The sequence below is a fragment of the Nerophis ophidion genome, linkage group LG10 (assembly GCF_033978795.1).
Source record: "Nerophis ophidion isolate RoL-2023_Sa linkage group LG10, RoL_Noph_v1.0, whole genome shotgun sequence".
Classification (NCBI taxonomy): domain Eukaryota; kingdom Metazoa; phylum Chordata; class Actinopteri; order Syngnathiformes; family Syngnathidae; genus Nerophis; species Nerophis ophidion.
This window is the reverse complement of record NC_084620.1, coordinates 23,440,880-23,665,879: the sequence shown is the minus strand read 5'-3', so window position 1 is coordinate 23,665,879 and position 225,000 is coordinate 23,440,880. Positions and strand designations below refer to the sequence as shown.

General features: G+C 41.5%; 15 protein-coding genes and 3 long non-coding RNA genes across 35 annotated transcripts; 10 read left to right on the top strand and 8 right to left on the bottom strand.

Annotated features, from left to right (window-relative positions):
- Nucleotides 1-7,005: 7,005 nt before the first annotated feature.
- On the bottom strand, nucleotides 7,006-9,161 carry slc25a11 (solute carrier family 25 member 11). The gene is made up of 9 exons (XM_061912913.1): nucleotides 8,966-9,161; nucleotides 8,333-8,485; nucleotides 8,141-8,258; nucleotides 7,991-8,079; nucleotides 7,839-7,929; nucleotides 7,683-7,773; nucleotides 7,509-7,608; nucleotides 7,384-7,435; nucleotides 7,006-7,308 (listed from the first exon to the last, which is right to left on the bottom strand). The coding sequence occupies exons 1-9, from the start codon at nucleotides 9,028-9,030 to the stop codon at nucleotides 7,153-7,155; spliced, it is 915 nt and encodes a 304-aa protein (XP_061768897.1). The 5' UTR covers nucleotides 9,031-9,161; the 3' UTR covers nucleotides 7,006-7,152.
- Nucleotides 9,162-10,355: 1,194 nt separating this feature from the next.
- LOC133560422 (voltage-gated potassium channel subunit beta-2-like) lies at nucleotides 10,356-20,893 on the bottom strand. Of its 4 annotated transcripts, none has more exons than XM_061912910.1 (15): nucleotides 20,538-20,893; nucleotides 17,202-17,496; nucleotides 12,818-12,861; nucleotides 12,688-12,725; nucleotides 12,529-12,608; nucleotides 12,425-12,469; nucleotides 12,321-12,362; nucleotides 12,202-12,245; nucleotides 11,852-11,938; nucleotides 11,683-11,768; nucleotides 11,490-11,610; nucleotides 11,330-11,424; nucleotides 11,090-11,210; nucleotides 10,919-11,007; nucleotides 10,356-10,850 (listed from the first exon to the last, which is right to left on the bottom strand). In XM_061912910.1, exons 2-15 carry the CDS (start codon nucleotides 17,489-17,491, stop codon nucleotides 10,758-10,760), a joined length of 1,275 nt encoding a protein of 424 aa, XP_061768894.1. In that variant the 5' UTR covers nucleotides 17,492-17,496; nucleotides 20,538-20,893; the 3' UTR covers nucleotides 10,356-10,757. The 4 variants fall into 4 exon arrangements, with proteins under 4 accessions (XP_061768894.1, XP_061768893.1, XP_061768896.1 ...); XM_061912909.1 differs by having other exon boundaries at nucleotides 12,321-12,365; nucleotides 20,538-20,890; XM_061912912.1 differs by lacking the exon at nucleotides 11,852-11,938.
- Nucleotides 20,894-22,468: 1,575 nt separating this feature from the next.
- On the top strand, nucleotides 22,469-25,960 carry trappc1 (trafficking protein particle complex subunit 1). Of its 2 annotated transcripts, none has more exons than XM_061912914.1 (5): nucleotides 22,469-22,606; nucleotides 22,872-22,970; nucleotides 23,058-23,128; nucleotides 23,201-23,339; nucleotides 25,743-25,960. In XM_061912914.1, the coding sequence occupies exons 1-5, from the start codon at nucleotides 22,559-22,561 to the stop codon at nucleotides 25,869-25,871; spliced, it is 486 nt and encodes a 161-aa protein (XP_061768898.1). In that variant the 5' UTR covers nucleotides 22,469-22,558; the 3' UTR covers nucleotides 25,872-25,960. The 2 variants fall into 2 exon arrangements, with proteins under 2 accessions (XP_061768898.1, XP_061768899.1); XM_061912915.1 differs by having other exon boundaries at nucleotides 22,578-22,682.
- Nucleotides 25,961-26,450: 490 nt separating this feature from the next.
- On the top strand, nucleotides 26,451-35,377 carry LOC133560420 (7SK snRNA methylphosphate capping enzyme-like). Of its 3 annotated transcripts, none has more exons than XM_061912905.1 (8): nucleotides 26,451-26,839; nucleotides 29,528-29,807; nucleotides 29,884-30,110; nucleotides 30,869-31,142; nucleotides 31,209-31,779; nucleotides 34,598-34,810; nucleotides 34,909-35,017; nucleotides 35,084-35,377. In XM_061912905.1, exons 2-8 carry the CDS (start codon nucleotides 29,533-29,535, stop codon nucleotides 35,140-35,142), a joined length of 1,728 nt encoding a protein of 575 aa, XP_061768889.1. In that variant the 5' UTR covers nucleotides 26,451-26,839; nucleotides 29,528-29,532; the 3' UTR covers nucleotides 35,143-35,377. The 3 variants fall into 3 exon arrangements, with proteins under 3 accessions (XP_061768889.1, XP_061768888.1, XP_061768890.1); XM_061912904.1 differs by having other exon boundaries at nucleotides 26,451-26,843; XM_061912906.1 differs by having other exon boundaries at nucleotides 26,456-26,604.
- A 124-nt stretch (nucleotides 35,378-35,501) lies between these two features.
- Nucleotides 35,502-66,142, top strand: LOC133560419 (disks large homolog 4-like). 2 transcript variants are annotated; one of them, XM_061912903.1, is made up of 20 exons: nucleotides 35,502-35,660; nucleotides 35,907-36,014; nucleotides 36,083-36,153; nucleotides 36,832-36,945; nucleotides 43,344-43,394; nucleotides 43,798-43,922; nucleotides 53,651-53,820; nucleotides 53,883-54,019; nucleotides 54,104-54,254; nucleotides 54,337-54,605; nucleotides 54,676-54,778; nucleotides 54,866-54,962; nucleotides 55,036-55,212; nucleotides 55,274-55,311; nucleotides 55,385-55,423; nucleotides 55,498-55,599; nucleotides 64,512-64,684; nucleotides 64,811-64,920; nucleotides 64,992-65,083; nucleotides 65,181-66,142. In XM_061912903.1, the coding sequence occupies exons 1-20, from the start codon at nucleotides 35,642-35,644 to the stop codon at nucleotides 65,285-65,287; spliced, it is 2,253 nt and encodes a 750-aa protein (XP_061768887.1). In that variant the 5' UTR covers nucleotides 35,502-35,641; the 3' UTR covers nucleotides 65,288-66,142. The 2 variants fall into 2 exon arrangements, with proteins under 2 accessions (XP_061768887.1, XP_061768886.1); XM_061912902.1 differs by lacking the exon at nucleotides 35,502-35,660 and having other exon boundaries at nucleotides 35,745-36,014.
- A 6,355-nt stretch (nucleotides 66,143-72,497) lies between these two features.
- On the bottom strand, nucleotides 72,498-75,556 carry LOC133560418 (HLA class II histocompatibility antigen, DP beta 1 chain-like). Its single transcript, XM_061912901.1, has 4 exons — nucleotides 75,491-75,556; nucleotides 73,162-73,322; nucleotides 72,856-73,069; nucleotides 72,498-72,782 (listed from the first exon to the last, which is right to left on the bottom strand). Exons 1-4 carry the CDS (start codon nucleotides 75,520-75,522, stop codon nucleotides 72,650-72,652), a joined length of 540 nt encoding a protein of 179 aa, XP_061768885.1. The 5' UTR covers nucleotides 75,523-75,556; the 3' UTR covers nucleotides 72,498-72,649.
- Nucleotides 75,557-78,757: 3,201 nt separating this feature from the next.
- Nucleotides 78,758-88,397, bottom strand: LOC133560417 (H-2 class II histocompatibility antigen, A-U alpha chain-like). The gene is given in 5 exon segments (XM_061912900.1): nucleotides 78,758-78,961; nucleotides 87,656-87,940; nucleotides 88,017-88,128; nucleotides 88,130-88,263; nucleotides 88,321-88,397. Coding segments are annotated over 5 exon segments (702 nt in total). The 5' UTR covers nucleotides 88,370-88,397; the 3' UTR covers nucleotides 78,758-78,839.
- A 1,669-nt stretch (nucleotides 88,398-90,066) lies between these two features.
- ctc1 (CTS telomere maintenance complex component 1) lies at nucleotides 90,067-102,938 on the bottom strand. 2 transcript variants are annotated; one of them, XM_061912897.1, is made up of 25 exons: nucleotides 102,781-102,938; nucleotides 102,534-102,621; nucleotides 102,369-102,459; nucleotides 102,079-102,301; nucleotides 101,277-101,515; nucleotides 101,074-101,203; nucleotides 100,724-100,999; nucleotides 100,525-100,647; nucleotides 100,140-100,369; nucleotides 99,934-100,075; nucleotides 99,607-99,815; nucleotides 99,380-99,546; nucleotides 99,182-99,296; nucleotides 98,710-99,112; nucleotides 98,521-98,610; nucleotides 98,322-98,444; nucleotides 98,208-98,254; nucleotides 98,024-98,112; nucleotides 97,790-97,925; nucleotides 97,638-97,706; nucleotides 97,420-97,570; nucleotides 90,777-90,832; nucleotides 90,551-90,707; nucleotides 90,367-90,472; nucleotides 90,067-90,299 (listed from the first exon to the last, which is right to left on the bottom strand). In XM_061912897.1, the coding sequence occupies exons 1-25, from the start codon at nucleotides 102,829-102,831 to the stop codon at nucleotides 90,196-90,198; spliced, it is 3,615 nt and encodes a 1,204-aa protein (XP_061768881.1). In that variant the 5' UTR covers nucleotides 102,832-102,938; the 3' UTR covers nucleotides 90,067-90,195. The 2 variants fall into 2 exon arrangements, with proteins under 2 accessions (XP_061768881.1, XP_061768882.1); XM_061912898.1 differs by lacking the exons at nucleotides 90,067-90,299; nucleotides 90,367-90,472 and having other exon boundaries at nucleotides 90,564-90,707; nucleotides 90,777-90,801.
- On the top strand, nucleotides 90,421-101,677 carry LOC133560416 (uncharacterized). The gene is made up of 5 exons (XR_009808444.1): nucleotides 90,421-90,864; nucleotides 97,462-97,591; nucleotides 98,771-98,910; nucleotides 99,046-101,229; nucleotides 101,326-101,677. It is a non-coding gene; the product is annotated as an uncharacterized LOC133560416 (long non-coding RNA).
- Nucleotides 102,939-105,721: 2,783 nt separating the features above from the next.
- On the top strand, nucleotides 105,722-109,388 carry LOC133560414 (uncharacterized). Its single transcript, XR_009808443.1, has 3 exons — nucleotides 105,722-105,828; nucleotides 105,955-106,280; nucleotides 109,043-109,388. It is a non-coding gene; the product is annotated as an uncharacterized LOC133560414 (long non-coding RNA).
- Nucleotides 109,389-110,697: 1,309 nt separating this feature from the next.
- Nucleotides 110,698-114,171, top strand: LOC133560412 (high mobility group protein B2-like). 5 transcript variants are annotated; one of them, XM_061912896.1, is made up of 6 exons: nucleotides 110,704-110,859; nucleotides 112,444-112,521; nucleotides 112,778-112,936; nucleotides 113,023-113,174; nucleotides 113,257-113,431; nucleotides 113,496-114,171. In XM_061912896.1, the coding sequence occupies exons 3-6, from the start codon at nucleotides 112,787-112,789 to the stop codon at nucleotides 113,619-113,621; spliced, it is 603 nt and encodes a 200-aa protein (XP_061768880.1). In that variant the 5' UTR covers nucleotides 110,704-110,859; nucleotides 112,444-112,521; nucleotides 112,778-112,786; the 3' UTR covers nucleotides 113,622-114,171. The 5 variants fall into 5 exon arrangements, with proteins under 5 accessions (XP_061768878.1, XP_061768879.1, XP_061768880.1 ...); XM_061912892.1 differs by lacking the exon at nucleotides 110,704-110,859 and adding an exon at nucleotides 112,161-112,208; XM_061912894.1 differs by lacking the exon at nucleotides 112,444-112,521 and having other exon boundaries at nucleotides 110,698-110,859.
- Nucleotides 114,172-118,363: 4,192 nt separating this feature from the next.
- zgc:158659 (uncharacterized protein LOC791141 homolog) lies at nucleotides 118,364-132,100 on the bottom strand. Of its 2 annotated transcripts, XM_061912888.1 has the most exons (29): nucleotides 131,964-132,100; nucleotides 131,684-131,759; nucleotides 131,148-131,254; nucleotides 130,968-131,071; nucleotides 130,738-130,900; nucleotides 130,468-130,677; nucleotides 130,303-130,370; nucleotides 129,172-129,300; nucleotides 124,579-124,632; nucleotides 124,402-124,511; nucleotides 124,180-124,321; nucleotides 124,028-124,113; nucleotides 123,849-123,954; nucleotides 123,617-123,769; nucleotides 123,415-123,546; nucleotides 123,216-123,340; nucleotides 122,354-122,435; nucleotides 122,095-122,259; nucleotides 121,913-122,016; nucleotides 121,750-121,849; nucleotides 121,602-121,673; nucleotides 121,426-121,532; nucleotides 121,211-121,332; nucleotides 121,058-121,136; nucleotides 120,822-120,992; nucleotides 120,634-120,751; nucleotides 120,412-120,563; nucleotides 120,148-120,296; nucleotides 118,364-120,045 (listed from the first exon to the last, which is right to left on the bottom strand). In XM_061912888.1, exons 3-29 carry the CDS (start codon nucleotides 131,230-131,232, stop codon nucleotides 119,921-119,923), a joined length of 3,213 nt encoding a protein of 1,070 aa, XP_061768872.1. In that variant the 5' UTR covers nucleotides 131,233-131,254; nucleotides 131,684-131,759; nucleotides 131,964-132,100; the 3' UTR covers nucleotides 118,364-119,920. The 2 variants fall into 2 exon arrangements, with proteins under 2 accessions (XP_061768872.1, XP_061768871.1); XM_061912887.1 differs by lacking the exon at nucleotides 131,964-132,100 and having other exon boundaries at nucleotides 131,684-131,860.
- A 2,438-nt stretch (nucleotides 132,101-134,538) lies between these two features.
- On the bottom strand, nucleotides 134,539-140,478 carry LOC133560410 (TSC22 domain family protein 2-like). 2 transcript variants are annotated; one of them, XM_061912891.1, is made up of 6 exons: nucleotides 140,175-140,478; nucleotides 139,041-139,115; nucleotides 138,502-138,977; nucleotides 138,310-138,437; nucleotides 134,914-134,965; nucleotides 134,539-134,815 (listed from the first exon to the last, which is right to left on the bottom strand). In XM_061912891.1, the coding sequence occupies exons 2-6, from the start codon at nucleotides 139,096-139,098 to the stop codon at nucleotides 134,600-134,602; spliced, it is 930 nt and encodes a 309-aa protein (XP_061768875.1). In that variant the 5' UTR covers nucleotides 139,099-139,115; nucleotides 140,175-140,478; the 3' UTR covers nucleotides 134,539-134,599. The 2 variants fall into 2 exon arrangements, with proteins under 2 accessions (XP_061768875.1, XP_061768874.1); XM_061912890.1 differs by having other exon boundaries at nucleotides 138,502-139,115; nucleotides 140,175-140,477.
- An 806-nt stretch (nucleotides 140,479-141,284) lies between these two features.
- On the bottom strand, nucleotides 141,285-147,497 carry mogat3a (monoacylglycerol O-acyltransferase 3a). Its single transcript, XM_061912889.1, has 11 exons — nucleotides 147,013-147,497; nucleotides 146,810-146,851; nucleotides 144,317-144,492; nucleotides 144,073-144,251; nucleotides 143,947-144,007; nucleotides 143,732-143,875; nucleotides 143,445-143,575; nucleotides 143,337-143,380; nucleotides 143,174-143,264; nucleotides 141,633-141,741; nucleotides 141,285-141,534 (listed from the first exon to the last, which is right to left on the bottom strand). Exons 1-11 carry the CDS (start codon nucleotides 147,480-147,482, stop codon nucleotides 141,380-141,382), a joined length of 1,602 nt encoding a protein of 533 aa, XP_061768873.1. The 5' UTR covers nucleotides 147,483-147,497; the 3' UTR covers nucleotides 141,285-141,379.
- Nucleotides 146,247-148,805, top strand: LOC133560411 (uncharacterized). Its single transcript, XR_009808442.1, has 3 exons — nucleotides 146,247-147,567; nucleotides 147,653-147,757; nucleotides 148,056-148,805. It is a non-coding gene; the product is annotated as an uncharacterized LOC133560411 (long non-coding RNA).
- Nucleotides 148,806-152,688: 3,883 nt separating this feature from the next.
- Nucleotides 152,689-162,414, top strand: atp1b2a (ATPase Na+/K+ transporting subunit beta 2a). Of its 4 annotated transcripts, XM_061912881.1 has the most exons (10): nucleotides 152,689-152,977; nucleotides 154,415-154,543; nucleotides 154,618-154,722; nucleotides 154,816-154,895; nucleotides 154,965-155,090; nucleotides 155,183-155,242; nucleotides 155,316-155,342; nucleotides 156,532-156,636; nucleotides 161,353-161,448; nucleotides 161,520-162,414. In XM_061912881.1, the coding sequence occupies exons 1-10, from the start codon at nucleotides 152,872-152,874 to the stop codon at nucleotides 161,679-161,681; spliced, it is 996 nt and encodes a 331-aa protein (XP_061768865.1). In that variant the 5' UTR covers nucleotides 152,689-152,871; the 3' UTR covers nucleotides 161,682-162,414. The 4 variants fall into 4 exon arrangements, with proteins under 4 accessions (XP_061768865.1, XP_061768866.1, XP_061768867.1 ...); XM_061912882.1 differs by lacking the exon at nucleotides 155,316-155,342; XM_061912883.1 differs by lacking the exon at nucleotides 156,532-156,636 and having other exon boundaries at nucleotides 152,692-152,977.
- A 1,220-nt stretch (nucleotides 162,415-163,634) lies between these two features.
- On the top strand, nucleotides 163,635-173,039 carry eif4e2rs1 (eukaryotic translation initiation factor 4E family member 2 related sequence 1). Its single transcript, XM_061912886.1, has 7 exons — nucleotides 163,635-163,801; nucleotides 166,279-166,360; nucleotides 166,432-166,566; nucleotides 166,692-166,796; nucleotides 166,861-167,013; nucleotides 168,561-168,697; nucleotides 171,951-173,039. The coding sequence occupies exons 1-7, from the start codon at nucleotides 163,785-163,787 to the stop codon at nucleotides 171,988-171,990; spliced, it is 669 nt and encodes a 222-aa protein (XP_061768870.1). The 5' UTR covers nucleotides 163,635-163,784; the 3' UTR covers nucleotides 171,991-173,039.
- Nucleotides 173,040-173,195: 156 nt separating this feature from the next.
- Nucleotides 173,196-214,093, top strand: LOC133560404 (retinal guanylyl cyclase 2-like). Its single transcript, XM_061912880.1, has 24 exons — nucleotides 173,196-176,289; nucleotides 176,992-177,239; nucleotides 177,312-177,542; nucleotides 181,865-182,020; nucleotides 183,010-183,152; nucleotides 184,590-184,745; nucleotides 188,315-188,464; nucleotides 188,717-188,936; nucleotides 192,826-192,901; nucleotides 201,789-201,873; nucleotides 202,137-202,253; nucleotides 202,339-202,416; nucleotides 206,216-206,392; nucleotides 206,469-206,622; nucleotides 206,699-206,842; nucleotides 206,922-207,070; nucleotides 208,652-208,815; nucleotides 211,150-211,273; nucleotides 211,348-211,416; nucleotides 211,522-211,696; nucleotides 212,447-212,545; nucleotides 212,656-212,741; nucleotides 213,726-213,811; nucleotides 213,925-214,093. Exons 2-24 carry the CDS (start codon nucleotides 176,999-177,001, stop codon nucleotides 214,010-214,012), a joined length of 3,168 nt encoding a protein of 1,055 aa, XP_061768864.1. The 5' UTR covers nucleotides 173,196-176,289; nucleotides 176,992-176,998; the 3' UTR covers nucleotides 214,013-214,093.
- Nucleotides 214,094-225,000: the final 10,907 nt, after the last annotated feature.

Sequence of the window (225,000 nt, the reverse complement as noted above, 5' to 3'; positions counted from 1 at the left end):
GTATCAGTAATGTAGTGGTGATGACGATGCAATAATAGTGATGATGCAAATATGTATTAATGATGGTATTAATGACATAATGACGCATCATTGATGTAATAGCGACGTTAATGTATGTGAATGATGTAGAAGTGATTTAATGATTGGTGTCGTAACGTGAAGCTGTGTTAATGACATAATGGGGATGTAAAGATGTATCATGACACACCCATTTTGGATTTAAGAGGTGGTGATTTAGCGTACCCAACCTTAACGATCTGCAAATTTTTGCTGACATAGGATGAGAGTATAGTTGATTTACAGATGAAGACTTATATTTTGTTGTTCTTAATGTGCAATTACATTAAAATCCTATTCTATTCTATTCTAATGACGCCGTAGTAATGTAATGTTGTGGTGACATGAAGATGTATTAATGATGTAATCGAGACATAATGATATGTCAATGACATACAGTAGTGGTGCAATGATGATGTGCAATGTAGCGGTGATGTAATGTGTGGTGAAGTGAAGCAATATAGACATAATGATGTGGGTAAAAATGTATCAATGATTTATCAATGATATAGTGGCGATAATGATGCAGTCAATTTAGTGGTAGTGTGAAGATGTGTGGTTTTTGATAAGACGTATAAGTGATGTAGTGGGGTTGTAAACATGTACCAGTTGAATTATCAATAATGTAGTAGTCCATCCATCCATTTTCTACCGCTTATTCCCTTTTTTTGGGGGGGTCGCGGGGGGCACTGGCGCCTATCTCAGCTACAATCGGGCGGAAGGCGGGGTACACCCTGGACAAGTCGCCACCTCATCGCAGGGCCAACACAGATAGACAGACAACATTCACACTCACATTCACACACTAGGGCCAATTTAGTGTTGCCAATCAACCTATCCCCAGGTGCATGTCTTTGGAAGTGGGAGGAAGCCGGAGTACCCGGAGGGAACCCACGCATTCACGGGGAGGACATGCAAACTCCACACAGAAAGATCCCGAGCCTGGATTTGAACCCAGGACTGCAGGACCTTTGTATTGTGAGGCAGACGCACTAACCCCTCTGCCACCGTGAAGCTGATGTAGTAGTGATTAAATATATTAATGTTGTACTGTTGATATACTGATGCATTTATTTAGTGGTAATGGTGATGTAGTGGTGACATAAATATGTATTAATGATGTAGCAGTGATGTAAAAATGTATCAGGGGTCTATCAATAATGTTTAGTGCATCTGGAAAGTATTCATAGCGCTTCACGTTTACCCCTGTTTTGTTATATTCCAGCCTTATTCCAAAATGGAATAAATCAATTTTTGTCCTCCGACTTCTGCACATAGTACCCCATAATGACAAAGTGAAAACATTTTTCAAAACCACATTTACATAAGTATTTACAGCCTTAGCTCAATACTTTGTTGATGGACATTTGACAGCACTTACAGCCTCAGGTCTTTTTGAATACTTTGCCACAAACTTGGCACACCTGTCTTTGGGCAGTTTTCCCCATTCCTCTTAGCAGCACATCTCAAGCTCCATCAGGTTGGATGGGAAGCGTTGGTTTTCATCCAGGATGTCTCTGTACATTGCTGCATTCATCTTTCCTTCTCACGGAGGTTACCAAGAACCAGGTGGTCACTCTGTCAGAGCTACAACATTCCTCTGTGGAGAGAGGAGAACCTTACAGAAGGACAACCATCTCCGCAGCAATCTACCATTCAGACATATATGGTGCAGTGGTCAGATAGATGCCATTTCTTAGTAAAAAGTTTGCCAAAATGCACCTGAAAGAATCTCAGACTTTGAGAAACAAAATTATCTGGTCTGATCAGACAAAGATTGAACTATTTGGCATAAATGCCAGGCAACCTGTTTGGAAGAAACCAGGCACCGTTTATCACCAGGCTAATGTAATACCATCCCTACAATGAAGCATGGTGGTAGCAGCATCATTCTGTGGGGAGGGTTTTCAGCGGCAGGAGCTGTGAAACCATCAGAATAGAGGGAAAGATGAATGCAGCAATGGACAGCAATATCCTACATTAAAAAAACAGTGCTTATTATCCAACCTAATGGAGATTAAGAGGTGCCGCAAAGAGTCATCAGCGTAACTGCCCAAAGATAGGTGTGCAAAGCTTCTGGCATTGTATTCAAAAATAATTATTAAATTATTAAGCAAATGCTGTGAAATCTTATGTACATGTGATTTTTTAAAAAAATGTAATATATTTTCAAAAAACGTGTCATATGGTCATTGTGGGGTATAGTCTGTACGATTTTGAGGAGTAAAAATTAATTCAATTTTGGAAAAAGGTGATAACATAATGTGGAAAAAGTGAAGCGCTCTGAATACTTTCCTGATGCATTGCAGTGGTGACAAAAAATACCAATGACGTAATGGTGCTGTAACAATGTGTCAATGTAGTGAGGCCATAAAGATGGATGGATGATGAAGTAGTTATGTAAACATATGTTTGATCCAAACATATTGTTTTATTGGGCATATAAAGATACATATTTGATGCAGAGTTTACATAATATGTTGACACAGTGGTGATGTGAAGGTGCATCAGTGATCAGTAGTATTATTGTAGCATGTAATAGGTTTCAGATACTGAAAGTGACTGTCAGGTATCGTTGGAATTTGATCAATCATCAATCAATCAATGTTTATTTATATAGCCCTAAATCACAAGTGTCCCAAAGGGCTGAACAAGCCACAACGACATCCTTGGTTCAGAACCCACATAAGGGCAAGGAAAAACTCACAACCCAGTGGTATGTCAATATGAATTACTATGAGAAACCTTAGAGAGGACCGCAGATGTGGGTACCCCACCCACCCCCCTCTAGGGGAGACCGGATGCAATGGACGTCTAGTAATATTGTGCAAGTCCAGTCCATAGTGGATCTAACATAATAATGAGAGTCCAGTCCATAGTGGGGCCAGAGACAGGTCAGCAGCGCAGAAATGTCCCCAACCGATGCACAGGCAAGCGGTCCACCCCGGGTCCTGACTCTGGACAGCCAGCACTTCATCCATGGCCACCAAACCTGTGCACCCCCCCACGCCCCCCACAAGGGAGAGGGGGGCAGAGGAGAAAAGATAAGATGGGACCGTGACAAGTCTCCAGCCATCATCTTGTGGGTTGCAAGGACCATCTATACAGGACGCACTGTAGCAGGTTTGACACTCGTTTATTCTTTCAACAAACAGTGTTGACTCCCAGTCGGTCGCGCCACTTTCTAGCACGACCTCTTTTCCTGCTCGTCTCGGCGCGCCTTTCGGTGGCCGGTGGCTGCGTCTTTTGCGGGGGCTCATCTCTCCTCTGGTCGCTCTCGTCGTCTTTGTCGTCGTCGTCTTTTGCAGTTTCTCCTCAGTCTTCTGCCCCAATTGCACCTCCCTCTCCCTTTTTATGCTGCAGGAGGAGATGCAGTGATTGAGAGCAGGTGTGTGAACTACACACCTGACTCAGATTGCCGCAGCGTCGCTCCAAGCGTGTTCCGCCTCTCCGCTCCGCCGCACACTCCACTCTTGGGTAGGACCGCCGTTTGTCTTACCCTGCTGTCGGCTCGTTGGCTCCGTCTCTCCACAGGGACTTAAATGCTTCTATGATGTAAACATATAGACACGAATCCAAAAGCACACCAAGATATGTATAGGCTGTTGTTGTTGAGCAGGGGTGTCAAACTCAAATACAGAGTGGGCCAAAATCTAAAACCGAACAAAGCCGCGGGCCGAGGTTGAACAAATTAACCTTTTAATAGGGACCCAAACAAGTTTTGCATTGAATATTGAACAAGCAAGGCTTATATAACTGTATAGTGACATGCAAAATCGAGTTTCAAATAAAAATAATAATTAAAAAATATCAATGGCATATCAAATAACATTTAAATAAAAATTGAATGTCTCTTTTCGGCGGTGGGGTTGAGATGGACGGGGTTTGGTGATAGCGGGGGGTGTATATTGTAGCGTCCCGGAAGAGTTAGTGCTGCAAGGCGTTCTGGGTATTTGTTCTGTTGTGTTTATGTTGTGTTACAGTGCGGGTGTTCTCCCGAAATGTGTCATTCCTGTTTGGTGTTGGTTCACAGTGTGGTGCATATTTGTAATAGTGTTAAAGTTGTTTATACGGCCACCCTCAGTGTGACCTGTATGGTTGTTGGCCAAGTATGCATTGCATTCACTTGTGTGTGTATGTATAAGCCGCATGTATTATGTGACTGGGCCAGCACGTTGTTTGTATGGAGATAAAGCGGACGTGGAGACAGGCTGTAGAGAACGCCAAAGGCAGTGCCTTTAAAGCCCACTCCAAATATTGTTATTCGGGAGGGGCACTGAACTTCCGGAGTCTCCCGGGAAAATCGAGAGGATTGGCAAGTAAGAGTGTTAGCGGTGAATGCGGTGTTACAGCGGCGGGCCAGCTCTAATGTTAATTTGATATTGCCTCAAGGGCCAAGTGAAATTACATGGCAGGCCAAATTTGGCCCGCGGGTCAGAGTTTGAAACGCATGTTGTTGAGCGTGTTTGAATTGCCAGAACTATTCAATTACATATAGATAAAAGCTTGTGGGTGAGTGAAAGTACATGCATTCAGTCTTCCTAATAATGATTGTAAGGTGATTACCCCATAACCGGATCTCCAGGTTTTGAAGTGAAAGTTTAGTGTTAATTATGTTTGGATTTAGATCAAAGTAAAAGATGACTGTCATAATCATAAAAAAAGGAATAATTACAGACCAGAGGAAGATCATCGAAAAATAACAACTGCCTTGTGACACACCCGTATTGTATTCAATAGGGGGTTATTTAGCGAGCCCAACCTGAACAATCTGCAATCTTTTGCTGAGATAGGATCACAGTAGTTGAATTGCAGATGAAGTAAAATGAAATGAGCTGAGCTTTTTTAGCATTACATGTTGGTTTACTGTGTCAAAGCTTACCCGAAGCCTATGAACAGAGCTGCTGATGTTTTTCCATAGCATTTTAGGCTTTGAGACAACGTTAGTTGATTTTGAAATGAATCCATTCTACCTCTATGCATTACAAGTACATTACAGTCATACCTCGCCACACTGCACTTCAATTTTTTCGGCTTCAGCACGTCACAAAAAAACCCACACTTCTTTTGCATGAATTCATCATTTTCCAGAACAAACAATGCGAAACAAACTAAATGTATAAAAAGTAGTATTGACCAAAGCAATCAGACCAAAGCATTCAGTAATGGAACCACTGATTGGCTCAGCCTCAGGCAGCATTACTGTATTGGATCAAAAGAGGATTTGAGGTGTTATTTCACGTTTAAAGGGCCCTCATGATGTTAAAACATGTGTTTAGAAGGCCGTAAACACATTTTATGCTTTACCTTGAAAATATTCAATTTATAAATAATGATTCCTACTTTGCAGAAATCTGTTTAATGCGGTCAGGTCTGGAATCAATTAACAGCAATAAACGAGGCCTGTCTGTACATTTATTTCTTATTTGCACAAAAAGTAATTTTGTCTCCTGGGTCTTTGATGTTTTGTATAATTTAAGGGCAAATCAGAATTTCCATATTTGTTAGGGTAATTTGCAAAAATGAAGTCAATGATTGAACTGCATGTTTTTCCAATTCTTCTTCTTTTAGGATCCTTTATTAGTTGACTAAGACCAAGCCTAGTGTCAAAAGCCTTGAGAGATTTGGATGTACAGTTGTGCCAGTCCAGATTCAAGTCCTTAAGGACAACTACCGATTTTGTCCTTACTGCTTTTAGTAGGTGAAAGTTTTGACAGCTAGGTATTTATTTTCAATGTAGTGGTGGTGTAAAAAAAATCAGTAATCTATCTATGATGCAGTGGTGATGATGATATATTAATGATGTAAATGTGTATTAATGATTTGTCAGTGACATAATGGTGTGTCATTAGTGTAAAAGTGACGTGAAGATGTATCAATATTTGTAGTGGTTACATGAAGATGTATTAATCATATATAGGCAGTGTAAAGATGTGTTAATGATTACGTGTAGCAGTGACGTTAACATGCATGCAGGGACGTGGAGTTGTATTATTCATTAGGAGGTGTCAAAAAATTAGATTTTCGAATGAATCCCGATTATGAATCAGACAAAAAAAGCAAAAATCGATTTAAAAAAATTATACATATGTATATTTTTTTATCTGTCCTCTCTAGCCACTCAGGCAAATCATATTGACGTAGATGCCCATATTTGTTGAACAGATTTATTTTAGAAAAGAGAAGTGTGAATAACTTCTCTTGTTGCCTTATTTGTTTTTGTAAAACAATTAGAAATTTATTAAACAAAACGTTTTCTTTTAGGTAATGTATAACAAATTTTAGAGCTGTTATTTAATGGAGGAATGTAGTTAATCATAGAACTGGCACCCAATGATATTAAAAATATAAATCTTAAAACAAAAATCATTTTGAATTGAGAATTTAATTATTAATCCCAAGAATCAAATTAAATCAAATCATTTGGTGCCCAGATTTACTGCCCTATTAATATAATGGTAGTGTAAAGATGTATTAAAGATGTTGTGATTTAATTATGTATTGTGACCTGCGGTTGTATTACCGATGTACTCGTGACATAGCGATGTCTCAATGATGTACTGGTGATTATTAATGTATCCATGATAATGGATACATTATTAATATAGCTCAGTTGGGAGAGTGGCTGTGCCAGTAACTTGAGGGTTCCAGGTTCGATCCACGCTTCCGCCATCCTAGTCACTGCCGTTGTGTCCTTGGGGAAGACACTTTGCCTACCAGCTCCCAGTGCCACCCACACTGGTTTAAATGTAACTTAGATATTGGGTTACACTATGTAAAGCGTTTTGAGTCACTAGAGAAAAAGCGTTATATAAATATTAGTCACAATTCACATAATGTATTAATAATGTAGTCCATTATTCAGCATGGTAAAGTTGATCATCTTGGCTCATTCATGCGGTCCTTCGTGAATTTGTGTTTTTGTAAGTATCACTTGGCTCACATGACTCCAATCCCAGTCTCCAACTTTATTCACCATCGTCATCATGAAGCATAACCATGGTTACAGCTGTTGGGTGTGTCTTGTGCAGCTCTTAACGGACTAAATGCGTTACTCTGTTGTTTTTTTACAAAAGGACAGGAAGCGGTAAGACATTAGCGCTCCAGTACATAGGTCTTGTAAAGGCGGTTCATCTGCTCCAGAAAGATGAAGGTGAGGACGGTGTGCGGTCCGAGGCGAGCATAGTACGGTGTGAAACCTTTCCAGAGAGAGAAGAAGCCCTCCTTGCCGACCACGCGCATCAACACTTCCTGCGGTTCCAAACACAAAACACAAGTGACCATACGTCCTCACTTGCGGTTTCTGCTTTCCGTCATGTGACTCACCAGCCCGTTCTTGTACTCTGGCTTGCCGTCAATCATCCTCATGTTCTGAATTCTGCAGGGCACAGAACAGGAAGCGTTGAAAAGAACAAGCAAAATTCGGACGAGTGCGGCTAATCATGTTTCACCTGGTCTTGACAATGTCAACGGGCATAGAGGCCGCTGTGGTTACCAGACCACTAATCATACTGGCACAGAAATGACACAAGATGTCGTCCCCGAAGTAACCTGCCGGTCAAATAAGTATGTGAGGAGGCGCTTGCACGACTTTGAGGAATGCGTGTGCACATGCCAATAAATACCGGAGTCCAGCAGCGCCTGTTTGGACTGTGAGTAAGACGCCAACTGGGCGGCGTTTACCACTACCGCTCGCGCCATGGTTGGAATACACCCCTAACACACACAAAGAACATGGTGAGCCATAGCAGGTAGACATGGTGTGCAAAAGGCGATCTCACCCTCCACATCGTTGTGACGCCCTCCTCACGCGTGATTCGAGCCAGGGCATTAAAGACATTGGTGTAGCCACGACGCTGGTCTGCAGGAAGTCTACACAGTCACGTCGGATTAGCATGTGTGGCTGACATATTGTTCATTAGGAGGCACTCACCGCCCGTCCGCTGTCATCCTGATGAGCGCCACTTCGGCCGGCGTGCCGACAAAGGCTCCCGTGGCTCCGGCTGTCATGCCGATCAGAGCCTGCACATGGAGCATCACAATCAGAGCAGCCATTCCCGCCACACCTAGCTGCCCTGCATACCTTAAGGAAGAAGTTGGGCGGGCGTCCATCTGCCGATGTCATCTTCTCAAACAAAATAGTGTAGATGCCGAGACGGGTGGTTGTGTAGGTAGCCTGACGCAGCAGACCTGCAGACAAACTACACACAGACACAAACAATGGTTGTCAACAGACCTAAGAGGTGAAAAGTTTAGTGGGTAAAAGATGCTGTACCCCGTGTAAATGCCGCTGACGCCCTCATTCTTCAAAATGGAGCCCAACGCGTGGAAGCTGGTCTTATACTCTTTGGCCTTTGTACCCTGACCGCTGAGCTGCATGCGGTTTTTGACTAGGTCCAGTGGCTGTACAAACACGGTGGCACCCATCCTGCAAACACACACACAAGCAACGCACACACACGCGCAGTTAGTCGGGAAACCGCTGCATTTATTGAATTTCATGTAATTCATTATCATCCCTGGTTCAAAGTTTCAGTCATAAAATTGGAATTTGTTCCAGCAGCCCATGTCCAAAAACAACTAGTGTATATAAAAAGTGTTGTCATCATCTGTTTTACACCAGAACGTTTTCATGAACTTAGTTGGGCATCCACCATTGTCCTCATATTGCACTAAATTCAAAAGAATAATATACACATTAGATTATTTCATTAAAATTTTATTTATATTCATAGACGAAAAAACGACAAAAATAAGCGTTAAAACAGCATGGCAGTCAATATGAAATTGAGTAGGAGGAGCTCCATGAATAAAAAAAAGAAAAAGAAAACAAAAAACACAAACAGAAATCGTTTTCTCATCTGCTAACTAATAGCATGTTAGCTTGGCAGCTAGAGGCGTCGCTTACCCGGCCAAGCCTCCGAAGAGGAATTTGATGGCCTTCGGGGATGTCTTGGCCCTTCCTTCCGTCATGTTTGAGCCGGTTTATTGCCGGTCCGATTTCTGTTACCTGCCTGCCTGTGTCAGTGGGCCGGACTGTCCACCTGCAGCAGCCGGGACAAGGTGACACTGGAGCGACACGTCCGGGTCATGTGCGCATTCGGACCAATCGGAAGCCGAGGCTAAAGCGGTGGGATTTGCTGCGTTCAGGGACCATGAAGAGCTCGAAAAAGTCATTTTTAATAAAAAAAAAAGTCTAAAGTTTGTATTTATTCCCTCTTCCTCTTGGAGAAAAATAAACAGAAACATATCATTAATTAAATTTTTTTTTCGGAAGCAATGTTGGGCAACGATGTCAGCAAAATAATATTGTTATGATAAAAGTAAGGGAGGCCATATCGATCCGTTCCACATTTCGATTTAATCAACGCTAGGGTACCTTCAGTAAAGTATTAGTGTAACGAGATTATTTCCACAAATATCTGTATTTTTGTTGCGTTCACATGTATATATTTCTAAGATTTAGTTTGTAAAGAGTATAGTTTTTCCTTTTGTGTAGTTATCACTGTTTATTTTCATTTGCTTGAGCAGATATAACAGTCAATAATTATACTATTTTACTGATACTGTCACGTTAGTTTTATACATTGCTAAATTGTTCACCAGTAAAGTTGTTTGTATGTGTGTATGGTATGTTTGCTAACATTTTGGTTCTGTATTTTATTCTGATTATAATCATGATAAAAAAATCAAGGCAAAAACAACTGATCAGTTGCTATCTTTATCAGCAATAATGACCCTGTATTTACTCTGTATCGTATTGAAACCCTAAATTTGTAATACCTCTCGTGGTAATATTTATGGAGTATTGCAGAAAGCAGGATTAGTTGATACTCTTAAATGTGAATAATCCCTGAAATTAAGGAAATTCAGTGTTTTCTCTTCCAAAAAAAGAGATAAGTGAAACTCAGAGCAGTTATCATAATTTCTGTAAACCTAATCTGCTCGCTGGCAGGTTTTCTTGAACAAACCCTGTTTTTTTCCAAGTCTCCTGATAATGATGATTTTGATTTTTATATGGCTATTAACTATAAAATGGGATAGGCTGACCTTAATAATTTGGCATTTCATCATTGTAAATATATTCAACTAACATGTCAGCTTTATTAATGACTATAACCAAAACAACTTGCCAACCAAAGCTGAAATGTTAGATGATTCTTATTTTAAGAAGTACATTTCAGATTTGTGTACATGATATCTATGATAAGCAAAATGTGCCTGGTCATTTCAGAATTCAAGTTTAAAAAAGTTTATTGAAGCTCCTACTTACCACAATAGCTCAAAAATAATGCCAGTTTATTCGCATTGGTTTAATGACAAAAAGTAGGCAGGGCAAAAAAACATTTGAAGGCATGCCATCCCCAGGTAAGGTCGGGGAAAATGTTGCAGTAGTGGCACATTTTTTGTTGGTCTTTAAATGTGTGTATTTCTTTGTGCAGGTGTGGGCTAGTTGTAACACACACACATACACACAAGGTAAGGTGAGCAACATGGAAACATGGGATCAGGAAGGTCGCTAATAAACTTGACATTTTGATAATACAAAAACATTACGTTATTTTGAAAAGTTGATGAAAAAAGTCAAATGTTGTCATGGAGATGAGGATGAACAACCTGACAGGAAGTGGCATGTTCATGATCAACTTGGGGTTCGCCACTTTTGTCTTCACACTCTCGGACCCATCGTTAAATCCTGCTCAGCATCTCGCCTCCTTCTTGGTTTTTTTTGGCTTGTTGCCAAGCAACAAATCTATCTCTGCGATGAAGGCTGGAGTCAGCTGTGATAGAACCTACAATAGAATAGCAAGTGTCAGACGGCTGGTCTGTGTGAATGGTCGCCTTTGGTGCAGATTATTACCCTGATGGAGTTGAGGTTCTCCAGCAGTTGATCCGTGTTGGAAGCACCAAGCAGAACCGAACTGACGCCTTGGCTGCGCAAACACCAAGCTGATAGGCAGGAAGTGATGTGTTACAACTTTCTGAGTGTGTGTGTGTGTGTGTGTGTGCGCACGTGCGTAGGCTGCAGTACCGATGGCCAGCTGAGCGGAGGTGCAGTTGAGTCGGTCAGCCAGCAGGTGAAGCTCTTTGACTTTACTAAGTTGGTGTTTGCCTTCATCACTGCAAATACGCTCCTTCAGCCATGCATACCCCTACACACACACACACACACACACACATACACACACGTATGTACGTCGTAATGATGAGAAATCTGAGGTCAAGAATCACGGTTATTGGTGTCACAGTATGTATGCGTGCGCAAGTGCACCTTCATGGCAGCTCTGGAGCCTTGGGGGACACCATTGTTGTATTTTCCTGTTAGCATTCCGCATGCTAGTGGCGACCATGTCATTGCTCCAACACCTGAGAAACAGTACTCTTAAATGTGTGCATACGAACGTATGTTTGTTTGTGTGTGCGCACCATACCGATCTTGTGATAGAGTTCAGGCAGGTGTAATTCTACTTTTTCTCGTTGGAAGTAGTGATACTCGGCCTGCTCACACACCGGAGGAACCAGATTAAACTGGCGAGCAATGGAATATGCTTCCTGACACACACACACACGGTTGTCATGATGCTCCACAGAGGTTAAGTGTATTGATGTCTTCATGGAGTTTACCATGATTTCCACGGCATTCCAGCGTGAGGTCCCCCAGTACATCGCCATGCCCTGACCGATCACGAAGGTCATGGCTCGCACCACCTCTGTACACACACACACACACACACACGTATGTTCACAATGCTAATGTCGGCACGGTATCTTTTGACGCTGCTGGTGCTCTAACCCTCCATGGGTGTGCTGAAATCACTTCTGTTGGCGAAGACTATATCAACGTATTCCAGCTGGAGCCTGGCGAGAGAACCACGCAACCCTTTTACACACACACCACACACACAAACACACACAGTCTGCTAGTGTTACTAAAAACAGAAGTTGGAAAAAAGTTGGTATTGATCACAATTAGAAGTTGTCATGATGTCTTGTCAAAATCAAACAAAGGACAGGAAGTGACAGGAAGTTCAGCTGCTTTGTGAAGTCTGTGTCTGTGACTTCACACTTTGGTGACGGTTGTGATGTTTAGTTGGAGCATCTCTCAAAATGAGGTCAGTATCACTTTGTATACGTGTTGCTCACCTTCAATAATGTGTTTCCGTGACAACCCTCGCTCGGTCTCGGCGCTGCAAATGCACAAAGTGACGTAGAATGTTAACAAGCATGACAGGTCAGGTGACTTGATGTTCTCGGCGACTCACTGTCCTCCCCAGTAGATCTTTGTGGTCACCACGTAGCTGGATCTCCTTACGACAACACGCATGGTTACACGTTGCTGCTATGAAACCTTCATCTTAAACCATACCTCCATTCTTTTTTCTTGAGGATGTTTCCCAAAGTTGTTTCAGCCCTGAAAGACATTAACACGTGACTACGTTGCGTCACAACGTCACGTGGTTTCTGGAGTACCTGCCAGAGGCGTAGACTTCAGCCGTGTCAAACAAGTTGACGCCGTTGTCGTACGCCAACGTCATCACACTCTCCGCCATCTGCACACACACAGAGTCAAGGCCTGTTGTTGCAGTCCCTCACACATCCACACACGACCACACACAGTCACACACACACCTCGTCTGAGATCTGAGTACCGAACGTCACCCACGTTCCTGTGGAGAAAAAAACAACACATCACATTTCTCTGTGTGTGTGTGTGTGTGTGTGTGTGTGTGTGTGTTAGTGTGTAATATTCAGTGATCACCTAGTCCTAAGCAGGACACTCGGAGTCCAGATTTTCCAAGATTCCTGAAAGAAATAAAATGAAATGATGGCCTCTTACCCTGTTGGACACACCCACCTGTTATGTCCCTGTCAGCAAATCAGTCTCACATGTACTTCATTTGTGTGTGGCATACCAGGTAGTGACTAACTCCAGAGGAGGATCTTAATGCGCTACATATATTCCATTACTTTTTGAATAATTTGTCCATATCAGAGTGGTTATAATGCAATATACTTTTTACTTCTTCTTGAGTATTTTTGTGACACATAAAGGTACTTTTACGCCGTTACATTGACTTTTGATTCCTACACATTTATTTATATAATCGGACTATAAATATGGGACACATAACATCCCTGCTTGGCACTCAGCATCAAAGGTTGGAATTGGGGGTTAAATCACCAAAATGATTCCCGAGCGCGGCCACCACTGCTGCTCACTGCTCCCCTCACCTCCCAGGGGGTGAGCATTGGGATGGGTCAAATGAAAAGGGTAATTTCACATCACCTTGTGTGTGTGTGTGTGTGACTATCGTTGGGACTTAAACTTTAACTTAATTATATTCACTTTTAATCTACTGATTCCTGCTTGCAAAAGCGCATTTGTTTGACTTGTTCGAGAGGCTTCGTCCAGCGTGCACGGTCACATGACACCAATACACCAATCCAATGTAAGCACGAGTGACGTTTAACTCCTTTTCACCAAACAGACCCTGGCAGTCACATGACCACACTCAAACTACAGACTGTAATAAGGGACGTAATGTCAACACTTCCTTGTTTACTTACAGAAAACAGAACATTAATAATATCTGTGTCAAAATGTTCACATTACAGCCTACAAGAATTTCACATCCAACTAGAGAACACATGTTGCAGTAAGTTGTAGATTGTTTTGTTTTAGCTGCACATAGGCTAACACTAGCACTGTTATAATGGTGTAAGTGACTGTAAATTGTGCATCATATCTAGTACATAGGGTCTCTGACACACACACGCGCACAAGCATATACTCACACACCTATGACGATTGTAATGCAAGAATCATTGAAAATTAGCCCCTAAATAAATCATAAGATTCGGGCCTGTTTTTGCTATGGGTAATGTGGGTGCAAATGTGAGGGCGCACGCACAAAAAAAAAATCAAAACAAAACTTTCCAGTTTTATCGACTAACACCACTCATTTCAGTTAGTTGCACATTTTGTGTCGAGAAGGCGGCACATTGGCTCCAAGATAAAGGCGGCAATTTCCAGGCCTGTTTTTCTAAAACACACAGGGTAATGTCCTCATTTCCAAAAACTGCCTCTGCAAGGGGATGGAGGGGGGGGATCAACTTGCGACTGCAGGAGTTGGCAAGGGTTAGGGTGCCAAGGATAGACTGATCTCAGACAAATGAGGCAACAACACAAACTGCTTCCAAGTAAATTGTATTTAATTCCTAAAACTAAAATTGACCCATATTTACCTACATGTAATTAATTGGGTTATGTGAAAAATGGGAGGGGGAAAGTCTGCGGTTTCCGGTTGATTGATGGGTGAATGGGAATGTTACCATGTTGGCAAAAAGTAATGAAAAAGTTAAATGATGCTGAGTCTTCAACTCGACATCATTTATTTTGGATTAAAATAAAATACTAAATAAGCCATCAGGTGCCACCAGTTTAGAAAAAGAAAAACACTATACGACAAACTTGATAAAAGGTATTCAGATTTCTATGAGTGACTTGAGTGACAGTAGGCTATAGGCTATTAATTAGCCACAGAAGACTGTATTTGGTTTTTAGTTTTGCTGAACTAGCAACTGTAGTAATTGAGGCATCATGTCACGCAACTACTGTAATTTCACCCATCGGCAACTTAGTCTAGTTTGTGTTTGCAACACAAGTGTCACGGCGCGGGCACAAACCCGCTTTTCTCCAGCAGCTGGGTCTGCCAGCACCTCCGTTGGCAGTGCGCCAAAACACGCCCCTGTTCGCGCTGGAAGCATCACGCCCGCATGCCGGCAAGGCTGTGGGTGATCAGCAATCAACGCACCTGAGATTGATGAGGGCGAGCTGTATATAGACCATAGACCCGTGGACCAAAGGATCCTCTCCGGAACTTAATCTTCTGTTACCTTTGTAAGCACCCTGTATCTGGCTTCCATCCCGCGAACTCGCTCTCCCCTTGAAACTTCCTTGTTTTCGTCGTGTCTGATGTTCTTGTTGTCTTCCCGCAGCACTTCCCGTGTTCTTCTGTGATCCCCTGTTGTTCCCCTCTGGTTTTTTGGCTGCCCCTTTTGGAATCTCAACCTACTGCTTGAACACGGACCTCTGACGCCTCGCCATTTGCCCTGTCCATCTTCCTGCCCCACGGACTGCCTTCTTGCCTTTTCCCTCCTCTCGATTCAACACTATGGTAAAACGCTCATGTAATTCCCACACATAGTCTAACACCACACACCCCTGAATTTTGGTCACACTCCATTCTCTAGTTTATTTATAGTATTATTGTTACTGTATATATTGTAATTTATATATAATAAAATATATAGAGCTATACAGTCCTTGTGTGTGCCGTCTCAACTCCTCCTGAAACGTAACAAGTGCAAATTCCCACAGACATTCTGACTGTGGAATTGTTTATTACCATACGCTGCATGCAAATTTAAATAACCAAAGGATGGTTTGCCCAGGGCGTAAATGTAGCCAGGACCGCCTCTGAACTCACTAGTTACTCATTACAGTACTTGAGTACTTTTTTCACTGAATAATTACTCTTATTGAAGTAATTATTTGGATGACTTTTTTTTTTACTTTTACTTAAGTCATAATACTCTAAAGCACAGCTGTCAACCTCAAGGCCTGGGGCTGGGGGCCAGATCTAGCCCGCCACGTCATCTAAAATGGCCCACCACCTCATTTAATGTGGTCTGTCACTTCATCAATGTGGTCCCTAGTGTCATCTGTGTGGCCAGCTATGTAATTTAATGTAGTCTGTCACATCATTTGTGTGGCCTGCTATATCAATCAATGTGATCTGCGACATCAAATAATGCAGCCCTCTGTGGCAGCCTTAATTTCCATGCGGTCCTCAATAAAACACGTTTGACACCCCTGCTCTAAAGCAACAGTACTCTTACTTAAGTACAATTTTCTAGCACTCTACCCACATACCTGTCATCTCTGTCCTGAGCTTTGTATATGAGGTGCAGTGCAGCACCTAGCTAATTTGGGGACCTTAATAGAACTTTATTTTGAGGCGCCCTTTACATATAATGTATTTTTAATTTATGTGGAACACTTTTTATTTCAAATTTTTATTGAATTTAATGCTTTCTTTTGTACTAAAATTAATTAATGTAAAATTAACTGTTCAATAATTGTTTAGATTGGTGCAAAATGAAACTGGGATAAGCCCCAGTCCCCACGACACCTAGAAGACAAGACATAAATGTAAACATTAAAACGTAAGATTGCAAATGTTCCTGACACATCTGTCAGTGGATTCAATCAAAGTACGATTTTTTTTGTGACTGGAGCATTAATGCTGCTCGCCACAAAGACCAGCGAGGGTGTTGAGAAAAATTTGCCATCATATAGCATCCATCCATCCATCCATCTTCCCCGCTTATTCCCTTTGGATCGTGGGGGGTACTGGTGCCTATCTCAGCTAAAATCTGACGGAAGGCGGGGTACACCCTGGACAAGTCGCCACCTCATCGCAAGGCCAACACAGATAGACAGACAACATTCACACTCACATTCACACACTAGGGCCAATTTTAATGTTGCCAATCAACCTATCCCCTGGTGCATGTCTTTGGAAATGGGAGGAAGCCGGAGTACCCGTAGGGAACCCACTCAGTCACAGGGAGGACATGCAAACTCCACACAGAAAGATCCAGAGCCCGGGATTGAAACCAGGACTACTCAGGACCTTCGTATTGTGAGGCAGACGCACTAACCCCTCCTTCACCATGCTGCCCACCATCATATTATTTGCGGTAAAATTTCATTAATTTACATTTTAAATTCTCTTTTTTATGCAAAACTGGCACCCCCGCGAATTTCTGGGCCCTATGCACAGTGTGTGGTCTAAGCGAAGGGCAGCCCTGACGTAGTGAAGCAGGCAGCCTTCTTGCTGCTCATGTTACAGCACCTGCATTGCCACGGTAATTAGGTGTTAGCCTTTATGAACGCCAATGAGTTGATGGTTAAATTAATAAGGGATTGGCCTTAAAGCTAAGCTCCGCCTCTAACTTCCAAATGAAAGTGGCGTGACTAATGTGCACTGACGACCATTTTCTGTCATTACAGCAAACACATGCCGGCGGCGTAAAAGTCAATGACAGCGTTCCTTGTTTGCCAGCGATCATCTCACCTGTACGCCATGCCACTTTCCTCTATGGTGACATCACACTCCTTCAGGTAGACTTCCAGCCTCCGTCGCTCCATCACCCTTTTGGCTGCCTCCAGGATGTGAGACGCCAGTACGGATTCTTCCTTCTCTTTGCTCTCCTTCTTGCTGTCGGCCCTTTCCGCTTTCCCACAATGCACTCTGTTCGCCTTGGGTTTCTTGTTGAAGCCATACAGCTCTTCCACAGAGAACTTGCCGCCCTTGCCGCCCGAGCCCGCTGCAACTCCTACCACCGACGCCCGGCCCGCAAACATGGCTGCTGGAGATTACACAAGGAGTGCTAACATTAGCAGCCATAACCATAGACTTACAGTATATACAGTTCTGATACGTCATTAAAAGCGTTGGGCCATAGTTGCAATACGCCAGTGTGTTCACCACATTAGATGTGGCAGATCTGCCCCATAAACCAATCCAAGGAAACCAACCAAACTTTTTTTCCGTTCACTTTTACCACATCCAATATGGTGTTGACATATTAGTCAGCGCTCAATGCAGCATCGGTGTGAAGTGCATCCAGAAAGTATTCTCAGCGCTTAACTTTTTTCACATTTTCTCTTGTTACACCCTTATTTCAAAATTGAATAAATTAATTTGTGTCTTAGAAAGTCTACACACAGTACCCCATAATGACAATAGGAGGTTTTATTTTAGAGATTGTTGCAAATGTGTCAAAAATACCAAACTAAGATATCACATAAGTATTCACAACCTTTGCCATTAGGCTCAAAAGTGAGTTGAGGTGCATCTGTTTTACCTAATTATCCCTTAGATGTTCGTACAGCTTAGAGTCCACCCGTGGTAAATTCAGTTGGTTGGACATGTTTCACAAAGCCACACGTGTTGGAAATGTCCCACAATTGACAGTGCATGGCAGAACACAAACCAAGCATGAAGTTGAAGGATCTCTGTTGATCTCTGTGACCAGATCTTCTCGAGGGACAAATGTGGGGAAGGGTACAGAAAAATATCTGCTGCCTTGAAGGTTCCAGTGAGCACAGTGGCCTCCATCATGCGTGAATGAAAGAAGTTTGGAACAGCAAGGATTCTTCCAAATGCTAACCAGCCGTCTAAACTGAGTGATCAGGGGAGAAAGTCAGGGAAGTGATCAAGAAACCGATCTATCAGCGCTAAAGCCAAGAGGAGAACCTTCCAGAAGGACAACCATCTCTGCAGCGATCCACCAATCAGACCTGTGTGGTAGAGACGGAAGTACTTTCTTTGTAAAGAGCACATGGCGCCCCGCCTGGAGGTTGCCAAAATGCACCTGAAAGTCTCTCATACCATGAGAAACAAAATTCTAAGGTCTGAAGAGACAAAGATTGAACTCTTACGTGTGAATGCCAGACATTATGTTTGACTGAAACTCTGCACCGCTCATCACCAGGTCCATACCATTCCTACACTAAGGTTTGGTTGTGCAGCATCATGCCATGGGGATGTTTTTCAGCGGCAGGACCAAGAAGACTATTCAGGATAGAGGGGAAGAGGAATGCAGCAATGTACAGAGACATCCAGGAAGAAAAGTGCTCCATGAGCACTCTTGAACTCAGACTGGGGCAACAGTTCATCTTTCAGCAGGACAACGACCCTGAGTACACAGCCAAAATGTCAAAAGAATGGCTTCAGGACAACTCTGTAAATTTCCTTGAGTGGCCCAGTCAGAGACCATACTTGAATCCGATGGAACATCCCTGGAGAGATCTGAAAATGGCCGTGCACCAATGCTTCCCATCCAACCCGATGGCAATTGAGTGGTACTGCAAAGAGGAATGAGCAAAACCGCCTAGAGACAAAACTGCCAAGCTTGTGGCATCATATTAAAAAAACTAGTAATTGCTGCCAAAGGTGCATCAACAATTTATTGAGCAAAGGGTGTGCTTATGTACATGTTATTTCTTATTTATTTATTCTTAACACATTTCAAAAAAGCTCTTAATTTGTTTTTCACACTGTCATTACGGGGTATTTTGTGTAGAATTTTAAGGACGAAATTAATTTTTCTTCCATTTTGGAATAAAGCTCTAACACAGGGGTAGGGAACCTATGGCTCTAGAGCCAGATGTGGCTCTTTTGATGACTGCATCTGGCTCTCGGATAAATCTGAGCTAACACTGCTTAACACAATAAATAATGACTAATTCCACTTGTAATCAAAGTGTTAAAAATAACGTTCAAAATTTTAAACATGCTCATGCATTTGAATCCATCCACCCTTTTTTCTACCGCAGTTTATTTATTATTATTTTTTTTAGGGCTTGCCCTCCTGGGGGTTCTTCAGACCACCAAGCACCGACATGAAAGCCTGTTTCAGGGTTACGATATTTTTTTATTTTTCAATAAGTCTCTCAGTTGCTTTCCAGCAATTGTCTTTTTCTCTTTCGTTCTCGCTTGCACTCTGTCTCCAGCTCCAACCCTGTCTCTCCTCCTGGCTGCTGCTTATAACAGAGCGACAGGTGATTAGATAACAAGGGCCAGGTGGGTTGTCTACGCACCTGTCGCTGATTTCGTGGCCGGGCCTGGCACACCCCGCTTCGCTGCAGGCCCGCAGGCCATGCCCCCTCTACAGTTAGCTTCAGAATATCAATGTTATTACAAAGAATAAGAGACCTATTATACTCTAGTAATGTTGGTCTTACTTAAAAATGCACGCGTTTAGGTGTGTTCAGTGTTGAAAAAAAAATTATATGGCTCTTATGGCGCAGTGGAAGAGTGGCCGTGCGCAACCCGAGGGTTCCTGGTTCAAATCCGACCTAGTACCAACCTCGTCACGTCCGTTGTGTCCTGAGCAAGACACTTCACCTTTGCTCCTGATGGGTGCTGGTTGGCGCCTTGCATGGCAGCTCCCTCCATCAGTGTGTGAATGTGTGTGTGAATGGGTAAATGTGGAAGTAATGTCAAAGCGCTTTGAGTACCTTGAAGGTAGAAAAGCGCTATACAAGTACAACCCATTTATTTATTTATCTCTTACAGAAATACATTTTAAAATATTCGGATTCTTGGCTCTCTCCGCCAAAAAGGTTCCCGACCCCTGCTCTAACATAACAAAATGTAGGAAAAGTGAATCGTTGTGAATAATTTCCAGATGCACTGTATCTATGTCCTAAAGTGACATAAAGCTCATTTAAAGATGATTACAATCTCCCAGCGCATAAACTAAGTATATTAATGCTAATAAAGCCACCGTAGACAACAAAACCTTCTTTGTTTTTGACGTGTGTGACTTGGCTTTATCATCTTCCTCTCCTGACATTACCTTTCTCATCAGGCCCCTGCAGGAAACAAAGCAAACTGTCCTACCTGGTTGTTGGTGTGTCCAGTTGTCTTCACCTGTCTGCTGATGTGCCCTCGGTTCATACTCCCCTCCTTTAAAATCAACCCCTCGTCCTAATCCGACCAATCAGAGCTCCCGTTTCATGATTAAAAGTAAAAACACCAAAATACTCCAGCCTGTGTGCAGATGTCACAAATGGCCGTTTGCCCACTTCCTTATTTGATCAAACACTAATCCCACTCCACTACGGATCATATTGGTTACACTGAATTTAGGCCAGCTGTAACCTCTGACCCCTGTGCAGTTAATCCCCACTGACAACTATTGATGACCTTGACGGGCCATGTGACCACATCCTGGTGGTCATATGTGTCCATTACGGGTAATCCCTTTCTTGACATGACCGTGATACAGACACTAATACTTTTTTACGTGGGTATAATCAGAAAAGAGGGGTTAGTGCGTCTGCCTCACAATACGAAGGTCCTGCAGTCCTGCGTTCAATCCCAGACTCGGGATCTTTCTGTGTGGAGTTTGCATGTTCTCTCCATGAATGCGTGGGTTCCCTCCGGGTATTCCAGCTTCCTCCCACCTCCAAAGACATGCACCTGGGGATAGGTTGATTGGCAACACTAAATTGGCCCTAGTGTGTGAATATGAGTGTGAATGTTGTCTGTCTATCTGTGTTGGCCCTGCGATGAGGTGGCAACTTGTCCAGGGTGTACGCCGCCTTCCGCCCGACTGTAGCTGAGATAGGCGCCGGCGCCCCCCGCGATCCCAAAAGGGAATAAGCCGTAGAAAATGGATGGATGGATAATCAGAATAAAACAAAGTTCAAGCAAAACACACACACACACACACACACACACACACACACACACACACATACAGTATATATAATCTCAGCAATTGCATTTGTGAATAATTTAACAATAAATCAATGTAACAATGTTAAGACAATGTATCTATATCAATAAAATATACAATTAATCTCTTGTTTTACATAATTATTTGAGCAAGGTAAATCATCCATCCATCCATCCATTTTCTACTGCTTGTCCCCTTACGGGGTGTTGCTGGAGCCTATCTCAGCTGCATTCGGGCGGAAGGCGGCATACACCCCGGACAAGGCGCCATCTCATCGCAGCAAGGTAAATCATCCATCCATCCATTTCCTACCGCTTGTCCCTTTTGGGGTCGCGGGGTGTTACTGGAGCCTATCCCAGCTGCATTTGGGCGGAAGGCGGGGTACACCCTGGACAAGTCGCCAACTCATCGCAGCAAGGTAAATCATCCATCCATCCATTTACTACCGCTTGTCCCTTCTGGGGTCGCTGGAGCCTATCTCAGCTGCATTCGGGCAGAAGTCGCCACCTCATCGCAGGGCCAAAATCAAAGAGTACAAAATATAAATAATATAAAAATATACAACACCACCAACAATGTAACAAAATAAATAACATTCCGATCCATAGATACGACCTTAGGTATGGATGCTATCGCTGTTTGGATTGATCGGCCCACCCCAACAGGCAGAACTTTTAGGCTCTCAGTCCTCTGATTGGAGACTCTATCTTCAAGGAGGGAAAATATGCTAGATCAAGAGCTTCCAAACTTTCCATCCAGGACCGCATACAGATAAACTGAATGATTCTCGGTGGTGAAACTAATACAGTTTGTACATTAATTTTGAAACCAATCAAATATAGATCAATATATATGCTAAGATAAGTGAACAAAATAGCATACCCTTTTTTGTGTTATAGGTGTCAAAGAAAAATCTGTATAATTTACGTGACTTTTGAACGATAAGGGCCAGTAAAGCCAAGCTACTGGCCGAAAATACCCCCAAGGCCGCACGTTCGACACACCAATGCTCGACCAATGATCGGCAAGGGGGAGATTTTTTAAAACTAATTTATTTATCAAGAAATGTAAATATGGTTATCTGCCCTTAGGAGACTTGTAAAACTGTCCATTGGTGCCGTTTTGGTAATTTACTTCGCGACATGTCGAATCTGCGTCTTTCTGAATTGTGACCAGGCATATGATTGGACGCCCCTGCAGTGGGGTCCTAAAGAATAAGGAACTAAGGGTAAATACGGACTCCTATTCATAATATTTGGCACTATTTTCAAATTCAAATACTACTTTCTCTCTTCCATGGCATTGTAAGGAGGTTTTTAAGATAATTTGAAGCAACTGCTATTTCAAAGATTGTCCTTTCGAATACATGGCGTTTGAAGATTCACAGCTCAGTTGTACTTCCCAGATTAATAATCGTTGTCTTCAACAATTCATCCTGAACGCACACAATATCACTTTTTAAATGTTTAATTAGTTGTATTTTTTTGTTTCAGATGACAGTCCATAACTTGTACATATTTGACCGAAACGGAAAGTGTTTATATTACAACGAATGGAACCGTAAGAAGCAAGCTGGCATCTCAAAGGATGAGGTTCAACTTTTGTCTTTCTTTTTTCTTATAATCTAAAACATCTACATTGTTTGCTTTCTGTCCTCCTCAACAAATGTCTGTCTGTAGGAGTTTAAGCTGATGTATGGGATGCTGTTTTCCATCCGCTCCTTTGTCTCTAAGATGTCTCCACTGGACTTGTATCCTTTGGGCATTACCTGTCCTGGCATGTCTGCTTGTCCAGGACGTGGTCCTTAGCGTCCTGTCTTCAGGAAGGACGGATTTTTGTCCTTCCAGACAAGCCGGTATCGTCTTCACTACTTTGAGACTCCCAGTGGACTCATGTTTGTCATGAACACCGACCTGTCAGTTAACAACGCCAGAGACACACTGCAACACATCTACAGCAATGTAAGTGCTGCTTAATTTAAAATAACAGATCTACTTTAACATAAATGATCTACAATGTTAAACGGACACCATTTAAAACCACAAATCCACATTAACCTAAGTGACCCACAATGTAAAACATATAATCTACAGCGACGTAGATGACGCAATTTAAAACGTCACGTTTATGCCGACCTATGTGAGACACTATAAAAACAAGTACTCTAGATGTAAACAATACATCTAGAGCGATGTGACACAATACATTAACATTAGTGACATTAACATAAGAGACACACAAAGTAAAACAAAATATCTACATTGATGTAACACACAATGTAAAACAACTACATTAACATGAGTGATACAAAATGTATAACAACACATCTACAGCGACATAAATGACACAATTTAAAACACATCCACAGCGTCGTGACACATAGTATTAAAAACATGTCCACTAATGTAAGTGACACACAATGTAAAATAACACATCTACATTAACGCACGTGACACACACTGTGAAACAACAAATCTTTGAAGTTACATAAAATACATCTACAGTGATACAATGCAATGTAAAACAACTACATTAATGTATGTGATACACAATGTAAAATAACACACATCAATGCAAGTGACAGTGTAGATTGACAACGTATCAACAGTGATGTAACACAATTTAAAAGAACTACATTAAAGTAAGCGATACACAATGTAAACTAACACATCAACATTAACCTAAGGGACACATGATGTAAAACAACTTGTCCACAAAAAAACCCAAAACCAGTGAAGTTGGCACGTTGTGTAAATTCTATGTTAAAACATAATACAATGATTTGCAAATCCTTTTCAACCTATATTCAATTGAATACATTGCAAAGACAAGATACTTAATGTTCAAACTGCTCAACTTTCTTGATTTTGCAAATATTAGCTAATTTGGAATTTGATGCCTGCATCATGTTTTAAAAAAGCTGGCCCAAGTGGGAAAAAAAAGACTGAGAAAGTTACAGAAATGCTCATCAAACACCTACTTGAAACATCCCACAGGTGAACAGGCTAATTGGGAACAGGTGGGTGCCACGATTGGGTATTAAAGCAGCTTCCATGAAATGCTCAGTCATTCACAAATAAGGAAGGAGCGAGGGTCACCACTTTGTAAACAAATGCGTGCGCAAATTTTCGAACAGTTAAAGATAAAAATTTCTCAACAAGCTATTGCAAGGAATAAAGGGATTTCACCCTCTACAGTACGTAATATCATCAAAAGGTTCAGAGAATCTGGATAAATCACTGCACATAAGTGTCAAGGCCGTGGTCTTTGATCCCTCAGGCGGTACTGCATCAAAAACCAACATAAGTGTGTAAAGGATTTTACCACATGGGCTCAGGAACACTTCAGAAAACCACTGTCAGCAACTACAGTTTGTTGTCACATCTCTAAGTGCAAGTTAAAACTTTAATATGCAAAGCGAAAGCCATTTATCGACAACACCCAGAAATGCCGCCAACTTCGCTGGGCCCGAGCTCATATAAGATGGACTGATGCAAAGTGGAAAAGTGTTCTCTGATCTGATGAGTCCACATTTCAAATTGTTTTTTGAAACTGTGGACGTTGTGTCCCCCAGACCAAAGAGGAAAAGAACTATACCCACTGTTATAGGCGCAAAGTTCAAAAGCCAGCATATGTGAATGTATGGGGGTGTATTAGTGCCCGAAACATGGGTAACTTACACATCTGTGAAGGCACCATTATTGCTGAAATGTACATACAGGTTTTGGAGCAACATTTGTTGCCATCCAAGCAACATCTTTTTCATGGACGCCTGTACTTATTTCAGCAAGACAATGCCAAGCCACATGTTACAACAGTGTGGCTTCGTAGTAAAAGAGTGCTGGTACTAAACTGGCCTGCCTATAGTCCAGACTTGTCTCCCATTGAAAATGTGTGGCGCATTATGAAGCGTAAAATACGACAAAGGAGACCCTGGACTGTTGAACAACTTAAGCTGTACATCAAGCAAGAATGGGAAATAATTCCACCTGAAAAGCTTCAAAGAGTGTTCTCCTCAGTTCCCAAATGTTTACAGAGTGTTGTTAAAAAGAAAGGCCATGTAACACAGTGGTAAAAATGCCCCTTTGCCAACTTTTTTGCAATGTGTTGCTGCCATTAATTTAAGTTGATGATTATTTAAAAAAAAAAAAGTTTCTCAGAACATTAAATATCTTGTATTTGCAGTTGAATACAAGTTGAAAATGATTTGCAAATTATTTTATTATGTATTCATTTACGATTTACACAACGTGCCGACTTCACAGGTTTTGGGTTTTGTACAATAATGTAAACGACACACAATGTAAAACAGATAATTCATTTCCTCAAAAAAATATGACATGTGTATGCCTTTTGCGTTTCAGTTGTACGTGGAGAATATTGTCAAGAACCCAACATGCATACTGGGTGACGCTTTGGACAGTGAGCTCTTCAGCACACGACTGGATGCTTTTATCAAAGCCCTACCATATTACAGCCCCCGCCCCATTTAAAGCTTTTCTTATATACATGAAAGAACATGGTTGACAAAAAGTGGAAGTGGAGATTTTTTGACTCAATACATTAAACTGGTGCAGCAGTTGTTTGATGTCTGGGTCTTTCATTGAAGGCTATTTTTACACAGGGCTTGATTGCCATAGACAGCTTATAAGATGTCTGTTTATTACTGCCACAGTACAGTACTCAATAGCTTAGGCCTTTTTCATATATAATAGAAAAATACCATTGTATAAACTTAGAAATCAATTAATTATAGTTTTTTTTTTACTGTTTTCCAGGGTTATTGTCATAGACAGCTTATAAAATGTCTATGTTTATTACTGCCACAGTACAGTACTCAATAGCTTAGGCCTTTTTCATATATAATAGTAAAATACCATTGTATAAACTTAGAAATCACTTAATTATAATTTTTTTTCACTGTTTTCCTGGATTAGGATTACACTTTCAATTAAGTTATTTTTAAAAGAATAAAATTACACTTGCGCTTTAGCCTGTTTCTTGTCAGGCGCAGCCCGGGCCATCTCTTGTGCCTGGTTGGTTGCAGTTGGAGAAGGCGGAGCCGTAGTCTGTGTTGTCATTTGTCACTTGACGTCAATGCCAGTACCAGACTGTGGAGGAGAAGAAACTAACAGCTAGCATGGCTGACTGTATATTTGCGTTGTCGTCTGTCAGAGATATATCTGCGGCGTGCATACATTGACACACGCGTACATCTTGACAGCTGTAAGCTCGAATTTTTCACGTTTTTTGGGGCTTCATAGACGAGTTGGAAATGCGTTGGTAACTTCGAACGGGTGGCTAATGACAAGCTAATGTTAGCAGGATTTATCCCGCCATTGGTAGAGACAGCGGCGGGGGCGTGGTTAGAGGTCGGCCGAGAAAGGTACTCGCTCCAACATTTCTATTCAAGCTCAAGCTTTCTTCAAATTCGTGCTTGTGGATCGTTTGGCAACAACAAGTAGGTATGTTTAAAAAATGGATGTGAGTACATTTAGGTAAAAGTCAAGACAATGATAACACTATGAATTGATTAACGTTGACCCCGACTTAAACAAGTTGAAAAACTTATTCGGGTGTTACCATGTAGTGGTCATTTGTACGGAATATAGGCGCCAGCGCCCCCCGCGACCCCGAAAGGGAATAAGCGGTAGAAAATGGATGGATGGATGTACTGAAGTGTGCTATCTATGCTGTAAGCACAATACCAATAGCGCGTAAATTGCAAAATGTGCAACTGCATTTTGCAAATTTAATGTCAAATCAAATGTTTATTGGATTCATCACTATACAGTGTACATCCACGACAGAACTACTGACTAAACTACTACCTCAACTTGGTTTACTATTTATAAAATATAATAATGTAGGGTTACCTGGAACTTGAAATAGGCCACCCGGCCTGAATCCACACTTGGTAATAGTTAGTCAGTAGTTTAGTCGTGGATGTACACTGTATAGTGATGAATCCAATAAACATTTGATTTGATTTGATTTGATTTGACATAAATTTGCAAAATGCGATTGCGCATTTTGCAAATTGCGCGCCATTGGCATTGTGCTTACAACACATACTAATAAAAGTTTCAATCAATCAAAAAAAAAAATTGGCCAACAACTTGGTAATAGTTAGTCAGTAGTTTAGTCGTGGATGTACACTGTATAGTGATGAATCCAATAAACATTTGATTTGATTTGATTTGATTTGACATAAATTTGCAAAATGCGATTGCGCATTTTGCAAATTGCGCGCCATTGGCATTGTGCTTACAACACATACTAATAAAAGTTTCAATCAATCAAAAAAAAAAAATGGCCAACAGTAAAACCAGCTATGGTGATGATATTTACGCAGCATGTTACCTTTGAAAACATGTCTGCATGAATTCCTAAGTCAATCTCTGCTGTATTATTTTTGTACAAACCCTGTTTCCATACGAGTTGGGAAATTGTGTTAGATGTAAATATAAACGGAATACAATGATTTGCAAATCCTTTTCAACCCATATTCAGTTGAATGCACTATAAAAACAAGATACAGTATTTGATGTTCAAACTCATAAACTTTATTTTTTTTTGCAAATAATAATTAACTTAGAATTTCATGGCTGCAACATTTGCCAAAGTAGTTGGGAAAGGGCCTGTTCACTACTGTGTTACATCACATTTTTTTTTAACAACCCCCAATAAACGTTTGGGAACTGAGGAAACTATTTGTTGAAGCTTTGAAAGTGGAATTATTTACCATTCTTGCTTGATGTACAGCTTAAGTTGTTCAACAGTCCGGGGGTCTTGTTGTCGTATTTTACGCTTCATAATGCGCCACACATTTTCCATGGGAGACAGGTCTGGACTGCAGAAGGGCCAGGAAAGTACCCGCACTCTTTTAATACGAAGCCATGCTGTTGTAACACATGGCTTGGCATTGTTTTGCTGAAATAAGCAGGGGGGTCCAAGATAACGTTGCTTGGATGACAACATATTTTGCTCCAAAACCTGTATGGACCATTCAGCAGTAATGGTGCCTTCACAGATGTGTAAGTTACCCATGCTTTGGGCACTATTGCACCCCCATACCATCACAGATGCTGGCTTTTGAACTTTGCGCCTGTAACAATCCGGATGGTTATTTTCCTCTTTGTTACGGAGGACACCACGTTCACAGTTTCCAAATATAATTTGAAATGTGGACTCGTCAGACCATATAACACTTTTCCACTTTGCATCAGTCCATCTTAGATGAGCTCGGGCCCAGCGAAGCCGGCGGCGTTTCTTTGTGTTGTTGATAAATGGCTTTCACTTTGCATAGTAGAGTTTTAACTTGCACTTACAGATGTAGCAACCAACTGTAGTTACTGACAGTGGTTTTATGAAATGTTCCTGAGCCCATGTGGTGATATCCCTTACACACTGATGTCGGTTTTTGATGCAGTACCGCCTGAGGGATCAAAGGTCCGTAATATCATCGCTTACGTGCAGTGATTTCTCCAGATTGTCTGAACCTTTTGTTGATTTGACGGACCGTAGATCATAAAATCCCTAAATTCTTTGCAATAGCTCGTTGAGAAATGTTCTAAAACTGTTCGACAATTTGCTTACAAATTGGTGACCCTCGCCCCATTCTTGTTTGTGAATGACTTAGCATTTCATGGAAGCTGTTTTTATGCCCATCATGGCACCCATCTGTTCCCAATTAGCCTGCACACCTGTGGGATGTTCCAAATAAGTGTTTGATGAGCATTCCTCAACTTTATCAGTATTTATTGCCATCTTTCCCAACTTCTTTGGCAGGTGTTGCTGGCATCAAATTCTAAAGTTAATGATTATTTGCAAAAAAAAAACAATTCTGTCAGTTTTAACATCAAATATGTCGTCTTTGTAGCATATTCAACTGAATATGGGTTGAAAATGATTGGCAATCATTGTATTCCGTTTATATTTACATCTAACACAATTTTCCAACTCATATGGAAACGGGGTTTGTATCTCTCCCCAAATGTTCGACATCAGATTGAATAATACTCCTCAAGTTTAATGTATTGATTGTGCCATTGCCAGAGTTTGAATCTGTAGTTGTGTTAAGTTACATTAACCAGACAAAATAAGATGTCCAGCAGTTAAACTATCTTTCACTTCTGTGTCTAAACAGGTAAAATGATGTCACTGGAGAAGTCTGAAAAAGTTTCCATCAGCCACTGTCCCTTTCCCCCTAAAACCGGCAATAGTCAGAGCTCCATGACGGCACCTGCTCAGCGTATCTCCAGGAAGCGTTATTCTGTGGGTGTTCCTTTTAAAAGACCGGCCAAACGTCGTCACCGCGACAGCAGTGATGGTCAAATGGAGTCAGTACTACCCACGCACTTTTTGATGGGCGGAAACATCTTTGACCCACTAAATCTGAACTCTTTGTTGGATGATGATATCAACAGGTGAGGAGATTCTGGCATTGTCCAAGTCCATTTTTAAAATCAAAACTCAAACTTATGACTTTGCGATGTTGTCCAGGTCAACCAATCAGGAGACTCAGAAGTGTTCGCCCCTACCACCCAGGAACAAAGGCCCTGTAGAGATTTTGGTTCCTCGAGACATTACTGACCCTTTAAACCTGAAGGGGGATGAAAAGGGTGTCCTACTGTCTCCATTAAAGTCCAGGAGGAGACACAGAAACCGACACGGAGGAGAAAAAGTAGCGATGCCCGCACAACCATTTCCCTTCACTGATCGACTAACCGGTGAGACATGCGCTGGACCTTAAGTACATGTATACATTACATCACGCCTCCATTCACACAGCCAAAGACAGTGGAGGACTGTAAAGGCTTCAATCAGTTCCGACATGATAGCTCAAAAAGTTATGGGAACATTTTGACTAGAATTACAAGAAATGGGACAAGGTACACGTGAATACATTTTTGGGGCGATCTGGATCACCGTCTGGATTCAGGATTTTTTTTACTTTAGGAGTTGGGGCCTGGCGGAGTTCCGTTTTCTTCAAGTGCTTTTCTAGTCACTATTTTGGGAGTTAGATTACAGTAACATATATGTAATCATAATTGTAATGTATTTCATTACTCCTGTGTTACTTCTTCTGAGTTAATTTCAAACGTACAGCAGCAACATATTAAAGTGTTAACATTTATCTTGAAGGTAAACAACGTCAAAGGGACAGATTACTAACCAGAGGCATCGTCTCCACTAACATTCTACACATGCGGTACTTCCAGAAGAATATAATTCTGTGTATATAACTTACGGTACAGATAAGAAATATTTGGATTATGCTTAACACATTGATATCACAATCAATCTGTGTTGCTGCTGAAATTATGAAATGTAGAGTACACAGGAAGCTACGTCACAACGGAAGAGCAACATTTTATTAGCAGCGTCATTTTAACACTTTGTCTGTGTGTGCGTGGGCGGGTGCCTAAGCATATATTTATACAGTATTTTTGTATATGATTGATAACGTTAGTTTTTTTTCTGACAGTTGCATTGTTGGCAGGAGAGGGCAGTGCTCTTATTTCTCCACTTCCTTGTGAACTTAACACTGCTATCACCTGTCGAGAGGACATTGCTCCATCCCCTGTCCTTTCCAGAAGACACACACACCCTCCTCCAGGGGCCGCCCACAATTCAGGTGACCACCGTCGCAAGAGTCGACGACGCACCACCTCGACAAAGTCGTCCCATCTCATCTCTGACTTGGTCACTAAGACAACCTGGTTCCAGACACCGTTAGTGGGAGGGGAGGGAACTGTCCGGTGGGTGTTACAATGTAAGCGCTGTAATTTGATTGGTTGTCAGGTAACCAGATTTTTGCACTGCAGGTGTACAAGTAAAGCAGTTGCTGTTCAGCCACCGAAGAAGGACAAACACCGCTACCAGTATGGCAACCACTGCCACTACTATGGTTACCATGGTTTCTATGGCGTCGGATGGGAGGGTCGTGTCGGGCCCCAGGAGGACTTACGGCTCCGCTTGCTGGAAGCTGACTGGTTCAGAGACAAAAAAGTGCTGGATGTAGGCTGCGGTGCTGGTCACTTGACATTAAGTGTTGCCCGTGAGTTTAACCCTGCACATATCCTGGGGGTGGAGCTCGATGGGAGATTGGTTCATGCTGCAAAGCAGAACATCAGGCATTTCCTGTCACATGATCTGGTGGAGGAGGAAGCAAAGAGGGGAGGCTCCACTATGTCTTTGTTTTCTCCAAGGATGGAAGGAGTCAAAACAAAGGGGAAGAAAGACTTAATGCAGCAGGGAGAGGAAGATGAATCTTTGCGTCTCTTCTCCTTTCCCTTGTCTTTGAGGGTGAGTCGTGGTCCTCTGGCAGCTCCTCCTCTGTTCCTTGCTGCTCCTCGACCTCCCTGCAGATTTCCTAACAACATCTCATTTATCCAGGTAAGTGTTGTGTTCTACTTTGAGCAACTTTGTGGTAGTTTAGGTCCAAAATGTAATGTAATGTAAAGGTTGCTAAAAGTGAACATTTTTTTACTAAAAAAAAAATCTGAAAAGAACACCGTAAACATAGTAGCTTATGTTTAACAGAATATATTACGATAGGCTGTACGTTTATAGTCAATGTTAGTGTGTTACATAGCACTTACTAAGCGCTATTTAACAGGCGCTTAGTAAGCGCTTGTTAGTAAAACCAAGCGCCGCTTAGTTTTACATGCTTAAAATCTGAAGACGGTATAATGCTTGCAACACTTTAGAAATTTAGGCAGCCACTTGAAGGGGCTGTTTTTTGTAGGTTATCATGGTTTAATTATTGTGTTCCTGGGTTAATGACGCCGGTCGATTACAATTTATCATTATATAGTGAGTTTATTTGATTTGATTTTTCAATATCAAATGTTTTAAGTCAGTCAAAAATGTTTATGGTTTAATTAAGGAGATATTTTTTTATCCCCAAAAATGTATGTACTTTAAACGGAACTACACTTTTTTTTTTTTTGTTCTCAATCATTATGAAAGACATGGCGATGGATGTATTTTTTTTAATGCATTCTAAAGAATCGATCAATGTGATCAAACGTCAGTTTACAATGGAGCCTTCGGGCACCGCTCTATTCTGCACACCTCCATTAAGGTTTTATATACAATACATGAGTACATAAGTATAAATGTAATTTAATAACAGGCACATTTTTAATAACATTTAATATTTACATATTTTGATAATTTTAAACATTCGTGGTGCATTAATAAAAAAGAAACCCATCACAACATTTGCTTTTTTTTATCACTGATTACTGCTCACAAAGCAGACTTTGAGAGCCAACAAACTGTCTGCTGTCATTAGCATGCCGACTTCTAGGATGTTCATATATTCCCATTTAGATGAAGAATGAGTCGTAATCACCGCAAAGAAAAGGAGGAGTGGAACCAAGCGTCTTTTTGTGTCGTTCTCTGTATTTTTGGGTCTAAATTTGCTGTCAAAGTGTCCCAACTTGTCGGAATATGTCCTTGTCCTTCTACTATCCAAGTGAGAGCCATGATTTATGAATTAAGTTTGAAGAGCAAAAAAACGAGGAAGCAGCTATTCATGTCAACATTGGAAAAGAAGGTCGTGATCAATGTGCTGCTATAAATAGTTTGTCTGCGTTAGCGCTTATAATAACAATATCACTAATATTAAAGTCACGAAATGTAAATGCAGTGTTGTTGGCGCTTTTTGAATGCTTTTTTATTGGGTTTTATTAGCAGAAAATAAAACCTCCCATTGACTGCGCTGTAAACAGACTTTTATTCACGTTTATTTACGAGTTAGAATGCATAAAAAAACGCCATCAGTTGTCACGTTTTTAATGATTGTGAACAATACGCAAAATTTCAAAAAAAGTGATGTTTCCCTTAATATCTTTTCTGTTACAGATTAAAAACAATGTTAATAAAGTTATTCTTGGTGGTTAGTTGATCTGTAGTTGTTAGGGTTTTTTAAAGAATGTTTAAAGGGATACAAGGTTTTGCAGAAGTGTACTTAAAACATTTTTTTAGACAAATTATACTATTTATAATTGCGGCGCAGCGTGTGGGTGGGGAAATGTTTTCATCTTCCTAGGGCGGGCCTAACAAAAAAAATTAGAATCAATGTGCTAACCCAGTCCTTCTCAAATATTTTCTGTTACGCCCCCCGGCCCCCACCCCTCGATAAATGGCAATGACAATAGATGATGGCAAGTGTAAGCTTATCAAAAATAAACGAAACAGCACACCAGTCTTTCCTCATCACCCACCTTGGTTACAGTGAAGCAAAGTGTGACATACGCTCTGGTACCGCAAAAAAAGCATGTTACCAGAGGTTACGCGACCCCCCTGACATTGCACAGTGCCCCCCCAGGGGGGCCCGCCCCGCTGTTTGAGAAACACTGTGACCATAATGTTACCATTGTTGCTCAGCTATTTTCAGCTATGCTAATGTCGTGTCTCACTCCTTAATATTTTGTACTTGTATGTGATATATAGAATCTTTTTTTTTTTGGACAAGTGCGGAATTAGTGGGTATATGTAAATAGGGGATAAGGGGCTCAATAGAGCTTCGTGGAGACATATGCTCACTAGAAGTGGGAATCTTTGGGCACCTCACGATTCAATTACGATTACAATTCAGGAGCTACGATTCATTTAAAAAATCTTGATGTGTACTGATTTAGTTTTACATTACTTTTAATTTCGCTAAATATGTGTTTATCACTTGCAACTTTTAATAATAGTGCATTTGTAAACAATTAAATTTATTCCCCTTACATTTGTTAAATTGATAGAAATATGTGGAAAACTGGAACATAAGTGCCATACAATAGAGGAGCTGGTCGATCTCTCGGTAAGGTGGCTCGCTGCAGTCAGCCACATTTCTTATTTGTCTGCATTACTTTATTTACAATAAATAAATCAATGATCAATTATTGATGTTTACTAATCGATTTTATAATCGTCCATTTCCATATTGCGATGCATCTAAAAATCTATTATTTCTCCCACCTCTGATGCTCACAAACACAGCTCATTAGCATCAAAGCTTCAGACAACCAAAACTCCATGTTTCTAGTTGTGCTTACTTAAAACACTTTTAAACTGTTTGAATTTCATCATGACTGGATCATTCCCAACTTACTTCCAGTACACTATTGTGGCACCTCTGTCACTAAAATTGTTGAAATATAATATAAAGGGGTACCCTTTTAAAGATGTTAATAAGCTGTGACTCTTCCCACAGGGTGACTATGTGTCAGAGCAGGAGTTCTGGCCTGGGCGAGGTCAGTACGATGTCATCATCTGTCTGGGTGTGACCATGTGGGTGCAGCTGCAGGCAGGTGATGGAGGTCTTGTCCGACTGTTTAGACGAGTCTATCAGAGCCTGTCGCCAGGCGGGTTGTTCGTTCTCGAGCCACAACCGTGGCAACGTTATGGTCGGCGCAAGAAAGCCTCGGTAGTGCACTTATGCCCACTCAAACACATTTCCATCACCATGGTAACATATTTAGTTGTGTCTAAGGTGATATATTGCAATGGTGTTTGGTCTCCTAGGCAACAACGGTCCATCACTACAGGGGTTTGCAGCTGAGACCTGAACAGTTCACCTTTTACTTGATGAACAATGTCGGCTTCAGCTCTTACAGACTCCTCACACACACTGGTACACACACTCACACACGTGCGCACACACAACACACTCGCTTAAACAAAGTTTGTTTGTTTCCAGGTAAGCAACAGCCTATCTACCTGTTCCACAAAAGTTCCGGCCACACGGACAGGAAGTGACATCCTAATGTTGCTCCTTGGCGGGCGGCTGTTACAAACAGAATGACGCTGCTTTTTGATGATAATATGCTGAGCAGTGCTCCTGTCATATGGTTGGATGGTTAGTCTTTTACTCGATTATGGACTCAGGATCCTGACAGGACTCTGATTGGTGACTTCAGACTGGAACTGACCTACTTTGCATAAGGAAAGGTTTTCTCATGGTGTTTGATTAAACTGTTTTCTTGCAGAACCAGCACGAATACTCTCGTCATTATGTCATGTGACTTGTTGTCAGCTGTTGGATTTGCGTGTTTTTGGGGCTTGTCGTGGTGTTTTATTCTCCACATGGGGCACTCCTGACCAAAGAAGCTGATTATGCAAATAAATCATTACATCTGGCTTACAGGGCATGAATGCATTTGTGACAGTTATTTAGGCTGCTGACTTCACTACCCAGCATGCAATGCACGCCTGACAAAATCCCTAAAGAGGATTTACGTTGGATCAGAGGGAAGAGATGCCGCTGAAGAGAGACGGTGAGAGTTTCTGTTTTTTTTTCACAAAATAATTGCTTGTGTAGTGTATGAACACTGAGGAGGGCAACGTGTCACATATATATATATATATATATATATATATATATATATATAAATTTATACGTGGTATGTATACTTTGTGTTTATGTGCACAGCTGTGTATTTACAGAATGTAAAATTTTGTGGGGTCTGTTGGCGTGCGTTATGTCATGTGACCTGTCCACATGTTATTGGATGAAATGTCAGATACTCAGCGAGCGTTGCAGGTGATGGAGGCCTGTTCTGAAGGGGTCAAGGGTGACGCAGAGAAGCTACTTAACATCTTCCAGAGTGACCTCTTTCAGGCGTTGCTCGGTATGCACACATACACATCATAGATGACCTAAAACAGCTTGATAGTATGTGTTTGTGTGTCTGTGCAGACATTCAGGAATTCTACGAGTTGACAGTTTGTGAAAGCCACACCACGAGCCCCCTGCATACACCTGTTCAGGTACACAAGCATTGCTGCCATTGCACAGCTGTATCGCTATGGCAACAAGAATCCACTCCTCCCCTTCTCTCTCTCTGTCGTCAACGAGGTGCCCTCCCCCGAATAGAACATAACACTCGTTGCGTTTCCGTCTGCCATACCCCCCGTTCCCCCACGCAGACCCCCCACCCCCCTTCGCTCATTGTCGTCAGACGGTGGGAGACGGAGGAGGTGAACGGGGGAAGACAGACAGACAGCAAAGCGAGAGAGAGGAGGGAGGGCGGCAGACAGATCAAAGCGTGAGTGCGTGTGTGTGTGTGTGTGTGTGCGTGTGTGTGTGCGCGCGCGCGTGTGTGTGTGTGTGTGTGTATGCGTGCGTGCATGTGTGTGTGTGCGGCTGCGTGCGTGCGTGCGTGCATGCATGTGTTGTGTATGTGTGTGGGGATATGGACTGCCTCTGCATTGTCACCACCAAGGTAAGAGCAGACCGCCCCACACACACACACACACACACACGGTGTTAGTGTGTACATGTTTTTTTTTTCTGTGCGTGTGTGTTACCCCATTTCTGTCTGACACCTCCTGGTTTATTTGAACATTGCTTCTGCCAGGGATGTATCTCTAAGATCAATGAAGTGAGTCTTGATGAAAACTGTGTCAGCTTCAGTGCTAATGCTAGATTTCTTCCTGTATCTGCAGAAGTATCGTTACCATGACGATGACCAACCAAGCCCTGGGAACGTGACTGACGGACACGCCCCCGAGTTGACGCGCACACACCTGGATACACACATCCAGCCGGCTGCGCTAACTGTACGTACACACACACACACACACACACACACACACACACACACACACCACCACCACCATAGCAGCGGCAAAGAAAAGAGGGATGGGGTCTCCATGGCAGCAGTATTCTTCTTGTGTGTGACATCACGGAGGGGAGGTGATTCCTGGCATGGAGGAGGGAGGGAGAGAGGAGATGCAGCGAGCATCAGTTGGGTTGAGCAGAGCGAGCGGGGGAGGATGAGGATGACGAACGCTGAAGAAGAGTGTCTTCTTCTTGGCGGATTTGATCGTTAGTGCGCTCCATCCGTCAGCGTTTGGCGTCTCTTTTTTCCCCCAGGGATGAGCTGAGATGTCAGTCATGTTAAACACAGATTGACCAATTTCCTCCTTGGGGAGGGGGGTTAATTATTCATCCGTCACTCCTCCATCTTTATGTAACCTCCTGAAGGGGGCGAGACGCAGAGGAGACAGGAAGTGATGTTTGTATCCGTGTGGTACGCCAAGAAGATGGGAAGACGCTTCATCAACAACGTACGCAAAGCCAAGAGACACAGACAGAGGATGATGGTATGCCAACTCTTTAAGTTAACCTTTCACCCTTTCGTGCAAGACTTTGCTGAGTTCAACCAATCAGAAAGCTGCTAGGAAGCAGAGCCAACTGCTGCCTTCTGTTTTTTGTTTTTTTTAGCATTATGTAGCATCACTTAGCATCATGTGTACTTCCGATCATGTTTTGTCATTTAGCATCGCCTAACATCTTATAGCACCGCTTAGCATCATGTCTTGCCCTGGCCTGTCATCTAACATTGCTTATCATGTAGCATTCTTTAGTATCATGTTCTGTTATGTAGTATCGCTTAATATCTTGTAGAATTGCTGAACATCATATAGCATTGCTTAACATGTAACGTTCCTTAACATCTATGACCTGTAATGTGGTATCGCTTATCATTTAGCCATCTTTGCAGCCACATGTCGCATCCTTGACCTGTCATGTAGTGTTCTTTAGCATCATGTTCTGTCATGGAGCATCTCATATGCATCATGTAGCATTACTTATCATGTAGCGTTCTTTAGCATCATGTTCTGTCATGGAGCATCTCATATGCATTATGTAGCATCTTTGACCTGTCATGTAGCTTTACTTATAATGTAGCGTTCTTTAGCATCATGTTCTGTCATGTATCATAGCTTAGCATCATATAGCATACTTTAGCATCTTGTTTTGAGATGTATCATCGCTTAGCATCATGTAGCGTTCATTAGCATCATGTTATGTCATGTCGCATAGCTTAACATCAAGGAGCCTTAAGCATCGTGTTCTGTCATGTAGCATTGCTTAGCGCCATTGTAGCATTCTTTAGTATTATGTACAGTTTTTTAAAAGCATTTATGTATTTGTGGCCGGCCCGCCATAAATAAAGGTGGATTGACATATTCGTTAAGAAAAAATGGTCGTGGATTTTAAAATGCCGGTCAACTCCCCGTTTTCCCTGGCAAACTTGTGTGATTTGCTTTGCTTTTGTGACGTCCTCTCATTCGAATAGTTAACCATATTGTACAAACCCCGTTTCCATATGAGTTGGGAAATTGTGTTAGATGTAAATATAAACGGAATACAATGATTTGAAAATAATTTTCAACCCATATTTAGTTGAATATGCAACAAAGACAACATATTTGATGTTCAAATTGATAAACATTTTTTTTTTTGCAAACAATCAATAACTTTAGAATTTTATGCCAGCAACACGTAACAAAGAAGTTGGGAAAGGTGGCAATAAATACTGATGAAGTTGAGGAATGCTTATCAAACACTTATTTGAAATATCCCACAAGTGTGCAGGCTATTTGGGAACAGGTGGGTGCCATGATTGGGTATAAAAACAGCTTCCTAAAAAATGCTCGGTATTTCACAAGAAAGGATGGGGCGAGGTACACTTCTTTGTCCACAACTGCGTGAGCAAATAGTCAAACAGTTTAAGCACAACGTTTCTCAAAGTGCAATTGCAAGAAATTTAGGGATTTCAACATCTACGGTCGATAATATAATCAAAAGGTTCAGAGAATCTGTAGAAATCACTCCACGCAAGCGGCATGGCCGGAAACCAACATTGAATGACCGTGACCTTCGATCCCTCAGACGGCACTGTATCAAAAACCGACATCAATCCCTAAAGGATATCACCACATGGGCTCAGAAGACTTCAGGAAACCACTGTCACTAAATACAGTTTGTCGCAAGTTAAAGCGCTGCTATGGAAAGCGAAAGCCATTTATCAACAACATCTAGAAACGCCGCCGGCTTCTCTGGGCTCAAGATCATCTAAGATGGACTGATGCAAAGTGGAAAAGTGTTCTGTGGTCTGACGAGTCCACATTTCAAATTGTTTTTGGAAATATTCGTCATCGTGTCATCCGGACCATAGGGGAAGCGAACCATCCAGACTGTTATCGACGCAAAGTTGAAAAGCCAGCATCTGTGATGGTATGGGAGTGCATTAGTGCCCAAGGCATGGGTAACTTACACATCTGTGTAGGCACCATTAATGCTGAAAGGTACATACAGGTTTTGGAACAACATATGCTGCCATCTAAGCGCCGTCTTTTTCATGGACGCCCCTGCTTATTTCAGCAAGACAATGCCAAGCCACATTCAGCATGTGTAACAACAGCGCAGCTTCGTAAGAAAAGAGTGCGGGTACTTTCCCGGTACGCCTGCAGTCCAGACCTGTCTCCCATCGAAAATGTGTGGCGCATTATGAAGCGTAAAATACGACAGCATAGATGTTGAACGACTGAAGCTCTACATAAAACAAGAAACGGAAAGAATTCCATTTTCAAAGCTTCAACAATCAGTTTCCTCAGTTCCCAAATGTTTATTGAGTGTTGTTAAAAGAAAAGGTGATGTAAAACAGTGGTGAACATGCCCTTTCCCAACTACTTTGGCATGTGTTGCAGCCATGAAATTCTAAGTTAATTATTATTTGCAAAAAAATTAAAGTTTATGTGTTTGAACATCAAATATTTTATCTTCGTAGTGCATTCAATTGAATATGGGTTGAAAAGGATTTGCAAATCATTGTATTCCGTTTATATTTAAATTTACCACAATTTCCCAACTAATATGGAAAAGGGGTTTGTAACTTTCATGACAAAAGTTTTTTTCCCCTAGCACTGCCATAGCAGCACAACTTCTTGTCTACTCAGCAACACTTGGGAAACATCAGCATAACAGATCCTGTAGACCAGTGGTTCTCAAATGGGGGTACGCGTACCCTAGGGGGTACTTGAAGGTATGCCAAGGGGTACGTGAGATTTAAAAAAAAAAATTCTAAAAATAGCAACAATTCAAAAATCCTTTATAAATATATTTATTGAATAATACTTCTACAAAATATTAATGTAAGTTAATAAACTGAAAAGAAATACAACAATGCAATAATTCAGTGTTGACAGCTAGATTTTTTGTGGACATGTTCCATAAATATTGATGTTAAAGATTTTTTGTGGGCAGCACGGTGGGGGAGGGCTTTGTGCATCTGCCTCACAATACTAAGGTCCTGAGTAGTCCTGGGTTCAATCCCTGGCTCGGGATCTTTCTGTGTGGAGTTTGCATGTTCTCCCCGTGACTGCGTGGGTTCCCTCCGGGCACTCCGGCTTCCTCCCACCTCTAAAGACATGCACCTGGGGATAGGTTGATTGGCAACATTAAATTGGCTCTTGTTTATTTTTCAACAAGTTTTTTGTTATTTTTATATCTTTTTTTCCAGATAGTTCAAGAAAGACCACTACAATTGAGCAATATTTTGCACAGTTATACAATTTGATAAATCAGTAACTGATGACATAGTGCTATGTTTTACTTCATTATCTTTTTTTTTTCAACCAAAAATGCTTTGCTCTGATTAGGGGGTATTTGAATTAAAAAAATGTTCATAGGGAGTACATCACTGAAAAAAGGTTGAGAACCACTGCTGTAGATGGTGAATTCAGACCTTCAAAATAAAATCCAGTAAAATTATATGGTTCTACTGCAGGTGCTAGTGGAAATGATGCCAGAAAGACCAGCATTTCCCTTATGTCTCTTCATTGTCCCTTATTTATTTTCCCCACAGCATCTATAAAATATGTGTTCTGGCCAGTTGTGCAAATTACACAATGACCTTATATGCCCTTACTGCCACAAATACATTGCAGTCCCGTGCAAAACGCTGAGGGAGCATTTCCTAGCATCATGTAGCGTTTGTTAGCATCATGTTTCTTCATTTAGCATCGCTTAGCACAGTGTTTCTGAAACAGTGAGGCACGACCCCTCTCGCGGCACGAATTAGGTGTTCATGGGGGCTATGAGAGCCAGGAGGACTTCCTGTATTAGCATCTCTATAAATTTTCAAAATTATCCCAAGCTTCCAGTTCAGCATCAGCAGTGCTCAAATGAATTAACCTGTATGACAATGTAACAGGGACATATAATTTAGCATCGTGCCAAGTTTCATTATATACAGCGCCTTGCAAAAGCATTTACCCCCTTGGATTTTTACCCATTTGGTTACATTACAACCTGTAATTCAAATGTTTTTTTATTCCAAATGTTATGTGATGGATCTGCACAAAATAACCCAAAATTAGGTAAAATTAAAAATATATGTCATGTATTCACCAAACATATTCACACCCTTTGCTATTAAGCCCCTTAAAATTATCTGGTACAATCTATTACCTCCAGAAGTCGCATAATTAGTGAAATGAAGTCCACTTTTGTGCACAGGCTAAGTGTCACATGATCTGTCAATATAAACACAGTTTTTCTGAAAGGCCCTGTAGTTTGCAACACAACTAAGTAAGAGGGACCACACCATGCAAGCCAAGAAGCTCTCCAAACAAGTCCGGGACAAAGTTATTGAAAAATACAAGTCAGCTGGGCTTTATGGAAGAGTGGCCAGAAAAAAGCCATTACTTGGTGTTGAAAATAGGAAGGCATGTCTTGAGTTTGCCGAAAGGTATGTGTAAAACTCACAATATGTGGCAAACTAAGCAATAGTTTTTTTTCTGGCCACCCTTCCATAAAGCTCAGCTCTACAGAGTGCACAGCTTATTGTGGTCCTATGCATAGGCAGTCCAGGCCTTTGGAACTTAATGCCCTCTTTACCTGGTCTGAGTTTTGGTGGGTGGTCCTGTCTTGGCAGGTTTGTTGTGTTCCCATGTTCTTTCCATTAGAAGATTATGGTTTGATAGTTCAAGGGATCATCAAAGATGTGGATATTTCTTTAAAACCCAACCCTAACTAATGATGTGATTTTCGGAGGTAATAAATTAAACCACACCATTTTAAGGGGCTGCATAGCAAAGGGTTAAATACATATGCCAATTTTCCTTTTTTATTTAAAAAAAAATATTGTTCTCATTTCACTTTACCAACTTTGGTTATTTTGTGCAGATCCATCACATACAAATTAGATTTAAAAACATTTAAATTACAGGTTGTAATATAATAGAATAGGTAAAAAGCCAAGAAGGTGAATACTTAAGCAAGGTGCTGTAGTTTTGTGTGGTGAGGTCATGTAGTGTAGTCAAGTTGCAGCTGGTTGGGCTAGGTTTTAATGCCCCTGGGAACTTAAGCAAACCGAAGGCTGCTATAAGCAAAGATTGTTGGAAAAGGTATTAGCTTTGCAAATCCACCTGTGTACAGTCTGTAATTTTTTTCATAGCAACATTTTGATGGCAGTAGCGTGTGAGGTCTTTCTTTGTGTGGCCAACATGCCAGAGGTGGCCCTGTTACCATCATCCTCATCACCTAGTGTTGCTTACTCAAGCCAAGTTTATTTATTTTTGACCTTCAGGTATACATACATGCACACACAGAGGTGTCATTGGAAATGAACACAGTGTGAAGTGTAACCAGCAAAATTGTTACATAATTGTTGAGTGCAAATGCTCCTCCTGCTGGACATAAAACATGTTATCTTCTCATCATCCCTCCATGCCAAGATGCTCCCCTCAGTCAGAATGATGAATGTTACCTCCGCCAAACATGGAGGTTATTGCTATCGTTTTTTGTAGGTCTTGTGTCTATGTAGCACATGCTATGATTTGTTTTATGTTGCTCTAACCACTATACTGGCTGTTGTCTTAACAATAAAAGTAATATACTATATATATTTATATATATATATATACATTAATATACATTGAGCGCCTCATTCTAGTCAGAGCGCGCTCTGCTGAGTGCACAAACGACACATGTATGAGCAGACCTTATGGCTGTTGTAAGTGATGTCACAGCTAGTGCTTGAGAAAGGCAGTTGCTATAGCAACAGTTCCATTTGCTGCGGTGAACAGAGCCCCAAAGGCTACTGTTGCCATGGCAACAGCAGAGAGATGCTCAATGTGATTTAACTCTTCATGGGTTTGCACAGATGAACGGATCTGAAGGCGAGCTGGAGTATGAAGAGATCACGCTAGAGAGGGTGAGCTTGCCCGCACCCACACACACACACACACACACACACACACACACGGGAAAGTGGACGGTGCTGACAACACAATTGGAATTACCTAAACCAAGGAATTTTAAAGTCTGTTCAAATAAGACTTCCTTAAGATAAGAAGAACATGATGATGATGATACGATTGAGGCGTCCCCTGTTTCTGAAAACATTTTTTTTTTCTGGAGCATATTTCTTAATGTGAGAACAAAAACGTCTATTAATGAACTTAGCTTAGCAGTTTTTCTAGTATTTTTTTCTCAAGCTGCTGTGCCGCCCCTTGAGTACTCTGACTCACACATTGAAAACATTTCACGTTACATGTAACATTTAATGTTACATGGACTACCATTGACACTGTTCGTGTTTATGTATTCGTGCACAGGGAAACTCGGGGCTTGGCTTCAGTATTGCTGGAGGAACTGACAATCCTCACATTGGAGATGATCCATCAATTTTTATTACTAAAATAATTCCTGGTGGAGCTGCTTCTCAGGACGGACGTCTCAGGTACACACACACACACACACACACACACACACACACACACACACATTCATACATACAGTACTTGCAACTTCAAACACATACAGTACATGCATACGCATGCGCATACTCAAACACATAAACAGACTCATATACTAATGCGCGCATATGAACGTTCATAGTGTGCGCAAACACTCACATACAGTGCGGCACAGATGTGCGTAGGGGGTGTAAGTGAGGCAGAGTCCCATATGTCAATATGAAAAATTGTGAAACAAATAACATGAAATTCATAATTGACCACTTAAAGGGGCTTTTACGTGGATTCCTGAAGGACAATTTCGCCTATTTTTTAGATAAGCTGTTTTGAATTTGATTTGATTGTGGAGTAGTTTGCCATTGTGACATCAGCAAATATCTCCACACTTGGGAGAGGTTTACTGCAAGATGTTTGCACAAGTCCGTCATTTTAATTTTACGTTGCATGTTTGTAGCCTTAACAAATAATGTCCGCAGTGAGACCCGTAAGTTAGAATACACTGTTCTAGTTTTTTATTAATCAGCATAGGTCACTACAAAAACTTACAGCCTCATCAAAAGAAGAAGGGCCTGCTTAACATTTGTGTTTCACGACAGTGTACCTACCCGCAGTCTTAGACGTGGGGCTCAGCAAAAAATTGCAGCCAGACATGAAAATTCAGAGCCTGGCGAAGAAATTTGTCCCAGACCAAGGGAAATATACAGAAAGATTTACACAAAACTATATTTAGTCACGGAGACAGTTCCTACTATTTATGACAGTAGTGGATACAATGAAAGCCCAGTAACAGCAGATTGACAAATGTAATGATACGTTAGCTATGTACTTTAGCATGATTATAATTTAACCGGATTACAAGCACTGTAATTGAGTTACAGTTTACATATAATACAATATTCTTGCCTGGATGTACATTATTTCAAATAAGGAGGCAGACTTAACACATAGCTGGTTTGCCTATAGCATTATGGACTAAAAAGAAAACCCGTAAACTGACCTAAACTAAGGGAAAGCGGCTTGAAGATGTCTGTAAAGCAAAATGTATGCAAGATTTTGCACAAGTCAAGTCAAATTTTATTTGTATAGCACATTTCATACACTGAGGCAATTCAAGGTGATTTACAAAACAAAATTATTAAAAACAAGCAGGCAGGCAATGCATGGCATTGATTGATTGAAACTTTTATTACTAAATTGCACAGCACAGTACATATTCCGTGCAATTGACCACTAAATGGGAACACCCGAATAAGATTTTCAACTTCTATGTGTTAAGTTTACGTATATTACAATATTCTTGCCTGGATGTACATTATTTCAAATAAGGAGGCAGACTTAACACATAGCTGGTTTGCCTATAGCGTTATGGACTAAAAAGAAAACTCATAAACTGACCTAAACTAAGGGAAAGCGGCTTGAAGATGGTCTGTAAAGCAAAATGTATGCAAGATTTTGCACAAGTCAAGTCAAATTTTATTTGTATAGCACATTTCATACACTGAGGCAATTCAAGGTGATTTACAAAATTAATATGTACAGACCTAACTGCTAGGCATCTCTGCCTGTCGCACCTCCTCCAGTGCACTTCGAGGTCAGCTGCAGGGTCGTCAGCTGGTGCCACCGTTCACTGATGTTTCGCCCCCAAGCCAGGACACCTCGCGGTGGGGGGGCAGTGGCTACGCGGGGACGTCTCCCCGCGTCACTCCCTGCAACTGACCTCACTGGGGTGTTGAGCCCCAAGTGTTGTCCCTCCTTTTTAGCCACATCCAGAAACTTGCCTTCTCTGCCTCCTCTGCCAACTCCTTGATGGCCCTCCTCAGGCTGGAACCGGTAATCCCCGCCGCACGCAGGAGCCGGGTTGCAGCACCTCCTACGAAGCCCCTGCATCCAATCTCCACGGGGTGAATGGACGCAGACCAGCCTCCCCCTTGCAGTCCTCTGCTAGGTCGCTGTACTTTGACCTTTTGAACTCATGTGCTACTGGTATTCCCTCCTCCCATGGCACGGTTAGTTCAATGATCAGGACTTTCTTAGCAGCTGAGGACCACATCACAATGTCTGGTCTTAGCGTTGTCTGTATTACCTCAGTTGGGAAGACTAGCTCCTTGTCCAGGTCTACGCGCATCTCCCAGCCCTTACCAGGGGTAAGCAGAAGTGATGATCTTCCCTTCTCTGTCTTCTGTCCTACCTCACCTGGTTTGATAAAAGTGATGTTTGGCCAATGGGGATCTGTGGCGTTGTTTGCCCCGACTCTGCATCTCTTTAACAGCTCTGCCAACTTCCTCAGCACCTGATTGTGTCGCCACCGGAAGCGCCCCTGCGTCAGCGCGACGTTGCAACCTGAAAGGATGTGCTTGAGTCCTGCATTGTCTTTGCTGCACAGGGAGCACTTGCTATCGCTTCCGAACCACTGGGCGAGGTTTCGAGGGCATGGCAGGGTGTCATACGCTGCCCTCACGAGGAAGCTTAGCCGAGATTGAGGAGTTCGCCAGATGTCGGCCCAGGTTATGACTCTTTGAATGGTATCCTCCCAGCGAGTCCATGCCCCCTGTTTTCCCTGGGATACGGCCTTGACCCGATACTGGTCTTGTGCCACTTGTGTGACCTCTTCCACCACCATGGCCTTCCTCTGCTGTCTCGTGGCTTTGGACCAGAACTGGACTGGTTTCCCCCATCCCAGTCCTTCCTGGCTGTCTTGGACTCTTCCCAGGATCTCCTTATATTTCAGCCTCGAGACAGCTTGGTCCACTTCTACCTGGGCCCTCCACTTTCGTCCAGTGCGGACAGTCACCGCTGCACTCTTCACAGCTTCGTCTCTTGATTCCCTCATCTCCAGTACAAGGCGAGTCTTCTCCTGCCTGTAACCCAGATTGATGGACTTTAGAGGAAGTTGCAGAATGTTCTTGCCAAAAAGACCTGTGTCCGAGAAACAGCGGGGGAGGCCCAGCCACTTCCTGATATAACAAGCAGGGAGGCAGTGCATGGCATTGATTGATTGATTGAAACTTTTATTAGTAAATTGCACAGCACAGTACATATTCCGTACAATTGACCACTAAATGGGAACACCCGAATAAGATTTTCAACTTCTTTAAGTCGGGGTCCACGTAAATCACGTAAAACGTAAGACAGCCAGGTAAATTGCATTTCACATAAAGTCAATATCACAGTGAACACTTGAGAAATCAAAATCAGCAAAGAAAGACCTTCAGATAGAATCATATTATCAATTTAACAATAAAGCATAATAAGACTTGTGATAAAGAATATTAATTAAAATGTATTAAAACATTACAGATTAAAGATTAATTAAACCCATCGACTTCAGAAATTCAGTGGCAGTTGAAAGCAAAAGTAAATAAAAACGTTTTAAGTTTAGATACAAAAATTGGTAGGGCAGGGGCAGATTTAATGTCCTCCGGGAGCTTATTCCAGCTTTTGGAGGCATAGTGGCAGAATGCAGCTTCACCATGTTTTTGTATTGGTCGTAGAAACAATTAGCAGACCAGTCCCTGATGACCTAAGAGATCTAGATGGTTCATAGTGTAGAAGCAATTCAGAGATGTATTTTGGGCCTGGCCTATTGAAAGATTTATAAACTATTAAAATAATCTTAAAGCTTATTCTATGGTAGCCAGTGTAGAGACTTAAGTAAATTAAATGATAAATGGGTTGTACTTGTATAGCGCTTTTCTACCTTCAAGGTACTCAAAGCGCTTTGACACTACTTCCACATTTACCCATTCACACACACATTCACACACTGATGGAGGGAGCTGCCATGCAAGGCGCCAACCAGCACCCATCAGGAGCAAGGGTTAAGTGTCTTGCTCAGGACACAACGGACGTGACGAGGTTGGTACTAGGTGGGAATTGAACCAGGGACGCTCGGGTTGCGCACGGCCACTTTCCCACTGCGCCACGCCGTACTGGTGTAATGTGTTCTGCTTTCTTGGTTCTTGTTAGAACTCAAGCAGCAGCATTTTGAATGGGCTGTAGCTGTTTAATAGCTTTCTTTGGGAGGCCTTCGACAAGACTGTTGCCATAGTCTAACCTGCTGGATGTGAAGGCATGAATTAGCGTTTCTAGATCTTGTCTGGATGTATAGCCTCTATAACTTGCTATTTTTTTAGCTGGAAAAAGGCACATTGTCTTACAAACTTGATGTGGGAGTTAAAGTTTAGATCAGAGTCAGTAATAATGCCAAGAATTTTTAACTGGTCCTTTGGCTTCAGACCTAGGGATTCAAGATGCGCAGTGGCTTTGATTCTATCTGCTTTAGCGCCAAATATTATCTCAGTTTTGTCTTCATTTAGTTGGAGGAAATTCTGGCACATCTTGTCATTTATTTGCTCAATGGACTGGCATAGTGTATTTATTGGAGCATAGTCATCCCAAGAGAGGGCTATGTAAAGTTGGGTGTCATTTGCGTAGCTATGGTAGGCTATGTTGTTTTTTGGGAGAATTGGGCCCAGCGGGAGCATGTAAAGGTTGATTATGTCCGAACCTAGAATTGAGCCTTGGGGTACCCCACATGTCATATCGGTTTGGTCAGATGTGAAGTCGCCAATAGAGATAAAGTAGTTCCTAACTTGCAGAAAAGATCCGACCCACTCTATTACCATACCACAAAGTGCCACCATTACATTTTATGTATTGTATTAAATGTAGATCAGAATCATAATATGACCCCTTTAAACTGGTATAAATGTACTTCCTGTACTGTTGCAATACATTTTTTAATACATTTTCTTAAAGGGTCCTAAAATGCAAAGCCAATGTTTCTTACCTGTTTTTGTGTATTTGGGATCTCCATTAGAGATGTGATTTATGGGTCTTTGAAGGGAGCCAGATCTTAAGGAACTGCTCTGGGCGCGGCACCGCTTTTGCCCACTGCTCCCCTCACCTACCAGGGGGTGATCAAGGGTGATGGGTCAAATGCAGAGAATAATTTCGCCACACCTAGTGTGTGTGTGTGACAATCATTGGTACTTTAACTTTAACTTTTAAATAAGTTATTTAAAAGACCAGCTCGTTCCTATATATATATTTTTTCAAGCAACTTATTTTCGTCAAGGAAACAATCACTCGTGGCAATAATAACAAAATAGTTTGGTCAATAAATCAAAATGTATACATTACTAAAATATAAACACTATGAAACATTAATGTGAGATGCATGTGAGAATTATTTTGAAATATTGATCATAATCTAGTTTGGCTTTTTTCCGTTGTAAGGATTCCACAAGATGTGGCCATTTCCCCATTCTTTGACAATGACGTTGCTATGTCTGCTTTACCTTGCATGTCATTACCCTCCGCTGATTGAACTAAAGTGCATCCTAATGCTACGTTTCCTGGTACTTTTTTTATTTATAATTTTTTTTTTTTCCAATTACTAATATCTCTTTCTAATTCCAAGTACAGCGGATAAAAGGTTGAAGTAGATTGAGGTGCTTATTAAACTCCTCCTCTACGTTAACTGCCTGCATGAGTGTGTGCGCATGATAGCTTTCAAATTAATAGAACCTTCTTGGACAAATCTTAACTCGGTAATGTAATTTAATAGATAAAAATAAATGAATTGATAAATAAACCGATAAAGCTTTTTGATTCTGATTCAGAGACGGTAGCAAGGACAATTAACATAAAGAACAGCTCTCAAAGAAACAAAATACAACTACGAATTGGTTCTCATTGTTGATTTGAAAAGCCGTTCAAAATACTGTACTCATTCGCGAACGTCACATCTCTAATCTCCATGAGTCCCAAAAAGCTGAAATCAAAACAGAGAAGAATGGCGGATATAATTATAAAACAATATTGCCTTCTTCAAAAACTTGCTACAAACAATCCGTTTGGAATTTGAGACTTTTGTGACATTAGTTACATCAACAGATATTTACATATGTGGTTAAGGTTTACCCAAAGAGCTTTGAGCGAGTCTGTCATTTGTATTCATTTTTTTGTCAATAAGTTATTTATTTTTCTGTATCCTCTTGTTGTGAGGCAGACATGCATGCTAAAATTCTCCACTGTCGCCATTTCTACCAAAAAGTAGGGTCGATATGTAAACGCTAAAAACTACGCATTTGAGACGCATTTAAAAGGGGGTTGACCTGGAGGAGGGCCTCGGCACGTAAATAAGACCACCCAAAAAACGACGTATCCTGATGAGACAGTCAGAAAGCGGCTTGAAGACAGTGTGTAAAACAAAACCAATGCACAATTTCGAGCAAGGCACCCCCATTACATGTTATTTAAACCATAAGGAAGTGCTTTAAATGTAGAAAACAATGTGGGAAAAAATCCTAAATGCAGCTGAGATAGGCACCAGCACCCTCGCGACCCCGAAAGGGACAAAGCAGTAGAAAATTAATGGATGGATGGATGACCCCTTTAGGTCGAAATTACAACATTTTTACATTTCTATGCGGGGCAGAAACCTCACATTAAGCGTTCCCAGCTTCTTATTGCTAAAGCTATTTTACCAGTTTATTGCACTTTGCTTGGTCCTGGGTACACTGGAGAAATACAGGGTAGAAAAAAGATGAACCAGTGGTCAATATTTCCTTTACTTTATTATCCCCAAGCAAGCTAGAGAGTATCTCAGTGCCCTTAACACTGACATAACACTATAATCTACAGCATGTGTTGTGTATTTAATGTAAGTGTGACATCATATGATCATATAAATTCAAAGTTTTAAAAAGATCAAAAGGTATCAATGCCGATCTAATTGCCTAACCGCACATACACTGCAGCTGCAGTGAGACTCGAACACATGTATATACACACGCGCACACACTCAAACACGTGCACACACATTAGTACACGTTCAATCACACTCATTCACATTCAATAACATTTTTGGGAATTTATATAGATGACAAATTAAATTGGAAACTGTACAAAAATATACTTAACACAAAGATGGCAAAAATGATTGCTTTGTTACATAAAATTAAAAACTCTGTAAATCAAAAGGCTCTTAACATGTTATATAATTCTTTCATACTCCCATATCTCAATTATTGCGTTGAAATCCGGGGTAACAATTACAAATCAAACATCAACTCTATATTCTTACTTTAAAAGAAAGCGATTAGAATTGTATATTATTCGAATTATCATGACCATACCAATGCTCTGTTCATTAAATTAAAAACATTAAAACTGCACGATCTTGTTGACCTCAATACTACTATTGTGGCTTACAAAGCTCATAACCACATGCTGCCTGGGTGTCTACAAGTGAGATTCAAACCCAGAGAAAACCCCTATGACCTCAGAGGTTCAGCTTTCTTTCAGAAAGCAAAAATAAGAACAAGCTTAAAAAGTAGATGTGTTTCTGTTAGAGGATTTCAACTGCGGAACCGCTTGGATGATTCCTTAAAATGTTCCAGTTCCATTCACACATTTAAAAAACACTTTAAGACCATTGTCTTGAAGAAATATATCACTCTTGAATCAACATTGTGATTAATGTTGATTGAAAACTAAACTTGGGATCTAAATAATCCATCCATCCATCCATTTTCTACCGCTTATTCCCTTTTGGGGTCGCGGGGGGCGCTGGCGCCTATCTCAGCTACAATCGGGCGGAAGGCGGGGTACACCCTGGACAAGTCGCCACCTCATCGCAGGGCCAACACAGATAGACAGACAACATTCACACTCACATTCACACACTAGGGCCAATTTAGTGTTGCCAATCAACCTATCCCCAGGTGCATGTTTTTGGAAGTGGGAGGAAGCCGGAGTACCTAAATAATAATGAAGGTATAATTGTTTGTATATATAGTATATAATTGGTGCAAAGGTTTAATACGTGTGCAAGGATATTTCACATGCCTTTACTGTATATTTAATTGAACTACACTCATGTTGTGTATAATGGGTATTCACAATATGTTGTGCAAAGGACATTTCAAAATTTTTCGGAAGTTTATATTTATTTTGTACTTGACATTGCTTATAGGGTTAGGCGCAATAAGTTTTCAACTTCAGCCTAAACGCTCTCGGTCTGCAACATTTTTTCATTTTTCATTTTATGAATGTATAACTGTTTGTTTGTTGACCGAAGAACAATAAACTTGAAACTTGATACATGCACATGCAATTATACTCAAGCACCCACTCAAACACGTACACACATTGGTGCACACCCATTTGCGAACATTTAATCACACACTCACGCACATGCAATTACACTCACACATACGCACAAACACGTGCAAGCACTCAAAGCAATGCAGATGTACTTGTACACTCACATAGATACACAAACTCTCTTTCACACCCCTGAACTCACAAACATATTTTCACACACTCAAATGCTCAACAGTAAAGCATCATTTATCAAGGTTAATTTGTTCTGGATCTGAGCTCGATAAATACATTTTTGCGAAGTAGCAATTATTAACTATAAATCGGATGTTTTCATTGTTAGAGCATAAAAAAAGGTTTCAAATTTTTTATTAACATTGTGAGAGCCTTATAGACATGAAACAACACCCACATAGTCACCTTTATTTACACTAGTAAAAACAGGACTGGATGCTGTCTTAGGCTAAGCCAATCAGGGGCTATAATACTGAACAGCATGCTCTAATTGGGTTAAGTGGCCAATACCAGTGTCGTTTTAATATTTTTAGTTCATTTGGGAATGTTATTGCTTGGAAGTGCATAATATAGACCAAAAATCATAGAATATGCTTTAAAAAAATCTGCCATAGTAAAGCCACAATTTGAAGCGCAATGTGGCAAGGGACGACTACTGTACATTAGGGCTGCGAATCTTTGGGTGTCCCACGATTCGATTCAATATTGATTCTTGGGATCACGATTCAATTCAAAATCGATTTTTTTCAATTGAACACGATTCTCGATTCAAAAACGATTTTTTCCCGATTTAAAAGGATTCTCTATTCATTCAATAAATAGGATTTCAGCAGGATCTACCCCAGTCTGCTGACACGCGAGCAGAGTAGTAGATTTTTGTAAAAAGCTTTTATAATTTTAAAGGACAATGTTTTATCAACTGATTGCAATAATGTAAATTTGTTTTAACTATTAAATGAACCAAAAATATGACTTATTTTTATCTTTGTGAAAATATTGGAGACAGTGTGTTGTCAAGCTTATGAGATCATGTGCAAGTGTAAGCCACTGTGACACTATTGTTCTTTTTTTATTTTTATAAATGTCTAATGATAATGTCAATGAGGGATTTTTAATCACTGCTATGCTGAAATTATAACTAATATTGATACTATTGTTGATAATATTCATTTTTGTTTCACTACTTTAGGTTTGTTCTGTGTCGTGTTTGTGTCTTCTCTCAATTGCTCTGTTTATTGCAGTTCTGAGTGTTGCTGGGTCAGGTTTGGTTCTGGAATTGGATTGCATTGTTATGGTATTGCTCCATATTGTTTTGTTGGATTGCTAGAAAAAAAAAAAAAGATTTTTTAAAAATGAGAATCGATTCTGATTCGCACATAGTGAGAATCGCGATTCAAATTAGAATCGATTTCTTCCCACACCCCTACTGTACATGCACACGTTCACACAGACGCACATTTAGTATGCACTCACAAACACGTGTACATGGACACTCGAACCCACATTCATGTCCATAAACGCACACATTCAATCATAAGTGTATACCTAAACTCACATTCACACACTCGGAACACACATTAATTCTCAGGGTGAACGACAGTATCGTGTTTGTCAACGACGTGGATGTGCGTGAGGTCACTCACTCCGTGGCGGTAGAGGCCCTAAAAGAGGCGGGGCCTGTTGTCCGGCTGTATGTTCTGCGGCGACGCCCACCGAGCGAACATGTGACGAAGATCAAACTGATGAAAGGACCCAAAGGTAAGGAAGGCTCGAGGAAACTTAACGCGACCAGTTAAGTGATCCATTTCTGTCCTATTCAGGTCTGGGCTTCAGCATCGCTGGTGGGATTGGGAACCAGCACGTCCCGGGCGACAACAGCATCTACGTCACCAAGATCATTGAAGGTGGAGCAGCGCAGCGGGACGGTCGGCTCCAGATAGGCGATAAGATCCTGGCGGTACATCATGTGAAAGTCAAAGCCTCCGCGCCCGCCTAACCTGACTTCTCATACTCTTCCCGTTTGTCTACCACCCCAACCCAGGTCAACCATTTGTCTCTGGAGGACGTTCTGCACGAAGACGCTGTGTCAGCTTTAAAGAACACAGGCGAGGTGGTCTACTTGAAGGTGGCCACGCCCACCTCCCATTACATCCACCCGACAGATCGATTCAGCCCCCCCGACCTCACCAGTTGTACGTCATGTGCAGCTAGCATGCAAATTGTAGCAAAACAGAAAACAGGGGGAAACATCTCAACCTCCTTTTATTTCTGCAGCCTACATGGAGCCAGACTACATGTGTGATTACCCGCAAGCCCTACCGCCGCCGTCACCGCAGCGCTACTCGCCGCTTCACCGCGGCATGATGGGAGAGGATGACTACGGTCGGGAGCCTCGTCGCGTGTGCGTGCAGCGCGGTGCCAGTGGTCTGGGGTTCAACATTGTGGGTGGCGAGGATGGCGAAGGAATCTTTATCTCCTTTATTCTCGCCGGAGGACCGGCGGATCTCAGCGGAGAACTCCAGAAGGGGGATCAGATACTCAGCGTACGTACGATGTTTGACTGTGGCCAAAATGCATGCAGCCACTCACTGCTGCATGTGTGCATGTGTGTAGGTAAATGGTGTGGATCTCAGATTTGCCACACATGAACAAGCTGCAGCCGCTCTTAAAAACGCTGGTCAAACCGTTACTATAGTAACACAATACAGACCAGAGGGTGAGTGCGCGCACACACACAAGCACTTCATCAAATTTCAAATATTTAGCTAAGAGTTTATTTAAAATAAATCGTGGTCTTGTGTAGAATACGGACGCTTCGAAGCCAAGATCCACGACCTACGCGAACAGATGATGATCAGTTCGCCAGGAACTCTGCGCGCTAGCCGCAGCTTTTACGTCAGGTTAGAGGCCTGCCGCCATCGCACAGCAAGGGAGTCAACCGCTAGGCGCTCTGACCACGAATGTGCGTTGCAGGGCCTTGTTTGACTACGACAAGACGTGGGACTGCGGTGTCCTGTCACAAGCGCTGGACTTCAACTTTGGGGAGGTGCTTCACGTGATTGACAGCTCAGATGACGAGTGGTGGCAGGCCAGACGGGTTAACCAGCAGGGGGAGCTTGAGGAGCTGGGATACATCCCCTCCAAACACAGGTGACGCACGCAGTCTTCCCATTTTTATTGCAACCTTCTGACATGTGTGCGGGCGTTTCAGGGTGGAAAGGAAGGAGTGGTCACAAATGAAGAGCAAAGGTGAGTTGCAATGAGGAAGAGGGGGATAAGGAAGAGGCAATAAAGTTTTTTTGTTTTTGATGTCTTTTTGCAGGTTTTGTTCAAAGCTACGAGGCAGTCACACAGACCGAAGGTTAGTTAAGAGGCTCCCTAGCTGCTTAGTTGCATGTTAGAGGTGGAACTGAAACGGGACTCATGTATCCGCAGTGGACTACGCCCGACCCGTCATCATCCTGGGGCCGACCAAAGACCGAGTCAACGACGATCTGCTGACTGACTTCCCAGACAAGTTTGGCTCCTGCGTCCCACGTGAGTACGGGTGACACTCGCCATATTGCGCTTCAAATAATGTGGCTTCACTACAGTGTCGCTTTTTGGGGGATATTTTTTTGTACATACTATTTAAAAGAAATCCTATACTACCGCAATTTTCTGGGATATTGAATGTACCGGTATTTAAGCTGCACCACCAAATTTGAGAAGAAATAACACATACAGTAAGCTGCACTGCACTGTAAGCCGCAAATATATACCGGTATGAAATGTATACATTTTTATCTACCTACTTAGTTTCCAAACTGTGCCAGTAAAACGGCTGATCAAACAAAACAGAAATCATTGTCATGGACCCACTAGCTGCTGTTGCTGGCTCTCCAATCAGCTAAACAGACTCAATAACACCAAAGTGACGTTTTGGTAAATTTACAAGAATTAAACGATACAAAAATAATGCCATTGTGAGTTGATAATACTAATACAGACACTTGTAAACGTTTTAGCATATGCCCTAATGTTGCGACGCTAGCATGAGTACATTACCATAGCAGGTACAGATATGCATGAAAACACTCCTACAGACATCACAAATGGGACGGTTTAGTGAGTATGAATTGTTTTAGATATGTTGTAAAATTGACAAACGTTGCTTGGTGTGATGAATGAAGAATCCATTCAAGGAAAAACGCTATGGACGAATACTTCCAGTTTGAGGTACAAAAAAGAAAGTACACTTTCAACGCTCCCGCACCTGCAGAGAACAAACACGTCCAAAAGATGGCGCCGTAGCACAAACAATAAAAAATATTTTTCAGTGATATTGGGTATTTTATGAAAACAATTGGTTGGTTATTAGTGTGAAAGTTGTCTGTCTATCTTTTTTGGCCACAACGGATCGGTACAACGTCCGCATTATTGAAGACGCCGCACCGATTCGCCTGTCGATCTCACGATCCACTCTTCCCCCACTCGTGAACAAGATTCCTAGATACTTGAACTCCTCCACTTGGGGCAGGGTCTCCTCCCCAACCCGGAGATGGCACTCCACCCTTTTCCGGGCGAGAACCATGGACTCGGACTTGGAGGTGCTGATTCTCATTCTCATTCATGAGTAAATCAATTATCATACAGTAAGTAATAAACAATTTAATAAATACATAAATTACTATAAGACATATAAACAATAATTAAAGTTCTCATGAATAAATAGTTATTCGGCGCACTTCGCTGATAGTCCCCCGAAGTCGCCTCTCTAGAAATGCACGAAATATACTGGGTTAACGCATGCGCGGTGTTTATAGGCGGGATACTGGGGTAACGCACGCGCAGTGTTGATGGGCGGGAAGGAAAAAGTGTTTTTCCGGTTTTTCCTCTGTGCAGCAGTTGATTAAAAGTTGTGAACCGGAATAGACGTCGTGTTTATTCACCTGTATTTAACATTGGTAGCAGAGGATGGTTGAGGATAGCTGCAAACTATAAAATACCGCCGAGGTTTGACGAGTCCATGCCCTACAAGTGCTGGAAAAATGAAGTTAACATTTGGATGTGGGTTACAGAACTCTATAAGAAAAAGCAAGCACTGGCTGTGGCTTTGGGACTTGAAGGGAGAGCCAGAGAAATCGCAATGGAGATATCTGCGGAGGCCTTGGACAATGAGAACGGTATGACGGCATTATTTGCAAAACTGGATGACATTTTCCTGAAAGAGGAAAATGATCGCGCATGCGAAGCGTACACGTACTTCGACCGCATCACCAAAAATAGTTCCGTTTCAATGGTGGACTATATTATTGACTTTGAACAGCGCTACAACCGGATGAAAATGTACAATATGACACTCCCTGATGCGGTGTTAGCCTTCAAACTTGACACAGCCTGCTTCGATGAGAAAGACAGGCAGCTGGCACTAACGGCTAACACGGAGCTAAGATTTTCGTTAATGAAGTTCTCAAACGGATATTCGGAGGTAAAAGAACGGGCACGTCAAGCGAGATACAACTGAACCGGGATGCAGCTTTCCTCACAGAACAGCCACAATTGAGAGGAAGAAGGAACACACCGTTTCAACGTGGACAACAAAGATCAGTGACGCCGTTACCGGGTATAAACCCACTGGATAAGTACGGTAAACGATCACGGTGTGTCAAAGCATATGCCACTGGGCAAAGGACTGCCCGCACAAAAAGCACGAAATGCAATTTGGATGCAGTTAAAGGCCTACTAACCCACCTAACCGACCACGCAGTCTGATAGTTTATATATCAATGATGAAATCTTAACATTGCAACACATGCCAATACGGCCGGTTTAGTTTACTAAATTACACTTTTAAATTTCCCGCGGAGTTTCCAGTTGAAAACGTCGCAGAATGATTACGCGTATGATGACGCGTGTTTTTTGACGTTATTGGTTGGAGGGGACATATTAGCCCAGCACCACTTACGGCTAATAGTCATCTCTTTTCATCGCGCAATTACACAGTATTTTGGACATCTGTGTTGATGCATCTTTTACAATTTGTTCAATTAATAATGGAGAAGTCAAAGTAGAAAGATAGAGGTGGGAAGCTTTTAGCCTTTAACCACACAAACACGCGGTGTTTCCTTGTTTAAAATTCCTGGAGGTGAAGCTTTATCCAATCCAATCCAATCCACTTTATTTATACAGCACATTTAAACAACAATAACGTTTCCAAAGTGCTGCACAGCCATGTTAAAAGCAATTGTAAAAAAATAAATAAATAAAATAAAATTTAAAAAAAAGTATATATATATATATATATATTATGCTCCACCAATGACTGAATAAAAACAAAAAATAAATAAATATAATACCAATAAAAACAATATAAAAACAAATATGATTAAAAACTATTCTAAAGGGTAAAATCAATTAAAACAGTAAAATAGAAATCAAAGTGTATAAAAAACACAGAGGACAACAGAGAACAGAGGACCACACAACTCACGTAGTGTTAAAAGCCAAAGAATAAAAGTGGGTCTTAAGACGAGACTTAAAACACTCCACTGTGGATCGGAGCGGTCAGGTGAACATGGATCCCGACTACATGTCAACCGGCAGTTTTCGGTGAGAAACGTGTGGTAATAAGTCGCTTCTTACCGGAGATCAGCGGAGTTTCTGTCCTGCTGCAGTTTTGTGACTTCCCTCAGAGACTGGCGTAAACATACCCGTGGCCACACCCCTCCGACAATCAGGTACTATTTAACTCACTAAAACACTAGCAGCACAATAGAAAGATAAGGGATTTCCTAGAATTATCCTAGTATATGTGTTTCAAAACATCTGAATCGCTCCCAATGCAATCGCCTATTTTTTATTACTTTTTTTTTTTATATCTCTAGTCCTTCACTCTAAATTTCCTCATCCACGAATCTTTCATCCTCGCTCAAATAATGGGGAAATTTTCGCTTTCTCGGCCCGAATAGCTCTTGCTGCTGGAGGCTCACATTATAAACAATGTGAGGATTTGAGGAGCCCTCACATCGGTGACGTCACGCGCACATCGTCTGCTACTTCTGGTACAGGCAAGGATTTTTTGTTAGCGACCAAAAGTTGCAAACTTAATCGTTGATGTTCTCTACTAAATCCTTTCAGCAAAAATATGGCAATATTGCGAAATGATCAAGTATGACACATAGAATGGACTTGCTATCCCCGTTTGAATAAGAAAATCTAATTTCAGTAGGCCTTTAATATCACGCTGTTAACAAATGATCCCCAGTCTAAAGCTGAGATTTTTATGACTGAAGCAGCAGGCTCAGCAATCATAGACACCGCCTGCACTCGCACAGTGCGTGGAGAAAAGTGGCTTGAAAGTTTTGTAGATAATCTCAATGAAAAGCAGGTAAATAAGCTCAGAAGTTCAGAAAGATCTAGCAACAGACCGTTTCGTTTTGGAGATGGAAATGTGATTTATTCCACCAGAAAAGTGCATCTACCTGCTAAAATAGGATGGACAAAGTGTAACATTAAGACAGATGTTGTCAAAGTCGATATTCCATTCCTGCTGAGTAAAACATCATTAAAAAAGGCAGGAACTACGTTAGACATAGAAAACGACAGGGCAGTGATGTTTAAGCAGCAGATACCCATAGAGCAACGGACTGTTGGAACGTCATAATCAGACACTCTCACAAACATCGTCCAGAAAGTTAAACAGGAAAAAGGGAGCACTGCCTTGGACTGGGCCTTAATGGCTAAGAACTGTATGCACAGTGTACATGGTTATAGTCCACATCGACTGGTATTTGGACAAAATCCTTACCTTCCCAATGTATCGGTAAATGAACTACCTGCACTAGAGGGCACTACAGTGAGCACAAGAGTAGGAGAACACATATCAGCTTTGCATGCCTCAAGGAAGGCTTTCACTGAAGTTGAATGTTCAGCGAGGATAAGAAGGGCATTAAGAAAACAGCTTAGATACACAGATGAAAAATATGAGACAGGAAAAATGGTTTACTATAAACGAGGAGATAGTGGAAGGGACCAGGAGTTGTGATTGGTCAAGATGGAGCTGTTGTGATTGTAAGACATTGAGGTATTCTAGTTAGAGTTCATCACTCACGACTTAATATGCACACAGATTAAAGACAGGGAAATTACACATAGTAATGTTCACACTGAAACAGGTTGTGAAAAACATGAAGAGAACATAACCGTTGATAGTGACACAGATGCTTTACACAGACCATCATGTAGCTCAGATAATGAAAGAAACACAGACGGTTAAAGTAAACATGACAGTGATGGAGAGGGAAACACAAGTGAAGGTGTAATTCAAAGTGATGCACCTCAAATGAATCACAGTGCCTGTGATAATCTTGTCCCAGCTCTTAATGTGAAGTTAAGAGAGATTGTAACTTTCATGAAAAGAGATAGAAGTGTAACATGTAAGGCTAAAGTACTCAGTAGAGCAGGTAAAGCAACGGGAACCTATAAAAACTGCTATAATATGCAGCATATTGAGCCTGATGGCAGTACTGGACTAAAAGAGGCTGTTGACATGTCATGTGTACAGCATCTTAACACTGAGTCAGCTGTCTGGGATGCTGATGTACTCTTAACAAAAGACATATGCAGCCAAACAGGCAGAGATAGAAAGCTGGAAAAGCAATAATGTTTTTGAAGAGACTGAAAATACAGGACAAAAGTGTATCTCCACTAGGTGGGTTGTAGTCTCAAAGAAAGTGACACTGGTATTGTATCCAAAGCCAGACTTGTAGCAAAACGATTTGAAGAACTTAATTTAAAAAATCTACAAAAATATTCACCAACCTGTGCTTCCGAATCTCTAAGGCTATTGCAAAGTGTAATTTGTCAAAATCATTGGAAAGTCCATTCTATGGACATCAAGTCTGCCTTTTTACAGGGTATGTAGTTGTCGAGAGACATTTATGTCAACCCTCCTCCAGAAGCTAACTGTAAGGGGGTTATTTGGAAACTAAAGAAGTGTGTGTATGGGCTTGCTGATGCATCTCTCTATTGGTACAACAAGGTGAAGGAAATCGTGCTGAGCACAGGTGGTAAAGTGTCACAGGTAGACCCAGCAGTATTTTATTGGCCGGATGATAAAAACACAGTGACGGGTGTACTTGCATGTCATGTACAAACCCCGTTTCCATATGAGTTGGGAAATTGTGTTAGATGTAAATATAAACTGAATACAATGATTTGCAAATCATTTTCAACCCATATTCAGTTGAATATGCTACAAAGAACATATTTGATGTTCACACTAAAAAACTTTTTTTTTTTTTTGCAAGTAATCTTAAACTTTTGAATTTGATGCCAGCAACACGTGACAAAGAAGTTGGGAAAGGTGGCAATAAATACTGATAAAGTTGAGGAATGTTCATCAAACACTTATATGGAACATCCCACAGGTGTGCAGGCTAATTGGGAACAGTTGGGTGCCATGATTGGGTATAAAAGCAGCTTCCATGAAATGCTAAGTAATTCACAAACAAGGATGGGGTGAGGGTCACCACTTTGTAAGCAAATTGTCGAACAGTTTTAGAACAACATTTCTCAACAAGCTATTGCAAGTAATTTAGGGATTTTACTATATACGGTCCGTAAAATCATCAAAAAAGTTCAGACAATCTGGAGAAATCACTGCACTTAAGCGATGATATTACGGACTTTTGATCCCTCAGGCGGTACTGCATCGAAAACCGACATCGATGTGTAAAGGATATCACCACATTGCCTCAGGAACACTTCATAAAACCACTGTCAGTAACTACAGTTGGTCGCTACGTCCGTAAGTGCAAGTTAAAACTCTACTATGCAAAGCCAAACCCATTTATCAACAATATCCTGAAACGCCTCCGGCTTGGCTGGGCCCGAGCTCACCTAAGATGGACTGATGCAAAGTGGAAAGGTGTTCTGTGGTCTGACGAGTCCACATTTCAAATTATATTTGGAAACAGAGGATGTGGTGTCCTCCAGAACAAAGAAGAAAATAACCATTCGGATTGTAATAGGCGCAAAGTTTAAAAGCCAGCATCTGTGATGGTATGGGGGTGTACTAGTGCCCAAGGCACCATTAATGCTGAAAGGTCCATACAGGTTATGGAGCAACATATGTTGTCATCCAAGCAACGTTATCATGGACGCCCCTGCTTATTTCAGCAAGACAAGTGTTACAACAGCGTGGCTTTGTAAAAAAAAGACTGCGGGTACTTTCCTAGCCCGCCTGCAATCCAGACCTGTCTCCCATCAAAAATGTGTGGCACATTATGAAGCGTAAAATACGACAGCGGAGACCCCGGACTGTTGAACGACTGAAGCAGTACATAAAACAAGAAGGGGAAAGAATTCCACTTTCCAAGCTTCAACAATTAGTTTCCTCGGTTCCCGAACGTTTATTGAATGTTGTTAAAAGAAAAGGTGGTTTAACACAGCGGTGAACATGTCATTTCCCAACTACTTTGGCACATGTTGCAGCCATGAAATTCTAAGTAATTATTATTTGCAAAAAAAATAAAAAATGTTATGAGTTTGAACATTAAATATCTTGTCTTTTTAGTGCATTCAATTGAATATGGGTTGAAAAGGATTCGCAAATCATTGTATTCCGTTTATATTTACATCTAACACAATTTCCCAACTCATATGGAAACGGGGTTTATAGATGATTTTATGTGGGCAGGCTCATCAAACTTTTCAGAAAATGTGATCCCTAAACTGAAGTCTGGGTTCCAAGTGGGACGCGAGGAACATGACAATTTCTGCTATTTGGAAACAGATATTGAAACTGTTAATGATTCTGTACAGTTGTGTCAGCACAGCTACATTGAAAAATTGCACCCCATTCACTTACAGCCAGTCCGTGCTCTAGAAAGAGATGCTCCTCTTAATGAAACAGAAAAAGAACAACTCATATCAAAAATAGGACAGATACTCTGGGTTGCAAAACAGATAAGACCTGATGTAATGTTTGATTCTTGTGGTCTGGCATCTAGTCTAGAGAATGCGACTGTGCAATCAATTCACCATACTAATAAGTTAGTTTGTAAACTGAAAGTTGAAAAAGTGACTTTAAAATGTCAACATTTGGGAAATGATAATGCTTTAAACCTAACTGTATTCAGCGATGCTTCATTAGGTACAAAAGGGGGCATCACCCTTGATGCTTTTGAAAGGATCGAGTGAAGGAAAATGGGTTCTTACCTAAGTTGATTGTATTGTTTCTGTTGTTTAAAAAGACATGTATTTGTTCTCAAAAAACATGTGTTATTTATTTTTTTTATTTATAAAAGATAGGGAGATTGTTAACATATTTCTCCATATACTGGATTAACGCATGTGCAGTGTTGATGGGCGGGAAGGAAAAGGTGTTTTTCTGTTTTTTCCTCTGTGCAGCAGTTGATTAAAAGTTGTGAACCGGAATAGACGTCGTGTTTATTCACCTGTATTTATCATTAAGCACGAGAGCTGTCCGTGCACACACATAGATTGTTGAGAGTCAGAAGTTGCATCAAATCATCCGCCAGTTTGTATTTTGTTGCAGAAAATAAATGTTATTGCCACAGGTAAATGTTTTTTACACTCAAATTTTGAAAAACTAATTTAGATTGCTACTCTGTATGTAATATCGCCATATATTACACAAAGATTTAGCAAAAATATAAATCCAAAAACTACAAACTATGTCTCTGCTTAGAATACACGGAACAGTAACACACGTCGCCTCGCGAAAGTATACACACAAAAAAAGGAAAATGGACCCTGTTTAGAAGAAAAACAGCCACTTGCGTGTCCAAAGTTAGTCCACAACTGGCCTGCAAAACAGGTCTTGAATACGCTCAACCAATATTTATGAAATTTTTAGCTGCTCTTTGTTTTTTTTTTGACCCTCAGCGTTCTTTTTAAAAAAAAACAAGTTTGCAACATGCACGTGGTTCACTATATAATGCATCAGCCAATAAGTAGGGTCCTTCTCAGGCTCCGCCCAGCTCTCATTTCTCTAAATTCTGTGATTGGATCTTCAGGGGTTGACTGCCAGAAATACAAAATGAGTTTGTCTTCTGGGGTTTTATTTACAAATATGCTTAATTATAAGGCACAGACACCACGCAGATGTACATCTGGGAGCCATAAATTACTTAACTTTTTATTTATGAGAACTTTAATTATTGTGTACATGTTTATATGTATATTACTTATTTATGTATTTAATATTTGCTTAATTACTTATAGTATATTTATTTATTCACTGTTCTGTTACGAACAGAGAACAGAGAAATGGGATGAAACTGCTATGATATGAAAAGGGGTAGGTTTAAATAAGCTCAGCTTCTTCCTACTCCTTTTCGGACGTGCTGTAATGAAACAACTTGAAATATGTGATGCATTACATTGTATTTGTATTGTATGCATGTTCGAAATAAACTGAAATGAACTGTATTTCTCCGCAGATACAACTCGCCCTCGCAGGGACTACGAAATGGACGGGCGGGACTACCACTTTGTGTCATCGCGAGAACAGATGGAGCGCGACATTCAGTCGCATCACTTCATTGAGGCAGGACAGTACAACAACCACCTGTACGGCACGTCGGTGCAGAGCGTCAGACAAGTGGCCCAACAGGTAAGGCGCTCTGGTTGCCATGTCTCCACTTGGCCGAAAGGCCTTTGGTGGGCTATTTCAGATTGTGTGTGTTCGTGTGTGTGTGCATGTACGTGTGTGTGTGCGTGCGCGTATGTGTGCGCGCAGGGCAAGCACTGCATCCTGGATGTGTCGGCCAACGCAGTGAGGAGGCTGCAGGCAGCTCAGCTTCATCCCATCGCCATCTTCATCAGACCACGATCTCTAGAGAATGTGCTGTGAGTCAGGTCACTTGCAAAATGGCGACCCAGTAAATATTGTAATTGTGTCCATGCATGTGTGTGTGCAGTGATCTGAACAAGCGGCTGTCAGAGGATCAAGCCAGGAAAGTTCTCGATCGAGCCATTAAAATGGAACAGGACTTCCTTGAGTGTTTTACTGGTAAATAAGTGTTTAGTTCCTGTGTTTGCGTGTGCGCGAGACAGAGAGACTTTCAAGGCACTAACATGTATTTGTGTACTTGTGTGCGTACATGCAGCCATCGTGCACGGGGACACCTTCGAGGAAGTTTACCACCAGGTCAAAGTGGTCATTGAGGAGCAGAGTGGTCCATACATTTGGGTGTTGACCCGCGACAGGCTCTGATTGGTCACCCCTCCCACCCCCACCTCCTTGCACATATTGTTTTCGTGACGGTGTATCCACGGCGACACAGGGCGGGAGTGGGCTTGTGTGATCAGATCCGTATCATAACACTTATAGAATTTATCTAACATGTTTATATTATCCTATTTATTTATTGTATTTATGGATTGATTTAATCGTGCTGTACATGGGTTGTGTGCGTGTGTGGGTGTGCGTGCGTGTGACTGTAAATACAACTATGGGGCTTAAACAAACGTGCGCACGCACGCACATACATACACAGACACACACACACAGACACACACACACACACACAGTGAATTCAGGGCTTTCACTTCACGCGATGCATTGCTTTGACCACCACAAACATGGTCATGTCCTGATCACATGACCAAAGCATTGGGGGAGGGCTCAAATGGAGCCTTTTTAGCTATGGGATCCTGCCCTCTCCTTGACATGTCTGGATTTCTCCTCCCTCAATTCCTTCTGTGCAGCAACAACACTGTGGTCACGTCACGGCTCCGCCACCTGAACTAATGCTAAATACTAATGACTTCCCATGCTTCCCATCTGCTGAATAAGTGTGAGCGAATGATGACAATGAGTCCGATTAAATGGAATAATGAGTTTCTCTGGTGGTGACTTGTTGAGTGACAATATGATGCTGCAGAATTTCTATTGGCAGCACTTAAAAGTTTGGACATTATTTATTATTAAGTGTGAATGGAGACAAAATGAGAAAAAGGACTTCAGATGTCCTTCAAGCAGCCATTTTTGTCCATTTTTACTCTTTTCCAACATGGATCAACAAAGAGTGGCTTTGACTGACTGTAGTTTAATAAAGTAATTAATTTATCACTTTGTTCTTCTTTCACACAAGCGGTGCACATTTATTCATTACATGGATGTTCTGATCAAGGTGTTATGCATCTTAAATTTGATACCTACTATCAATGAGTGAGATCGGACGATATTACTGATACCGATTACACGTAAACTACATTTTAAAATGTATTTAAGGTGAGTGATATTTACAGTTTGACAATAACAATATTTAAACTAGTTCTCTATTTTCTTGTATTACACACAAATGTTTGAGAAAAACAAATTCAATAGTACCCAACATCTAAACAAAGGCCAACACGACTGTCTATTACTAATACATCCTTTGGTGTTTGCCCTCAAAGTCTTCCTGTTTCCAGGGAATTATTCAGTTTGTAAACCGAAACAAAAACAGCAAAAAAAAGTAGTTTTTTTACTATCATCCCAATCACTTCCGTATACCGATCATATACTGACACTACTGTTGATATTGACCCCGCAAAAGTCTTCCTGTGTCCCGCGAATTATTCAGTTTGTAAACTTAAACAAAAACATTAAAAAAAGTTGTTTTTTTAACATCAACCTAATCACTTCCGTATCGATCATATAATGACACTACCGTTGGTATTGACCCAACCAATTTACGGATTGATCAACCCTGACAGTACTGACCGTGACAATGCTGACACACCAATAGTTATCTATCAATCCATTTCCTACCGCTTGTATCCTCTCCCCTTATCTACTTTTTAATGTTCCTGTTAATATCTGCATATTACCTGCGATAACATGGTTCCATCTACACTTCCTAAAGTTCACTAGTATCCACTAATTCAGTGGTTCTCAAATGGGGGTACGCGTACCCATGGAGGTACTTGAAAGTATTGCCAAGGGGTACGTGAGATTTTTCAAAAATATTCTAAAAATAGCAACAATTAAAACATCCTTTATACATATATTTATTGAATAATACTTCAACAAAATATGAATGTAAGTTCATAAACTGAAAAGAAATGCAACAAAGCAATATTCAGTGTTGACAGCTAGATTTTTTTTTATATATATAGGACATATTCCATAAATATTGATCTTAAACAATTCTCCCTCCAATTTTTCGTATGTGTGAGCAAATGCCAAAACTCCTTGAGCATTCAGTGGCGTACATGTGAGCGACAGCAGACATGCACACTGTTATGCGCTTATCTTTTTATTCGATTTTGTGCGCGGCCTAGATTTGCCGTGCGCAGAGGACGCGTGTGCATTGTGCAATTGCAAAGGCGCGTACCTTAGAGGGAACGTTGATGTTAAAGAGGTTTTTTTTGTGAAGAAATGTTTAGAACTCCTCTCTGAGCTGCCACCTTATCGTGGTAGAGGAGTTTGCGTGTCTCAATGATCCCAGGAGCTATATTGTCCGGAGGCTTTAAGCCACCTGGTAGGGTCTCCCAAGGCAAACAGGTCCTAGGTGAGGGATCAGACAAAGAGCAGCTCGAAGACCTTTTATGAAGAAGACATATCGAGGACCCAGATTTCCCTCGCCCGGACGCGGGTCACCGGGGCCCCCTCTGGAGCCAGGCCCAGAGGTGGGGCACGATGGCGAGCGCCTGGCGGCCGGGCCTGTTCCCATTGGGCCCGGCCGGGCACAGCCCGAAGAGGCAACATGGGTCCCCCCTCCAATGGTCTCACCACCCATAGTAGGGGCCATAGAGGTCGGGTGCATTGTGAGCTGGGCGGAAGCCGAAGGCAGGGCACTTGGTGGTCCGATCATCGGCTACATAAGCTAGCTCTTGGGACGTGGAACGTCACCTCACTGGGGGGGAAGGAGCCTGAGCTAGTGCGCGAAGTAAAGAAATTCCGGCTGGATGTAGTCTGACTCACTTAGATGCATAGCAAGGGCTCTGGAACCAATCCTCTCGAGAGGAGCTGGACTCTTCCACTCTGGCGACGGGCTTGGGTGACAATGCTTACGCACCATACAACAGTTCAGAGTACCCACCGTTTTTGGGTACACTCAAGGGAGTACTGGATAGTGCTCCCTCGGGTGATTCCCTTGTTCTGCTGGGGGACTTCAACGCTCATGTTGGAAACGACAGTGAAACCTGGAGAGGCATGATTGGGAAGATTGGCCGCCCGGATCTGAACCCGAGTGGTGTTTTGTTATTGGACTTTTATGCCCGTTACAGTTTGTCCATAACAAACACCATGTTCAAACATAAGGGTGTCCTTATGTGTACTTGGCACCAGGACACCCTAGGCCGCAGTTCCATGATCGACTTTGTAGTTGTGTCATCGGATTTGCGGCCTCATGTTTTGGACACTCGGGTGAAGAGAGGGGCGGAGCTTTCTACCAATCACCACCTGGTGGTGAGTTGGCTGCGAATGTGGGGGAGGTTGCCGGACAGACCTGGCAGGCCCAAACGCATTGTGAGGGTTTGCTGGGAACCTCTGGCAGAGACTCCTGTCAGAGAAATTTTAAATTCCCACCTCTGGAAGAACTTTGAACATGTCACGAGGGAGGTGCTGGACATTGAGTCCAAGTGGACCATGTTCCACACCTCTATTGTCGAGGCGGCTGATTGGCGCTGTGGCTGCAAGGTAGTTGGTGCCTGTCAGGGCGGTAATCCTAAAACCTGTTGGTGGACACCAGCGGTGAGGGATGCCATCAAGCTGAAGAAGGAGTCCTATCGGGTTCTTTTGGCTCATAGTACTCCGGAGGCAGTGGACAGGTACGGACAGTCCAAGTAGTGTGCAGCTTCAGTGGTGGCGGAGGCAAAGACTCGGACATGGGAGGAGTTCGTGGGAGCCATGGAAAACGACTTCCGGACGGCTTCGAAGCAAATCTGGACCACCATCCGCCGCCTCAGGAAGGGGAAGCAGTACACTATCAACACCGTGTATTATACGGATGGTGTTCTGCTGACTTCAACTGCGGATGTTGTGGATAGGTGGAAGGAATACTCCGAGGACCTCCTCAATCCCACCAACACGTCTTCCTATGAGGAAGCAGTGCCTGGGGAATCTGTGGTGGGCTCTCCTATTTTTGGGGCTGAGGTTGCCGAGGTAGTTAAAAAGCTCCTCGGTGGCAAGGCCCCAGGGGTGGATGAGGTCCACTCGGAGTTCCTTAAGGCTCTGGATGCTGTGGGGTTGCCTTGGTTGACAAGAATCTGCAGCATCGCGTGGACATCGGGGGAGGTACCTCTAAATTGGCAGACCGGGGTGGTGGTCCCTCTCTTTAAGAAGGGGGACCGTAGGGTGTGTTCCAACTATCATGGGATCACACTTCTCAGCCTTCCCGGTAAGGTTTATTAAGGTGTACTGGAGAAAAAGGCTACACCGGATAGTCGAACCTCGGATTCAGGAGGAACAGTGTGGTTTTCGTCCTGGTCGTCTAACTGTGGACCAGCTCTATGCTCTCGGCAGGGTTCTTGAGGGTGCATGGGAGTTTGCCCAACCAGTCTACATGTGCTTTGTGGACTTGAAGAAGGCATTCGATCGTGTCCCTCGGGAAGTCCTGTGGGGAGTCCTCGGAGAGTATGGGGTATCGGACTGTCTTATTGTGGCGGTCCGCTCCCTGTATGATTAGTGTCAGAGCTTGGTCCGCGTTTCCGGCAGTAAGTCGGACACGTTTCCAGTGAGGGTTGGACTCTGCCATGGGTGTCCTTTGTCACCGATTCTGTTCATAACTTTTATGGACAGAATTTCTCGGCGCAGCCAAGGCGTTGAGGTGTTCCGGTTTGGTGGCCGCGGGATTAGGTCTCTGCTTTTTGCAGATGATGTGGTCCTGATGGCTTCATCTGGCCGGGATCTTCAGCTCTCACTGGATCGGTTCGCAGCCGAGTGTGAAGCGACCGGAATGAGAATCAGCACCTCCAAGTCCAAGTCCATGGTTCTCTCCCGGAAAAGGGTGGAGTGCCATCTGCGGGTTGGGGAGGAGACCCTGCCCCAAGTGGAGGAGTTCAAGTACCTAGGAGTCTTGTTCACGAGTGGGGGAAGAGTGGATCGTTAGATCAACAGGCGGATCAGTGCGGCGTCTTCAGTAATGCGGACACTTTGGGTCATGACCGAAAGGATAAGATCACGGGTACAAGCAGCCGAAATGAGTTTCCTTCGCCGTGTGGCGGGGCTCTCCCTTAGAGATAGGGTGAGAAGCTTTGCCATCCGGGAAGAGCTCAAAGTAAAGCCGCTGCTCCTCCACATCGAGAGGAGCCAGATGAGGTGGTTCGGGCATCCGGTCAGGATGCCACCCGACCACATCCCTAGGGAGGTGTTTAGGGCACGTCCAACCGGTAGGAGGCCACGGGGAAGACCCAGGACACGTTGGGAAGACTATGTCTCCCGGCTGGCCTGGGAACGCCTCGGGATCCCCCGGGAAGAGCTAGACGAAGTGGCTGGGGAGAGGGAAGTCTGGTCTTCCATGCTTAGGCTGCTGCCCCCGCGACCCGACCTCGGATAAGCGGAAGAAGATGGATGGATGGATTTTTAGAATTAAGTTCATGAATCCAAATGGATCTCTATTACAATCCCCAAAGAGGGCACTTTAAGTTGATTACTTCTATGTGTAGAAATCTTTATTTATAACTGAATCATTTGTTTATTTTTCAACAAGTTTTTAGTTATTTTTATATCTTTTTTTCCAAATAGTTCAAGAAAAACTACTACAAATGAGCAATATTTTGCACTGTTATACAATTTAATAAATCAGAAACTGATGTCATAGTGCTGTATTTTAAGTCTTTATCTATTTTTTTCAACCAAAAATGCTTTGCTCTGATTAGGGGGAACTTGAATTAAAAAAATGTTCATAGGGGGTACATCACTGAAAAAAGGTTGAAAACCACTGCACTAATTTATTGGAGTTGTTTGACATAGTTGCTGCAAAGTCTCTCGAGTCCGCCACATTTTGTGGCTGAAGAAAACAAAACTCTACTTTTATTAATAGATTACGTGCATATCTTGCAAAATGGCCGAAATCTATAGTTTTTCTCACAGAGGTATATATGATAAGCTCTACATTTTAAACTACAGAATGGCGGCCAAACATAGCTGTGCCCCTAATCTATACATCATAATGCTATGCGGTCTCAGTTGTGACATTAGGAGGAAATGCATGCTGAGGTTATAAGCAACGCTATAATGAACACACACACTAGAATGACTTTTCACTATACAAATTATGTGGTTACTCTGATGGGAACAGGTACAGTGGGCATATAGTTAAGTAATGTATACATCATACAAAACCTGTATATCCAATATTTTGACGTCGAAAGGATTACATTAAATCTGATAATTATGCAGCATGCTAGTTGCCATCAGGTATACGAATGGTTTTCAAATTCATGAAGCTGGCTATGACGCGTTTTTTTCTGACGTCACTTCCTGTTTGGGAGCTGTCTTCCTGGCGTCACTTCCTCTCCGAAATCAGTTTGTAAACGATCGATGAGTCTATACAAAGCTAAGAGCCGCAGATTCAAGAAACACACGGCACACTTAACCGTGTAAAAAAATTATCCAAGGAGGGGAACCTTAAATGGTGGTTTAGTGTGGCTGACACGGCGCTTAGGTTAAATAAATATTAGTTTAAGGAGTTCTCTGGCTTAATGTAGACAGGGCCTAAACTCGCCTCCTGGCTTGCCCTCGGTGTGCAGCATGTTTAGCTTCGCCCTTCAGTGATAATAATTTATGATACCTATGTTCCCAAGGGAAAAGTTAATGGGAGCCACTCCACAATGTATATGGAGACAATTAACTGTTGGCTGCTTGTCAGCCAGAGAGAAACAGGGTTTGTGATCTGCATTAAAAAACATTATGGGCAATGGCGGATCACACACACAGTAGGAAAGGGATTGGTATGGCCCCATTCCTTGGTGTATGTGTGTGTGGACATTTAAGATTAATGAAAAAAAAACACGACACATCCCACACTTCCTGCAAATTTATTAAGAGCAAAGTTCATAAACCGTCAAAAAAAAAAAATCAGGTGTTTTCCAGGTCAAGGACATTCAAAAAGACAAGGACCTACACAACACCTGAGATACATGAATCACTTTACGAAAAAAGGGAGAGAACTTAACGGGTGTCTTGAGGAACGCCTCCGTTATGAAAGCCATAAGTGTGGACCCTAGTGTTGTATGTTAGCAAGGATTAAATGTCAATACAAGAATCTGCCAATGTGTTTACAGTGGTTCAAGTTCCTGTATACAACAGAAGCACTCTTGTGTTTTTAGGAATTTGCTGCAAAAATGTTTGTCTCCCAAGTTTGAACCACAACTTGACCACCATTTAATGTCTCATTATCCAATGAAGCCAATTAACGACGACTGGAGAAGGCGGACAGTTAAGCATCAGGTTTAATTGGTGGGAAGTCCAGAAAAAGCAGAACTTAAAAGTGTTGTGCGGAAAAAGTGCTTCCGCAGCACAAGTCTTACCTGAACTCTTACTTTGGTAATAAAAGAAGCTTCCCAGGAGCCAGACCAGCCCAAGAACCAGTCCTGATGCCCCAATGACCAACTGGTTGGTCTCTGACTTGGAGAGTGACGGATCTTAACAGCGAGAGTCAGACAGGTGAGTGACCGACAGGTATTGATGAGTCAGACTGACAGGTGTGTGAGATGTGTTGCCCCATTTGGTGCATAGAAGTTCCTGTTCCAGCACGCAGGAGATTTTATCGCCAGGCCTTTGGAAACAAATGACTTTACTGAAGAAATTGTGTTGCTGGTATAATCGGTGTGGTTTGGACCAGAACTCACCTTGGTGTGTAGACCAGTTGCGAGTGGATCTGGTAGTACCAATCTCCGTCGGCCAACTCGTCAGTGGAGGTGACGTTTGAAGTGACTTCCTGTCTGTTTCTTTGCCAGGTGACCCGAATGTGCTTTGGGTAGAAGTCGTAGACGCTGCACACTAACATGGCGCTATGCGGGCCACCGGGAGGCGACTGCGAGTGAAGTCTGACGGAAGGCTTGACTGGAACACATAGTTCGTAGACGTTAAGGTATAAACATTTGGGCGTTTTTTTTTTCTTTCCATGGCCACCAGGAGGCTACTGTGGCTCTCACCTGACTTTGTGAGCGCGTTCTGATAGTCGATATCAACGTTGCCTTTACAGTACAACTCCTTGAAACTTCTGAAATGTTCAATCATATCTGGGTTTGCGTTCCAAAAGGCGGCGGTCTTGATACCATACTCGGTGTATCCAACAAACTTCCCAGAAGTGCTGCTGAAAGAGGCCATTTCCAGTTTGTTTATACAGGGAAAATATGTACTCCATGCATGTCTCTCAGTTCGCTTGAGTTGAACACACAGCGAGTTGCCGTATAGAGCAGGAAGCCGTCCAAACACACAAATATTGACATTATAGAATTCACTCACTTTGTGTGTGTGTGTCTAATGCTATATATATACTGTATGAAAAGTACCACTAATAAACCTGGAAACATTCAATCGTTAATAGAATGAGAAAGTTTCCCTGAAGTTTCAGTATAGCCCAAATAAAGTCGTACATACTGGGCCGTCCGTGGCATAAACACTATGTGGTGTTTCAGTGCCACATTCACTGAAACACCACATATTAACAGTTTTATTCTTCCATTTAAATCTGTCAGTTATAAAAGACATCATCATAAAAGTTCATATAAAATCACATTTACCTTATAAGTTCAAGAATTCGTTTTTAAATAGAAAAACGTGTAATAGCCCAGATCACCCTGTAAAAATGCAAAATGGTTCATTTCTCCTGGGAACGGCAAACCCAACATGGAACACTTCACTTTTCACTCGACGCAGACTTCATAAAGTCATCCAAGCTCACCTTCATGTATTCACGCACAGCACCAACATTTGGCTACTTGGATGAGGTTATAAAAGAAAGATTTATCACAGTTGTACCTATTTATGGTAGCATTGGACAAAATGATAGCATCTCGTAGCACATAACCGTGGTGCGCTCTAAGAACCTTGATTGCAATTCAAAATGGTCACTAGTTTTTAAAGAAAGGGGATGCTTAATCAATAATGATAATAATGATTATAATAATGATGTGATATTATGATTATTAGCCACTAATGATGATCCTATACAAATCAGCTAATCTCTCTTTTTACACTATGAAGTAAAGAGAAACTTCTAAATGTACAGTACATGTGTTTTATACAGCTAGTTTCAGCAGCATAACAGTGAAAGCTAACCCCATATTTACGTATGATGCCCCCCTGCGGCAACATATAGGTACTTAAGAGACCCAGCGAAACTTCATGCATCACCTTAACAAACTCCGAGGTCTTGTTGTTATGGGAGACGGACTGCATCATGTCAGTAAGATAGGCGTTAAACCAAAAAAAGGCTAAGTCTGACATACCAATATGTGTTTTGATATGTGCTAATAGAATGTTATGATCGGTGGTATTGAAAGAAGCGCTAAGATCAAGTAGCAGCAACATGGATGACGCATCAGCATCCATGGTTAACTATAGATCATTATTCATTTTTACGAGGACTGTCACCTTAGTGATTGGCCCTGAAAACAGACTGAAAGGGTTCACTGAGATTGTTAAATGCTAAATTTAGCTGCTGTGCAACAGTTTTTTTTGAGGATTTTAAAGATAAAGGGAAGGTGGGACACCAGCCGGTAGTTTAGCATGAGATCCTAATTGAGATTAGGTCATTTGAGGAAAGGATGAATAACCACTGTTTTGAATGCTAGGAGAACAGTATCAGAGGAGAACAGTATCAGAGAAAATGATAAGTTAATAATATTTAGCACTGACGGTCCTAACATTACAAAATTTGCTGATAAAATCTGAATTGGGCTAAGGTGAAGGTTATGATTGAAGGTTAATGTGACCCCTCCACCCCTTTTAAGGGGTCAAACTTTATGTGAACCCGCATGATTCAGAGGAGATGCCTCATGAGCGATTTTTGTTAATGGTATCTGTAGTACTGATATCAATAACATTACGTTTATCTTCTGTATTGCGTCTCAAATATTTTCGATCACATCTATGAATTGATATGGTGGGGATCTTTACCTTATTTGCTTGGTGCTGCTAAAGATTTAACGCTACGTATTTTTTATTTTGCGTGGTTTTTATTTTTCTGAAAAAAGATTTATAACTGTACAAATAATTTGAATCTAAAAAAAGAAAAACCTCAAATATCAAAATAAATGAAATAGATATTTCTTTCAAAAGAACTACCAGAGTGAATCTTACTTGTAATCCAACCTGAAAAAAAAAACCGTGTTCACTTCTTTAAAAAGTTTGAAAATACCTAGAGTATGCATTTCTTTTCTTTTTTAAGTCGACATCAAAACTTTATTTTTTGAGTTTCAAAATATATTTGTCGAAGTACAACATTTTTGGAACTTATGCCGCTTAGGAGTCGCCTACCTGCTGTGTAGAGGGCAAGGAAGAAGAAGCATAAGCTTTGAAGTGACGAATCCATATTGCTGCTCAAGTACCCAAACCACAAATTAACTGGGGAGGAAGTGGGACTCTTAATAAATACACAACCAATCACGTGATCTGAATCACTTGTTGCCAGGCAGACGAGTTTCGTAAGTTGAACAGAAATGAGACACATGCATGTGTGTTTGCATGTGTGTGTATATATATATGTATGTATGTATGTATGTATGTATGTATGTGTATATATACATATGTGTATGTGTATATATATATATATATATATATATATATGTATGTATGTATGTGTGTGTATATATATACAGTATGTATGTAGGTAGGTGTATATACCTACATACATACATAGTTCTCCCACTTAAAATAATGACAGAGGTCTGTAATTTTCATCATAAGTACACTTCAACTGTGAGAGACAGAATGTGAAAAAAAAATCCAGGAATTCACATTGTAGGAATTTTAAAGAATTTATTTGTATATTATGGTGGAAAATAAGTATTTGGTCAACCATTCATAGCTCTCACTGATGGAAGGAGGTTTTGGCTCAAAATCTCACGATACATGGCCCCATTCATTCTTTCTTTAACACGGATCAATCGTCCTGTCCCCTTAGCAGAAAAACAGCTCCAAAGCATGATGTTTCCACCCCCATGCTTCACAGTAGGTAGGGTGTTCTTGGGATGAAACTCAGTATTCTTCTTCCTCCAAACACGACGAGTTGAGTTTATACCAAAAGTTCTATTTTGGTTTCATCTGACCACATGCCATTCTCCCAATCCTCTGCTGTATCATCCATGCATCCATTTTGGTATAAACTCAACAAGTTGGCTTGACCCTCGCCCTACCGGACAAATGGTGTTGCTTGCCAACGGGATGACTGGGGAGGAAGGGCATTGACACTTGTATGTATACATGTATATGTTTATGTATATGTATATATACTGTATATGTATTTATACAGGTACAAACCCCTGTTTCCATATGAGTTGGGAAATTGTTAGATGTAAATATAAATGGAATACAATGATTTGCAAATCATTTTCAACCCATATTCAGTTGAATATGCTACAAAGATGCTATAAAGTACTATCTATCTATCTATATTTGATGTTCAAACTGATAAAAAAATTTTGTGCAAATAATGATGCCAGCAACACATGACAAAGAAGTTGGGAAAGATGGCAATGAATACTGATAAAGTTGAGGAATGTTCATCAAACACTTATTTGGAACATCCCACAGGTGTGCAGACTAATTGGGAACAGGTGGGTGCCATGATTGGGTATAAAAACAGCTTCCCAAAAAATGCTCAGTCTTTCACAAGAAAGGATGGGGCGAGGTACACCCCTTTGTCCACAACTGCGTGAGCAAATAGTCAAACAGTTTAAGAACAACGTTTCTCAAAGTGCAATTGCAAGAAATTTAGGGATTTCCACATCTACGGTCCATAATATCATCAAAAGGTTCACAGAATCTGGAGAAAACACTCCACATAAGCAGCATGGCCAGAAACCAACATTGAATGACCGTGACCTGCGATCCCTCAGACAGCACTGTATCAAAAACCGACATCAATCTCTAAAGGATATCACCACATGGGCTCAGGAACATTTCAGAATACCACTGTCACTAAATACAGTTTGTCGCTACTTCTGTAAGTGCAATTTAAAGTTCTACAATGCAAATCAAAAGCCATTTATCAACAACATCCAGAAACGCCGCCGGCTTCTCTTGGCCCGAGATCATCTAAGAGGGCTTGATGCAAAGTGGAAAAGTGTTCTGTGGTCTGACGAGTCCACATTTCAAATTGTTTTTTGAAAATATTCGACATTGTGTCATTTGGACCAAATGGGAAGTGAACCATCCAGATTGTTATCGAAGCAAAGCTCAAAAGCCAGCATCTGTGATGGTATGGGGGTGCATTAGTGCCCAAGGCATGAGTAACTTACACTCTGTGAAGGCACCATTAATGCTGAATAGTACATACAGGTTTTGGAACAACATATGCTGCCATCTAAGCGCCGTCCTTTTCATGGACGCCCCTGCTTATTTCAGCAAGACAACGCCAAGCCACATTCAGCACGTGTTACAACAGTGTGGCTTCGTAAAAAAAGAGTGTGGGTACTTTCCCGGTACGCCTGCAGTCCAGACCTGTCTCCAATCGAAAATGTGTGGCGCATTATGAAGTGTAAAATACGACAGCGGAGACACTGGACTGTTGAACGACTGAAGCTCTACATAAAACAACAATGGGAAAGAATTCCACTTTCAAAGCTTCAATAATTAGTTTCCTCAGTTCCCAAACGTTTATTGAGTGTTGTTAGAAGTAAAGGTGATGTAAAACAGTAGTGAACATGCCCTTTCCCAACTACTTTAGCACGTGTTGCAGCCATGAAATTCTAAGTTACTTATTATTTGCAAAAAAAACCCAAAGTTTATGAGTTTGAACATCAAATATCTTGTCTTTGTAGTGCATTCAACTGATTATGGGTTGAAAAGGATTTGCAAATCATTGTATTCCGTTTATATTTACATCTAACACAATTTCCCAACTCATATGGAAACGGGGTTTGTGTATATACATGTGTGTGTATATAAACTGTACACACGTGTGTGTGTGTGTGTATATATATATATATGTATATATATATATATATATACAAGCATGTTTGTATGTGTATATATATATATATATATGCACATGTGTGTATGCAGATATGTATGTATAAATTTCCCCCAGGGATCAATAAAGTAGTTTTTATTCTATTCTATTCTATTCTATTCTATATGTACACGTGTGTGTGTATATACGTATACACACACACAATATTGTCACATTTATTTTTTTCCCATGAACTCTTCATTGAAGAACCTGCTTTAAAGTCAGAAGTTAAGGCAACAAGATTTATTCAAGAATTTATTCTTGATAACAAAATATTTGTAATATCTTGTTTCATGATCAGAAACTGTTAAGTATAGAAGAAGGGCACTTGCACAGGGGACAATTTTTCTGTCAAAATGTAAATGTTTTGCACATTCAGGTTTTGACCGCTTTACTTGTCCCAACACTTATGTTGTCCTGCAATTTTCCTAGCTTGGTGGAATTACTTTGTCTTGTGTCAAGTGAAAGGTGGCGGGTGTCATCAGTTTTTGTGAGAGGACTGATTGCAGCAATATAAAGATTGAGTTGGCAATTAACTTCAATTCAGGGTTTAATATTCAAGAAATAAGAACTTTGTCGGTGATATTTTTATTTTGTGTTTTTATGTGAGCGGAAAGGTCAGCAGTGTTTGAGGACATCATTAGCTCCAGCCAATCAGCTGCATTGGTTCCCTTTGACAATGAAGAAGGTTCCGGTGGCCACACAGAGAAGTCCAACAGTCAGTCCAAGTCCACAAAAGACTGCAGGTCCGATGCCGGGCGTCATCACCTTCACTCCTGTAAACAAGAGTAATAGGTAACACCTGGCATAAACACTAGTGTTTTTTAGCACCACAATGACTTGTGGGGCCACATGATTATGGCAATTGGTAACTTTAGTAGCTGATCAAGGTGGTCGTCGTGCTCTGTAGGTATACTTGTTCAACTTTGATGGACTAAATTGCATCATGGTTACATTACATTTTGACTCTGCCAAACTTCTATTCAACAATGAGTCAAAATGTTCTTTATAACAGTTTTAGTTTTACTTGGTAGCAAAGCTGCTGTGCCTATTCAAAATACTATAGAGATAATTGCAATAAAAAAAAATATAATTTAACATGTCAAATGTTGTTTTTCTCCGTCAAAAGTGACAGTTGGGGGGTCAGACTGTCACACTGTATATTAAGTTAGCTGGAGACCGGTAACACCGATCACAAAATATCGATATTCCGTCATAAATCCTAGCCAACCAGACCTTGGTATGATGAGTATGATGTACAAACCCCGTTTCCATATGAGTTGGGAAATTGTGTTAGATGTAAATAAAAACGGAATACAATGATTTTCAAATCTTTTTCAACCCATATTCAATTGAATGCACTACAAAGACAAGATATTTGATGTTCAAACTCATAAACTTTATTTTTTTTTTGCAAATAATAATTTACTTAGAATTTTATGGCTGCAACACGTGCCAAAGTAGTTGGGAAAGGGCATGTTCACCACTGTGTTACATCACCTTTTCTTTTAACAACAATAAATGTTTGAGGACTGAGGAAACTAATTGTTGAAGCTTTGAAAGTGGAATTCTTTCCCATTCTTGTTTTATATAGAGCTTCAGTCGTTCAACAGTCCAGGGTCTCCACCGTCGTATTTTACGCTTCATAATGCACCACACATTTTCAATGGGAGACAGGTCTGGACTGCAGGCGGGCGAGGAAAGTACCCGCACTCTTTTTTTTTTTTTTACGAAGCCACGCTGTTGTAACACGTGCTGGATGTGGCTTGGTATTGTCTTGCTGAAATAGGCAGGGACGTCCATGAAAAAGACGGCGCTTGGATGGCAGCATATGTTGTTTCAAAACCTGTATGTACTTTTCAGCAATAATGCTGCCTTCACAGATGTGTAAGTTACCCATGCCTTTGGCACTAATGCACCCCCATACCATCACAGATGCTGGCTTTTGAACTTTGCGTTGATAACAGTCTGGATGGTTCGCTTCCCCTTTGGTACGGATGACACAATGTCGAATATTTCCAAAAACGATTTGAAAATTGGACTCGTCAGACCACAGAACACTTTTCCACTTTGCATCAGTCCATCTTAGATGATCTCGGGCCCAGAGAAGCCGGCGGCGTTTCTGGATGATGTTGATAAATGGCTTTCGCTTTGCATAGTAGAGCTTTAACTTGCACTTACAGATGTAGTGACAAACTGTATTTAGTGACAGTGGTTTTCTCAAGTGTTCCTGAGCCCATGTGGTGATATCCTTTAGAGATTGATCTCGGTTTTTGATACGGTGTCGTCTGAGGGATCGAAGGTCACGGTCATCCAACGTTGGTTTCTGGCCATGTCGCTTGCTTGGAGTGATTTCTCCAGATTCTCTGAACCTTTTGATGATATTATGAACCGTAGATGTTGAAATCCCTAAATGTCTTGCAATTGCACTTTGAGAAACGTTGTTCTTAAACTGTTTGACTATTTGCTCACGCAGTTGTGGACAAAGGGGTGTACCTCGCCCCATCCTTTCTGGTGAAAGACTGAGCATTTTTTGGGAAGCTGTTTTTATACCCAATCATGGTACCCACCTGTTCCCAATTAGCCTGCACACCTGTGGGATGTTCCAAATAAGTGTTTGATTATCATTCTTCAACTTTATCAATATTCATTGCCACCGTTCCCAACTTCTTTGTCACGTGTTGCTGGCATCAAATTCTAAAGTTAATGATCCATCCATCCATCCATTTTCTACCGCTTATTCCCTTTCGGGGTCACGGGGGGCGCTGGCGCCTATCTCAGCTACAATCGGGCGGAAGGCAGTGTACACCCTGGACAAGTCGCCAGCTCATCGCAGGGCCAACACAGATAGACAGACAACATTCACACTCACATTCACACACTAGGGCCAATTTAGTGTTGCCAATCAACCTATCCCCAGGTGCATGTCTTTGGAAGTGGGAGGAAGCCGGAGTACCCGGAGGGAACCCACGCATTCACGGGGAGAACATGCAAACTCCACACAGAAAGATCCCGAGCCTGGATTTGAACCCAGGACTGCAGGAACTTCGTATTGTGAGGCAGACGCACTAGCTCAGCCATTGCACTCCGGCTGTGCTGACCCTTACGAATTCCCCAAATGTGGGAATCTCGACTGCAAAGTTAATGATTATTTGCAAAAAAGTGAAGTGAAGTGAATTATATTTATATAGCGCTTTTCTCAAGTGACTCAAAGCGCTTTACATAGTGACACACAATATCTAAGTTACATTAAAACCAGTGTGGGTGGCACTGGGAGCAGGTGGGTATAGTCTCTTGCCCAAGGACACAACGGCAGTAACTAGGATGGCACAAGCGGGAATCGAACCTGCAACCCTCAAGTTGCTGGCACGGCCACTCTACCAACCGAGCTAAAAAAAAGTTTATGAATTTGAACATCAAATATGTTGTCTTTGTAGCATATTCGACTGAATATGGGTTGAAAATGGTTTGCAAATCATTGTATTACGTTTATATTTACATCTAATACAATTTCCAAACTCATATGGAAACAGGGTTTGTATTAGCTTGCATTGGCTCTCTCTAGCACAAATAGCAGACCTAGGAACCCTACTCAAAATATCTGTCCAGCTCTCCTCAGATAAGATCACTCCTCAGTCACCCTCCAAAAGTGACTTAATGTAATTCACAGACTCAGGGCGTTAATATAAAATTTGATTTTAAATATGCATAATTGGTCATTTTAATGTGGGAAGTGTTGTCAAAAAAGCATCTAAAACTGTCAGTCGGTAAGTTTGAAAGCCTGGTAAATGTATTAAAAACAAAACTGCGGCTCTGTAGATATTCGGGAGTGAAAATGTTTCAAAACATTGCTGAAAAGAGGCAAAAGTGTTGTCAATTTATAAATCTTTGATATTGTTGATCCCCAGACTTCATCTAAAAAGACAAGACAAAAGAGGGAAAGCAAGCATGATTAGCAGCGATGGGTGCAAGAATAGAAATAGTCTGTAAACCAATACAGCGCTTGAGCCGAACCCAAATTCTGATTTAAGTTTTTATGATAGGATTTTTTGTAGATGCGTAAGTAGAAGAGTGGATGGGAGAGTGAACCAGAGCACTAAGAGATACCGGTTTAGTTGAGTTAGCCTTCATAACCAGCCATGACCAAGGGAGATCAAATGCTTCATATTGGAGCCAATAATTAAGAATTCTAATGTTGGTGGCCCAGTAATATAAAAATAATGTTTGGTAGTGCTAATCCTCCCGACGATTTGGGTGTCTGTAAATATTGTTTACAAAATCTGTATTTTTATCCCAAATGAAGTCTAAAATCTGGCTATCTAATCAACGAAAGGACTGTGGGAGAAAAAGTGGTAATGCTGAAACATTGAATTATGCAGCAGTATATTGGTCTCTCTAACTCTATTGCAGCGGACTGATCAATAATGGGGATGTCCAGATTGGCAAACATTTTTTTAATCAGCGAGCAAGTAGAGCAGGGCTATTCAATTACATCATAATAATTACATCATCATTTTTAATTTTTGGGGGGGAACTCTCCTGAAGGAATCAAGAGCTATCCATCTATCTATCTATCAATCTATCAATCTATCTATCTATCTATCTATCTATCCATCTATCCATCTATCCATCTATCCATCTATCTATCTATCCATCTATCTATCTATCTACAAACCCTGTTTCCATATGAGTTGAGAAATTGTGTTAGATGTAAATATAAACGGAATACCTTGATTTGCAAAAAATTTTCAACCCATATTTAGTTGAATATACGACTAAGACAAGATATTTGATGTTCAAACTGATAAAAAAAATTGTTTTGCGAATAATCATTAACTTTAGAATTTGATGCCAGCAACACGTAACAAAGAAGTTGGGAAAGGTGGCAATAAATACTGATAAAGTTGAGGAATGCTCATCAACATTTATATGGAACATCCCACAGGTGTGCAGGCTAATTGGGAACAGTTGGGTGCCATGATTGGGTTTAAAAGCAGCTTCCATGAAATGCTAAGTAATTCACAAACAAGGATGGGGTGCGGGTCACCACTTTGTAAGCAAATTGTTGAACAGTTTTAGAACAACATTTCACAACGAGCTATTGCAAGGAATTTAGGGATTTTGCCATCTACGGTCCGTAAAATCCTCAAAAACTTCAGAGAATCAGGAGAAATCACTGCACGTAAGCAATGATATTACGGATGTTTGATCCCTTAAGCGGTACTGCATCAAAAACCGACATCAGTGTGTAAAGGATATCACCACATGGGCTCAGAAACACTTCATAAAACCACTGTCAGTAACTACAGTTGGTCGCTACATCTGTAAGTGCAAGTTAAAACTCTACTATGCAAAGCAAAACCCATTTATCAACAATATCCTGAAAGGCCGCTGGCTTGGTTTGGCCCAAGCTCACCTAAGATGGACTGATGCAAAGTGGAAAGGTGTTCTGTGGTCTGACGAGTCCACATTTCAAATTATATTTGGAAACAGAGGACGTGGTGTCCTCCCAAACAAAGAGAAAAATAACCATTCGGATTTTTATAGGCGTAAAGTTCAAAAGCCAGCATCTGTGATGGTATGGGGGTGTATTAGTGACCAAGGAATGGGTAACTTACACATCTGTGAAGGCACAATTAATGCTGAAAGGTCCATACAGGTTTTGGAGCAACATATGTTGTCATCCCAGCATTGTTATCATGGACGCCCCTGCTTATTTCAGGAAGGCAAGTGTTAAAACAGCGTGGCTTCATAAAAATAGAGTGCGGGTACTTTCCTGGCCCGCCTGTAGTCCAGATCTGTCTCCCATCGAAAATGTGTGGCGCATTATGAAGCGTAAAATACGATAGCGGAGACCCTGGACTGTTGAATGACTGAAGCTCTACATAAAACAAGAATGGGAAAGAATTCCACTTTCAAAGCTTCAGCAATTAGTTTCCTCAGTTCCCAAACGTTTGAGTGTTGTTAAAAGAAAAGGTGATGTAACACAGGGGTGAACATGTCCTTTCCCGACTACTTTGGCACGTGTTGCAGCCATGGAATTATAAAGTTAATTATTATTTGCAAAAAATAAATAAAGTTTATGAGTTTGAACATCAAATATCTTGTTTTTGTAGTGCATTCAATTTGAATATGGGTTGAAAAGGATTTGCAAATCATTGTATTCCGTTTATATTTACATCTAACACAATTTCCCAACTCATGGAAATGGAGTTTGTATCTATTAGGGGTATGGGAAAAAAATCTAATCGAATCAAATACGTTGTGCGATTCAGAATCAATTCTCCTTTTTAAAAAAAACAAAACGATTTTTTAAATTTTTATTTTTATTTTTTATCATTTCAACACACCACTACACAGCAATACCATAACAATGCAATCCAATTCCAAAACCAAACCTGACCCAGCAACACTCAGAACTGCAATAAACAGAGCAATTGAGAGAAGACACAAACATGACACAGAACAAACCAAAAGTAGTGAAACAAAAATGAATATTATCAACCACAGTATCAATATTAGTTATCATTTTTTAATCACTGCTATTTCAGCATAGCAATGATTAAAAATCCCTCATTGACATTATTATCATTAGACATTTATAACAATAAAAAAAAAGAACAATAGTGTCACAGTGGCTTACACTTGCATCGCATCTCATAAGCTTGACAACACACTGTGTCCAATATTTTCACAAAGATAAAATAAGTCAGATTTTTGGTTCGTTTAATAGTTAAAACAAATTTACATTATTGCAATCAGGTGATAAAACATTGTCCTTTACAATTATAAAAGCTTTTTTTTTTAAATCCACTACTCTGCTAGCACGTCAGCAGACTGGGGTAGATCCTGCTGAAATCCTATGTATTGAATGAATACAGAATTCTTTTAAATCGGAAAGATATCGTTTTTGAATCCAGAATCGCGTTGAATCGAAAAAAATTGATATATAATCGAATCGCGAACCCAAGAATCGATATTGAATCGAATCGTGGGACACCCTAAGATTCGCAGCCCTAGTATCTCTATCTATCTATCCATCCATCCATCCATCCATCCATCCATCCATCCATCCATCGTCTCCATGGGTTATATTCCTTTGAGACTGCCTTTACTTGATGGCAAAGTTAATGCAGTGTGAAAGTCGATGCATTGTCAATAAATGTATTATTCTGCCCTCGCTACTCGTTTCCAGCATGTGCAAATAGGTACAAGCATGAAGAAAAAGAATCTCCAGATTTTGTTGAAGATTGATGTTTCTTCTTTTGAACTCTTTGCCTCCCTTAGTTGTAATTCTTTACACTTCTTCCTTCAGTTACCTTTGTCCTTCCACCCATCCATCCATCTTCTTCCGCTTATCCGAGGTGGGGTCGCGGGGGCAGCAGCCTAAGCAGGGAAGGCCAGACTTCCCTCTCCCCAGCCACTTCGTCTAGCTCTTCCCGGGGGATCCCGAGGCGTTCCCATGCCAGCCGGGAGACATAGTCTTCCCAAGGTGTCCTGGGTCTTCCCTGTGGCCTCCTACTGGTTGGACATGCCCTAAACACCTCCCTAGGGAGGCGTTCGGGTGGCATACTGACCAGATGCCCGAACCACCTCATCTGGCTCCTCTCCATGTGGAGGAGCAGCGGCTTTACTTTGAGCTCCTCCCGGATGACAGAGCTTCTCACCCTATCTCTAAGGGAGAGCCCCGCCACACGGCGGAGGAAACTCTTTTCGGCCGCTTGTACCCGTGATCTTATCCTTTCGGTTGTGACCCAAAGCTCATGACCATAGGTGAGGATAGGAACGTAGATCGACTGGTAAATTGAGAGATTTGCCTTCCGGCTCAGCTCCTTTTTCACCACAACGGATCGGTACAACCTTCGCATTACTGAAGACCTGTCGATCTCATGATCCACTCTTCCCCCACTCGTGAACAAGACTCCTAGGTACTTGAACTCCTCCACTTGGGGCAGGGTCTCTTCCCTAACCCGGAGATGGCACTCCACCCTTTTCTGGGAGAGAACCATGGACTCGTACTTGGAGGTGCTGATTCTCATTCCGGTCGCTTCACACTCGGCTGCGAACCGATCCAGTGAGAGCTGAAGATCCCGGCCAGATGAAGCCATCAGGACCACATCATCTGCAAAAAGCAGAGACCTAATCCCGCTGCCACCAAACCGGATCCCCTCAACACGTTGGGAAGACTATGTCTCCCGGCTGGCCTGGGAACGCCTCGGGATCCCCCGGGAAGGGCTAGACGAAGTGGCTGGGGAGAGGGAAGCCTGGGCTTCCCTGCTTAGGCTGCTGCCCCCGCGACCCGACCTCGGATAAGCGGAAGACGATGGATGGATGGATGGATGGATGGGTGGGTGTTTTTTTATTTCCAGGTTTGAATGAGTAGTCTTCTCCATCCCTGCTGCTGCTTTATTGTCACACATATGCCTTGCTGTTGCCTCCTGCGGGATGGCGGTAGTATTGCATTCATGATCAACCCTCGTTTTAATGGTTTTAATCCAACCCATCCATTTTGTACCGCTTATTCCCTTCGGGGTTCATCAAGCCTAAATGGGTGATGTTCAGCGGGCCAAATGAATAACTTTGGCGGGCCAGATGTGGCCCGCAGGCCGCCGGTTGAATAGGCCTGGAGTAGAGGCATGCATAACCCTAAACCTTACCCATTATTGATCTTAATATCATCCGTAACTGCATGTACCTGAATTGGATTTAAACTGCAGACTATATCGGGATGCTGATATTCAGCGTAGTTGATGAGCTAAAAGTTTACCAGATTTATTACCATGTCCATAAAACTGAGATCTTTGTTCAGTAGCACGGTCTGTCGCAAGGTAAGGTTAGTAGTAGGTATTGTTGGTAAGGTAAGTAGTAGTAGGTACGTTAGTAGGTATTGTCCATAAAGATATTAAGTTTGTTTTGTATTGAAATTCCTGACCTTGTGATGTCTTTTGTATTTTCCGTTGTGTGGTTTTGTCTGAGAGTAACTCTGGCGATAACAGCTGAATAGTTGAATAGGCCTGCAATATAAAACAGCTCACACTCCCTTCGCAGAATCTGGTTCTGGATTTGAACTAAATTCACTCGTACAACGAGCGGCCGAGGTGGTTTGCCATCTTTAGCCTAACCTAACCCTAAGGTTTATGTGTCAGAGTAAATAAATAATAATATTTGTGATTAACACACAGTTTCATATCATATGACAATTAGGTTGTAAACTGTAAGTAGGTTGGATATAATTATTGAATATGATTAAAATCAAGAGTAAGATTAACACTTCAGTGTTAATATTTTAGTAGGTCCCGGACCCGTCTGCAGTGGAAAAGTTGCGCCCCGAGTTAAAAAATGTTTAGAGCGCCAACCCTATAGCGTGTTGTATGAGAAAAATTAAAGAGCAAAATGGGTCCGCCAACAAAATAGTGTTTTGGGCCATGTAAATCTAGAGTGCTTCTCTACAGTTAGATCATGTGACTCACCCCAGAAGTGAGTATTGGGCTCCTCCAGGGCCTTGTGCTCCACTATGCAGCTATATATATCTCGCTTTTGGGGGGTGAAGTCAAGTCGGGATGTTTGTTGAAAAGAACCGTCTTTGTTGGGGAATGGGGGGCTGGTGTTGCCCTCTTGGCCCGCGTGCTCGCCGTTCTTTGCCCAGCGTACTGTGACGGGCGCCGGATATAAGCCAGTCCCGTGACAGATAAGTGTGTTCTTCTCTCCGAGTAGCACCTCATCTCTTGAGTAGACAATCACATCCGAGGGAGCCTCTGAACACACAAGTGCGCAAAGTTAAAGGTCAAAACCTGGTCTTCAAGTGCGAACTTGCCTGTTTGATCAAAGTACCAGACACTAATGGGTCATCCTTCAGATAGTTGCGGGTTGTGTTCAGGTTCGTTTTGCAGTTGGCCATTAAGAGCAGGGCCCCTTGTAAAACATATTTTGTGTAACACATGTGTAATAAAGTCAGGCTGAGGTTCTACCGCTGCCCGGCGGGCAAAGTCAGCATACCACAGGACCTCGCCGTCCAGAGAATAAACGGCCTCGCCATCCGTGTCGGAACAGCCCACAATGTGCAAGTCTTCATGGACATCTGAGCAGAAACAACCACTGAAAGGTTGTCTTTAAGACTCTCTGTAAGGATACTTACCATCTGCTGAGATGCCAGAGAGCAGGGGCTGCAGCACTGACGCCTTCATTCTTTCCTTGTTTTCAACTTGTGCTCTGATACTTTAGGCGGGCGAAGCCGAACATGCAGCGTCAGCAACTGAGCTCAGCCAATCACAGTGCAGATAAGTAACAATATCACCAGTGACTGGGTAGAACACTTTACAAGTAGATAACATTTGCAAAGCTATTTAAAATGATTATTATGAACCCTTCTGCACCCTTAAGGCTCAAAATAGGGATTCAAAAAAAAAAAAATAACATTGTTTTTTGATTGTAATGTTAGAATAGTAAATAAAAATAATAAATAAATGGGTTGTACTTGTATAGCGCTTTTCTACCTTCAAGGTACTCAAAGCGCTTTGAGACTATTTCCACATTTACCCATTCACACACACATTCACACACTGATGGAGGGAGCTGCCATGCAAGGCGCTAACCAGCACCCATCAGGAGCAAGGGTGAAGTGTCTTGCTCAGGACACAACGGACGTGACGAGGTTGGTACTAAGTGGGATTGAACCGGGGACCCTCAGGTCGCGCACGGCCACTCTACCGCTGCGCCATGCCATCCCCCAAACAAAGTATGCACATTAAGACCTCTTTCGGCCTGATTGACTCCCATTATTGCTGTTATTTTTAACAGACAGTCATCCTGTTATATTACTATGCTTTTTCCATGAAAGCTGAATAAAAAACATTCTTGCCGATTAAAAAACAAACAAATATTGTTTTGGAGTAAATACGCCCCTCAACCACCAGGTAGCGGAAGAAAACCATTAGCATAATTGTCGGAGCTTTGTGGAGCATTAATACATTTAATTGCAGAAATGTAAATAAAATGATCTTGGGCAATCCTCAATGAGGCGCCGACTTGTCCAGGGTCTACTCAGCCTTTGGTCCGAGTGCAGCAGGGATAGGCTCCAGCCCCCCGAAAGAGACAAGCGGTAGAAAATGAATGGATGGTAGTTATAAAACAATTGTGTAAACTCAACCAAGTTCTAGCAGTTTTATCTCTCATTGTAGCTCAGTAGGCATTGTAAACATATGTTTGTCTACTGTATGAAAATCAATGTAATGGATTATTGGCCTATTCAAGGCTCTAATGACCAAACCTCTAATATTCCACTCAGCAAAATATTTTTAGAAATACTGCATCTTTAGCATTTTCCGACTTTACAAAAGTAAAAATGTTTTCAAAAAGGCTAAGAAACATAAAAAAAAACATAAAATTATAAAAACTTTATATCAATAGATAAAGTTGTGAAAAGATTTCAACTGTTGGAATAAAAAGTTTTATTGCTCACTGACACTTAAAAGAAGGTCCTTTTTGGATCGTAAGAGTGTGTGTCGTCAATTTTTAAGGAGGCACAAAGGATATGAAGGTTAATATTGGGATGTTTTCCTGCTGGCTCCGCTGTGAACAGGACTCTTGCTGCTGTGTTGGATCCGCTTTGAACTGGACTCTCGCGACTGTGTTGGATCCATTATGGATTGAACTTTCACAGTATCATGTTAGACCCGCTCGACATCCATTGCTTTCGTCCTCTCCAAGGTTCTCATAGTCATCATTGTCACCGACGTCCCACTGGGTGTGAGTTTTCCTTGCCCTTATGTGGGCCTACCGATGATGTCGTAGTGGTTTGTGCAGCCCTTTGAGACACTAGTGATTTAGGGCTATATAAGTAAACATTGATTGATTGATTGATAATAACAAATACATTAAGCAGTCAGTTGTACTTTTTTATTTCAATCTGAATATATCAATATTTGCTCGTCATCAACTGACAGGCTCCACCCATACAGTAACCCTTCAATCAGACTGTGGTGGAGTGAAAATGGCATCACAACATGAACTTTCAATGTGCAGTTGGCAAGCTGTGCATTTGCAGACAGGTGAGCTTTGGAGGCGGGGCCAACCTGGTCAAGAAGTCTCGCTTTCTACGACTCAATGTTTTGACCACTAAGAAAAAAAATCAAGAAAAGCTTATCATTTCATTTGATCTGCTGTGTTTGTGTATGTGTGTCACCTTCTGTTTTGGCTTCGTGTTGTCTGCTGCAGGTCAAAAACAATGAGTCAACTCTCCGAACGCATAACAACAGGAAGTGAAGCAGCCAGTCGTCTGAGTCGCACGACTGCAAGAAGGAACCAATCACTTATTTATGGAGGTATTGATCATTATGAATGGAATTGTTTTTTAAGACGTCACTGACCGTACTCTGTCCGCGGGGATAGACTGTGATGTCACCTCTGACTTTGAGTGCTCTTTGAAGACCCTCCCATTGAGAATGGGCCAATCCAAGCAGATGACGAACATGCATCCCTGAGAAGCGCACGTGAGCCTCGCCTGTGCCGTCGTCGATTACCAACCTGACCATTATTTATCATCATCATCATCATCGCTTTCAAGCGATTGTTAATCACATGATACAAACTTACTTAGCTGCGCAGTCGAAGACGCAAGCTGAGGAAGACAGACACTGACTGCAAGCTGACTGAAGGAGAGAGATCCCATTTTAAATTGCAGGTGGGCATGCGAACAAACATGTGTACGCATATAAATATATATATATATATATATATATATATCATTTTTTTCATGACTATTTACATTATGAATGAACACGTGGAGTTATGTACTCAACAGAAAAAAGGTGAAATAACAAATCATGTTTTATATTCTATATAAAACAAAAACATAAAACAAATATATATATATATATATGGATGGATGGATATATATAAAGTATATATATATAAGTATATATATATATATATACATATACACATATGTACATATGTGTATAAAGTATATATATATATATATATATATATATATATATATATCCATCCATCCATTTTCTACCGCTTATTCCCTTTCGGGGTCGCGGGGGGCGCTGGCGCCTATCTCAGCTACAATCGGGCGGAAGGCAGGGTACACCCTGGACAAGTCGCCATATATATATATATACATATACACATATGTACATGTGTATATATATATATATATATATATATATATATATATACACACACACATATGTGTGTGTATAAACATATGTACTCAACAAAAAAGGTTAAATAACTGAAATCATGATTTTTTATTACAGTTTCTTCAAATGTGTGTATACATTTATATATAGATGTTTATATAAATATGATTGTTTATATATATATATATATATGTATGTATGTATATATACACATATATATGTATATGTATGTGTGTATATATATACACATATAAATATATGTATATACACACATACATATTTATATATTGTATATATATTTATATGTATATATCTATACTATATAATATATTGAATTTATATGTATATATATAATATGTATGTATTTTATATAAACTATATATATTATACAATATATATTATATATAATATAAATAATATATATATAATATACATATTATAATATATACACATATATTATATATATATTATATATAATATATATAATATACATATAAAATCTATATATATAAAATATATTTTATTACATATATATTATATAAAATTTATATTACATGTATAAATGTATATATTATATATATATAATATATATTATATATATATATATTATACATATATATTATATACATATATCATATATAGTATTTATAATATATATATATATAAATATATAAAAATATAGATTTTATGACATATATATTATATAATATATATATAATACATATATATTATAAAATATATAATATATATTATATACACTATAAAATATATAATGTATATTATATATATTATATAATACCTGGGGATAGGTTGATTGGCAACACTACATTGGCCCTAGTGTGTGAATGTGAGTGTGAATGTTGTCTGTCTATCTGTGTTGGCCCTGCGATGAGGTGGCGACTTGTCCAGGGTGTACCCTGCCTTCCGCCCGATTGTAGCTGAGATAGGCGCCAGAGCCCCCCGCGACCCCGAGAGGGAATAAGCGGTAGAAAATGGATGGATGGATGGATATATATTATCTATAGTATATATTATATATATATATGTAATATATATATATACTATAGATATATATATATATATATATATATATATATATATACAGTATATATTAGGGCTGCGAATCTTTGGGTGTCCCACGATTCCATTCAATATCGATTATTGGGGTCGCGATTCGATTATAAATCTATTTTTTATTCAACGCGATTCTTGATTCAAAAACGATATATTTCCGATACAAAACGATTCCGTATTCAATCAATACATAGGATTTCAGCAGGATCTACCCCAGTCTGCTGACATGCTAGCAGAGTAGTAGATTTAAAAAAAAAAAGCTTTCATATTTTTAAAGGACAACGTTTTATCAACTGATGGCAATAACGTAAATTTGTTTTAACTATTAAACGAACCAAAAATATGACTTATTTTATCTTTGTGAAAACATTGGACACAGTGTGTTGTCAAGCTTATGAGATGCGATGCAAGTGTAAGCCACTGTGACACTATTGTTCTTTTTTTAAATTTTTTTTATAAATGTCTAATGATAATGTCAATGAGGGATTTGTAATCACTGCTATGCTGAAATTATAACTAATTGATACTGTTGTTGATAATATTCATTTTTGTTTCACTACTTTTGGTTTGTTCTGTGTCGTGTTTGTCTCCTCAATTGCTCCGTTTATTGCAGTTCTGAGTGTTGCTGGGTCAGGTTTGGTTTTGGAATTAGATTGCATTGTTATGGTATTGCTGTGTAGTGATTTGTTGGATTGATTAAAAAAAAAAAATTATTTAAAAAAATTACAATCGATTCTGAATCGCACAACGTGAGAATCGCGATTCAAATTCGAATTGATTTTTTTCCCACATTCCTATATATATATATATATATTTATATATATTTTTTTTCCTTCCTTATGGCAGTCCATCGATGTCGATGATGACGTTGCTCCAAACGAAGTATTGGATTGGTTATTGTTGTGCTTTTCGCCTGTGCATAGCCAGGTGGCTGCTCAGGCCTATGCGTGATCCACAGACGTTGTCACAGGAGGGGCAGGGGAAGGCAGCGGTGATGGTCGCTGGTGCTGTGGCACGTTGGTGTCTTTGTGCACGCCGCTGTGCTCTCCGCTCTGTGAACTTCTCCTGAAGATGAGTGATTCCCTGGTGGCAAGTAGAGCTCCAAGTCTGGCGGTCAGCAGCCAGGGACTCCAGTGCTGGTGGTTTGATGTCACACTTTTTCAGGAGAGTTTTAATTTGGTCCTTGTACCGTTTTTTCTGGCCCCCGGCAGACCTTTGACCGACTGAAAGCTGGCCATACAATATTTGACGGGGTAGGCGGTGGGCTGGCATACGAATCACATGTCCGACCCATCTTAGGTGTTTTTGGCCAAGGAGTGCTGTGATGCTGGGTGTGTTGGTCCGGTCATAAATTTCAGTGTAGGGCACCCTGTCTTCCCAGGTCAGACCCAGGATCCTTTGGAGGCAGCGGATGTGGAAGGCCTCGAGACTCTGGATGTGCCTCTGGTAGGGTGTCCAGGTTTCGGAACTATAGAGCAGCGTGGAGAGGCAGACTGCCTTATACACGACTGTCTTGGTGGAGATGGTTAGATTCCTGTTCAGGAAAACCCTGGACCGTAGCCTTCCAAAGGCAGCAGAGGCCAGGCCAATACGGGCCTGGACGTCATCGTCAATGGTGCAGGTTGGCGACAGGGTGCTACCGAGGTAGGTGAAGTGGGGGACGGTGGCTAATGGGTGCCCGTCAAGGGTGAAGATTGGCGTCTTTGGCTGGGGAGTAAACTCCTGCACGAGTATTTGTGTTTTCTTGGTGTTTATCTGAAGACCAATGGCACTGTAGATGGAGGCTACCACATTCAGTGCGCGCTGGAGAGACTCTAGTGAGTGTGCAAGTACAGCGCAGTCATCTGCATACTGTAGTTCCAGAATATGCTGGGAGGTGAGTTTAGTGCTGGCTTGGAGGCGACGGATGTTAAAAAGGTTACCATCCAGCCGGTATTGTATCTGAATCCCGTCTGTGGGGTCCAGGTGTTTATGGGACAGGAGGGTGACAGTGGAAATAAACATGTTGAATATGGTTGGGGCAAGGACACACCCTTGCTTGACCCCCACATCCACACTGAAAAATGGGGATTGTTGGCCGCCGTTGCTCACACAGGCCTGCATGCCATCATGTAGCTGTCGCAGTAGGTTGCAGAACTTTGCTGGTACACCTAGTTTTCCAAGTACTTCCCAAGTACTTACTGTATCGAAGGCCTTGGACAGGTCAATGAATGCCATGTACAAGTCTTTGCGGTGTTCTCTGCATTTTTCCTGTACCTGTCTGGCCACAAAGATCATGTCTGCGGTGCTCCGATCACGTCTAAAGCCGCATTGAGATTCGGGCAGGATGTTTTCGGTTACATGAGTTGCTACTCGATGTAACATGATCCTTGCTAGCACCTTCCTGGCTGCGGATAGTAGGGAGATACCTCTGCTGTTGCCGCAGTCTGCTTTGTCGCCTTTGCGCTTATAGATCGTTATGATGTTAGCATCCTTCCAATCTTGCGGGATGACTTCAGACGACCAGATGGCAGTGATCAGCTGGTGCATTCTGCGGTGCAGGAGATATCCACCATGCTTCAAGATTTCTCCCGGGATCTTGTCAAGGCCTGGGCTCTTGTTGTTTTTAATACCCTTGATGGCCTTGAGTACCTCTGAGAAGCTTGGAGAGGAGTCCAGCGAGTCTACAGGGGGCAGGCATGGGAGGTCAGAGAGTATGTCTGTCTGTACAGGGTTTGTGGTGTTCAGCAGTACCGTGAAGTGCTCAGCCCATCTGTCCAGGATCTGTTGTTTGTCCTTATAGAGAGTGGTTCCGTCAGCTGATCTAACTGGGGTGATGTTCTTCCTCTGTGGGCCATAGATGGACTTGATGGAGTCGTAGAAGGCATGAGAGTTGTTGGTGTCTGCGTGATGTTGTATTTCGCGGGCCTTCTGTGTCCACCAGTCATTCTCCATGGCTCTGAGGGTGCGCTGGGTTTCACTTCTGAGGCGGATGAGCTGAGCCTTCAGGACGGTGGATTGAGGGTTTGATATGTGAACTGCAAGGGCCTTGTGTTTTGCCTGAAGCAGGTCATAGATTCCTGGCGCACTATTGTCAAACCAGTCTTGATGTCGCCTTGTGGTGTACCCTATAGACTCCACGGCCGCCTGATGGAGGGCAGCGCGTAGGGTGCTCCAGGTAGTGCCAGTGTCCAGCTCTGGTGGCACTTCAGGAATCTTGAACAGCTTGTCTGCTACATTTTTCCTGAGCTGGTTGACGCAGTGCGTGGACTTCAGTGCATCGCAGTTGAGCCTCTTGGAAGGTGGTGTTTTTCTCTGTTGAGGACGTATTTCTAAGTCAATCTTTGTTCTGATCAGGCGGTGGTCAGTCCAACAGTCAGCTCCACGCATGGCCCTAGTGATGCGCACCTCTTTCCTGTCCGCGTGGCGGGTGATGATGTAATCTAGGAGATGCCAGTGTTTAGAGCAAGGCTGTTGCCAGGATGTTTTGTACTTGTTTTTCAGTTGGAACAAGGTGTTTGTGATGACCAGTTGATGCTCAGAACATAGAGTGAGAAGACGGAGACCATTGCTGTTGAGCTTGCCAACACCGTGCCGAACCATCACTTCCCTCCACAGTACACTGTCCGAGCCCACTCTTGCGTTAAAATCCCCTAGAAGGATGAGCTTGTCAGTGAGTGGTGTTTTGCTGATGACGGAGTGCAGGGAGGCATAGAACTCTTCCTTACATTGAGGGTCGGCAATCAATGTTGGGGCATAGGCGCTGATGAGGGTGCAGTAACGGTTATTTGTGAGGGGAATTCTCCAGGTCATCAACCTTTCACTAATGCCACCTGGAGATTCGGGAAGCTTCTGAAGTAGGGAGGTCCGCACAGCGAAGCCTACACCATGGAGGCGACGGGAGCCTTCCGGAAGCCCTTTCCAGAAGAAAGTGTATCTTTCTCCCACCTCGGCTATGGAGTCCTCCCCATGGAAGCGGGTCTCGCTGAGGGCCGCAATGTCAATGTTATACCTCTTCAGTTCGTGCGCCACCAACGCTGTTCTTCTGCGGGCACGAGATGAATCATCAAGCACATCCAAAAGCGTACGGACGTTCCAAGTCGCTAGTGTGAGTGTCAGTCGGGTTTTATTCTTGTGTTTTCGACCGCATGGGGGGATGACCCGGCAGCTGCGGTAGGCTGCCCGGGAGTGGAGGAACAGACCATTTTTAGGCCACATTTTCTAGGCCCTTCCCATCTCAGGGTGAGCAGGGTGGGGCTGCTCAGTCACGTGGGGAGCTGCCGAAGAGACACGCTGTTCCATCCCGTACCTCAGCGACCGTCCATCCCACACCGCCTGCGTGCAGAGTTGGGCTAGATACTCCCAGTCACATCCAGACCTGTATCTGCCACCATTCTCCATCGCCGCAGGACTTGGAGGGGTGGGGATGGGGTGGGAAAGGGGGTGAGGGTGTTTGGAGCAGGCCTGCGCAAGGAGTAGATTAGAGTGAAGGAAGTGGTGCGCAGTCACTACCCTCACTACCTTGGCTCCCCCCTACGTCTTCCAGTGGCATGAAAAGCCCATGACGACCTTCTACAAGAAGGAGTTGCAGAAGACTGCCAGCACACCGGTCTGTTGATGGCTGCCTGATGCGGGTCTTCCCAACAGATTTGTCGTTAGGAGTTTACTCCCGTAGCCAAACACACACGGTGCACCCAGTAGGCAGTGAGGCACCCTTAACCTTCATCCGCCTTTACTGCCGGAGGGGACGCGTCATTATCCGCCAGTTCCGCCGTTGAGGTTTTTGGATCGCGCTTCGTCTGGAACCTCCCCCTCGACCTTACCGCCATGGTTGAACCTACCAGGAGCCGAGGCTCCCGACGGCATCGCTGTTAGGTTCATTGGAACACACAAGGCTCTCCACCACGACAAGGTGGCGACCCGTGGAGAACATATATATATATATATATATATATATATATACACACACACACACATGTATGTATGTGTGTGTGTGTACAGTACATGACAGATATATATATGGTATATACATATACCTGTCGGAAAACACTCCCACACTGTGAACACTTCCATTGCAGCTGCAGGAACAGGAAACACACCACGTGACCTTTGATCCTACCCACGGTGCTGCTCTGTCGAGTCCACAGGCCCAGGTGCATGTCGGGAACCGGTGGGCGTCCCTCAGAACTGTTCGACAACAAAATCCAGGTGAATTGTGTAAATCATTTGAATGTTGGCACATGCGTCTCGTTACCTTCTATCTTGCACATGCACGACTGCCACCCAGCTGACTGGTAGATTAGTGCAGTACACACTTCCTGTCCTGGAAAACAGCCACGCACACATACGTTGTAGTAGTACGACTAAATGCATAGGATGGAGTCCAATTGGAGTGGTGTGTATCACCTGGACAGTTTTTTGTGGAAATTTGAGAACATCAGAGTGTTGCCTGGCAACAGACCAGGTGGGTAGTTGATGTTCTTGAACTTCAGGTAGACATTGATGCTCCTCCCACTTTGGTCACACACTGTGAGACGCACACCTGAACACAAACACACACACGTGTACTGCTTTTTTTGTCTTTTGTGTGTGGTTGTGTGTGCGTGCGTGCATGCGTGTGTGTGTGGGAAAGAGATAGACCTATTTGAGCATGTCCAGTGTTCTTTGTCCTGTCATCCAGATTGATTCGTTCGGAAACAAAACCCTGGAAGCACACTACATCTGCACAACTATCCACCCACATATTCCCACACACGCAAACACACAACAGTAGTAACAATCTGTCAGGGATTAAACATCATGGGATTAACAGTGTCAAATCTACCTGTTGTCCAGGACTTCAGACAACAATGACACAGTGGATGAGACATTCTTGAAGACACGAGAGGATACGTCAGCGTCACAAAGTGAAAACATTTTAATATGGGACAATGTGTACCTGTTCATAGGTGTGCAGAAAGAGTGGGCATGTCAGTGTGTGAAACTTCCAATCAGATTGCACCTTTACAGTGAAGTCGCTTCTCGACCCAGAGACAGCACAGTCAATCAACACGCTGCAATCCTGATGGACACAAGACAATTACCGACCAAACATCACAAGATGATGTTTGGACATAATGATTGGTGTCATCACATACCTGTGTGTTGGGTACCACCAGTCTGTAAAAACATCTTGACTGGAGGACAGGAAACCAGCGAGCTGGTGCACCTGAACACACCACAGTCACCTGCATGCAAACACACAAACAGGTGCATTATTGGAGCTCACAGACATTGTTGTTTGTTGTCGACACGGCCACTATGGGGAGAAATGTCCACTCGCTCACCTCTATTTCCTTGTCCACCTCAAACTCCTCCATTGGCCTGTTCTTTGGGTCATGCTCCCAGGCTACCACTGGACCAACCACAGTGGATTTAGCAGAGAAGCAAGCAATCAGCCCAGCCTCTTCTTCCTCTAGCCCTGCCCCCGTGTTCATCCAAGTCACACCAGTCTTCTGCTCCAGCCTGAGGACCACTGAGACGCAGGGGTAAGTGGCTGTCATGGGAATGGAGGAAGAAGACTGGGAGGCCTCTGGCTCCTCTTCCCATCTTCTTCTCTTCTTTGTCGCAGCTATTTGAACCTTTTTCTTCTTATCTACTGACTCCACATCTTTCTGGCACAGGTGAGTTACCATGGCAGCAGATGGACTCAAAATGTGGATGGAATCCTGAGAAAACTGGAGGTAAACCCTATTGCACACGGATACATGCACACACTATCAGGGAATATACAAATCAAGACTGTGTCCGCGCGTGTACCTGCAGTGTTTATGTGTGATGAACTTGTCCTGGTCTAAGTGTTGGTAGGAGGGAAAATCTGATTGGAGGAATCGCTCTGTTACCATTGTGAACTGCTGGACACATACTAGACAACCTGGGCACACACATTTGTAAAGAGTTGTGAATATAAGTTGTCATCAGTGTGTGACCTCTACTACCCTCCACCTGTGTACTGACCAATCCATGCAGTATTCAAAAATGCCCTTTGACCTCCCCCCTCCTCCTCCTGGGTGTTGCCTGTGACGACGCAGGCGATAACCCCCGTAGCGTCTCTCAGCTGAAGCGCGGGTTGTGATGGGTGAGAAGGAAGCTCCAACACGCCGACGAGCAGCAGGGGACGCCGTCTGCGGGACATGCTTCATATTGTCACGCGGCCACATGACAGAGAGAGGTTAAAACTTTACCCAAGCGTCTCTCCGGGCTCGCTCGTTGGGTCAGAAGTCAAAGTCCTGCTGGACCAGGCCAGGGCCGAGTTCATCTCGGTTCGTGTCAGTCCTCCTCCAGCGGGTGGCAGCAGAGAGCTGAGCGATAGTGAAGCCCAAGAGTCCTCTTGGAGGGACTTGCTTAGCTCAGATAGGCTGATGTATTGATGCTGCGCCCAGTCAGCCACATACTGGAGGTACACGCACGCACGGACGTACACGCACGCACGGACGTAAAAAGACACATAAGGACATGAGAAGATGCTTATCACAAGCAGAGACATAAGTAAGATGAAAAATGACATTTACCTGCATTAGCAGGCAAGAGTGAGGCTTGTCCAGCATTTCGGTGTAGATGTCTCGTCTTTTTTGTTGCCCTTCTCCTAACACAATCTCCATCAGTTTCCATGACAGCAAACACACACAGTGGGTTGTGGTGCTGCAAAGCAGACTGACACAAGAACAGAGGAGTTATAGTGAGTGCAGGTAGGTCTGCTCACTTTGGCACACCTTACCTGCATCTCAGCTGGGAGCTGAGGTGGCAGGTCCACAGATACTGGGAGACGGCCGTGCTCTTCTCCACCAGTAACCGTGGCAACACACCATCCCCAGGACAGCTGTGATTGGGGACTGAGCCAATCACCCTGCTGAAGTTTGTCACCGTCAAAGTGGAGCGCAGACAAGTGCAAAGCATGCTGGGAGGAAAATCAGGACAGGGCCGGTAGAGGAAGTGAACGTGATGGAGCTAAATGTGGAAAATGGTTAAGCGATGATTAGCACAATAACTTGTTTCTGCTGTGAGTGCTGATAGCATGTTGAATATTAATGATAATAATAATTATTCACACTAATTTAGCGCTTTTAAAAACAAAGGTGTAAAAAAGTAAAATAAAATTGCACCTGTACTTTGTCTCCCACTCGGAGCCTCCTCCTCAGCGTAGGCTGATAGGCCAGACACAGACCCATCACCTTGTCCATTATGTACAGACCTGCCCCTTCGCTCACCACTTCAGTCACTGTGCCCTATTACGTGAGGCGCAGGGCTTAGGTGAGAAATATTAACATGTGACATTGTCATTAAATCATTTTTTTTTTTTACCTGGTAACTGATAATTCTGGAATGTTTGATCCTGACAGCTGATTGGACAAGGCACATCTCAGGTTGTCCTTCTCCTAGGTGTGATGTCATCAGTGGGGGAGACATGGCCGGTGGCGTGTCCTCTGTTGGAGTGTGTGTCTTGTGTATTTCGGAGTGTTCAGTCACACACAGAATGTTGTTTCCTTTCCAGGCTTTCAGGACACACACACGCAAGGCTGTCACACACACACACATCCCAACGGACAAACATTGTATCCACCACAACTTGCTGCTGTCCTGCACGCACACACAAAATCTCATCAACACGTTTCAAAACACAATGACTTCACTAAGTGTGTGTTTGTGCTTACATTCACCAGGACAGGTATTGTGTGTGTCTTGTCTGTCAGTGTGAAGCAGAAGAAGGAAGTTCCTGCAATGACTAACAAGGGGCAGACTGAAGCTACATGGCCGCTGACGGACAAACGCTGTCCTCGGATCCTTAAGAGACAGAAGGGGGTTAGACGGTGAAAAACAAGAATGGCATTTTTGTCTCATAGATCACATGGCATACCTGTTGTGTACTAAGGCCACAGCCTCTGTGACACTGACTGTGATTCCAGGTCTCGACCCCGCAACAGGGGCGGTCACCGATCCATGCAAAAGGCCAGGACTCAATAGAACCGGAGAGCCAATCATCTCCAAGTAGCCCCGAGCATCTGGCTGCACTTGCTGTGGAGCATTTTGGGGGATGTAGTGCCAGTGGGGCAGGAAGACGAGACGATTCAGCCACAGAGGTGATGGAGACACAACCTAGGGCGGGACTCATTTTCCATGAGTGCATTATGTCCAGTCCTACCAAAATTCACCATTAACTCTCAGAAGTCCACAACCTTGTATTCGCGGTCTATGCAGGTGTTGCACATATTTAGATGATAGATCCCTTTCAAGATTGTGGCGAAAATCGTTCAATTAAACCAGATTTAAAATCAATAATATTCAACATGATGTTACCATTGTGTGATTGTGTTACTTTTGATTTGTAATCCTTTTTTCATCAGTTTTGAAAGTGAGAGCTACGACACCATCTACCGATTAGTGGGAAAAAATGGTCATCAATCAATCAAAGCATGAGCAAAGCATAACTGTCGAGTCACTGTCACACTGTCACACACACACACACACACACACACACACACACACACACACACACACACACACACACACACACACGAAGTTGTACTGAAAATAGGGATCCAACCAAAGCAAGATAAACTCTTTTAGGGTGATTGGTAAAAGGTTAAAAGTCTGCAAAAACTCAACATTACCCTGTACTTCAAAAAGGTTGAACAAGTGTAGTCCATATGCTAACTCACCTCACACCTGACACTGCCGCTGGCGTCCATCAGCCTCCACTCGCCGTCTTGGTTGTACGTCAGACAGCCAATCAGCAGCAGCTTGGCTCGTGGTAAAGCCTGCTGACCCGGCAGAGAAAGCTCAGCCTCCTTGGCCAACGTCCGCTGCTGATTGGTGCTCCACGACAGGTTACTGACACAGGCCAGACGTTGGTGAGTGAGAAGCTCAGAGACGCACACCATCCTGGCAATACAGGTCAAAGGTTAACAAAGTGTCATAACATCAGTACATGGGCGATGATGCAACACACCTGTAGCTGACAGGTAATGTGTGTGTGGCAGACATGTTCTTTTGTATCCTCTTTAGCACACACGCAGTCAGATTGGACATACGCTGGTCGGCTGCAAATCACAAGAAATGACAGTCATGTGACAGAAGGTTTTTTTAAGAGGAGGTAGGGGGGTGTGAGACTCACCTGTCTGACAGGATGTGTCGGGGCCAGACAGCACGGGACAAATCTGGTCTCTGATGAAATTAAATAGTTCTTCCAACCATTTGACTTCCTACAGACAATATTTGACAAAAGAAATAGATTTCTCCGATTCGAAAAAGTGAGTAATTCTTGTGTTAAACAGTGTCAAACAAGATAAACACGATGTTGTAAGTATGTTAGAAAATACACAACATCTGAACTATGAGTTGATCCCATTAGTTCTACTGACCGCATCACTGTGCAGATTAAACTGGTCCCGAAACGGCTGCAGAGGGTCCATATCAACAGGGCATTGGTATTGTTCTTGGTACGAAAACAAGCGCGGCGTAAAGTTGAAACACTTCACTTTTTTTCAGGCTACGGCACGCGCTGAGGCTCAAACCTGTCTTCTTAATCTTCTTCTTTGTGTTTTACGGCGGTAGCATTCCAGTTTAATGGCGCTTTACTGCCACCTTCTGCTCCGGAGTGTGGTTCAGACAGTGATTCACAATCTAGATCCCAATTTCACAAAAAAAGTGAAACAAAAATAAATTAAAAATACCTATGCAGCCCATTACCCACACTCACCTGCTCTATCTTTTAACCTCCCTCTTCCTAAACCTTAGCAACCCCCTTAAATTTTATAGTATAATCCTGTGCTTGTCAAAAACTCTAATAGTGCCATCGCCTGTTTCCTATCCCTCCTTTTTAACACTCCATCCATTTGTATTCATTTATATCTAAATCTGTTCGATTCTTCTTCGACACACCTCTCGGTCACTCATATTTACTACACCTAATTAGCACAAGTTCTACAGACTCCTCCTCCTGACATCCCTCCACAGTCCTGTTTGATGTTTGCCTATCATTCTTTTCATGTTTTATTTAACATACAGTGCCCTATCCTTAATCTTGCCAGTATAATTTATTCTCTCCTTATTGCATTTCCAACCCTTTCAAGTTTTACACTCTGTTGTATTTCCTATGAATGTCTTCCTTTGACTTCTCTATCCCACCTCTCTTCCCATTTTTTTAACACGTTTCCTTCATATTTAACATTTGACCTCTGCCTTGCTCCTCTTTGCATACATTTCTATATATTCTCTTCTTGAGGCTCTCTTGGTCAACTCAGTCGCTTTTGGCTTTCCCCTCACCATAATGGTAGATAGGGCTTCACGGTGGCAGAGGGGTTAGTGCGTCTGCCTCACAATACGAAGGTCCTGCAGTCCTGGGTTCAAATCCGGGCTCGGGATCTTTCTGTGTGGAGTTTGCATGTTCTCCCCGTGAAGGCGTGGGTTCCCTACGGGTACTCCGGCTTCCTCCCACCTCCAAAGACATGCACCTGGGGATAGGTTGATTGGCAACACTAAATTGGCCCTAGTGTGTGAATGTGAGTGTGAATGTTGTCTGTCTATCTGTGTTGGCCCTGCGATGAGGTGGCGACTCGCCCAGGGTGTACCCCGCCTTCCGCCCGATTGTAGCTGAGATAGGCGCCAGCGCCCCCCGCGACCCCGTAAGGGAGAAAGCGGTAGAAAATGGATGGATGGATAATGGTAGATAGATAGTATTTTATTTATTCCTACAATCCCATTCAAGATCAGACAAACATTACAGGGAGACAGAACAGGATCGCTGACGGGTCTGCCGACTTCCAGCGCCCCTTAGAAAAAAAGTGAGATACAGGTAAACAAGGGGGGGAGAAAAAAAAAAAAAAAAAAGATTAAAATAAAATAAAAAAATAGGTCTAAGCCCGGGCCTCTGGAGAGGGGGTCCAGACTGAGCCCAAGGGGAAAAAAACGACTCATAACCATAGTACAGATTCCTCTTACATGTGTGTAAGAGGGAAACATCAAACATCAAAGAAAATAAAGGACATGAAAGACATTAAAGCAGCAGGGCTGATACAACAAACCACTTCTACATACAGCTATGAATAAAAAGTAAAAGAAACATATACACTGTGGTGGCCTCTGCGGTGTTCCACGCCATCGTCTACTGGGGTGGAGAGAGTAAGGCAAGAGACAGGAGCAGACCCAACAAAGCAACCAAGAGAGCCGACTCCACTCTTGGCCGCCAAACAACTCTCGGCCAGTGTCCAGTCCGCATGGATGAGCGAGGATATGTCCAAGAAGACTTAGGTGTCCGATACCTGCTCATTCAGCCAAGACACTGTGAAGCTTGTCTGTCCCGGCGCTCACTGCTAGCTCCGCAGCCCTGTGTCTTTATCCGCATCTCCTCCAGTCTCTCCAAACTGACTCTGGTGTAGCAGAGACCCAGCAGCTGGTCTCCATGGCCAAAAGGCTCCCGGGAGGCAGATACAGAAGTCCACAAAAAGCACCGCAGAGGTCTTGAAAAACTGAACCTTTCTCTTCTGATTTTTTACATTTCTGCAACACTTCCCACAAAATATCTTGATGGCTGTTTGTGTTAAAAGATAATAAACTAGCCAGCACAGAAGCTGAATAAGTGCAAATCAACACTTAATCCTTCTTAGTTAGTGACACCCACTTCGATACCACCTGCGTTGCGACCATTTCCACTGTGTCATTTGTTCTGTTCACTCTGATTCCTTTTCTTGGCACCGCTACCTCAAACACAGTCACACCCATTCTGAGTTGCTTTTCCCCTTCTGTATCCACCAATATGTAATTTTCACACTTTTTTATAATGTTCTCAATGAATTGACTTACGTTATCTACATTCTTCTTCGTCTTTTTAACTATTACCAAGTGTCAATCTAATTCTGGTGTAACCAGCATTCAAAACAAAAAATGAGAACAAGGACAAGCAAAATAATGGAGATGAACCCAACGTGGTTGCCAGCGATTCATATGCACCAAACGCGCCAACACGGCCAGCATCAGGGAGCCGCATTTCCAAGTAACAAATAAATTCCAACAATTATGATACTGTGCTACACTATAACAGGGTTTCAGCGGGGCATTGAAAAGTATTAAAAGTCATTAAATAGATTTTTTCTTTCAAAAAGTAAGGCCTTAAACTGAGGTAGAAAAGTTAAGCGTCATTTGAATGAACTTTCTGAAGACAGTCACCTTTCCTCACGGACCCGTCAGTGATCCTGTTCTCTCTCCCTGTAATTTTTGTCTGCTCTTGAATGGGATTGTTCTGAAAATCTTAATTTCCCCTGGGGGATTATTAATGTATTTCTAATTCTGATTCTGATTCTGATGCAGAGACCAACTTTCGGGTGAACGTTTTCAATGCTTGTCTTGACATTACCATCCAGCAACTGCCCTGAAGATTCACCAGCTTAAATGGAACTGTGCATATGATCAAGGTAATTCACCCCAACACACTGATGCAAGTAGGAAATGAGGAGCTACACCAAGCTTCACGGCGGGCTTAGTGAGCATTAAAGTCGGGACATCGGCCTAAGCTTACCTGGCCAGCTGCTTTGTTTCAGAACCTCTTTCACGGATGAGGATGCCAAAGGAAAAATCTGTTGTGCATTTGGCTAAAATGCTCCTTGTCAACCACCCAGCAGTAACGTCAACATTCAGTGAGGTTTGCACCGCCTTCATTTTATTTTTGACTCAACGCAACCCCTGGGCGCTCATTCTGCATGTTAGAACTAATTGAAAACAACTTGAGGAGCACAATGGGACCGAAGAGACTGAGTGGACTTGCCATGTTGTCTGTAGAGTACGAGAGAGCAAAGAAAACGGACATACAAAGCATCATGGACATGTTCCGGGAGCCCAGGGCTCTTTGTATGCCCTTCAAATAACAGTGAGTAGGCCTGTACTACTTCATCTTGAAATTGTGTTTGTATACTTGACTTTGTGGGCCGCTGTGTCAGTTTTACTAAACTCTAAGCTACTAGCCCATACCGCGCTCTTACTAGTTGAAATACATCACAACAAAACAATGTGGCCACTGTCCGGGGTGCCGAACTGCTTTGAATTAGTGTTGTTTTATTGGTCGGGGCCACATAGCCTTCTTTTTGTCTTCTTGGTTTGTTATAGCTGCTACATCATGTCTGTTTGATGGACGTTAAAATGACATAGTCACTCTCCATGGTGCTGAAACTTGTAAGCCCGGCTGCAGGTATCTGCATGTTATGTTGAAAATATTCTTTGACTTTTTCTGCCACTGTCCATAGTCAAACGTTGACCTAATCAAGGCCACTGCACTCTTACACAGCTCGCCTGCTACCTGACTTTGTGAATGTCCCTTCCTGTTAGTCTTGCATCAAATACAAATTCTAAAATTTTAACTTGTTCTACCTTTTCTATCTCTTTCCCATACATTCTTACCTTGTACGACTCTCTTTCTGGTAAAAAAAACAAAAACCCATGGCCTTTGGTTTCTCCACTGAAATCTGAATCCCCAATCACAGCCCCATTCCACCATCTCATTGATCGCTCTTTGCATTTTCATAACATAACATAATATCGAACAACATTGGACTTGGTTTAACACTACCTTGTGGTGTCCCATTTCTCACCTCATATTGTCTAGACAAAACCGAACTAAATCGTACCTGCATTTTCCTTTTTAATAAAAAATCCTTTATCCAATTAAATACCCCCTCCCCTGCCCTCCCCTCCCCATCTTGTATAATTGTATAATTACCTCTTCCCTCCATAACATATTGTACGCCTTTTCTATGTCCAATAATATTGTTATCATTGACTCTTTATTATTTTTGGGTCTTTTTTTTATTTCAGCCTCTCGTCTGACCACAAAGTCCATTGTGTGTCACCCTTTTCTAAAACCGCTGAGATAATTTGCTAATAATCATTTATCCCTATTACTATAGGGGCGCTAAGTAGATTAGTCATGACAAGTGAAACAGCTGTGGTTTTTTTGATTGATTGAAACTTTTATTAGTAGATTGCACTGCACAGTACATATTCCATACAATTGACCACTAAATGGTAACACCCGAATACGTTTTTCAACTTGTTTAAGTTGGTGTCCACGTTAAGCAATTCATGGTAAGGGTCCCTAATGACTTTGAATGGGCTTAATATTTCCTTTTTTCTGGACATTTTGTTAGCTCTTTTAGCTTGATATATATGAGATCACAGGACAAGCGGTATAAAATGGATGGATGGATGGATCACACCACTTCATAATTATTGTGAATATGGGTTAATATTATTGAACTGCAAGTCGGATCGAGTTGCTGTCATGCAGAGACCAGTGGTCCCTGTGCAGTAGAGTCAAAATAAAATTATCTCTGACATTTAACCAGCTAATAGAGTTGCCAAAACTTTCAGGAAAGAAAGGAATTAGTAAAGCCCAATAAAGTCCATCGGGACCACAGATGTGCCACTTGTTTTGACAGTCTCATTAGCGCCCCTACTGGTAGTGACCATTGGTCCCAGGACAGGCCAGGGAATCATCTACCACCCCTGCTACATTATTACGTGAAAGAAAACGTTGGACTCACTTGTGCTTTGCTAAGTACCGTATTTGATTGACATGATGAGTGCCATGCTGCTGCGATCGTGACGCTATGGAGAAAAATCATGTTTGTTTGCAGTTGATTTCCTTCTAGAAATATTAGTCTAATTTAAAATTAATGTCTGCAGTTGTTTTTGTGGTGTGAAGTTTATAACGTGTCTCATTAATTATTGATTTCCCTCTTTTTTAGCAATGTTTGCAAGCGATATCAAGATTCAGTATGCTGTTAAACCTATGAGAGATTTACACATCTCGTTTATTATTACTACACAGGATATACATTGATGCTAACAAATATCTCCTAAGACACTATAATTTGGTCATCCATGTCAAATAAAGCGCATGGCTTTCCTGCACAATAACAACTAAGCTTTTAGTTTATGTTATAAAAATGGACAACGAAAACACGATGAACTGGACCAAAAATTACAATATCTATAACTTGGACTTAGCGTGACGTTAGTTTATTAGCACAATTGGGTCTTCAAAGTTATATTCAGGCATAGCAACCACAAATGAACACTAACAAATTAATGTGATCTCTTGCCCTTTCTTTACTTTTAGTTCTGCCCTCAAACATTAACTAGATAGTAGAGAATATAATCTGGAGTACATAACATAAAGTTTCTCAAATAAGTGAAATGTTCAAACCAACATTTTACAAAGTGATCGCTGCAGAAACTGCACGGTCTGATTGTATTCCACAGAATGATGAATGTGATATTTTTAAGAGCCATTCTGTCACGGCCGGGGCGCATTTCAATGCACCCTTATCTTTGCGCTCTGCTTGCTGCACCTCGGGACACGCCCACGGCTGTGTCACGCCCACATTCTAGCAAGGCTGTGGGCGATCAGCAATCAGCGCACCTGGTCCTGATGAGAGGGAGCTGAATAAAGGACCAGTGAACCCAAGGATCCTGGCGGGAACTTAGTTTCTGAATGGGGTACCATAAGCTGAAGCCTTACGCTCTCTCTCTCTGTTTCTCTCTGCGGTTTCCCTCCATCTCTGACTTCCTTGTTTGTTCTCCCGCAGTGCAATCCCCGTTCTGATGACTTGTCGTTCCATTTGTGTCCCCTAGACCCCTGCTGGGACACGTACTACGCTGCTTCGCTCCTACCCCTCGACCCCCTACCCTGTTCACAGACTGTCCTACTGTTTTGTCCTTCCTTTCGTTCTCCTCAACATCACGGTAATACACGACAATAAATTATTATTAGATTTAAGAGCAAATAAAAACAATTGTTCAACAAACATATACGTGACAATGCATAAGCACAATAAAAGACAATGAAATAGTATCAACAAAACAATAAATCACATACAATTGTAATTGTTGTGTCTAACAATGTGTTCTCTTTGTTTGTGAACAGCATGTAAATGTAACAATATCAACAATGTAACAATATGAAAAACACAACAAAAACACAGACATTTGTTAAAATAAACATTGGAGAATAGCAATCTCGTCACACTAACCTGGATTTTATACAGATACCACCTCTGGTATCAGATTGATACCAGATATTGATGCTATTAATATCTGAATCGAACCACCTGCCTTTTATGGACTGAGTGACACCTGGAGAATTTCACATTAGGACGGAAGTGTGCAAAGTTTGGCCCAGGGATCATTTACATCCATTTTTTCCATCCATTTCCTACCGCTTATTCCCTTTCGGGGTCGCGGGGGGCGCTGGTGCCTATCTCAGCTACAATCGGGCAGAAGGCGGGGTACACCCTGGACAAGTCGCCACCTGATCGCACTGCGGATCATTTACAGGCCACGGCTAATTTTGTATTGGCCCTCGGCAAATTGTAAAATTATTCTTTTCATATTTTAGTTATTACACTAATTTCTTCTGTCACCTACAGTACAATGGAGAGCAGCTGTGAAAGTTTTGTTCAGATATGGAATTGGTTTAATCGTCTAATAATTTACGAAATGTTTATTTTGATTTCCCTACATTTTCAAATGATACACGACTTGACACACATTACGCCAATATTGTCTGGCATGATATTATTATTATGTAGTTAATATTGTTATTGCAATAGTTATAATCCCACAAGGGGAACATATTTTCACTCTCTGCAGTTCATAATGCCCCCAATAGAAACAGACAAAAAATAAACAATTAGCACATACTCGTATCTCTCCAGTAACTACCCAAGTGAAGATAAATGGCCGAATATTATAATAAATCTTGCCACATCAATTTATAATATAATAGATGTACATGGTAAAGAAAGACACACAAAAAATATTTTGATTCACGAAAATAGGAAAACTGGAGCTAAAACAAGATTGTTTAGAATATACAACTGACACATCTATGAAATATTGAGGTATGTTTTCATCTTTTTTCACATTGAGCATGCATGAAAATGCCCGGTCTGTGTTTCAGAAATTCGGTCACGCTATAAATCTCCATAAACAAATATTTCTGTCGACGCCATTTTAGACATCAATGTAATGTGACTACGACGTTATTAGCCTGATGTGGTTAGCCCCTCCTCTACTCTTCATTGTGTGGTCCAATAAATTGATGGACAGTCAATGTTGCCAATCACACTACGATATCAATTGGACCCGCCTCGTCGATACATTAATTTCCGCCCAGTGTCGACGAGTGGCAATGTTGTCAGCCAATAAAAAAATATTCTTTTGCTTAAGCCCCACCCAGTGAGACTGCCCCGTTTCTGTCTTTTGAGTTGGAATAACAAAGGGGGCGTCGTCTGGGGGCGGTACTGGTCTTCAGCTCGACCCAGTTTGAAAGTGAACCGACGGTCCAGTCTCCGCTACAGCCACCAGACATCAACAATAAACAGCGGGTGTTTAAAAAGCCGAAGCCCGGTCCCGAGTGTTTTTTCCGCCTGTCGCCGGCCCCCTGACGAGTGAGTACAGCCGGCTATATTGTAGGGGACGCGGGTTAGAACGCGGGGCACATCGCTCCTCTCCTGACCCTCCAACTCATGCTTGGAGCGGCCAAAAAGAAGACAAAATACACCGCGTTAGCCTGAATGTCCCTTTGCTGTTGTCATTTCACGCCAGTGTCCGCTGATGACTCTTGAAGTCGTGTTGTGGTGACCAAGAAACGCCCATTTTGAAGACTGACTGCCAGCAAATAGCCTGCGTCGCCCGGAACAACTCTTCAATCTCCGGAGCATAGCCGCATCCCGTCCTTGAAAATGCGCAACTTTTAATACCGCGGATCACCTTTCCGTTGCAAACGCGCTACTTTGCCGCCGGGATATGAAAAGACAAACTGGCGCGGTGGCTAATGTTGTGTTTTCCTGCGCCTTTGTGCTCCAAACGCCTGTTGTGACGTCGCAGAGGGGGATGGGAGGCTCGCGCTGCAGAGGGCGGGAAGCAAATGGTGGCTCATTGTTCTGGCTGCAGCTAGCCACATTCTGCTAACCAATGCTAATAGTCGGCCCCGTCCGAGACGCCGCTTCTTCAGTGTCGGACAGCGGCTGGCCGGCCGCATCACTCCATCCCCCGCGGCAAGGCCTGCGTCGTGCGGGTGCAGGCCGCCCCGTTATGCCTCTTGAGAGAAAATGGAACCTTTCGGTCCTTTGTTAGGTGCCTCAATGCTGGACGGGCCATATTTTGGCCCTCAGCGGAGTGTTAACCTGACCTCCCTATTTTATTATAGATAAGAATGTCACGTACAGGTTCAACTTTGTTCTTTATCATTTATAAGTGAGGTATTACTTTAACATATTTTACACTTTTTACTATTGTACTACACATTACATATTTTAAAATGTTTTATTTTTCACTTTTCAACCTCTTCTTACGAACATTTCTTAAAATTAAAACTGACTTTAGCATGTTTTTAAGAGACTCTAATCTGGTTGTTCTTCTATGTTTGGGTGGTGGAGTGTCAACACCCGCCTGCCATCAACTTGCATCCCAAGTGAGGCAAGTGTAAACGCCGATTGCACCAAAGCATCAAAAGCAGGAGATGAATAGCACCACCACCCGACAGAAACTTAAGTAAAAATCAGCCAAACTAAATACAGCAGTTAAATATACAGTCATCCTTCGCCACACTGCGCTTTAAATATTTAATCTTCGCCACATCTCAGATTTTTGGGGATTACATTTTTTTTTTTTTTTTTTTTTTTTAAATGTTTTGTCCTTAATTACGCAATTTCAAACATAAACATGGTTGGATTAATTTACGGTATCAATAATAGTATTGGCCATGAGAGGAGACCAAGCCAACCACAGCATGCTGGTTAGTATCATGGCCATTGATGGCAGCTTCAGACAGCATTACTGTATTGGATTAAAATAGTTTAAAGGTTGTTATTTCATGTCTAAAGGGCTCTCATAATGTCCAGAAATGAATTTAGAAGGTCATAAGCATTTTGCATTGAGCTAAGAGCACAGCACCAAGTCAAATTCCTTGTGTTAAACATACTCGGTCAATACAACTCATTACGAATCTAATTATGATTTATGTGTCGCAGAAAATAATTTACCACGGCCTGAACCAATTAACAGAGATAAACGAGGGACTACTGTACCTGGTTCTTTTCAACAAAGAGGTGATGTTGCTCATTACAGTTTGCTGGCGTTGTTAGAAATGCTGTATCCTTTGTGACGTCTTTTTTCATATTTATAGCCCCATTGTCGCATTTCCCTGGTAAAAAGTCTGACCAAGAAACTAAAGTTCTGCAAGTGTATTTGAAATGAAAGATTTTGGACTTCTGATTGAGGCGTCACTTTATGCATATTATTAACCGAGACTGACAGTAATACAAGTGTGAATGCAACCCTTAGTGTATGTTGTCGTCCCAGCAGGCCGCCACTATGATGCGAAAAGATGTGAACAAGCCCAAGGGGAAGACGTCTGCATATGCCTTCTTCGTACAGACGTGTCGAGAGGAGCACCGCAAGAAGAACCCAGAGCAGTCGGTCAACTTTGCAGAGTTCTCCAAGAAGTGTTCAGAGCGATGGAAGGTGCGTTGAAGCGGTCAAAGATGTTTGCAGGAGAGGGAAACATGGTTGCAACTTCTTTCCTGTGACCTATGATCCTTTTTTGGCAGGGTCTGTCTCCCAGTGACAAGAAGTGTTTCGAAGACATGGCCAAGGCCGACAAGGTGCGCTACAACCGGGAGATGAGTGACTATGTCCCGCCCAAAGGCTTCGGAAAGAGAGGTCGCAAGAGGAAAGACCCCAACGCACCCAAACGGCCACCGTAAGTCCACTTGTGCACCACAAAACGGAAGTCGGGGCCTCAGCTCTCAGAGTCAGGACCTGTCTGTCTCTGGTTTATGTAGGTCGGCGTTCTTCGTCTTCTGCGGCGAGTACCGTCCCAGCATCAAGCAGCAGTACCCAGGTCTGTCCATAGGAGACTGCGCCAAAAAACTGGGAGAGATGTGGAGTAAGCTAACGCAGTCTGACAAGACACCCTACGAAGAGAAGGCGCAAAAACTCCGTGAGAAATACGACCGGGTAAGAAACACACAACACATTCACTGAACAGACAAGTGTTACCTGTCAACTTTCTGTCTCCCAGGATATGGTGGCGTATCGGGGTGGCGTCTCGTATGCCAGGAATCCTGGGTCATCCGCTCAGGGTGGCGAGGAAGAAGAGGAGGATGAAGGTGAGGACGACGACGAAGAGGATGACGATGACGAGTAGGGACAAAGATGTGTGTGCGTGTGTGTGGGGAGTGAGGTCAAGTTTCAGATCTTTCACACAACTTTTTTTTAAAGAGAAAATACGTCTTCAAGCTGCTGATTGGCTTATAAAGTGGCAGGGGCGGAGCTTCACAGGAGGCGCGGTTACAGATAAACACACACAATCAGAGGCACTTGTGTTGTCCCCCTCAATGGACTGACACTGTCGTCCTAATTGTCCTCGTTTGTGTTTTTAATTTTTTACTTAAGCTTCTTGCTTCCTGTGTCGTGCGTAGAGGTCAAAGGTCACAGATCAGCTTGACCATGTGACGTAAACAAACACACACTGTGGATAAATGACTGATTGTGTGTGTGAGATGAGGTCATTGGATGTTACAAGTGTCGGAGGAGGATGACATCCCCTGTTGCCATGGTTACGCCCACCAGCCCCTCCCCAGCCATGCTTACGTGTGTTACCATGGAGACCGTGGACTCTTCATTGTCATGTTTTTATTTTTTGTTCACAGTCAACGTAGAAACAACTTTTATAATAAAACAAATGAGGAAAATGACACACATCAGTTTTTCTTTGAACCGGCATGAGAATCATTGATGGCATGTCTTCATCTTATGCTAAGCTTGTCAATGACTGGGTGCTGCCATGCGAACTATGGATGACTACATCCAAAATATATTTGAGTTTGTCGCCAACTTCAAATTATTGTCCATTCACAGTTAAGTCCGTTCATTTTATTGGCTTAGTTTGCTACAGCTAGCCTAGCTCTGCTTGCTAGCATGCCACCACTGCGCAAGTCCTTGATTGTACAAAGATGTCAAGTTATCACCGCATCGATGCTGAAAAGTAAACAAACCAGAAATTAAAATTTCTTTAAAATGTTTTTTTGAATTCTCGGTCGAGTGTCAAAATTATAACCAACTTATTTGGTGGCGAACGGAAGGGGCAGTGTGTTTAAAAGACAATGGGTGGGGTTACTTAAGAGCAGCACAACAGACCACCCCCACAGCCATGCATGCTGGGAGAAATTAAGAGAGGTAAGTACACTTGTGCTTTTGAGCTGAGATCCATTAACATCAATTAAAGCTCTAAATGTCCAATTCCACTTTAACCATGTAGTTCATAACAATACAAATGAAACACATTGATTGTGAAAATTGCTTCAATAGGCCTAATTGTAATTCCTGTACACAGTTAATATCTAGACAAAACAATTTGAAACATGCACAAGGATTAAAAAAAAGCATAATCACTTAATGTGAATAAATGTGGATATATCAAATGCAGCTGAGCCTCAGCACCCCCCACGGCCTCCACGGGACAAGCGGTAGAAAATGGATGGATGGATATCTAACACCGATCTGTGGTGTTTTCACCCGGGTACTTGCTGTGGTACTTTTTCAGGTCAGCATGAACACACTCCAGCACTCAAAATGCAAAGCATAAAGAGTTTGAATTGAAACGAGACATTTCTTCCCCTGTAACGCAATATGCACCAGAAGTAGTCATAGGACCCTTTTCAAAAACAAACCGTTGATTTAATCTTTAAGGTTTGTCTCTCTAAAGTCTATTTACTGGTAGTTATGTTGTCATTTTCTTTGTGAGTTATATTTTTTCAAGTCAAAAGTCAAAGTACCAATGACTGTCACACGCACACAAGATGTGGTGAAATTTGTCCTCTGCTTTGGACCCATCCCCTTGTTCACCCCCTGGGAGGTGAGAGGAGCAGTGGGCAACAGCGGTTCCAGGCCCAGGGAATAATTTTTGGTGATTTAAACCCCAATTCCAACCCTTTACACTGAGTGCCAAGCCGGGAGGTAATCTGTCCCATTTTTATAGTCTTTGGTATGATTCGGCTGGGGTGTGAACTCACAACCTACCAATATCAGGGTGGACACTCTAACCACTAAGCCACTGAGTAATAGTACTAAACGAAATAAATCGTTGTCATGCTGAAAAACAGTCTAAAGTACAGGTGTAAGACTCAAGGCCCTTGTGGCCTGCCACACAGTTTTTTATGGCCTGTGCGAGCCTGACAAAAATTGGAGTCAATAAAGCACTTCATCTTTATGGCAAAATATATTTTTTCAATTTTGACAGAAAAAAACTTACTTCTAATCGAACACGTCTGATCATGTGACAAGATATTCCAAAATAAATTACTTAATATATGCTTTTCAAATCGACTTATGATTTCAAAACACGTTATTTAGTATTTTATTTAGTATAACAAATAATAATCACATCTATAGGCAGTTGATAATACCATTAGACAAGTATTTACAATCATATATACATTTTAAAAACATTTGTGAAAGAATGGGCCGCTCTCAGGAACTCAGTGATTTCCAGCGTGGAACTGTCGTAGGATGCCACATGTGCAACAAATCCAATCGAGAAATGTCCTCGCTCCTAAATATTCCAAAGTCTACTGTCGGCTTTATTATAAGAAAATGGAGGAGTTTGGGAACAACAGCAAGTAGGCCATGTAAACTGACAGAGAGGTCTGCGGACGCTGAAGCGAATAGTGCAAAGAGGTCACTTTCTGCACAGTCAGTTGCTACAGAGCTCCAAACTTCATTTGACCTTCCAATTAGCCCACCTACAGTACACAGACAGCTGCATCTAAGCCATTCCTCACCAAGTCCAATACCAAAGCGTCGGATGCAGTGGTGTAAAGCACGTCACCACTGGACTCTAGAGCAGTAGAGATGCGTTCTCTGGAGTGATGAATCACAATTTTCCATCTGGCAATCGGATGGACGAGTCTGGGTATGGAGGTTGCCAGGAGAACGGTGCATTTCGAATTGCGTTGTGTGAAATCTGGTGGAGGAGGAATTATGATGTGGGGTTGTTTTTCAGGAGTTGGGCTTTCCAGTGAAAGGAGCTTTGAATGCTCCAGGATACCAAAACATTTTGGACAATTCCATGTTCCTAACCTTGTGGAACAGTTTGGAGCGGGCCTCTTTCTTTTCCAACATGACTGTGCACCTGTGTACAAAGCAAGGTCCATAAAGACATGGATGACAGAGTGTGGTGTGGATGAACTTGACGAGCATGCACAGAGTCCTGACCTGAACCCAATAAAACACATTTCGGATGAATTAGAACGGAGATTGAGAGCCAGGCCTTCTCGACCAACATCAGTATTTGACCTCACCAATGCGCCTTTGGAAGAATGGTCTAAAGTTCCTAAAACACACTCTGCAACCTTGTTGACAGCCTTCCCAAAAGAGTTGAAGCTGAAATAGCTGCAAAAGGTGGACCGACATCACATTGAACCCTATGGGTTAGGAATAGATAGATAGATAGATAGTACTTTATTGATTCCTTCAGGAAAATTAAAATTCCAGCAGCAGTGTACAGAGTTGAGATCAATTTAAAAAAAGTAAATAATGGGGGTTTAAATGGAAACAAAATAGATAAATATTACAATAACAATAAAAAATAAAAAGCAACAGTGGGAGTGGGGATAAAAATATAACAGTAAAATAAGAATATAACAAGAGAAAGTAGGCAGTAGTGACCATGTTATGAAAACGTATTGCACTGTTATTGTTACCCCCCACCACCCGCCCCAGACAGGAGTTGTACAGTCTAATGGCGTGTGGGACGAAGGAGTTTTTTAGTCTATTAGTCCTGCACTTGGGATGAAGCAGTCTAGCACTGAACATGCTCCTCTGTCTACTGATAGCGCTATGCAGAGGGTGACTGGCATCATCCAGGATGCTCACTAGTTTGTCCACAGTCCTCTTCTCTGCCACCGTCACCAGTGAGTCCAGTTTCATTCCGATTGTAGAACCGGCCCGCCTGATCAGTTTCTCCAGTCTGGAGCTGTCCTTCTTAGATGTACTGCCCCCCCAGCACACTACCATGTAGAACAGAACACTGGCAACCACAGACTGGTAGTGCATCCACAGGATGTTTTCTACAAATATTGAAGGATAGGATGGCACTTCAAGTTCATGTGTGAGTGAAGGCAGGTGACCAAAAACTTTTGGCAATATAGTGTATTTACCATTACATTCGGGCCTCTAAGGACAGCATTACATGTAATGTGGCCATATATCAAAACAAGTTTGTCTTTCCTGGTGTAAAGTACTGCCAACACTAATTTGGAGAATATGCACCGCACTTTACAGTTCAAGTTATTGCAATAACCATCCATTTTCTACCGCTTGTACCTTTCAATGAATGACGCCCACTTTGTACTTTGTCACCCTCTATACAACAAACTGTTTGATAATTAAACATTCATACGTAAGGGAATTATGAAGGAATGTGTAAACTAGGGTATCTCTGAAGTCGTGATTTGGTGCACAGGTTGTCTTTTATTTATTATATTCTAAAACTGAAATGAAAATTGTTTTTGTGATATATTATTAGATATGACACCAGTTTGCATTTTTACCTGTAACGCAAAGCTAGCGTGGATATTTTCTTCAAAAAGGTTTAGAATATTGGAAAAGCTTATAGCAAACTGTGACCTGCGGCCTGTTTGCACCCCGCAGCTCGGGTTTTGTTGGCCTGCAGCATTTTGTCAAAATAAAATCAGACAAAAAAAGGTAAAAGCACAAAGTTGACACGTTAATTTAAAAAAATGTCTGTTTCTTACCATTAAAAAAATAAGGTGTACATACGATGTGCTTTGAATGTTGAATAATTGTGTTAATTTTTTTCTGAAGTTTTTTGGGTGCATACTTGAACATTCTACTGTTATCCTGAAATGCATCCTCAGAATGACACAGTTTTATGAAGATAAGTCACTTTATTAGTGCAAAAATCACGCAGCCATGCGGTCTTATTTGAACGACAATGGCAACATGACAGCGAATAAGTCTTTCCCTATTGAATCCAAGATTGCAGCGTAGATCAAAGTTTTCTTCAGTGATTCACTCATCATCATAGTGTGCGTTTAAATATCAGAAAAAAAAAAGTTTACTTACCACAAATCAATACACAGTGATTACATCGGCGTCAAATATATGAAGCTGCCATTCCTGCTAAAACCTTACAATCACAGCTTTTTATCATCACCATGGCAACGAAGCATCACTGATTAGGTGCACATCCCGACCTGACCTCTGACCTGAGCACAAACGAGCCTTCAACTAACATCAAAGATTTTGTCACATTTAGTTAGCTTGCTAATGGCAGTTAGCAACCATGCTTACGAGCAGCTGATTGGGTGAACTTTTCCTTGAGGAGGAAGTATGAAAAGAAAAGGTCAAAGTTCACAAGTTGAAACCGTTAAGACGAAGTTGTTTGTTGCTTTGTTTGATTCAATTTGTTTTAACATCCATAAATGGAACGTTTGAAGAGAAAACTAATTAACACAAATTTTCTACTTAGGTTTTCCCTGATTGGTTAGCAGAGGGTGGGCAGATCATTCAAAGTAAGGATCAGATCGATACCAAAGGTAGTAACAGTATTGATACTCTCGCGATGAGATTGATATTTTTTTGCTTCACTTCTAAGTTGTTTTTTTTTTTTTACAAATATCTATGTTTTAGTTATGTTGCTGATATTGTTACATTGATGACATTATGTGTACATATTGTTTACTAAGTCAGGGAGTAAGTCCTCGGACACAGGAGTACTTTGAATGAGAGTCAATCATAGTTTTGGCTTTTCTTTCCTCATTTTGAACTATTGACTTTAGTTTGTTGAAAAATATATTCAATACAATGGAATAATTGTATTCCTTTGTTCATATTGTTTAATATATATATAAAGTTGTGTTTATATTATGTAAACAAATAAGTTTATAGATAAAAATATTTAAAATATCAGTCTTTTATTCTGATTAATCATGGTCAATTAAGTAAAGGGGGAAAAAAATAATTTAATGATCTTTAAAATTTTCAAGTAAAAAGTATCAGTATAAAGTTGTGTTTGTATTATGTAAACAAATAAGTTTATGGATAAAAATATTTAAAATATCAGTCTTTTATTCTGATTAATCATGGTCAATTAAGTAAAGGGGGAAAAAAAATAATTTAATGATCTTTAAAATTTTCAAGTAAAAAGTATCAGTATCGCCAATACCAGTCTTGTATTTACTTGGTATGGGATTGATATAAAAATTTGCATTATCACCCATCCCTATTGCTTAGGGCTGATTGTCTCGAGTTTATTGCTCTGCTTTCTTACAGCAGCTTCTTAATAAAGTTTGATTCAAACCTAATGCTACAACAGCTAACTGGCTAACATTAGCACCGGATGGAAGACGCCTTTGGCATTCTCTGACCTGCAACCCTGAGATTCATGTTGCCATGACAACATGTAGTGTGCGTGCGTGTGTGTTAGTGCTCATTGGGCATATGTCGAATAGTGTGGAAGATCCAGTCCATCTTGGTGCTCCAGCCTCCATGGTGAGCATCATTCATCTGTTTTGTAAAATACTCCAGCGCCTCCTGCTGGCTTTTCTCTGACACAAAAAAAATCATGAATTATTTTCTGTGCTTGATTTCAACAGTGTGTGTGTGTTTGTGTGTGTGTGTGTGTGTGTGTGTGTGTGTGTGTGCATTACCCAATGCAAGGGTCTTCCTCAGATAAGCGATGTCGTCAAAGCTTTGCAGTTCAGGCATCCCGCAGCCAAGCAGCAGCGAGAACAAGTTGATGAAGAGGCTGGCGTGCTGTCGGATGGCCAGGTACGCTTTGTAACACATCTCCTGGAACCTGAGAGATGGCGAGACAGGTGGGATAGGTGAGATACATTTCCAACTCCTTTGTTTGGTTTGGACGGAGGAGGACAGAACAGAGGCACAGGTGTGTGCAGGGACAGCAAAGAGACCTGTCAAACTCCTTTGTCTTGGTTGACTCCTGGATTCCTTTACTGATGACAATCAGGAAGTCCTGTGTCAGCACAAAAGGAACTCGCTCCCGCTTGTAGCCAAACTTCTTCTTCTTGTGGTCCAGGAAGTGACCAAAGTCTATGTGGAAGAGCTGCAGGAAGTAGACGAAGACAGACAGATCAGAGTTTAAGAAAGGGAGATGTCAGGAACCGTACACTCACCTGCCCGTTCTCCTTCACCATGATGTTGGAGTTGTGGCGGTCGCCAATTCCCAGAATGAACGTCGCCACGCAATAACCCGCGCAAGACCTGGTGAACAGGTCGATGGCTCGGTCGTAGCTGAGAAAAACAAAGTAAGACAGGTTACTCCTAGCCTGATGGGAAAACAGCAAGACGGGCAGATACTGACGCCTCTCCACGGTTTTTGTCTTTAATCCAGTGGTGCAGTGTGTTTGAGTTAAACTGCAGCGCCCCCTTCAGGCCTCCTTTACACTGAATCTGCATGATGGTGAAACTGTTCTTCACCACCTCGATGAGACCCACACAGTCTCCGATGGACAGACAACCATAGGGGAGCATCCTGAGAGACACAAAAAAACATACAGGGAAGCCGACATGTGATGATGTCATCATTACCTGTCTCACCGCAGGTCTAGTCCTTGGTTCTGCCAGATGTTCTCCATGATCTTGATGATCTGCAGCGTCAGCATGTCCTGCCGCAAGTCTGTCAAAAAACAAGCAACATTGTCAACAGGGGCGCTTTTGACATGTGTCTGTCTCCCGGAGAAAAAATTCTACCGTCTCCATTCTTGAAGATGATCTCATTGTTGGTGAAGAGCAGCTCAGACATGATGTCAGGATTCTCCCAGTTCAACCACAAGGGGCGCTTTGCCGATGACATGATCCTGCACTCCTCCAGCCTGCATGGCAACACATGTCGGTTGGTAGTGTTGAAGCAGGGTTAATACAGTAGACAAAAAGCCTAGCTGCACCACCATTGGGGTGTGTGTCACCTGAGATGTCCCAGCTGGTGCACAGGGTTCAGAGGCGAGACAAATCCCTGCAGAGCCTCCATGTAATCTGGACGAGACATGTGTTCAACCAGGAACTTCATCTGAGTCTGACAACCAATCACAGAGTGGCAGCTAAATCGGACCTGAGCTCAGACATGATGTGATTGTTTTCTTACTTTCTGTGTTTCGTCCTTCTTTTCTTGTTTCAGAGTATCTGTGAGGTTCACCAGTTTATCCATTGCCTCCACCTGCAGGCACACAGGCAGGCACACTTCCTGTGAATATGCTAATTGGGGTTAAAGACCATATCATAAAGAAGCTCACCTGCCGGTTCAGGTGTTTTAGATACATGCCGCAAGCTCTGCAGAAGGCCTCGAGCAGCAGACCGAAGCGTCGCGACACAGTCTTGTTGTGCATCTCAGACCTGTCAACAGCACCCACAGAATGATGAGGAGTCTGATTACACAAGTCATCCTGCCTTGCTCACTTGAGATGCCAGAAGAAGAAGTGTCCTATCCTCTGATTGGTCAGCGCTTTCTTGATCAGGAAACGGGCAAGTGGGTTGTCAAGGTACATCTCATACTTCAGCACCTGGAAATAGCATTCCACAACGACATCCACTTTTGTCCACGGACAGCAACATACTTTTCCTCAGTGTGCGGAGTGAACCTGTACAAGCTGCAGCAGGTACTGGGACAGCTTGTCGTCCGTCAGGCTCTGGACCAGACAGCGCAGTGCAAACTCTCTTACCACGGGATCAGGAAAGTTACAGTCCAACAGTTCGAGAGCCGACTCGGACTCCATTAGAGGCCACTCCTTCAACAAACAGTACATCTAAGGGTGCATGAGGGACATGATGTGAGGGACGATAAGTCTTCAGGTACTTTGTCATGAACGTGCACACATCCTTTTTTTAGGTTTATCCTACCTGAGATACTTCATCTCTGGAATTCCACTTAACCGAAAGAAGTAATTTCGGAAGAGACTCTGGAATATTGACACAGTAATGCCTGCAGGGACAGAACCATTTAGACACACCACAGTGAAAATGACCAATGTCAACTCTTTGGCAACCTTAAGATTGACCATAGACGATTACTCTTAGGATGTAAAAGGGATCCATTCACAAAATGTCATAAGTCAGCTATAAATATTTTTAATTTATTTTTTACTTTTAATGCTTGAAATCTTTTAACAACATCAGGTATATTTATTGATATAAAGTTGTTTTAATTGTTGAATGTTTTGTGGCATTTTTGTAAAAAATAACAGTTTTTATAATGGGAAAATGCAAAATATGCAATATTTCTAAAAATAAGTTGCAGAGTGGAAAATTTGAGGTTGGTTAGTTACAGCCTTGATTACGTCTATAATTCATGTAAACATTAATCACGCACATTAAAGTTCAGAGAATTATGCTCATTGGTTCAGTTTTCTGGCGTCATCTTGTGGTTAAGAGTCGTAATTACACCACAAAAAAATATGTTGAATGAGTATAATTCGATTTTTATAGGAAAAGCACAGTGATAAAACAGGATTACAGTCAGTTAAAATAGCAATTATAATTGGAGTCAATGGGGCCAAAATAGGTCTTAAGAGGAAGTGTGTATTCTTTGTTTATATCCTGTTTTAACAATTAAGTTTGTAGTCTATACTTTGTTTATATCCTATTCCAACAATGTTGCAATAAAAAACAATGTCCTTCAATCTGATCAATCATATCACATACTGAACACATGTAATGCCCGTTATGGGCCCTGAGGGTGCACAAGGGTTAATTGAATGTTTACCTATGTCTCCACAGGAAGTCCTTCTCTTGCTCAGAGAGTTCGTAGAGAGGATCTTTACAGCAGAGACATCGAAGCTGCTCGGCGTCTGTTGCTGAAACACTGCTGTCACATGCCAGACGACTGTTCTGCAATAGGGAGACGGGCTCTGTTTTTCTATGTGTTATGATACTGGGTGTGTGTCTGTCTGTGTGTGTACTACCAGGCCATGTGTGTAGTTGAGGCCCAGTTCTCTGCTGATAGTCCAGTTGGCGTGTTCTTCAATTTGCTGTTCATCAGGAAACACCACCGGCTGGGTGAACCAGGAGAACTCGAGTTCTACGCAAGGAGACTCCTAGAGAGGCATGCGTCACATCCAATCAGTGGACTTTATTTACTAGCCGCCAAAACACCTGGTAGTGTACCTTGTTAGGATTGGAACTGGCCACCCCTATGGGGTTCAGGAGATCCTCGAGTCCGTGAGGGACAGGCCACAAACTCAGCGCCACTTTACCTGACACCAAAATGTCCTTATAGTCAAAGAGGTTGACGTTTCCCCAGGCCAGTGGGCAGTGTTCCTGACATATAAGTGAACAAGGAGACTTTAATTTGGTAGGTTCTTCTCTGACTTCCTGTATCACTGCAGTCTTCCCGTACCTCTTTGGCCCCTTTCCTTCCCTTCACAGAGCAGATAGACAGGCAGACTCTGGCTGAGCGGGGGAGGTCAGACAGGTAGATGTCATAGGTCAGCCACTCGTTCCATCTGGACTCAGGACAAACACGCTTCAGATGCCTGTAGTCAGTGTGTACCAAGTAGTTAGTGTTTGGTGTGTTACCTTGGGTTGGAGCAGGGCACCCTTTGTGTGTTGACATTGTCACAGAGTGGTTCTCCTCCATGATAAATACCTGTTCTTACATAGATCTACACATACACACACCTGTCTTAAGACACAGAGACTAACAGAGACACAAAGACACACAGACAAACCTTGTCGATGTCGCGGATGTTGACGTTAACATAGGTGGCACAGAGCAGTCGAACCCTCAGCCGGGTGTTGAAGGCCCAAAGTGAGCGTGGAGGAGAACCATCTGACCCTCCGAGACAGGGCGATGGCTGCGGAGTTCGACGACTGAAACGCAAACCAAAAGTTTCTACTTGGTGACAGCGCGAGCTGGCTGCTAATTTGTGTCTCCTGATGGGCAGCCATACCTGTATGATGGTGTTACAAATCCAGAGGCGGGAAGCTGTGAGTAGAGACTGTCTTTGGAGACCAGCATGAGGTGAGGAAGACGACCCACGATGATACAGGAGCGAATGTACTACAGGCGTGCAGAAAGGCAGACGGGTGAGACAGTTTCATGTATGGGGTCATTGCTGTGCTTTTACCTTGTACTGACTCAGAGGGTACTTTTCCAACAGGTATTCATCACAGCCACACACCTGAGGAGTAGTAGTAGCTGAATCAGGCAGCCATATGACAGACAAGTAATGCAAATAGGCCTTTAAACTGTTTATCTGATTTTGAGCATATCCAGATTGTATTCAGTTTGATGTGAAGTGCGAACAGCAAAAAAAATTTTTGGTCGTTGGAAGTGTGATTCGATTTAGTTTTCAGTTCGGGCCAGTTCCACCATGGTCTGTCCAATCGGATGTTAGAGCAGATCACACCTGACAACGGTGCTTCGAGGATGGAGACAGGAAGGTAAATTCACTGGTGAAAGGAACGAACACAATTTTGATGCCAATGACATGAAAAACACAAACCAAACCCATCTAGTCGGTGCCTTTCTGATGTCTCACACCTCACTTCATGAAGAACGTCAGAAATACTTTTGGGAATGTCTTCAAAGCTGACCAAAAATATGTATGAGGAGTCTAATAATAATGATAACTACAACATAATTTAGACTGCTAGACATTTTTGCAAGGCCCTAAACAGACAGTGATCCAGATCACACCCAAAATGTAATTACTTGTTCCCTTTATCTAGTTTATGACATTTCCTGGGAGTTTAATCAAAATCCGCTAAAACTTTTTGAGCTTTGTGGCTATCAAACAAACAGTCAGACAAACAAACCCCAGCGGATATGAGAATAAATGAATTTGGCATGTCTACAAGAGGATCCACTTTTGCATCAGTCTCAGTACATTTGTTCTAAAGCAGAATTTATTAAATGGAGTGAACCCTTTTCTCAAGCATCTACACTCTTTATCTCTGTGAGTGGAAGTGGTGCTGCTAGCATATACACACACAGAGAAGTTAAGCCTTGTAAGGTGAACGTAAGGTAACGTGGTCAAAATGATATGGATCTCCCTAACAATCCAATGACTTTTTTCTTATCCTATTTTGAACATTCCCTTAAAGTTTAATCAAAATCAATAAATGTATGCGTTACGTTGCACTTAAATTTAGAATATATTTATACTATTCATATATTTTATATATACTGTATAATATATGTTTTATATAATTTATAATTATTATTGTCTATTGTGGTGCTGAATTTACCCCCCCCAGGGATCAATAAAGTACTTTCTATTCTATTCTATTCTATTCTAACTAAGAGTCCTATTCTCCCATGTGCTTATGAGAAAAAATCTGCACATTTGCACAGATTTTGACTAAGTCGGTCATTGACCACCTTCATCCAATATGCGCACTTTGGTTGGAGCAACGCGGACATCTGGGTGTTCCCAGTCAAATCTGGGTTTGAGCGCATTCTCACATCGATTTATTGGGAATTTTGGATGCTTTGATCCCTGCGGCTTATAAATCGGTGCGGCCAATTTATTGATTTTTCCCGTAGATGTCATTAATGCAAATAGTAACAAAAAAACACAAGCAAAGGCACTGAAAAGGTGTTTTATTGCTTGTGCAATGGTGTCATTTTTTTGGATGCGTTCACTCACTGCAGGTGCTGCAAGGTGAATGTCTAAAATATATCCTTCTGTTTAGTGCTATCAACCAAAAGTACAAGTGCCCTCCAGTTTCTACTCAAATTGATTCTTACAATAATATGCAATATATCAAAAACTATTCATACTTACTAAACCGTCCCATGTGTGATGTCTGTAGGAGTGCTCGCATGTTTGTACGCGCTATCGTTGCTAGCGTTAGCTAATATGCTAACACACTTACAAGTGTCTGAGTGAGAGTCATTAACTTCCAATTGCTTTCTTTTTGTATTGTTCCAGTTTCACAAATTCCTGTCACCGTTGAATTATTGAGTCTGTTTAACTGATTGGAGAGCCAGCTTCTGCAGCTTGTGGGTCCATGAGGATGACTTCTGTTTTGTGTGATCAGCCGTTCTTCTGCCGTGTTACAGACACCGTTTCGAAACAATTAAGGTATGTAGATAAATACTTCCTCATGGTATGTATCTGCGGCTTATAGTCCGGTAAGGCTTATATATGGAAAACATTTTTTTTTCCAGAAATTTAATGGGTGTGGCTTAAATACCGGTACGTTCAATGGTCTGGAAAATATGGGAATTACTATTGCTCCAACGCGCTTATGAGTCTGAAACAAGTCCAGCAACTATGGAATGTGAAAAATTGTATAGCACTTAAAGTTTGGATGCAAGCACTTAAAGTTTGGATGCAGTGTAATAAAAATGATGAAAAATACTTCTAGAACGCTATCAAATATATTCTGATCGCTTCAATTGGAAACACCAGGAAAAAAACCATTAAGATGAATATCATGAGTGTCACTTTGAATCAACAAATAAATGTCCATCGTTTATTTGGCTTTGTGCCTGCGTAAGTTAAAAGGAAAAAACAAGACGTGACCACCGCATAAAGAGCAAGACGACCATGCATGGGCTGCATTGCGACATCCTTGTATGTTAAATATGTACAAGGATTTCGACTGGACCGTTGGTTATCATTGAACTTTGTGATTATTTAATAGAAAATACATATATAAAGTACTGTGTTGTCTATGAGACAATATAAAAAGGACAAGAAAATTGCACAGACTGGGAGAATGTCGCAGGCAGAATAACAAAAACATTTAATCAACTGAAATCAATTGAATTGATTGATTTTTCGACAAATAATGTTATACTGTCAGCTATTAACTCACCGACTTGTATCTATGGATTACTATTCACATCCGGCCAGGAAGAAGTCACTGTTGTGGCGTCCATATAGGCACGCCTTTGCCATGATGACACACATCATGTAGTGCGGCCTAGATGTCTACGGCCTTTTACAATTTAAAGTATTTTCTTTTTTATGTATTTCAATGACAGTCGTTATTGTTAGTAAAACTTAATGCGCCACAATTTTAACACAGTCAAAAATAAAATAAGCATCATGGCAAAGTCCGCCTCATTAGTAACGAGCTCACATTCATTCCCAAATTTCACACTTGAGCCTTACTTACGCGGAGTGGGCATTTCCATGGGCAGGAGGGGAGAATACGAAAAAAGAAAACTATGTAATTTCAAGAGCGTAAAAAACACTTGAGCACAAAGGGGGTAATAGACCCACAATTAAGGTGTTAATCATAAAACTGTAATTCCTTAAATACATACGCACATGGTGTTGAACATGGTGTGTGAGAAAATCGTCCTCTGACATGTTTTGCATTCATATGGATATGAGATAGGCTCCAGCACCCCCCGCGACCCCGAACAAGACAAGCGGTAGGAAATGGATGGATGGATGGATATTCTCATTCAAGGTCAGAAATCTTCAGCAAGGGTTCGGTAACTCCCAGGGGTTCCACATAGGTACTGAGAGGGAGAGTTGTAAAAGTTTTGGTTGCTTTTTGAAATATATTTTTTATATTCCCCCAGCAATTTTTCTCACAGATTTAAATGTCTTTATATTTTGCACCTCAGTTTAGAAATGACAGTAGCATGGCCGCCTAACTCACTGTAAAAGTATGAAAAATTATATTATTGTATTTATGTTAGCATTTACTTCCAGCTAACAATTAGGTTGCTGTCATTTTGCAATTAGTGCAGCAGTTGCCAGCTAGCCATTAGTGTGCTAGTTTCCAGTCATCTATTAGCGATGCTATACTGTATAATTTGAATATTTTATTACAGTATTGCACCATGACAATGTATCTTTAGGACCAGTCAAAACACAATCACAATGTTGGGCAGCACGGTACCACAGGGGTTAGTGCGTGTGCCTCACAATAAGAAGGTCCTGGGCTCGGGGTCTTTCTGTGTGGAGTTTGCATGTTCTCCCCTTAACTGCGTGGGTTCCCTCCGGGTACTCCGGCTTCCTCCCACTTCCAAAGACATGCACCTGGAGATAGGCTACACTAAATTGGCCCTAGTGTGTGAATGTGAGTGTGAATGTTGTCTGTCTATCTGTGTTGGCCCTGCGATTATCTTGCGACCTGTCCGGGATGTACGCCACCTTCCGCCCGAATGGAGCTGGGATAGGCTCCAGCAACCCCCGCGACACCAAAGGGCAAGCAATAGAAAATAGATGGCTGGACAATCACAATTTAAGTATAGTGTCCCGATTTCTTTTTTGGATCAGTTTTGGGGTCCCTGTCCCGGAAAATGTTGGTGAGCCCTGGTCGAAGTCATTGTGTTCTCAGGGCACTGAATCGATTACAATTGGACTGTACCGATTGTCAAAGAAGGCATTACACTTCTGAAAGACTACAGAAGATAGGGCTAGAGCTGTCCTTCCTGGTGTTTGAGCATAATGACCGGATGATTGGCGAAAACGTCTTTTTAAGACAATTTGAACAGACCAATTGCAATTGATTCAATGTCCTTAAAAAAATGTTTTTTTAAGAATTGTGGGGCCAGCAGCCCTGTAAGTCAGATGCAGCATTACATGTTTACCTACATTTCCATTGTTGTTTATAATTTGTGTAACAAAATGATCAGAAACCTGCACTAATAGGTCCTTAGAAAGCATTGATCGCTCGCCATGAAAACCTGAAGATGCGGACAGCAGATGTGATGTACCAGCAGTGCAAGGCCATAGAGACATACGTACCTTCAGGATGTACTGGCCCTGGTACTCCTGGACACACAGGCGGAGCTGCTGAGGTGAAAGGTGCATGGACCTGCTCTTCTTCCTGATGGACTCGGCAATCAGCTGCTCAGGCAGGCTGTCGTGACTCACCTGCGGAGAAAAGAATATTCATTTGTCAGGTGAGTGACTGAGGTGGGTAGTTGTCATTCAGTGGTGGGTTCTGGTGTTTCAAGTAGGGGAGGCTCATCTTCAGCTACTCTCCAAACACAAGTACAGACTCCAATGACGCATAAAAGCTATAAAGATGGTAGATTTGACAAACAATACGTCACTTAGAAAATACGTCACTTAGAGGATTATAGAATTCTCCATATCAACTCATACACAGTATTTTTTTAAATTGTAAATTCACAGTAAAATGGCTAATAATTGCATTACTTTCACACTTTCACGGTAACATTTATAGTAATTTACTGTGAGGTTAAATGCTGTGAAAAATAAAATTACAGGAATTTGTTGTAAGGTCACAGTTAATTTTCATTACAGTATTTTACTGTGAAATAATACTGTTAAATGCTTGTCAAATTTTTACAGTCTACAATTTCAGAGACGCTCGGCGTTCATTGGGTAGGACAAAATGACTGTCTAGTTAATCTGCAATGGAACAACCCACTCTATGCTCCCCCATTAAAGTCAATGGACGCTCAGCTTTAACATAGTGTTTAGTACACTATGACACTACCCCAACAAATGGGTTGTACTTGTATAGCGCTTTTCTACCTTCAAGGTACTCAAAGCGCTTTGACATTACTTCCACATTTACCCATTCACACACACATTCACACACTGATGGAGGGAGCTGCCATGCAAGGCGCCAACCAGCACCCATCAGGAGCAAGGGTGAAGTGTCTTGCTCAGGACACAACGGACGTGACGAGGTTGGTACTAGGTGGGATTTGAACCAGGGACCCTCGGGTTGCACACGGCCACTCTTCCACTGCGCCATGACAAGAATGACGTGAACGTAGCTGATTCCGAACAAAAGTTCTAGTGCGTATGTGGTCAATGACATGTAAACACAAAAGTACTTCCCTTGCAGTCTTAGAGCAATCACCACTGTAATAATTGCAGTAATTTATGATCCATGGATACCTTCAGTGTGTATTTTTGTTTGGAGTTGGACGGACACACGATCACCCAGATGGTTACGATCAATCTCCCTACCGAGAGACACAAGAAAACACTTCTTTGGCATTTTTTTCCAAGGCAAAGTCCGCATGACGATGTAAGTGCTCGCTGATACTAAGTTTATAGAACCTTTGTCCAACTTGCTGTAGATGTGCTGTGGCAGTTGGGGGCTGGACTCCACATTTGGGGGATAAACATAGAGCGCCTGGCTATGGGCGCCGCCCCCCTCCCGCTCCTCCATGGCCTCTCTGCACACGCTCAGTATGGCACGACGGAAATCTTGGACCTCGGGGTCCTTCATCATCTCAAACTCGCAGACCGGCATCCCGATGGCGAAACCTGCTTACAAACACAGAATTGTGCTCGGGCTCTCTCTGGTTTTATCGGACCACCTCTTACCGATCTCCCGGTTCAGGATCTTCTCCTCACGGTTTCCCAGAGGCTCGATAACCTTTAGAATTGGGTGAAACAGTCGAAGGTCACACAACCGCCTGGTCTCGTCGTAAAACTCCTCCCTCTCCGCTTCCTGGGTCACGCCCACAAATATGTAGCTGGACTCCTCCTGTTCGGTCGCAAAGCAGAGGTTAAGCCCTGCAGCGCGGCGCCAAGAGTTCAAGGGTCAGCCGTACCTGCAGAAGGTGGTAGAGTGGATACTTCCTGGCCTCTGCGAAGAGCTGCTGTTTGATGCTGATGAGAGGAGTCTCTCGAAGACACTCCAGGCTCACCATCATCCCTGCACACAAGGTCATCGGAGCATTACGGACACCATGGGACGGCGATGACATCATCGGCTGTCAAAAACCTTGTACCATTGGGAAGGCAGCAGTCCACCAGGATGCGTGGGGGCATCAGATGGAGACCCCATAGTTCCCCTGACGATGGTCTGGGAGCCATGATGACTCCCTCACCCGGGCTCCTGAGGGACGGACAGGTGGGTGTGTTAACGTCATGGCGTGTGGACATAAATGTTCATGTTTTTCTTCTTTCTGCATCCATTTATGTCTTTGTGTGTTTTCTATAAGGCCATCAAACAAAGACCAAAAAGTAGGACACGTGCACGCGCGCGGACACACACACACACACACACACACACACACACACACACACACACACAGACATTTCCTGTTACTGTGTGAGGAAAGGGACTTGTCATCAACATTATTATGAAGGTGGAATATTGTCTACACAACGAAAGAATCCTCTTGTCTCCCTCTCCGCGCCCTCGCCTCTTTCTGCTCAGAACTTCAGACTATAATGGTTTCCATGACAACATAAAAGGTAGCATCAGTCCGGGGCTCTTTGTTCACTGTGCGTGTGTGTGTGTGCGCGCGCGGGCGCACGTCACCTGAGCTCGTTCCCGCTGCGGCGGCGTGTCTTCTCTCACAGCATCGTGGACTGCCCTCTGTGTTGGGTGTCATTAGCTGCAACACGCAAAAACAAGGCGGTCCATTACAAATGGCGTCTTTCCACATCGGCAAGATGTGTGAGGAGGAAGCTGCTGCTCGCCGGCAGGAGCAGAACAATGTGCTGGAGGAAGGGGGGCGGGTAGGGTGGGGGCGCTTATCGTGCAGCTTCCTCTCTTAAAGGGCCACGATCCCCACGTAACAGCAGCTCTCGCTATTCACCTCGCAATGAAGTTTTATATCCACCCAGTCAGCGATTAAGTTTAGGACGAGGGCTTCCGAACGCAGAAAGCTGAGAGTGGACGCTGGAACGGACAATTCGCAACAAAAGAGAACACTGGGGGTCCTCCGCCATGGTGTCGGAGTGATGCCTCTGTCGGGAAGTGACGATCTCCGAGCGAGCAGCGGATCAGTGATGTCACATCAGCTGTTAATGTGGCACACGCGCACACACACAAGTTGTCAACAAAGAGAATGGAACAAAAACAAGATTGAGATGATTTGACATGTTGTGACAAACATCTGTGCCGTGGTAATGAATATTACAATTATGTTACGTTGACAAAAAGATCAGACACTTGTTTGCACATATTTGTAAAAGTCCGTGTTGAAAGGAAGTGTGAAGACTATTGTTTTTTGTCCTAAAACACTGCTATTTTATTTTAATGCAGTATATGTTTCACTTTCTAACCGTTAATTGTTGACAACAGCTGTCAACATAATGGACACCTCCCATGCAGGCAAAATTCGGGGCCGAAGCAGAAATAATTTTGGACCCCCCCCCCAATCACAAAATGTGTCAATATTTTTTAATTTATGCCCAACATTTTATCCCAAAAATAATTTCAATTGATGCACGATTTTTAAACAAACAAATTAATGCGGAAAAAAATGTTTATAATGTAAAATTATGCGAGATCCACTCGATGTGCATTGCACCAGTCGCCCTAGAGCAGGGGTCGGGAACCTTTTTGGCTGAAAGAGCCATGAAAGCCAAATATTTTAAAATGTATTTCCGTGAGAGCCATATCATATTTTTTTTAACACTAAATACAACTAAATGTGTGCATTTTTTAAGTAAGACCAAGAGTATAATAAGTCTCTAATTCTTTTTAATAGCATTATTTCTTGAACAGGTGCGGTAGAAAACGAATGGATGGATTAAAATGCATGAGAAAGTTTTATATTTTGAACGTTATTACCAGAGGAATTATTCATTACTTATCGTGTTAAGCAATGTCAGCTAAGATTTATCTGAGAGCCAGATACAGTCATCAAAAGAGCCACATCTGGCTCTAGAGCCATAGGTTCCCTACCCCTGCCCTAGAGGGACCCACATCTGCAGTCCTTTCCAAGGTTTCTCATTGTCATCCCACTGAGTTGAGTTTTTCCTTGCCTTGATGTGGAATCTGAACAGAGCATGTGGTTGTGGCTTGTGCAGCCCTTTGAGACACTTGTGATGTAGGGCTATATAAATAAACATTGATTGATTGATTGATTGAAATTAACATAATGAAAATATAAACTATGGGCAGCACAATGGAACAGGGGTTAGTGCGTGTGTCTTACAACAAAAATGTCCTGGGTTCTATCCTGGGCTTGGGATCTTCTTGTGTGGAGTTTGCATGTTCTCCCCGTTACTCTGTGGGTTCCCTCCGGGTACTCCGGCTTCCTCTCACCTCCGAAGACATGCACCTGGGGATAGGTTGATTGGCAACACTAAATTGGCCAGAGTGTGTCAATGTTGTCTATCTGTGTTGGCCCTGCGATGAGGTGGTGACTTGTCCAGGGTGTACCCTGCCTACCGCCTGAATGCAGCTGAGATAGGCGCCAGCACAAGGGGACAAGCGGTATGGAAACTCGATGGATGAATAAGATAAACTTACACATGCATGTCCCCAACCAGGAGTCGATTCCTGTATAGAACAATTTACCAACCCAGCACTGCCAATAAGACTGTTTGGGGAAATTAGCCATATTATTTTTATCATTGATGGAGCATGAGGGGCTTGACTACATTTTCGGTAAATTTTTATATGAAGCGCCTGGTCCATCAGTGTTTGGCTTTTTTTTCCACGCAAAATGGGGCCCCTATGGATCTTGGGGATCCACGCATAGCACATGTTTTCCCTGTAGCAGTGATTCTCAAAGTGTTACTGGGCTCCAACGCCAAATCACTTAACTATTTAAACACAGTGTTACTGTTCAAACTATTTGTAATGTTGCAGTGGCCAAAAATATTACATATACATAAATATATCCATCTATTTTCTACCACGTCTCTTTTTAAATAAAACTTTTGCCTTGTTTTTATGCTACTGTATTTTAACATTGATCATACTTGGAGAGCCGAAGTGTTTTCTTAGGTGAAACCACTGCCCTAAGGGGGACAGGACTCCTTTCGTAAATTTTTAGTCCATAGTTAATGGGGTGGAGACCCAAAACTAACACATGGATGAGGCTAACGTGTGTTTTGGGAGATAGGTACTGGTTACCACTGTATACTGTAGTATTTATAATAACCATATATAGGAAAAAGACGTTTCTGTAATCATTGGGTGAATGCTGACTATTTGACACCAAAATCCTTTAGATAATATGCTGCATCGTTTTTTTGTATGCGCTACTCCTTCCAACATGATTTGAACCATTTTAGCATCAAACTACTTTAAGACGAAAACCTTAATTTTCTATTTCTGACATTGCCCAAAAAATTCCTTTTTTCCCTGGAGTTACTTTCTTACTTCAGAGTAAGTAATGTTCAACATTTTCTGGTCCCAAAATTGTCAGAGATCAATTAAATTAATTTCCGTTGTTTATTTGACAGAAACATCGGCGGTCTTGTAGTCGTGAAGTCCCTATAGCGCCCCCTCGTTAGAAGGAAGATTGTCCATCCGTTCATCTTGTTTGCCTGTTAGCATGATGACAGGGTCCAAGTGTGCGTGCGTGTTTGTACGCAGAATGTGGTTCTCCGCCTCCAGGTGCTGGTTCTTGTCTTGCAACTCTTTGATTTGCTCCCTCATAAGTTCCACTTCCTCCCGCACGGCCAGCATCAGGTGACTCTTCACAAGGTCCTGAATGAGAACAAAGGTTACGAGTTTGTTGGGTTTGTGTCTACTCCTCAAAAAAGCTTGTTTTCGTGTAACCTGATAGATAAGACAAGACTACTCACCATTGCCTGTTGAATCTTGTTGTCAATGGCAACCACATTACTGCTGCAACTACTGGAAAACAAATCAGCAGTGATAATGACAGAAAACACTTGGCATAGCAAATGTCACAGTATAATTTGCAAAAAAATGTTTTCCTCACTAGCGTTATCTATCCATCCATCCATTTCTACCGCTTATTCCCTTTTGGGGTCGCGGGGGGCGCTGGCGCCTATCTCAGCTACATAGCGTTACCTAATAGCATGCTTTTCCATTCAATACTTATGTCAAAGTTGTTTTTATTTTTTAAAAGGCGTGTTGATTTGACATACAAGTGTTTTGAGTTAAGAGCTCTGACAGAACCAATTAAGCTCTACCTTCTAGATATAATTGTATTATTTGTACATATAAATGCGCTTTATTACATATACCATTAAATTTACTTTATTATACTGTACTTTGCAAAAGTCAGTACGTCCCTCACATTTCTGCAAATATTTTGATATCTTTTCATGGAGAAACATTGAAGAAATGACACTTTGGTGCAATGAAATTTGTCAGTATAGGGATATGTATAATGGGCTAAAATCAATACCGTGATATGAAATACAGCCTATTGTGATAGCGGTATACATCACAATACATTATTTGGTGTATGAATAAAAATAAAACCTTTCTAAAACAAGTTACAAAGGCTCTTAATTTGGCTGCTGACATACATTGTAACATTTTGAGTCCTTTCTATTTGTATTATTTTCTCTGATCCACCTACAGTTCTGTTATAATATACTGGGCACTTGTTCTTCGGTTGTTTGGATATTTTACATTACTTTTGGGCGATACTACAGATTTAGCTATTGATCTAATTCCAAGTATTTACTGGGGCAGTATTGGTCATATGTATGTTCATTCTTAAAATTTTCAAGGTCATTGCATTTTTCTATCACAATTATAATCAGACAAAAGCGCAGAACGGCAGTGCAACAATATTAAATAAATATTTAAATTATTTGGTTGTACTTAGGGCAGCACGGTGAAAGAGAGGTTAATGCGTCTGCCTCACAATACGAAGGTCCAGAGTAGTCCTGGGTTCAATCCCGGGATCTTTCTCTGTGGAGTTTGAATGTCCTCCCCGTGAATGCGTGGGTTCCCTCCGGGTACTCCGGCTTCCTCCCACTTCCAAAGACATGCACCTGGGGATAGGTTGATTGGCAACACTAAATTGGCCTTAGTGTGTGAATGTGAGTGTGAATGTTGTCTGTCTATTTGTGTTGGCCCTGCGATGAGGTGGCGACTTGTCCAGGGTGTACACTGCCTTCCGCTCGATTGTAGCTGAGATAGGCACCAGCGCCCGCCGCGACCCCATAGGGAATAAGCGGTAGAAAATGGATGGAATGATGGTTGTACTTAGAGCATGGCCGGCTCTACGCAGGGGCAAGAGGGGGCAGAGGCCCCTTAAATAAATGTCTTGCCCCCTCAAATCAAAATTTGAGAAAGCAAATTTTAATAAACTCACAAAATTACTACATTACAAGTTGACAAAATTATCTGCACTAGCGGAAAAATCCGCCGAAAAAGGGACACACACGATATAGTAGTGTCGGCTTCCCTTTCATCCCTCCCTCCGCTGTGCGTGTATTCAACATTCCACAGGCTGCGCAGCAGACACACACCGGCACACACCCCTCAGCCCTCAGTAAACATACAATCACTGTTGCAGTATGAAAGTAAAAGAAAATGAAAAGTTGTCTACATTTATCATACACTTGTTAGGATGTGTGTATTTGTGTAGTCTTATCTGTCATAAACACGTTTATCGTCGCGGACTTTCGGTGCTACGGAGTTTCTTTTTTTTTAAATTTTTTACAACTTGACGAGAGCAGTGACAGCGGAGGCTCTAAGCAGCAGTGGTTTGGAAGGCAGAGAGCCTCCACTGTCCCTGTAACAAGCTACAAGTCATTTATGATGCTGTTAATGACGGTAAAAATGAAACATAAGGTATATATCCTGCTTAGCAGTCCTCCTCTGCTGTCCTCTGTTCAGAGTGGAGTCCCTAGCAACGGACCGTTTTACTTAGCAACGGTCTGGCAATCGACTGCTGGAATTCTTTTTCTGTTGTTTTTCTTGTAATTCTACATAGTCAACCTACATTTCAATCTACATTTTGTAATAAACAAATTATAAGTTTCATTTGATATGACCAAGACACCTAAAAACAAAAACACAGCCGTGTTCATCAATTTACAAGCAAGTGGGCAACACACATATATTGGAGTGAATGAATGTTGTGCCCAGATGAGTGCCCACGTCCACTACATGTGACAAACTGAAGACAAGTGACCTGTGTCTGACAGACCCCTACGTAAAGCCCCGCCCCAGGCTGTAGTCCTGTACTGTTGTTGTTTTTCATCATGTAATCACAGCGGGTTTTTTCTGTTGTTGTTCAAGCTTATTTATTTTCTGCTCCAGCTTCCAGCAGCTCACAAAGAGAAAGTTAATGCTCTGTAATGCATCCATTTTTCAGAGCATTTAAAAAGTCTAGTCCTGCTCCTGCATGTAGTAGTAGCAATGATGCTACTGATAGTACATCAGGGACAGCAGCTAGCAATACTGCACCTTTAGCACCAGCAAGCACTGTTTCTCCGGCACCAGCTCCCTCCGTCCCCCCAACAAGCGCTCCCCCAAAGCAGCCTGCTCAGCTACCCAGTGACTTAAATGGCAACGCACCATCTCAGCCAATACTGGGTGGCTACCCAAAGCGTGCATTTGGTACAACATTAAGATCATTCAATCCTGCCTGGTACCGCACACGACCATGGCTAGAGTATTCTGTGGTGCGAGACGCCTGCTTCTGTTTCCGCTGTCGGAAATATGGCAGCGCTGTTAATGTTTCCCCTCCTGAGGGATTGCCACCTCATTGTGGTCAGGGGGTTTGCGTGCCTCAGTGACCGTAAGAGCTATACCAGCAGGAGGTTAGTCTTCAGGTGGGACACCCAAGTTGGACAGGTCTGAAGGTAGAGGCCTGACAAAGTGCAATCCACTACTCCAGGTTGGGGTTGCACACATAGCTAAAGACCCATTTCAATGAAGAAAGCATCGTTACTATAAGCACAGAAAAAAAGTGCTGGAGCATGATGTGTACACATGATGCCCCCTTCACATTTCTGACTGCCCCCTCATATAAGCATGCCTAGAACCACCCCTGACTTAGAGAGCCAAGTGTTTTCTGGGTTGGTACTTAATGAAAAAAGTTTGAGAACCGCTGATGTAGACCACAATGAGGTGTTTTTAAATGTAGAAATAAATAGGTTCCACTGTAATTGTCTGTGCGCCGCATTAAGTTGATCGACTGAAAACAGGTTAAATGACTGCAAGTGTTTTAAGAGAAGCTGTGGGGTCTCAAAACCAGCTCAAATTACCTGATGTCTGTCGACAGGCTGAAGATGCTCTGGTCGAGACCAAAGGCTGCTGGAGCCTGAGTGGGCGTCAGATGGAAGGTTCCAAGAGGAGGCGAGCTTGGCTGAGAGCGAGACAACCTTAGGACAGACTGAGACAAGAAGACTGAGTGCAAACATCACAATGGCAAGTGTTGGTCATACTTGGCTCCTCACCTGATTAGAGAGTTGTAATGGAGGAAGGAGGTTTCGTACGCGCTGAGGAGGGGAGGGGGTTGACTCTGAAATATTATCTTCCGGAAGTTGGACCTTGACTGGAGCCAGCCCATCGTGCACCAATAGCCCCACACCCTCCCCACCTCTGACTTGCCGGCGTTGTAAATGGACTCCTCCTCTTCCTGATTCACGACTAATAGACTCCAGCGACTCTAGCGAGTGGGCATGCCTAATGCTGTCCATGACTGGCTTCAACCTCGCCCCTGGCAGATGCTCCGTCAAGTCCGTGCACATCCATCGGCCACGCCGATATGTGTCGTCGTGTCCTCGGCTGCTAGGACCGCCTCCTGCCAACCGCACCAGTCTGAACCTGGACGATGAGCTACCCTGCACTAAGCCATCATGGGATATGTATTTCCTCTTCAGGGAGGGTGTGGTGGGCTGGGAGGAGCTCCCCCCTGGACTGCTGGAGGTGACTGTTGATTGGATAACAGTCAGGATCATGCCAGGAGATGGTTGGCCGGACTTCAAGGTATGACCTGAGTCTGAAGTCACACTGGTGATCTGGAAGCCGCTCCTCTTCTTTTCACAGTTCATTGCCTAGCACTCGCTCTCTGAGCGGACAAATATGGAAAAAGAAATACAATTAATTTAAGGCTCAAGGGTCTCATTTTGCCTCCACAAACTAAAAAAGTGGTGTTATTACAAAGTTTGTTCCAACATTAATGACAGCCATTGATACACTTGTCCTCTGTTGTGGATATATGGCAACATACAAGTTTTTTAGGAGGTGGTACTTGGTAAAAAAAAGTTTAAGAAACCACTGGCGTACAGTGTAAATAGAAAATACAGTTTATAATCTAAGTACATAATATATAGTGTACTGGATAATGTAGACCCAGGACACGTTGGGAAGACTATGTCTCCCGGCTGGCCTGGGAACGCCTCGGGATCCCCCGGGAAGAGCTAGACGAAATGGGTGGGGAGAGGGAAGTCTGGGCTTCCCTGCTTAGGCTGCTGCTCCCGCGACCCGACCTCGGATAAGCGGAAGAAGATGGATGGATTATATATTGTGTTGTACTGTGTAGTTTCAGTGCATTATATACATTATAGACCCACGTAGGACATAGTATAAGTACAGTAGATATAGTATTGGTACTGTATACTTAGTAGACGTCCATAGTGTCAGTACAGTACATAATAGGCCAAGCCTAAAGGCTTAACTATAAAATGTTACAAATACGAGAAGTGTGCAAACACAAGATGATTACCATAAATACAATGGATGATATATGAGCTAATCGTATGATAAACTGATGTATGCATATTGCATATACTGAATGCTGACAATAATGGCATAAAATGGATGGATAGATGAATAATATGACAGACATGATGATATACGGTGATATGATATACTGCACTGATGTGATGATACAATATATGTTATAAAGATATGATGGATGGATATACAACACAGCTATTGACATATATGAATGATATAGTAACTAGTCTTTATTAAGCACTGATGAGTGAAGTTTGGAGCTTTGATAGAGTTGTATTCTTGTATCATTGAAGTGGACTAAAAAGGCTTCAAATCGCTTTTTCCCCCAACATGTTTGCAGAGTTATTTTTTTTTAGTTTGAGATGTGTTGGACTAGTTCTTGTCTCACCTGTTCGACGTCTTTAGAATTGTTGCTTAACTTCCTGATTCTGTCCACGTTTCGTCTGAGCACAGCTTGCACAAAAAAACGTCATGTGTCCCGAAAGAACGAGCAGAAAACTGCTCCCAGTAGGTCGGATAGTGATCGAAATAAATCACAATTGTCTTCGCCTCGTTTGTCGACAATGCTGTTAAATGCCATTCTCTGGATCCGTGACGTCATGGGACGCGAGTACACTTTATGTAAACAGCTGCGCGCGCGTCCTCCGCCGTTGTCACAATGGGTCCATTCTTTGCTGTGGGAAGAGCTCACACGGCCACTGCGCACGCGCGCCACAGAGCCTCCCAGGCCTAAAAGTTTAGTGTTTGTTTCATTTCCTACTGCTGATTGATTGAGACTTTTATTAGTAGATTGCACAGTACAGTACATATTCCGTACAATTGACCACCGAATGGTAACACCCGAATAAGTTTTTCAACTTGTTTAAGTCGGGGTCCACGTTAATCAATTCATGCTAAAGTTGACACTTCTGTCTGTTGCTTATGTGAGTCAGTTCAGCAGCCAGAGTTGGCGCATGCGTGGTGCCTACACCACTAAGATGAATCACATTCCTCTGTGAGACTTTATTTGCTGGGTAATTTTAAATATTTACTTTAACTCTTTGCATTTATTCTACTGGACTGAAACCATCCACACAATTCTGCCACCCACCCGTGTCTCTGATTTGGAAAAATCTCTTGTCAATCAGGCAGCACGGTGATACAGGGGAAAGTGCATTTGCCTCACTATACTAAGGTCCTGAGTAGTCCTGGGTTCAATTACGGGCTCGGGATCTTTTTGTTTGGAGTTTGCATGTCCTCCCTGTGACTGCGCGGGTTCCCTCCGGGTAGTCCGGCTTCCTCCCCCCTCCAAAGACATGCACCTGGGGATAGGTTGATTGGCAACAGTAAATTGGCCCTAGTGTGTGAATGTGAGTGTGAATGTTGTCCGTCTATCTGTGTTGGCCATGCGATGAGGTGGTGACTTGTCCAGGGTGTACGCCGCCTTCCGCCCGATTGTAGCTGAGATAGGCTCCAGCGCCCCAGAAGGGAATAAGCGGTAGAAAATGGATAGATGGACTTGTCTATCAAACGTTTGTCATTTTATTGAACATAAAGAATATCACAGTCCGAATACCAAAGCATCTTCTATATATCTGCTTAGCAAGGAGAAAGTCAAATGAACGTCAGGTGTTGGTCTTCCTGCACCCCGTACATGTGTTTGTGTCCCTCGAACAGCTCACTCAGGCGCTCCAGGTAAACTTTATGAAGAGATTCGATGTCTTCGCTGCTTGGATTGGGACTGTGCGCGACACAGATGGGTGTCCCCACTGCAAAGAGACACTTGAGTGGCATGGGGGAACACATGCTACCCGCTTGACCGTTTGTTTCTACAGGCCTTGCTGCAAAAATGAGTGGTAGATCGTACCGACTGTCAGAATGGACTTCCTGTATGGCATCAGTCCAAAGTTGTACTGGAAAACTCCTCTGGCGTGGAAGAGAGGCAACGCGACTCCCAAAATTCTTTGCAGGCGGTCCTGTCACAGAACAACAGACTTACATCACACTTAGGCCACAAGTTTACACGATGCAACAACTATGGTGCTCCTCGTAGGCATAGAAAAAGACAATATACATTTGGCTGACAGAGATCTGAATTGTATTGCCCTATTGCAATAATGCTTGTTAATGCATGTTCTAGTCGTTACGCGCATAATTGAGAATGACAAGCCACAACAAGATGCAACACGTCGTCATTCTGCAGCTCACTGAAGCAGAATGAGTCCAACGTCTGCAAATAATGATCAAATAATATTTAAATGGTGGACATTAATTCATGAAACAATGGAAAAAGCTACTGATGGTGTGTTTGACAGCGAAAGAGATAGCACAGAAGTCAACTCCATATAGTTTGTTGTACACGCAATTGATTTTTTTTTTTAATTGTGCTGTTTTTAGGGGATGGGCAAGCATCAATTAAATGTATTTAAATTAATTTAAATGGGAGATGATTTTAGATCGTGTTTTGAGTTAAGAGCTCTGTCATAGAACCAATTAACCTCTTTTCAGCAATAGGAAGATCACGGCGGATCAGAGATTTATGGTCTACATCATGGATACTAATTTGTTCTAAGGGTCACATTTTTAGAACTCTAAGGACTGAGGATTTACTTCACTACTAATCTTATTAGTATTTTGAGAACCAGCATCCTGTGCAGTGGATATTTGTTTTTGTCCATTTCTTTTATCAATTACACATTTTTGTGCAGAATAAAAGTGTCCACCGTGGTAAACGCTGGTTTTGAGATTAAAATGTCAATGCAGGAATCTGTCGATATGTTCACGCCACGGATTTTCAACTGGCGACCCCTTGTCAGTAAATTCCAAAAAAGTGCTCCTGTTGCACAGAGGAATCTGGACCACTTGGACCAAAACATTGGCAGATCTTTGCATTGACATTTTAACCTTGCTAGTACACATACAACACTGGGATCCAAACTTATGATTTTCATAACTGAGGCGTTCCTCGAGGCACTCCTTTAAGTCTTCTCCTTTTTGGAAGTTACACATTTTTGTGTAATGTGATTCATGTAACCAAGGTGTTGCTGTAGCTTGTTTACTTCAGATGCAGTCAGTAGTCATGTGTTTAACTTGCTTTGTTATATTGGTGGTGTTGCTCAAAGTTTCATTTTAGGGCCTCTCTTTTTTTTATCCTTTGGGCTATTCAATGGGTGGCCCCCCCAGGTCAGTTCAAAAGTCTGACACTAATCATACTTCCTGTATAAAAAAAACTGAGCAATCTAGTGTTTTAGGAAATTTGCTGCAAAAATGTTTAACCCCCAAGTGAATTGAACTCATTCCCGCCTACATTTGGCCCGAGGCCGCCAGTTGAAAAGCCCTGGTCTACATGATGTGTTGTGGATTGTATAAAATCACTTCAACTTGTTGCAATGAAAGGCAGTCAAACACCTGCATTTTCCGTAGACGAGAACCGGATGGGTTTTCAATCTGATCGAAAAGCTCATTCTCTCCAAAGGAGAAGACGGGAACCAGCTGAGCTCTGTGTGGACACAAAAACAAGTGTGTCAGGGAGCTGTTGTGGATTTGCCCCACCCACATTCCGGTCACCAACCCATGTCTCAGCGCCATTTTGATAAAGCCCTTTCTATTTTTCACCTGTAAAAAAAAAAAAAACGTTATTGAAGGAAAGAAACAAACAATAATTTACGTTTTGTCTCACTTGTAGTTTAAAAGCTCCTGGCCGAGCATCCAGGGACTCTGGTGCTCCGCCCACTGCAATGACGGCGACATTTCCTCCTTGAGCGCGACTCAGCAGGTAGGAAAGACTGGCCTTAGAACTTGATACCAAACCTGAGGGACAGACACGTGCCACATTGTTCTTCTTGTCTGCGCTTCAACTGCTGGAAAAAAATGAAGCAACTGCACCACATCAGAGAGCCAATCAAGATGGGTCCCAATGTCCATCAAGAAGCATATGAAGGTAAAAGCAGACAGACAGGTGTGTACCTCCGCTCATGATGTAATCTCTAAAGAAGGGTACCCGGAACCAAAATGGCAGCATCAGCAGGTGAGACTTGAGACCTGGAAAGAGACTGGAGAAGTCCGTGGACTCGGTGCAGAAGTTACAGAATGCGCCGGCGACCAGCACCCCTAGTGTGAACAAGCTATGGAGTTAGACGGGCGAGTCAAAACACAGGTAGACAGACAGGTGCGCGGCTCACCGTGCGGATGAAATCCAAAGATGTAGTTCTTGTTCGGGTCCAGGTCGACCGTTTTCACCAGCTGAAGACACACAAGACTTGTCAAGTCTGCAAATCACCTTGACTGGTTCATGCAAATGAAGCCACCTTTACTGGAAAGTAGTCTCTGAAATAGTCCCACATGCTCCAACTCCTGGCCCACTGGGACCTCCGACCCCCACGACTGGGCGTGTCCCAGTCCAGCCACAGCCAACCGGCGTAGAGCAAAGCCGCCGTCCACCAAGAGGAGACAGCCAGGAGGACAAAACCAGCAAGACAGCACTGGGCTGAAGGACACACAGGTAATGTATCAGGTAGACATGCTCTGACGGAAGACAGACAGGTTGGTTACCTAAACCCAGGAAGGAGAAGATCCACTGCAACACGGCGGCGGTCTGCAGGCGTCTCCTCAGTGGGACATTGAGAGGAGCAAAGCGGATCATAGTGGCCCCAAACTTAGTAGGCTCTTTGTCGTCCTTCAGCCCCGTCACTGTGTACACTGTTCCAAAGTCCAAAATCTCTGGGATTCTGGAGAACAAACTTTTGTAAACAGGCTCGGTTTTTCGCAAGACGCGCGTACGCGACGCTGGTGGGTGGGACTGCGTCGGCCTATCATGGCTTTAAGGGGCGCGCGTTCACGTGGGCCCACCGATGATGAAAAGACGTTAAAGTCACATGTTAGCAACAGGAAGTGACCTCAACGTCAGTAAGACGGAAAAGGGGGAAACAACTCATGTCTGACGTTTAGCAATTATATTCAACTGGTTTGGTAAATGTTTATGTTAGGGTACACTTTCAAAATTGTTCAAACATGTACGCTCGTGTCCAAGTGTTTAACAGATTTACGCGCAGTTTGGTTTGGTACCGCCAGGTGGCGCCCGGGTATAACACTGAGTAAGATTGGGGCGGTATGGCGTAGTGGGTAGAGCGGCCGTGCCATAAAGCTGAGGGTTGCAGGTTCGCTTCCCACCTATGGACATCAAAGTCGCTGCTGTTGTGTCCTTGGGCAGGACACTTCACCCTTTGTCCCCGGTGCCGCTCACACCGGTGAATGAATGATGAATGAATGATTGGTGGTGGTCGGAGGGGCCGTAGGCGCAAACTGGCAGCCACGCTCCCGTCAGTCTACCCCAGGGCAGCTGTGGCTACTGATGTAGCTTACCACCACCAGGTGTGAATGAATGATGGGTTCCCACTTCTCTTTGAGCGCTTTCAGTGTATAACAATAGAAAAGCGCGATATAAATCTAATCCATTATTATTATTATTAAGATAACAGAATGTGGAAACGACTTATAGCTGTATCAGAATACGATGAAGCGTTTGTCTTACTTGGCTTCCCTGTAACCACGCTGGCAGACGAGGAAATACCGGAGTATTGTTTCCTTTAATGATAATAACTTACGATGTTATGCAGAGGTATAGTTATAATAATTTTAGAGACAAATTATACCATTTATTGTCACGGTGGAAAGTGGGTGGAGCGCGAAATATTTTCTTTTTCCAGGGTGACGTAACAGTAAATATTTGAGAAGCACTGGGTAAATTGAAGGCTTATCACTATTGTTGGAATGGTATGTAATTCATTGTATACACTCTGATGATTAACTTGTGTGATGACTGTATTGTGCTGATAGTATATATTTGTACCGTGAATTGATTAACGTGGACCCCAAATTAAAACAAGTTGAAAAGCTCATTAGGGTGTTACTATTTAGTGGTCAATTGTACGGAATATGTACTGAACTGTGCAATCTACTAATAAAAGCATCCATCAATCAATCAATGTCAATATATAACCCGTCGACAAACATGGTGTACAAAGTCAGCTGGGATGGGCTCCAACCCACCTTCTGCAGGATAAGATGTGGAAAATTATTAATTGTCCATTGTTTAAACAGCTCATTAAAGTTGGTAGACTAAAAAAAAGTTTAAAGTACGCACACATAACATTTTAAACGTTCCAAGAAAAAAATTATTAACATTTTAAAGGTAATAATGTCTTTGCTCGTTTGGCTGAGTGAGCATTACGTACATTTGCAAATGTGCAGCAATGGCCAAACCTGAAAGTCACGCAACAAGGAAATGCTGCAAGTTAAACACATTGTAATGACATAAATGCATCAAGATCAAACACAAACCTTAAAAACAACTGCATGAGAGACATGCTGCAAGTTGACAGGAAAAAATGGAAGTGTGCCAGGCTACTAGGGGCACTAGACCAGAGGAATGTCTGTCATTAAAACAGTTTGGTCAATACTTGGCTGCAGTCAATTTTAATAGCTAGTATTAGCCTTAAAATGAAAGTTCTGTTCTGTTTCATAGACAGCATTTATCTCATGCAGTATATGTTTTTGGCATTTGCAGCATTTTCTACTGCATTGGTTTTTGCTCTTGCAGCAGCTGTGTGATGTGTAATATTTTCCTGTTGCAATTGTTTTATTGTGGTTGAGGGTTTCTGTTTTTGTATAACTTTTTGTTATAAGTTTGGAGCAGTTGTACTTTGCGCATTTCCTTTTATCGGCCACTGTAGTACACACATACATTAATTAGAGCACAGGTATGTTTAAACGCAGGGCTGTAGTTTCCATGGCGACCACCAAGAACAACAAAGAGGTCGTTGCAAGGACCAAGATTTCTTTCTAGCAAAGAAAGGACAAAACCTGATGGCCGTCTGACAACCCACTACCACCGAAGGGAGGCGGGGGCACAGAAGTTGTTGTTGTTGCCCAAAGGAGAAGATAAGGCTTCAGAAGGGAAAGAGACATGCCCAAGAGGATAAGGGAGGCGTGAAGGTGAAGAGGACGTGGAGTGGTGGGCAGCAGCGACGGGATAAGAAACTTTACCTTGTGTTCTGTCGCCGACCACAAGTGAAGATTGCTCGCCACCTGTTCAGGTAACATGCAAATAAAAAGCAAGTTCAGGCTTCTAGCTTGCTGCCGACTGGCTCCAAAGAACGCCACCTGCTCTTGAAGCAGCTGCGCAGTAGAGGCAACTACCTCCACAATATATAGGCTTGTTTCCTGTTTGATTTCCTGTTTCAACTTACCAGCTGCCAAAGTGACTTTTATGTCCATCAGCCCTCACAGGATGTGGAGGGCAGGAACTACCTTCTGTGCCCACTCTGCCTTGGTTTCGTCTCGCGTGCTGATATCCGGAAGCACCAGGCCTCTTGTCGCAGAAAACTGGCCTTTGACCCCTCCAAACCTCCAAGTCCCCCAATTGTAGAGATAAACTGTGACCCCGCAAAGGACGCAAACTCTGATCGAACAAGTACTGGGAGCTGTGACTTGCAAGAAGTTGACCATTTTTACTCCATTTATATCGGACAAGTTTGGAGCTTCCAAATATGAGACGGAGCCTCCATGGAGGCAATGCAGGGTCCAGGCTGCGGCATTTCGCCTCTTGCATATTTTCGGGCGAGCCTCTGAGAGCTGCAGCAGCTGTCATCAGAGGAGCTGATGATGATTCCCCCTTAGGAGTGAACACGACACCAAAGCCTGTTTGCGAGATCGCCATTGGAGAGAGCCTTCAAGATGGTGACTGGGAGACTGCTGCCAGTACCACTGGGTTCTATCACCTCCTGAGGAAGGACTGGCACAACGTAGGGCTGAGCATTAAACCAGGTAGCTGTGAATTGTGATGTGCTGCAGGTCTTCCTATTTTAATGTGCTTTTCTCATTTGTCAGCCACAACAACGGAAGAAAAAAACCTTAAGAACAAATTGCTCCAGTCAAGAGGTGAAAAGAAGTATCAAGGGCATGATTTTGAAGACTTTCATCGTCGACCAGAGCGTGAGTTGAGACAATTGTGACGCTGCAACATACGCAAGTTGTTTAAATTTGCAGGGATGCCGAGACACATCACATAATTGTCATGTAATACATTTTATTTGAGTATTTTGTCAAAATCACCAATTATTAGCAGGTTTCATTTGAATGAAATCACGCCTGAGAGTGTAAACAGAAAAATGGACTAAAGCCTAAAACTAAGGCCTCTCTTGAAAGATGTGCTCTTAAATAATTGCTGTCAATGGTATTTGTTTTGGTTCTTGTTTATTCTATTGGGTGTCTCGTCATTGTTTTGTTTTAGTCACTGAAGCACACAAGAAAGTTCAGCATTATCAATGGTTGTCAGCGGAGAAAGAAGCCGTCTGGAGACAAGTAGGAATCCATATACTGGTACGGACTGTACCAGGAAAGGAGGTCTGTCAGTGATGTCTGGACCTAGAGCTTGTCCTCAGGGGACGACACTGGACATACATCAAAAACCATCTTCACAATCAGATCCCTAGCCAAAAGAAACAACAATTCCATGCGCAGAAGGATCTTCAGTAGAGCCACAATCAACAAGATCTACATCGAGACACAAAGAAGCAAAAACAAATACAAATGAAGCCACAGCTCACTGTCCTCAACCAGAACCAGAAAAAACAACCCTGTCATGTCCAAAGCGGAACACATTCTTAATCCTTACATCAAACATCATTGCCAACCTCAAATGGACCAACAAGACCAGAAGAACATTCGGAATAAACAGCAGTGCCAGACCCAAATGGAATACAAAAAACATTTTCAGGTCAACAAAAATCCAGCACTCCCCACGACCCCAAAAGGGACAAGCGGTAGAAAAATGGATGGACGGATGGAAGACATTTTCAATTTAAACTTTCTCGAAATTTTTACCCAAATGGTCCTTATTAAGCATTTTATTTTTTCAGTATTTAACAAATTGTTGCGTTAAAAGGCTGAAATTTTCCCAAAAAAGGTTTTTAACAAGTTCGATTTTTTGAAATACATTACATGCAGGATTATTAGTGAATAAAATACTGACTACATTGGCTCCCATTGTAATGCATATTGTTCTCCGTATAAATACTGAATGAATCTATGCATGTCTCTTTCAAATAAAATTGTACTTATTTTTTTTAAATATATTTACCATAATGACCACGAGGTGAGGCCAGTAGGTGTCAAAACAGATATGTTGCTTTTACTCTGGAAAAAGTCCTGGCAATTGCATGTATTTTGACATGTGACTTCTTCCAGTGGTGGTCAACCAAGCCAAGATGGCTGTTGTACATTAAGCATCACAACTAAATAAATGATAAATGGGTTGTACTTGTATAGCGCTTTTCTACCTTCAAGGTACTCAAAGCGCTTTGACATTACTTCCACATTTACCCATTCACACACACATTCACACACTGATGGAGGGAGCTGCCATGCAAGGCGCCAACCAGCACCCATCAGGAGCAAGGGTGAAGTGTCTTGCTCAGGACACAACAGACGTGACGAGGTTGGTACTAGGTGGGATTTGAACCAGGGACCCCTGGGTTGCGCACGGCCACTCTTCCACTGCGCCACGTAGTCCCATGTGTGTACAAGATAAGCTCAAATCTTCCTGCAGAAATCAGATACGAGCAAAAACTTACACTATGCAATGGAATAGATCCCTATACTTTATCAAAAAAGATTTGTTAAGTAATATCAAGGATTATATATTAGTCGCGTACCCAGACATATTGAACTATTGTGCTCCAGATGTCATTCTACACGACAAAATAGATGGTAACTTGGAAGAGCATGGAGGTCTACAACTTCTTCGTGTGTGGCTGAGTCAACGAAATTGGTATCAGGACTTTCTCTTTAGGAAAAAATGAGGAACCATTAACTTATAGTGTTGGTCCTTAATATAATGAGGATAAGCTACAAGTTTTAGAAGCTCTGCTAAACGGATACAGCTTCAGTGCAACATTAAGCATCATGTAGCAGTATTTATAAGTGCTAAACAAGAAATACAAACTACTAACATAATAAAACGATAGCTTACTGCACAATGTCTGCTCTTACTTTGATGACTGATAGGATGTTCATATCTTCCCGTTTGTATAAAGAATTAATCATGATGGACACAAAGGGTTAATAAGAAAAAGTCTCCCTGCAGACACTGTCTTCCGTTGTGTGTTTGTCTCCATCTCCAGGTATACATTGAATGTCACAGACGAACAACTTCTTGATCTATAGCAAAATCCTACTAATATCCAGATGAGAGGCATGATTTGTAATCTAGAATAACTTTGATGAGCCGAGACCCAATGATGTGGGGGCAGCAGGACACCGCAAACAGCTCACAGTAAAGCAGCAGTGGGCTACTGACCTGTGTGTTGTCTATCTGCCGCCCAAAAATAGTTTGTCTGCATTAGCGCTAATAATAACATTGCTAATATTTGCTTAATATTCAGGTCACGATATGTAAATATGTCAATGTCCAGTGATGTCAATCTACAGAAATTATCGAAGAAATTCGTAGAGGGATATTCAAAACTGAATTTGTGTTAAGACGGTATTTTCAAATACTTTGCGGACTGTAAATACAATTGGATATGGTTTAATGGATACATAAAAAAACAAAACACAATTAAGCATATAAAGTCAACTTGTTCTTCCACTCTTCCGGTACTCTAAGTCGAGATGGTGCTGCGGTCTTGGTTAGGGGATTGTTGTACGGATGTATGCTGTTGAATGCTTCCGAGTAAGTTAGTTCCCGCCTAGTCTTTATAGTTTTTTTTTGTGTGCATTCCCAAATGCTGTGTTTGTTTGTCGTGCACCTCGCTGCACAAGTGCCTTAGTGTTTATGTTTATTAGTGTTTTACCGGCTCTTGCTACCTTCTGCATATGGGATCACAATTGTCGCTATCATTAAGCGTGACAGTCTCTGTGTGACTGAAGGCTTCATTGAGATCCTTACATTTCTTTTATCCCACCGGATACGCATCACTTTGATTCATTTTGTCAGAGAGACAAATATACGTATAATGTCTCGCTGGGCAGCAACTTAAAAATGTTGTTTTGGAAGTGTTATGAACACAGCGCGCTGCTTCAAATGTCTGCGTGTACCCAATAGAAATGAGACAGACAGCCAGGCACGCCAGAAAACTCACCATGGCAATGTCGCTGTAACTTTTACTCATTGAGAAAGCTTCTTGCATCAAGCCCTGATGGATGTCCCGCCCCCGAGAGGCACATTCCCCACTGTGATTGGTGCTTGCAGCTCTGCACACAACTCTGAAAAGTGCCATTCATAAAAACTTGTGACTGCACTAAACTTTCATGTTAAAGGCCTACTGAAATGAGATTTTCTTATTTAAACGGGGATAGCAGGTCCATTCTATGTGTCATACTTGATCATTTCGCGATATTGCCATATTTTTTGCTGAAAGGATTTAGTAAAAAACATTGACGATAAAGTTTGCAACTTTTAGTCGCCAATAGAAAAGCCCTGCCTTTAACAGATGATGATGTCACCCGTTGAGGGCTCCTCACATCCTCACATTGTTTTTAATGGGAGCCTCCAACAAAAAGAGCTATTCGGACCGAGAAAATGACAATTTCCCCATTAATTTGAGCGAGGATGAAAGATTTGTGTTTGAGGATATTGATAGCGACGGACTAGAAAAAAAAAAAACGCGATTACATTGGGACAGATTCAGATGTTTTTACACACATTTACTAGGGTAATTCTGGGAAATCCCTTATCTTTCTATTGTGTTGCTAGTGTTTTAGTGAGTTTAATAGTACCTGATAATCGGAGGGGTTTGTCCACGGGTGTCTTGAGGCCAGTGTCTGATGGAAGTCGACGGCAGCTGTATGGACGGCACAAGCTCAGCTGATCTCCGGTAAGTGGCGAGTTTTTACCACAATTTTCTCACCGAAAACTGCTGGTTGACATTTGGTCGGGATCCATGTTCGCTCGACCGCTCTGATCCATAGGAAAGCTTCACCTCAGGGAATTTTAAACAAGGAATCACCGTATGTTTGTGTGGCTAAAGGCTAAAGCTTCCCAACTCCATCTTTCTACTTTGACTTCTCCATTATTAATTGAACAAAGTGCAAAAGATTCAGCAACACATATGTCCAAAATACTGTGTAATTATGCGGTTAAAGCAGACGACTTTTAGCTGTGTGTGTGCGCAGCGCTAATATTTCCTAACAGTCCGTCACATCATCATTCCGTGACGTTTTCAACAAGAAACTCCTGGGAAATTTAAAATTGCAACTAAAAAGGCCATATTGACATGTGTTGCAATGTTAATATTTCATCATTGATATATAAACTATCAGACTGCGTGGTCGGAAGTAGTGGGTTTCAGTATAGGCCTTTAAGGTTGGGGTCGCAAAATATCGTCTCGCGGGCCGCAATTGGCCTGTGGACTGAGAGTTTGAGAATGTTGATTTAAATGATATGAATATAATCTTGGTAAATTGAGATGGGTATAAAAGAGTAGTGTGAATGGGGTTATAATTGTGTCTCATTGCTCATGCGTGGAAAATAAACATAATTTTCAGCAAATGTTCGTAGGGCTTTAATGGCAAAAACTAATAAAAAAAAAAGAAATTATTACTTTTTATCTATGGTTGTAATGGATGTTGTTGAAAAATATTTAACTGTTAAAATATTTTGACACATATACAACCATTTTGGGCTTTTATGAGGATAAACGTTCATAGCAGGGGATTACTGTCACTCAAACTAATATAATAAAAATAATATAATAAACATTTTATGAAACGTTTAGTTCCTGTGCAACACCTGATAAACTGGTGGTCCAATGGGACGACATTGAAGCACGTGCGTGACGTAGCCGTTATGAGCCAGAGGGTGGAGTCTAATCTGAAGCATTCTTTTGATTGGCAAAGCGAGGAGTGCATGTGTGACGTCACGCACAGACGCGGTGCGGGGAGGGTGTACTGTCGTGACATCATCCTGTCCTCCGTCTTCCTCTCACCGATCATCTTCTTCTTCATCATCATCGTCATCGCCATCGTTAACGCCATCTTCGCGGTCTGCCACGCGCTGCTTTATCCTCCTGCGCGCGTGTCCCGATCATCCTCATATCATCTCCATCATGTCCGCCAACAAGCAGGAGGACCGCAAAGGCGCGAGCAACTGGCGGGAATTCTTCTGGAACCCGCGAACTCACGAGGTGATGGGTCGGACTGCGTCCAGCTGGGGTGAGTCGCTCACGCACGCGCGCACAATCGTGTACAGTGGTGATGCTCGATGGAATTGGACACATACATCTCATGCACGCTCTTCTATTGGTGTGTGTTTGTGAAGCAAAAGAGGTTGCGTGCCATACTTGTGGACATGACAACCGTGCGTGTGTGTCTTGCGGCAGCAACACAACAATGTGCAAGAAGAACACAATGCGAGCTGGATGCTGCCTGTGTCACCTGACCGCAACCTGAAAAAAAGCCATGGTGCTCATTTGCATATTATCGTGGCAGCGTAGAGGTGTGAGAACTTGCGTCCAGCCATGCGTGATTTTGGATTCTGACTTGATTTCTGTGCGGTGTTGTCAATTATCTTCTTCAGACACTTGTCCGCAATCTGCAGCCCCCTGTTGGCTCTCATCTGACCCTTGTTGGCAACCATGTCTGCATCCTCGCTTCACAAAACGGAAATACATCCACTCTTTGCATAATACCCTGTGATGATGTCATACATGTACCAAACCAGTGGCACTCTGGCCTTGATACAAGATGAAGGACACACACACAAACATGCACGCTGGAAAGCATCAACTGAATGAAAACGTGTGTGTGTGTGTGTGTGTGTGTGTGTGTGTGTGTGTGTGTGCACGCGCTTTAATCAGGATTATTTGATGCGATGTGGTTGAGTGGAATGTAATCTGTTCAAACATTTTCCATACTTCTGGGGACCGCTGATGATGTCACCTTAAACAATCCGCCATTGTCGCATATACTTTCCATGTCGCAACATAAGAATGGTCAACGTGAGCCGTTTCCCATATCGGTGACCTACTTAACGCCTGTCTTGTCTAAAGCAGTGTATGAAAGTGTCCTCCAAAGTGAAATTAGCGACGTCTGCTCAGCACTTTCCCCTTTTTTGGGGATTGAGGAGACGCCCCACTTGTGCTGTGTCAGATCAGTGTGAGGATCACAGCTATCCTGTTAGTCCATACACGTTAATCTGCTGCAGACAGCAACACTTTTAATGACTTTAAGTCTGCACGAGACCTGGTGGTGTCTGGGACCATGTGGACTGGAATGCATGGTTTCATCTGATGCTCTCTGAACACCCCTTTGACAGTTCTATTGGTCCTGGATTCTGGAGACTTGTCATAGTCCATTAAGGACAATCCAAAAGCTTGAAAACACACTCCATAAGTGTTCCTTGTCAACAAGGCCCTTCAGTCTTTTGCTGGCTGGGTTAAAAGTGTCAATAGGTAAAAACCAGTAAGAAGATGAGCAGCAGATTAGGCCCTCCCCCTCCATTCATCATGAATTAGGTCATGGGCAGAGGGTGGGGCTAAACTACACAAGAGGATTATACATTGAGAGCCATGATGGGGGAGGGGGTTAATTCACTGTCCTGGACGAAAATAATAAACCAAAATACTGTGAGTGTCAATAAACCCCCCTTAGGTCTGATCCTGCTCTTCTACCTGGTCTTCTACCTGTTTTTGGCTGGGATGTTTGCTCTCACCATGTACACCATGCTGCTGACGCTGGACGACTACAAACCCACCTGGCAGGACCGCCTGACCACCCCAGGTAGGAAAAGCAGTGACTGGCTGAGAAGGTATATCTAGACTGTGATTGGCTGAAACTGTATTGTGGTCTTTCAGGGATGATGATTCGTCCCAAGGGGGATCAACTGGAGATAACTTTCTCCCCGTCAGACGTGCAAAGCTGGAATGGCTTTGTGCAAAATCTGGATGGGTTTTTGTCTCGTAAGCAGAGTCATATATTAATGATCCCTGATCCCTGATAAAAGAAAATATGTTTCTACATGAAATGACTACTTGGTCAATTTCCCGCTTCAGCGTACAATGACAGCCAGCAGGTTCAGATGAACGACAACTGCCTTCCGGATAAATACTTCATCCAAGAGGATAGCGGAGAGGTGCGTCCGTTGTCTCTCATGTGATTGTCCCTCCTGCTTGTCTTGTCTCACGTGTCTTTCCCTCTGCAGGTGAAGAACAATCCAAAGCGTTCCTGTCAGTTTAATAGAACAATGTTGGAGGACTGTTCTGGGAAGACTGATCGTTTGTATGGTTACAGCCAAGGTCAGCCCTGTGTGCTCATTAAGCTTAACCGGGTAGGTTACAGTTTTGTAAGCCTGTATTTTTTGGGGCATGCTTTTATTTGACGATAAAGTCAATAACTGCTTATTTGCTTTCTTTTGTGTAGGTGATCGGAATGTTTCCAGGAAAGGATGGACAATCTCCCTTTGTCACCTGTGGAGCCAAAGTAGGCCTGTCTTGTCTTGTAGTCTTTTTTTACATTATGTTCTATGTTTATTTGTCACTCTTTTGTCCCTCAGTTATACAAAGTGGGGAAAGATGAGTTGGTAAGACCGATAGAACAGAGTAGAACTTCAGTTGACTAGAACCGTAGCATTCTACAAAAGTAGTTGAAGTTGGCTCTATTTGTAAAACGACATTTACAAAATTGACAAACTTTGCACTTACATAAAATTGTGTTTATACGTATTTGCAACAGCTACTTTTCCTGAGGTCCACAACATCAACAATTGGGGGGAAATTAATGGATCCCCTGCTGATGTTGTAAGTTTGCTCCTTTGCGAATATATTTACAGTCCATCATTTTTAAGGTAGGTTTGTTTTATGAAATATTTTAGATTTAGTTTATTCAAACACATGAATATTATTGAACATTTGACATAATTATGTGAGATTATAGCCTATGGCTAATTTCCATTTCCAGTCCTTTTGCAAGTTGATGTGTAAAATTAAAGGGGTCTTATTAGGCAAAAATAACTTTAACCTGTTGGTACCGTTTTTTGTGTATTTGAGATCTGCATAAGTCCCGTAAATGGGAAATAAAACCATATAGGTATGCCAGAGATATTTATAAAACAACCTCGCTGTCTTCCAGACTTGCTCTAAATGAGCCGTTTGGAATTTGACACTTTAATGCCGTACTTTGCCTTAATTAATCAGCGGATATTTCCATATATGGTAGAGGTTTACCCGAAGAGCTTTGCGCAAGTCCACCGTTATGTTAAAGCTGTAGACAATAAAGTCCTTATTTTTCTTTATTTTCTTGTTATGGGGCAGATTGGCTTGCGCATGCACACATGCTAAAATCCTCCGCTGTTTCTATTTCAAATAACATGTAGCGTGTAGTTCTATCTTATATCTGCCAGTAAACTTAATATGGAAGCAAAAAAAAAAACTACAAACCCAGTTTCCATATGAGTTGGGAAATTGTGTTAGATGTAAATATAAACGGAATACAATGATTTGCAAATCCTTTTCAACCCATATTCAATTGAATGCATTACAAAGACAAGATATTTGATGTTCAAACTCATAAACCTAATTTTTTTTTGCAAATAATAATCAACTTAGAATTTCATGGCTGCAAAATGTGACAAAGTAGTTGGGAAAGGGCATGTTCACCACTGTGTTACATCACATTTTCTTTTAACAACACTCAATAAACGTTTGGGAACTGAGGAAATTAATTGTTGAAGCTTTGAAAGTGGAATTCTTTCCCATTTCTGTTTTATGTAGAGCTTCAGTCGTTCAACAGTCCAGGGTCTCCGCTGTCGTATTTTACGCTTCATAATGCGCCACACATTTTCGATGGGAGACAGGTCTGGACTGCAGGCGGGCCAGGAAAGTACCCGCACTCTTTTTTTACTGAGCCACGCTGTTGTAACACTTGCCTTTCTGAAATAAGCAGGGGTGTCCATGATTACGTTGCTTGGATGACAACATATGTTGCTCCAAAACCTGTATGGACCTTTCAGCATTAATGGTGCCATCACAGATGTGTAAGTTACCCATGCCTTGGGCACTATTACACCCCCATACCATCACAGATGCTGGCTTTTGAACTTTGCGCCTATAACAATCTGAATGGTTATTTTCCTCTTTGTTCCATGAGACACCACGTCCTCTGTTTCCAAATGTAATTTGAAATGTTGACTCGTCAGACCACAAAACACCTTTCCACTTTGCATCAGTCCATCTTAGGTGAGCTCGGGCCCAGCCAAGCCGGCGGCGTTTCAGGATATTGTTGATAAATGGGTTTGACACCCCTGTGGTAGACCAAGGAAAAAAATCAACGTGTCAAGACAAAAAACTTAAAGCATTTCTTGGAAACAGAAAATGCACAGCAAAAGAAATGAAGAACAAATGGGCAGAACCTGGACTCCCATTCTGTTACCAATTTGAAAGAAACCACCTAAAGAAAATGGGATTTAAATACAGAAAAGCTAAACAAAAGCCATCATTAACACTTAAACATAAGTCAACAAGGTTTCAATGGGCTAAGAAAATGCATGTTGTCTGTCTATCTGTGTTGGCCCTGCGATGAGGTGGCGACTTGTCCAGGGTGTACCCCGCCTTCCGCCCGATTGTAGCTGAGATAGGCGCCAGCGCCCCCCGCGACCGCGAAAGGGAATAAGCGGTAGAAAATGGATGGATGGATGGACTATAGATGACAGGATAAGAGTCATATTCAGTGATGAATCACTAATCTGCATTAATCAAAGTGGTGATGTTGGAACTTTTGTTTGGTGCCGTTCCGATGAGGTTTATGAAGACTAAAGAAAACATGCACATTTCCACAGTCAGTGGTGATGTGGAGCAGTATGCCCAATAATGGCACTGGAGAGATAGCTGTCATTACATCTTTAATAAAGTTTACATTGACATTTTGGACACTTTTCTTTTTACATCAATCGAAAGGATGTTTTAGGATGATAACATCATTTTTCGAGATGATAATGCGTCTTGCTATAGAGCAAAAACTGTAATAACTTTTCTGGAAAAGAAACACATAAGGTCAATGTCATGACCTGCAAATAATCAGAATCTCAATACATTTAAAAAATTGTTGAGGAAATTGAAGAAAATGGTCCGTGACAAGACTTCAACCTGCAAAGCTGTTCTGACAACAGCAATCAGAGAAAGTTGGAGCAAGATTGATTAAGAGAACTGTTTGTCACTCGTTTAAGTCCACGCCTTAGACACTAGACTGCAAGCTGGTCTGAAAGCCAGATGTGGTCCAGCAAAGTGTTTTTTGTGTTTTTCATGATTCCATATTTTAATCCTAAAAATCGAGTGATAACTTAATATTTTCACTCTGTTTGATCTAAAAAATAAAACTGTAATTGATTTTTTGATTTATTTTAGTCTTTCTTAAAGCCAGATCGTTGCAATTTGAAATGACTATAGTTTTGTGTCATGTCTGTTCGTTGCTTTTTTCAACAGAATTAAATAACCAAATGAGCAGTCAAGTTATTCAATAATTTTTGCCAGGGCATGTATTTCAAAATATACACTTCCATTTTATACTGATAGTCTATAAAGAATGGTTACAATCTTGACTCCAAAGCAGCCATTTTTTAAGGCATTGTGTACAAAATTATTCTTGTGTTGTAGGCCCGTTCCATTTACAGGTATTGGTATGTATTTGACACGCTCAATAGGAAAATTAGAGTTGCCGACATGTTTTCAAAACGGTATTTAAGCTCTGGATCCAAACATAGTTGTCTTGTTGGCATTTGTGTTTACAGATTTTTTGAGAGCATGTGGTGGTAAGTCCTTAAGAATGTTATGAACAAGAACTGAATCAGCATAATTTATCAAGTTTTCTCGATCAAGTAGGTCAGGGGTAGGGAATCTATGGCTCGCGAGCCCGATGTGGCTCTTTTGATGACTGCATCTGGCTCTCGGATAAATCCGAGCTGACATTGCTTAACATGAAACTGTAAGTAATGAATGATTCCACTTGTAATCACGGTGTTAAAAATAACGTTCAAAATATAAAACATTCTCATGCATTTTTAATCCATCCATCCGTTTTCTACCGCACCTGTTCAAGAAGTTGCGTTAATGGTAGGAAGTTATTTATTTATTTATTATTGGTTATTTTGGGGCTTGCCCCCCTTCGGGGTTCTTTAGACCACCAAGCACCGACATGAGAGCCTGTTTCAGGGTTAAAATATCGTTTTATTTTTCAATAAGTCTCTCAGTTGCTTTCCAGCAATTGTATTTTTCTCTTTTGTTCTCGCTCGCACTCTGGCTTCAGCCCCAACCCCGTCTCTCCTCCTGGCTGCTGCTTATAACAGAGCGACAGGTGATTAGATAACAAGGCTCAGGTGGACCATCTACGCACCTGTCGCTGATTTCGAGGCTGGTCCTGGCACACCCCAGATCGCTGCAGGCCCGCAGGCCACGCCCCCTCAACAGTTAGCTTCAGAATAACAATGTTATTACAAAGAATAAGAGACCTATTATACTCTAGAAATGTTGGTCTTGCTTAAAAAATGCACACGTTTAGTTGTGTTCAGTCTTGAGAAAAATATTATATGGCTCTTACGGAAATACATTTTAAAATATTTGGCTTTTTGGCTCTCTCAGCCAAAAAGGTTCCCGACCCCTGAAGTAGGTTGTAGTTCTTGAGTATGCTGCAATGATGATACTGTACATAAGGAACCTTTTACCTAGTACTTTTATTGCTTTTTAAGAATACCAATTTAAGTGTGGATTTATTTGGCAATGCACAGCCTGTGGTACAGTGATTCAAATATGATATAATCCCTGAAATAAAGTAAAATTTTGTGAAGTTTGTTAAATTATTTATTCTGAAATTTGCTACGTTAAAGTTATTTTGTTCAGTTTTTGCTGCTTAAAAGATATATGTGAATCCAGCACAACTCCTAAATACGTAAGATCTTGGACTATACCCTAAGATTTGTTCCAAGGACACATACATCTTGATTAGTATCAATACTTGTTTTTTGCAGTAGAACATGCACACTGACTTGGAAAGTTTAAGGGGTCAACGAGAGCATTGCAGCCAACCTGATATGTTTGACATATCAGTTAATAGATGCAGTGCGGCTTGCTGCTTATTTTTAGCATGAACATACTGACCAGCGTACATTCTGGTTAGGAATCAAACCTTATCTGCTGGAACATAAGACTCATTCTGGGGTTGCGCCTCTCCAGGTCCAATCTGCTTTCTTATTCCCTTAGCGCAAGTTTTATAGTAGTGGTCACTATCATAACTACAGTTGAGTGGAGCATTGATTCCTCTTGGATTTTTTTAATTGTCTTGCTTGTTTGTGATTCATATTGCTGTGTGGAGGACAACTTGCTCTTTTCTCGCATCTGACCATTAACTGGTCAGCTGCTGCGTGCTGTCGATCATTGTTGTTGGCAAGAAGGCAGGGGGAAATAGCCAATGAATGAGCTTGGAGGCGGTCGAAAGGGACAATTTATCCTTAGTGGACGTTTTCCACCTCGCACTAATGTTTGGCTCATCTCCATTCAATGGAGTAACAATTTTTGGGCGTTAAAAACTGCAGAGGACAAAAACTGCCTTTTAAAAATTGCAGGGGACATGTCCCCCTTTCTCCCTCCCATATTACGCCCATGATTATTGCTGAGCGCCGTAAAAAAACAACAAAACTACTATCTACTGTAGTTACACAGAACTCAGACATGCACACAGTAACTTCCTTTTTAGGATCGGGTCAAGTGGGGGTGACCCCGGGATGCAGAGACAGGAGGCCAGGTAGAATCATAAAAGAATAATTTAATAAGTCCAAAAGTTCAACAAAAGGCGATGGAGCAGAAGTGCACACCATGAATAAACAAACTCAAACAAGTCTCTCAGTGGTCAGCAGGGGAATAGGCCTGGGCGCACTGGAACACAAAAGGTCCAACATAAAAATCCTCTGAACCTCAGGGATGCTAGGAAGGAAACACAAAGAGGTGAGGAATTGCAGGAATAAGGGAAAACACATACCAAGGCTGATGAGGTAAAACGGGCGTCTGCACATTGGAGGTACAGGAAACAATAACCAGCAGGACCCAGCTGTCGGTGACGAGCTTAAATACACCTCAGTGGGGATTAGTTGCAGGTGTGCCTCGCTGGGGACTAATTACTGAAGAAAAAACAGACACCATAAACAAGGAAAAGACAGGGAAATGACGAAAAACAACATTCCTGTTTTATTGCAAAATATGCTTCATAATAAAAGCATGACAGTATTATTCTGGATTCTACCACAGCAACAAACACAATGCATGCATTAAAATATGTACATTTTAGCCACTAAAAAGACACAACAAAATAATGCAGCAGCTCTGTTAGAACTTAAATAAAATATGCACAGATGGAAAAAAACAATAACAGCCATCCTTTACTGCACATACTGTGTGCCAAAGTCAAAATTAAATCTGCAAGCAATGGAGGATTTTGGTTTTGTTTATGTTAAGCGCTTGTCTCGCCACAAGTGAGCCAGTCCGAGGGGTGTCGACATAAACGTGTACCACTGCATTTTTCACTAAGTGTGAGCATGTGTGTGTGAGCAGATGGAGGACAGCGATAAGATCGGACCTCTTGCTTATTTTCCTTCAAATGCATCTTTCAACCTCATGTACTACCCTTATTATGGCAAAAAAGCTCAGGTAACACAAATCTACATAATCATCGTAGCTCCTTGTGCAGTTTTGTTGTTGATGCTTTACATGTGTCTCAGGTGAACTACACTCAGCCGCTGGTCGCTGTCAAGTTCTTGAACGCCTCTCTTAACACTGACATCAACGTTGAGTGTAAAGTCAACTCCAACACCCTCGCCGCTGGCAGCGAGAGGGACAAATTTGCTGGCCGCGTGTCCTTCAAGCTACGAATCAACAAGTAGAGAAGCAACGTGACCATGACGTCGATCACAGCAACTCTCTTCGTCTCTGCAACTGATCTTTAATTGTCGCTGTTCTTCATCTTGGATTGTGCTTGTTTGAAAAACAAAACAAAAAAAAAAACCTAACAATTTTTTCTATACAAGCTGACCAATCAAAATCCCTCACAGTTTAATGCCACACACCCAGCAGCCAATGCAATCAAGCACTTAATTTGTTGATTTGTATATTTATTTATTCATGTATTTATTGATTGATTCGATGTATCACACTGAGTCAATCATTGTAGACTGCACAGTCGTTGTTTACATATCCTGGAAGCTCAGCCAAATGTTGCATTATTTAGTACACAAATCTATGGTCTTGTGTTGGATCATTAAAAAAAAAGAAATCTGGATATGTTTCAATACAATGATAGAAGCAGCCACAACCACCCAGGTGTCACAACAGTACTTTTTATTGTGTTTCCTCTTGTTACATGTATTGTGTTGTCGTTGCAGCAGTCTTTTCATAAAATAATTGAGCAGTCTTGTAATTACTTAATTCATGATGAATTGGCTCAGCCTGTGGATTTGAGTGTTCTTGCCCATGTGAGACACGCACACGCACACCCACATGCACACATAACTCACCTTTGTTAATGTACAGCCAATCAGATGTATGATGTCATGTGACTTGATTTCTCCCTGCTATTATTCCCACACGACCACGTGATTAAAAACACAAATGACTTTGTCACCTTTGCTTTAATTGAAGAGTACTTATTTCAGACAGTCACAAATCTGCTGTCTCCAATAATGGATTATATTTGTAACAACAGAAAGTCTACCTGAGAAAACCCCAATCTTTGATGCCGTAGGCCAAGTGTCCAAAGCACAGGGGCGCCGAAATGGGGGGTAAAGGAGACGGATTCTAGGGGCCCATGATGGAGGGGGTTTCTCACAGTCATCATTGTCACTGGCGTCCCACTGGGTGTGAGTTTTCCTTGCCCTTATGTGGGTTCTTCCGAGGAAGTCGTAGTCGTAGTGGTTTGTACAGTCCTTTGAGACATTTGTGATTTAGGGCTATATAAATAAACATTGATTGATTGATTGATTGATTATTTTCATGGGGCCCAAAATCCCTAGCGGCGCCCCTGCCAAAGCATGACCCTGATATCTTGTTATTAATTGCCCCCATGCCGTATACAGTTAAAATTAAACATGACCCACATCAGAACATTACAAAAAAGGCTAAGGGCCACTCTGAAAAGACAAAAACGTTGAGATAAATAAAATTGCATAGCTTGCATTAGTTGACATACAGTGCGTGACAAATGTTCGAGAGCACCACCCAAAGTTTATACTACAACTGCCCTACATTAAAGGTGAACTGCACTTTTTGGAATGCTGTCTATCATTCACAATCCTTATTATGTAAGACAAGAACACATATGATTTTTTTAAAATGTATTCTAAATCTTAAATAAGCATTATAAAATGTCAGCTAACAATGGGGTAAATGGTAGACCTTCAGGGGTTAGTAAACAATAAAGTACTTCTGAATTAGCATAATATTTGTATTAGGCAGTCAACAATATGTATCTATTGCATTGCTGAAGAGAAGATATATCCCCAAAGACACCATTTACAGTTGCATGTTTTTAAAAAGAAAATGACTACAGAATTTAGTTGTTTGTATAACATTGTTTGAAAGATTTATGAACATTTTATTATCACGTTTTTATGACTGCTGGTCTAATAAATGTGTAAATGATTATTTTTATGGTGTTTGATAAACAAACGGTGAATAATCTAAATAATAATATATGTTTATTATTTTATAATCATTTTGTCACCATTTTGAAAACTGTACACTTTAATTATAACGTGTGTTTTGTGTCATATTGGTTTAAAATTAAAGATTGAAGAAAACAACCCAGAGTACACTGTTTGTCGCTTACAGGGTGCCGTAGTCAGTTGAGCTTTTGCGCACGCGTGGTTGCCCGTCAAGCAAAGGAACTCTGGGGTGTGTAGGGCACAGTCGATAGAAATTAAGGTTTTAAAAGAGACAAAGAAGAAAGTTGTAAAAGTCAACTAAGTAGAAGAGAGTGTTACAGGGAAGTAATGGACCAACTGGAGTGGTAAGATTGCAATAAAACTCAGAAATATCCGAAGAATTGCTTCTTAAACAGTCGCGGCTAAATGCTAGCATGCTGATAAAGGGGTCAGGTTACGGTACAATAAGTTGAGTAGTCAACACAGCAAGTCACCGAACGAGACTACAACAATAATTAAAAGGCACTGAGCGAATTATTTTTTAGCACTCATCTTATATACATGTGTAATGACATTGATTTGTGCGCGTGTTGATTTGGGATTTACAAACCCCGTTTCCATATGAGTTGGGAAATTGTGTTAGATGTAAATATAAACGGTATACAATGATTTGCTAATCATTTTCAACCCATATTCAGTTGAATGCACTACAAAGACAAGATATTTGATCTTAAAACTCATAAACATTTATTTGCAAATAATAATTAACTTAGAATTTCATGGCTGCAACGCTTGCCAAAGTAGATGGGAAAGGGCATGTTCACCACTGTGTTACATCACATATTCTTTTAACAACACTCAATAAACGTTTGGGAACTGAGGAAACTAATTGTTTAAGCTTTGAAAGTGGAATTCTTTACCATTCTTGCTTGATGTACAGCTTCAATCAATCAATCAATCAATGTTCATTTATATAGCCCTAAATCACTAGTGTCTCAAAGGGCTGCACAAACCACAACACAAACTATTACTTAAGTTGTTCAACAGTCAGGGGTCTTGTTGTCGTATTTTACGCTCCATAATGCGCCGCACATTTTTGATGGGAGCCATGTCTGGACTGCAGGCGCGCCAGGAACGTACCCGCACTCTTTTACTACGAAGCCAAGATGTTGTAACACGTGGCTTGGCTTTGTTTTGCTGAAATTAGCAGGGGCGTCCATGATAACGTTGCTCTGATGACAACATATGTTGCTCCAAAACCTGTATGGACCATTCAGCATTAATGATGCCTTCACAGATGTGTAAGTTACCCATGCCTTGGGCACTAATACATCCCCATATCATCACAGATGCTGGCTTTTCAACTTTGCGCCTATAACAATCCGCATGGTTATTTTCCTCTTGGTTCCGAAGGATACAACGTCCATGGTTTCCAATTATAATTTGAAATGTGGACTCGTCAGACCACAGAACGCTTTTCCACTTTGCATCAGTCCATCTTAGATGAGCTCGGGCCCAGCAAAGCCGGCGGCATTCCTTGTTGTTGTTGATAAATGGCTTTCGCTTTGCATAGTAGAGTTTTAACTTGCACTTACAGATGTAGCGACCAATTGTAGTTACTGACAGTGGTTTTATGAAGTGTTCCTGAGCCCATGTGGTGACATCCTTTACACACTGATGTCGTTTTTTGATGCAGTACCGCCTGAGGGATCAGAGGTCCATAATATCATCGCTTACGTGCAGTGATTTCTCCAGATTCTCTGAACCTTTTGATGATTTTACGGACTGTAGATGGTAAAATCACTTAATTCCTTGCAATAGCTCGTTGACAAATGTTGTTGTAAAACTGTTTGACAATTTGCTTACAAATTGGTGACTCTCACCCCATCCTTGTTTGTGAATTACTTAGCATTTCATGGAAGCTGTTTTTATACCCAATCATGGCACCCACCTGTTCCCAATTAGCTTGCACACCTGTGGGATTTCCAAAGAAATCTTTGATGAGTATTTCTCAACTTCATCAGTATTTATTGCCACCTTTCCCAACCTCTTTGTCACGTGTTGCTGGCATCAAATTCTAAAGTTAATGATTATTTGCAAAAAAAATGTTTATCAGTTTGAACATTAAATATGTTGTCTTTGTAGCATATTCAACTTAATATGGGTTGAAAATGATTTGCAAATCATTGAATGTGAGTGTGAATGTTGTCTGTCTATCTGTGTTGGCCCTGCGATGAGGTGGCAACTTGTCCAGGGTGTACCCCGCCTTCCGCCCGATTGTAGCTGAGATAGGCCCCAGCGCCCCCTGCGACCCCGAAAGGGAATAAGCGGTAGAAATGGATGGATGGATGGATGTATTCCGTTTATATTTACATCTAACACAATTTCCCAACCCATATGGAAACGGGGTTTGTACATCAGGCTATCTGGGACAAGGTGACAAGCGGTAGAAAATGGATGGATGGATCAGGGATATCCTGAACGCGACCCTGGGACTGGGAATGGTTTTTAAAATGTAAATGCACAAATTGTACAAAAGTGGCCCCAGACTTAATTTTTCATCTACGTGGTCCTTGCTGGAATTTTCTACACAATTGTACTTTGGGATATATATATATATATATATATATATATATATATATATATATATATATATATGATAACATAAGGGACCTTTGTTAATAGACTTGTATACTTAATCATTTTAGTGAAGAAAGGGAATGACGCAAATAATTGCATGACTATTTCCTTCCCGAAGATTACCACCATGTTAGGCATGATTACTTCTCCTTGATAAGTAACTATGTATATAATATAAATAATGGCACTACTTGGATTTCAGGCCTAACGAAGAGGTGGGACTGGAAGAGACGCAGTGTCACCATGACAACAGTGACAGGACCAATAACAATAATCGTGGCAAGGTGATTTTGCTATTGCGCACATGTCATACCGGTTTTGTCTCCCACCTGTTGCTTATCCGTCTTGTGTTCAGACGGTGAGTCCGGCTGCAGGAGAACACCCTCTTCAGTACAATTACACATTCTGGTACAGCAGAAGAACCCCGAGTCGTCCTGCAAGCTCACAAAGTTACGAGCAAAACATTCGACAGATTGGCACTGTGGCATCGGTACAAACATACACACATGCGTGCAAATAATATGCACCCCCGGGTCGTCATTGTTGTCAACTTGAACTTGTTGTGAGTGAAATCTGTTTGAAAGGTGTGACTAAAAGGCTTGTTTGTGGGTTCAGGTTGAACAGTTCTGGATGTTCTATAGTCATCTGGTCCATCCAGGGGACCTGAGTGGACATAGTGACTTCCACCTGTTTAAGGAGGGAATCAAGCCCATGTGGGAGGTAAGGACAGTTGCACGTTGTCTATCAAAACATATACTATATTATCAACATTTTCGTCCTTTAGGATGAGTGTAACCGCAGTGGGGGAAAGTGGATCATTCGACTTCGCAAAGGGTTAGCAAGCCGATTTTGGGAAAACATCATTTTGGCCATGTTGGGGGAGCAGTTCATGGTGGGGGACGAAATTTGTGGCGCTGTCGTGTCAATACGCTTCCAGGTATGGTTAACTATTGTGAAACACTACATTTAAATAGTTCTTGTCTAGGTACTCGCAGATGAATTATTTTGTATATTTTTGCAACTATTATACTCTTTTAGCATGTTTTAGTCTTACTGTTCAGTCTGTTTTACTGAGCTTGTATTGTTTGAATATTGGTTTGTACTGAAGTTCTTTATTATTAGCATACGCCACAAATAAAATACAGCGCTCCTAGAACTCACCATAAAAACCACTCCATCTCATAATCCTCTGAGTATGGAACAATCACTCTGTTTTAAGACAGCACAGCCTGTTGGTTTAATGTGCAAAATTGAATAGGTTTAGTTGCTCAGACAGTTTGTTTATACAAGTTTAGATTATGGTATGTCGTTTTGTAATGAGGAAAGACGTTACTGCTTCTTGTTTTAATGTTAGCATTTAAAATAGCAACCTGGCTCCAGTCCGTGAGTTTATCAAATATGCAGTATTCAGTCACAGTTTATTGATCATTTTAATTTAAGATGGTAATAGTAGCGGTCAGGAGTTTTATCACAATTAAAATTATTACTGTTTATCATTATATATCCCTACTTGTAGTATTGTCAAGTTCATCATTACCGCTAAGCAGCAAGAAACAACGGCAGCATAATTAGTTTACTTATAAAGCATTAAAATGTGCCCACAATGACTTCCTTTTCAGTGCAAAGTAATCTACAGTACATGAAAGCATGGCAGTATTAACCTGGATGTTACCACAGCAACTAACAAAATGCAACTTTTGTTTTACTTCTTACCCAACAGAAGAAAGATTTACACATCTACGAAAGCTCTATTGTCATTGTAGTCAAGACATACGAAAAAATTATCGGCTGCTCTGTTAGATAAAACTATCTTATGAAAACAGAAGAATCTAAATCTAATATGCAACAATTGAGGAAAACCATGTCAACAAACTGCCATGGGTTAAAAAATACTTCATTTTTACCATCCATTTTTCTACATTTATGGCCAAAGTCAGAGTGTAAATGTATTAATTTTGCTTTCATTTATGTCGACAACTGCTTGTATGCGGGCGCCAGTCAGCCGGTTGGTTGTCGACAGGAACTTGTTTTACTGTATCATAAATGCGTTAATCTTCATGAACTCTTAATGCAGATATACCCTAATCTGAGGTGAAAAAACTAAACAGAAATGTGTATCTGATTTCGCATGTGCGTCACCTTAGTCTTTGTCAACGGATAGGACATTTAGCTATTGTCATAAATACTGCATGTTAATATAAAATATCTGATACTTCTATTTATCAATAATAATAACTGTTGTAGTGACTCTTTGTTAGTGCTATTCACACTTCCAGTTAAAGTTCCACATAGTGATTGACTTAGGCTGAATTTAGTTTTTCTTTAATGGTTAAAATCAAAGTGGTCACATCAAATTGTTAAAACTTCACCTGAGCAGGACCTGTTCTTGATCAGTATCTGTTCACTGGTTCAATTGTTGTTGGCACAACATTCCATCAAGCGGACTGGTTGATACAAAATTACCGGTATGTTTCTATGTGTCAGGAGGACATTCTTTCCATCTGGAATCGGACGTCCAACGATCAAACGACAACGGCCAGAATTCGAGATACTTTAAGACGAGTCTTAAACCTTCCTACCAATACAATTATGGAGTACAAGACCCACAACGACAGCCTCAGGTATGAATTCCACAGTTAACCTACAGGCACAGCTTGTAGGTTTGATATGCACAATTGAATAGCTTAGTTGGTCAGACAGTAATGGGTTTATACATGTGTAGTTTATTTGGGAAAGACATTCATGTCTCTTTTTTTCATGTTGGCATTTAAGCTAGCGAGCTGGTGCCAGTCAGTACGTGAGTTTATCAAAGTGCAGTTATCAATTTTAGTTTATTTGAACTTGAAATGGTAAAACTAACCGTCAGGAGTTTTACTGCAATTAACAATATAACCGTTTATCGTTACATCTGTATATTTTTTACTGGTAGTTCACTCCAATTTCTACATTTCTGTTAAGTTACTTCTTTATAGAGCTAGATTAGAACGAACCAATGTATTTTTTTTCAAGCGGTTTAACGTGGTGTTGACATTTTCTAGCTTTTTCCAAATCGTGCATTGTAATTATTCACATGAAATAGCAATTTCTTCCTCATTCCTCTGCTACTAATAAATGCACATCATAATTCACAATAACTATCTATCTCAATTTTTATATCAGTATATAGGGCTGGGCGATATATTGATATAAACGATATATCGCAGGTTTGCGATATAGAAAATGACTATCGTAATATTCGATTATATATTCTCACACAGTTGCTTTTGGCTGCGTGCACTACATTACTGGCGTTTCTCACTCCTTCTAGTCTCCTCGCAGAGACATAAAACAAGCCCGCCTTGTTATATACGTCACATACTGTTGCGCGTCTAGCGTCATACGCTCTCGCCCAGAGCTAACGTTGGCATGGCTAGCATTAGCTGAGGCAGGTGGAGTTGCTTTTAGCTGCGGGCATTACACAACAGGCATTTCTTACTCCTCCTCGTATCTCATTCTCACAGAGACGGAAAACAAGCCCGCCTTCTCACATACGTCACATACTCTCGTGCGTCTAACGTCATACGCTCTCGCCGACCAGAGAGGTAGCAGCATGGCTAACGTTAGCTGAGGCAGGTTGAGCGGAGCGGAGCTTGTGACAATACAAGAGAGAGATGGTGTGAAACTGATCACAAATGGAGGAAGAACAATAAAGGCCCAAAATAAAGAGCAGGGGGTCCATCATCTGGCGGTGGTTGGCTTCAAGTGGGAAGATATTCAGCAGACAACATCAATATGCAAAGTATGCAGCAGAAGTGTTACTAGAAAAAAGTAGCAACACTATTAATTTGTTCTTTCATTTAAAAACTAACCTGTGAGAGAATGAAGAGTATTTAATTAATACAGTTTTGGTCAATTGACTTAGTTGTGATTTCCCTCTCTGCATGAAAGTTTAAAAGTAGCATATATTAATGCAGTATGAAGTAGAATGTTTTAATGTAGACACATATAATCATCATACTGCTGTGATTATATGCATCAAGTGTTCATTCAAGGCCAAGGCAAAATATTGTTATATATATCGTATACCGCAATATGGCATAAAAATATCGCGATGTTAATAAAAGCCAATATCGCCCAGCCCTATCAGTATACCATAATTACAATCGTTAAAAATGATTCGACCTCACACCAGCCTGTTGCATTAAACATAGCCCTTGAAAAAACTCAATTCAAGCCCCTCAAAGTATAACGGATCTCGTTTGATCCGACGCCCCTCGGATTGGTTGTTGACATAACTGAAACTAAAACTGACCATTGCTTTCACATTTAATGAATTAATTTTTCCAGATACATAAAGAGAATGGGAGATAATGAGGACTTTTCAACCAAAATCTGTCCTTCTGATAGGGATGTGTACAGAGTATCTGTATTTTTGGTATTGGTTCTAATGATGTCGGTCTGGCTGAACCTTTAAGATTCCGGACAAATAATAGAGCTATCAGTGTTTTGTTTTTTTAATCCAGCTGTTTTGTTGCAATTATGACACATTGCCACATTTATTTCAGCTGCCCTGCTATGCAAAAGAAAAATACATTTTGGAATAATCACAAATAAGGACCAACACCACAAAAACTTTTGTAACAAAAATATTTCCTCCTCAAAAGTCCCTAAATTTTTTTTGTACTTTTAATGTGAAAGCGCTTCAGGGATCGAGTCATCCACAGGCCAATATTAATCCACTCAAGAAAATTTGGATTATTATATCTTTAAGCGATCGAGCATTACAATTGCTCAGAGTCTTTTTATTTATATAGTACATACAACGCAGACATTGGTAGCTGTCAACACTTAATATGGCCTGCGGTCCATCACTCAAATAAGTCTGGGTGCAACATTAACACAAAAAAAAAATCTATTGTTAGAGAATGCATACTCACCTAACATGTTAATTGATTATATTTGATATATCATGTAAAATATGTGAGCTCTCCACATGAATGCTATACATAATTAATATTTCCAGTACAGTTGAATTGTAATTATGACAAAACACAGTAATGGATTTGTATGCTATTTACAAGATGATGACAGAACTACATTTCACCTTGAACTGCACACATAGTTGACTTGTTTAAGACATAAACAGCAGGGGTTGATAAAAGACTTCCCTGCTATGGGATGTTACATTATGTTGGTGGTGTAAAACCTCGTAGGCTACTACAAACGGTCGTAAAAATTTAATTTTTTCACATTTTTATTAATACCAATTACATATAGTACTAATACGAATACAGATTAATACCGATATCAATAAGGAATACCGATATTGGCATCGTTAGCGAAAAAAATCCAACCGTATTACATATCTACCTCCATATGATATTTTTAAATTCTTGTCCTAGCTGTTGCCCCAATTTCATGTTATGACTTGGCGAAAATCAACAATGTAACTTAACCTTTAACACATGTTCGAATCTGTCTTCTGGTGACTATCATTCTGAAAAAAAAAGTCAAAAAATAGGTGCATTTTGTTTGTTACTGTGGTAGAAATCAGGTTACAACTGTTGTGCTTTCATTTGAAGTTTGCTTTAAACTGTACAGAAAGTCACTGTGCACATTTTCACGCTGAACAATAATCGCTGCTTTGCGATAAAATGTGAACATTAACAGACCTTTTTTAATAAAAAATTAACCCTTTGAGCGCTTCAGTGTTGTAACGGCAAAAGCGGTTGAACTAGTCCGAACACAGTGGACCACAACTTCATAAGTGAATTTACATACGTATATACTGTAAGTTGTCGACATAAACAGGTGCAACTTTTCAAATGTGTTAGTTCATTGGAATACAAGTTGTGCTGCTCTTTTAATGTAACTAATTGTATGTTCTGTTTTTAGGGACAACTCCAGCTTTAGGAATACAAAAATTTCCCTCTGATGGTTGTGTCAGCTGACTTCATTCAGGATGCCATCAAACTGCTCCCTTCAGTTGTTTTTTTTCTGGATTCTGGAGTTACTGCTGTGTGTGTGTGTGTGTGTGTGTGTGTGTGTGTGTGTGTGTGTGTGTGTGTGTGTGTGTGTGTGCGCGCGCGCGTGTGTGCGTTCAATGGACCAATTAAACCCGGTTGACGTCATTAAACAGATTTTGTTAATTTTCCCATTGCTGATCAAAAAGAGGCAGAGACCTGGAGGTGATGTTCCATAGCATTATAAACTACTTTGAGCAACATGTAATGGCACTTTGTTAGCAGAGAAGCATCCAACTGGAACCAAACTTTCTGTCCTGGAGTCCCTCATGATTGGAGTTTTCCTTACGCCACAATAAGATACGGGTGATTGAGGTTCATTTTGGGGAAGACTGACGGTGTTAGAGAAACCTGTATGTGGTTGTTTGAGACTAGGGGTCTGCAAACTTTACTGTCAAAAGAAACATTTTTCCACCTCTTCCATGAATGAAAATAGCAATGAGCTACAAAACCTTAACACAACTTATAAACTTTTAAAAGTTTTCATCGTTTTCATTTTTTATTTTACAGGACAAGAAATTTGTCCAACTCTTGTTGTTTTTGTATTTTCATTTTTGGCAAGTATTCATTGTTGGCAAGCTGTTTTACTTGCCTTCCTTGTGCCTGAGGACTCAGTCGGAAGGGTTGTTATATAAGTAAACTTTGATTGATTGAAATTATAGGACTCTTTTTAAAAATGCAAACTGTTCTCACTCTTGTGTTTAAAAAAATCTGAGGGATCACAACATAGAGGCAGAAGAGCCACATGCGGCTTTAGAGCTGCGGTTTGCAGACCCCTGTTTTAGCGAAATGTCTTGCCAATGACTTTTAGCTGGTTGCTGACTTTTTATGTCCCACGTCTCCTGCTCTTCCCCTGTATCTGTTATCAATCATACATACATGTCTCATTGCTGTCTAGCAATTTGAAGAGGCTTGAGTGCCTGCCTCATGAAATTAACTTAAAAAAATAATGCACAAAGAATCTGAGGTCTGAGTCTTCTGTCAAATTATCCTATTGCCACATATTAGGGAAATACTTTAAATAGAAACATTTTCATAAACTTTTAACTATTCCCAGTTTGACACATTTATTGTCGTGTCTGATGGTTTATAGGGTGGACATACGGAAGGTCGATTTAACTGGTGACCCCGGGGCTAAATCCAGCCCGGAATTGACACCCTAGCGGCTCCTGAGTTCAGTGCAAAACTTTGGAAACAACCATTTTTGATGTAAAAACCCTTTGGTGCTCCTTTTGTAAAGAGAAGTGCAAGCCAGTGTAAACACATTGGCAAATCCCTACCTTGTTATTTTAACCTTGCTAGAAAACAACACTGGGGTCCAAACCTCTGATTTACAACTGAGGCGTTCCTGAAGGCACCCCTTTAAGTCTTCTCATTTTGGCAGATATAATTTTTTTCAGAATATGGTTTTTGTAACTAAGTGTTGCTGTTGCTTGTTTACTGCAGATACAGGCAGTAGTCATTTGTTCAAATTATTTAGTTGTGCATACACCGCTGGCAAAAAAAAAATGAAATCACCAGACTTGGAGTAGGTTTATTCAGTTCTTTAATTTTGTGGGGGAAAAAAGCAGCCAACAGACAGGGCACACACCTATAGTCATTTCAAATGGAAAAAAACACTAAAATAATAAAAAATAAATCCAAATATAAATTGAGGTAGGAACACATCCATTCTTGGATCAAGCAGAGTAACACAAATATGGAATCACTCAAATCTGAGGAAGCAATTATGGAATCACCCTGTAAATGTTCATTTCCAAAGATAATGCATGCGTCAGTTTAAATCTGCAGTTAAAAAATCAGTTCAACCCTTGTAGAGCTATTGCACTAGGTGGATTGACATGAATAATCGCTCCAACACGAAAGACTTCAATTGAGACAAAGGAGACGATAATCAAACTTTTTAAGAAGGTAAAACACGCAATGATGCGTAGGATTTTGATTGTTCACAGTCAGCTGTGTCTGAAGTCTGGACAAAGTGCAAACGACAAAGGAATGTTGTAAAAGATAAGCATACTGGTAGACCAAGGAAAACATCTATGTGTCAAGACAGAAAATTTAGAGCAATATGTCCTAAAAGCAACAAAATGCACAGCTAAACCAATGAAGAACAAATAGGCTGAACTGGAGTTACATTCTGTGACCCAACTGTAAGAAAAGTTCCAATGGGCTAAGAAAAAGTAATCGGGGACTAAAATGATTGGATACAAGTAATTCAGTGAGGAACCCCAAATCTACACTTGACAAGGTGTTGATGCTGGAATTTTTGTTGATGTTCCATTAAATATTATAAAGATGACTGCCTGAAGAAAACAAGCACATTTTCAGTAATTGATGATATGGGGCTGCATATCAGGTAATGGCACTGGGGAGATGGCTATCATAAAATATTTAATAAATGTTTACATTTACTTTTTGGACATTTTTCTTATTCTATCAACCGAAAAGATGATGGGGGATGATGGCATACTTTTTTCCAAGTTGATAATGCGTCTTGCCATAGAGCAAAAACTGTAATAACTTTTTCCTTGAAGAAAGACGCATAAGGTCAATGTCATGGCCTGCAAATAGTCCGGATCTCATTCCAATTGAAAATTTAAGAAAATGGTCCATGACCAGATCCCAACCTGCAAAGCTGATCTGACAACAGCAATCAGATAAAGTTGGAACAATCTTATTAGGAGTACTGTTTATCACTCGTTAATAAGTCCATGCCTCAGGGACTCTTAAGCTGTTATAGAAGCCAGAGTTGGTGCAACAACATACTAGTAGTCTTTTGTAGTGTTTTTTTTTTTTTTTTGCTTGTTTTTCATGTTTCCATAATTGTTTTTTGTCAGATTTGAGTTTATATTCAAGTCACTAAATATAAATGGTGGATTTGCACCTGGGGAAAGGTTGAGTGGCAACACTAAATTGGCCCTAGTGCGTGAATGTGAGTGTGAATGTTATCTGTCTATCTGTGTTGGCCCTGTTATGAAGGGCCGACTTCTCCAGGGTGTACCCCGCCTTCTCCCCGAATGCAGCTGAGATAAGCTCCAGCACCCTCGGGACCCTGAACTTGAAAAGCGGTAGGAAATGTATGGATGGATGGATTTTTGTTGTTGTCTTTTAGCATATTTCTTGAAGCCAGAAAGTTGCCAATTGAAATAACTATAATTTTGTGTCATGTCTGTTGTGTTTTTATACTCTACAAATTTAAACACCTGAATCAACATCCTCCCAGTCTGGTGAATCTGTTATTTTTGGCAGGGGAGGGGTTGTAGTAATCATTTGGTCATCATTCGGGCTGTTCAACCAGTGGTCTAAGTTTAGTTAAAAATTTTTTAGATAAGGACTACACACTTTTCTTTTGTAAAGCAGTTCTGTACAGCAGATATGGGCATCTACATGAACGAAATGATTTTCCTAAGTGGCTACACAGGACAAGAAGAAAACTGAGAAACTCATTTTTGCAGCAGATTCCCTAAAAACACAAGAGTGCTGCCATAATGATGATTTTTGACTATCATTTTGCAGAAGGTCCTTAAAAACTGCAAAGTGCTCATGTAACTGACAAAATAAATATATTACAATCAAATGTCTACTGTAGAGGACACTGGTACTCCAGAATATACAAAAAAATGACTAATAGTGAAGGGAGAAGTACGGCCTCCCGGTCCTTTGCATTTGATGTATCGTGTAATTTTTCCTAGTCATTTTGACTCAGCATCAAGAGAATGGGAACAACTTTGTATCTTCAAGGCCTTGTCTACTTGGGATAATCCACACTCTATTCCTGGCTTCAGACCAGCTGGGAGTGTGGATCTAATCCAGATCTGTTTTATTAGATCAGCTCTAAAAGTGAAACCCTGAAGTAGGATGTGGATCAAAGCTAAACTGGAATGTATGTGAATTGCTCCAGACTACCCTTGTGCTGAAAACATAACACGACAAAAAAATGATGTAATCATCACCAAAGAAACCTCCAAACATATCCAAATTCATCATTCAAAATAGAGACATCTTAATATTTGCATGCATAGACGCTTTGAACAAATGTGATTTTTAATGTCTGCCTGGGCTACCAGCTCACCCTGACTCTTACCACCCATCAACCTCTCATTAGATGTCAACTGACCAAACAGGATTAAAGTCAAAGCCTCTTTCTCTCGTTCCACCTGACTCAGCGTCAGTTTGTTGGTTTTCTGAACAAATGAAGCTCGAAGACCAAGGTAAATAATGCCCAGCTTTTACTGTGTCTTTTTTTGCATATATTGTACAGCTTGAATGTTAATGCACAAAATGTTGTAAACAGTCAGTAAGGATAGAATTATGATAGCTATTAGTGTTGGAAGTTAAAAATGTATTGAAGTGTTTTGTTATCAGTAAAATTATGACTCCTCACTATTCTCAAAGTTGTGTTTTTATTATACCTGTTTAAAAAGTATATCGGTAAGCAATGTAAGCATAGTTGTTTACATTGCTTACAAGTCTAGCAAAAAAAGCGCATTTTACTTGATGTGACTGAATGATTGAATATTATTACTTTGGCAGAATGGTAACATCTAGCTTAAAGAAGTAAGTTTGCTGCATTAATCAAGTTTTGGCTTCATATTTTGTGGCACTTTTGCCTTCTTTTGTTACTTCCATGAAAGCCCACTGCAAGAACCAGAGAAGTGGAGTAGAAGGAAGGTTTTTTTGTCAGTGTTTTTCAGAAAATTCAATGTTTTCATGTTGGAAGGCACAACGTGATCCAGTTGACAATCATTAGTGCTTGTGGTCGTGTGCTGGCAGCCTGAACGCTGAGTCGAGGTGTTTAATCCTGTAAAGCTGCCAAGTAAAAATAACCTTGAAACCTGGATGACACAGACACACAAAGACCCCTCTTATACGTATTATTTGATCTTTTGGACTGTTTCTATTTTGATTTACAGAGTGACAATGATCCTGCCCAGGTGGTTTCTGGGGGTGTGTTTGTGGCTGCTAAGCTTTGCAGGGGTTTGGACTGCTACCTTCAAGTTGGCTGTGATTGGTCCCTGGTCCTGTGATCCGATGTTCTCCATGGCGATGCCAAGTGCAGCAGCCAACTTGGCACTGGCAAGGTTACGGAGTGACAGCAGTCTGAGCAGAGGTTATTGGTATGATGTCAAACTACTGGATGAGGACTGTTCCACTTCCAAAGGTAAAGGGTGTCAATCAACTGAATTTCAAATGCTTGCCAACTGAGGATGTTGCTAGAAAGTTCTCCTTTCAGCTTTAGCAGAACTTGGAGACATGGAAGGTTATGGTCACATCTACATTGGACCCTTTAATCCCTCGCTTTGTCATGCTGCCTCTTTATTGGCTCAACACTGGGAGGTGGGGCTTGCCTCGCCCGGCTGCCTGGATGCCGACTGGCCAAACCTCTCGCCTATCACGCCACCAAGCAGAGTCCTGTTCAGTGTTCTCAGGTTCTTTCACTGGGCACATGTAGGCGTCATCTCAGGTAAGAAATGTCTCAATGGGTGTGGTCAGGTGATATGAATTTAATTAATGAGAGTTAGAGGTAGGTCCCCCGATACAACTTTTTCACTTCCGATAAGATACCAATAATGGCGCCATAAGTATTGGCCAATACGATATCAGCCAGAATCACACATACTCCTACTTTTTTTGTAGTGTGAACTGTTAGAAAAGGTTTGATCAAGTAAAATTACTGAGAGAACATTGGTAGGTATGAAAGACATAAACCTATTTATTATAAACTGTTTGGAATTGACTTAAAATTGTCTTTAATTTAAAGTGGAATTGTAATTATTTGTCTTTTGGCAACACCTTGTGGTTATTAAAATTCTTTAAGTTAAGCTAATGAAACAGTACAGTGAACGATGTGGACAAATTTGTTACTGGATACTTAACACTTCTGCCTTGGGAGTTTTTGTATTTATAATATGTAATATGCAACTAGAACTATTTAAAACATGTTTATATTGACAGATGTTGTGTTTTAGATCGCAATATTGTTCAATTAAGAAAATGTATTACATATACAGTTTGTGCACTACTGTGTGCCTATAGCAGTTGTGTGCTTAGATGTTGTGTAGCTGCTAGCGCCTAGTAGCATATAATCCATCATGTTTACGGTTTGTGAATGACTCCTGAAATATAAGAAAACGCCAACCATGTGTGCTTATTGGAGGATCTTTAAATATTAACTGGCTGTCCAGCTTTACACAAGGACTGCTTGTATCGGACCACTTAAATTGGGGATTTTAGAAGCAAACGGATATAATCTGATATTAGGTTTTTTTTGCTGATATCAGACCGATATCAATCGATACCAAGACTTGGGACAACCATAGTGTGGATGTTGTCAGCGTGGTTATGGTCATCAGTCACGGTGCTATTCAACTCAATTGAACATCGTTTATAGAGATCTAAAGACCGTAATTTAACTACCATAACCAAAGTCTTACAGTGCAGTCATACAGTAATGAAAACAAAGTGTACACGTCTCTCTGTATTCAAACAACACCAATACAGATGAGCATGGTTTAGTATGAAACAGTACTGACTAAATCAGATACTGTTACATCTTTGTTTCAAGAAAAAAATGGTTTGTTTCTGGTGAGTGAACTTAAAAAAAAAGAAACTTAAAAAAGATACCCACAGGTGTTACTTCCCTTGAAAAGGTTGAAAACCACTGATCTTCTTTAGGAGAGCGCTCAGCATTTTCTAAGGAACTACTGTAATAACACAAGTCAAATATTTGCCATCAAACAGAAGTCTTCTGCTGATTTCTAGGGATATACTGCTAAAAACGCTAATTTGATTTTCGATATATATATTTTAGGATAGCATTTTATTTTCCTTGCACTTAAAAAGTACAACAAATCGAAATTTTTAACAGACCTGTTCAAGTGCAGAGATGCATAGATCTCTCTTCCTTATCACTCTCGTCTCTGCAATTTCCTCCTCTGCCTTCCTTCTTTTCTTCTTTCTATCTCCTCCTACTCCGGTGCGGCTGCGCCAAACATCAAATAAATCTATTTAATAATGTCAAATACAAATAAGGCAACATGAGAAGTATCCCACACTTCTCTTTTGTAAAATAAAACTCTACAGCAGATATGGGCATCTACATTAACAATAAGATTTCCCTGAGTGGCTGGACAAGATAAAAAAAAAAAAAAAGAGCAGATTTACAGTATATTGTCCAGGGTGACAACAGAAACGCTAATGGGTTGCTACTAGGTCGGTGCCTCATAAAAGGTGGGAAAAGGTGACCACAAGGTGAGGAGGAGGAGTAAGAAAAAGGTTCTATTGGGTGGGAGATGGGGGCTCAATCTTGGGCCAGGAAAAAAAACAACTTGATAAGCACATGTTACGACATATCATTCAAGACTTGCAACGAAGGGTAAAGGGGCAGGCATCCGGCCCGAAGCTGATAGCCACTAGGGGAGCTGCTCCGTTTTCCGTCGTGAAGTAACGAAGGCTTGGGATGTGTTTGTGTGAGAGACAGAGCAAGCGGAAACAGATGTACAAACCTCGTTTCGATATGAGTTGGAAATTGTGTTAGATGTAAATACAAACGGAATACAATGATTTGCAAATCCTTCAAAGACAAGATATTTGATGTTCAAACTCATAAACTTTATTTGTTTTTTGGAAATAATAATTAACTTAGAATGTCATGACTGCAACATGTGCCAAAGGAGTTGGGAAAGGGCATGTTCACCACTGTGTTACATCACCTTTTCTTTTAACAACACTCAATAAACTTTTGGGAATTGAGTGAACTAAGTGTTGAAGTTTTGAATGTGGAATTATTTCCCATTCTTGTTTTATGTAGAGCTTCAGTTGTTCAACAGGCCAAGGTTCTCCGCTGTCGTATTTTACGCTTCATAATGCGCCACACATTTTCGATGGGAGACAGGTCTGGATTGCAAGCGGGCCAGGAAAGTACCCGCACTCTTTTTTTACAAAGCCACGCTGTTGTAACACGTGCTGAATGTGGCTTGGCATTGTCTTGCTGAAATAAGCTGGGGCGTCCATGAAAAAGACGGCGCTTAGATGGCAGAATATGTTGTTCCAAAAGCTGTATGTACCTTTCAGCATTAACTGTGCCTTCACAGATGTTTAAGTTACCCATACCTTGGGCACTAATGCACCTCCATACCATCACAGATGCTGGCTTTTGAACTTTGCGTTGATAACAGTCTGGATGGTTCGCTTCCCCTTTGGTCCGGATGACACGATGTTGAATATTTCCAAAAACAATATGAAATGTGGACTCGTCAGACCACAGAACATTTTTCCACTTTGCATCAGTCCATCTTAGATGATCTCGGGCCGGCAGCATTTCTGGACGTTGTTGATTAATGGCTTTCGCTTTGGATAGTAGAGCTTTAACTTGTACTTACAGATGTAGCGACAAACTGTATTTAGTGACATTGATTTTCTTAAGTGTTCCCTGAGCCCATGTGGTGATATCCTTTAGAGATTGATGTCGGTTTTTGATACAGTGCCGTCTCGTCTGAGGGATCGAAGGTCACGGTCATTCAATGTTGGTTTCCGGCCATGCCGCTCACGTGGAGTGATTTCTCCAGATTCTCTGAACCTTTTGATGATATTATGCACCGTAGATGTTGAAATCCCTAAATTTTTTGCAATTGCACTTTGAGAAACATTGTTCTCAAACTGTTTGACTATTTGCTCAAGCATTTGTGGACAGATGGGTGTACCTCGCCCCATCCTTTCCTGTGAAAGACTGAGCATTTTTTGGGAAACTACTTTTATACCCAATCATGGCACCCACCTGTTCCCAATTAGCCTGCACACCTGTGGGATGTTCCATATAAGTGTTTGATGAGCGTTCCTCAACTTTATCAGTATTTATTGCCACCTTTCCCAACTTCTTTGTCACGTGTTGCTGGCATCAAATTCTAAAGTTAATGATTATTTGCAAAAAAAAAAATGTTTATCAGTTTGAACATCAAATATGTTGTCTTTGTAGCATATTCAACTGAATATGGGTTGAAAATTATTTGCAAATCATTGTATTCCGTTTATATTTACATCTAACACAATTTACCAACTCATATAGAAACGGGGTTTGTAAATCTTTTGCTTTAATTGTCTATTTCTGGTCCTCACATTCATTATACTTTGCCAAAAAGAGCAGATGGGGTCTCCAAGATGTTGTATCGTTTGTGATTTAACCCAAAATGACAAAAGTCTGGGTGCACAGAGTTCTGCCCGCATACTCCAATCACTTGTGGCAGCTTTGTGGTACTTTGAACATCTGCCAACCGGGCAACACTTACTGCAATCAGCAGATGTCCTGTTATTGTGATTCTGAAGAGGGAGATATTTTCAACGTTCTCGACTGAAAGGGTGGCCAGGTACGCGGCACTCCGCTTCTCCCAAGAATCGTGTGTCCAAAAACAACTGTTCTAGCAGGACAGGCGGGTTCTCTCAAACACAAGATTCTGTCAATTTTATTGAGAGGACAGTTGATCAATTCCATTGTTTAGATTTTGGAGCGCCGTGCAAAAAAAGCTAATAGTAAGTTAAGATTAGATAAAACAAAAAAGCGAGCACTAGAGATAAGGAGAGGAAAGGGGAAAGCGTCTTGCTTTGATGAGTACCCGAGAGAAATGTTGCTTGTTCCTAAGTTTGTAACTGAACCAGATGGCCAGTCTAATGTCATTTATGCGCCACAAGTTGAATAATCCTGGTGTTACATATGGAAAGTAACCTGTCCAATGTCTTGTATTGGAAGATGTGCAAATAAAATCAATTATTTCTATTTCCCACACAAATTAGCCCCGGCCGACATTTGGAGGAGCACCGGACAAGAAGTGGCCTCTGCACTCAGAGCTCTTGGCTTACCTGTTGGTCCGGTTCTTACCATGGAAACCAAGAACCAAGACGGACCACAGCAAGCACTCGAGGCAATCAGACAGGCAGACAAGGTCAAAGGTCAGTGTTTCTGGTGTAATAATACCAGGCTTCATTTGAATCGCATAATTCTAGCACTGAAAGTTTGGATTTGTAAATTCCATCCATCTTCTTCCGCTTATCCGAGGTCGGGTCGCGGGGGCAACAGCCTAAGCAGGGAAACCCAGACTTCCCTCTCCCCAGCCACTTTGTCTAGCTCTTCCCGGGGGATCCCGAGGCGTTCCCAGGCCAGCCGGGAGACATAGTCTTCCCAACGTGTCCTGGGTCTTCCCCGTGGCCTCGTACCGGTTGGACATGCCCTAAACACCTTCCTAGGGAGGCGTTCGGGTGGCATCTTGACCAGATGCCCGAACCACCTCATCTGGCTCCTCTAGATGTGAAGGAGCAGCGGCTTTACTTTGAGTTCCTCCCGGATGGCAGATCTTCTCACCCTATCTCTAAGGGAGAGGCCCGCCACTCGGCGGAGGAAACTCATTTCGGCCGCTTGTACCCCTGATCTTATCCTTTCGGTCATGACCCAAAGCTCATGACCATAGGTGAGGATGGGAACGTAGATCGACCGGTAAATTGAGAGCTTTGCCTTCCGGCTCAGCTCCTTCTTCACCACAACGGATCGGTACAATGTCCGCATTACTGAAGACGCCGCACCGATCCGCCTGTCGATCTCACAATCCACTCTTCCCTCACTCGTGAACTTGGATTTGTAAATTGTTTGGAATAATTCTTCATAAACAGGCACTACTTGACTTAGGAACACTCTGGCATACGAACAGACTGCTGTGTTTGTCATTATCTTGGTCTTCTGTCAAAATGTCGTTCTGCGCTAAAAAATATAGATAGAAACATGATAACATCCAAAAGACAAAATCCAGATTTAGGAACAATTCAAAATGCAAACATGAACATTTGGAACATACAGTAACTGGTTAGTAAGCAGGGCCGCGTCTTTATTTCAAGTTTAATATTTGAGAAGTGCCCTGAAGTTGCTGTTTTTTTTCTCCAATTTACAGTGGTGATATTGTGCATGAGCTCTGTTCTTATTGGCGGGGAGGATCAGAAAAAGCTCCTTTTGGCAGCTCTGGACATGGGGATGGTATCAGATGGTTACATCTTTATTCCATACGACGCCCTGCTCTATGCTCTGCCCTACCAGGTAACTGACGGGAGGGGTGGTTTTGGCACTTTCTCTTGGTGGTATCAAGTATGTGTATATGACGAACAATGCTCTGCAGTTTCAATTATTAGCAATTTGTTTTGTCATTTCCTGCCTTTTTGGGACAAAAACAACTCACAATTAGGAATGGGAGATGTGGCCTGAAATCTACTATGTATACTGTAATGTACTGTATATTGCAGTCTCTTGCGATAAATATATATTTTTAGCATGCACTGTAAATGATAATGAACAGTTTCAAAATGAGTTAAAAGGCACCTAATTTAGCTGATTATTTGTGTAGTAACATAATGCGTTATTTCCAGTTGTATTATTTTCTCATCACATTTATTAATCTACTTGCTAATATTCCCTTAATAGCTGGTTACTTTTTGTTATAACATGGCTCTATCTGCTCTTATGTTAAAATGCAATCAGCACTATAGCACAATACATTGGTTTTGGATGATACTACACATTTGGGTATCTATCTGATACACCAAGTAGTTACAGGGTTAGTGTTGGTCATAACAAGTTTATAATTAAAATGTTCAAGATCAGTGAATGCTTAAGTTTTTAATCACAATAATAATTCGACAGAACGACAAGATGGCAATGCAACAATTAAAATTTAATGAATTAATGGTTACCTTATTTACTATTGTTAGGTATGAAATGTATTACACCATCAATAATGCAACACAGTCAAACATAAGCAAATATTCCTCATTAATTATTTTCTGTGTTTGGGAACAAAAACAACAAAAAATATCGATTTTGAGATAATGAAATATTAAACTAAACACTGTAATATCGACCATCGATTCATACTATGCTTGGTATTTTTACTGTAAATATTTGATGCAATCATCAAATTTGCGGGACACACCTAGAATGTGTCATCAACATGCAATATCATGACACAACGATAGTTAAAAAAAACTCTATTAATTGGTAAAATTCATATAATATATATTTTCTATCATCTGTATTACAAAACCTGAAGTTCAAGTTATGCAATTAATCACAATTACTGCCACGGACTTTCAATTCACTTCTAATGAAGTCGACTTCTCTTAATCTGCTGATGCCATTGATATTACATTTGCTTAACAAAGACGCATTGACAAGCTGCTTCTGCCTGTGCCCTAATGCTCGCCTGCTAGTGTCAGGTCTATGAAGTGTTTTTGTGTTACTTTTCCCCATTGATTCACCAGGGGCCCGGAAATCAAAATTAGCTATTGACTTTAAGATCACATATTTACATATCAAATGTTCATTGATATGTATTGTCCGTTTCAAATTAAGAAAATATCAAAACTCATAATTATCATTTTAATCAAATAACTTATAAGCATTTTAATATTCAAACAGACTCATATTCTTGGTGTCTTGTGTTACCTGAACTGTTTTATTTTTATTTCTTCCTTCCACAAGGACACAGTGTTTCCCCAGCTGACCAATAGCACCCAACTTCGCTATGCCTACAGCTCCGTTATGACCGTCACCATGGCGTCTGATCAGAATTTCTATCAAGCTTTTCGTCGCGCTCAAATGAACCGAGAGATCCGATCTGTGGTGGCAGCGACACAGGTAAAAACACACAACAAACTATAAAAACAAAAACGTACATTTAGCATATGTACTTAAAAATGTATCAGCATTGAATGAAGATAAGCCTCAATACCATTATCATTTGATACTCCAGTTTCCTTCCACAGTCCAAAAAAATGCATTGTTATCGTGTACATAAATTGGACATATGGTGAATATACTGAATGTGTGAATGCAGTGTGTCCAAACTTTTCCTGCCAATGACTTAAAAACCAAAGCTGTCTGGGAACTTTTTCAGATTTTTTATTTTGTAAAAATGACTGAAATCAATCCTATAAACAATACCAGGAGTACTTCAACTTCCAAGCTTAATTGTTCTGTGACAGAGCCCTTAACCATAAACACCTATATGTCAAATCAATGTCTTTAACCGAAATTAATTGAAATCAATTTAATTTGTGAAAAGGCCCCCAAAACAGCACCATTTTGTAATGTAACATGCTTTTAAAAATAAATAAAATTTTAGGTAATAATTATTGTGTGAAAACCAATACAGTAGAATGTACTACCAAAAAAAGCCGAAGAAGTACCTTAGAGGGACCGTGGCTCGGTTGGTAGAGCGGCCGTGCCAGCTACTTGAGGCTTCCTGGTTCAGCACTTTACAGGTTTCACTATGTAAAGCAGGGGTCTCAAACTCATTTTACTTGGGGGCCACTGGATGCAGAAACTGGGTGAGGCTGGGCCGCAAGAAAAGATTTCTTAAAAAATCTAACATGCACTTTTTAATGAATTCACCTTCCATGAATGGCTTTCCCGCCCTAGCAACATACTTGCCAATCCTCACAATTTTTCCGGGAGACTCCTGAATTTCAGTGTACCTCCCAACAATCTACTGGTGCAACCATTTTTCCGAATTTTTCCAAATTTTCACCCGGCCGACATTATTAAGGGCTGCCGTGACTGCACTGCCTTTAACGTCCTCTACAACAGTGGTTCTCAACCTTTTTTCAGTGATGTACCCCATGTGAAAATTTTTTTAATTCAAGTACCCCCTAATCAGAGCAAAGCATTTTTGGTTGAAAAAAAGTGATACAGAAGTAAAATACAGCACTATGTCATCAGTTTCTGATTTATTAAATTGTATAACAGTGCAAAATATTGCTCATTTGTAGTGGTCTTACTTGAACTATTTGGAAAAAAAGATATAAAAATAACAAAAAAGTTGTTGAAAAATAAACAAGTGATTCAATTCTAAATAAAGATTTCTACACATAGAAGTAATCATCAACTTAAAGTGCCCTCTTTAGGGATTGTAATAGATATCCATCTGGATTCATCAACTTCGTTCTAAACATTTCTTCACAAAAAAAGAAATCTTTAACATTAATATTTATGGAACATGTCCACAAAAAGTCTAGCTGTCAACACTGAATGTTGGATTGTTGTATTATTTTTCCACAGTTTATGTACTTACATTCATTCTTCATTGAAGTATTATTCAATAAACATATGTATAAAGGATTTATGAATTGCTGCTGTTTTTTAGAATGTTTTTAATAAATCTCACTTGTCCATACCTTCATACCTTCAAGTTCCTCCAGGAGTCCGCGCACCCCCAATTGAAGACTACTGCTCCACTACATGTCATTGCGCACGCTTTTATATCACACAACCAATGTGCCGGCTCTGTATCATGTTGTGTGAGACTTGTGCAGAACAACGTCTGTGGCTGCAAGACGTACTTCTTCAACAGCCATACAGGTCACACTGAGGGTGCAGTATAAACAACTTTAACACTGTTACAAATATGCGCTACACTGTGAACCACAGCAAACAAGAATGACAAACCATTTTTGGAAGCATTTCCGCATCCTAACACAACTGAAACACAAGAGAACAAATACCCAGAACACCTTGCAGGGCTACAATATACAACACCTCAACCGACGCAAGTAAGAGGGGTGGGGGTTGGTGGTTGCAGGGGTGTGTATATTGTAGCCCGGAAGAGTTAGGTCTGCATGGGATTCTGGGTAATTGTTCTGATGTGTTTGTTGTATTACGATGCGAATGTTCTCCCAAAATGTGTTTGTCATTCTTGTTTGGTGTGGGTTCACAGTCTGGCACATATTTGTAACAGTGTTAAAAAAATGTTTGCAGCCACCCTTAGTGTGACGTGTGTAGTTGTTGATCAAATATATCTTGCAATAACACACGTGCGTCTCACATGGCCAGATGCAACATATAACTGGGCTTGCACGCTGTCAGTTTAAGATTTAGGGGGCGCTAAAGTGCCATTATTGCACTCCCTGAATATTGTTGATCTGGTAAAAATTGACAGGGGCTTCGAGAGAATTGGTGCCCTGAAATTTAGGGGTCTCCCGGGAAAATTGGGGACGTTGGCAAGCTTGACCTATCAAGCGCCGTTCATATTGAACTCTGGTGCCGCACCAACATTAAATTGTCATATCAAAGCGCGGGCCGCATAATAACGTCTCGTGGGCCGCAATTGGCCCGCGGGCCGCATGTTTGAGACCCCTAATGTAAAGTGCTTTGAGTCACTAGAGAAAAGCGCTATATAGATATAATTAACTTAAATTTTCTGACAAAGTATCAGTCAACCTCACTTTCTGATTTCTGTTAGTTAAACATAAACTACAAACAATCTCAAGATATTACTTCAGTAGGAAATACTAAATGTGTAAAGTGTATTAAAAATGCATCAAACAGACCTTTAATGAAGTGATCACTGCAAACTTGTGCGTTCTTCGACTCTGCTCCCTTGGACTGTAGTGCGTGCCACTTCATCCACGTCATTTCCTAAAATGTTGCAATCTTCCGCCCTTTTTGATTTCCTTTCGAGGAACTCTGAGGAACTCTTAAGACACGTTTATCCTTTCCCGATTTGAATGGTTCGTATAGCCAAAAACACCGCATTAGGAATGTAAAAAAAAAAAAAAAATATATATATATATATATATATATATATATTTTTTTAGATTAATCGCGATTCTCATTTGTGACGATTCCTGGTCGATTAAAAAAAAAAAAAAAAAAAAAAAAGATTATTTTTTTCAATCTGACCTGTACAGCCACTCAGGCAAATCATATTGTTGGTGTAGATTATAGAAAAAGTATAAATATTGAATTGAGAATTGCATCGTTATCGCAAGAATCGAATCAAGTCGCGTGGTGCTTAAATATTCACAGCCCTAGCAAGCATATAGGTATTTTTTTCTTTGAGAAAGGCTAAATGGTGTCTTAGTACCCAGTGAGAGCACATGCTGCTTGACCACAAGACATAATGTCGGACAAGAACCGGACGTGACGTCATTTAAAACTGAGCAATAAGCATGTTCCATACTGCTAGTGAAGTACCATAACTGAAAAGCAAATAAATAAAAATTGAAAAATATTGTACGTGATGGCATGAGATTTGTCATAAGCCAATATTTGAAAGTTAAGCAAATAAATAAAAATTGAAAAATATTGTACGTGATGGCATGAGATTTGTCATAAGCCAATATTTGAAAGTTAGGCTAGAGTGAAGATATACGGAACTCAAAATTGGTATTCTGTAAACAACCAGTTTCCAATGGGTCTGTGAACAGGTGTCTCCGCTATTTGGGACCATCTTTAACATGGTTTACTACGTTGCCAAAGCTGTAGAGGAGCGCCGTGAGGCAGGCGGAGGAGGCTGGGTGACAGGCGATCAATTGGTCCAATCAGATGGAGGCTTTAGCTTCCAGGGATTTAACCAGGTTAGTAATAATTCAAAGTCCAAATGCAAACTTTTAGCATAAAAAACATGTTGTTTGTTGGTTAACCAAATCATTTGACAAAACCTTTTGTTCTTTGATTTTTGACTTTGAAAATTATATAAGTCCATAAATCATATTGCATGAGGAAATCTGTCAGATGACAATCAGTAATGTTAAAGATGACAAACTACGAGAAAAAGTGTATGAACATTGTAACGTTGGTAAAGAACTATTTGCTGTGACTGCCACCAGGTGTTGCATGGCGGTAAAGATGGCAGTGGTTTACAGGCCAGATATGTGGTGCTGGACTGTGATGGTGATCAACTGGTGCCAACACACACGCTCGCCCCAACGCACACTGCAGGCGGTTCTATCAGCAGCCTGAAACCGCTGAGTCATTCGTTCGTCTTCCCAGGAGGAAAACCCCAGAGTTCCAGTTCCTGTTGGTTCAATCCTGATGAGCCTTGCAGAGGTGGTGTGCTCCCTTTTTCTGATCTAGTCCAGGGGTCCCCACCCTTTTTTGCACCATGGACCGGTTTAATGTAGGCTTATTTTCACGGAACGGCCTCCCACATGTGGTAGATAAATTAAGCAAAACTAAGTGCATGAAAAATACGACTCACCATAACGGGAGCATTAGTGGGAGCATTGGCCATTTTCACTTTTGCAAAAAAGCTCTCCAAAGGATTAGTTTTTTACTCATTTTCGCTAGCCTTATTTTTTGGCTAACATATCGGATACGTTATACTAAATACTGTATGTCATCGTCAAGGACGAGCGCCGAGATATAGTAAAATAAGTTACATTTGTCATTAGTTCCAATACATTTATATTTATATTTTAAAAGTTAGCTAGTTATATTTTGTGCAATATTTCATACAAAGATACTTATATATACTTTTCCATGCGTAAACACATCTGTTGATGCTATCTACTTGTACAATAGGACCATGTGCAATAATTCCATCAGTGTAATTTACTAAGCCAAGGGAGATGTGCATTTGCTTCCTTCAGGACACTTATTATATGCAACTAATTAGCACACTTGCACTTCAGTAACTCTCCATTATACACTTTAACTCATATGATGATTTTATTCTCGATCTGTACTGAGCTGAGGTCATGCAGCAACCTACTGTTTTATATGAGTCTTCATGTTATTTATTGATATTTATTTTCGAAAGGACCCTCACAGCTTTTGCTGCCTGCTTTGTTTAATATTATTCTCCCACTTTGATCGATTTTCTTATGCAGTTAACATTCCTTCATCATGTTCATGGCGAAAAAGTTGATCATTTTGAGGTCTCGAACACTAAATTTCAAAATTGACTCTCTATGACCTTCTTGAAAAATTCACGTAATGTCACGAAAATTGCTGGAGACGTCTATAATGACAAGACGCACACAAAAGTCTCAACAACCCTTATATGAAAACAAACAGGAAGTCTGCCAGTCTGGTTTCCGTTGGTCATTTTTAGGCCAAAAAAAGGGTTTGTAAATATACACTTACAATTAGTGCACCAACCACAAAAACCTCCCTTTTTCATGACAAAAACGTCCCTTTTTCATGAAAAAAAAAAAAAAAAAAGGACACCACTCCCCCCCACCCTGGCCGTGGGACAAATTATTAAGCGTTGACCGGTCCGCGGATACAAAAAGGTTGGGGACCACTGCATTAATGTATTCCTACTAGGGGGACTTTGACTGAATGAGACACATTTAAAATGTGAGATTCTAAACCGATGCGTGATGATAAATTGCGAAGGACTATTGCCTACAACAGTTGTTCTCAACCTTTTTCAGTGATGTACCCCCAGTGAAAATTTTTTTCATTCAAGTACCCCCTAATCAGAGCAAATCATTTTTGGTTGAAAAAAAGAGATAAAGAAGTAAAATACAGCACTATAATAAATTGTATAACAGTGCAAAATATTTCTCATTTGTAGCGGTCTTTCTTGAACTAATTGGAAAAAAAGATATAAAAATAACTAAAAACTTGTTGAAAAATAAACAAGTGATTCAATTATAAATAAAGATTTCTACACATAGAAGTAATCATCAACTTTTACAGTGCCCTCTTTGCGGATTGTAATCGAGATCCATCTGGATTCATGAACTTGATTATGAACATTTCTTCACAAAAAAATACATCTTTAACATCAATATTTATGGAACATGTCCACAAAAAATCTAGCTGTCAACACTGAATGTTGCATTGTTGCATTTCTTTTCACAGTTTATGAGCTTACATTCATATTTTGTTGAAGTTTCCATATGAGTTGGGAAATTGTGTTAGATGTAAATATAAACTGAATACAATGATTTGCAAATCCTTTTCAACCCATATTCAGTTGAATGCACTACAAAGACAAGATTTTAAATGTTCAAACTCATAAACATAATTTTTTTTTTGCAAATAATGAACTTTCTTGGCTGCAACACGTGCAAAGTAGTTTGGAAAGGGCATGTTCACCACTGTGTTACATCACCTTTTCTTTTAAAAACACTCAATAAACGTTTTGTGAACTGAGGAAACTAATTGCTGAAGCTTTAAAAGTGGAATTCTTTCTCATTTTTGTTTTATGTAAAGCTTTAGTCGTTCAACAATCTGGGGTCTCCGCTATCGTATTTTACGCTTCATAATGCTCCACACAGTTTCGATGGGAGACAGGTCTGGACTGCAGGCGGGCCAGGAAAGTACCCGCACTCTTTTACTACGGAACTACGCTGTTGTAACATGTGGCTTGGCATTGTCTTGCTGAAATAAGCAGGGGCATCCATGATAATGTTGCTTGGATGACAGCATATATTGCTTCAAAACCTGTATGGACCATTCAGCATTAATGGTGCCTTCACAGATGTGTAAGTTACCCATGCCTTGGGCATTAATGCTCACCCATACCATCACAGATGCTGGCTTTTGAACATTGCGCCGATAACAATCCGGATGGTTATTTTCCTCTTTGTTCCGGAGGACAAGAACTACAAAGTTTCCAAATATAATCTGAAATGTGGACTCGCCAGACCACAGAACAGTTTTCCACTTTGCATCAGTCTATTTTAGATGAGCTCGGGCCCAGCAAAGCCAGCGGCATTCCTTGGTGTTGTTGATAAATGGGTTTTGCTTCGCATAGCAGAGTTTTAACTTGCACTTACAGATGTAGCAACCAACTGTAGTTACTGACAGTGGTTTTATAAAGTGTTCCTGTGCCCATTTGGTGATATCCTTTACACATTGATGTCGGTTTTTGATGCAGTACCGCCTGAGGGCTCAAAGGTCCGTTATATCATTGCTTACGTGCAGTGATTTCTCCAGATTCTTTGAACCTTTTGATTATTTTACGGACCGTAGATGGTAAAATCCCCAAATTCCTTGCAATAGCTCTTTGAACATGTTGTTCTAAAACTGTTCGACAATTTGCTTACAAATTGGTGACCCTCGCTCCATCCTTGTTTTTGAATTACTTAGCTTTTCATGGAAGCTGCTTTTATACCCAATCATGGCACCCACCTGTTCCCAATTAGCTTGCACACCTGTGGGATTTCCAAAGAAGTGTTTGATGAGTATTTCTCAACTTCATCAGTATTTATTGCCACATTTCCCCACTTCTTTGTCACTTGTTGCTGGCATAAAATTCTAAAGTTAATGATTATTTGCAAAAAAAAAAAATCTTATCAGTTTGAAGATCAAATATGTTGTCTTTGTAGCATATTCAACTGAATATGGGTTGAAAATGATTAGCAAATCATAGTATTCCGTTTATATTTACATCTAACACAATTTCCCAACTCATATGGAAACGGGGATTGTATGTTTATGAAGGATTTTTGAATTGTTGCTATTTAAAAAAAATCTCACATACCCCTTGGCATACCTTCAAGTACCCCCAGGGGTATGCGTACCCCCATTTGAGAACCACTGGCCTATGCTATAGGATGTGGGTGTGGCATGGTGCCAAACATTGATTGGATGGTTGTCTAACCTAGCTATTTATGGACCTTGTTGTATATACCATCAACCTGCCGGGTTAGCCTTTAGCTACAATCTTTACATTTTATGTTAATTCAATTGGATTGTCCTATGTAATAAAGATATAACAAGCGGTGGCTTTCTTTCATGAGTTTTATTATATCTATGAATAAGCTTATTGGTGTGTCTAGTGGAACAAAGCCGTTTATTTATTATTTAATGTTTCTGTGCAGCCCGGTAGCAAATGTGTCACGGATCCACTGATATAGTCAGTGTACTGACCTACCTGAAATTGTTTCAAACAAGCACATAGTGAAACACATTTCTGTAGATTAACTAAGTCCATTTATCAATGAAAGTAAGAAGTGTTTTTTGTACTTTTGTCTTGTAGACACAGATGGAGTGATGGGCTTCTTTGCATGCGTGCTGATCTGCCTTCTGATTGGAGCCTTATTCTTTTGGATCAGGTAAAGCAACAGCCTAGTGAAATATCAGTTTTTGCCTATGTGTGTATATTTTATATATATATATATATATATATATATATATATATATATATATATATATATATATATATATGTGTGTCTTGATTGGATTATCCAGAGAATAGTGCTCGATACCGTGGTAGAGCGCAATATATATGTAGGTGTGGGAAAAATCACAAGACTACTTCTTCTCTACAGAACTGTTTCATGAGGGGTTCCCTCAATCATCAGGAGATTTTAATGGAAGCATTCACATACAATGGTTTATATAGGGCACAGAGTGGGTGGGTACAGGCAGGCGTAGGGTGTGGTGATTGACTCATGTGTTACCTAGGAGGTGTTTCCGTCTGTGGCGGCATGTTGAAATGATTTCACTGCGCTAGTTGTGGGATGATAGATCTGGATGATATATAATAAACAGTTTCTCTTTTAAGCATATGTTGCATCTTTTATTACCACTGTTGTAAGGTGTGCTGGATGCAAGAATTTGCCATGTTATTGAATATTCAACATTATTGTCTTTGAGGTTCCAAATGTGTTTGCTGAGTTCTGTAGAATCCCGCAAAGTCTGGTTTCTAAAGAAGGCCTTGTGATTATTCCATCTGGTTTTAAACGCTCCTTCGGTTAATCCTACATACGTGTCAGATGTGTTAATGTCCTTGTGTGTTACCTTTGCTTGGTAAACGACTGATGCTTGTAAGCACCCCCCGTTGAGAGGGCAATCAGGTTTCTTGCGACAGTTACATTCCTTATTGGTTTCAGAGTTGTTTAGTCTGAGGGCAGGCAGTCCTTTTGCAATTGCTTTGTTGTGGTTTGAAATGATTTGTTGTATGTTATTCATACAGCTGTAGCTCATTTTAATGTTGTTCTTGTTGAATATTTTTCTTTGGGTGTTGCCTTTGGGGAAGTGTTTGTCGATCACAGTGAGGAACTTGTGGCCGATATTGGTTGAGACGCTTTTGCTGAATGATGGGTTGTACCAGATGATGTTGTTTCGTTTTCTGCTCTTTTTTGGTTGGTTTCCTGGCGTGGGTTCATAGGTGAGGGTGAAGTTGTATCTTTCTGGTACGGGGGGGTTGCTTGGTCGAATTCAGCTTTGCTAGATGACAGCATCGATAGCCTTTTATTAATTCTGGTAGGTATTCTTTTCGTAGTGGTGGGTGGGTGGTTGCTGTCATGGTGCCCGTATTGGAGTGTTGTGTTGGGTTTCGTGAATGGTTGGTAGCTGTTATTTCTCAGGTTGAAAGTGACGTCGAGGAAGTTGACGGTTTGCTTGTTGGCTTCAATCGTGATCTGTAGGCCGTTCTCTTTGAAGATTTGGCATATGCGCTTCTTGGTATTCTCGCTGCTCCTTGGCGAGGCGCGGCACACTGCCAGTCCGTCATCACGGTAAATACCAAGGTTCAGGTTGAGGCTAGCAAGCTGGGAGAGGAGGAAACTCCCGACGAGTTCACACGTTTCTGCTCCGTCAAAACTCCCCATAGAAACGTCAAATGTTGAATTGTTCTTTTTTTGCCATGGTGTGCTGTTGCGGATGAGTATGGAGTTCTCTGGGTGGATGATGATGTTTCTTTCGTTGCCTGTGATTGAGTCGTAGTCCGAGGCAAAGTCTAGTGCTTGGGTCAGTAGGTCTTGCGTGATGGAAGGGTAAAATTATTCGATGTCGAAGGAGATAAAGTTGTGTTGTTGTTTGTCTTGGATGTTGTTAAACCATTTGATTACTGCTGCTGTATTTCTCCATTGGTTGAGTGGTGTTTTGTCCTTGATTTTTGTGTTTATTCTGTCCAGGATTATTTTGCTAATTTTTCCTATTTCAGATTTAGTTGGGTTTATTAGTCAGCATGTTGGGTTATTTGCGAAGTTGGGTGTGTGGTCTTTCAATGTGATGAAGGCTTCCTTGTTAGCTGTGGCGTCCACCCTGTCCTCAATATCCAGTTCAGTTGCGATCCGCTTGTTTTCCAGGTGTATGTTCTGTAAAGTGTTGGGTTGCGCTTTTTTGTATGATTTGGTGATGCTTTTGTCCAGTAAAGTGTTACGTTTTGGTATGTCCATTCTGTAGAAGTTTGTGGTTTTATCGGCGGCTATGATGAGGTTGCTTACTTTCTTGATGCGCTCCGTGTCATTTTTCAGCTTGGTGAGGAATGGGTTGCGGGCTGGCTTGAATTTGACTGATTGCATCATTTTGAGCATGTCGTTCTCAAAGTCCTTTAATTCCTTGACTGTGGGTGGGTTCTTGGTAGATTTGAATCCGTAAGTTTCCTTTTGCGTTCCTTTTGTTTCAGGGTGGAGGAAAAAGTGTGCTTTCCACCGCATCCTTCTTAGGAATTGTTCCGTCTTTTCTAGGAGTCTTTGCCTGCAGTCCTTCTGCGCGGGTATGGGAATGTTCTTCGTGGAGTAGTCGATGCTGAATTTTTCGATTTCGGATCGTCGTACAGTGCTCAACAAATGTCAATTTGGAGCGGGATATGTCTTGATTGTATTATCCAGGGAATAGTGCTCGATACCGTGGTAGAGCGCAATATGTAGGTGTGGGAAAAATCACAAGACTACTGAAGTAGTCTTGTGATTTTTCCCACACCTACATATATATATATATATATATATATATATATATATATATATATATATATACATTTTATATGTATTAACGACAAAAGTAACTGTAAAATATATTTGTATTATTATCATTTTAGTTCCTAAACCAAAGTGTCCTGCACATTGATCTGATTACATATTTAATAAATACATATTTAATTGAAATTACCTTGCATACTGTGAAACGTGCATTTGTTGCCTGTCCATGCTTCATCATATTTCAGGGGAGTGTCTCATTTTAGGATTAAAATTGTTAAGAAATTTTATTTTTTACACATTTGCGCTACTCCTCATCCGAACTCTACTTTAAAAAAATGTGGTACTTTTTATTGTGCATTTATTATGCAAGCATGTTTACTTGTAATCATACATATACTGTACATACCGTATATACAGTACACACATATAAAAGGTAAGACCTATTACAAAACCAATGTGTTTTTTCCCATTTCAATCAATCTAAACAAACGCTTAAGAGAAAGACCTGTTATAATTTGTCTACTTTTTGTTTAGAAAAAAAAAGAAGGGGGTACATTTTACACTTTTAAAGTTTTTTTGTTAATTATTTTATACATTTTTGGTTGAATCACATAATGTGCTCGGTGTCAATGTGCTATTCGCATGAATTCCATGTGGCTATACTTAATATATTTGTTAATCCTGTGCTAAAAACTCACTCCTGTTACTAAAATGTTTCTATGTATTGTTGAGTTTTTATTTAGATGACCTTACAGGAAAAATAGCGGCTACAGTGTACTAACTAATGGAGAACCATTACAAAAAAAAATTATACAAAAATAAACAAATGAGTGATCTTCGCCATAGGAGCATGGTACAATAAATGTTGTCTGAGATGGGCCAATGCACACCTTGGGCCTGATTTACTAAAGGTTTGCACGTACTAAAACATGCGCAAACCTGACAGCACACACAAAGCTGATTTTCTGAAAGTGTGCAAAGTGCATTGTGTCTCATAAATAGGCAGAATAAGATGTGCAATCCATTTTGCGTTTCTGTCTTCATTAATATGAAGAATATATGGTGATCATCACCGTTTTGCGAGCACTATTTTGCGTTTTATTTTTCAAAAGTGGGAAGGATGTGCAAACTGACAGTTCCACACACAGCTGCAGGATCAGTGCTCGCACTGCAAAACCAGACGATGGACAAATGAGAATTGTCTGTCCTGTGTTTATCAACATTTTAGACCAGGGGTCCCCAAACTTAATATATATATATATATATGTGTACATATAGATATATATATATATACATATATATATATATATCTATATGTACATATATATATATATATATATATATATATATATATATTTTATTATTATTATTACTTTTTATTTATTAATTATTTTTTTTGTACTTGGGACTTCTGGCGGGCCGAATTTTGGACGCCGGTGGGCCGGATCCGGCCCGCGGGCCTTAGTTTGGGGACCCCTGTTTTAGCCGGTCAGAAATAGGAAATTTTTTCACATTATAGTCTAATCAGAAACATAATTTTATAGTTTTATAGCTGCTAGAGGCCTTAAGGGGCTGATTGGGTAAGGAAACACACACACACACACACACACACACACACACACACACACACACACACACACACACACAGACACAACACTATCGTCCAGCACCATTGAGGGGGGATATGTGGGTTATAAACTGTCCTCTGTTCCTCCTTCTGTCCAAGATCCCGGCGCTGCTCGAAAGGGGCTTCCCCCGCAGACGGCACCCCGAACGTTAGGGCCGGTGTGCTGGGGGTGCGGCCAACCCGGTCACATGAGAAGGGATTGCTCCCTGATGGAGGTGGAACAGGTGATGCGGGTTGTCGAGCCCCCAGCACTCGCCTCCGATCCAGGGGAGGCGTACTGTGTCCCGGTAAGGGTACAAGGGAGTAAATACCGGGCAATGGTGGATTCGAGGTGCAAACAATCCATGATCCACCAAAACCTGGTTCGACCCGGGGCGTTGAGGCAAGCGACACAGGGGCGAATTAGGTGTATCCATGGGGATGTACACACGTATCCCATTGTTCCAGTGGAAATTTGGTATCGGGGACAAAAACATAGTGTAAGCGCGCACCGTACGCACCCCATAATATTAGGGACAAATCGGCCGGGGTTTCACCTTCTCGTGACGCAATGTGTGGGGATGCGTTCACGGACCGTAGGAAAAGGGGGTATCTGCGCAGTTCTCAGTGGCGAGGCGGGGCCATCCGACACTGCCGAGCGGGAACCGGCGGGGGCTTCACGGGAAGCCTCCCCGGCCCCCTATTGGCGTCCTTTAGAGGATTTTCCCCTCGAGCAGTCTCGAGACAAAACTTTGCGCGCGGCCTGGGACCAAGTCGACTACATCGACAGTCAGCTAATGCGCCCGGGAACAGCGCGGGTATTCCCTCATTTCTCCATTATGAGAGATAGACTATACCGAGTGAGCCGTGACACTCAGACGGGAGAGGAAATTACCGGTTGGTGCCGAAATGCTGCCGGGAAATGGTTTTCCAATCCGCGCATGTGAACCCTATGGCTGGACACATGGGCTACGAGAAGACACTTAATCGGGTCATGGTCCGGTTCTATCGGCCGGGCATTCGGGCAGACGTGCGCCATTGGTGCGCTGCCTGCCCGGAATGCCAGGTGGTAAATCCAGCGGCTGTCCCGAAGGCGCCCTTGCGCCCATTGCCACTCATGGAGGTCCCATCCGAAAGAATTGGGATGGACCTCATCGGACCATTTCACCCGAGCTCACGGGGATATCGCTTTGTGTTAGTCCTGGTGGATTACGCAACGCGCTATCCCGAAGCAGTGCCCCTGCGTTCCATCTCTGCAAAGAATGTAGCACAATTTCTGTTTCAGGTCATCTCCCGAGTCGGAGTCCCGAAAGAGATTCTGACTGACCAGGGAACGTCCTTTATGTCACGCACAATAAAGGAACTATACGGCTTACTGGGAATTAAAGCGATCCGCACCAGTGTGTATCACCCACAAACAGATTGGCTGGTGGAGCGGCTGAACAAAACGCTAAAAAACATGATCCTTAAGTTTACGCATGAGGACAAACCAAATTGGGATAAATGGCTGGATCCCCTCATGTTTGCGATGCGGGAGGTACCCCAGGCCTCCCTAGGTTTTACGCCTTTCGAGTTATTGAACGGCCGGAAGCCGCGTGGAGTGTTGGACCTAATTAAGGAAAGCTGGGAGGAAAGTCCGAGCTCCAGCAAAAATGAAATCCAGTACGTTATAGACTTGAGAGCAAAACTCCACCCATTGGGACACTTATCACGGGAGAATTTGCTCCAAGCCCAAAAACGTCAACAGAGCACGTATAACAAGGGAACCCAGCAGAGGAAATTTTCACCAGGAGAAAAAGTGCTTATATTAATTCCAAGTTCCAGCTCTAAATTACTTGCGCGCTGGCCAGGGCCCTTTGAGGTCACACGGCAAGTGGGGGATGTGGACTATGAGGTTTGGCGCTCGGACCGGGGCGGAGGCACCCAAATTTACCACCTTAACCTGCTGAAAGCATGGAGGGAGGCGGAGCCTGTTTCCATAGTGACGGTAGTGAGAGAGGAGAAGGAGTTGGGACCAGAGGTCCCGCGCTCTGTCCCTTCCCCTCCCCTCCCCTGTGATGATCAGCTCACGTTGGCGCAGAAAGCGGATGTTGCTGCACTGCGGGGGCGCTTTTCTGATGTGTTCTCCTCTCGGCCCGGCCGCACGAACCTCATCCAACATCACATTGAGAAAAGCCCGGGGGTTACGGTGCGGTCTCGGCCATACAGACATCCCGAACACAAGCGCAAAGTAGTTCGGGAAGAATTAAAAACCATGCTGGAATTGGGGGTAATAGAAGAATCCCACAGCGTGTGGTGTAGTCCCATTGTTCTGGTGGGAAAGAAGGATGGGTCCGTACGCTTCTGTGTGGATTACCGCAAGGTGAATGAAATCTCACGTATTGACGCGTACACAATGCCCGGGTCGTCAAGCTCCTAGACCGGCTGGGCACTACTCGCTTTTTCATGACACTGGATTTAACCAAGGGCTACTGGTAGATTCCCTTATCACCAGAGTCCAAGGAAAAAACGGCCTTCTCCACTCCGGAAGGTTTATACCAGTTTGTGACACTTCTGTTCGGTTTGTTCGGTGCGCCCACCACGTTCCAGCGTCTCATGGACCAGGTGCTGCGCCCCCACGCAGCATATCTGGATGATGTCATCATCCAGAGTAGCGGCTGGGAACAGCACGTGCAGTGGGTGGGGGCGGTGCTCGAGTCTTTAAGGCGAGCGGGGCTCACCGCCAACCCGGCAAAGTGCGTGGTTGGCCGAAGGGAGGTATAGTACCTGGGGTACCACATTTGGGGGGGGGGGACAGGTGCGTCCACAGGTACACAAAACAGCGGCGATCGCAGCCTGTCCACCCCCCAAGACAAAAAAGGAGGTGAGGCAGTTTTTGGGCCTGGCGGGATATTACCGCCGGTTCATACGCCGGTTCGCGGACTTGACCAGCCCACTAACTAACCTCACCCAAAAGGGTGCTCCAGAGCTGGCCCAGTGGACGGAGCAGTGCCAGCGGGCTTTTGAGAAGGTGAAGACAGCACTCTGCGAGGAACCGGTACTGTGCATGCCTGACTTCACTATCCCTTTTTATCTGCTGGCGCACGCATCGGGCAGGGGACTGGGGGCGTTGCTGTCCCAGCGGGTGGGGGGCGTCGACCGCCCCATTTTGTACATCAGCCGGAAACTCTCGGACCGGAAGGCGAGGTACAGTACGGTGGAGAGGGAGTGCCTCGCCATCCGGTGGGCGGACGGGGCCCTCCGCTACTACCTGCTGGGGCGCGCCTTCAGCCTTTGTTCGGACCACAAACCGCTCCAGTGGCTCCACCGGATGAAGGATTCCAATGCGCGGATTACCCGGTGGTACCTAGCATTGTAGCCATACAACTTCCGGGTGGTCCACAGGCCGGGCGCATAGATGGCCGTGGCCGACTATCTCTCTCGCCCTCCTATGCGGGGTGGTGAGGGGAGTGGGCGCGGCTGTACGGCTGCCCGGCCTGAGTCTGATGGTGGAGGCATGTGGGAGGCGGGGCGTGGTCACGCGCCGCCTGTGGACAGGGCATGCGCAGGAGCCAGCTGGAAGCAGATGACAGGTGAGTGGATACCTCAGCTGGAACGAGTTATCTAATCACCTGTCTCTTTATTAGCAGCGTTGGTGACCGCAGGAGGAGGCTGAAAAGCCAGGAGAAAGAGCAAGCCTAGGCTGAAAGAGCAAGCAAGATAGATAGATAGATAGTACTTTATTGATTCCTTCAGGAGAGTTCCTTCAGGAAAATTAAAATTCCAGCAGCAGTGTACAGAGTTGAGATCAATTTAAAAAAGATACTGAATAGTTATGTTTACTTTAATGGCCTTCTTCCTTGGTTCTCAAAACAAGCTGTAAAGCAACTGCAGTACAGCGAAGATGCTGCTGCTCGAGTCCTGACTTGAACCAGGAAATACGACCATATTAGTCCAGTGCTCAGGTCACTGCACTGGGTTCCCGTTGCTCAGAGAATAGACTTTAAAACAGCTCTGCTTGTGTACAAGTATTTTCATGCCCAAAGTACATCCCTGACATGTTAGCTCTTATGTTATAACCTTATGAACCATCCTGAGCTCTAAGAACCCCAGGGAGTCTCCTGCTTGTGCTCAGTGTTAGGATTAAACATGGGTAGGCGACATTAGATTTTTGGGGAATATGCTCCTATAATCTGTAATAGTCTTCCAGAAGTTAAAGTTAAAGTACCAATGATTGTCACACACACACACTAGGTGTGGTGAAATTTGTCCTCTGCATTTGACCCATCCCCTTGATCACCCCCTTTGAAGTGAGGGGAGCTGTGGGCAGCAGCGGTGCCGCGCCCATGAATCATTTATGGTGATTAAACCCACAATTCCAACCTTTGATGCTGAGTGCCAAGCAGGGAGGTAATGGGTCCCATTTTTTTATAGTCTTTGGTATGACTTGGGGGGTTTGAACTCACAACCTACCGATCTCAGGGTGGACACTCTAACCACGGGGCCACTGAGTAGGTTGTAGAAGATGCGACACAGCCTCAACTTTGGCAATGTTCAAATTATTTTACTTGACTTTTTGTAATTGTATGCATCTGTAAAGCACTTGGAATTAAATTGTATAGAAATTGTGATGTAAAAATAAACTTTCCTTGCCTTGTGTTAAATCAGCCAACCCAAAATAATCAATTAAATCCCACTATGTTTGTACAGGAAAAACAGGACTGTGGTGAACAACACAAAACTCGTTCTGACGTTGGATGACATTGTCTTCATCGACGCTCAAGTCAGCAAAAAGGTCTGACAGCAAACACAGCAATGTACCTGTGATGTTTTATTTCATACGTGGGCAAGATGAAAAAAAAAACCCTTAACCCCAAAACTGCAGTCTGTATGAGGAGTCAAAAGTGTGACTATAAGCCATTGTATTAGTATATCGACAAATTATTCTCACATGTATGAATGTATGTAAGTATGTATATATTTACATTAAAGTATGTGTTATTATTATTAATATTTCATGTCACTACATCACACATGCTCTGCTCTTGTGGTTCCTAGAAACTGAATGACGAGTCAATCATGAGGAGTCTTCTTGAAATCAAAACTCCATTCCGCTCGATCGCCAGAAGCTACATACTGACCACACCCGAGAATTCAAATATTGGGATAATAGAGGTGCAATAAAACAAACAAACATGCATACACTTTTGACCTGGGTTTGATTGGACATATGTGCTCTGATTGGCTGTGCTGTTCACAGGGTGACTGGGTTTGGCTTAAGAAGATCCCAGGAGGAAATACAACCGTCAGTCAAAACACGCAGAAGCTCTTCAGCAACGTATGAAGAATCTTCAAATGACTCAATTGTACAGTGAACCTGTTTAAAAGGGACCTATGATGAATGTTGTCTTTTCTTATTTATTATGGTTGTTACAATGTTGGAAACTTGTGTTTAATAATGTCATAGCGCCATGTCATGAGGTTCATGCATTTTGGTGTGAGCTTGCAAGCAGATTCCGAGGCCTCCGTTAGCAAGGTTTTGCGTTGTGGATCGCTGGTGACGTCACAGCAAGGTGGACGTTCTTACTTAATAGAGTTGGGAATCTCAATTCGATTCCAATTCTTGGGGTGACGATTTCATTCAGAATCTACAACTTATGCACACAGTTTTGGCTTAAAAAATATATATTAAAAAAAATATTTTTTAAAAATGTTATCTACAAAAATCACAGAATGTTAGTCAATCTACTAAAAGAAAATAGAGAAACTCGAACCCAATCCTGGTGGAACAGGGGTTAGTGCGCCTGCCTCACAAAACGAAGGTCCTGAATAGTCCTGGGTTCAATCCCGGGCTCGGGATCTATCTGTGTGGAGTTTGCATGTTCTACCCGTGAATGCGTGGGTTCCCTCCGGGTACTCCGGCTTCCTCCCACCTCCAAAGACATGCACCTGGGAATAGGTTGATTGGCAACACTAAAATTGGCCCTAGTGTGTGAATGTGAGTGTCAATGTTGTCTGTCTATCTGTGTTGGCCCTGTGATGAGGTGGCGACTTGTCCGGGGTGTTCCCCGCTTTCTGCCCTTTTGTAGCTGAGCTAGGCACCAGCGACCCCAAAGGGAATAAGCGGTAGAAAATGGATGGATGGATGGAACCCAGTCCTCGCTTTACAAAACTTAGGATCGCAATTGAGAAGAAATACAAATGCTATACTTGTCAAACACAACACAAATAAAAAGGAAAACCAAACATTTATAAAAGCAACAGTATCAATAATAATAATAATTATAATAGTTATAATAATATTTAATAACAATAATATCAGTAATTGTTTGTTGTCCATCAATAAATTGATTCTTCCAAAAAATTAATATAAAGTTTGCAAAAATACAAACCCCATTTCCGTATGAGTTGGGAAATTGTGTAAGATGTAAATATAAATGGAATACAATGATTTGCAAATCCTTTTCAACCCATATTCAATTGAATGCACTACAAAGACAATATATTTGATGTTCAAACTTTTTTTATTTTTGCAAATAATAATTAACTTAGAATTTCATGTCTGCGACACGTGCCAAAATAGTTGGGAAAGGGCATGTTCACCACTGTGTTACATCACCTTTTCTTTTAACAACACAAAAAACGTTTAGGAACTGAGGAAACTAATTGTTGAAGCTTTGAAAGTGGAATTCTTTCTAATTGTTATTTTATGTAGAGCTTTAGTCCAACAGTCCAGGGTCTCCGCTGTCGTATTTTACGCTTCATAATGTGCCACACGTTTTCAATGGGAGACAGGTCTGGACTGCAGGCGGGCCAGGAAAGAACCCGCACTATTCTACTACGAAACCACGCTGTTGTAAAACGTGGCTTGGCATTGTCTTGCTGAAATAAGCAGGGGCGTCCATGATAACGTTGCTTGGATGACAACACATGTTGCTCCAAAACCTGTATGGACCATTCAGCATTAATGAGGGACGTCGTGGCGCAGTAGGAGATTGGCCGTGCACAATCCGAGGGTCCCTGGTTCAATCCCCACCTAGTACCAACCTCGTCATGTCCGTTGTGTCCTGAGCAAGACACTTCACCCTTGCCCCTGATGGGTGCTGGTTAGCGCCTTGCATGGCAGCTCCCTCCATCAGTGTGTGAATGTGTGTGTGAATGGGTGAATGTGGAAGTAGTGTCAAAGCGCTTTGACCACCTCGAAGGTAGAAAAGCGCTATACAAGTACAACCCATTTATCATTTATTTATTTAATGATGCCTTCACAGATGTGTAAGTTACCCATGCCTTGAGCACTAATACACCCCCATACCATCACAAATGCTGGCTTTTGAAATTTGCGCCTATAACAATCCGGATGGTTATTTTCCTCTTTGTTCCGGAGGACACCACGTCCACAGTTTCCAAATATAATTTAAATGTGGACTCGTCAGACCACAGAACACTTTTCCACTTTGCATCAGTCCATCTTAGAGGAGCTTGGGCCCAGCGAAGCTAGCGGCGTTCCTTGGTGATGTTGATAAATGGGTTTTGCTTTGCATAGTAGAGTTTTAACTTGCACTTACAGATGTAGCGACCAACTGTAGTTACTGACAGTGGTTTTATGAAGTGTTCCTGAGCCCATGTAGTGATATCCTTTACACACTGATGTCGGTTTTTAAAGCAGTACCGCCTGAGGGATCAAAGGTCCTTAATATCATCGCTTACGTGCAGTGATTTCTCCGGATTCTCTGAACCTTTTGATGATTTCACGGACCATAGATGGTAAAATCCTCTAAATTACTTGCAATTGCTCGTTGAGAAATGTTGTTCTAAAACTGTTCGACAAGTTGCTTACAAATTGGTGACCCTCGCCCCATCCTTGTTTGTGAATAACTTAGCATTTCATGGAAGCTGTTTTTATACCCAATCATGGCACCCACCTGTTCCCAATTAGTCTGCACACCTGTGGGATGTTCCAAATAAGTGTGTGATGAGCATTCCTCAACTTAATCAGTATTTATTGCCACATTTCCCAACTTCTTTGTCACAAGTTGCTGGCATTAAATTCTAAAGTTAATGATTATTTGCAAAAAAAAATTTTTTTATCAGTTTGAACATCAAATATGTTGTCCTTGTAGCATATTCAACTGAATATGGGTTGAAAATGATTTGGAAATCATTGTATTCCGTTTATATTTACATCTAACACAATTTCCCAACTCATATGAAAAAGGGGTTTGTATGTATCTTTTTTAATCGATTTTCAAAGAATAGGAATCGCCTGAGAATCAAATTGAATAAAAATTGCACTCTGGACGTGAATAAAAATTTTTTAAGCACCCCTATTTATTACTATGAGGAATCACATGAAAGGGTACAGTAAATTATTGTTTTCATTTAAATGTAACAAAGGCATAATAACGCCGACGTGGGACATGCAACGACATAAGTGCTGCTAAAAACAGCTTTTTTAAATTCAGAGCCTGAATCTATTGGAGAGTTGTGCAGGTGTACCTAATGTTGTGACTGGGTGAATCTATATAATGTTTATGAAGTTTATTCTCAACTGTGTCTGGAAAAACATGGCACCAATGACTTTAAGTGCACATTTTCAAAAGATACTTTTAGAGCGGTTGGGTCGTTTGCAATTTACAATCTGGGAATGCCTCCAGAATCGAACATCTAGCAAGCAAAATCAAAAAGCGGGTTATAAAAGTGACTTTGGAGCAAAATTTAGACCAAAGCTAATCCAAAACATATTATGTAGAGTAAACCACAAGGAAGTTAGTTGAATGGAGATTAAAAACATCATAGGTTCCGTTTAAGTTTGCTTTGCTTTTGCTGACGACCGCTTATGTTGACCGAGGGTTCTTGACATAAACAGGTTTGAATCAGATCTTGTCTTTGTTGGCCCTGCGATGAGGTGGCGACTTGTCGACTTGTCCAGGGTCTACCCCGCCTTCCGCCCGAGTGCAGCTGGAATAAGCTCCAGCACCTCCCCATGCCCCAGAATGGGACAAGCGGTAGAAAATGGAAGGATGGATGGATGGAATCAGATTATGATGTCATTCTTGTGGCACCTGTAATCCATGTTAATGGATGCCTTCAAAGACGTTCCAGTCAACAGTCAAACCTTAGATTTTGTGTCTTTCCAGTTAAGAGAAATGCGACATGAGAATTTGAACCTTTACTTGGGATTGTTTGTGGACTCGGGAATCTTTGCTCTGGTGGTTGAGCACTGTCCTCGGGGCAGCCTGGCAGACCTTCTATCTGATAGCGAAATGCGGTTGGACTGGATGTTCAAGTCGTCCCTACTGATGGACCTCATCAAGGTGAACGTCATGGATGGCATCATTTGTGGAAGTCAAATCTTTCTTAAGCTAAACACAATTAGCGGGTGTTTTTCAGGGGATGAAGCATCTCCATTTACGAGGTTTAAGTCATGGGCGACTGAAGTCCACAAACTGTCTGGTTGATGGACGTTTTGTTCTGAAGATCTCTGATTACGGACTACACATGATCCTTCATTCAGAGGGACTTAACATTGTTGAGGACCCACAAGGTGAAAAAAAATTCTGAAGGTGGACTTTTAGACTTTGGTTGTGTAAATGTGCACTATGTCACTTCTTGTCCGCCAGAGCTGCTGTGGACGTCTCCAGAGCTTTTGAGGTGTCCAGTCAGAGGAGGCTCTATGGCTGGAGACGTGTTTAGTTTCTCCATCATTATACAGGAAGTTATATCACGGACGCCACCCTATGCCATGATGGACATGCCGGCTGCTGGTGAGGACGTTTTCCATTGTGTCATGTGTACAGCTGGACCACAGTTGACCTAAAAAGCCTTTCTTGGACTGTCCCTCAGAGATCCTGGAGAGGTTGAAGGAGCCGCCCCCTCTTTGCCGGCCAATCATTCCGGTAGATGAAGCTCCAGCCGACTGTCTCAGTCTGATGAACGAATGTTGGAATGAAGATCCCGCCAAGAGGCCGTGCTTCCATGAAATCTTCAAACAGGTGACTGACCAGATGAGACGCGATGAAACAATCTCAAAAGGCCCTCACATAGAACAGCTGCAGGCTAGGGTTGTGCAATATAGACAATATACATTTGGCTGATGGTAGAGCTTATTGTTATATAGAGATAATGTATGTTGATGACACATTTCTAACAACAAGAAAACAGGTGCATCCTCAATGCAATGCAGGGTTTTCCCCTAATGCAGTGGTTCTCAACCTTGTTGGAGATACCGAACCCCACCAGTTTCATATGCGCGTTCACCGAACCCTTCTTTAGTAAAAAATAAAATGTTTTTGGTTTCAAATTCAAGACAGTTAAGTTTTTTTTGCTGGTGCACAAAATGAACCGTGCATCAACATCACCTTGTTCAAAGAACAAAACCAACACATTGCATGAATTCACAACAACTTACACACATGCAAATCAGTCTGACTTCTGCTGTTTCCATAAAGCCGATAGGGAGAAGTTTTTATTTACACGATTAGTCGGGTGTGTCTTGACCTCCGCGGCAGAGGCTCCGTCGAACCCCTGAGGACAACTCATAGATTGAACCCAAGTTAAGAACCACTGCCCTAATGTAACTGATGGTGGTGCACAGCCACGGCAAAATTATAGCCGCCACAGTTTAAGAATATGTTTGTTTTTTTTACGTGAAAACACATTAACGTATTATAATATACAGGGTTTACCCGAGATACCTATGGCGGTGGGGGCATGGTCAATATGACATCATATTATTTGCCGTGATACATATATTTTCTTTAGATAACAAACTAAATGTATACATACATCCAAAACAAATCTCTTATTCCTAAACATAGTATTAACATATATCTATTCTTAAATAATATCGTTTTGCTCTATTTTTCAATTGTTGCTTCTTATTGTACAATGTACTTTGTTGAGACTTTTTTTCCTAGAGATCTCCGCAATCCTTTCAGTCACTTTTTTCTTTATTAAAAACGACTGGCAACAAATATAGCATCTTTTTCTGGTGATATTGTAGACTGTACTCGTGTTTAGACACTCTTTGCGTCTGTTGCTCCGTGTTCGCGGTGAAAAGCGAGCTGCAGAGAGTTTGATGTCAAACTTGCTTTGCACAGCTGGCAGCCCAGTGTCATCTTAAATTTTGAAGGTCAAATGGACGGGGCTTTACGCGGGTCTACATCTGATGAATTAAAGTATGCCCACATCGTGGACATGCTGCCTCCAATCCAGACAACCCAGTACTTACGGCTTACGTCGACATTACAACATCCGGTTTTGCAGCACTGTTCCGGTGATCATAGTATGTATTTTTTTCGGTGGACAATTTTCAGTGCATCACTAGTCAAAAGTGCGCAAATAATAATCTGGCACTATACCTGTCTGCTGGTGGTAATGTGTATGTTTGTGTGTTATGATGTTCATTTTTCCCATGGTCTGTGAACACACCGTGTTAGCGGAGAATGATGTAGTGTTGTGTGACATGGAGTGAAACACGGTGACGTGTGTGCACAATATAGACAGAACTGTGTTACAACATAAAGTAACCACCATGCATTTGAAAGACGCTGTTGTGTTGCTTGTTGCTACAGTTTCGAGGCATCAACAGAGGGAGGAAAGCAAACATTATTGATTCCATGCTGCGAATGTTGGAGCAATATAGTTCAAACCTGGAAGATCTGATCCGCGAAAGAACTGATGAGCTAGAGGTGGAGAGAAGCAAGACGGAGAAGCTCATAGGACAGCTGTTGCCAAAGTAAGACATATTTTAACATTTCAAGCATATTTTGACATATTTGATAACCTACTGAGTATTTTTACTTTCTGCCAAACACGCATGACGGAAAGCGCTTGGAAGTAAAGCTTTACTTTTAAAGCTAGCTTAGTGCTATTCACATTGGATATGCCATATACATGCTATTGACTTTGTATTGGCGATTTTAAATTGCAATTTCAAAACCTACAAATTTGTCAAAACTACAACCAAGATGAACGTTACCATCAAACAGCTAATGTTTAATAAGTGCACTAATTACAGTATAAACACTTTGTAGGGTGCAACAAAAGGCAAGACTGGCAATTCAGCCTAATGCCAATAGATGTTATTTTGGTTACGGCAACACACCTACGACAAACTGAAATAAATTCATACTGGCAAATGAGACTCAGAAGGCTAAGAAAACAAGTTTACAACTGGACAGAAAACGTATAATTTTTATTACAATTATTACCACATGAACACACACATAAGTACCGAACATTGGTACTGTTGAGTATTGGTATTTGTTCAAATGTGAATGGTACCCATCCCTACCCTTCCTCAACAGTCATTTTTGCAGTTTGTGAATATCCATCCATCCATTTTCTACTGGTTGTCCCTTTTTGGGGTCGCGGGGGGGGTGCTGGAGCCTATCTCAGCTGCAATCAGGCGGAAGGCGGGTTACACCCTGGACAAGTCTCCACCTCATCGCAGGGCCAACACAGATAGACAGACAACATTCACACTCACATTCACACACTAGGGCCAATTTAGTGTTGCCAATCAACCTATCCCCGGGTGCATGTTTTTGGAGGTGGGAGGAAGCCGGAGTACCCGGAGGGAACCCACGCAGTCATGAGGAGAACATGCAAACTCCACACAGAAAGATCCCGAGCCCGGGAATGAACTCAGGACTTCTCAGGACCTTCGTATTGTGAGCCCCATGCACTAAACCCTCATTCACCGTCCTGCCAGAATGTGAATATGTATAATTCAAACAATGTACAACTTATTAAGTTGTCACTCAAGTTATCATCAACATTCATGGTTGACCCTTTTTCTAGACATAAAAGGTAGTAACCAACAAGACATCACATCTTCTTGTGTTGTTGAGAAAATTATCAATGTAATATTAATGTGCAAACAGTGGTTGCAACTTAAGAGGCTCGCTCTTTTTTTTTACAGCCTCAAGTGAGTTGCCTCTTTACACGTCAAGCTGCGAACAGCACAGCACAATTCCTCCTTCACAATAATAGCACAGGGTGGCACACCCGGTCTGAAGCCATGGCAAGCTGTTCTCCCGACAAGATTAGATTACATTAGATTAGATTAGTTTATTTCAAAGGGGACAATACAATTACATAAAACACATGACTACACATGGTTAAAAAAGACAGAATTAGCCATGAGGCTTGTTTTCATCTGTAGTCCCCTGGCCATGATGTAAAAAAACATTCAAATTACAATTCAAAAGAAAAAGAAAAGAGACAGAAAAAAGATAAAAGCACACAATAAATACACAATATGATAAAACATTTAATACAGTTGTCCAGGGCGTACCCTGCCTTCCGCCCGATTGTAGCTGAGATAGGCGCCAGCGCCCCCCGCGACCCCAAAAGGGAATAAGCAGTAGAAAATGGATGGATTTAATACAACATCACAACATAACATATATCTTAGCATCAAAACGAGCTCATCTTTCATTGCTGGCAGCTGTAGGTGTGTTAAGCCACATTTAAACTATTTTTGTGAAGGCCTAAAAAGGACTATTTTTCTCCAAAATGACACCATTGCAGTAAACGTCTGCTGCCCGCGTTGTTCAGAGGTGGGTGGTGCTTCACTTCCGTGTTTAGATTAAGGTTAAGGTGCAGTGATAACATTAAATTTAGATAGTTACTGTGACTGCTTTAGTCAGTAAAATGGCATAAAAGCTCAACAGAAATTAAAGGCGGTTAGTTGGAAGTCAAAAGGGGACCTTTTTATTGCAGTCAACTTGACATCAAAACATGTCAAGACACTTTTTCAAACCATTCACACACAATTACGGCGTCAGAATAAAAACACTGACAGTATTGTTAAAACTGGCTGAAATGTTACAGTGGCCGAAAGTGTTAAATATATTTGTTAAATAAAACATCTGCCTTGTTTTTAATTAATACTTAGGCCTACTATGCTACTGTATTTTAATGTTTGCAATTATGCTGGTACAGTACTTGGAGAGAAAAGTTTTTTTCTGAAATGGTACTTGGTAAAGAAAAATTGGAGAACCGCTGCTTTAACGCAATTAAAGTTGTACTTAATTGTTTTAAAGTTAAGTAACAACTTTTTCAGGTCAGTGGCTCAGGCTCTGAAGAAAGGGAAGCCAGTTCGACCAGAACATTACTCGGATTGTACTCTTTACTTCAGCGACATTGTTGGATTCACAACCATCTCAGCTCTAAGTGAACCCATTGAGGTACAAACTATACTCAGGTCCCACAGCCATCATATTTATATCACTTTGTGTGTATCGCGTGTGCGTGTGTGTAGGTAGTGGACCTGCTGAATGACCTCTATACCATGTTTGATGCCATCATTGCTTCTCATGACGTCTACAAGGTAAAACATTTCAACTTCCAAAGTGGAAAATTGTGTTGTATGGAAAAACGTAACGCACAAAGTGAAAAAACCCAAACCAAACTTACTGTTGTTCTTTCTGTGCAGGTTGAAACGATTGGCGATGCTTACATGGTGGCTTCCGGTATTCCCAACAGGAACGGAAATCGACACGCAGCTGAAGTGTCTAACATGTCGCTCGATATCCTGCACTCCATTGCAGCGTTCAAGATCAAACACATGCCGGAAATTAAAGTGAAGATACGAATTGGACTTCACTCTGGTACACACTCCATCCTTAACAAATAAACAAACCATGGATTTTAACTGACATGAGCCTTTTTAGCAGTTTGACTTATTTGACACAAACAGAAGCACTAATGCACGTGTGCAGCTTAGCCGACCGTAGTGCGATCACTCCTCTACACTAACAATTGGGGTCCACACGTGTTTGTGTGGGATTATTGGGCTAACAGTGATACAAACACATGCACACGCTCAACGTAACCAACTGTTTTGCAATTGCTCCTCTACAGTACGTTTAACAAAGTAAAATCAATAGAAAAACTCAAAATTAATCCTCAAAGTCTAAATTAAGGCATGAGAAAATTACCCCTAAAACAATTCAGAATTGCGATTCTTATTTATTTAGATTCTAAATTGATTCATAAGAAATCTTTGAAAAGGCATTTTTTTAGGCCATGTTCGCACTTACTTGATGCTCCTATACATTGTCAGCCAAGAGGAACTTTTGTAACCCGTTTTGGTTTTGTTTGCTGTCATTGTTTTGACGTTTTTTTTCACTTGAAGATCACAATGTATTCAATTTCTGTATTCATTATACATACTCTATTTTAATCTATTCCTATTAACCTATGCTATTTATAATTTACTCCCTCTTCTATCTAATGCAATGCTCGGGGAAAGAAACACTCATTTTATTGTTTTTTAGACAGTTGGCTCATCCTATGTGTACGCAGACATCCTGGTGTGCTGAAATGTTAATCCATGCTAAAAAACAATTTGTCCTCAGGTCCAGTTGTGGCAGGTGTGGTGGGTCTCACAATGCCCAGGTACTGTCTGTTTGGAGACACTGTGACTACAGCTTCTCATATGGAAGCCAGCGGACTTCGTAAGTAGAAAAATCCAGAACAATAACTGATAATATATTTTGACCTGGATGAATGGGAGTATTTAAATAACACGAAAGGGTATTGAGTAAAATGTTTTTTTACTTTGTAGCCTACAGAATCCACATCAGTCTGAGTACGATGAAGGTCCTGACAAGTCTCAAACTGGGTTACCACATAGAGACCAGAAAAGCTACGGTATACTTGCAATACATGTTGCCTAACAATTAATGGTGGTGCTTCTTGTTTTGTGTAACACAGGGGTGTGAAATTCATTTTAGCTTAGGTGCCACATGGAAGAAAGTCTAGTCCCACGTCGGCCAGATGGCGAAAATCATGTTATAATAACTTAAAAATAGAATTACGACAACTTCAAAAATGTTTATTTGTTTTATTTCGGCCCAAAACAGAACAAGGAAATTCTGAAAATGTACACATCAAAAATAATCCTCTTAACAAAACACTTTAAGTTAGTTGAAAATCATAAGTAAAAAATTGTTGCAGTTTCAAAAACACCATGAACTTAGACTCAATCTCAGTGTATCTACAAAGCTATTAAACTTTAAGTCCCAGCCCATCTATGATTGAACAAAAAACTAAATAAAGCATAACTAAAAACTTTATTATGTATCAACCACCTCATTTGTCATTTCCACTGTTCACTTTTTTTTTAAATTTGCACGGAAGACAATCATTTTCACAGAACTATATCAATGTGCAGTGTCTCCTGCAGCATTTTAAGTGGGGTTACCAATTGTTTATTTTACATCTGTTTGTTTTACGTTGTGGCGAGGGAGAGGAGTCACAGCCCCACTTTACCGTGTACCTCTTGCTTGGTATACTTGCTCGCCCCTGTATAAACTATTTGCTTACCTAACAGAATTGCTACTGCGATATCCAGTGGGTACATTTAGAAGAGCAATTTCTTTAGTTTTGAAATGCAGCTCGATTTTACACTGAGCAAACTCATTTCGCGGGCCGGATTGAACTTGTTTGTGGGCCTGTTCCGGCCCGCATGTTTGACATCCCTGATGTAACACATGCAAATATTTTGTTGTCCCAACCTTGATATGCGGTCGATATGTCTGCTGCCTACATTATATGACACACAAATGGGAAAAAAGCTGCTGTGACATTTTAAACAGTCAATCAAGTCAGGCAAAATATGAGCTTTGCTTTTAGGTGAAAGGTTCAGAGGACACCTACTGGCTGATGGGACGAGACGACTTCAATAAAGTTCTCCCTGTCCCTCCAGACCTCAAGGGCGGGTAAGGAAACACACACACATGTTAATAAACGTATGGGATGGCTAAAATGATACGGTGCATGTGCTTTTAAAAATATTTGGTTCTTTTTATCTCCCTGTTTGTGTGTGTTTTAGGGCCAGTAACCATGGTATCAGCCTTGATGAAATCCCAGTTGAAAGAAGGCAGAAGTTTCTGGACCGACAGCAGAAGACAAAGAAATAGATGTTGCCAATGGACACCCACACAAGCACACTACCTCCAAGTTTATGATGTGAACATTAAAACAAAAATAATCCATGTAAACATCATGCTTCCTGTTTGTGCCTCTTGTGGTCCTCTAAATCATGACTTTTGTTGCATATTTAAATTATATTTTTCAGTGCTAATAGCTTGATAGTTAATAGCTTGTCTACAGCAAAGGTTTTTTAAGGTGGATCACGCAGTCCATCGCACGATGCTGTATGTGTTCCAAAATAATATTCTCATTGGAAATATTGGAAATAGAAAAAAATGTTCATCATGAAACCTAAAAGTAAGTGAGTAATCGTAATATTCTTAATGGTCATACAAGAATAGTAATCATAATTTTCTTAATGGTCATACAAGAATAAAATATGTTAAACATGGTTAAAATTCTGGTGTGAAAAGTTCGGAACTTTAGTGATAAAGTGATGTATAGTGGAATCGGAATTTTATTAAATGTCACAAGTGTGAAAAGAAGTTAACTGTCGAATGTAAACACAATAAAAAGCTGACTTTCTCATCTTTGTTGGTGATGGTCCTCTTGTCCTGTCCCGGGGCATACCTCAATATTACAATTTGAAAATAATTTGCAAAAATAAAGGAAAAGCACATTCCAGTGCTTATAATCTTTCAAATCGATTCAACATGAGCCGACATTGTACTTTAGGTTTAGCATGTTATTAATAAAGATAAGGGTCCAGCCGATTTGAAACATGCTTAAAAAAGATGAAAAAGCACTGTCATCTGGCAGATGAAAAATATCAAAGTTTACTTATATAGCCCTAAATCACAAATGTCTCAAAGGGCTGCGCAGGCCACAATGACATGGCAAGAAAAACTCGAAAACAACAAGGAACCCTGCGGCACTGCAGTTGTGGGGATCCCCCTCCCTCGGGTGACTTGCAAAATGGATGCCAAGTGGATACAGTTAATATTGTGAGAGTCCAGGTAGGGTAGTACAATTTTCTATCCAAATGTAATCAAAATCCAAATGTTTGTATCCACACAAACATACATTTTATTCTTCTACTTAACATTTGGGTATTCTTTCTGAAATGGTAAAATTCTCTTGATACAAAACCCTCAAAATAGTGATGTCACTGACAGAGCTTGGGCATGTGGCATCACCTTATGTAATTTTTACAACAAAAATAAAGTTGGAGAGTTAATATTTCAGGATAATACCGACCAACAGAGTAATATTGGTGTAAATGTAATTGACTTTGATCCACATATTACCTTATAACTTCTAACAGTGATTTTTTTCTTGATAAAAACTAAGTTTTACATAATATAACTAATAACGAGCGAGTCTTTTGAACAGCTCTTCCAGATCCTTCTTCCTTTAAAGATCCTTATATACCAGTGGTGTGCCATCAGGGCCAGCAGCAAGGCCTTCTCTGCTAGCCTAACATAATCAGAAATCATGATCATAATTAAAGATAAAATATTTTTTTCATTTACTTCCCCTAAATATCTTAAAGTATTAACATTCTCTTACTCAGTGGCCTAGTGGGTAGAGTGTCCGCCCTGAGATCGGTAGGTCGTGAGTTTAAATCCCGGCTGAGTCATACCAAAGACTACAAAAAGGGGACATTACCTCCATGCTTGGTACTCAGCATTAAGGGTTGGAATTGGGGGTTAAATCACCATAATTGATTCCCGGGCGCGGCACCGCTGCTGCCCACTGTTTCCCTCACCTACCAGGGGGTGATCAAGGGTGATGGGTCAAATGCAGAGAATAATTTCGCCACACCTAGTGTGTGTGTGACAATCATTGGTACTTTAACTTTAACCTCATGTCATATTATGCTCGTTCCAGTGCTGTTTTTTTTAGTCTTAGTTCGTATTCAATCAGAATTCAGCTAATTTATGTTGCCATGCTGTACGAAATCTGCCAGAGGTCTTCAGAATCAACAATGTGGGCGTCCATGCACTGTCAATGAACGGGGACATACAATAATAGACAATTGCGATAGCCAATCGGATCACGAGTTGTCGACAGTAGCCTATCAAAGTAGCGTGTTGTTAACAAGACTGTGATTGGATACTCACTTGTCAATCCAAAGTGAGTATCCAATCACAAGTTTCAATTTACCAGGAAGTGGGAAGTGTTGCGCAGTAGCCAGAAAAGGACAACAAAACGTTGATTAGGTGGCAAAAATATATTTGCAAAGACATTTTCAAGAAGGATATTTTAAAGAGAAACTACATCTTACATTTCATACCATCATACCAAAGACTATCTAAATGGGACCCATTACCTCCCTGCTTGGCACTCAGCATCAAGGGTTGGAATTGGGGGTTAAATCACCGAATGATTCCTGGGCGCGGCCACCGCTGCTGCTCGCTGCTGTGGAGATGAGTCAAATGCAGAGGATATTTTCACTGCACCTGGTGTGTGAGTGTGACAATCATTGGCACTTTAACTTTAACTTAAATCTTGTGAGACGATGTCGGCCAATCCCGGAAGCGACCCCAGCTGTTCTGGCGATGAAACGAGGAACGTCGTCGAATAAGTCCTACTAATTGTAAGTTAAAACATTTTTTTTTCACTTTTAATATGGTTTTTGCAATTTGAATTTTGAATGTACCACATAAAATATGTTATAATTGCTAATGCGCTTTCATTTATTTTTAAATAGGCCAGAAAATAACCCGTGCACAGTCGTGCCTAAATGTGTTTCTGTATAGTATTTCTCCAGCAATGATTATGTGGCGACATCAATTATGGTATTTTGAGAGGTAATCTTTGAAATCGGACATCACTGAAAGCCTAGGTGGGAAACGGACAGCCCGCCACTGGTAAATACCATCTTTAAGTTAAAGTTAAAGTACCAATGATTGTCACACACACACTAGGTGTGGTGAAATGTGTCCTCTGCATTTGACCCATCCCCTTAATCACCCCCTGGGAAGTGAAGGGAGCAACGACCAGCAGCGGTGCCGTGCCCGGGAATCATTTATGGTGATTTAGATCCTACATCTTTTCTATGTGTGAGCATTTAATGATAATTAGTCCACTTCCTCCCTTGAACTTGTATCGTTTATTCATTACTAGAAGAAAATTATATAAAGTGTAGCAGTAATGTTAATAGTGAGGGGCAAACGCGGAATGGTCATGGCGGAAGAACTCCTAATTAGTTTGCTCCTGAAAGGGGAACTGCACTTTTTGGGGGGAATTTTGCCTATCATTCACAATCCTTATGTAAGACAAGAACACATATTTTTTTCTTTTTCTTTCTTCTGAAAAAAAATCTGCTTACAATGGAGGCTATGTGAGTTGCTCCAAAAGCTTTTTAAAAACATCCAAACACCTTCATTAAGGTGTTGTACACACCCTGTAAGTATATATGTATTGTAGTAAAAAGCCAATTCATAATAACATTTACATATTTTGCTCATTTTAAGCGCATTCATTTCCAAATCGCATCACAACGTTTTCTTTTTTTTTTTCAACGACATCACTGATTATTACTCACTGTAGACTTTATGAGGGCCAACAAACATCGATGTCTGCTGTCATTAGGATGCCGACTGATAGGATCTTGTTTTATTGTCGTTTAGATGAAGAATGACTCATAATCTTCATGAGGAAAAGATGGCTGGAGCCAAGAGTCTTTTTGTTTCAATCTCCCCACTAAATTGGCTGTCAAAGTGTACCAACTTGGCCGAATATGTCTTCATCCTTCTTCTATCCAGGTGAGTGGCATGATTTATGATCTAGAACAGGCCTGGGAAATAATTTTGACTGGGTGGGCCAAATTTGGAGAAAGTAATGTGTCTGAGGGCAGGTATATATATTTTTAGGAACACTAATACAAAACCTCACAACAATGTCTGATTAAATGCTAAAAACTTTTGTTAGACCGCCTTAAAAACGGAATGGAACTTCATTTTTCTATGAATGATAAAACACTGAATATTGACGACATATGAACGTCACACCCCCTCTCGATCGACATATTTTACAATCAAGCAAAATGTGACAAAAACGCGTCAAAAATGTGACAAATGTCGTGGTGGTTTGTGCAGCCCTTTGAGACACTAGTGATTTAGGGCTATATAAGTAAACATTGATTGATTGATTGAAATAGCGAAGTATGAAAGCAAAGGGTAAAAATACAATATACAATTTGATATATAACCAAGCTTTAGAAATTTGTTGTGAAAATTTCCTTCCACGTCTGTCTCTGACACCCACATTTCAGGCTGACATTCTGTGGAAACGCTCCCCATCCACACTGCTTGGTGCCTCGTCTGAGCTGCTGTAACTTAGATTACCATTGTAACTAGTATATCATGCAAAAGCGCAGATTCCAACCATTAAAATACTTTGTATAGTTCAAGACTTACGGTCATTTGAAAACATCACTGTACATCATAATGGCAGATACAGTTCCCATCTTAAAGATCTAAAAAATTTATTTGGGAATGTGCGGCGGGCCAGATTGAAATACTTAACGGGCCGCATGTGACCCCGGACCTTAATTTGCCCAGGTTTGATCTAGAATAATCTTTCACGAGCAATTCTATGACCTCATAATACAAACTCCGTTTCCATATGAGTTGGGAAATTGTGTTAGATGTAAATATAAACGTAATAAAATGATTTGCAAATCCTTTTCAACCCATATTCAATTGAATGCACTACAAAGACAAGATATTTTGATGTTCAAACTCATAAACTTTATTTTTTTTGCAAATAATAAGTAACTTAGAATTTCATGGCTGCAACACGTGCCAAAGTAGTTGGGAAAGGACATGTTCACCACTGTGTTACATCACCTTTTCTTTTAACAACACTCAAACATTTGGGAACTGAGGAAACTAATTGTTGAAGCTTTGAAAGTGGAATTCTTTCCCATTCTTGTTTTATGTAGAGCTTCAGTCGTTCAACAGTCCAGGGTCTCCGCTGTCGTATTTTACGCTTCATAACGCCCCACACATTTTCCATGGGAGACAGGTCTGCACTGCAGGCGGGCCAGGAAAGTACCCGTACTGTTTTTTTACGAAGCCACGCTGTTGTAACACTTGTCTTGCTGAAATAAGCAGGGGCATCCATGATAACGTTGCTTGGATGACAACATATGTTGCTCCAAAACCTGTATGTACCTTTCAGCAGTAATGGTGCCCTCACAGATATGTAAGTTACCCATGCCTTGGGCACTAATACACCCCCATACCATCACAGATGCTGGCTTTTGAACTTTGCGCCTATAAACATCCGAATGGTTATTTTTCTCTTTTTTCTGGAGGACACCACATCCTCTGTTTCCAAATATAATTTGAAATGTGGACTAGTCAGACCACAGAACACCTTTCCACTTTGCATCAGTCCATCTTAGATGAGCTCGGGCCCAGCCAAGCCGGCGGCGTTTCAGGGTATTGTTGATAAATGTGTTTGGCTTTTCATAGTAGAGATTTAACTTGCACTTACAGATGAAGCGACCAACTATAGTTACGGACAGTGGTTTTATGAAGTGTTCCTGAGCCCATCTGGTGATATCCTTTACACACTAATGTCGTTTTTTTAATGCAGGACCGCCTGAGGGGTCAACGGTCCGTAATATCATCGCTTACGTACAGTGATTTCTCCAGATTCTCTGAACCTTTTGATGATTTTACGGACCGTAGATGGTAAAATCCCTAAATTCCTTGCAATAGCTCGTTGAGAAATGTTGTTCTAAAACTTCGACAATTTGCTTACAAAGTGGTGACCATCACCTCATCCTTCTTTGTGAATTACTGAGCATTTCATGTAAGCTGCTTTTAAACCCAATCATGGCACCCAACTGTTCCCAATTAACCTGCACACCTGTGGGATGTTCCATATAAGTGTTTGATGAGCATTCCTCAACTTTATCAGTATTTATTGCCACCTTTCCCAACTTCTTCGTCACGTGTTGCTGGCATCAAATTCTAAAGTTAATTATTTGAAAGAAAAAAAAGTTTTAGCAGTTTGAACATCAAATCTGGTGTCTTTGTAGCATATTCAACTGAATATGGGTTGAAAATGATTTGCAAATCATTGTATTCCGTTTAAATTTACATCTAACACAATTTCCCAACTCATATGGAAACGAGTTTGTAGATACACAAGCTTTTGATAAATAGTTTGTCTGCGTTAGCTGTTAGAATAACAATATTACAAATACTTGGTTTATATTCAAGTCACGAAATATAACTGGTGGATTTGCACTTGGCCAGAGAGTGTGAATGTTGTCTATCTGTGTTGGCCATTTGATGAGGTAGTGACTTGTCCAGGGTGTATCCCACCTTCCGCCCGAATGCAGCTGAGATAGGCTTCAGCACCCCCCGCGACCCCAAAAGGGACAAGCAGTAGTAAATGGATGAATGGATTGTTGGCAGTTATTGAATGGTTATTTATTGTGTTTTATAGGAGGAATAGAGGACCTCCCATTGTAAGCAGACTTTTATTTACGTACGAGTTAGAATGCATTAGAAAAAAAAAACATCCGTTGTCATGTCTTTGATAATAATTGTGAATGATAGGGAAACTTCCCCAACAAGTGCAGTTCCCTTTTACTCTAGATGATATAGATAATAGACTTACAAAGGTTTGACAAAAAGTACACATGATCAGAGACATAAAAGAGAAAACGTAATAAAATAAATGAAATAAATAAAAACATATATTGGTGTTGAAGCGCTAGTCTTAACTAAATTAGGGGCCTCATTAATATTTGCAGTGAGGCATGATGGAAACAAGTAAGTAAAGGTGAACACTAAAGTAGCTCTAGATATAGAATGTTGTTTTTTTGATTGATTGATTGAGACTTTTATTAGTAGATTGCACAGTACAGTACATATTCCGTACAATTGACCACTAAATGGTAACACCCGAATAAGTTTTTCAACTTGTTTAAGTCAGGGTCCACGTGAATCAATTCATGGTAGATATAGCATTGTATATAATTACAAAAAATAAAATTAGTTCCTTAAGTTAAGACTAATAAACTTAAAAAATGTTGACAGACTTGCTGTTTCAGTATAGTATTTACATCATTGGCCTTTCCCCCCCACGAGTGTGAATAATTGTCTGCAGACTTGGGAAAATGTCTTAAATTGAAATATTGTGTATAATATCTGACTTTAATCGACCAGGCTCAGACTTCAACTTCATGTAACAGTGGCGGTAACTAAAACGTGAACTATTAACAATTAATTAACAATTTAATCCGTTTCTGATGAATACTTTGCCTGACAGTCAGCGGAGAGAGCACAGTTTTCCAGATGTGTAAAATGATCATGCTTTGGGGAAATGCATCGTCCATTCTCAATTTGAAGTTGATCAGGGCTATCTCCTACAGTAAAAACATTGCCACGGAAATAGCTTCTAATGCCATTATAAATCTATATATGAACTAACAAACTGTTGAAAAAAAGTTGTCAGTTGCAAAACAGCGCCCTCATCTGTCTGTAATGAGGCACGTGAGACAACGTATGTTTGTTTTTGCTGTATAGTCATCAGTGTTGGGTTGATTACTGAAAACTAGTAACTACTTAAAGTTACTATTTACTTTATTTAAAAAGTAACTCTGTTACTAACTCAGTTACTTAAACCAAAACGTAATCAGTTACTGTGAAAAGTAACTATTTAGTTCCTTTTTTTTTCATTTACATTTTTTTTTAAAGGCTCCCATTAATGCCTTTCTAGTCTTCATTTCAGTACTGTTATTGCACTGGAGAATAATAACTTGACATGCATTTGCATCACTGAACTCTGCTAAGCAATGTGGTCTACACACAACACACAAAGACAAAGATATGTTTCAAAGGGCCAATTTATTTTGGGCCAGAACAAATTGACAGAACTATTTTAAATAGCTGCAACATAACATACATAAGTAACATATCGCATCACAAAAATATGTCAGTTGTAAACCTGGCTTCACCTAAAGAAGACACACATGACACGATTATTTGTCATAGTTTAGAATAGAATAGAATACAATAGAAAGTACTTTATTGATCCTTAGGGGAAATCCAGCACCACAGTTCACTAAAAATCGACAATAATAATAATAAATAATATACAACATATGTTATATATATATAAAATATATGAATAATATAAATATATTCTACATCAATGGTTCTTAACCTGGGTTCGATCGAACCTTAGGGGTTCGGTGAGTCGGCCTCAGGGAGCAGAGCCTCCGCCGCAGTGGTCAAGACACACCAGACTCATAAATTGATTAACGTGGACCCCGACTTAATTAAACAAGCAGAAAAACTTATTCGGGTGTTACCATTTAGTGGTCAATTGTACGGAATATTTACTGTACTGTGCAATCTACTAATAAAAGTCTCAATCAATCAATCAATCAATCCATCAATCAATCAATCGTGTAAATAAAAACTTCAGGAGCTTGTCGGAGCCACTGTGTCAAACCTGTTAAAGAACTGGTATAGCTCATTGGCCCTCTTTTTGTCTCCGTCCATCCCCCTATCCCCCGATGGTTTGAGGCCGGTGATGGTCTGCATACCTCTCCAGACCGCCTTCATGTTGTTATCCTTCAGCTTCCCTTCCAACTTCCTCCTGTAGTTCTCCTTGGCCTCCCCAAGTTTGGTCTTCAGCAGCAACTGAACACTTTTCACCTCATCCCTACTCTTTCCCCTGACCTAAGGGATTTATATACAGTATGTATGTGTATATATATATATATATATATACATATACAGGACTGTCTCAGAAAAGTAGAATATTGTGATAAAGTCCTTTATTTTCAGTAATGCAACTAAAAACATGAAAATATCATACATTCTGGATTAATTACACCTCAACTGAAATATTGCAAGCCTTTTATTATTTTAATATTGCTGATTATGGCATACAGCTTAAGAAAACTCAAAAATCCTATCTCAAAAAATTTGAACATTTCCTCAGACGAAGTAAAAAAAAAAGATTTATAACAGCAAAACAAAATCAAACATTTGAAAATGTCAATTAATGCACTCAGTACTTGGTTGGGAATCCTTTTGCACGGATTACTGCATCAATACGGCGTGGCATGGAGGCAATCAGCCTGTGGCTTTGCTGAGGTGTTAAGGATGCCCAGGATGCTTCAATAGCAGCCTTCAGCTCATTTGCATTATTGGGCCTGGTGTCTTTCAGCTTCTTCTTCACAATACCTCATAAATTATCTATGGGATTTAGGTCAGGAGAGTTGGCAGGCCAATGGAGGACAGTAATGCCATGGTCAGTACACCAGTTACTGCTGGTTTTGGCACTGTGGACAGGTGCCAGATCATGCTGGAAAATTAAATCATCATCTCCATAGAGATTTACAACAGATGGAAGCATGTACACAGCTGCATTGACTCTGGACTTGATGAAACACAGTGGACCAAAACCAGCAGCTGACATGGCTCCCCAAACCATTGTTGACTGAGGGAACTTCCGTTGTCTAGAGTTCAGGAGTGGCTTGACCATGGGAATACAGCTATTGAAGCTGTATCTGTTGAAAAACTTTATGGAGATGATGATTTCGTTTTATATATATGTATATACATGTATATATATGTGTACATATATGTATGTATATATATTTATTTATGTGTATATATATGTATATATATTTATATATATATATATATATATATTTATACATGTATATATATGTCCTCTCCCAGCTTGCTAGCCTCAACCTGAACCTTGGTATTTACCGTGATGACGGACTGGCAGTGTGCCGCGCCTCGCCAAGGAGCAGCGAGAACACCAAGAAGCGCATATGCCAAATCTTCAAAGAAAACGGCCTACGGATCACGATTGAAGCCAACAAGCAAACCGTCAACTTCCTCGACGTCACTTTCAACCTGAGAAATACCAGCTACCAACCATTCACGAAACCCAACATAACACTCCAATACGTGCACCATGACAGCAACCACCCACCCACCACCACGAAAAGAATACCTACCGGAATTAATAAAAGGCTATCGATGCTGTCATCTAGCAAAGCTGAATTCGACCAAGCAACCCCCCCGTACCAGAAAGCACGTGATGAAAGCGGATACAACTTCACCCTCACCTATGAACCCACTCCAGGAAACCAACCAAAAAAGAGCAGAAAACGAAACAACATCATCTGGTACAATCCGCCATTCAGCAAAGACGTCTCAACCAACATCGGCCGCAAGTTCCTCACTCTGATCGACAAACACTTCCCCAAAGGCAACACCCTAAGAAAAATATTCAACAAGAACAACATTAAATTGAGCTACAGCTGTATGAATAACATGCAACAAATAATTTCAAACCACAACAAAGCAATTTCAAAAGGACAGCCTACCCCCAGACTAAACGACTCTGAAACCAATAATGAATGTAACTGTCGCAAGAAACCTGATTGCCCTCTCAACGTTAGGTGCTTACAGACATCAGTCGTTTACCAAGCAAAGGTAACACGCAAGGACATTAACACATCCGACACGTACGTAGGATTAACCGAAGGAGCATTCAAAACAAGATGGAATAATCACAACGCCTCCTTTAGAAACCAGACTTTGCGGAATTCTACAGAACTCAGCAAACACATTTGGAATCTCAAAGACAATAATGTTGAATATTCAATAACATGGCGAATTCTTGCATCCAGCACACCTTACAACAGTGGTAATAAAAGATGCAACCTATGCTTAAAAGAGAAACTGTTTATAATATATCATCCAGATCTATCATCCCTCAACAAGCGCAGTGAAATCATTTCAACATGCCGCCACAGACGGAAACACCTCCTAGGTAACACATGAGCCAATCACCACACCCTACGCTTGCTTGTACCCACCCACTCTGTGCCCTATATAAACCATTGTATGTGAATGCTTCCATTAAAATCTCCTGATGATTGAGAGAACCCCTCATGAAACAGTTCTGTAGAGATGAAGTAGTCTTGTGATTTTTTCCCACACCTACATATTGCGCTCTACCACGGTATCGA

Coding starts and splice junctions, on each gene's coding strand:
- slc25a11 (XM_061912913.1), bottom strand. CDS start 9,030: ATGACGGAAGGAAGGGCCAAGACATCCCCGAAGGCCATCAAATTCCTC. Junction 8,259..8,332: donor GTCAGCGGCATTTACACGGG/GTACAGCATCTT, acceptor GTCTGTGTGTAG/TTTGTCTGCAGGTCTGCTGC. Junction 7,930..7,990: donor AGGATGACAGCGGACGGGCG/GTGAGTGCCTCC, acceptor GTGACTGTGTAG/ACTTCCTGCAGACCAGCGTC.
- LOC133560422 (XM_061912909.1), bottom strand. CDS start 17,491: ATGTTTGCGGGCCGGGCGTCGGTGGTAGGAGTTGCAGCGGGCTCGGGC. Junction 12,609..12,687: donor GTACTCAGATCTCAGACGAG/GTGTGTGTGTGA, acceptor GTGTGTGTGCAG/ATGGCGGAGAGTGTGATGAC. Junction 12,470..12,528: donor GAAGTCTACGCCTCTGGCAG/GTACTCCAGAAA, acceptor AATGTCTTTCAG/GGCTGAAACAACTTTGGGAA.
- trappc1 (XM_061912914.1), top strand. CDS start 22,559: ATGATTGGACGCCCCTGCAGTGGGGTCCTAAAGAATAAGGAACTAAGG. Junction 22,607..22,871: donor TAAAGAATAAGGAACTAAGG/GTAAATACGGAC, acceptor TTTTTGTTTCAG/ATGACAGTCCATAACTTGTA. Junction 23,340..25,742: donor TGCAACACATCTACAGCAAT/GTAAGTGCTGCT, acceptor TTTGCGTTTCAG/TTGTACGTGGAGAATATTGT.
- LOC133560420 (XM_061912905.1), top strand. CDS start 29,533: ATGATGTCACTGGAGAAGTCTGAAAAAGTTTCCATCAGCCACTGTCCC. Junction 30,111..30,868: donor CTTCACTGATCGACTAACCG/GTGAGACATGCG, acceptor TTTTTCTGACAG/TTGCATTGTTGGCAGGAGAG. Junction 34,811..34,908: donor GTCGGCGCAAGAAAGCCTCG/GTAGTGCACTTA, acceptor TTGGTCTCCTAG/GCAACAACGGTCCATCACTA.
- LOC133560419 (XM_061912902.1), top strand. CDS start 35,885: ATGTTATTGGATGAAATGTCAGATACTCAGCGAGCGTTGCAGGTGATG. Junction 64,685..64,810: donor TCAGACAAGTGGCCCAACAG/GTAAGGCGCTCT, acceptor GTGTGCGCGCAG/GGCAAGCACTGCATCCTGGA. Junction 64,921..64,991: donor CGATCTCTAGAGAATGTGCT/GTGAGTCAGGTC, acceptor GTGTGTGTGCAG/TGATCTGAACAAGCGGCTGT.
- LOC133560418 (XM_061912901.1), bottom strand. CDS start 75,522: ATGCTTCTTCTTCCTTGCCCTCTACACAGCAG. Junction 73,070..73,161: donor GAACGCGCTCACAAAGTCAG/GTGAGAGCCACA, acceptor TATGTGTTCCAG/TCAAGCCTTCCGTCAGACTT. Junction 72,783..72,855: donor CAACTGGTCTACACACCAAG/GTGAGTTCTGGT, acceptor TTGTTTCCAAAG/GCCTGGCGATAAAATCTCCT.
- ctc1 (XM_061912897.1), bottom strand. CDS start 102,831: ATGGACCCTCTGCAGCCGTTTCGGGACCAGTTTAATCTGCACAGTGAT. Junction 98,113..98,207: donor TCTGAAGTCCTGGACAACAG/GTAGATTTGACA, acceptor GTGGGTGGATAG/TTGTGCAGATGTAGTGTGCT. Junction 97,707..97,789: donor TTCCACAAAAAACTGTCCAG/GTGATACACACC, acceptor GCTGTTTTCCAG/GACAGGAAGTGTGTACTGCA.
- LOC133560412 (XM_061912892.1), top strand. CDS start 112,176: ATGAGAGGAGACCAAGCCAACCACAGCATGCTG. Junction 113,175..113,256: donor AACGCACCCAAACGGCCACC/GTAAGTCCACTT, acceptor TGGTTTATGTAG/GTCGGCGTTCTTCGTCTTCT. Junction 113,432..113,495: donor TCCGTGAGAAATACGACCGG/GTAAGAAACACA, acceptor TCTGTCTCCCAG/GATATGGTGGCGTATCGGGG.
- zgc:158659 (XM_061912888.1), bottom strand. CDS start 131,232: ATGGCTCCCAGACCATCGTCAGGGGAACTATGGGGTCTCCATCTGATG. Junction 124,512..124,578: donor ACCCTCTGAGTCAGTACAAG/GTAAAAGCACAG, acceptor GCACGCCTGTAG/TACATTCGCTCCTGTATCAT. Junction 121,137..121,210: donor CATCTTCAAGAATGGAGACG/GTAGAATTTTTT, acceptor GTTTTTTGACAG/ACTTGCGGCAGGACATGCTG.
- LOC133560410 (XM_061912890.1), bottom strand. CDS start 139,098: ATGAACTGTGAAAAGAAGAGGAGCGGCTTCCAGATCACCAGTGTGACT. Junction 138,438..138,501: donor CATTACAACTCTCTAATCAG/GTGAGGAGCCAA, acceptor TTCTTGTCTCAG/TCTGTCCTAAGGTTGTCTCG. Junction 134,816..134,913: donor ACAAGATTCAACAGGCAATG/GTGAGTAGTCTT, acceptor GTTCTCATTCAG/GACCTTGTGAAGAGTCACCT.
- mogat3a (XM_061912889.1), bottom strand. CDS start 147,482: ATGGCGATCTCGCAAACAGGCTTTGGTGTCGTGTTCACTCCTAAGGGG. Junction 144,008..144,072: donor GAGACTACTTTCCAGTAAAG/GTGGCTTCATTT, acceptor GTGTGTCTTCAG/CTGGTGAAAACGGTCGACCT. Junction 141,535..141,632: donor GAAGTCCATTCTGACAGTCG/GTACGATCTACC, acceptor GTCTCTTTGCAG/TGGGGACACCCATCTGTGTC.
- atp1b2a (XM_061912881.1), top strand. CDS start 152,872: ATGTCCGCCAACAAGCAGGAGGACCGCAAAGGCGCGAGCAACTGGCGG. Junction 152,978..154,414: donor TCGGACTGCGTCCAGCTGGG/GTGAGTCGCTCA, acceptor AACCCCCCTTAG/GTCTGATCCTGCTCTTCTAC. Junction 154,723..154,815: donor TCTGGATGGGTTTTTGTCTC/GTAAGCAGAGTC, acceptor TTCCCGCTTCAG/CGTACAATGACAGCCAGCAG.
- eif4e2rs1 (XM_061912886.1), top strand. Junction 166,567..166,691: donor AGATTGGCACTGTGGCATCG/GTACAAACATAC, acceptor TTGTGGGTTCAG/GTTGAACAGTTCTGGATGTT. Junction 166,797..166,860: donor GAATCAAGCCCATGTGGGAG/GTAAGGACAGTT, acceptor TTCGTCCTTTAG/GATGAGTGTAACCGCAGTGG.
- LOC133560404 (XM_061912880.1), top strand. CDS start 176,999: ATGATCCTGCCCAGGTGGTTTCTGGGGGTGTGTTTGTGGCTGCTAAGC. Junction 208,816..211,149: donor ATAGGACAGCTGTTGCCAAA/GTAAGACATATT, acceptor CAACTTTTTCAG/GTCAGTGGCTCAGGCTCTGA. Junction 212,742..213,725: donor TAGAGACCAGAAAAGCTACG/GTATACTTGCAA, acceptor CTTTGCTTTTAG/GTGAAAGGTTCAGAGGACAC.